At 39.1% G+C, this 288,358-nt stretch overlaps 5 protein-coding genes across 23 annotated transcripts in view; 3 read left to right on the top strand and 2 right to left on the bottom strand.

Annotated features, from left to right (window-relative positions):
• CORIN (corin, serine peptidase) overlaps positions 1–7,707 on the top strand; it is a 129,580-nt gene extending 121,873 nt beyond the window's left edge. For 3 of the 5 annotated variants that reach the window (XM_027676328.1, XM_027676326.1, XM_027676329.1), the window contains exons 20-22: positions 2,481–2,752; positions 4,370–4,503; positions 4,946–7,197. In XM_027676328.1, the coding sequence (XP_027532129.1) occupies positions 2,481–2,752; positions 4,370–4,503; positions 4,946–5,128 (589 nt within the window). In that variant the 3' untranslated portion in view covers positions 5,129–7,197. Of the gene's footprint in view, positions 1–2,480; positions 2,753–4,369; positions 4,504–4,945 lie in introns of all 5 variants that reach the window. The other 2 variants (XR_003533155.1, XM_027676327.1) reach the window with 2 other exon arrangements.
• Positions 7,708–7,877: 170 nt separating this feature from the next.
• ATP10D (ATPase phospholipid transporting 10D (putative)) lies at positions 7,878–54,490 on the bottom strand. Of its 4 annotated transcripts, none has more exons than XM_027676321.1 (24): positions 54,429–54,490; positions 45,305–45,610; positions 44,333–44,527; positions 40,439–40,516; positions 38,254–38,458; positions 36,353–36,438; positions 35,056–35,162; positions 34,198–34,329; positions 33,267–33,394; positions 32,869–33,121; positions 29,135–29,370; positions 28,292–28,480; positions 25,653–26,274; positions 24,128–24,237; positions 23,130–23,256; positions 21,496–21,680; positions 19,306–19,615; positions 18,642–18,718; positions 17,981–18,106; positions 17,312–17,512; positions 16,557–16,637; positions 16,209–16,313; positions 14,683–14,870; positions 7,878–12,934 (listed from the first exon to the last, which is right to left on the bottom strand). In XM_027676321.1, the coding sequence occupies exons 2-24, from the start codon at positions 45,568–45,570 to the stop codon at positions 12,412–12,414; spliced, it is 4,530 nt and encodes a 1,509-aa protein (XP_027532122.1). In that variant the 5' UTR covers positions 45,571–45,610; positions 54,429–54,490; the 3' UTR covers positions 7,878–12,411. The 4 variants fall into 4 exon arrangements, with proteins under 4 accessions (XP_027532122.1, XP_027532123.1, XP_027532124.1 ...); XM_027676322.1 differs by lacking the exon at positions 54,429–54,490 and adding an exon at positions 54,100–54,136; XM_027676323.1 differs by lacking the exon at positions 40,439–40,516.
• An 11,058-nt stretch (positions 54,491–65,548) lies between these two features.
• On the top strand, positions 65,549–71,010 carry COMMD8 (COMM domain containing 8). Of its 2 annotated transcripts, XM_027676319.1 has the most exons (6): positions 65,549–65,643; positions 66,213–66,368; positions 67,343–67,495; positions 69,285–69,440; positions 70,248–70,328; positions 70,529–71,010. In XM_027676319.1, exons 1-5 carry the CDS (start codon positions 65,599–65,601, stop codon positions 70,302–70,304), a joined length of 567 nt encoding a protein of 188 aa, XP_027532120.1. In that variant the 5' UTR covers positions 65,549–65,598; the 3' UTR covers positions 70,305–70,328; positions 70,529–71,010. The 2 variants fall into 2 exon arrangements, with proteins under 2 accessions (XP_027532120.1, XP_027532121.1); XM_027676320.1 differs by lacking the exon at positions 70,248–70,328 and having other exon boundaries at positions 70,529–70,606.
• Positions 71,011–81,138: 10,128 nt separating this feature from the next.
• Positions 81,139–210,296, bottom strand: GABRB1 (gamma-aminobutyric acid type A receptor beta1 subunit). Of its 5 annotated transcripts, none has more exons than XR_003533154.1 (11): positions 210,135–210,292; positions 209,948–210,039; positions 209,803–209,870; positions 144,727–144,947; positions 142,381–142,437; positions 111,165–111,247; positions 90,225–90,362; positions 89,965–90,117; positions 88,780–89,030; positions 86,729–88,178; positions 85,100–86,608 (listed from the first exon to the last, which is right to left on the bottom strand). XR_003533154.1 is itself a non-coding variant. In XM_027676317.1 (10 exons), the coding sequence occupies exons 1-10, from the start codon at positions 210,212–210,214 to the stop codon at positions 81,484–81,486; spliced, it is 1,491 nt and encodes a 496-aa protein (XP_027532118.1). In that variant the 5' UTR covers positions 210,215–210,296; the 3' UTR covers positions 81,139–81,483. The 5 variants fall into 5 exon arrangements, 2 of the variants coding, with proteins under 2 accessions (XP_027532118.1, XP_027532119.1); XR_003533153.1 differs by having other exon boundaries at positions 86,729–86,880; XM_027676317.1 differs by lacking the exons at positions 85,100–86,608; positions 86,729–88,178 and adding an exon at positions 81,139–81,831 and having other exon boundaries at positions 210,135–210,296.
• A 16,058-nt stretch (positions 210,297–226,354) lies between these two features.
• Positions 226,355–274,633, top strand: GABRA4 (gamma-aminobutyric acid type A receptor alpha4 subunit). Of its 7 annotated transcripts, none has more exons than XM_027676309.1 (10): positions 226,355–226,679; positions 226,791–226,909; positions 236,022–236,089; positions 238,525–238,745; positions 238,848–238,930; positions 240,630–240,773; positions 242,168–242,320; positions 245,593–245,852; positions 261,736–261,822; positions 262,614–274,633. In XM_027676309.1, exons 1-10 carry the CDS (start codon positions 226,597–226,599, stop codon positions 263,145–263,147), a joined length of 1,752 nt encoding a protein of 583 aa, XP_027532110.1. In that variant the 5' UTR covers positions 226,355–226,596; the 3' UTR covers positions 263,148–274,633. The 7 variants fall into 7 exon arrangements, with proteins under 7 accessions (XP_027532110.1, XP_027532115.1, XP_027532112.1 ...); XM_027676314.1 differs by lacking the exon at positions 261,736–261,822 and adding an exon at positions 254,711–254,853 and having other exon boundaries at positions 262,614–262,720; XM_027676311.1 differs by lacking the exon at positions 236,022–236,089 and having other exon boundaries at positions 226,356–226,679.
• Positions 274,634–288,358: the final 13,725 nt, after the last annotated feature.

Raw genomic sequence — 288,358 nt, 5'->3', positions numbered from 1 at the left:
TTGTAACAGGTTTCTTTCACATTTGTGTTCTAAAGACCCTAAAGTACTTACATTCCGTTTTAATAATTCATTGTGCACTTATGAACTTTTTCCTCTGCTGCCTTTCTGAATAGATTTGAGGAGTCTAAAATCTTCAGATTCTTCATTTGTAACAAGCCATTTGTAAGCCTAATGTATCAACAGCAAGATCATTCTTGAAGTCACAAAGTTTTCTTGATAAAAAGTATTTAAAAATTTCCCAAACCAACCAAATAAAACAATTTAAAGAGACTTTAAAGTGCTCTGGTGCCTTATACAAAATGCTCCATTTTGCAAAGTATTTTATGAAGTTAATATGAAGTTTGGAATACAAAACATGAGGACCACATAACAGTAATGTAGTATTAATACAAATAGTCATGGAAAGAGCTGCATTAAACATCATGGTCTTTGCTAGTTTTATTATTATAGTCCCCAGAGTTTTGTCAAGTTTGTTTTGAAATGCATTATATTAAAGCATCCAAGACAGTAAGGCTTTTTCTTAATTGTAGGACAATACATTTTGGCTGTGACTGCTCATTGCTCCAGGCAATGCTTTTCTCAATGGTCATAAAAACAAGAGCCTATGAATATTCTTAGCACTTAATTTCTGTAACTTTATGGAAAAACTCTCAAACTGATCATGATGGTAAAATGATCGTTATAGTCTGAAATATCAGAATTCTCATCCAACTCTTAAGATAAAAATAGCCTTTATTTAGCAACCAAATCTCTTGGCAAATTACAGGAATTACAATCCTGTTGAGTACTGTGAAAAAGCTGAAATTTTGCATGCTTTGATTTACACTGCTTTGAATCCTTTGTCAAAGGTTCTTAGTTACATGGAGCTGTCTTTCAGCAGTTGTGAGAACTGCTGACTTTTTTGAGGGCTTTTTGAATCACAGACTATTAGGAACCCATGAAGACTTATTAGGAACCTGCAACTTGTTCTGTGACCAGTTATGATCAAGAGAAGCCTTTCATAAAATCTATGTTTTTCACTTGTGTCTCAACTGACACTAGTTCAGTCTTCCTAACTTGTATCATATGTATCACTGCTTTGTGGTCTTGTACATTTACCAAAAGAGTCTTAAACAAATGTAAGAGTCAAAGTAACCTTTGATCTTAGGCATAGAAAGTATGCTTGGCACAGACTGACTGCCCAATAAATAAGGGACTTTTCCCATGGCCATCATAAAATATTTAATTTACATAATAGCATTGCTTCTCTGAGACTCCAGAGGGATTTCTGCTGTCAGCAGCAGACTACTGAACAATATTCTCATCCCAGCAAAATTTGAATGTGCCCACCAGTGAGCATGTGTTACGATCTGCTTAAATATTGCAGAAAGAACCTTTAGATTCGAATATTCCCTTGAGCAAAATTAAAACTCATACGAGTTATCTGTTGATACCAAAACTGTTTTTATTAATTGCTAAGACATGCAAAGAGAAAGAGGAAAAAATAAGAAAAGGTTGGAAAATGCTAAGATTACTTTTAGAAGCAGAGAAAAGATTACCACCAAACTACCTTTTCTGTTGAACTGGTCTGTAGTGTGTGAGGGGGGAGAGAGAAAAGCAGTTTTCTGCCTTTTTTTTTCTCTGTCTCTGCCGCTTTTCAGTGTTATCTCTTTAGCAGCAGGGGGTCTTTCACAGCTTCAGTTCTCTGGAATGCAGCCAGGATGTGGGCTCCGCCGCTCACACCGGCCGTGTCCCAGGCTGTGTAGAGGTCTCGGTCCCTCTATACCTCTCAGCCCTCAGAAATATGGTCAGGGTGGCACGGTGGGTCTCAGTCCAGTCTACTTCAAGACGGCAGAGGTCCAGTCTGCTGGTGACGGGCAGGCAGCTTACGGTGGCAGGAGAAAAAAGGTGAGGGCAAGGCGGGGGAGAGACCCTCAGCTGCTATAGCCAATTGTCTTTCCCACTCCTCTTTCCCTACGTTTCCCAAATTTCTCTTCAGCTTTTATAGTGTTTAAAGGAGGTTGTCTCTGGTGTTTTGGCACGTAGCCCTGTTCAGATGTTCGAAGAGATATGATAACCACGAACAATAACAGGATCTTTTGGCAGGAAGACTCCAGTGGGAAATTCTGGTGAGAACTTCTGGTGGAAAACTGACACAGAAGTTTTGGTAGGAAGTTTTTGACAGGCAGAAACAATGGCGAAACATTTTGAGAGCCTTTAATACAGCAACTAAGAGATGGTTACATATCTTCTGACGGAGTGAGCTTTAATGCATTTGGTTACAGACAGGAAGGAAATGGAAAGCAGTGTCTTTTGTTGCTCAGATCTTAGCTGTAAGGAATGATGCCTAAGTATTTCTTTTTTCTTGTAGTATTTGTATGTGCAGTGCTTTGCAAAGTGCAGTGTGCAAAAAGGGAGAAAAAATTCTTGGATATTTTAGCTTAAAAGAAAGATCTTGATTGAAATTTCACATTTTTTCTTTTTTTTTTTTTTTTACTAAGGAGAGAAAATGCAGCTGTTTGGAAAGTAGTGTTTGGGATTAGCAATCTTGATCATCCATCAGGCTTCATGCAGACCCGGCTGGTGAAGACCATCATCCTCCATCCACGGTACAACAGAGCAGTCGTAGACTACGATATCAGCATTGTGGAGCTTGACAAGGATATCAATGAGACAAGCTATGTAAGACCTGTCTGTTTGCCCAGCAAGGACCAGTTGGTTCAGCCAGACACCTACTGCTACATCACAGGCTGGGGACACATGGGCAACAAAAGTAAGATGAGTATTTCTGGGACTCTAGGAAGAACATGTGAACCTTCTACTGAGTTACTCAAACGAGTGATCCTGTTACAAACCTTCATCCATTTATACTATTACTGGGTCTTAGTAAATACCAGGGAACTGGAACTACTCTTGAAGGAATCAAGTTGTGACTAGAACCTAGCTCTTCCAAAGCAGCAGCCTCAATTTATGCTTCTTAATCCTTATTTAGACAAGTGGCTTGATTTTTAAAAATGCTGAGGACCTAGAAACTCCTATCAAGAAAGTCACCTGAATTAGTTATCATTTTACTGGTCTAAGTTGTATTCAGAACTGTATTGCAAAGGTATCACATCATCATTGCAGGTGGAAACATTCTTAGCTCAGTGAAAGCTGAAGGCACTGAAAGCATTGGTACATAGGCTGAAGGAACAGGGTCTTGAATCAGCACACTGGATCACACTTTGTACTTGTGACACAGCTTATTCCATAATCACAGCTGTTGGTTTTGTATTTGAACAGAATGTTAGTGTGTTTTCTTGTTCTTTGGCTACCGCAATCCTTGCGTCCCATGACAAGAACTGTTGTGTTATGTAAATCTTTGTTCAGGAAAAATGATTGTGCATGAATCATATGCAAATTAGCCCGCCCCAACCCTGTGAATGTACTAGCCATTGTGTTTCTCCCTTTGTTATTATTATAGTAATTACTAGGGATGGCTTTTCTGTACAAGGGAGAAGGAAATTTTCCTTTCCATATTGCTTCAGGTGGGACTTCAGCTGCAGTGGCCAGGTCAGATGTGGTAAAAATTAAACTGCACACATGAGGAGAAGGCTTTTTACTAGCAGCTTTACCCATCTAAAAATATCTCTATGTAACATCAGGAAAAAAAGCCCAAAAGAACTCTTTCACAGCACTGGTAAATGGAAAAAGGTTCTTGTTCTCTAATGTGGTCAGTGTTGCTTTTAAAGGTTTTATGTTAGGAAGCATCAAGAACCATTTAATACTGCACACCCTAGATTGAACAACTTTGATTAGAATTTGAGCTCACTCAGCTGTCCAGTCTACAAAGAAGTCCTTTATTGTCTCCTGAAAGTGATACAATAATTTCAATAAGCTTCTAATTCTGATTCCCTGATACATTCTGTAAGTCAAATTTACCCAAACATAACTCAAAACTGCTCTGATTATACCAGGCTTTACCATGAGAAACACAAGAAATAGGAAGATCCTGCCATGGAACAGTGAATCAAACTTCACCTTCCTCATATGACTGTTTTCCAGCCACTACTGCCCCTGACTTAGAAGTCCCACACCATATCATGTCAAGGTGCGAACGTTCAATAAACAGCATCGCACTAGTGCTCAGTCCTTCTCCAGAATGCAATACATAATGCTCCTGGCTCAGGAGCATGACAGTCACAAATCCTGCAATGCAATAGTGAAAAAATCCACCGGCTTTCACCTTGGCTTTGTGCTAAAGGGAGATTCTTCACTCCTTACATTTAATATACATAGAGCAATATTAAAAATTCATCCCAATGAAAATGTTTGTCATATCTCAAACAGCCATCATAGCTAAAGTACTTGTGTGTTTGCATATAGTTTAATGCTTATTTCTGTTTATCAGTGCCTTTCAAGCTTCAAGAAGGAGAGGTTCGCATCATTTCCTTAGAACAATGCCAGTCATACTTTGACATGAAAATCATCACCAGCAGGATGCTGTGTGCTGGCTATGAATCTGGCACTGTGGACTCTTGCATGGTAGGCTTCTCTCTATGGAAACAGTCAAAATTGCTTTTAGAAATCAAAGTACTTTGATGTTTATTAGGTATAGCATACTTTATTATAGGAATGACAACCATCTATTTACATATTTTAAACAAACTTTTATTATTATTACTATTATTGTTACTACTGATGTAAACAATTTCATGATAATTAAATGCTGCTTGAAGACTCTAGGGTTAATCTATATTAGTTAACTTTTTAATTTGTATGAGCCTTTTGCAGGTAATTTTTGGTACAAATATAACAGGTAATAAATACTGGTAATGCTGTACGCTGCTACATCGTTCAGCAGAGCAGCTGGTTTTTACAGCTGAGTTATTTACTAAAGGCAAATGGCTGTAGGAACCGTGACGTAGCTTTAACCATGACTGCTGGCCACGTGTATAAGAGGCTGATTTTCCCTCTTCTGTTGCAGGGTGACAGCGGAGGACCACTTGTGTGCGAGCAACCTGCAGGGCGCTGGACTTTGTTTGGTTTAACATCCTGGGGCTCTGTCTGCTTTTCCAAGGTTTTGGGACCTGGAGTTTACAGTAACGTGTCACATTTTATTGAGTGGATTGAAAGACAAATATACATCCACACCTTTCTGCTAAATTAACTCCAGATGGTAAGAATTGTGCTGACAGACAAAAGAAAAAAGGAATCAGCACTTCAACACTGAAGGTTTTGCAGTTCAGAAACTCTATAAAGTAGTTTCAAGCTCTATCTGTTCTTGTTGTGGAGCTATAGAACATGCAGTGTATGTTAATGATGAGCCCTCTGATGATGAGTATACTTTGGGGTAGAATTAATAATCCTTTGGACTTTTCATTTAACTGTGTTGTGGTGCTATTCCAAACACAGCAAAAGGCTTAAAAGGAAAGAATCAGCCACTTTCTGCCTTTCAGCTATTAAAACTAAGTAGCAGCACAGGCTAGGAAAACCTTTCTAAATAACCTATTTTAATACTATTCAATTAGTAGCACATGCATTTTCACTCACTTCTTGTCATGAGGAAGGAACTCTGTGCATTCAGATGGCACTGCAGGACATATATTCACAAGGACAACACTAGACATGGTTGCACCATATGTTGGAGGGTGTGGAAGAGATTGATGGGTTTGTACACCCATGTGGCACAGGACACATCAAAGCACATATGCAAGTCTCCAAGGGTGTGTAGCCACATGCTCCCAGTGTGCCTGAGCTAACGCATTCTGTCCCTCAGAGTGGCAAACTTGCATGGGCATAACTCTGTACTGTCCTGACTTCACAGTTTCTGTTCCCAGAGCCAGCTTGGGCATCTCAGAGGAGCGATGGAGGAACCAGTAGGCCAAAAGACCCGTAACTACCACTTGAGGCACCCAAGACCAAAACTTCATTGTTCACACTCTTTAGACAGTTTCTACCACTTAATTTTCTGCAGCTTCCAATATCCTAATGTGTCCAGGAAACATCCATGTCTTGGCAGCAGTACACTGATCAGTGCATTTATCAAACCTGTGCCCCACTGGCTTTTCTCTTCATGTGTGTTCAGCACACAAAGCGTGCAGGGACCTTCTCCAGCCCTCTAAAAACATGAGAAGGTTGCCTATGCCACTGCAATGATTTCCCCTTCTAAAGTCAGCTATTTGGACATCTGGTGAGAGATGGAATATGCAGATTTAAAATGGAAAAGATATAGTATGGGCACTGTCCATAATACTGGGAACTGGGTATTTTTTGATAGGTCTCTTCTAGTGCCTTGCATTTAAAGTTTAATTTTGACTAACAAGAGTAAAAATTTGGGGAAAGGTAAAAAGCAGAAAGAAACTTGAGTAATACGTGACTTGAGATTCCAGCTTCTGTTCAAATGAGTAATAAAAATATATGAAGCTAAGTACAACAGCTTTACCAGCAAAGGCTCAAAGAACCTAGCTCTTGTGCTTGGTAGCCAGACATGGAGTGATCTGTGCAGTAGTAAGAGACTAAGCCTTGACTCCAAGAGTCTGGTTGAAAAAGATTATAATGGAGCTTGGCACCTCTTCATGGTGCCAGAGGGACAGTGTGTCTTATCTACACCTGTGCTGTAGGTGATGTCCAGCACAGCTCTCAGCTTTTGGGAGGCCAGAGAAGAAGTCAGGAACCCGAGGATTACAGGATGAATGAGGAACAATGTGTTTAAAAATTGTGTTTTCAGTGCTGTGCATAGTCCCTCACAAATCCAGCCTAAGGCACATAATTACCCTTTCTGCTACCTCTGGCATGCCCCCATAACAACATGGCAGGGCCTTGTCAATACCATGACTGCCATATGTGGAAACATGCATTGAAAGGCGTAACACATGGACATTTCAGGTACTATTAATTGTGTTGCAACTCATCTACATAGATCTATTGCTTTAGTGAAGGTTTACCTCTTATCTCCATATCTTCTTTAGCATGACTAACATTAGAACATTAGTCATAATAGGCAGTGCTGTAGACATCAATATTAATACATATTCAAGAGTTATGTTATGGATTCTGAAACTAATTAAGTGATTATTGAATCACTGTTTCATGCTCAGAAAGAAAACCCTCTGAGGCTTTGCTAGGTTTTGGTTTAGTTGTTTGGTTTTTTTTATTTTTGGTATCTTAAGGATTTTTGGTTTTACTGTAACACTTTAGTATTCTTCTTCCCCCAGCTATAAATGAGAGAAAGCAGCTGTGACCATGTTTTTCCAGTGCAAGTAGATTACAGCTGAAGCAGGTTATTGATATCTTTGCCTCAAGGATATCGAGGGTGGAACTCTCAGTCCTCTCTTCAGCTTTCCTCTGGGGCCAGGATCTCTGCAGCTGTAGGGCAGCAAAGTTCAAAGTCCCGGAGCCGGTTACCAAGAGTTCCCTGAGAAGGCAGCCCATGGGATTGCCAGAGCCAGCCAGCCCTGCTGTCCCTCTGATACGCCTGGTGACGGGTTTCAGCCAGGTCTGTTTTCCAAAGAGGTGCTGTTGCAGAATGAGCAGCCCAGCCTGACTTCTCTCCACCAGATGAAGTGGTTATCAGCTTTGAATATTGTAAAGCACTGGAGTACATATAATCATTCATGTAGATATTAGCATTACTAAATGATAACATGTAGTTATACATTTTAATTAAGTGGGTTTGGCCTGCCACCAGTTTCCAAGCAGTCCCTCCCAGGAAATGAAGGAGAGTCCTGCTTAAACATATGGTCCAGACCCATCCTGTATGGGATCCCTATGAAGAAATTACAGGCTGAACCCCATCCCAAATAGCTTTAGGAGGGAGCAGTTGCGTCTTGTCCTTCTACACAACTGTCTGACACAACATTCCATGTAAAGAGGAAATTTGTAATTTTATAAAGGTATTTTTATACTGGTTTTTTTACGTGTGCACATGAAATAGGCAAAGAAGCTCTTCCTTCCACTGTAGCAAGCCTTTCCCCATGCGTTGATCATAATTACACTTTTTCTCTTATAGGTGTAGCCTCACTGTAAGGTAACATTTGTCAGTTTTGCTTCTACCACAGCTGTAGCTCCAAATGGAAGCAATGCCACACAGTCAAGCCGATGTGTTTCTTTCTAGTTGTACTAATAAAAATTTACAATCATTTTCCAAATAACTTCTCTGTGGAAAATGTGTTTTAAACTTTACAGAGACTAAATGATAATAAGGAGATGTGAAGTTATAACTTTAGCAATAATGTCTAAAAATAGCCTCCAAAAAGCGTTTTTGTACCCTTAGCTGGCATTTTTTTAGCAGCGCTGTCAGGCCCGTTAGCACTGCAACACTTGTGGAGATTCTGGCACTACTATCACTGTACAACTTTCACCTTCTTCTGCATGTATGCTTCCAATACAGAATATTACCAGGAACAGACTGAGAAATCCGAAAAACTAAATCTGCAATCTGAACACATTTTGTTCTATGGCTATTTCTCTGGAATACAATCAGTTTGAAATAACAATCTTCTTTTAACTTGTACACAGCCTTTCAACAACATGCAAACATGCTGAAATCAAAATAAAAAGCACACAGAAGCTTAAAACAGTTAAAATGTACATTTTCACTGCAGTAAGGCAGCCAGGACCATGAGGGCAAGAGTAACACAACCAGAATAAAACAAGAACAAATAATACAAAAACCACACTGAAATTCAGTTGTGAGAATGTTCTTAACACAGTCACATTCAGGACTTGCCCCTTAGCCTTCGCAGAGAGCCAGGGATGGTGGGAGCAGCAGGCACTCTGCCTTGCCTTCTCCTCAGCTTCGGGCTGCAGCCAGTGGGCCTGAGGAAAAAATATGGCTTGGTCTAAACATTCAGCTGAAATTGTGCCCCAGGTACGGACCAAACCAAAACACTCGCTCAGTAAAGGCTATGGCTGACTGCCCCCTGCAAATGTTTAGCACAGGCATGGCTGCAGTGAAAGAAAAATCAAATATTGCACATCACAAAGGCAGTTAAAGCTGCTCTAGGTGTAGCTGCAAAGTTTGGGGCAATTCAAGGTGGTTGTTTTGGTTTATTTTAAAACAATGAAAATGTAAATGTTCATGACATCTGGAAGGCACCTGTGAGATGATCTTAAAAAGCTTGTTTTCAAAATGGAAAAGTCAGGTCATGCTGTGCCTGAATGCAGAAGCAAGCAGGGGATCATGATGTTTTCAGTGCTGAAAAAAAATAATAAAGGGAACATTGAACTGTGAGAAGTATAGGGAGAGAGATTCATTTGCACCCTTCATTTGGCACCACTTTAGATATGGCCAATTAACATTTTGAAGCTTTTATTAAAGACTCACTGCCTTCATCTTCCCTTCAGGAAAAGACAGCAAGTGATCACAGCAAACAGCCCTCAGGTATTTCTGCTGCTTATCCATCACAAAAATACCAACCAACCAACCAATCAACCAACCCCACCCAAAAAACTACCAACCAACCAAAAAAAAACCCAACCCCCCAAAAAAGTGTTTTATGCAACGGATAACAGATAATTTTATCACCTAGACTGCTTGTCTAAGTCCTCTACTAGAACACAACCTACAGAGGACAATTTTAAGCAACACGCAGTATCAAATACATCAGTGATGCAAGACACAAAATAAAAAAAGTGTGTGTTATTTTGCACCATTTCAAGTGGTACATAAGCACAATCTCAGCAGAGAGAAACATTTAAAAGGATCTGAAGTTTCACAGTAACCCACAGAGCCTGGCACTTTTGAGACCCAAATGAAATCAGCTTTCATCCAATTTAAGATGTGTCCTGAAAGCTTCACTGCACTAAGTTGTGAGTAGTGGGATAACCATGCTTGTAAAGAGTCGCATAATAGCAATTTAAATGTCCTAGAGGCATCATGCAGCTGGTATCAGGGCTGACAGATGACTCCAACTTATTTTTCTTCATGTAGTTATTTTGATGCCATGGCTTACAGATCTTGGAAGATCTTACTCTGAATATTTACAGCTTTTGTATAAGACCCGTGTGAATTCCGGAATCCAAATGTGCTGGTAGGTTCTGCTCCTGCAGCAGAGGCAACAAGAGGGCAGGTCACAGGCCAGTGTTGTCCTCCAAACTCTTTTTCACAGGGACAGGAGGGGACAGAGCTGAGCCCTGCACTCCCTCAGATCACTGGTAAGTCTCAGAGTTCCTCCATAAAAGCTCAACATATCTCTGTCATAGAGTCACAGACGCGTAGAACATAAAAACACTCTGCCCTGTAGACACAAGTGCCATAGATTTAAGGTGCAGATGATTCACTCAGGTCAGACAACAGAAACAAAAACAATATTTGACTTCTAGGGCAGGAAAGCACTGGCCTGGCCTGTTTCTCTGGAGCTCTTTATAACAGGAGAACATCTGCTATGAATTGCAAGGGTAGAGCCGAGTTTGCCTTGGGGCTGTGCAGCAGAGTAGATGATTTCACTGCATCCCAGTAAGTCTCTTCCTGTACGATTCTGCCCTTGTACCAGCTCATCTCCCTGCACAACCTGCTGGCTGTTTTGCATTTTCTTTTTGGACACCTTGCAGGTCCCATGGCTTGTAGAGAAAGCAGAGATGTTTTACTTGAACAACTGGAGGCCAATCCTGGCAAGGTGCCCCCACAGCAAGAAGGATGTTACAGAGAAACATCTGAAAATGTAACTGCAAACTAACATGCTCGACATGATCTCTTAGAATTTGAATGTCTGCCATCACTTCAAAGGTCCCCACTAACTTGATGTTAGAACTTAACAAAACATTTTGTCTTATGTTCAACCAGATTAAAAAAAAATAATTCAGAAATAGCTGTCATCACTGGCTCCTTCCTCTTTTTTATTTCTACAGAACTAAAAACAAAAAAGGTTATTTTTCTCTTTTTCTCCTCACTAACACTAGGGATGAAGTCAGCCCTAATTACATTCTACCTTTTGAAAACAGAACCGTTTTAAACTTTTGGTAACATGTGGTGACCGGCATTTGAATGAACTTAGCATGCCCTCAGTATCTGCCCTGCATAGCAGCAGCTGTCTCAGACCTCACAGCATTTGTTTAAATTCTTGCAGAGATCTTAAAAGACGTGGAATATGTAATGTTGATCATTGATGTGTAAAGCTCACGGTTCAATTAAAAAGCAGAGCCCTTGCCCCAAACATAGTGCCTAAAAATAAACACAAATCTTGGCAATTGGAAAGCAGAAACTTTCAGAAAGTAACAGAACCAAAAAATGGGCTCAATACTAATAATTCATTAGCAGCTATAGTTTGAGGAAATTTTTTATTTCAACAGCTGTTAGCAGATACAAACAATTTTCCTAAGTTCCTCCATAAATCTGCCATGTAACTTGCAAAGGGAAGTAAATGGACGGAAATAAAATGGTAGTCCTATTTTATTCTGGAATCCAGAAGTAGCCATGTGCACCTCAACCACCTTTGTTCAGTGTGCTGAGCAGTGGGAAAATGACAGAGGCAGGACTCATCCACCTCCAAGATAGATGAGCAACAGCACTCAGATGTGGGATATGCAGTGGGCTATACCTTCTTCTGGGCAGCCTTTAGAGACACTTCAGCTGATTATTATAAAAGTCTGGAGGAATGTAAAAACATCTGAGAGTAAAGAAGAGTGATCTCATCAGCTGGAAGCTGCTATTTTTAAGAGAAAACCTGAAGACAGACTGGAGTTACTCACTGCCAGACAATTCTGCAGTGCAGGCAGGAGAAAAGTCAAGCAGTCAACATCTGAATTGGGTGAGGAGGAAAAGAAGTCCAGTCAGTGGCGAATAACGTGGAATGGTACATGGAGTCAAAATGGAGGGATGCAGTAGGAGGATGAACTAACACAGAGAACAAAAGACTGCACTAGGATTTGCTCTTTTTGTGAAGAGAAAGGTGAGGGACACACATGACACGTGTCTCTTCTGGGCTGCTCTCCTGATGGTTAAAAAGGTGTTTGGCCAGCACTGAGATGGCCCATGCAATAGCCTGGTGAACAAACTGGACCATAATGGTTATAGAAATTACTGTGTACACACACTGCAACAAGTAACTACAAGTCTTGAAACAAGCAAACCAGTAACATTACATCCCAGCCCTTCTGCTTACTTCATACTTCAGCAAATGGTGAATCTCAGGGAATGCTAGGATTCTAGGGTAGCACTGCAAGGGAGCAGGATTACTTACCTGAACTGGATCCTGCAAATCTGCATCCATGCAATACCATGAGGTATTATGCAATGTTGCATACAAGAAATAAGCAGTATGCAAAGTCTACTGTATGAAGATATATAAAAAACAACCCAGCCTCTGAGATCTTGAACATCTTAATAAATTATTGAAAAGTTTTATAAACAAAAAAGCTTTTAAGGAAACGTGTGCATCATCAACCTTGGTTGAAGAAAACAGAACCATAGTGTAGCATAAATCAGCAGTTATTACTCTTATGTTTAACCAGTTAGCATTCCAACTTTGTAAAATAGAGTAAAGCATCTTCTTCACACAAAAGAGAATTCAAACCTGCTTTTTCTGCTGGAGATACAGCACTGCTGCCCACTTCAGAAGCACACACAGAGACTTTGGCACATGAATTAATACCACCAAATGTATCTGTATTAGTTTCCTTTGATAAGTTCAGAAATTCAGTCTTTTTAGAGTTCAAGCCATTTGTACTCCCAGAATCATCCTGAATGTCTAGTAAGGAGGAGGTGTCCTCTACTAACCCATCTCTTGAACAGGCCTGAAAAGGTGTTTTAGATGTTGGCAAAACACTGTCAATGCTTTCTTCCTCTGATACAGCACCTGCAGCTGAACTGAAAGACACAGAAGTAGCTTGGGACTCCCCTCTATCATTCACATTGCACTCATCTTTCCATCTCTTAATTGCTTCTGTCTGCCCCTCGGGGGTCAGCCTGTCAAGGTGCTTGGCTCTCAATAACGGAGATGGAAACAATGTTCCTTGGAGAACTCTCAGCAAATATCTACAAAATAAACACAGTTACAAATAAGCTGTTTAAAAGCAAACTCAAAACTGTTTCCAGCGACACTAAAGGAAAGTGAACACCTTCAAGTAACCCTAAGGCTGCAGCAGGGTCTGGAAACTGTTAGTCCAGCAACTGCACCAGAACATGCCATAAAACTGTCATTTTCAAAGACAGATATTATCTCAGCTGCTTTCATTTTTCTATCCCAAATACAGTTCTCCTACACACTAGTTTCTGCACCAATGTGCACTGCCAGCTTCAGTGAAGGGCCAGGGTTCCAACTACACTGGAAGCGGAACTTTCTCTGTATAGTGTTGGGCCCCAGGAAAAAGGCATCAAAATCCGTGCACAGTTTACTTTGCATTTAATTCACCATGAAACACACTGTCTTCTACAAAATTGAAGAGCTGTACATTGGAAGCAGTCACCAAGCTGAACGTTTTGTCCTACCTTGGCTCTCTACAGCCCTACCAAAAGGTCCCAGAACAGCATTTATCTACTTATTTGTCATGTAAGGGAGATTTACTGTGTGTGAAAGAAAAAGCTCTACTGTCAGCACCTGAAGCCAAGCTGAGGAGCAAGGATGGAAAGAAAAGGGCAGACATGTTTCTTGTACCTCACAGTTTATCCTTCTGCTGAAGTGTGAACCAAAGTTATCAGTCATATCAGATCAGTCATGATCCCCAGTGAGTATAGCAAAACCCTGGATGACACACCTAAGACACAGATCAAGCCATGTTCAAAGGGGACTTGAATACTTGGTGGCTATTGCAGGCACCTACAGGCACAGCTCTACCAGCTTTCCTGCCGGCAGCACTGACAACTTATGCAGCCTGTACTGCAGCACTTGATCCAGAAAGGGTGCTCAGATTGTGTCTAGCCATATAAAATTACATCAGGTGAGGAAGAAACAGCACTTATTCTCCCCAGCACTTCTTAGTATCTGTCAATTTCAAGTCCAATTCTTTCTGAAATGATCTAAGAGGGAAAGAAAGAGACATAACACAGAAGAATGAACAAATTAGCAGAGGCACTTCACTGATAGGCTGCAGACTTGAGTTCATGTTCAGCCAGTGAAAGGAAGATGGCTGTGGCTACTAAGGAGAGATAAACTGAGAGTTTGATCAAGTCTCTTTCACTGGTTTTCACACAGTTTTCCTCTGTTGGCTCACTCAGGTGTCTCCCTGCTCAGCATGCTGGAGTCTGGGACCTCCACCCAATGATCCTGCCTTTCCAGAGTGAATGAGTTATTGAACTTGGACTTCTTCAGTGAGGCAAAAAATATCAGGGCCCCTTGTGAATCTAGTCAGTGTGTTTTCACTTCACAAAGAAGTCTGTACATGCATTCTTCATTCTAAATATTTGTGTATATACTCATGACATAAATTTCAAACAGAAAATTATTTCACAAATAAACACAGACTAAGCACAGTACACGTCCAGCTTTGATCACCGATTTGTATATAAACTCTGTGGTTACAAAAATTACTGTTTCTTTCCCCTCAAAGACAATATTTAATATAATGTAAATCAAAAATTTTTTTTTTATTACTGAAATTTACTTTGAGAACTAAATGTCACTAAAAAGTTGTCCTTGCATAGCTTGGTCTGGTAGAGTCATGAAATTTTCTTTAAATTGGGGGTTGGGGGGGAAGACGTCTAGCCAGAGATTTATAACATCACTGAGTCACAGAAAACTAATTTTGGTAACAGCAGACATCTGTGATTATAAAACAGAAACACACCTGGGTAGCAGAGCAACACAAGTAGTCAGGAGGAAAACTAAGTAAAATACTGGGTCTGTCATGTGCTTTTCCATGATCCAGTAAGAATTTGATCGTGGGTTGTGGGTTTTGCAGGTTGCTCCAAAAGCCAGAGTGAAGATAAAGTAAAACAGGATGCTGCCAACTATAACTACTGTATGTATCCAAGTCTGCAAAGCAGAAAAGGAAAGAAATTAGATTTAAGCTCTAAAAAAGAAAGACCTGAAACACCTGTATGTGTGTACACTGGCAAGCATGAACATGCATACTCTTCCTCCAAGGGCAGCTGCTGAAGGTATCAGAGGATACATCTGTTCAGATAATATTCCCAATTTCATAAAAAAACGGTCCAGAAAGAATGGAGCCATCTTTCCACAGTACATAGGTACTCCAACCACTTAATTCATTTTATTCTAATAAATTCATAGCTTTTCATTCTTTTGTGAAAGACATTTTTATGCCATTTGCCTTAGATTACCACCTCATCTACCTGCAGCAAAGAAAGCTTTTCAAGCAAATGGAGGCCAGATCTTCTCATGACACCACCCTTAAGTATCTTGCTTGAGACGTTAATTAGCTTTCTACACTGGAGTTTTCTGTAATTTTACACCTAAACGACTATAATAGGAAACAACACTGTCACTGGTCTGACAGCTTGCTGACATTCAAAAATGCCAAACAAAACCCATTTAAGTCAAGTTCTCTACTCAGAGTGTGAATACACTCATGCCATCCCTATATTCTCAATAAAGAGATTTTTATCATGGCTGCCACGCTCCCAAGAGAACAATGAAATCACAACTTGAAATTTCATCCATTATAAAACAATCCTAAAAAACATTTTTCAAAAAAAGTAAAATAAATAATAAAATCCATTAACCTGTGTCCTTCTACTGTAAACATTAATGTATTTTCTTTAAAATTATGCCAAATAGCCAAATATTACCCTTGTAAGGGCTATAACTTTATCCAAGGTAATGCAGATGCTTCAGCTTGTGCAGACTTAATTAAAAACTGCAATAATGTTTCTGTACCATACTGGTTTTCCCATCCTGGCATCAAAATGCCCTTCTGAATTGTTCATCCTGGCAACAGAGCAGATCATCAGCTCCAAGCATTCAAAATCAACAATTCACATTGTTGTCTTTGAGATGCCAGCTTTGGGAACTAAGGAAGTTTCAGTAGATCACTGGTTGATTTTAACATTTGCAAAACTGAACTGACATCCCCAAAATCCACCATACCCTAACAAGGCAGGATCCTTTCACTGTTTACAAATAATTCTGAGGCCAAATTTTATTAATTTTAGTCATATGAGTAATTCTATTGGTTCCAATGACAGGTGCATTAGAAGAGCTCACATGGTCACATACGTATAATATTTAGGTTCTGGCCCTTTTATATGTATTCTATTTTGTATATGAAGATCTTTCTTCCATTTCATTTTATTGAAAGCTGTATGCACATATTCTGTTAGGAATATACTGTTTTGGAAACAAAGTACTCACCACAGACTTGCACTCAATGAGAAGGTGAAACAGTATTGTGAAGAGCGCTGCTGTGTTTACAGGGTTTCCAAAAGAAAGAATATCTATGTCTGAGTCACAGTAAGTCTGTAAAGGAAGACAGCAGTCAGTGTAATATATTCTTTACATATAGTCCCAATACAAAGTGTCATGAATAGTTTCAATACCATACATATTTGCATGCATACATTTCAATTCCATTCCAATGACGATCTTCTTAGTATACATTTATATATGAGGAAGAAAAATCAAATACTTCATTTATTCTCTGATTTGCCTAGGTTTTAAGCATGTCAAAATGTATAAACGTATTCTGTATCCAGCACTTACAAAGTAAGGCACAAAAAAGCAAACCAGACTTTGGTAAAAAGCATCCAGCAAGGTTATCCAGAGAGTTGAAGGCACATAAGCCTGTGAGAAAAAAACATAATGGCATTGAAACAAACTGAACAAATTGCTGCATCCTTGACTAGCTTTAATTTGGATTTGGGGAAAGATTACATGCAGAAGTAATTCCAGTTAGTTTCCCAATTGAAGAAGCATCTTTTGTGTTATAGTTATTAGAATGAAGATCTCCCTCCAAGCATAACTGTAAGTATTTAAATCAGCAGCCACCTCTGGGAACTCTGATCTTACAGCTGTTTCTGTCAGAACAGACCTACTAGAGCTGTAGCTAACTGAGTACTAAGGAAAGGAGGGGGCTAGCAGACAGTGATGTACCCTGCACTTTACCATCACTGAATGCCAAGTCCCACTTTCTTCTTTGTCCATCCCCTTCTTTTTGGTACATGTTCTGCTTGACTTCTCTAATGATGTTTATCTAGTACATTGCTTCACCTGAAGTCCTTAATTTTTCTTATCATCCAAATGTCTGATAAGATCGGGTCTATGACTAAAAAGAGCCAACGAAAATTTTCTGAAAAACAGATTTTATTTGTGCACGTATTGCACAGGCCTAGATGTTTTTCTAATAGAGAAAGTGCTTTAAAACAATGTTTGTCTGAGGTGAACCATGAAAGAAAGATAAACATGGCTCAAATGCTGACCATTTCAATTTGCTTCAGGCTAAGCACTCTTTAACCTACCACAGATTTCTGGCTCATCATGTACAGCTGGGGGAGCTGCATGAGTATCTCTGCAGATACATCTTTGTCCAAGACACCATAAATGATGGGTGGCATCGATGTAAAAAGGAGATTGAAAAGAATCAAGATCCAGTAGTCAGTCATTGATGTGCCTGAAAACCCACAGAAAAACTGGTACCAAAATAGGAGGTTCACGTAGGTCTGAAAAGTCAAAGACGACATGATAAAATGTTACTCATAGACAAGTGTTTTAAAAGTCAGGAGAAACCCAGGCAGATCCTAGGTCTGGTTACAGTAATCTGTGGAAAACTAAGTATAAATGCTACAGAGTTCATGCCATCTAACACTTGAAAATTATATTTGACCAGAATGCAGTTTTACACTTCAAAATCAGACATAACTTGTTTAAATAGTCATGCTGCCACCACATTAGTAATACCCATTACCCACTGTTTAATCAAATCAGACAATGGCTTTGAGTGGGAAATTCAGTCCAAGAAATAAGAGTCTCTGGTCTCTGCAGACATAGATGAGAAACTGAATTGTTTGACATATGCTTTTTGATCTCATTCACAATAGAAGAGAAAAAAGAAAATAAAGCCCCATTAAAACCCTCAGTGCCCCCAAATATGCAAACTGTGTTTTCCATGGGATTGGATAGCTACATACCACATTCTTGTAGAAGTAGTAAAGCACCATGTTGGTAAGCCTGGTATAACACCAGTGACCATGGACAAGCAGCAGCTTCCTGAGGTGTCTAAACTGAGAGATTGCAAAGTCACTTGCCATCACAGCCTGCAACGCACATGAAGAAAAGGATATGCTACATCCAAACTGTTAAAGAAAAGTTTCAGATACTTGCCAAGCGAGCAACTTACCCGCTGTTGGAAATACTTATGATTTTTTATACATAGTGCTTACGAGGTTACCCTCACTCAGATATCCCCTTCCATACAAAACTTTACAACTAACACACAGAGCTCAGCCCAACACAGCATAGGCAGGAACATAGCTGTTGCAATTATTACCACACAAGTGCACAGAAATCACCGACACTTAGGCTGCTCATTTCCCTGCAGGACATGAGTAATAGGGAGCTCAGTGACAGGCAAAAAGATCTGTTGTTTGGAGCTTGACCTGCAGCATTCAGCTTCTGATTGCTCCTGGCAGAATGCTGAGGCCAGGGTGTGAGCTCAGGCCGCGAGCTCAGGCTGCGAAGTCTTGCCTGTGTAAGGGTGTAGATTGTGGAGCTGCTGGGTCTCCAGTGTACACTCTAAAGTGATTTAAAATGGAACCTGATGTCATTTGCAGCTGTCTTTGGATACACTACCTGCATGCCTTCTTGGCCCGATATTCCCACACCAGTGTTAGCCACCTGGATCATACTGACGTCATTGGCACCATCACCTATAGAGAAAAGAGGGAGATTCAAAACTAGCTTTGCAGGCTATCACATCGCTATGGAGGTGGCAGGAAAAGACAAATACCAAACACCAGAGGTTCAGAGAAAACCATTTTTATGGCCAACAGTGCAGCCTATGGAAAACGCTAAGGAAAAGAGGATTAGTAAGTGGAAGGCCTGACTGAACTGAGCTATATTCTCCAAATGGATAATAGCTGTTCCTTTTGCCAGAATCTAGTTGGCATGCCAGAACAGAAAATATGGATGTTTTAAATCAGAGCCAGTTATATCCCCTCTGCCTTCCTATTTTGGAGGGTTGTGATGGAAAGGAAAACCCTCTTACTTGCTGCTTTGCACACGTTACATAACATTGCATGACTGATGCTGTTCTTATTGCTTTGGATTACTGTAAGTTTATGGACTAAATTTGCTAGTTCAGAAGACTAACAGCATCTTATGCTAGAGACAACTACAGTTCAAAAGATTATCTTGCTTGCAAAACAAATTTTGTTACAGACACTAACAAAATACAGGAGAGAAGAAACTGGTTTCTACTTCTTTTCAGAGGAAGGAGCATAACCACAGGACTCACCTACAGCTAATGTCATTGCCTTTAGCTTACTTCGCACCAGCTGGACCAGGACACTCTTCTGTAGTGGTGTGGCTTGGCAGCAGACTACAGCCCGACATTTTTCTGTGAGTTCCAAGAAAATATTCTGTAGGCTGTCATGAAGGACATGCTCTAAAGTCCTTCCATCAATAACCAGGCCTGCACTGAACCCTGGAGCTTGGGTGGAGGGACTTGCAGAGACATTTCCAAGCTTCTGACTGGGTTTTTTTTTGGCAGAAGCATTCTTCTGGATGTCTTCTAAAATTTTGCTCATTACAGAGGCACAAACATCCTAATTAAAGACAAAAGAAAGGCAACTTATTAAATACTGTTTGTATTCTGGCTCCCTTTTCAATTCATGAAATACTTACGGAGAAAAGGTCAAATGCAGCCCTTTTATAGCATTTCTCTTTAATCCAGAAAGGCTCAGACATGAGCCTGAATAACCCTTTAAAATCACTAAGGATGCAGTCCGTTGTTAATAAAAGGGTCTGTGATATAACTTTGCTTATGTAGATTGGCTTGGGTATTGCATAAGGAGAAGGGAAAAAACTGAAGCAAGTCAGAAAACCTTCACAGACTACCAGGAAAAGCAACTGTTAAGGATTCCGTAATGTTAATACAGCTTTCATAGAAAACTTTTGCTCCTTAGATTTCTTTTGCCTAGCATGCAAAGCCAGAAGTGCATTTCAAATCAGATTACAGGTGAGCTGCAGTGAATTGTTCAAGAACTGGCCTTGTAGAATTTTTTAGCTTGTCAGAATCAACATATGATGCCCAAAAGTTTATTGATATCGATATATGTAAAGTCTGTGCCATCTAGAAGAACAAATGTTCTCATTATTTTACTTTGAAATGCAACAGTATTAAATCCTATTTTTTGTTTCAAAACCCAGTTAGAGGGAGGAAGAGCACTACTCCAAAAGTGGCTCAGTTCCCACTGTCAAGTAAGATACTCGTTCCCCAGTCGGGAAAAAAAAAGAGAAAAGTGTTAGCAGAAATCAAACTCCAAGCTTTCCTCAAACACAACTGCATTAACATCCTTTATTTTTCACTTTATTTCCCCCCCAGTTACTACTTGCCACACTATCTTTTATGGCATCTTAAGAAATACAAACTAAATTTCTTAAGTAACGTGTTTCTCTTAAGAGAAACAAAGAAAAATGAAAGGTCTTAGAAAAGTCCTCCACGCTTTGGAGAAGCCTCAGGTTTTATGGCTGCTCTGAGGAGGGACATTTCACACATTGGCTTTACCAGCAATCTCTCTCATTAGCAATCCAAAATTGATAAAAATGAATTGAAAACCAGCTTCTTATAAGCAACCACAAGAGGATGAAACGACGAAACTTGCTATCCAAACCAGCATTTTTAACCACTCTTTATCACACAATTCAATTACGGGGTTGTGAGTGAGAAGGTGTTTTTTTTCTCTGATAAAAGTGCTGACAGATTAGTTTGAATTGTGTGCAATGTACTTTAATGAGATTATTCCTTCTATGTCTTTGCAAGACAACCAGGGCTGAAGGCAAGTATTACAAAAAGCAACATAAAACTTAATTCAGTAGAATTTACCTAACAGTAATTCTCATACTGCTAATATGCTATAACTCACGGTCATTTGAAATGTCTAATAACCGAGAATCATACAATCATTTGGGTTGACAATGACCTTTAAGATTATCCAGTCCAACCATAAACCTAACGCTGCCACGTCCAGCACTAAAACATGTTCCTCAACACCACACCTACACACCTTTTTAACACCTCCAGGGATGGTGCCTCAACCACTTCCCTGGGCAGCCTGTTCCAATGCTTGACAACCCTTTTGGTGAAGACACTTTTCCTAATATGCAACCTAAATTTCCCCTGGCACAACCTGGGGCCTTGTCAACTCCCTAACTTATCATAACGGGAAATTAAGCAGTCTTAATTGAAATAATTAATCATATTTAGGGACTGTATATAAAGAAACAAATGTTACGTACACAGAAAAGATTTCATATGTTACCCACATGGAAGGAAACCATTAGTTTTCCAGTATTTTCATGTTCCAAGAAATCATGCTGTCTTTGTTTGGTTGAGAAAGCAGAGAACATTTGTTTCTCTATATTGTCCTGTGGTATAGCCTAACAGAATTTTTCAGCAGAGAAGAAAATCTAATTTTCCACTCACCCTACTTTGTGATTTAAGACTGAAGATTCTGTCATCTGGTTCCAGCAGCTTACAAGCATAGGCAATGTTGACAGCTGTCTCTCTCTTGTCACCTGTCAGCATCCATATTTTTATTCCCGCTTTCCGTAATGCCTGTATCGTGTCCGGAACACCCTCCTGTAGGCGATCTTCAATGCCAGTGGCACCTTAATTTAGACAAGCAGAAGGATTAGTGCTGCTGTATTTCCAAAGACAAAATGCTGCAAGAGTGACAGGACAAGATGGTTCTCTGCATACCCACATCCAAAACCAGACACCCTACTGTGAAATGCTTGGAAATCAGAGGGAGATGGGGAGAGAGGAAAGGGAGGGGGAGGAGTGAAGGCAGGAGGGAGAGTGGGATTAGGGGATTAAGGGAGGGAGGGAAAATGGAATTAAGAGAGGGTGAGAGGGAGGAGGGATGCAGGGAGGGAAGGTGGGTCAAATTAAGGGATTAAGGGAGGGAAGGAGGGAGAGAGGGAGGAAGGATGGATTAAGGGAGTAAGGGAGGGAGGGAGGAAGGGAGGGAGGGGGGGAGGGAATGAGGAAGGTGGGGGGGATGGGGGAGGGAGGGTGGGATTGAGGGGGGGTTGGGGGAGGGAGGGACAGAGGGGAGGGAGGGAGAGATTAAGGGAGGGAGGGAGAGTGGGATTAAGCAAGCACCTTGGCTGTATGAAGCCATTTAACATCTTTGTTCTCACTTCCATTTAATGTTAGGGCCAACCCATACTGGTTACTGTCACACCAGAGACACAAGCAAAAAAAAAAATGCCTTGGCCTGCAGGACAGCAGGACCCCAACAGCAGCTAGACTTCTCTCTGCTGGCTTTAGTGCCAAAGGGTACCTGTATATCCTTAAAATGACATCAGTTTGCAGCACTGCTCTGGCTTCTCTCCAGAAACTGAAGCCAGTAATTCCAGAACTTTTTTTAGTATCAAGGTTTATGGCATTTGCACTAAGCAGATATGGCACAAAATGAGGGAAGTAACACCTTTTTACACAATAGGACCTGCCTCTCTTCAGCTTCTAGCTTCTAGCATGAACTGCCTTTACCACTACTCTGCAGTTGACCTTTTACACACCTTTTGAAACATTTTTTATTTCATTTCTGCACAGCTGAATGACCTTCAGAGGAATGGTTCCTACAGAAGCATGCCTGACTTCCCAGCTCCATATTATTACAGGAGGACACAGCAGAAGTATACCTGCTGTGCCACAAATGCAACAGTGATGGAAAACACATCCAGAAGTAGGATATCTCTGAATGTTTGCATAGGCAGGCCTGTGATTTGTTATTATCATTTCATATGCTTATTAAAATGGTATTTAAAAACTCTAGTGAACACAGAAAAATACAATAGTAATGATTAAAAAAAAAAAGTCAGTAAAAAAAATGTTTAGCCTTTACAAACAGCAGGAGTACCAGCTGTCTTCAGTGTGTTTTACTAGTACAAATTAACTAGTGAGATTTATGAAAACTCAGGGGTGACAATAAATTCTAGGTCTGTAGAAAGCTATGTGTTACACAAATTGAGATTAGCACAGCTCTCTACAAGCAAATTCCAATTATGAACATCATAAGCCGTTTCCTGAGGGTTATAGCATTTTCTACATACCAAGCAAAGTTAGCTCTGTCTCAAGCCTCGTGGCAGATTCAAGCAGCAGCTTCTCCCTGTTGTCAATACTGGTTTCTGCTAAAAAATGATGATTTAACCATTCTGCATATTCTGCATCACTCATCACCTACACAGGGAGAGAAAACATCCAGCATGTATCTATACTGTGTTTTCAATGGTGCCTTGGAAGTGTTCTCATGGTTACTTCTGCTGCCCACATCCTGGCCTAGAAGTGCAGCCCCTGGCAGAGCATTGCTCTGACATGTGCTCCAACACGTCCATGGATTTAGTAAGGTGTTCAGAGAGTTAGATTACCTACCCAGCCTACTCACTGGGACCCTGTGGGTTCCTGGAGCTGCCTGCCAGACTTCCACTTAGACGGAAGGTAGCAGTCAACGGACACTATTCTCTCCCTACTGCTCTTTAACTGCAGCACTGAGACAGTCACAGAACCACTGCACAGCTGAGTACAGCTCAATGACTGTGCAACTACACAGCCTGTTCTTTCACTTTACATAAGGCTTTGTAAAGAGGCTTCTTGCCTGTTTCAATCCCTAAGGAAATTTACTTCTGATCAGCTTTGAATTTAAAAAGGAATCTCAAAACATCACTTAAGTTGTGCATCTAGAGTTTGTAACACTGCAAACTGTTTGTGACTTAATTTGTTTTCTGTGCCTGGAATTCCAACCAGGGTAAGATTCACACAAGGAAATCTGCTTAGGACTCTTAAGGAAAAATCAGAGTATTTGACAACTCCTGCTTCATAACCGGGCTGTTAAGCTGCTTGATCCTAAACTGACAACAACTATGGCAATCTAACAGAAGTCAGGAATTGATCTGAGTTATCTTACAGATTCCTTCTGAAAGAACATAAGGATAAACAAAATGTGGCAATGGAAGAATCTGTTTAGAAGCTGTGATGTTTGCTCCATTGGTGATACCTCTCAGGCTGGTCACAGACTGCAAACATTCTTCAAAATATGTATTAAAAGGAATACCTTCTTAGCAATACACAGAGTGCGCAGTCCTCTTCTGGCATAGTCATCCAAATGCTGCTGAGTTTTCTCTTTAATCTTCTTCTCTTCAATTTCTGAATCATTAGTACATGCTATCACACAAAAAGAAGAGAAAGCAAATTAAACATGTTTGTTTAGGTTAAATTTTGTGGAAAACTTTGAAGGTCTAAATACATTCTTAAAACACCAAAATGTTTAACTTTTAACTATGAATGTATCTTCATGTTTGCACCATGTGCTGTCTCTGTATCTATAGTGAGCATGCAGTGCACCAGTCTGCACAAGCAGTGCAGAGGAACCCATCTGGTACTGATATGTCTTTGCTTTGTATCAAAATCTTTTTCTAAAAAAAATTATTTTCTAAAATGAACTGGGTCACAAATACTCAAGAAGCTTTACTGTCACTGGTCTAGTGGGAGGGACCCAAAAGGGTAGTTACTGAAAAGCTTTGATAAAAATAACTGTTAAGGGGTGGACTATTCAGACAGGCATTCAACTCACCTAACTTCGGAGATGCAAAAGTTAGGTTCCAAGTTTACCTTGAGAAACAAAGTAAGAAGAGGCACCTCAAGAATGAAATTACTCCCCTAGTAAGATGAAAGATTTTGGAGGTATTGTATCTGTCCCATGGCCTACAGAGGCTTTTTGTCTAGACTTTAGATGGCTAATGTTGGGCAAGTTAAAATCCACTCTTGAAAATGGAAACATTCCTCTTCCTTATGCATCATACAAACCAAACTTCCTTTTGCAGAAAGCAAGCCTTTAAATGTAAGTCCTTTATATTACTTTTCAAACCATAAAAACAAACAACCCCCCCACCTTGGAACATCTTCTGAACTTTAATATACTTAGGTATTTATTTCTAATATACACACGTAATATTTTCTCTTTACTCCCTTCAGCTAAAAATCAGTGACCATTTGCTACGGTGTATGAATAAGTCAGAGCTTAAACAACGTGCATGGTGCATCCCTCCTGTGGTTCATTCAGAAACATTTACACCTACACAACAGGGCCCAGCAGATATTATTATTACATCTAGAAACACAGAAATAATGAATAGCTGAGGAAAAAAAAAATCAAAATGCACTGAGAGCTGACATCTGCTCCTGACACCTCTCTCCAAAAGCTGAGAAACACTAACATAGGTAAAGGCTAAAGAGTATCTCATTCTAATAAACACCACTCACTGTGTAGCAGAAGCCAACTCTCATGCAGATGACCTTACTTTGCAACTGAAAATACTTCAGTTGGCTCCAAAGGGTCTGCTTAAGACACCACCAAATCCTTTGGTTAACAGCTGCTTCTCTCTTTGCAGTTCCCACACCAGCACACAGCACAGATATATCTAGGTGACATGCAATGCTACCTTTCTGGGCTCCCCACAAGAACTGTTCACAGATAATACTTCTGCTTGCTTACTTGTCTCTTCTCATGAATCATGCCATCTTTCACCTGTACTGAAGAATGTACAAGGTGAGCAAAGAATTACAAGTTCTATAGATACCTTCAGATGCAGTTGATGCAGTTCTCAACAAATCCATCATGACTGAGTCTGCACCCTTTGTGTACACCACCACTTTGTTGGAGACTGGATGCCGAACCACCACTGACATCCTTTTCCGCAGTGAATCAAAAGGCAGGATATGCAGAAGCTGAAATGTTAAAGATCCCAGACCTGCAAAGTCCACAGTTACTTGATCTGGAGTCCTAGACTGTAAAACGCATTTATAAGCCCTGGCAGCATGAACCAAAGCAGCTTCATCTGGACTTTCAGCTTCATAACATAGTTTAGGTAAGGGAGATAACTCAATAGATGACACAGCACTGCTGGGTTCACAGCCAGCTACATTCACCATATCTAGTTCTTGAGGCGCTTGGGAATTTTTTGGGCTGTCAGTATTGTGAGGTTCACCAGCCCTTTGAGCAGCTCCATCCAAAACAGGTGAGGCCAGTTTCATTCTGAAAATAGACAGTTTTCTCACAAAACTATTTGGGCTTTCAGATGATGACTCTTTCACACTTGGAAGTGGGGAGGAACTCAGTCTCCGGACTGACAGCCTCTGGAACATTTGCCTGATATCCTCAAGCGATTTAATAGGCATCCTACCCAGTGAAGAGAGTCTCATCTGGAAAAGAATAGTTAGAGAAAGCATTTATGTTAAATTCTTCATATTTTATTATATTAAAGAGGGACAGCTTACAAACTATGTATATTTCTTAATGAATGCAGTATTTTAAAATTTACCACAAGTTTGACTGCCTGTATTAAAGATGGGCAGTTCTACTAAACATATAAACACACGAGTACACTAAACAGCTCCTGTAAGCTGTAAAAACACTTCAGGTCTGAAAATTGGATGTGTTTCAAGTTTGATTCATGACCCTACACAATACTTCTTTTTAGAACTTTCAGTAATGAAAAGAGTTAGTATGACATTGTAACTTTTAAAAGTTGTGGCAAACTGAACTGAACACTTTAATCCTGAATTAGAAGATATTTGTGAAGAATAAACCAATTCCATACCCCTCACAGTAACTAGCTACAAGAATTGCTAAAAATACAGTACCTTATCAATACTTTTTCAGTGTTTTAAATTAAAGGTCAGTTCCTCTTTCCTCAATGTTACAAAATAATTGGCTTTCTGTTACTTAGAACAGTTAAGAAGCTGACAGCTTACAATGGAGGAACAAGGCATGCAAGGCTGACACTCCTTTGTCACTGCTGTTGGAAAGCTAAGAATGAGTTATCAGAAAACATGTTCTTTTTGCCACTGAAAAGCATAAATTAAGGACAGACTCTGGCTTCAGTTCTACCAGCATTCCAGCAAGTTGTAATGTATCTCCAATTCAACATCATGGAAATAGAGAATAGGAACGTCGCCCCTCCCTAACGCAACACTAAAATTTGCTGTTGCCTTGAGCTCTTTCATTCATTCTCTAATTGTGAACTCAGAAACCTCACGCCACATCGCTCTTCTCAACCTACCTACCAGCGCTTGGAGATCTTCTACTCTGCTAGCAATTTATTCAGAAATATCTCCGAATATTTCTGAATATTCACCTGTACACTCTCACATTGCATTTAAGGAATAGCTAACTATAAACTATGAACTCAGGTGCCTCATCCACACATGGACCTCTAGGCTTCCTATGACACTTTCTGGGAATGCTTGGAAGCACAGTAAAATACCAGGCTTATTTATACACAGGAGGTACTTCATACCCCACAGGATATGTTTTGGGAATGTGTCCAGCCATCATTGTAGGTTCACTGCCTAGATGGACACAAAAATCTAGTTCTGCACATGTCATTAATATTTTTTTCAAAAGACAAAGTCGACAAATGGAAATCAGCAAAGAATGGGAGAAGGAAATCGAAGCTGAACTTGAGAATCATTCTGCAACATAGTCATAACTGGTAAAAAATGGGGTTATGAAAATCCCACCCTGAAAAAAACCCAAAGGTTTGAAAAAAATAGTAGTATCTTTAAATACCAAGTTAGATTGTGTGCTCTGAAAACAATGAGTAGTCACTCCAGATTACTGAACCAGGACAGTCTAGCAAATGCACTGTTAATTCAAGGTGAGACCAGTTTATGTCACACTGTAAAGCATTTTTTCTTCAGATTAATATACATAAAAAACTTGATCTTCCATATTTTTGTTGAAGCTCTATTTGAATATGCAGGGAACAGGGAAGAGCGTTCTTAGTTCCAATATTCTGGGAATCTCCTGAGATTATTCTTATCTTTCAGCCAAGAGTAACCTATTTGTAAAGGTAGCCTGAGTGTTAGTGTATTCTTAAAGGAAGCTATGCCCATATCTCGAAAAAAACCCCCAGATTACAGAAAAAAGTTACAACGGCAATTCAATCTCAAAATTTGTCTTGTAAAAGTTATGAACAGTCTATACATAGAAACAAAAATATGGAAGCCAAGTTACCAACATTGTTTTTATACATTAACTCATTGCACTCTATAGCTTTACAGTAATTCCCTTCTTTTTCTAACAGGACAAACCAAGAGGATAAAAGGATAATTTTTTTACTGTCAGTTAATTGTTTTCTTCCTTTTGTAATCAAACCAAAATGGAGCTTGGTTATTTGTAAATATGGCCAAATAGCCAAAAGTAAAGCCTTCTTACCTTCTGACGTGGCTGATGGGGGACTGAAACCACAACAGTATTACAGATTGCCAGAGCAAGAAAGAAGTCAGTGATGTACATTGTCTCCAAAGATAACTTGCTGCTAGCTCCTTCTGACTGTTGATAGGAATGAAAAGAAATTTGACTGAACTTCTCCAGCAGCTGTGTGTCTGGTATAACATCCGTTTCCTATTATGAAATGAACAATGTCCATTAGGTTATAAGACTAATCTCAGTCTCTGGAGGTTAAATCAGTTACAGAAGAATGAATGAACAACTTCCCTCCTGTGCTAAGTTAGTTATACTAGGAAACAGAGAAACACTTTGGTGCTTTCATTGCCTTATGCTAGTCTATTGAAAATGGAAAACTTCATGCTAAAAGAGGTAAACAGTAAGGTCTTAGTTCACAGACACTTCTACAGAGATTAAGTATGATGAATGCTATTTAGACATCTTCGGGTACAGAAGCAGAGTTTTTGCCTCTCATAACCTCAAATAAATACTGATCATCTAGATAATTCCTATTAAAAACAAAAGAAAATTCTAGAAACTTCTTAAAATAAAAGAACAAACTGTTATTAAGATGAAGCTGGCAATTTCATCTGGAGTGGTCATGGACTCACAGCAGCAAGAACCAAAGCATACACCTTCATGATCCAATGAGTATCTGCAATGTCAGGTGCAAATAGGATGCTGCCAAGCCATCATGACAGGCTCTGATTTTGAGGGAAGAGAGAGGGGATTTCTTAAATGACAAGCACTCTTGATCAAATCAGGGTAAAAAGATACTCCCTAATGAGTTACTTCAGAAATTTAGCATCAAACACAACAACTTTTACTTACAATGGGACTGCTGAAAGCCATGTGTCCTGAGTGGGGACCACCACCTGCTCCATCTTCCCTTATGAATGCAGGGTAACCACCAGACAACTGGTTCAAAGACTTTCTGTTCACAGGTTCACACACAGCTCTGCAGTTGTGCCTCTGCCATTTTGACATATGTGTCGAAGAGCCACACTGACAATCAACCGAATCCTCATGCTCTGAATCCATCTCTTGATAGGATTCCAACCTCTTAGCTAAGGAAAGGGAAACAAAATTATTGTTCCATGAGCAAAAAGAAAACTTGTCTAAAACACTGCCTAAAGGTTCAGGAACCAAAATTTTAAAATAAGGAATTTAATATATAGTTAAGAACAATGCACCATTAATCCACAACCTGTAAGAAGCCGTCACACTGACTTCCTGTTTGAGACACTGCACTTCAAGAGCAACATTCCACTGGAGTGAATCCAGAAGAGGAAGTAAGAATGATGAGGTTTCTAGACAACGTGTCACATGGAAACAATAAAATTAGCTGGAGTTACACAGCCTTCAGAAGGGCACACTGATGGGAACCAAATAATAGTCTTCAAGTGAAGAGCAACTGCACCACAGATATAAATGCAGTTCTATGCCCCATGAATCTAGATAGGAAGGTCAGTGTTGTAAAGAACCACTGTAGCAAATGGAAACACTCCTATGCTATCATGTGTTTGATCAAGAACACACCCAAGTGTTTATACTGGAGCTCTCGAACAGTGTTTGATGACATGTCACAAGTTGAAATCTGAATCCAGAAAGCACTGGATCAGTGTACACTATTCAGGTTTCAGCTTTTTACCTCTCACTGTGAAAACAGCATGCAATGAGCATACACTAGCAGTTCAGTACCTAAAATCCACAGACAGCACGGAAAAATTGTTTTGAGGACTGTGCGTTGTGTATTTATTTCATTGAAGTATGAATACAAACACTGGCATTCTAGGAAAAACAAAACCTTAACACACAGACTTATCCAGCAACACCTCTAATTCCCTATTTCTTTTTTATTTCAAGTGGTAGCTACTGTACAGGAAAAAGTGAAAAGTGTGATATTATTCTGTTTTATGTAAACATAAAACCTATCCACAGTTCAGTCCCCAGCTCTGTTGCTCAAAATGAGATGGAAATAGGTTTATTATGTCACTAGTGAGTCCTTTTCCTCCTAGCAAAGCACAGGAGCTTAGCTATGTTCCAGAAATGAGGTACCAGATTTGCTACCCTGTTAGGTTTTCCATATTTCCTGTTGTCTTCTGTTTCTGGAACATAAATGTCATGGGGTAACTGTTGTGAGGTCTTGGTCCGAAGGGGGAAGAAGGACACACAAGACACACTAGGACGGTGAGACAAAGAGATGTCTGCCTGCTCAGTGCAGCAGGCAGCCTTTATTGAGCTCGCTAACCTCTACATTCCCACACACATAACACAAACATATTCTCACGAAAATACCCAGGAATTCAAGCACCTGCACATTACTAAACAGTCTTAACCTTGTACTCTTTGCAACTCAAGGCTGTGTCCATGGAAACTATCTAATTAGCTCCACTGCTCCCATGGAACACGGCCTAACTTTTGCAATACCTCAAACTTCAATTGTGGGGCTACAACTTCACCCCACACATAAATGAAAGAATCCTCTCATCTTGCCATTCTGATAAGCCAAGGAAAGCAGAGAGACCAGAGCTTACACCTTCCTTGGGAGGCCATCTCCCTGATGTCAACATGAAATTAGTAACGTAATTCTTTTAAAAAACAGATAGCTGGGAATGTAACAAACTGTGGCTCTCCACAACTACGAAAATACAATATCCCATACGAAGCATTGATACCTTTTACTAGAAAGCAACACAAGTGACTTAGAATGTGTTTGCAGAGGCAGGTTTGGACAACATGCCCATTCCACTATGCTTCTAGGCTCTTAAGAACTGCATGCTCTGTCTGAAGTAACATGTGGCACCTCTTGTAAAACCATACTGCTGTAACGCCATGGTGCAAGAGGCACATGTTACTTTAGACAGAACACCGCATGGGGGCACCTATATGGAGGACTGTACTGAATCACAGGCATTGCTGTAGTGTGCTTCCCTCATGTGCCCCCTTTACCCTGGGTAATAGATATAAACACAGAGATAAATGTCCAGACTAGGTGGCTTGTATGCAAAAGACTGTACTGTGTTGCACTGCAACTCTTACCATGTGTAACAGGAGCCTTGCAAGCAGCAGCTCTATGCAACTGAACAAATACAAAACAGAGCTAAACCACAGGACCTACCAAGGTTTCATAAAGTGATTTTCAGGGCTCATATAATTTCTAATTTGTTAGGAAGAAACCTATGTTTATTCTCCAGGAAAAAAACAGGGTGCAGGAGGAGATAATTATGAACATAACTAATACACTAATAATTTTGGAAGATAACTCTCTGTGAACTACATAGAGAAGTACATGTAGACATACTTTCCCTGGCACACTGAGACTGAATCAGCTACAGTTGCATCATTCACACCACTGTTTGGTTTCTCTTCTGAAATACTTTTCCTTCCTATAGGAAATGCTCTGAAAATACATTCTACTTCTTATCTAAGTTGTTCATTCACCAAGTTTGAGACTTAAAAATACTTTTTTCTCATTTTGCTGTAGTCATCCTTCCCAGTACAATCATGCAAAGCTAAAGAATTATCTGGACAGCCACACCATAACATTTTCAAAATATGTGCAGAAATTTGTTTGCTGTAAAATTTGTTTGCAACCACCTGGTCCTGTGACACAGTAAAAGAAGGGCTGAACTGATTCACTGCTGTGGCCAGCAGGGTGTGCCTTTTGCTCGCAGTTGTGAGCAGTTCTATCTGCCATCAAACCCACCAATACCACAAGGGGGGTTTAATACACAGCTGTGCTTCACATGTCCACCTGTCAGCACCTCCCCTTTGATCTCATATGGAATGCTTGCATTGCCCACCAGCATAAGAGCAAAGGGCTGCAGCTGCTAGTACTTACACATGGTAACCATAATAAAAACTTTGTGGTTTTATATAATCAATAAAATAGCTAATTAAAAAATTCGTGTCACTCTGCCCAGTTTTCTCTTGTGTCTGGAGTTATATCTTCTCCTGGCTCCCATAAGGCTTCAAGCTGGCTCTTATGGTATGTATACTGAAAGATGATACACTTTTAGACAGTAAGATAGCAACTATCCGTTAACACCACCTGGTAACTTTTTGGCTAACAATAAACAGGTGTGTGTAAGATATAAGTAAGAATACAACAGTCATTTTTGATGGAGGTACTTATCTTTGCAGAATTAACACACATGTGGACACACGTGATTGACTTGTACCTTAAAATTACTGTTAAGTAATGTATTAATACTGTTAAGCATGTAATTCATTCATGTTACTGTATCCTCAAGGGCAAAAGTATGTTGAATTGGAGCCTTAAGATATACTATATAAAGCTGATACACTGCTATGTCAGTCAACAGTATGTTTAAACTCTAAATGCTAGGTAAGCAGTGGTACTCTAGTTGAGGAAAAAAAAAAGAGAGGAAAGACTAAATGGGCAATTTTCCAGTGTTCTGGGTTCTGAATATTTCAAGGAGAGAAACAAAACATAGTAGTCATGACTTCTTCCAGAGCAAGTAAAGGATATTCCGTTCATGGTATCAAAATAGTATCATGTTGGAAAAATGACCCATGTGAACACAGGTTTAGTGTCTTACCATTTTCCTCATGGCGATATTCCCATCCTGCAATGCTGCACCTCCGAAAAACCATCTTATTTTCAGTGAGGGTTCCAGTCTTGTCTGAGAAGATATATTGAATCTGGCCAAGGTCTTCAGCAATATTCAGTGCTCGACACTGAATAGTTGAGTCTGTTTTCTCATGGTAAAAATCAATGTCATTCTGTATTAAATAGATCTGTCCCAATTTGACAATTTCAATTGAAACATAGAGAGAAATTGGGATCAAGACCTGCCAAAATAAAACATGGGGATTAAGTAAAACCAAAGTCTTTGGCCAGTTACAAACACAAAGTAGCTCTACTGAAGCTGAAGAGCTACTTGAGGGTATAAATGAGATCAGAATATGACCCATGTTCAAAGCAGACTCAAGTTACCTGTAATAAAATTATCATCGTCCAGAACATATAGAAACCTGCTAATATTGGAGGAACCGATTTCCCATCTGGCTTGGGGATGTTAATAAAAGGTGTTTCCGAATACCTAGTTAACCAAATTCCATGGCCTTGAAAACAAGAACAAGACAAAGTGAGTCAGTTGTATGTAAACTGTATCACAGTTCAGGGTCGTTGTGGTACCTGTTACACTCTGCAGTCCTTTCTAAGCTTTTAAACTACCATTTTCTTTCTTGTTTTTTTCTTCAACAGGAACCCAAATATCAATGCACAGAAAAAATACCTTACATGCATTTCTATCAATAGCACATCTATACAGCATATCTCAGAACTAAGGAAATATTAACTACACTTCACAAACACTTCTTTTCTCCCAAAAACCCCCTCTGGCAATTAATTGCTATCCTTGCTTGTTCAGGTTTTAGTCTATCTGTGAACATGTCATCATGTCATCATTATTAAGTATAGTCTGAAGAAGTATTTTTAAACATATTTTAAACACCTTTATGATCGGTCAGAAAAGTTAGTCTGTTTAGATACACTCAAGGTCACCATTTAATCAATCTCTAAAATATCAAATCATTACAACTCTAGTCACGCTAGGTCTCTCACCTCAATGTGTACATCTCACATCATCTGAAAAATCCTAAGAGAAAGTAGGAGTTTTGCAGAGCAGTAGTGAGAGAAAAGAGAAATCAACCAGAGAAACAGGTTCCAGACCTAAGAATTCACATCAGAAATATACTTCTTGATCACATCCCAGATTAAACATGACAATGTGAACTAAAACCTGGCAGCAGGCCCAATTTTTAAGGAATTACACATGGATAAAGATTGACAAAATGAATCAACCCCAAAATAAAACACTAAGCTGAGAGAGGGAAATAGTAGGAGTCTGGTGATTCTCACTTACCTATTGCTCCAGTTAAACACATCAAAATTAGAAGTAGAACACACCAAAGAATATCAGTGTTCACTTTTCTTTCCAATTTACTGCGCTTGTAATGAGGGCCACTGTTATTCAGCATGGCTTTGGTTTCATGACCTGCAACCAAAAAACAGGTTGAAATTCTCTGATGACAGGTATCAGAACCACAAGTGCTTTATATTTCTAAAGCTCTGGGAAACAGAATATTTCTATTGACAAATATTTGAACAGTGATTATAAATACGAGCAAATTAATTTCTCATACAATGCATGAATTCTGTTGTACAGAAAACTGAACAAGCTAAATCAAAATCTGTCATGTGTACATTACTTTTTGTCACTAATGTTCCTTCCTATAGAAACAACCCCATTCTTGACCCTTCTATATTATTTCTAGTGTTTTCTACAAAATCCTACACCTCTGTTACAATTACCTGGCTGGATACATCATATTGATTAGTTTAAAAACTTCTGCCCCTTGATGCAGAACACTGAAGAACAGTACTAGCTTCAGTTTCAGATAAGAAAAAAATCCTAAGCAAGCCAAGCATTTCCATGTCCACTTCAAAACCTGGGTTTACCATTGCAACTGATAGTTAAGGACAAGGGCCTGTTCACACACAACAGATCTGTTCTTCCAGTAATAATTAGGCATATCAGTTTTTTACATTGTTAAACCAGAAGCAAACTTCCCCCAGACACAAGTTCTTAACATTTCTAGCTATTTCTATGCCTTCTGCTGGATTCAAGCTTTTACTCTCCCAATTCCCCTTTGCACGATACTGTTTTTTAGGGCACATTTGTGTGCAAGGCAATCTGTGAAAGCCTGGGTGGTTCACTAACCTGCATAAACCACTATGCCTACAACAGCTTCTGTGTTTCTTACTGTGCATCCTCGCAGGAGTAAGTTTTCCTTGCTGAGAGCCACTCGATCCATGTTTGAATGCTCACTGAAAAAAAAGCACATCACATCAGCTGTAGGACTCCAGCAATTACAGTCAAGCTTTGCAAAACCACTGGGGAGCAGATTTCCCAAAGAAGCTGCTAGTCACTGACCCTCATTCTGATGTTACTGATTGGACTTTTCAAAAGAATGGAGTAACATGCAAGCAGATCACCCTTGAAAATCCAAGCATGAAGGCACTGCATTACAATTTTCTTGTGTTTATAAGCCCAGAATTTGCCAGCTGTCATATGAGAAGTAGGCAACACTACTGAAAAGAGATCAAGGCAAACACTGGAAGTTTGAAACCTTATAACTTCTACTTGGATTACCAGCATCAAAAAAAATTTGGAGAAAATAGAAAATATGTTTAAAATTCCATTTTAAATATACTGAGAGCATCACCACTCCTGTGCACTTTCAGTGCAGGCAGGTCCACTGTAAAGGTGCTTCCTCAGACTAAGATTTACATATATTTATTTATCTTCTCAAAAATCTAATGTGTCAGTGTGCAAAGGGAAGAATATAGACATAACTCTCAAATCCTGAAAATCAGTTCCCCATAAAACAGCATTTTGTTTTCCTACTGTCTATAGAAAATCATAAACCTGTAAGAATCATAGAATGGCTGGGGTTGGAAGAGACCTTAGGGATCATCTAGTTCCTTAAGGTTCCTTCCAACTCTAACCCTGAAGAAAAACCCTAACCCTAACCATGAACTAAACCTGATGAAAAAACTACAGGTAGGCACACCGGTGAAAAGGAGTTTGATCAAGTGATTGATGGTTACAGAAAACAAATCAGAGCAGGAAAGGAAGCCAGTCCTTTTGATTTCCAATTCTGAGCAATGCAGTTTGCCCAATCAGGCCATGCTCCAGACCAAATACTGTAAAGGTCACACATTATGAAGGGCAGATTTGAAACAGCTATTTCAAGTACGAAATACACAATTGCGAAACAGCCTGAATTAAGATGTTAAAAATATTCAAAACAAAATAAAAAGCACCAGTTCACAATCTGCTGCTCAGAAAACCCCTCTGGAGCTCTATCTGTTGGGCTGCACTCAGAAAGGTAGTGGTGCAAACTGATTTCTATCTATATTGTTATTTTTTAAGGCAAACATTACAAACTCTCTGAAAATTAGTAAGAATGACAAAGCAAAAGACAGTAGTTTAAAGAGCCATCAAGCGTACTTACACAAAGCCTCGAAATCGACTGAGGTTGTTGTTAGGACTTTCACACTGTATTCTACTGGAAAATTCCTCTGGATCAATTTCAGAGACCTAAAGCCATAGGAACAAAAAAAAAATACAAAAAACCAGAACTCAGACAAAATGAGATAGAACTTAAAAACATCATAAACTCAGAAGTTCTGCTATCTAACAATGTATCTTTGAAACTGCAGGTTGCTGGTGGTGTTGATGGTCTCCTACCCTGCATAAATCAGACTTACAAATCATAGAAGGACTTTCTAGTAAATATCAAACCCTGACAAGTATCAGTTGCATTGCTGATATTCTGAGAGCACTGGAGAGGAGAAAATGGGTGGAAAAGTGAGGAAGAAGAAAACAACAACCCATAAGAACATCTAAAAGGAAGAGATTTCCCGTAGGTTTTTTTCATTATATGGGAAAAAAAAGGAAAAGAAGAGGTACTGTCTTCTCTGCAAGCAGTATTTCTTGCACATAGGCATTTTTTTCCCAATACCATGACCAGGATGCTATTTGTGCTAACACAAAGAAAGCAGACAGAAATTTGTAATGATGTTTGAGACTTACGAGTACCAAAGAAAAGGCTTTTATGAAAGGCCAGAGGTACATGTTAATGAGAAAAGACAAGCAAAACAAAATCTTGAATTAGTAAGAATGAAGCATGACAAGAAGTAAGAGAAAAGCCAAAAGGCCTTATCTTTGGAATTACCTGCTGTTGCAATTTAATTTCAGTTAATGGCATATGACTATGCCTCTAGCCTCCAATATAACACAGGCTTGCCTCGGGTATAACTGAGTCAAGCTGAGTACCTGCCACTAACTCTTTGGAAAGTCATTCGTTCTACTGTTTAGAAAAAACAAATACACAATTTAAATTTTCAAACTCCCAGGTATAATTCTCTGATTCACAGGTGTTACTGAATACATCTGCATAATTACAGGTTTCTGAGAAGGCTGTACTCCCACAACCACGAGACTTCACACTGGCAGAAAAGCAACTGTGAGCTTAAAACACAATCCTGTAAGTAGAATTTGAAACTCATAAGACATCATATTATTAGCAAGTACTTTGTTGGCTTGCTAAAATAATTTTTACTATGTTTTCCTGTATTGATGTGTTACACTGTATTAACCTGAAGTGGATTAACCCTCATGGACAGCACATCATGCCTTTGTTATTACCAGACCGACTAAGTAACGGGAATTAGAGACAACTTCTCACTTCCTCACCACTGCTGAAAATTCAGAGGTAGTTCAAGTAATTTTACCTCCAGAGGACTAATCAGTCTGTTGTTATGGGGACAACATTGAGTCTCCTCGCTATTGTTTTCAGCATGGTGTTTCAGCAGCAGAACTCAGTACCAAGTGTGCTGAAGACTGCAGAAATGATAGGAATCTTTGTTTTTTTGATATTGTCCCCTTCGTGCCAGTCTCCAACATTTTGACTGCTAGGTATACCATTAAAGTATTGTATGGAGTAACAATTCATTTGAAATACGAAAAAACAGTGAAAGAGAAGATAATATCTGCTCTTCTTTTTAGGTCTTTATATAGCACAGAAGTCCCCTCTAAAAAACTCAAATTTCTCACCCACAGCAGACTACGCACCATACATGACTTCTTGACATTTACCTGAATAGGTAATTTCACTGGCTTGCATTACTTCAAATAGATCTGTCTTTCTCAGGGTTAGGTGAACACATAAATATTTGCTACAAAACAACTCCAGTAACAAATTATAACTGTTACCTAATAACTTTGTTTTCAGATGCAGACTGCTGAGCTATCATGAATTAGGCAATGTAGAGGGCTGAGTTGATTGGTTTTTTTTAGTTGACCATCTGTCATGTCAACTTTCTTATGTGACTAGAAACACACAATTATCACCTGCTCTGCATATCCTTTCACCACCTGTCTCTGCTTCAGATTGGTTTCTCCATCAAGGCCTGCTGTTTCAACGTAACAGATCCCATCCAGGTCACTGGAGTATAACAGCACCATGTCAGCAGGAATGATTTCATTACGTGAAAGCCGGATGAAGTCTCCAACATTGACATTTTTCCAGCATTCATCTATGTATTTCTTCTCCTTCCTGAAATACACAGAAGAACAGTGACTTTTCACAAATGCATAATCTGAAAGTTCAGGCAAACACACTGTAACTAGAAAATGTCTCAAATAACTATTCATGCTTCCAACCATTAAAAATCTCTGATAAGATAGTGCATTCAGCTCAAGCAGAATATAATTACAAAGAATCAACTCTGGAGTCCAAGCCATTTTTCTGGGAATTACATTCAAGACACCCTCTGAGAATTATTTTAGCTCTATTTAAAATTCAATACACTTGCTTCCAGTATATTCATCATTCCAAGAAAGGAAACAGTGTTTTCAGTATTTCTCTTTGGGCCTTCACTTTTTCTTGCAATTATACAACGAAGAACAGCTTATTCTCTTCTGATAAGGCCTTTCAAAAATGTCTGTCTCCCAAAATAACAAACATTTACCAGTAAGGAAAGAATATTCAGCAACAACTTCACTGATGTTCTAAATATAAATATTTGTATTTACAGAATTTTAAAGTATTTTTTGCGTTAATCTTTGAATGTAAGGTTCAAGGCCAGATTGGATGGGATTTTGAGCAAACTGGTCTAGTGGAAGGTGTCCCTGCCCATGGCAGGGGGGTGGAACTAGATGATCTCTAAGGTCCCTTCAACCATTCTATGATTCTATGAAGGTACCAACACTCTGTAATACTCAGTGAAGTCAATAAAAGCTCCTGCCTGTCAGCATTGAGTTGAAATTCCTTATTAGTATGAAATATCCAGGCATGAAGTAAATAAGTTTAAACTGTTTTCAACATTCCATTTATAGCTGCTGTTGTGTCCTCAGCTGAGATGAAGAATTTTCAGCAGCTCATTGCAAACAGTGAGGTTTAGAGTGGTAAATAGGATGCAGGGTAAAAAGCAACAAAGAGTGCTTGAGGAGTTAGCCAGAGGCACACAGCAGTAGGCTAATGCAATGTGGGTGGATGAAACACACCTACAGTGACTGCTACAAGGACCATGCAGGTCTGGAGTAGGTTTTTGTACAAACTATTACTGCCCTCAGTGACTGCTTTGTTTCCTGCCTTGCATGGACTAACCCAACAGCAATATTTAAAGAGGGGAGCACGTACTCTCCACAGTCTTCATTTCTCAGTCATCCAGACTGGTGTATAGTTTGGGCTGCATTTTCTATTGAAACAGAAACAGGCACTCCTAATGACAAAGAAAATATCAGAAAAATATTCCCTGTATTGAGCTTTGCACCCATACTTTTTAGACCTGCATTATCTGACAGTACCCCTTAGAAAATACCTGTCTACAAACAGATGGCACAAGGCCCACACATTTAACCACTGTAATGATGACAGTTTCTCCACTGAAGATAAAGAGGTGTTTATATTGCTTTCAAAGTGCAAACAAAGCAAAACCAGGAAGCAATAAAAGCTGACAAAAATTAAAGTGATATAATGCACAACTGTTTTCTCCTTAAGATGCTCATAACTAGTTTTCTACGCAGATGGAACACTGGCACAATGGAAAGCATGTAAAACTTAAAGCTACAGCCATGTCTATCAGAAGATGGATGGATTAAAAAAACTGCAGGAATCAACTTTTCGTACCAGTACATCTCCACTGAAATAAAGACAAGAAAAAAAAAAGAGTCGAAGGAAAAAGTTCTAAAGTAAATTAACAAACTCCAAACTAATTATAGAGGAAAATAGAAAAAGGGTAGGAAGAATTGCTGAAACACAATATGACTCCCACTTACTGAAGGTATGACTTAGGCTTTGACAGCTGCAAATCTGCTGACAAAGTAAATCTATTCAGGAGACAGAGATACAAAAACTAGTAATTTTTGTTTGTTTTTTGGTTAGAACTACCCTTCAGGTATAGAAAAAACCTAAATCAGCATAACTTTCTGTGTAGGCCAATTTACCCCACTATGAAGGCCAAACGAGTCCAATCAGGGTGCTACACCAACTGGAGCAGAATGCCCTGGTCACTCCAAAACAGCTACCTTTTACCTCACCCTCCAAACAGGATGGAAAGGATTTGAGAACCCATGAGGACAGTGGAAGATTACTTCCTCAGCCAGCTTGCATCTAGAAGAGTTAGAGAAAGGGTGGAAACAGAAAGGTAAGCAAGACAAAATAAGATCATAAGCAAAGAAAGCAATGGCATCACTAATGCAGTAAGATAAAAATATCAGGTGAATAGCTGTCAATTTCTGTCCCTGACTTCTACAGAGATTTTTCAAAGTGAATTGGAATTTCCAAAACCACAGAAATATTTGGAAACTGTAGACTTTGTGACAAAGCAACCCTTTGATTTATTCTTGAAGAAATTATTTACAAGAGATTTAAAAAAGTACAAAATACCGGTACGCTCACATCCCTGTATTTTTTTCTAACTCCTATGCATTTCACAAAAAAATACAAAAAACTATTTGTCCATGCTGCCAGTGTTGAGATTAAGTGATGGAAAATATTTCCTCTTTTAAATCACTACCTGTTTATTGAACATTAGACTGAAAAAGTATGATGCTTCTTTTTACTTGATTGACCTGAATGAGTCCCACTTTCTTTTTGCCAGACTGGAGTCTGGGAGAGGAAAGAAAAGCTAAAAGTAAGGAAGAATCTTGTAGAAAGGATTTTTCTTTACAGAGCTCAATTCCACAAAGAAAAACTGATTATTAAATTATGTCTGGATTCCAAATATATACAATGATTTGCATAACTACATATTTGTAAAGAACAGTAATTACAACACATCTACTCGCAAGGCTTGCAATGAAAAAGAAATATACTTGAGAGCTCTGCAGAAGAGGGAAGAAGAGAAGAAAAACGTATCAGCCAGCAACATCATCTATCCTACTTCTGATGCAGCAGATGGATCATGCACATATTCTCTATCCAGTTCAGCACAAAGTCTAACAAAAAAGTGTGGCTGCCTTTAGTGATAGGTCAGCAGGAAACTAAATGGATTTTTCTATCATAGTCACCTCACCACTGTTCTACTAAAATGACATGAACTTCACGATGTTAACAGATGCTCAAACAGAACTGCCTTCATACTTCATGATTCATAGCTATTTAAATGAGATCCTACTACTTTAGAATGATAACTTGCTGAAAATGCACAAGGACTTGATAACTACTTAACATCATAGCAACAATTATAAACTAAACTAAAATGCACATTAGCACATCTTACTGTTTATTGATATGTTTTATTACTCCACAAGTGAAAAATGAGAAAGGGGAAAAAATTTTAAGCAATATTATCTTATCACATTTTCAGAACACAGAAATATCACGACACAGAAATAAACTTTCCTAGAAAAATCTGCTTCAGGCTCTGTGTATTAAAGACCAAATACAATAAATCTGATCCATCAAATGGATACAATCCACAGCTCTAAAAAGTAGCAGGTTGAAAACTCTGAAACTACGGATGTCAGACATTTGCTATAAGCAAAAGCAATTAAGGAGTAGGAGGTGGTGTCAGATTTGCCAAAAATAGAGAAACTAGCATCTAGGTGCTCAGACAGACCTATCAAGGCACTGAGACTGTCATGTTTTGTCATGGAGAACAGAGCACAGCGAAACTCGGTTTTATTATGAAAACCCTTAGCTTTGTACACAAGCAAGCCTCACAAGAGTTCAAGAAGCAAGGATCATTGGTCTTCCTAAAAATGCTTCATCACGCAAATTATCTTCAGATACAAAAAGCTGGCCTACCAGCTTTCAAGCATGACAACTATTGCTTAGTTATGTTGAGATAGCAAGAAGAGCTGCTATATTGGGCACACAGAAGCCATGTAGGTGTCAGTATCTAACATATAAGTAAAATCACAGACAGAACGTACAATGTATACAACTTCTCCACATGAACAAATGCACAGCAAGAAAATGACTGGAAATTGTATTCAAAATTACCTAGCTGTTCATCATGTTTACAATTACTATGTTTGATAAAATGCATGCACTGGAACAGGGGATTCTTGTTAAAAAAGTTAAGAAATTCTGAATTCTAATGTGAGATTAATGGAAGTTTAAGATAAATCATCTCACATGTACTGAGCAATAATTTTTTGTACCAGTAGCATTTAATTCTCCTGAACCATGCCTCCAAGCTTATTTTTAAAACCAGACTAGACTATATAAAATACTTCATGACAAAAACTAAGGAGAAAAAAAAGTTACAAAGCCAAAACATTTGGAGGCACAATAAGGAATTTTCACACAGGACTAATATGGCCACTGATTATTACACATTTTTGGTGAAGGGGGAAAAAATATCAAACCAGAACAGAAGATCAGAAATTAATTCTGTTTCATTAACATTGGTATGAGATTATGAGTAACACAGAATCTTCAGGAATACGAATATCGAATGCTTCAGCTTTCTGGCAATGAATTCTTTCAGGGTACATGACAATTCATAGCCAGAAATAATCCAGCTTTTCCCTTAAACTTCTCTGCAGACATGACAAAGAAAGAAAACACTTATCTTCCCTAATAGCCCAATTTCTTACTTGTTTTGAGCTCTAATCTTTATAGGTTGAATAGATTGTTTCTGGGAAAGCTGCTATATATATTTGTGTTTGCCAACAAAATCTATTTGGTTTTGTTTTGTGGTATAATATGATAGTCCAGACTTTTACGTTTATGAGTTAGTTCTTAAAGTACCAAGAGAGTGTGGCAAATGCTAGAAAGCTGGAGATTCCATCTGCTAACTACCACATTACATTTAATAATTATATAGTACCAGACTGTAAATACGCCACATGGGCTAATTAAGGGTACCTCTAGAGTACAAAGTTTAGGGTTTGGCATAAACCTAAACTAGCACATTAAGATTTTAGAAAAGCTTATTTTCACTGTATTGCCTTCACTAAGAAAAGGTGTGTCTTTAATGAAAAGAGGAAGTTTTAAATGTGGTTTCGTACTACAGCAACTACTGTATGTTATTTGTTAAAGTATTGAACTCCCAATCACTCCTCTCCAGCACCTCTCCAGGTGCTATTTGTGATGGCTACCACAACACATTAAAAGTGACATTTTCCAAAATACTTGTTTCTCTACATGGAAACAGAGCATGCAAGAAAGAAAAAGGGTTCACTATACTTCCTTTATCTTTGTATTTTACATGCTCAGAATATCCTTTTATGACAGGTATAAAAGAAAAACAATTATGTGGGCAGCACCAACGTACACTAAAAGAATTTTTTGCCAGTTAATTTAGAATATCATCAGTTTGCATTCCTATCTTTTTATTATCCCTGTATAATAACTGCCTATTAGCAAACCTCTTGCCACTAGCAGATTCCACTCCTGACTTGCACCCACAGTCTGCAATATTGCAGTCCTGCACGGTGAAACAGATGCTAACATTTGTACCAAACTGTGATGCACTCAAATAGAAAATTATCTCATTCTGCTTGGGCAAATGTTATTACATTATAAGTACAATATGATACCATTAATGAGCGATAAACCAGCAGCCTCTGAATTTCCATGGTCCTTACAGCCATTTTAGAGGAACTAAAAATACACCTTTCAAAACAAATGCTATGTACAACAATGCTTAACTAATCAAAGTAGCTTGGTCAACACAGTACAAACTCATGCATGAACACGCCTCAATGCATAATTTTTTTCAGTAAATTTTACACTAATTTGATACCCATTTAGCAAAACCGGTGATTGAGACTCAATTAGACCCTGAGCGACCTGATCTAAATAGCCCTGCTTTGAGAAGGGGTTTAAGATTAGATGACCTCTAGAGACCTTTCTCAAATTATTTTATGATTCTATGAGTATTCAGAAAGTAAATCAAAAGAATTTTCAACAACTTTTCACATAATAGTCATAATCAAATAATAGCAATATACCATAAAGACAATTGTCTCTTACCTGCTATATACTTTGGTTAGTAAGTTGTTTATCTGTTTATCCATTTTGTACCTTGAGTAATCTTCCAAACCATCCTTCACTGCAATAATTGTCAGAACCCCCACCAGAGGTAGCATTGTAATTTCTTTTTGGAAAGCTTCCACCAGAGGAACCCAATTTAGGACAACTAGAAACAGGAAATACAAATTGGCAACTCTGAAACAAAGAGAAAACACAGGAGTTAGCTGTACTAGCAGACAGTGATACTTTTTTCCCCACTCCATGCTATATAGACATTTAAGTTAACAGCAATTATCTTTTCTTCACCCCAACTGCAATTTAAGAATTAAGTATCCAGAACTCTGTTTTCACTCTCCAGTCAACAGATTACTTAGCTGCACTGCTGCTTAATATACATGACCAGACAATGCAGAAACCAAGAATTTTCCTTTATTTTCAAAACTGTCCTCCAGGCGCAAGTTTCCTAGTAAAGCACTGGCAAACTTCCACTCTCTCAAATTTCCAGGTCTTTTAAACTTAATTTTATCGCCTCTCAGTGGAGATGGCATGTCTTAAAAAGGAAGCCATCCTACAACCTCCCTGCATAACTTTACAAATCAGCAGTCCTCCAAGCAGAAGGAAGATGAAAAAAAATTGGCAAGAGAGATAGACATGAAGGAAAGGGAAAAACACATTTACAGGAAATGAACTGAAAATTCTACTGCAGATTGGTGTGTGGCAGTGCTCCAAGAGGAAGAAATAGTTCAATAGCCCAAAGAACTGAATAAGTGGAAAGTACATAAGCTAAGGAGAAAAGGATTAGTCCAACACTGATGATATTTAAGACACTTTGGCCAAATAACACATATCTTTTCAGAAGTGATAAGCAGGGCAGGAGGAAGAACAATTTTTGAATAGAAAGCAACACACACACATTTAAATAAAAAGATTCCACTTTAGAAGAACTACCACAATCAAAAAGGAGTTAATTACCTGTGAAATTGTTCAAATAAATTCCGTGGTAAAAAATTCAGTAAAGTATACTTAGTAGTTCGTATTTTGTTGTTCATGTATAGTTTTGATACTTTTTCATACTCTTCTTTAAAATGTCCCAAACAGGGTATCACTATCCTATGTTTGCCAGTAGTTTTTGATGATTGATGGCACTTGCTGCTTGAATTGCTGCTGCTGCTTTCCCTGCCCTCTGCTGATATCAGTCGCTGCCAACGGTATCGGGCCCAGCGGATGGGATCTGCCATTGCACCTGGAAGGCTTTATAATCCAAGGAGTGTCGTCTACCTAGAAATGTTTTAAAATACAGCAAGTTACATAACAATTCTATAAAGGCTTTTCAACTAAAAAGTCACAGTTACAGTTTTGAATAAGCCCAGGGAAAAAGTGATTTTCATATTTCGACTAAGGAAAACCAACCCAGACAGTTAATATTTAATAGGTTATGTAAGGCCAGGAACTTCTGCTTCAAAGCTTGAATTTCATCCACTCTTTCAGGATCCTAGAGTTTGATTACTCTGCTTAAAACGCACAATTGCTTTTTAATAGCAGCCCGCCCACCAATTTCTCATGCTACAGTATTAAAAAAGCAGACAAGCTGCTAATGCTGCAGGGAACGGTATTTTGAAAGGAATCCTCGTCTCAGACACTGCAGTCCATACTGATAGTTAACAAACTTTATTAAACTCAGAATTCAACAATCTAGCAATATGAATCTGAGTAGTGACACAAAGTGAGGAATTGCCAGTGAAAGGCACTAAGTAACTATCATGAACAAAAACTTTTTTCTATTGAATTAGAAACAGGTTTGAGAATTTTTAACAACTGACAGAGGATGAATAAATTTCATGCAAACGCTTCTCCTCTATCCACCTAGCCAAGCTCTAGCATTCTACACAGGAATTTTTCTTCCTAAAGAAAGCTGAAGTTCATAGATGTAGGTGATACTCACTTTTTCAAATTACCTAATGCAGTCAGAAAAGGCCTCTTACACACACAAACCATGCTTTAGTAGAAGCTCAAAAGTGCTGGTTTTTACAACTAAGTTTGTTACAATTTATTAACTTTTACACCTTAATGGTTGCTACATTTCTTGTACTACTTCTTCCATAGAACAGCTTATAGTATATTTGTTTAAAACTATAAACTGCATGAGACCGAAATCATCAGTACTTCTCACTGCAGATTACTTTCCTTCCATCTGGTATCTTACTAATTGCATACATTCTAGCAAAATTTTTTACTAAATCCTCCTCCTAAGTTCCCACAAAAAAGCTGCCTCTAAAACTTGCTGGATCTTTCTAAATAAAATCTCTTTACAACAGATCCTAGGCAGTCATCACATTAATCCTGATTTAATCAGTTCAATTATCTATTCATGTGGTATCTCTGCCGTTGACAAATGCCACTGTCCTGCTCAAGATTCCTCCAAAATGTTCCTTATAAAAGCAATTTTCCAAACTTCTAATCCATTTTATCCAAACTATCTTCTCTTACATACTGTCCTTGATTTCTTCTTTTTTCTCTTACAATTGTAGAAAGCTTGAAACATGAGCACAAAGCCCTCAGTAGGTCCTCTAACAATGAGACAGTATTCATATCTCTACATCAACCCATTCTATTCTTAAAAAGAAAATTCTCCAACATTCCTAAAGAGCTTGGTCCTCTGCGCAACTACCCTTCAAGCTAGAAAGCTTTTCCCTACTGTCTCTCTGGCCTCTTCCTCTCGTGCAATTAGATGGTACATTTTTGTCCTATCACTATGAGATGTGGATAGTTATTGACTGTTACAATCTTAATGTCTCAGAGGATTGTTACCACGTACATTAAAAACACATTCCTCTTTAGAAACCATGATCTGTACACGAAGGAGGGAAAAACAAACCTCTATACAGCATCTCCTCTCAGCATTCCCTGGCAGTACCCTACTGTTCTTGCAAGGCCCTTCTGAAGCGCTCCCTCAGGCAATGTAAGGGACCAGTCTGAGAAAAAGGTTTTCTGTTTTTCTCAGTCCTAAATCTTGTGGTCCCAGTTACTAACAAAGGGTGCATGGGAAGGAAGCTATGTCTGGGACTTTTCAGAGGAGAAAGAAGGAGGTTGTGAAAATTTTTCAAAGCACATGGCATCCTCCTATTTGCACATGGCATCCTCCTGTTTGCATCTTCTACCTTTGCTTCCCCTAATCCTACTGCCTGGGAGACAGTTCCCAGAGGAACTGCACAGAGGTTACTGTCTCATTTTAGTCAGGGTCAGTCTTTCCACCAGAAATGGAAACTCTGACATGTAGAAGCAGCTACTTCACACCAATTAACTACTTTTAATGCATGGCTACTATACAGTCATACATATGAACATTGATCTGTACACATGTGAAAGAGATGCTTCAATTCATTTACCCTGAGCCTGAGAACAAGTCTGAAGCTTGAAAGGTACCCAAGTCTTCAAAAATGTTTAGGTACTATACAATGTGCTGCTGGTGGCGTCCATACATGGCTATGAAGAGTCTTCAATACACCTAGAGATCTCAAAAACCAAATTAACACAGACCCACCTACACTGAAGTCAGGAATGAAGCAAAGAACAGAGTATTGGAAATTAAAAACTTTAAAAAGATGACTTCCCAGAAAGAGGTACAAATGTTGGCAGCTCAGCTATTAAAAAAACCCCAAACATCTACATTTTGGATGACATCCTTAAGTCTTGGCCATTTTGAGAAAAAACCAATTCTTCACAATCTCTGCTGTGACAACTCAGTAATTTCTGACAAACAGATCTTATGCAGTGAGGGACCTTTTCAAATAAACGTTTGTTTTAATTAACAATGTGCTGAATTATGAGGGAGAGTTTTAACATGATTTCTTCTATTAAATTTATCAGACTCTCTCAAGGTTCTGTCTTTAGCATGAATCACACAAGGTGTGTCAACTAACCACACTTTTGCTTGAAACATTAACTCTTTGCCCAGTAATCTGACATATCTCTACATATTGTTATAATGTGCAATGTCCTTGTAGAAAACTTAAATAAGTAAATGCTGCAAATTTTTTCAGGATGCCACAAGTGAGGTATTTGAGGGCAGGTTAGATTTGTAGTGAAAATCATGTTTGTTTTCATAAGAAGCAAACAAACATCTGATATTGATGAAGAAGCAGTAAAATGAACTCTTTCCAAAATTCCCAGGGCTAAAGGGAGCGCAGAAGTTTTAAATAGCAGATCCTGCTCATTCAGTGAAACTTATACAGGCTAAATAACCTATATAGCTAAAATACACCTGAAAAAATTCAAACCCTTCTAAATTCTAGGTCTTTTCAGTTTTTATAATTTATTATCTTTTTTAGTATTTGATACCCAGTGACCACTACTTAAAAAAAAAAGGGGGGGGGGGTGTACAGTAGAATGGAAGAGTACTGGACATTTTAACATGACAGCATGTTAAGACAGAATTCCTCACTACTAGGTTTAAACTGCATATGCAGTCACCCCTCACCACATACACACCCTTGACTCCTGACACAGCTCCAAAACCTCTGCCCCACCCTTCCTCATCCTTATTCAGACAAGCAGAGCTTAGAAAGGGACAGGAAGCATCACATTCAGTTGTGTGCACTGCATATTTCTGCCAGTATCCCCAGTATTTTAATGTAACAACTTTTAAGTAAACTTTGAAGATTGTATGGACCAGAAATAACTAACATGAACCTACCACACTGGAAGCATTGTATGAGAAACAACAAGTAATCTTCTATGATCAGAAAGGTGAATCAGACAATTAACCAACATCTTGGGAAAAAAGTATCTGGACCTCAGACTCTGCCACAATGCCCTCTGACTCACCTGGGATTTGACAGAGCTACTACCTGCAAATGATTTTTTTTTAAAATCATTTGCATCACCATTTTAAAATAGGACTTAGGAGCTTTCAAACTTCAGAAATCTCTTTTGCTTTTGTTAACTATTTAGAGTCATTTTATTCTTCTTCCTCCTTAAATTTGGTTCAGAAAGTAATGAACACCTTTTCTTTGGTCAAAATAAGTTTCATCAACTTCATGTTAGATATTATCAAAGATTAAGTTGCCAAAGATCAAATAAAAGCTGTTTTGAACAATTTTCTAAGAAATCCCTTCCCTTAAAACATTACTTGACCCTCTTGTTATGCTATTTTTCATTTTAAATTCTTGAGTTCTCCAGCTCATGTGAATTAAAAGTAGTAATAAAAAATGGCAGATAATTCTTTAAACACTGGCAAATGACCAACAAGATGAGTTACTCTGAAGAACTATTTTTAGAATTTTAATTAAAAAAAATGTTTATGTTTAAAAAACCCAAGAATAACGTTCAACTATTTGAAAACAGGAAGCCTAAATGATCACATGCCAAGTTTTGAGGACAGTGTCATACAAGCTAGACCATCCTCATTTTCATACTATACACTCAAGTGAATACTACTTGATCCTGCTGAACGGCAAGAGCTGATATAGAGGTATATCAGGTATGTCTTACACTCAAAAAGAAAAGTTTTTGTAGCAAGCTTACTAACATCACATGATAATGATGAAATGTGGAAGGAATTATCTGACACTGGACACATTCGCTTTCTCTCTATACTAGTTCCCTCATGTACTCTGATTCCTTCCTCTTCATATCTGAGATATGAAAAACTGGAAGGACTAGATATGGTTAGTATGAAATAGCTGGCTGTTATATCTTTGTTAAAGCAAGGCACAGCAGTGTCATTTTTACCACAGGACAGATCAACACTATATACTATCCATGTTTAACCACCCTATATCACAATAAAAACAGCCTTTGAGAACCCTCTGCTAGTGGTAATACTGAGAAAACCCTTTCTTTAAATGGTCTGTACCCTTAAAGAAGGGCCTTTCATCATAAAGCCCAGTATAAGCATTTTCTTGCGTGTGTATTTCATGTCCATAATTTGTTTTGTTTTCCAATTACTCACCTTCCATTTTCTCTTATAAATTCTGTCAGCTTCCAGTTCTGCAAAATATCACCTGCATATCTCCATGCATACCTTTACTCCTTGCTTTCCTGCAGGGGGACTGAGCTGAGACCAAAAATTCCTTAATTTCAGTTACATTTTTGGTAGCCTTTTTCAAATCACCTAGCAGTCACTGACCTCTCCCATACTAGTTCATTTCTCAACGTTGTCAGCAAAACAGATGCATAGATAATTTAGTCTATGTTTATGCTCTGGAACTGCACCTTACTATTATGTTGTGGTCATCTGCTCAGATGTCACTTTAAGTGCCTTACCACTTGGCTTCTCCTGACCACTTCCTCCCTTCTGACAACATCCTTCTCTTTTGTTGTGATCTCCAAATAGCTACTCCTCGTTCTTCTTTCAGAAAATTTTTTGTTAAATACACTTGGCAAATGACACTTTTGACAAGAATGTTCCTCAAACCATGTTTATGGTGTGTGTTTCTATTCTGTTCCTTCTCAGGCAGTGTGCAATAGGCCTTCTGTGTCATCTGTGCTGATTTCCAGTAGGAAGTAATAAATAATTCTTAGCAAACAGAAATGCAATCAATAAAATTGCACTATCTTACCTGAAAAATGTCTACAGCACCCAAAAGGGAAGCAATTCAGACAGTGCATCTCCCCAGCAACATCCCTTTTCTTTGCTCTCCATCTGAATATTTCAGGATGTTCTCCAGGTCTGAGGTTCTAGGTGGCCAGGGAAGATTAAAAATGCTGACCTAGATGCAGGTCACACTACACAGTGCTATGGAAAAGTGGATCATCCCTGATCCACACAAAAGTCCCATTTAAACATCGTAGTAAATGTTACTGCTCAAGTTCATTAGCACTTGTGTCACTATACTTACAGAACTATACAGGCTAAATGTTTAAAACTCCTTCTATTCATCTTTCAAAACTCGGAAGCTATTAGACAATGGAGAAACTTAAGGGAGGCAGGGCCTGAAGATTAATTTACACTCTGAAGAACAAGTTCATCTTTTCTCCTAAGGTTTGATACTTTCTCTGTAACATGCGATTCACAAATTTGTCATATGTCTTTGCAAGCCAGCGTGAAATACCCAGAGACACTCTAATATGCCAAATAGATCTGGATAAGACTTGTGCTGCCAATTTATGGGACAAGCAGCCAAAAACCTGCAGGAATCAAAACTTCAATTTTAAGAAAAATATGTGGTTAATTGCAACCACATATTCTGAGTTATATTTATAAAGGGGATGCTAAGAACTCTTGAATTAATAGTGGAAGGCAAACGCTATCATGAAAAGTGAATTGCTGTGGCACTATTTTGCCATGCACTCCTACCTACAAAAGTCTAATTTAGTATGGGCAACACTGAAAACCTGCAAGCTTTGAAATGCCTTGGATCTTGGAAAGGAAATTTCTTGGCTGTGAGTATGGTAAGCCAGCCATCAACAGCTGTTTACAACTAAAAAACAACCAGCAAGCTGCATAAAAACCCAGGAAGTGCCAAGGCCCTGACACAAGACAACTTACCAGTAAACCACTATACTACATAGTAAACCACAATACTACATGCAGTAGTATTGGTTCATGTGCTACAGTGTGTGAGCAGTATAAAAAACCAAAAAAATCTCCTTCACCTTGGGTAAAATTATTTAGGATGCCAATCAGATCTTGTACCTACAGACACAACCAAACAATGCACTAACAAATTTCAGATGAGCCATGTATTTCTGCTCCAGGTAATCAGTTCCAAAATAGAACTGAAGGCTGCTGAAGAGCGATCCTTTGTGCAAATATTAAACTTCCTTTTCTCTATTCATGAGAAAAGTTCTGCTTTATACCCTGTTCTCATGTGCCACATTGGTTTCAAAATTGTAAACCAAAACCTTCCAGGTTAAGTGTTGCTCTTTTATGACCATCTTTCCACACAAGCATATCTTTAGCTTATGGTCGCGCAGCATTTAATCACTACAGATGCTTTGGTATGTGTGAAATTCACATTAATTTCACAGTAAGACTAAGGTGTGGGCCATGTTAAAAATTTATACTGGTGTTCACATGATACAGAACGATGTGATTTTTTTGTAGCAGTGTACACTCCCTATGTCATCATAAATAGTTCTAAAGGAAATGGATCCATACTGGCAGTATTGCTGTTTTTCAACTATGCTGATTTACTCAAAGGGCCCAAACTCTGTTCCATAGATGAGGTCTAGGGTACTTATTGAAATTTATACTGAAAGTATCTGTTACAGCAAGAAACTGTACTTGAGTTCCTAAAATCCTAGATTAGGTCTCTTACTGGTCTTTCTTTTCTTCTTCTGGTTTTCTAACACACCTACCCTGTCAGCTATTCAAGAGTTCCAGAAACTCCCAAGGCATCCACTGAGGTTTTCAGGTCTAATACTCTAAGGTTAGGGAATTTTTGATAAAACCTACTCGTGTATAACCTCAGGAATACAATCAGATATTTGTCACAGAGCAAAAAAACCTGCTTACTGTTTGGGGATATTTTGAGAGGAATAACCTGTGAATCCACTGTAACCACTAGAGAGTTTCTGCAAGACAGCAAAACATGAATCTTGAGATGGTTTTTCAGGCCTGAAAGTGAAAAGTGACCTACAGCAATTCAGGGCTCAAGTATAAATGTGTATCTTCAAAAGTTTTATTAATAAAAATGAAGCCAAAATATATAGAAGCCTGAAAAAAAATGCAAGGAGTTAAGAACACTCAAAGTCTGACCCTAGTAACCCCAAAGCTATTTAAGATACTATAGTATTAGTGCAGTGAGTAGCTGAACTGAGTTAAAAGTTAACATTGAATGGAACCTTCTTGCTTCTACCTCCTGCTCCTATCTCTCCTTGATAATTGATCTGCTACTTACTGAACCTGGTTCTCACTGATCTGCAAGACCTTTTACTAACTCAAAGACAATAACATTACTGGATTTCCCAATCCATTGTTACAGCTGTGAAAGCACTCCTGTTGGCACAAGCAAAGTGGGACAGGAATGTCAGATTAGAGCGACTATCTTTGAGTACTTATGTAGAGCACTTGGTCCTGATTTTAGCCTAGTTTTCATTAGAAATACATATCAGCTCTGGCTATTGCCTTTGAAATTCAGATTATCCACAGCAGTGGCAAGTAACAAAAGAATGTGATCCTTGCCTGTCAGTTCTACCTTTTGCTCCTGTAAACCATAATGCCCACAGCCTAACTGTAAAGATTCAGTCTAAAACAATGGCTTCAGACCAGCTTTTGGGGTACACAAGTGTTAAGTGATTTAAATTCCACTCTGATTCTAGATAAACCATTTAGTGTCCCTGTGCTGCAAACCACCATTTATGAAAACAGGAACAATAACAATTCACTTCTCTCCTGGTGATGACATGAAGACAAATATGTTTTAAATAAGAGGTTTCTCAAAACTATGGTCATTGGTGAGTACACGAATACCCTATACATATTGATTTAGTACTACAATAACAGTAATTTTGATATTAAAAGCACTTTTTTCTTCAGTAGCTGTATTTCTGACAAGAACTATGATTTTTCTTTCCCATCTTCATGAATATTTTTTCATCACTAAGCCCAGTAACTATTATTGTGGTCCAATCCTGTGAGTGTCCTGTGCACTCTGCACCCCTGGGTACTTCCCTGAAGCTCTAGGAATTTCCCTGTGACTTACATGGACTTAAGTCTACTTCTTTACCATAAATCTGTAAAGTACTAAAAAGCTTACACCTCAGTCACTACCATGAACTATTAAAACAATGGCTTTTGTTTCTGGAGTCAAAGTCTTCATTACCTTTCTTTCTGGTCTGCTGCCAAAGCAGCTCAGTCGAGGAGATTAAAATACGCGGGGGTGACTCGTGGCGCAGGGGGCATTTAAAGACATAAAAGCACAAATCGTCCTTGTACCGCCGAGCGCCGCCGTCGCCGTGCTCTGCGGGGGCCGTTCCGGGCTCCTCAGCGCTGGCCCTGCAAAACGCCACCGGCTCGGGCAGAAGGGACCTCTCTCCCTCCGCTGCTTCCGTTTTCCCGCGCCAGGTCTTGGTCCAAGTGCCCAGCACCGGTGCCCCCCCACGGACCCGACCCTGCAACCGAGCTGCCCACCTGAATCCCCGCCGGGCTTACCGATGGCACCGCGCACATCCCGGCGGAATGGCCGCACCCGGCGCTCCCGCCCTCCCGGCCCGCCTCCTCCCTCCCTCGCCGATCCCGCCTTTTCGCCTCTTCCCGGCTCTGCTCTTTCTCCCCCAGGGAGTGACTGAGGCGGGGCACCCTTACCAAAGCGGCTCCTTAGTACGCCCTATTGCTCCGCTTGAGGGCGGGGAAGCTTTGCTTGTTGCCGTAGGGTCCGTGGCGCTTACCCATCCAGAGGTTAGTTATTGTTTTAAGGTTTGTTTTTTTTTTTCTTTTTCCCCTTGAGGCCTCAGCAGATGGAGGCTGTGGCAGGAGTGTGGCTGTGACAGAACCTGACGCTCTTGACAGCTTGTCAGGGAAATTGATATTCTTAATCTTTTGCCATGGCAGTCTGAAGGCAGCTTGGCCCATCTAAACATAAAGTTTTCTAGCAACTAGGCTAATCAAGGATAGCAAACACTCTCTTGTTTTCTAGGAAGTAAGCCTCTGGATACTGAGAAACTGTCCAAATTGTCTTAAACAGATTACTGCCATCAGGAACCTCAGTGAGTTGTTTCATCAATAGTCCTTTTTGAAGTCCCACACTGTCCTTTTTGCTCTTACTGTCTACCAGGGCACTCCTGAAGGCTGCCTCTTACAGTGAAATCACATGGCCTTTTGCAGGAAGAGAGAGGATTCCTGCTTCAGCACTGTGCAACAAACCAACAGGAAAGGTTAACTGCAGATCCCTTGATCTATTGAAATACACTGGGATTACGAGTACCTGTCCAGTGTCAACAATGAATTCCTAACTGAGAGTTGGGAGGGCTGTGCTGAGCAGTGGTAGTTGGCTGTGCTCTCCTTCCCATGTGCATGGTGTTGTTTTCCTCTGTTGTCCTGCATTTTAGCAGGCCCTGCACCCCTGACCAGACACTGAAAACGTTTTGGATATGTTTCAGTGAACAGCAGCTGATGATCTGTTCTTTGAAGTGCCCATGTGGCCAGCAGGAATTTCAAAACACATTGGCATGTCAGATGGAATAAAAATACATCTACATGAAGGAAGGCAATAACTGCTGTCTTGAAATTATGCAGGTTTATTCTTCTTGGCAGGAAAAGATACAGAGTTTTGTTTCCTTGCAGGATCCACCACCTTTGCTGGATCAGGTGCTGTAGGAAAGAGCAAGCAACTCTGGGGAGGGCAGAGCAAGCTGCTGCAAGACACAAGGTGATAGTAGGTGTGCCAAAACCACTTAATGTAGTTTAATTGGTTAACATTGATTTATTGGAACTTTCATCTTGCAGAGATGTTTGAGAAAGAAGAGAACATCACACAGCTCATAACAAAATAGCCACCTCTACTGTAATCACATTGGAGCTGTAAATAATTCATATGCAGAGTCTCACGTTTCCCATTCATATTTTTTCATGCATGTCAGTCCATTCTGTAAGCCTACAACTACAAAAAGCATTATTTTGTTTCCCTTGTTTGCCCAGCAGTAACAATTGCCTCGATTAGGCCTGCACAACAGTGCACTGCAAAAATACCTGAGCAAACCATAAATGAGCTAGTTTGGCTGCCACAAAGAGCACAGCTGCCTTATTGCAGCTAATTAGATATGTTGAAGCAGAGCATATGAGCTGTTTGGAGAGGTAGAACTGGTCAGGTGCATGAGAGGCATTGCTGTCTCCTGACTTGGCCATTACATATAAATATTTTCACTTTTTTCCTTTCGTACAACTGTCCAGTAATATGAATGGTCTTGATCCCAAGCATGCAAAGCAACCATCCAGAATGTCTGAAGTGTTACTAAAACTGTCTTCTCCCAAGTATCCTATGGAAGAGTAACTGCAAAGAACACAGTCACCAGAGGTAATGCTTCATTGAGAAATCTCACTGACAACTTTTCTATGTGGAGGTAATAACACTGTCATCCACACAGATATATCCTTTTTTTTTTTTCCTCCTGAACATCCATATGCCAAGGGGAAACTATGGGCATTGTGAGAGCTGTTGATGACTCCAGAGCAGTTTGAGAGCTCTTTGTGTACTTCAACTCCCCTATCTGTTCATGGCAAGTACAAGCATGAACAGCTCATCCTGCTATGCTCATATTGGCACTGTTTGGGACACATGAAAGAGAGGAACTTACGTCACAGCAGCTGTCAACCTAACAGGTTGGCAGACTGAAAACTTTCCCATGAAGGTCTGAAAGGAAGATGGAAATTTGTCATAGCATGCTATCAAATGTTTCCCAGAGCATCACAAGTTAATGAAATACTAGGAACCTGGGTATAATTCTCCTCATACCCATAAATCATACCCAGTGATGATTCCAGTGCCAAATCCACATAAATAGCAGTGCCAGTGGGGATTTGAGTTTGTAGACATAGATGGTTATCATTACTGCAGTCTGGATGCTCCTGGATCAGCTTAGTAAGTACAAAGTGCATTCATATCAAGTCAATGGATGTACCTGAGAGATTCGGTGTGTATTTACAGTGTGACATACTATGACATATGACTATAGTGACATGCTATGATATACACTCTAGTTTAAATATTGAAGATGTGGTAGCATATTAATAATAATTTATAGCCAGAAAGGGAATTGATTATTACCCAGTAATTTGTTTTTCATGTTTTTCCTCCTTAACTCTGCAGTAAACCCAAATAATTTAACTGCACCAGAGATTTTGCCAAAAAAACCTTGAATTTTAAATTACACTGAATTATTGTTTACCAGATCGTTAGCTAAAGTATGTGTTTAGAGCCCTAACCAGTGTTGCCAGTGCAAATTATAGCTGTCTGTTGTGCACATCACTAAGGTAATTTCTTACTACAAGATACTTCAAGGTTCTCAGATATATTTCCTGGCAGGACCCCTGTCAGGAAATCCTGACAGGAGGACAGATACACAATGAAGGAAACAGCTGTTTATTTGTTTAGGCTGTGTGTAGCTAAGACCTTTATTTACCATACACTATCTAAATCTGTATTAATTTAGTGATTTCATCGTGAGGAGGTTGTGTTTATCACTGGAGTGAGCATATTATAAATAGTCATGAATTTTCCTTAATAGGTTCCTGTGAGACAAGAAGGTATTACTACTTCCATGTTACAAATAAAAAACTGAAATAAGGGAGAAAGTGTTTTTTAGTGATTCTGAAACTACATACTGAGTTTGAAATATCTAACATTTGTTTTAATGTGTTTACAGTGGGAGATATATTCTGTGTATATTATGTACATTTTGCAAATCTTGAGAGAGGTAGACTAGGTATGTAAATATTATTGTGGGAACTTTCCTGAAAGGCACCTTCAGGGTCATTAAATGCTTGTTATTGCAAGCATGCCATGTAATCTGGTTCATAGACTGACTGAACTTTACCTTAAAAGTAGTTAAGTATTTTGCTTATATTACTGTACTAGAAAACTATTCCAGAGTATGGTTGCTATAAGGGTTAAGAATTATTTTCCAGCTTCTAAACTCAAACTTATACCCATTAGCTATTATATTAGCAGTGACCACTGTTTCCATTAAATAATTCTTTTTGTGCCTAGTGTTTATCAATCCATCTTTGTTTTGCTAAAGTAAACCAGATAAGAATGAATTATATCAAAACTGAATGAAGGCTAACTAAGTTTTGAATAAAAGTGTCCAGCCAAAGGTGTTTAACAAATCCATTCAGAGCTTAGTTACAGTTGGATAAATTGCTGTGACACAGCTTGTGTAGACAAGTTTTAAGGGAGTCACTGACTGAAATATTCACTCGTGCAGTCCCCATGCTTTGCCTGTGGTTTATACCATTGTGTTTAGGCCACTGCAGAATGCCAGGAATCAGGAAACTTGTGTTATATCCCAGTTCCGGAGGGCAGTTATTAGCAGTCAGTAGCAGTTGTTTTTGGTGTAGGACTTCCTGATTACCACTCACTGTGGTTTAGCTGTCATGTGTGTTAGGAACTTCCATCCTGAAAAGTCACTAAGATGATGAGATTTTTTGTTCTAGAGATTTTCATTCTGGTGCTGATCTGCAGAAAGTAATTATCAACTGGAATTCAACAAGCAATCTGAAAGTCTTTCACTTTTAAGAGACTCTGAATTACCAGGACAAGCAGAAAATCATCTTAAATGAGACACTGTGATCTTACTGCAGCTCCTAGTGCAGCAGGAATTTACTTCTTATCTTGGCATTTTTACTTTATCCACTAGGGAAGCTGAACTGATAATCTACAGTGAGACTCCAGCTGCTAACAATCCTGGGTCACTACTCATGAACTAAAATGAGAAGACACAAAAGTAACCCTAAAGAAAGGGAACACCATCTAATGCTGCTACTTCCGGACTGATGGGAAAGTGTGTATGGTTGGAAAGTAGTTCTAGCTAAGTGGAATTGCACACACAGGAGCTTTGATGCACTTGGATCAATTGCTTTATCCTTTCTTTTTCTGTTTATTTTGATGTGGCAATTTCCCATGGCTAATCTTCAACCTTATCTACAGCTGTAAACTTCCCATTAGCTTGTTTACACTGTTACAGATTCATTGTGCGTCAAAACACTTTTGATATGCACTTATGTACTTATATGCCTTCCTTTTCATTGTATATGTAAGCAAGTTGATGTGTTGTTTTTATTTGGTCCACAAAATAATCTTAATTGTACATCTTCTTTTTATCAAACCACTCTATCAGCTAATGAAATGACCTGAGTCAGTGATATCAAATGAACGATTTAGTAAATATTGCCTTTTTTCTTTCTCTGCCTGTAGAAAGTTATTTACTGGGCTATAATATTTTTCATTGTTTTTGTTGTGTTTTTTTTTTCCCCATTAACTGTTGTTTACAGCTTTTCTAACTCAAATACTGCTGGCTGCCAATCAAATTTTGTCAATATTCTAACATAGTTACTTATGTCACAACTACTGTATCCATTTCTTGAACAAATAAAAATAATCCAGCAGATAGATATGAAGATATCATTTAGACTTTTGATTCTCTCAGGTATTTTCCAAAAGGGAGAATTCAAGGCTGGTTTACCATAAGATGGTTAATTTAATTTTAGGAAACCTAGAATCAGATCAAAAGTGTCCACAAGACACCACACTGATAAAAGCTCATTTTTATGGCTCATATATATTTAAACAATTTTGAAGGTGAAACTTTGTCCCAGCAGGCATTACGTCTGACCATCTCACCTTCTAGAGCCAGTGTAAACTGAGATAAAGTGTAAACCAAGATAGACCAAGACCAAGCCAAAGTACAAGTATGCCTTTAGTTAACTTGGAAGAAATGTTACCACGTGTGTTTCTGATCCACTTGGTTAGCCCAGTACATCACAGATCCAAGATTAATTAATGAAAAGCCATACCCCTGGTAAAGATAAGAGAGATTTATACTTTTAAAGGTATTGTATGTCAAGTTCAAACTTAGAAGAAAGCCTAGGGTTTGCTTTTAACTAGCACTATATGTGACAATATTAAAACAACTGCTCTTTGCTAGGATTTTATGTCATGTAATGCATTTCAAATAACATATGGAAAAAACATGTCCTGTCTTCAAGTGAACAATTTATATTTTCTCCTTATTTTCCTCATATAGGTAGAAGGAAAACTAGGAAAGTAAACATAATTGTAAATTTTCTATTTTAAGTCACTCAGTATTTCTCAAAAAATATTCTCAAAACTATGAAATGAAAGTTTCCTACTACATTCTTTACTGTATCTTCTGGAAGAACAAGTAGACCACGTCTTCACAATGCAAAGAAATTTTCTAGAGAGCTCTCCTCCAGACTTTGCTCCAGAGTAACTCTAAATAACTGCAAATGTCAGCTACTTCACTGAAAATAAAAAATATTTCTACTGATGCTGTAACATCAAACCATTGCAAACCTGGTGTGAGCAAAATACTAATCAAAATTCTATTGTCACCAGTGTCATCAGTGACTAAGCCACAAGAAAATTGTTTGCCGGTGCAAAAAAGTGCCTCTCTTCTTTTTGTATCTTTGCTAATTTGAGACACTCTCATGCTGGGGGAAAAAAAAAGAAGAGAAAATACAGTAATATGATTCAAAGCAGAATTTGCCCCAGGAGTCATGAAAGACATGAGTCAAGGCGATTATGCAACTGCAGTGACAGTGTGACAGTTAGCAAGGTTTGAAAAGTTGGTAACTATAAGGAAGTTGTCCAGGACTCTTACAACTGCTTCCCAAAATCCACTTTTCACATTAATACTTGAATACTTAGTTAGCTTTGTGAGATGATGTTACTTTCAAATCATTTGTTTTGATTTGTTTTGGTGAAGTCTATTAATTATTTCTCTTATGCAAAAGACAAAAGCAGAAGTAGGAAGTAGAGATGTGAAAAGCTGCCCCTTAATATATTATTTAGAGACCCCAAAGAAGTCCAGACAATCTGGCCAGCACAATGTGCTGCCAAACTGGACACAGACTGACAAGACTGAGAAAGGCCATTTGACTTGGGAGCAAGTTGGCTCCTTTTACCCTGGAAGGGATTGAGTCAAAAAAGCACCGCTGGGCTGTACTGGCGAAAGCACTCTTACTATGGATGTAGCTGTATAAACAAACTGCTTTTTCTTAGTCTGTCAAAATTACCTTCTCTTTATATGCCTTGATTGAAACAACCTCTCTCAGCAAAAACAGAATATTGCCAGTATAAGTTTCACCAACTTTCACTGTTTTAAAATTGCTGCAATAAAAATTAAATCTATAGTAGCTACCATAGTAGCTCTCAACTCAGAGTTATATAATAAATACAGTCTATGAACTCCTTGTGTAGATGAGGGGAGATGTACCTAGTAGGGTGTTTATTACTTTAGGAATACATTCTCTCTGCTGCTATTACGATGTGTTGGTACAACTTGCTATGCAGCATAGTCCAGCATCTACTAATTGTTGTTTACTAATAGGGCTAATTTACCTACAGGGCATTTTATTTTCTGTTTTATGATGTCCAGAGATTATTGAAAAGCACCAACACACTCTTACCATTCATTATTGATACTGAAATCTTAAGGTTAGGCTTAGAGAAGGGAGGGAATATTTGGCTTATGGTTTTACTGCATCTGCCCTAAATGGCATTACTAATTTTCTGTTGTTGTCATCATCATTTTGCATTCCAGACACTACAATCATTAGACCTACACGTTGTGGGTAAAATTCCAGTCCTGACACATACCTGGTATTCAGTTCACTTAAAATTCTTAAGCATGAAGAAAGGGACATAGAGGAATAGAAATGGTGACAATAGATTTTTCCTTATAAGATGATAGCAATAGAGCAGATAAAAATAAACTCTCTGCATGTTCCCTGAGCACAGTGTAAGAAATAATGGGCCTGAATTGTAGGAAAGGAGAGTTAGGAAAGTATTCATAGATACTCTTGTAGGATGGAAGATGAAGACTCCTCCCTCTCCCATCAAAGTTTATGCAAAGAAGTGCATCGGGGACAGGGGAGGAAAGGCAGAATAAGTCTGTGCCTGTCCAGCTGTTTACAAAAGATGGTGACCAGTGTTACTAGTGAGCAGAGTCCCAGTTATTGACTCCAGTTTGTCTTGAGTTATGAGCTGTTGCTTTAGCGGACATATCGCTCAAGCCAACTACAGGCTCCTTGGACTATACAGAAGGTCACTCTTCTGGTCTGAGCTATTTCTCTGCCTCTGTCCTGCAGAATATTGGGTGTGATACCAGGTTCTGTCTTTTCCACTACCTCAGCCAGGCAGGTGTCAGAGATGTATATAGTTCAGATATTTTACAAACTTATGATATTAATTTGTTTGATTTTGAGTAATATGTATGAGATTTTTCCCTATCTGGTACTTTAAGTATTTTTGGAGTGTCTCCAGCAATAGGAGTTCCTCTCTAAAAATCTTACCATGTAGCAGAGAGATCTTTTGAATGATCTCTTCAGTGTGTTTTTGTCTGTGAAAGGCAATACAGAGTCTGGTATATAAATTGTGTGTCTCAAAGGTGAACCAGAAGAATCTCCCTCAGAGGTATTGCTAGTTCTTCAGTGCAATCTGCCAGAAGGACAGAACTGCTGCAGAAACCAACAAGAGAATTTTGAAATATTAGAGTAAGAAGTGAAATCAAGAACATTTAAGGAAGTTCCTTTTGTTACATCTCCTTACTGGGAACAGGTAGAGAAGATAGACAAGTGTAAAGCTGTGGACATAGACTGTATCCATTATGTATGACATACTGTACTCTTCATGTCTCAAAGAATACATACATGAGCATTATATTTACAGAGTGGGAAGAGGGTGGAGGAGAACCAAAACATCTCATGCTTTTGTGTGTTTAAAATTTACAAGTAAAATTATTTAAGAAACTGATTTGTCACTCAGGAGGAGTCATGACTATGGATTATGAAGAGCGAATAGCTGATAAAGTATGTTCTACGCATCAGTGTCACGTTGTTCATCCAGCTTCACTTACTATGAACTTCACTGGCTGGTCAGAGTGTAAATATTAGAAACATCATTTTCAATCTCCTTCAGCTGTAGCATATCACTATGAGCATGTTTATATGTAAGCTTCTACAAAACCGTTCAAGATTCCTGGTTTAATAATTAAAGGGGTTCACTGATTGATATGAATTTGTCAGGCTGTAGTTTCAGGACCAGTTTCATCTGATCTAAGTATGGGCTGCCAGAAAGGGTAGTTCTGTCTTCCCCCTCAGTACCAAAGAGGGAAAAGAGACAGAGGTCTGTTTCTTCTGTAAGAAGCAGTGCTCTGTCTCAACCTGGCTGAAATCTAACCCATGAAAAACATAAACCAGTGCAAAAATAACAATTTGTTTTCAAACAAATTGCAGTTTCATCCTGTGCTGGCATAAGGGTCAGGGAGAGGAAGCACAGCTGGCAACAGGGGCAAGGGGACCAGTGGAACCTCCCTTTTCCTACATTTAGCTCATCATAATCTGAACTGCAACCTCATGTTTCCACTGCATTTAAAAACACATTTACTGTCCCTGTTGTTTTGGTAAAATACACAGTTATGTATTTATTTCTATTGACATACCTATTTAATAGTTCCTTGTGGGACAGTTATACTGGTGCTCGGATGCTCTCCCCAACTGGATATATTTAGAGCAATGTAATACACCTTTATGCTACTATAATATTAAGAACCTCTGATTAAGTTATTTCCCAATGTTTTAATGCCATTCTTCCAAAACCAAGGGCTACAAAAGGATTCATTTTAAAATAGGTTTAGTTACTGCAGGTTGTGGGTTATCTGTTAAAGCAAATAAAGCTCTATAAGTTATCAGCAATGTGGATAAAATAATGCAAAGTTCACTCTGCATTTCTCTCTCATAAAATTCTTCTTTCCTTGCTGCCCTGAAGTCTCTTGTCTGTCTGCTCACTGTTCTACAAGTTTCCCTCCCTGTCTCTGATTTTGTGGTTATTTGAGAGCTTAACTTCAAAGGGGTGGGGTGGGGTGGGTTGTTGCTGCTGTGGTACAGAAGCATGAAAAGCAGGTATTTTTAAGGGTTAAGACCTGATGGCAGATCCAAGTAATGCAGGTCCAAACAAATTCCAAACTGCCAAAGGCCAGCTTTATATCTCCTACTTCTTTGTAGTTGAACATGGGCTCTGAACCATGGATTTAGCTAAACCAACTGTGGTTTCCTTGCACCATCCCCCTTTGCTCCTCATAGGCCAGTAGGCTGAACTCAAAATATTATTTTTAAACTACATATCCATGAAAAGTGAAACTCTTTATTCTTCAGACCTGCAAAAAATTAGCTTCTCTGAAAGTGTTCACTGGGATAGTGTCATATGGGATGGTATTCTCCTATCCTCCTATATCTGTTCTTGTTTTCATGCTTTACATCTCTGCTCTCTTGCATTTTTCACTTGTTTAATCCCTTTCAACTGAGTGGGATGCTCACTATCTTTCTCCTTCTTCTCTGTAATTTATTTATTTCCAAGTCTGGATCACCTTCGTATTTCTCCTGTTGTCTCTGGGTCTGTTTTGTTTGGAGCAGACGCTCCCCCTGGTGCTCTATTTTGTAGTGTGCAACATAGTACAGTCAAAAGAAACTGGATAGGTTTACAGTTATCTAACAAAGCGTATTCCAAGGGAATAAAGGAAATTATTATTGAAAATTAATTTTTTATTTGGAAGTTCATCTATTCCTGAAATTAACAGCAGCTTCGTGTAATTTCTCCATAATAAAATTCAATAAATTGTCAAGAAGCCTTTTCTAAAAGTCTAATGTACTAGCAGTCTTTCCCCAAATCTTCGTTCGCGAAGATGGGCCATTATTATTATTAATGTACTAGCAGTAGCAAACCCTGAGGGAGACTGAGTTGAAATCAGTTCTTCCCCCTCTGTTTCTTCTCCAAAACTCCCATGCACCACATTGTTCCTACAAGGCCAGATGCTTGGAGAAGGTGCTGCAAACTGACTTAACCAGCCTGGGTTGTTTCCACAGGCCTTATATCCACCAGTACAGACTTGTAGCTGCTTTTGTATTCTTACAGCCCAGTTGTTTGACTGTAAATTAGCCCAGTGATTTCAGCAAAATAAGGTCTGCCTGCAGGTATAAGTCTCTGTGCAGTTTTCTATCTTCATTGGGATTTGAATTCTTACAGGTTTTCTCGTACAAGTGCTCGGGGCAATTTTGCTTCTTTACATTCACATTCAATCAATTCAAGGCACGGAAAGGTCATTGCTAATGCTAAAACCTGTTCCATAAACCTCCTCCATGGTCTGGTTCGCACTGAACTCCCACTTTGGCAAAGCGTAAAAAAGTGAGCTGTTTATGGAAAACACTACGGCAGCACGAACTTCTGTAGTTAGTGTTTCTCTTAACTTCCTCAATTTAATTTAGTATCACAGATGATGTAGTGCCTGTCTCAAGCCTTGAGCTTCCTCTCGCGCCACAAGTTGGAAAGTTAATCTGTTAAGAGTCAAAAAGCAAACAGGCAGAATGCAAAAATAGTTAAAGTGTTATTGCATATAAGAGCTCGTAAAATCGGGGGGGTCTCGGTGCTCGGGGTCTGACGGAGAGTCGCACACAGAGCACCCCTTCCGATTCCAATCGCGCCGGGCACTGCCGGGACCGGGACTCGAACCGGTGACGAGTGCGGGTGTTTGCCTGTGCGCATGCGTACCGCCGCCATGACGGTCACGTGGCCGGCGGGGAGGGTTTGGAGATGCTGCAGCTGCTGGAGAAGCTCCCGGCGGGACGGACCCCCGAGGTGGGCTCTCCGCGGCCCTGGGCGGGGAGGGCGGTGTGTGCCGCGGAAAAGCCGAAGTGCCGCTCCCCGGCACCTGTGAGCGAGGCCGGGCCTGCCGGCGGCGCCGAGCTGCGGAGTGGGACCGCCCCCTCCCGCCAGGCCGCGGTGCTGGAGGACGGTGGTTTGGGAGACCAGAGATGCCCGCAGGCTTGGAAATCAGCACTTAGAGCTGTGCTGTGCAACCTGGCCATCACAGTGCAGAGGTGACTGAGGTGGCTTTGGCGTGGCAGCTCCGCTGTTCATCGGTGCTGTGTAGTTGTGCACACCAGTTAAATCCACATTCAGGGTGAATCTGAATCATGCTGTGATTTCTGTGGCCGAACTTCGTGAATTGGCTTTAGGGCAGAAGGGGGGACAGTTCGTATTCAGGGACTACCTCTTAAAGACTTTTTAGAATGCTGCATTCAGGAAGCACTGAGGGAGTACCCAGTGGATGGAAGGGTGATAACTGAATTGCTTGATCAGTCTCATAGCTGGTGGATTAACTGTGATAGAATTATATTCTCAAGTTATGTGTCACATTGTTTCAGTTCCTTCATAAAGTAGTTGATGGCATATGTGGCCGTGCATATCCTCGATACCAGGATTATGGCACCATTTGGAGCTTGTCAGAGTGGATGGAGGTTTTAGAAGAAACAATGGCATATTTCAAAACTGCAGTTGGCAAAAACATACCTGATGAAGAGGTAAGGGCTCATCACTGATTGGCTTTTGACTTTGAGAGATCATACGGGAGTGATTAGTTTTGCAGTCCGTTTAGTCCTAAAATATTTTTATAGTGTAGTATTTGAATAGTAGTGGATTAAGCAGAAGACAAGCAGCATTTAGAGATACACTGCTAAGACTTTTAAAACAAAAAGTGACATTGATGCTGATTTTTGGATATTTGTTAAAATACTGGTTTAATCACTCAAATTCGTATTTTGAGGACCATCAAATTAAATCTGTTTAACTTAAAATATATACCTGTAAATAATACTGTTTTCTAACAACAAAACCAATTTGCAGTCATTTGGCTTTCTTTGTTCATTAGTACTGCATTAAAGTAGTTTAAAATGTTGGCTGTATGTAAATAATTTGTTTTTTTAAATCTGACAGTGAATGGAGGAGCATGTGGTGCAGGGACTATAATTCAGTGTATTCCAGTATGTACAAACTCTGCAAAAACTTGTTCCATTATTAGAAATCTTAATTCTTACTTTTTGCGTATGCCTCACATTTGACTACCTGCTAGTAGCCAGGTCGAAAACACGTGGGTAGCCACGGGAAGTCTGTACATCGGTATGTCTGTTACAGCTGAGCTAATGTATTTGGCCTGCACTCTGATGTTGAGAAACTTTTCGAGTGAAACCTGAGTTATTTGTATGTGTGATTTTGTTTTGATTGTAGGGTAGCATCTAAGAAGGCCTCCATTCTCTGTCGTCTTTTAATTTAAGTGACAAGGACATTATTTTTTCTTTATATCTTGCCGTGGTAAAGCACTGACTCTTAACTATCAAACACAGAGAGCAGCCACTAAAGGCAGTGTAAGAAAGATGGGGCTATGCAGTCCAGTATAATAGCTATCAACTTGGATATCTAGAGCACAGCTATTGCAGGTGATACATGTTATTTCTGTGGTTCATAGTTTAAGTAATCACGGTTTTTATTATTTTTGTAGGCTGCTCAGCAGATAAGTGAGTTAAATTCAGACTACCAAGAAGCAATCACAAAATGTCTGAAGGGTAGAAAGGAAGAAATCAGGAATGCCCTAGTGGAAAGCGTAAATGGAATCTCTTCTGCCCAGCTGCAGGATTTTGACTGGCAGTTAAAGGTGAGAGTTGCCTTAATGTTGTTTGAAAAAAATGTTCTACAACACAGAAGTAACTATTGATATAGTCCCCCTAGGCCTGCCCCCTGGGGAGCATGGTTCAATTTCTATAAGTGTGAGAAAAGCTCATTAGTGATAACACATCAAAGACTTGCCAGAAATTTGTATAAACTGCAAAAGTAATTTTTTTTTTAGTTTGCTTTATTTTGGTTTTGCCCTCCTTTCTTTTAAAGCTGCAATATCTCTCTCTTTCCTGAAGGGACACATTAAGTGCCATTCAGGAACACCTGAAAGTTTTGTATGCTTTTATGATTTTGGGGCCCGAATAAAGTATATTTTTACTCGAAGGAAGAAGAAATATTTATTCCATTTTAAGATTAGCTGACTGATTCAGGATGATTTTTTCTGGCTTTTAAAAAAATTTTAGTTTTTGCAATTAACAATAATTAGTTTGAAATAATTTATGTTTAGACTTACTGTCTTTGTGATAAACCAGTGATAACGGTGTTGCCTAAAGCAGGATGGTGCTTTGAGGTTATGAAGACAGCTGGTTTAAATTAAGCTCTATCAAATACTTTAAAAAAAATACTTATACTGTTTATATTTTTAGTTAGTCCATGAGAACTGTTAAACGGAGTTGTAGAGCTGTTAAATAGTTTTCCGTGTTAACAAGAGTGTTAAATAGTTTCGGCAGCAAACAGCCTTGGAAATCAAAGAGTAATGCCCAAAACAGACAAGTTTTTGCAGGAGCCAATATGGCATCATAACATGCTTTGGATGAACTGTTACTGGGGTTGATCTCTTGCTAACTGCATTTACTGCTGACAGAAATACAAACTGGACTTATGTGAACTCTTGGGGTTTTTTTGTGACTCGTTTTAATTTTTTCTTCTGAAGGATTTTTTGAGTTTCGTTCTATTTTGTGATGCAAATTTCTGGTACATGTCTGAACTACTATATTTATTTTTCTTAAAACCACTTTTTCCCCCCCCCTTGAGCTGATTATGATTTTTTTTTGCTTGCCATGATTGAACTCTACCGAAGACATTGTGTCTTCTCTGCTGTATCACATTCTGTTTTCTAAATAGATAAGATAGTATCTTATACTATCTTACAGTATATATAGTGTATATATATACTATAAGATAGGATCTATTATATATAGACCTTTAGTATTATCAACTGATCTTTGATTTTAATACATTTTAAAAGCCTTATCTATGCTAGAGTGAGTATAATAGAAAAAAAAAAGCACAATTGGTATATAGTCCTCTTCATCAGTGTTTGTCAAATAGGATCTCTGACAAACAGTGTTTAATCAGCTGTAGAGAGTGTTGAAAAATGCATGAAAGTGCCCTCTTTCTCCTAACTGCCCCATTCTGTATTGACCCTTCTTGTTGAAAACCAAAACAATTTGAGTACGGTGATTTCAGAATTCATATACTTCATTAAAGAGCCATGATGAAATGTATCCTTTCTTTTTACCTATACTATCAAAATGTGTCAGCCTAGTAATTTTAACAAATTGTTTTTGAGAAGTGTACTGCTGTGAAGAGGGTTTTTTATTATTTCAATATATTGTTGGTATTAACAAACAAACAAAAATCCCAATAACAGGGAGGAGAAAAAAAAATCCAAACTGCAGAGATGACTTGTGAGAAGTTAATTTTGTTATGTTGATATTTGTTCTGGTACCACAAATTGAATTTAAAGTGCAGATGTGTTATTATGAAAGACTAAAAACTTACTGGCTCCACTTTACACTTTATTGTTGTTTTGTCAATCTGCATAGCTTGCTCTCTCCAGTGATAAGATCTCCATGCTGCAAATGCCACTCCTCAATCTTGATTTGGATGTGAGAGAAAATGGTGAAATTAAGCCGATTTCTATAGAGATGAACAAGGAAGAGTTGCAGAACCTAATAAATGCACTGGAAGCTGCTAATAAGGTAGCTTTTACTGATATAATTGTTTGTTCCCGACTTCTCATGTACTGAGTTTATTTTAAGCAAAATTCACAGAAGCGTAGAATAGTTTGGGTTGGAAGGGACCTATAAAGGTTGTCTTGTCTGACCTCCCTGCAGTGAACAGGGACATTGTCGACTAGATGCAGGGCTGGGGCATCCACCACCTCTCTGGGCAACCTGTTCCAGTGTTTCACCACCTCCATTGTAAAAAATTTCTTCCTAATATCTAGTCTAAATCTACTTTCTTTTAGTTTAATACCATCACCCCTTTCCTGTTCTGAAAGATTAGCAAGAATTCTAGTGTTCCCTCAGCTTCTTAAATTGTCGGTGTCTGGGTGTGCATATGGGACAATTTTTTGGTTCATAGTGAGTCCTTTAATTTCTATGACATAGTAAATCAGGAAGAAAGTTACAAAGATTCCAATACAGTAACCCAAGAAGAAAATTTCAAGTGAAACAATAAGATTTCACTTGAACTGATCTGTGACACTGGAGAATCTCAGATTTCTTAATAGGAAAGACTAAGGAAAATGAGGATTTGAAGAAAATAGTGTTCTAATGAAATTAGAGCAGCTTAACAGCTTTCAAAGCTTGCTTTCTTCTGCATTTGCTTTCCTGCTAAACTACATAGTAGCTTGTCATGAGCTCTGCACTATGCAAACAAGGATTTTTCCATGACAGATTTAAATCCCCACAAGGTATGGGATGTTATCATCTCCTTACTTAGTTTTATATGCACAGAAGGAGGAATCCACTTCAGAAATGGTCCCTGATCTCTGCTTTGTGCAGAAGGAATCTCACTGGACCTGGACATTGCTATTCTACTTCGTGACTACAGGCAGCTGAGGAATGGATTGCGTGCAGTAAAGGGTAAAGAAAGTTATTGGAAGTGCTAGTTGTGTGAGGTTGTAAAAGAGAGCTGAGAGAGGGATGGTGTGCTTTTCAGAGCGAAGACATGGTTGTTCAATTGCATATTACACTGAAACAGAAAGCAAAAAGCTGCATTTCACAGACTGGTTAAGTTTTGGTCTTATCCAACTTTAATTTTGTTCCTTTTCTCATTTTTGAAGGTTGTCCTACAACTGAAATGATGGAATTCAGATTATCAACAGTATCTGCTGGTGATGGCTCCCCAGTTGATTTGGGGGGAAAAAAATGTATTCTCTGCAAAGCAAAAAGTTGTTGGTGCTGTAAAATACTAAAGTGAGAAGGCTGTTATGACTTGTGACCAAATAAACTACTAATCCTTTGATAAAAGTAGTAAAATCTTGTATCTGTTTGATCAAAAATATGAAAATCCAATGTACAGTTGCTTTTAGTACTGAAGATTTATAGACCTTTGGAAAAGAATCACTTATGACGTGTGCCATATTTGTTTTGGTTAAACTTTGACAGTGACCACGCAGGTGCCTAGTAAAACTAAGGCATCTTACTTGCATACTGTGTTACCTTATCTGAAGTGCCATGATAATAGCATGAGAGAGTATTTGTAGCATTAATATATTTATATTGTAAATATGGTAAATAAAGACCTGCTTTTGTGTGTGAATAATTGCAGTAATTTTTTTCTTGTTTTATTAGTCACTAAAATCAATCTTTCTAGATGCTGGGGAAAATCACCTTAAAAACAAAACCAGTGTAGAACCACAGAATAGTCAAGGTTGGAAGTGAACTCTGAGGGTCATCTTGCCCAACTTTGCTGCTCAAGCAGGGTCATCTAGAGCAGGCTGTGCAGGACTGTGTCCAGATAACTTTTGATTGTTTCCTAAGGATGGAGACATCACAACCTCTGTAGGCATCCTGTTCAGTGCTCAGAAGTTATGGAAAAAGCACTGGATCTTTATTCAGAGTAAAGTGTGGATTTTTAGCTTTGTTTTTGTATCTTAGTTGATGGCATTTCACTTAATGTTTTCAGAAAGGGGCACATGTTTTCAGAAAGGGCTGGAGAGGAGCTGACCTATGTAGACTGTGAAAAAGATATTTGCAGGTAAATCCTACTCTAAATTTTTCTGAAACCAGATGGAGTTTGGATTGTAGTTACAAAAGTTAGAAGCCATAACACTAGAGAGGAGTACACCAGAAAATCTTATGCTTTCAACTATTTGTTAAACCATTTTTCCATATGTAGAGAGCAAATTATCCGTAATGCTGACATAAATACTAATGTGTGGTTCTCATCATGTATGTCTATACTAGGCATGTTTTGTATATATAAAAAAGGCAAAGTATTTATGACCTACTTGCTTTGTAGTTTCAAAACTGATGACCCTTCTTGAGTTTCTTCCACTGTATTTTGTTGTGCTGTAGGTTTTCGTATAAGCAAAGTTTAAAATAATACATTCATACAAGGAATTGGACTTCAGAGTACTGGTCTCAGGAGAAGGAGGACAAGAAGCTCTCTTGTAGAAAGGCTTCTATGAAAAGAACTTTAATAGGCTTCATGAATGGGAAACCTAAATACGGATATAACTAGGATAGAAGTTTCGTGGGTCAGAAAACATTTTTGAAAATGTGTAACTGTAAAATGTGTTGTTTCCCTTTTATTTGGTACTGGTACGTTTAGTCAGGTGTACATGTTCAGTGTCAGCAATTGAAGAAAGATCAGAAGAAATGTGGAGAATTGGATAAAGAATTGCAAAGATGAGAGACGGAAAAATGCATCTTACAGTGAAAGGACTGCAATCTCTAACAGATACAGCTTGATCATGGTCTTGAATTTCCATACACAACAAATTTGATAATGGATCAGATAACAGAAAAAGACCTTGTGTAAGTGGTATGAAATTCAAGCTAAAAAATCAGGTTGGAATTGATAATTGCTTAGCTTTTCTAGAAATCTGAAGAGAGTTACTGCAGGTTGTCCAGTAGCCTGTTCAGGAGCATGCTATTTTTTAATTGTGAGTGTAAGGAATAAATTTGTCCTGTCTATTTCTTTTATTTATAGGCATATTTGTATTGACTCCACTTTTTCCTTTCTTCTAGATCTAGGTGCTTCATAGGAGAATATGGCCTTATGTATTTAAATGCTTCATGGATTGTGTGATACATACTGCTTTAGCTTTCCTATGATATGCATATGTTGCTAAAAGGCTTTTGTAGAGAAAAGAGGCTTTACTTTTTGGTAACTGATTTTTATTGTTGCCATGCTGTTTTTATCATTTAGGATGAAAGGACTGAAAACTACTTTTATTTACAGTAGTGTAGCAGTAAACCTGCATTATATGGGAAAACTGTGGTTTAAGCATGTTTTAAAATGGCTTTTTTGTGGTCTCTTTGCTAACTCATGTTTCTTCTTCCCAAAATCTCCCACGGCCAGTTCTTATCTCTGTCTCAGGAATGTCCTGAGAAGATATCAAGAAGTCTTCTCATTGGACCTTGTTAACCCCTTCCTTATTTGGCTGTTCCCTACCTGATTGGTGTTTTGTAAGACCTCTTACCTTACATGGTAACCCCTTACCTTTGACCCTCCCAAGAGCTATATAAACCTCTACCCTACAATAAACTCTCTCTCTCGCCTCCTCTCCAAGTCCCGTGTGCTGTCTCTCTCCGGCTGCCATGGGACCTCGTGGGTGGGGGGAGGGGTGAGCACCTAACCCCTCCATGCATCCAGGACCCTGAAGAAACCCCTGAAGCTGGAGTAACCCCTTCCCTATCCACCTCAAGCCTTCGGAAATGGAACCCCACAATGGGAGGAATGCACCCAGACAGTAGCAGAATCAATAAACAGCAATTTATTTCATACAAGTGTACATTATCAAGTTTGGGATGTCGTTTGGGCAGAAGACACTTATTTGTGTGCTGATCCACTGACACAATTTATAGATGTAGCAGATACCTAGAAAGTCTGTACTTCGAAGAATATTAAGGTGGTTATTTGAAACTTTTTTTGTAGTATGTTGCTGAAGAGAATTTTGTGTTGCTACCTCTTAGTTTTCAAAGATCAACTTTTCAAAAATGCGGTAATTTCATCAAAATAGTTGTATTTTCTCAACAATAAGAGCCACAAATAATAACTTCCATTTTCATGTTCAACCAGTGAAACTTCTATTGCAAAATCTGCCACATTGCTCACTGACAGAAAGCAGTTTTTAAAAATGTAGATGGTATTTTAAATATATCTGACTTTTTCTTAGTAGTAAAGTTTACACAGTTTCATTTTAAATTCTATAGCAAGTTATGTAATGATGGATTTACAATTAAGGGTAGGGGGTGGTGGTTTAGTCTTTAGTATCGTCCTATATTTGTCCTGTCCTTTACTGCAACACTTGAACAGAAAAGACTGAAAAATAATTTTTCAATGATTTTTTGCTTTAAAAAGAAGACAAGTTTCTGTTACGATGTGACAAGACTAAATACGCAATTATATGCTTTTTTTTTAGGTGTTAGACTTTATTGAAAATCTCAATATTTTTTAATATAATGATAAAAATTATGTTTCTAATAGGGGGCATAAAAACACTGTGTGACTGGCTAGAGAGGGAGAGGAGCACCAGTTGACGAGCAGTTGAGAACTAGCAGCTAAAACATGATGATCATGGAATTGCATTTGAATGCATGGAATTGCATCCTGACCGTACATCACTGCAGAGAAATGAACTGTCCTCATAAGGCATGAAATGGCCTCCAGTAGGTGACCAGGAACAGGACCAAGCAGAATGGAGAAGAGAGCTTGCTGCTCTGTACTTTGTACCATCTATCAGAAAATATTTTTTTTCTGTCTTTGCTCAGAGAATTAGTTACTTCTGGAACAAGCATGGTCTCCAGTTGTGACAGATAAGGCATTTGTGGAGATTGTACCAGACCAAATTGATGCGAAAAGCTAGAGATTTCACAAACCCCATTATACGGATGTCAGCTTCAACATACGCTTCAAGGAATGCAGGTAGACCCAAGCAGGTAGCAAATAGGACAAATGTACACATCTAAGACAAGCTTGTGGCCAGGAGTGCATCTGTCAAGTGTGCCCAGCCATGCTCCCTTCCCTCCTGAAGAATAGGAGGACAGGTAAAGAAGTTGGCATCACATTTCCACACAGAGGTTTTCATAAAGTGTGGAGCATGGCCATGCACGTCACAGCCCTTGGAGAGAACTAGATGCTGGGACCAGAGCTAAATAAAGTAACAAAAGCTGAGGAGAGTTTGTGGTGTGAGGAGTGTCATTCACAAAGACTAAGGCTGTGACTAAGGAGGAATCGGGAAAATCTTCTGAAGGCAGAGGAAGGCTTAGGCCGAAGGTGCAGGAGTTTAAAGAGACCCCATTAGATTAAATAATTTTTAATTTTGTCTTTGTTTATCTGCTCACTTTGCCCATATCTGTATTTTCCTATGTTCTTTCAGGCCTAAGGTCTTTCTAATAAACTGACTACAGCACGTGGAATAGCTTTGGTGTTTCCACATTCCACCACACTAACTTGTAAAGGTTGTTCCCAGGAGATGCTTCCCCTTTGTCCTGTTTCAGGGGCACGGGTTCATATTCTCCCAATGTTTACCCTGCAGAGCAGCTCACTTCTGGGTCCTGCAGTCATATGGGAAAAAAAATCCCAACCAGCCATCATGAATATGTTTAAGAAATCTCTGTGGTTTTGCAGGTACTGTGTACAGACCTCCTAAGTATGTAATTTACACCAGAAACAAAACTTTGCACACATGGCTTTTTGAACCAAAATTTCACCATGTAAAAAGCACCTACAGAAATTCACATTGCATAAGCAGATCTGCGATTTGCATCACAAAATGCAGCATATAAAAATATAAAAGTGAATTATAAAAATAATGTTACTTGCCCCCCACTGGCATTCATTGCACTTTTCTCTCATAGAAATCTTCCCTTGATTCCAGAAAAACTACGTTTTTCATGATCAACCATTTCAGCTTTTATCTTGGTATGCTAAAGGGAATCAGAACTGGATCTTAATGGCAAACTTTCGGCATGGAGTTGACTATTGTTATAAAACTGCTTTATCAACAAAGCAGTTGATAAAGTATGCTAAGAAGCTGTGTTTTTCAAAGATGTATATAAGCCTGTAGAACACTTCTGAGTTCTGGAGCAAGGCTTTCTGATAAGAAACATGCTGAAACTTTCTTATGCTTTTTTCTGAAAGGTGGTTTTAGGAACCAGTAAACACCCTGTCCTGAACTATGAACATTTGCTACCATTTTGAGTTGTGAATTAATATTTATAATGCAGTATCAGCAATAAAGGGATTTTTACTCTTCTTGTTATGCTTTCATAAGTGCATAAAGATAGTCTGTTATTTTCTTTACCTCTTTAATTACATTTGGTGGTATACTACTCTTTCCTCTGTGAAATTATAGTCCATACTTGCTTCAGAACCTGTCCAGAAAGACCAAAAGACCACTACAAAAACTTAGAAAAGGAGGCAAATCCTTTGGACTTTTGCAGGCCTGTGTGGTTTGGATCATGAGGTTTGGATCAGAGGACCTCTGTGGAGAAGTCATCACAAGAGCAGAACCTGGTGTTTTAAGCTGGTTTGTGGATAATATACTGGATATTCAACCCTTCACATTGTCTGGGGCTGGAAATTTTGCTCAAAAGTACTCTTCACATGTGCCAGCACCACCACTCTCTGTATAGGAGTACTATACAGAGAAGGCTCTGGCTATTTTTAAGCATCAGGTTAGTCAGCTAGTTTAGACAATAGTCTAATGAAAGGCACTGGAAGTTGTGGAGATTTTTCTAGCTAGGAACTACTACAGGTCCATGCAGACAGCTTTGGCAGTGGACTCTGTGAGGAAGGATTTCTAGCATCATATAGATTAAAAATTTTTAGTTGATGGCTACAGTAAAAAAATATTTTTTTCCTTGGGAATGCAGGGGTTTCACATCTGCCATATTTCTATTGATATTGATTTAGATGGGAGCCAGAGCAACACTGAATGATCTAATGAGAAGTGCTACTAACTTCCTTGGTAAAACCCAATCCTGAATTCTTTACCTATGCCGAAGTCTCATTCAGCTCTGTCTTGAAATGATGATTTGCCAGCTTTGTTTCAGAAATGTTTTGCTGCAGTACACAACATTCAAAATTTCCTCTGAAAATCTGAAAAAAGTCAGGTAGTATGTTGTCGGCCAGATCGAAACAGCAAATGATGTTTCAGAGGAAACATCACAAGGAAACTGGTGTGTTCACAGATGTGAATGAGGTGGAGCAGACAACATAATTAGGGTTAACTCTGGATTCCCAGACAGTAAGTAGACCAGTCACCTGGTCTTCCTTTAAGTTATGCTAGATTTTCTATTTGTCTCTTAGTTCTTTCCCCCTGTGCATATACATTTCGGGATCATTACATGTTGAAATTCAGTATTCTTCTGTGATCTCCTGCCTTCTTTGGGGTGCAGGGTGGTTGTTTGCCCATGGGGGTAGGAAGACAATTACAGATGTGAGGGGGGTTATGCTTTGTAATACAGAAACAAAGAAAAAAGTATTTTTTTATATAACACATAAAACCCAGCCCTTTTTTTTTACTAATATTCCCAAGGCAGTGTTAGCAATACATCCCCAATATGTGAGAATTGATGGGAATAGGCAGAGGTTCATAGGTGGTGGGAAACAGAAGCAGCTGGTGGAACATGTCCCCCATCCCTGTGCGACTTTCTTCATGATGTATCTCAAGAAATCCTTCACTTGCAGTGCAAGGGGATGGAACAAGGTGAATCGGTAGATAACTGAAATGGCCACCTCTGTGCTGTTCAGTGGTAGCGTGACGCGATGTAATGTTGTCAAAAATATTCCTGTTATATTTAAAATACTGGGGTTTTGTGACTAATAAGGTTGGGATTCATCAAGTTCCTTTCTGCCAGAGAAGAGTGGTAGGTTAATGTGAGCCTTATCCTCTGCTATAAGCTAGCTGCTTTGTTGAAACTTGTAGGAATGTAGTATCTTATAGATCCTTACTGTTCTGTTATCTTTTGGTTGAAATTACCAATGGATTCATATATTATTGGGACACTCCCAGGTAGGCACACAAATATACACACTCAGGGACAATAAAGCTCAAGTCCTTGAGAAACTGAGCCAAAAAGGACTTCCAGTTCAAATTGAATGAGAGCTGCACAAACTGTACCGGGATTTAGCTGAAACCTAATTAGCAATAGGACCTTACCTATGCTGATCTTGAAGGCTGGTTCCTAGGGGCAAGGAAATTAACTACTGAAGTACAACTGTGAGGGAGCTTAGCATTACAGCATTATTCACCTTTATTGTGCAAAACCAACCGAATCACTCCAACCTATTGATGGGAAGAGATTGTGTTTCTTTTGTACTCACTAATTTCTAGCTCCAGATGGCAATGTACATGGGTAACCTAAACAGACTCATTTTCCATCCTGTGCCTCTAATAACCACAGCATTCTCCTTACTGCCAAGGTATTGCTCTCAAGCGAGAAATGTTTTCTTCTGCTTTTTTTTCTAGAAGTTGTTGTACCTACAGTTAGTGGCTCTTGCCTCTGTATGTGGTGGAGTCACTAATCTCTGCTGCCAAACTTTGCACCAAGAGCTGGCAGGGGTTTCCTGACTCAAGATCGTGGCTTCCTGCTCTCCGTGCAGACAGGCCTTGGTGGGTGCCACTCAAAATGGGCTGCAGGGCTGGGATTTGTATTGGTGGCATGTGTTAAAGGTCTCCTGGTGCATAAGAGTGGAGCGTCCTATTTTGGAACATACTGTTCTTAAGGAGTTCTTTATTTGCACTGCTCTTGTTTTGTTAATGGCTTTTACTCTGCTCCATACTTTTTTATCCCCTTGGAATTGTAATATGTAACTGCTTTTAATCCATGTGCCTGTCATCTGTTGTGTGAAGTAGCTGGTTGATCCATAAACTAGAAAATAGGTGTATGTAGATGTTAAAAACCTACAAGAAAAAATGCTGAAGACCATTAAAGCTGATCCTTGCTCTTGTAATCAAAGATAAAGGATCCTTTTTTTTAACCCAAAGTCTTGTCTTGTTTCAATGTCATATTGGGTGTTGGTTCTTCCTAAATGTTCACTGCAACTGAAAGGAGAGGTTCTAATGTCTCTGCAGCGTTTGAACAGCCAGGTTAAATTACTATCCTGTGATCTGTCTGTGACTGTCTTTAGGAAATCAGGTAATGTGAAAATATGGGTCACTAGCAGTTGTTTTTCATAGAGTATATTGCACTACAAGTTTGCAGAATGTATTACTTTCTTTGAATTTATTTTTTTGTATAACCACAATGTGGGCAAATTCACTGGTTTGTGAACTTATTCCGTTTGCAAAGTCTGGTGCCAGTTCACTGAATTCAAAACTATTTGTTTGGAATGGACAGTACATATGGCCCTGCTGCTGTCTCCCTCCTGGGGCCATTTTTTGCAGTTATGGAAAGTTCACTTTGCTTACTTCCATATGTTCTCTGTATTATTTATTTTACAATACCAAAATAATATAGTTAGTTGCCACTCAAATATTCTTATCTAAACACTGCTTAAATTTGACTAAAAAATTAATCAAATTGTCCCATGTGGGATTCTTGTTTAAAAAATATTTGGAGTTGTTTCAGGGTGGGGATAGGCATACAAGTTGTAGCCTACTCAGAAGAGCCATTTGACTGAATTAATATTTGTCCTGAATCACTTCAAGCTGTACCCAGTGGCTGATTAATCTGATAAAATTGTGCAACTCTTTAATAGACTGGAGGTTAAAGGTAGTATGAGCGAAGAGAAGACATCTGAGGAGACCACCACTGTGCTCCATTGAACTTGGGATGAGGTTGGGACTTTGGAGCCCACAGAAAAATTGATAGTCTTAAAGACCCCCCAAGATTAGCAATGTCAAATGCCTGGTTTGCAGCCCTATATTTTTTGTAGCAAGTAAATTAAACCTATTCCCTTTCTTGTTTGTTGATTCTATTATTCCAGACTCTTTCTGCAGAAACCTGTTGCACAAACAGAGGGAAGGATGAGAAGGTCCAGGTATTGCACAATGTGACAAACTTTAGCATGTAGGAAGGTTTCATTTGTTATTATATTCTGATTTAAAAAATTATCATATCAATTGGCAATAAGATAATCAGCTGACCTTACTGCCAGACAATGAGGAGCTGCTGAAGCAGCTTTCCACATCACTCATTTGTATCTGTATCAATGTTTCTTTCTGTACAAGCTTCCATGGGTAACAATCACTTTGGTACCTACATAGACTCTGTTGACTTGGATATCTTGACTCTCGTAAAAGTATGAAACAGTTTTAATAAAAAAAAAATTAACTAATAATAGTTTCAATAAATTGCTATGTTAGACAACAGTGTAAACACTGTTAGGAAACAATTGACCATAGAGAAGATTACTGACCTATTGCTTTTCAATTGCATGGACCTTGCTAGAACTTTACCTGTGGCTCCTTGGCTGGAATTGGCTGTGTTAGGCAAAAAGCAGCCAAGTGCGGAGAGGCAGCTCCTCAAAAGGAGTGCACCCAACATCACTGGTATGCCGTAAGACTCAGACCCATCTTCTGATCCTCAGTGGAGTAAGGAAATCTGTAGGAAACTATATGCAGAAATCTCCTCAGATCTGTTCTCAGACATCTGCCAACTTAGTTTTGGGTTTGATTTCCCCTTAGAGCATGGTGCTAATAACACCAAGGTCGTGGGTTCGATCCCCATAGGGGCCATTCATTTAGGAGTTGGGCTCAATGATCCTTATGGGCCCCTTCCAACTCGGAATACTCTGTGTGATTCTGTGTGTAACTTTTGGGAGAATGTTGCAATTACCAGCCACGGGAGACCTGGGAGTCAAGAAAAATCTTGGTCTGGTGTATGTCTCAGTATTGCTTCCAGGAATGAACATGTGCTTGTGTAGCAATGGATGTTTGGAAAGAGTCCTGCCAAAGATGGACTAATGAAGCAGAAGTTTTTAATGTTGTTTAAACTCATGTTAAGAGGGCTCTTTACAGAGCCACTGCGTTTTCCCCTATACCTCCACTGTAAATCCCTTATCTCTCGGGCCAGAGTGTCCTGGGAAGATGTCCCAAGGTGTTTCCATTGGTCCCTTGTTAACCCCTCCCTTATTGGCTGTAAACCCCTTACATTGATTGTGACCCCTCACCTGTGATTGGTCCCCAAGGGCTATATAAGCCCCCTCCCACAATTAAACCTCCTCTTTCGTCCTGTCTCCCCTGGTGGTCTGGTGAGTGCTCCGTCTTGGGGTCTCAGGGCCACGTGGTGGGAGGCAGGGTGGGAGAGCATACTCCTTCAAGGTTATGGACTAAAACGAGGCCTGAAGGATCTCCCCCTTCCCAAATATCCACCGTTATGCTTGTTTTCTACTTTTTAATAGAAAATTGCATATGGCACAATTGTTCTCATAAATTTCAACTTTATTACTTTGTGTCCAGTTAGATCAAATCAGCTGATTCCTTGCTTGGAAATTCAGTGGAATTTCTCTCTACTACCCTTTATTTCTTTTCAAGATCCCTGCTTCTCTGAAAATGTGATTTGACTTCTCCTTGAGTGATAGTTCTCACACACACTGTGGAAATCCTTCAAATATAACTATTTGAAATGATGTGTGGTGTAACAATTATAATCCTTCAAACTGTTATTTCTTCAAATTTCTCTACACTCTAAATGCTGAAAGACAGTGACATAGATACTACTTTGAGTTGTATTACTGTGTTGTTTGGAAGCATGCTGCTGTGGGCTGCCAATATGTGATAAGAAATACAGAGGGACTAATTTTTATTCCACTTAAAAAAAAATTAAAGTGGCTACAGAAAGGTCCTGTGTGATGCATAAACTTTGTAAAAATCAAGGTATAGCACTTTTGCTGAAGATGCTTTTTAAGAGCAGATCCGTAGTATTCTGATCTGAATGGTTTGAGGCTGGATTTGGGTTGGGTTGGGTTTTTTTTTTGAAAGCTTAAATCTAAAAGTGTTCCATGGCTGGGTATCTTACACTGAACATGTAACATTATAGCTACTGAAGTTCTTCAGAGTTAAAATTGAGAAGGAAAAGCAACAAGTCTAATTAGTCTGTGGTAACATTATTGCATAAATTAGTGGACATAATACAGCCAGTAAATAACATTGAAAAGAATAAACGTTATGGGAAACACCATTCTGGACCACTTGTCTATCAAGTTAACATCAGTCAAATCAGGGATTTTGACTTTGATCTGGGATGCCCTTCTTCGTAAGTGTCCTTTTTTATGAAGCCTGTGCCTCTCCAGAGCACTCCTGTTGTAGAGGTCTCTGCTGGAAGTGGCTCTTCTGTACTGCAGGTTGGCACTGTCATACGTGTACGTGGTGGCTCGAGGGTCACGGAGGCTTGTGAACACATCTGAGCTGCTGACGTCATTTCGTGTTTCAAGTGGTCTAAGAAGCATGTTTCCATGGGGATCAACCTGTGTCAAGGAAGGAATGTGAATTAGACAAGTTCCTCAGCCAGCCCAAGGTGTTTCCCAGATGGACCTTCTGACTACTACTGAAACACTCCTGCAGTGACAGTCGTATCTGGCACAGTGTTCACAAAAATGAAAAGATACTGAATACACTTTCCTAACTAGTGTGAAATTAGCTAATAAATATCTAAGTACCTTCCATCCTGACCTGGCTTCTTGGTCTGGGACCTTGTAATTTGGTTATCCTCTGTGAAATAAGACTTTTCTAATTTTATCTTTAACTTGGGTCACAGTCTTTATGAAATTCTGATTTGTAATGTCTGGTGACTGGACACTTGAAGGTTTCATGTACACAAGGTGAAAAGAAAATGCTACTGTTTAAACAATTTTATACAGATTTAGTGCTGAAGGGTAGTTTCAAAGTTTTGTAACAATGGGTTTATGATATGAAGAGCACGAAGGTGCAGTTATGTAAAATGTTCATGATGAAAATTGATTTTGGACAATTACTACATTGCAGAGATGGAAATCATAGCATATCAGTAACTTGTTCATGTGCCTTGTCATAATCCATTTTACTCAATGGAACCCTACATTCAGTTGCATTTTTATGTGTTAGTACCAGAAGCAGTTGTTTCAAATATGTTTGTCACTTACTTTATTTGTGCTGTTATTTAGTCAGGGCACTGTTTTAAGTACCTATGCAAAGAACTGGAAACTGCAACCACTATGTACATCTGGCACCATATTTTATATATATATATATAAAATATTTTTGTGTTATTGTCTTTCTTATGTATGAATATAATTAACCATGAATGGCAGCATTGCTACAAAGTGTTTACCTTTTCACAAGTCTTTAGTTTTCTACCTGTTTGTAGTAAAACCTCTTTTGAAAATTTTTTGGTGTTCCCAGGATGAAGACTTCTGACTTCTTCATAAAGACTTCCTAGATGTTTCAAATTCACAGATATTTAAACATGCACTATAGCTTGTATGAGGGAAATACACATCAGAACACAGGCCTCTTAAATGAAACTTCAAAGACTTCACCTCGAGGCTTGAATACTAAAATTGGTTTCGGTAAGCTGTGGTGTTTGACCTATCACAGTCTAGACCATGTCTGTGGATACCTTTATATCAAGGAATAAAATAGTAATTATAGACAACATCTAGTGTTGTGAAGCACCAGTGATATGCAATGCTTTGTTTGCACTCTGATCTTTACATTTTTAGTAAGACATAGCAGAGCTAGGAAATGATATGATAATCTACAGCAGATTTGAAGTATGCTCAAGAAAAATCTCCAAGAAAAACACACAGGGAAACCCAGTCTCTGGGGTTGCCACAGAGGATAGCTGGGAGCCAGAGAAAGCCTTGGTTCCACCTGGCAGTGTGGAAGATGTTCCTTCCCATTGCCAGGAGAAATCTCATTTAGTGACTGCTGATGTCTTTGCACTGTGCCAGACTAAGCACCTGCTCACTGAAAACAAAGCAGTGAAAGGGCTATTTGTACAAAAGCCACACAAGAGATCTGTGGGGTAAAAACATCTTCTAAATGGAGTATAAGTCAGCACAGATAGAAAATGCACTTGTCTGGTTTAGCAACTGATTCTGTATGTGCTGAAAAGAGCGTTCAGTGGGAACACCCCGGTTCCCACCACTGTTTTTGTGGGAAAAACTCATATTCTGGGTTAGAGAGGCCAACTTGTCACAAATGAGCATGCTGTTTTCAAATATTTGCTTGAGATATAGACTACCCAGTTTATACTTTTTAGGTCAAGCCTTCAAATTTAAGCAGATGGAAGATTTAAACTAGGGTTTCCTGCTTTCCAGAGGACTACCATAACCATAGGACTATTCATTACTCCAAAGATCTGACATTTTTTTAGTAGAAAAAATAATGATCTCAGAGTTGTCTCTGTGTAGAAAGAGATTTTTTTTTTAATACTCAGAAGTTTTGATAGTCAACCTTTTCGTCCCAGTTTTATGAAATAGCTCTTTGAACTGTCTTTGATTACATAAGCTAATGTGTAAGCTAATTGACTTTAGTCATATAATAGTAGTAACAGTAATGCAAGCATCATTAAGCAATTATTATGGCTTTTCTTTTGACAAGACATCTCCTAACAGCCTACAATCTGAAGTGATTCACAGGGATCTTTCTTAAACTAATATGCCCTGACAGTTTATTATGAGGCAAGCAGCGCATGAATTCCTACTCTAAGTGTTCTGAATGAACCTGTTATTTTTAGAATAAGTTTCATTTAAACCATTTTAGGTGAGGTGATTTGTATATATCATGAAACAATTCGGTATTTGAATTGAAGTCTTAGCAATTCACAGCAAAAGACCTTACACTGATCTTGACTAAATTAGCTCAGCGAAGTATAAAGTCTCTTCTTATGTACCTGGTCAAATTCTCTGTGTAATGTGAAGCTTGTGGGAACCAGTTAGTTTCCCACATAATTAAAAACCCTTTCAGTATATCTTGACGTTCACTTCAAAATATTCTTAAGACTTGTACGGCTGAGGTTTTGTTACTGAAGCTTAGTAATTCTACAAATTCCTGCAGGAATCTGGAAAATGTACAACTTGTTAGGGGATCCCCAAAAGAGACTTGTTATTAGTTTTGTCTATTGTTATTTTTAGAATGAATTAACAGCAAATATGTGCACAGTAAATGCTGTAAATTTTCTGTCTTAAAATCTTTTCTCCCTTACTTAATACAAGGTTACTGGGGCCTTTCTCTTGGCCCTGTGCTGGAGGAAGCCTGTGCATCAGAACCAGAGAGCAGCCTTTAACTCATTCCAACCCATACCTCACTGATGAGGCTCTTTCCCCACATCAGGTACGTACTGCAGTTGTACAGTCTTTGACATATTTGCATCAGATGGCATGACAAAAAATTGGCATGGGAGAGACAAGGCTCTGTCCACTGAGTTTTCTGACCCAGTAGCTGTCTGACTGCTTGCTTAGGAGTAGAGTATCTCAGTCCCCTGCTTATGGAGGAAGGATGAGCCATATCTAGCCTAGAGTACTTTTTCCTTGTCAGATATGATACATTTATTCTTTCAAATACCACCGTGTTGCTCTTTAACTGGAATCCCCTAAATTTTGTTACATAAACTGACCACGGCTCAGATGAAAACAAGATTTCTTGCTTAACAGATGTTCTGAGCCTAAATGTGTGTTTGCACAAACACTTTGGTTTGTACAATGCATAAATCTTGCCTAAAGTTGCAGAAAGCCAAAGAACTGATTTTTTTTGGGTCTTTTGAACATGTAACGAAGAATATGTGAAGAACATGCCAAAGGATCTAAAGCTGATGCTGTGTTAGTCATCTGGTGTAATTATCGAAGTTTATGTATTCTTCAGGTGAATGAATATGGTGATGCTTCTTGTAAGAACATTTGTGTCTGTATTGTATCTAAATTGAGTATATAAATTTTTAATTTTCCCTTTGCAGTGGAACTACCTAAAGCCTAAATCAGCACAGGTAACATATGTATGAATTTTCTTAAGTGTATGATGTGTGCTGAGGAAACATAATAAAAAAAAAAGTAATAATTTTGCTTGTATGTTTACTTAGAAAATGAGTTTTCTGCTTAGGGCCATCAAATTATATTTTAAGTGTAAAACAGTAAAGTAATAAAAAGAAAACCACCCAAAACAACAGTCCTGTGTTGACCACATAAAAAATAGTCAGTCAGCTCTAGGGGAAGAATAGCGTGTTGGCATTCCTTGACAAAGAATGGGTCTCAAATGTTAAACACTGTCTGGAATGAGTTTTTACCTACCTATTTTTTTTACCTTAACTGTTGGAAGATAAAAGGTAATAACTTCTGTTTTATGTCAATACAAACCCATCTTCCTCTTAAGATGAAAGATTCAGGGCCATGTTACTCATACAAGCTGTCTTGTTGGAACAAATGCAGTAGTGTTATCACAATCTGATCTGCAAAGAAACAGGTTATGCTCAGCAGGGCTATACTTATTCAGGTGGGGATTTACTTGATGTTTGAGCTAGTTGTGTGGTTATGTATTCCCCTTTTTTTTCTCCTTCCAGTAGCCACTCTGTTGGAGAATCATGGTTTCCTCAGAACCTGTGGCTGGCCTTTGGCTTTCTATTCTGGGTGCTTTGTGGTTCACAGAAGGTTTGAAAGGAAGGTGTGATGCTGCGCGGACTCGGGGAGCAAGACCATCTATCACTTGCCTTGTGTTGTCATTTATGAACCTTATGATGGCTCAACCCCTTTCCCACTCACAGTATGATTGCATTCTACCTTTTTCTCATATTTAAGAGAAATCTTCTCTGTAACATTCACACTATCATTGTCTGGGGAAACAGAGGCAGTTGCATGCATGGGCTATCTAAATATTTTCTTGCAGGGTGGTTTTATCCTATTTATCCATAATGACATCTAGCTTCAACAAATGAACAAGGACATATAAACAGTCTTTATGCTTTATTCAGAGAAAAAGAAATATTGTTTACTACAAATTAATTTTTTTTGTATATTAGAAATTAAAATGGCATAAACTGTGAAACTGGAAAGACACTATTTCCACCTTCTTCAGTCTGTAGAGAAAGGAACAGCCACATAAGAAACAGCAGTTCAGTTTCATTGTTCATCTGGTCTTCTCTCTACTGTTAATATCGTGGTCAGTTTGTTGAGTGTTGCTCACACATCTAATGCTTTTGTTATCTGCTGAAGGAATTTGAACTCTTTTACTCATGGGAGTTGCATGTCAGATGAGAATGATTAATATCTTCACCTGGCACAAAGAGATGAAGCACTGTTACATATCATCTATTGGTTAGAGGTCCCTGTATGGATAAGTGATGTGGGTCATGAGCAGAAGGGAAAAAATTATCCTGTAGCTATATATACTTACAACTGTACTTTTATGCTCCAAAAAAACTTTCCCCTGCTCTGGTACAGACATCATAATACCAGTGAAAAATCTCAAAACACAATGGAGAAGAGCTCAAAGCTGTTTTCACATAACCTTACTGTGTCCCACTTCTCCAGTCATGTGCATTCTTCCTGCCAAGGACAGAAATACAACCGTTGGACATCAGCATTTCCATGCTGAGTAAAATGAATGTTCACAAACCTGCACTGTACAGGCAGAAAGCAGTCTGCTCACTTAAAGCACTCTCAGCCTCAAAATGGAATTGCTGTCTCCAGTGTAAGCACTTACAAATCCTGGTACAAAGCATGTGTGCCTTCTTTTTCTGTCAGAAAAATGCTGGTGTATGCATGTGGTGCTCTAAAAACTGTCCATTCCATTCCGTTCTGAGTACCAGCCTCAGTTAAATCTTTGCCATGTAACATTTAGACAAAAGCTTTTAGTTATGAGTTAGGGCCTTTTGTTAGTTAAACAAACTCTCCAAATATGTAGGAAAAAGAACTTACCGGCACTGTTATCCTTAACACTTTCTCATCCTTTACTCAGTTTAGTGCACTGGGGCCCATGGGGACAAGGCTGACCTCTGAAGAAGCATTGATTCCCTCTTCATCCTGAATCCTTGCTGTGCTGCTTCTCACTAGGCTGGGTTATCTCAGGAGCTGTTGAGGTGGCTGGTCAGCGTTTGTGAGTTTTGTTGTTTTTTTTCCCTTCCTTATTTGCCATAGAAATGCATAGACAGTATCTGCGTGCAACAATCCATAACAGGGTGGCTTATCTCCTCTGCTCTGTGGAAGACAGTACTTTGTGGGACCTTGGAGACTGATGATTGCCTGAACTGATATTGTGCCCCCATTGTAATAAGCATCTCCTACACAATGGGACAGGAGGCAAATGTGAGTAAGGACTTTTAATGGGCTCATGAGTTCACTGAGGCTGAGAATATGACAGCTTTGTTAATGATGCTTAGCTGTAGTGGTGTGGCTGCTGGGACACCAGACACACAAATTTAGAACTAATAAGATATCACAGAGTTTCTGAAACACACTTCCTGATATGTATGTGAAATTGCAACCATGCATCAAGATACAGTCTTACCTGTTAGAGTTTTATGTGTCGGTCTCATTCTTCCAGCTGAACAGAGGGCTCAAATAAAGTTTTGACCAAATGTTATCACCTCAGGCCACAACAGCACAGAAGTTTATAGGACAGCCTGGGTAAGATCTCATTAATACTTGGATGTAATATATTGTAAGAAAAGCAGAGAAAGGAAGAAGATTTTTGGCTATTAGGATATGTATTTTCCTCTGAGTCAGACTGGGCCAAATACACCTGAGGCTTTGAAGGGTTTATTTCTGAAAAACTGGGAAAAGTTGAAATAGGTTTATAGCAGTTTGCAAGTGCTCAGTGATGTATTGCAAAATTAAACTTGTCCCTGTTAAAAAAAAAGTCCATAATATTACTTCCGGGAGTTTTTCTGGCTTATTTTTTTTTTTGAGAGAGGGTAGTTGAGGTCTGCTTGATTTTAGCTGAAGGAAAAATCCTGACATCTGTGAAAGCTGTCATAACCTAGCAGCGGCATCCTTGTGTTCCTGGAAGCTCTGTCATATGGGCTTCATTCAGGGCTCACTGAAGCAACTAAGTCTGTCTTTGCTTTTTATTTTTGGTGAAGTTTCTGTGTGTAAAGAGGAACTTTATCATAAACATTTCTTCTGTACCACCTTCTATATCAAAGAAATATACAACTGAAGTGGTCAATATTTAACTTCCTTTTACCCTTGTACCCTTGTATTTCTTCTCTGCTGAAAAGAAATGTGTGTCCTGAATACTCATTTGCATTTTATGTGGTTTCTTACTGTGTTTTCAATTGAAGATGAAACAGACCATACATTGCTGTAGTCTCTTAAAATACAATTTTTCTTTAGGCAATCTTAAATGCTTTTGCACGTGTTCCATCTGCATTTATCTCTATCATCACATACATCAACATTGTCACAGTAGAAATAACGTTTGAGAAGTTAGCTTGAATGTTTTACCTGGACTCTATTTGTTTCCAGTCTGCTCTTCTTGCCTGGAGCATGTCCTGCCCTGCCTGCTGTCTTTTTTTGATGTTGAGGTCCTTTCCCAAAGAATATGTAGTTTACAAAGGCATATTCCAGCAAGGCCAGGAACACAAACACAAAGCATCCCATCAGGTAAATATCTATTGCCTTGACATAGGGAATCTTTGGCAAGGTCTCCCTGAGGTGGGTGCTGATGGTGGTCATGGTCAGCACAGTTGTGATTCCTGCAAAAAGAAGAAAAAGACATTGACTAACAAGACAAGGAAGGAGATTTGAGCGTGAAAGGCATAATGGCAGTGTTACATGCTGCCATGAAATGGTGCATGGTAGCATGCAGATACAGATACATACTTCCCATACAGATGGCTTAATTATGTGATCAGATTCTTAACAACCAAGGGAATGCGTTTTGCAGGACTGGAGAGGAAGATATCTTTGTAGGTCCGCTGATAGCACCTTCCTTGGCCTTCCATGCAATGGAGGGTGAATGAAATAACTTTCAAAAGCCCAGGTTGTCTTGGTACAATTTGCCTTAATTTGTACAATAGCTTGGCTAGGGAACATGGTGTTAGCTGACCTGGATAGCAAAGAGTTGATTGATGTTTTTTTCTATGTGAGGAAATGCTTCTCACTTTATTTACATCATAGCCTTGCTTGATCCCAGAGGGTGACTTGCATTGATCTGGAGATCTGGAATAAGTATCTAGCTTTTGATTGGAAACAGAGCATTGAAAGGAGAAAAGGAAGCTGGTATATCTCCACTGATGTCAGTAGGATCTTCTGTATACATTTCAATCATGCATCTGGCCTGAGAGGACACTTTTTAACATCTACATGGATTGTTCATGCAGCACAGTGTAGATACCCTTAAATACCTGAATTAGACTTTTGAGCTTCAGTTTGGAAGCAAGACACTTTTGTTCTGATCCAAAGACCGTTATGACAACTGAAAATCAGTCAGGATCCCAACTTAACTGCAGAGCAAGAGCTTCAGATATAGGCAAGGTGGCACCTGCCTGCCTTCCTGACAATGAAGGTCCTACGCTGTATATGTAAGATCACAATTAATGATGCTGCAATCAGCAATATGGAATTGGTGCCACTGTATTCAAAGGCAACAAGTATCTATGCAGTTCAGTTATTTTGAGAAGAAGTTACCTAGAGCAACTCTGGCTGCAGAGGCATCATAATTGATCCAAAAAGATACCCATGAAAGAATTGTGATTAGCGTGGAAGGCATATAAGTTTGCAAAATGAAGTATCCAATATTTCTTTTAAGCCGGAAGCTAAGTGATAATCGAGGATATGCTCCTGAAAGAAAGAAATCATATAATGAGTAATGCCTAACAAAAGTTAGACACTGATATTTCTGGGTTGGGGAAGAGAGGAGAGGGTTTTTTTAAGTAGCCAGTACTTACCTGTTGTAAATTCCACTCTCTTTGATACCATCTTGTAATCAACGATAGAAAATTGCGGGAGCTCAATGTTATTAACTCCTGTTACTGCCGACTCTCCTCCATTCCAGTAAAATTCAATATCATCAGTAGTGTATCCATCTGAAACAGAGGCAAAATTTGGTTATTGACTTTTCTTTTTGTTTTACTATTTTGCTTAAATAGTTGAGGTTGAAGTGGAAGGAACTGTCGTTAATCACAAATTCAGCCTTCTGTTGCGTGACATTCCTGTTATACACAAGCCATGTAGCCTCCTCCATACCCTGGGGAAGCATCTAGGTGTAAAAAGGGAGAAGACAGAAAACCAGGACAGAATTTAAGATTAAAGATAATTTTTTAGCTAGTGATAATGCAACAATTTTCCATTCAGGCTTGAGTTGCTCATTTTGCCAATAGACTGATACAACATCAACAAAACTTTTAAACTCTTTTTGGAGGAGCTCTGACAGTAAAACCAGCTTCAGTTCCCAGCTTTTCATTTGATTTCCTATGCAGGCTGTGACAAAATATAGAGTTGGGAGTCAGTGGAGGCAAAGATGATTCTAGAAGAATTAAGGTGCCTGTAATATTACCTGACAGTGTCTGTCAGAGCTGAAGGCAACCCTTTGATATTCATGAAGCATTTTATATTTTAATTAGACCATGCCAACTTTGATCTTCTGTTATCACAGAACTATTGCTTTTTTACTTCTAAACTAACACCTTTCTTCTGTTTCCTTTTAGCAGTGATGTTGATTATTTCTAATTTAATTAAAAATTAATTTGCCATTCTACCACTGGAAATGTTAACATTATTGTTATCATTTTCAGAAATATTTTGATTGAACTAAAAAGTGACTGAATTTAAAAAAAATGTCATAATTGACAACATTTTTGAACTAATATTTAAACGGGTTCCACTTTATTGCATTTTTCTAATTTCTCCCTGTATCTACCAAAGGAGAGAACAACTTCTCATCTATTTTTAAACTTTTCCTTCAGGTGTTAGATTTAATCAGGTTTAAATCATATAACAGAGATCAAATAAAAACATGTGTTTGAACTCAAAGCTTTAGAAAACTTGACAGTAGTTTTGCCAGCTGAACTAACCATAGCATCAGAAGCCTCTACAAAAGTAGGAACTTATCCTTTCATATACACCAGTAATACAATATCTAGCTAGGGAAATTAGTCTTGAGATGTCTTTCCCTATGATGGTGCCTGGTAATAGCCTCATCTTTGAAAGGCTGGCCACATACAGAACAGGTTTGTGGTTTCCCTGGTGACAATCAGAGAAGCTCTCAGAACTTGCTGGCAGGCTCCAGAGACTGCTTGGAAAGCCTGCAGTTATTGAGCAGCTATATTTTGATGCAAACACACAGTGATGGGCTGAACAAGTTTAAATGTTCACATATTTTATTTGTGAACTGTTCAGAACCATAGTTTTCTGACTATAGGAATTGCTCCAAAAACCATACTAATCTATGTAATATGGATCACTGCTGTTAGCTTAAAATGATGCTTTTCATTACTTATGCTAATTTTTTTTTAAATGAACCATCTCAAGGCTGTGACATAGAACTTTGCATGGCTGGTTTCCATTCCTTTTCACTGCAGAAGGTCAAAGTAGCTCCTTACTAGTGGGACTTCAGTAGCTGCTTTAAAGGTTTTGTACACAAACCACAGAACCAATATGAGCCAAATGTAGGGTGTAATACAGAATGATTGAAAGAGGGAATGAAGACTGCTAAGACTATTTAAAAGGCCAAGACCAAGACTGGCAAGGAAGTGTTAACTTCATTTTCTTGCAAGTCTATATTATAAAAAAAAATTCTCTTGAATGATTTCCCTTTTCAGAAAAGATGGTGCCAAACAGAGGAAATTGGAACTGTCATCTCATACTGAAAGGGTATGCATAGGCTTGGTACTACACAGATATCCTCTACATGAGGTAATACTCATCCTTTGTCTTTAGGGGACAGAATAAAGAACAAATTTGACATCACTACTTAGATGTTGCACAGGTACTTGCTGTAAAGTCACAGGTGAAGATTTAAGTGTGAGAATCCTGAATTCTGCCTCAGGGTTTGGAAGAAAATGATGACCCTGATTCTTGTGTTCTGTGCCATCATCACCTAAGGCCCATTTCACACCCTACCCTTTAAATCTGCTCCCATTGTGCCACTTAGTGCTGGGACCAAGGGCAGAGATGGGAGTCGTCTCCAATCCTCAGCAACTCCTGACTTTATATGCAGCCTCTACAGGCAACCTCTGCCATCCTCTGCAGTTCCTCCGACTTTTTGATGAAAGAGGGAGTAGTTTGGGCACCTTATTGCAGCTATAATTCCCTTCCCCAAAGATGAATTATTGTAGATATAGTTGTTAAAACCCACAGTGGTGCCAAATAAACACCTGGGATACCTCAGGTCAGATTTCAAAAAGAAAACAAGCACAACCTCCTACAAAAGGATTGCACCATGTTCTTGGTACACAGTGTGGTGATGCTGGATTTTAACAAAAAGAAATTATGTGAGCTCTTTAATGTAGACAAACATGCTTTTCACTAGTCTTGGAAAGGTTTCTATGACTTTGGCTACTAAATGAAGAGTAAAACTAGTAGGTTATAAAGTCAGTTGAGCAAAAGCAAGAACGTTGCATGGAAAATACCAGCTGGTGACAAGCCATCACTGCTTGGCCATGGCAGGCCATGTTTTTAACCTTTACAAACTTCAAAGAGACTTCTAAATACATCAAACAATGGATCTAGTGTGAGCTACTGCTGTTTGTAAATATACTGATTTCTTCCTTGAATTTACTCATTTGAAGCTGAAGGAAATTATGAGAAAGGGATAGTGATGTTTTTCAATCAGGAGCATTGACATTTGTTAGCTCTCTTTTTAGAAGAGTAATTGAGCAGGAACATCTTCCTGTGGTTTTATGTAGAGCAAACCTCAGTACATTCATTATTTCCTTGGCAGTCATTGTAATAACTCTACTAGACACTAAGAAAGTGTAAACTCTCCCTGGGCAGTCCATTCCCTGATGTGATAGGATTGTTGCTGTGTGATGCCCTCCATTATGTGTTTTGCACATTGTGTAGGTGTATGAGAGGCATTGCATTCCTGGCTGATAGTGACTCACAGGTGCAGGGGTTGGAGGCCTTCATGTTCTATAGGTATTGACATGGCTATTTTGTTTCCAAACGAGCAAACTTGAGAGGAAGACAGTTGGCTGCAGTTTAAAGACAGGAATTGATCTCAGCTCTGACCAGAGTTAGCAGAGGACAGATCACTCCTTCCTTTTGAAGTGGACAGTGCCTTTAAGAGAGGAACTGTAGTGATGCAAATTAAGAAACGTTCAAGTGTGGAGCAGCACTGACTTGTGGCTAGCAGGTAATGACAAACCCTCATTTTGGGCAGCAAATGCCTTGGCATTTACAATGGAAGAAAAGCTATTTCAATGATAGCTTTTTGCCTGTGCGGTGGCCAGTGTAAATGCTGATTTGTTCACTGAACTTATCTGTACTGCCCAGGTACTCCCTCTGCAGCTCTTTTTCCATGTAATCCTTTTCCCTCTGTGCATGTATCCATGTCACCAATTTAAAGGGGTGCCTCTGCTTTTGTGACAGAGAGCGCAGCACTCTCAGCTGGACAAGGATGTGCGAACACAAATTTCACAAGAGTCAGATATCGCGAACCGAAATATTTCAATTATGTTCACAACAGCTGTCAAAGAGCAGTTGCAATTCTAACTACAGAAGTCCAGTATTATTCCCCCCCCGTGTGTGAGAGCACGGCGCTGACGAAGAGCATCGAGCCGGTCGGGTACCGCGCCCGGCGGGCTCGCGGGGGCGCCCGCGCTCCGCGGCCGGGCGGTGTCGCTGCGCGGCTCCTGCGGGACCCGCCGGCCCGGGCGCGGAGGGTGCGCCGCGATTTAAACACGTCGGCTCCGTATTTCTAGAGCAAACATGGCCTGATTTCTGGGCCGACATCCCTGGCAGTCTAGCTCACTTCATCAAACAGTTTTCCCAGGAATTTTGCGTCTGATTTTGTTGACCTAAATAATAAATGACCACTAAATTTATTTATTTTTAATTAATAAATGTCCCATGAAAAATATCTGATCTATTTAAGCCTTTGTGTGCGAGATTCTTTTCCATCTTTAAAGCCATTAAAAAGTATTTAATTGCCCAGCTCAAGATATGAAACTTCTGCTTACTAGAAAATATTGTCCAGAAACGAAAATACAGCCCTTGATGTGCCAACACTTTTTTTTTTTTTTCCAACTTCTAGAGCAGCAGCTGAGAGTTCAAGTGAGAACACTTGGTCAGAAGTACCACAGATCTAAAAAGTGCCTAGATACACATACAACAAGAAACAGATTATGTATAAATCTTGCTGTTCACAGAAAAAATATTTTGGAAATGTTGCTGACATTGTGATATAGCTGAGGTTAACAGTGTATTGGATGTCACTAGGCTGTTTTATTTTCCACTGCAGCACCTACCATCTTAAATACCTCTGGGATAAATAAGGATCTGTGTTACTTTAACAAATTAAAGTCATGATTCCACTATCTTTACCAATTCAACAGAGATGTCCCTTTTTCCTTCTTATTCTCCAGGATAGGCAGCTCTGAAACACCCAGAAGCACGGTTTCATCTTAGGATCTCTGTCTAAATAGGGTTTTTCAAAAGTCTGCATCAAATGTGTGTGACCCAAATCTTTTAGCCTTGTGAAAGGACATGAGGCTGGAACCCAACCCTCTTCCATCCCTCCTGGACCATGCCTTTTGTAACAACTTAGTATTTGTTGCTAAATGTAGTCTTATATTTTTCTTGTTATTATTCCTATGACTGTATTCAAACAGGAAGATAATGCATTTCTCCCATGCACCACTGAGGTGGTCCATACAGTGGTAAATGTATTGTACTATTTCGACTTAAACCTGACATGAATGGGGCATCACAGATCTGAAGATGTGTTTTAGAACTGTAACATTAGTTAACATTAAGGTGAAAGAATTGCTTGAAAAGACTCCCTGCCACCTGTGTTTGAGCATGTATTTGCATCTTTCAGTTACCTTTTTTTTTCACTGAGAAATATTTTCTATAGGCAGATGGCAGATTTTAGCTGGAGATATAAGTCGGAATTTAGCCTTAGCAACATTGACCCAAAAGAAAACTTGGCTAGACTGCTGGAGTACTACACATTGTCAGTTATTTAAGAAGGTTTCTCAAATAAAAATAAATTTTATGTATGGGGCAATCTGTTCCAACCCAGTTGGAGACATCACTTCCTATCTATTAGAAACACAAAATAAATGTTATTACCGCACAAAGTTACTCTTGCAACATTGTAATCTAGTTCAGAGAGTTAACCTTGCCTCAGTTTGCAAGTACTTTTAATATCGGTTTATTGTTACTTGTTATCATTTTTTATCCCTTAACTTTTTAAATCTCATTTGCCAATGAGATTTGATAAAAGCTTCAAAGTCCTTTGGGAGAGAAATTGTTTGGTTTTTGCTTAGTATCTCCATAATGGCTAACACAACAGGACTTCTCTGAATCACTGTAGTCTCAGTAGAGACTCAATAGAGGGAAACATTGAAGGACTCTGGATAAGTAGTCAAACTTGTACTGAAAATGCCTTACCAGTTAATTTGGCTCCTTCTACTGGATTATGCCAGTGATGTCAAAGGACCTACTGAGCCTAAAATAAGTATAATGCAATGAACAATTAGAAATGCACATTACTATGTTTTACCTAGTATGTCTTTCTTGTGCAAGAGTACCTCCTGTAAGGCATGCTGCTATTTTTATTTTGTGCCCTGTTTACTAGTAAGCATTTAATTCTCAGTAAAAAAACCAAAATTATTAGGAAAGGAAAACAAATGTAAAATTCTTTGTTTGCATTTCCATATAAGTTCCAATTCACGTTGTGCTATTTCTTCATTACTATATGCAATTTTGTTTTTTTCCCCAAAATCACAGCACTAAGTTGGCTAGAAAGAAGGGCCATGGAAATGATGAAGAACAGACTTGCTTCCGTGGAAGAAAGGACTGTCTGAGTCATTATTCTTTAGCCTGGAGGCAAGGTGGCAGAGGGAATGTTATGATAAAAGTCTGTATGATCCTAAGTTAACATGTGAGCTTGAAGAGCACATGATTGTTTACAATCCATCAGACTTCCACACCAAGAAAGCAACAAATCATATGTCTAGTGCTTAGTTTGACAGAAATAAAGGGAAATATAGCACAAAGATAAACTGCAGAGCTCACTGTGTTCACTCATTGACATGAGTGTCAGAAGTTTAAACTTGTTCAGAGCTATCAAACAGTCACAGAATAAAAATCTATCCAGGTTATTAAATACAGTGATACTATTTCTGACTTAATATAGCAACGTGCGGAACACTTACTGGAGGTGTTTACTGGGGAAATATCAGCATGTATACCCTATGTTCTGTTCTAGCTTCATTGATATGTACTGCTGGCCACTCTCAGAGACAAGATGATAGGTGAGATAGACATTTGATCTGAGACAGTATAGCAGTTAAGGGCCTCACATGCTTCACTGCAGCCTGATTTGTCCATCGCATTACTTTCATATTTACAATACTTTTCTTTCATCAGTGGAGTGATGACTTTTAGCCTGATGTTGAGGGCATCTGACTCTACACATCTCTGTATAATTCCTGTAAATCAAACTGTGATTAGGAAGTCTTGTTCATGCCCACACATTTTGTGCAGTAAAAAGCAACCTGCCCTTAGTAACTGGGCTAAAGTGTCTAAAATGTCACTGAAAACTCAGAAGTCTCTTGTATGCAAATGTTTAGTGAGCAGTGCCGGTGATTTAATTTTGGACTTGAGACATTTTGATGACCTGATGTCTAAAAATTTGCAACAATGATTTATTGCTTTTAAAATTTTTTAAGCAAAGCAGGTGTGCAGTATGTGTTCCTGACTAGACTAGATACTCATGTAGATTGGCTCTGAAGCATGAAGTTTTAAAATGGCATGTCAGTTACTTTGGTAATTACATATCCTGAGAATCTCTTTCTTTAATTGCTTCCACGTTTGTCACTTCTTTGCCTGGATCCTCTTCTCTTGTGGGGTTGAAACCACCAAAGTTCTGAAGTCACACTGTCGTGTTCCTGTCCAAGGGCTAGTCAATAGTGATTAGGGCAGTAGCTATGTGTGAGGAGGTAACCCCAATATTCTCCTTGCCTTGCATCCTGTTCATTTGCTGTTGGTACCAGACTGTCCTTGAGAGCTTGGAACTGGCAAGAGAGGGTTTGTTTTTTTCCAGTGGCAAGTATCAGAAGTCCAAGTCATCTTCTCTTCCTTTCATTGAGATGCCTTTTTCCTGAATCTGTTTTGAGCTTTCTACTTCTCCCTTTCTTATTCTCTTTTTGAATGGACACTTATACTGCATACCAGCTGTATCTCAATCTGCAGAAAGTTGAACCAAAGCTCCTGACCTCTCCAAGAGAGGTTTACTTGCTTTTTACCCCCTCTTTCTTTTTATCTTCTACCCTTCATTCCCCCCTGGTTTGATGAGGGAGGGAAAAAAACCCCATTTTTAAGAGCAGCAAAATGCAGACAACAAATTGTTTCTACTCCAGTCCCAGCAGCACAGACTGGGAGTGCCAGAATCAGGATGGGAGACATCAACATGTTGGGAGAGACCTGACCTCTCCTGGAAGCTCAGTGTTGCAGTCCTTCACCTCGTTTTCTAACTCAAAGGACTTCTACACCTTCACATGAACCTGACAGAGGTAATTTACTTGCAGTGTTGTCAGGAGCACATTTTATGTACAGTTTATAAGTCCAATGGAAATTACTCTTTTCACCCCCCAGTTTCTTCCTCTTTCTCTCATCTGAGCTGCTGTACAATAGCTGGCTATCCCTGTCTGAGCCATAACCATGAAATTTTTTTTCTGACTTCAGTTGCTTTGCAAAGTTAAACAGGGAACAACACTATTTATAAGCACATTATGTAAACATTAGCAGCAGAGGTCCAGCTGCTTAGCATTCAATTAATTTAGTTCAGTCAATATTGCATGGTACACAGTTTTGTCTGCTCGTATTGTAAACACATCTTGCCCTTGAGCACTTATTTCATTTGACTAATTAAGATCTACTTCTAAGTGCTCTCATTTTGTTGCCAGGCAGACTCACTCAATTTTAGATAAAACTGTTGTACTTGGTGAAAAAGGCATTTGAAATCCAGGTCCATCTGGTTGGTGCCATAGTGAGTCAGGCCAAAATCTGCTCTTCTTTAAGACAGTAGGGTCTCTGCATTCCTCAGGACTCAGACTGGAGATTAATCAGGACATTTTGTATTTCTTACTTATGCCAGCATGTCTTATATGAGTACACCTCATATTTCTATGAAATATTGTGTTCCCGTCTGAGATGGTGAAAACCCTTTAAAATTTTTATTACTTAATTCAGGTGTGTAATTTTTTCAGATAGGTAAATATGGAGGCAAGTATGAGGCCACTGTACTTGGGCTTTTTAGATAAGTAACAAGAATGAAATTTTCGTGGTGGTCTGCCCTTTCTTTTCTGATTCTTCTCCCCACCAAGGGAAGGCAGGGAGTGAGTGAGTGGCTGTTTGGTACTTAGTTGCCAGCTGGGGTTAACCCACAATATAGGCTCACTCACTACTCTGACTATGTAAGTAGCTGAATTTTCAAATCATGAACAATTGTAGAAAGATTTAAAGTTATCCTGAGCTACATTAAAATTTTCATTCAGACAAAATTAACAATAATTGGGAGGAAAAAAAGTACTTTTCTAAACAAAATTAATTTCAAATACAAATACCAACTACATTAACTTTTGAAAATGAAATATTGACTCATTTTAGAAAGTATATTTTGCAATGCACATGTATTGTACGTGTACTCCACATTTTCTGTGTGCATGTTTCCCAAAATAATTACACATTACTGAATTGATATACTTTGCTGGAGAGAAATTCTTGCCTGAAAAGTACCATGTTCCCTTCAGCAATGAACAGGCTGAGTTCAGGAGCAGAGTGCAGTCCTGCACCAAGAAGATGAATGCCTTCTTGGACCTCAAGGTATCTGAGATACTGCTATGGTTGTCAGTTTTCCCTAAGCACTGAAGAATGAGTAGGGTATTTTTGTGGCTAAAAGCATAGGCTGAATTCAAGGAACAGACTTTTTAGGTGGTTGATGTACAAAGTCTGCTTGGTATCTGCAGTTTTGTGTGGAGGGAGGCAGACATACAGCACACACTCATTGGTGGGCTAATACAAGGTGTAATTGAGGGGCAAGTGCTCCATAGACGGAGAAGACCAAAGTCTTATAATCAAAAGATGCTGAATAGTTTTCTGTGTGCCTAATCTTGTTGATACATATTCCTGGCCACAGTAAGTGTGTGAAATATTTGAATTACTGGTTCTGTTGCTTGGACCCTAAACGTGAATACAAATAAGGCCATCACGATCTGCATGGTTTGGATTAGAAATGGTAAAAATTTAAATAAAATTTTTTTTTCCCCGGAAGAGCTCTCCATAGGTAATTTAGTGATCATAGAATCATAGAATCACACAATCATAGAAAGATTTGAGTTGGAAGGGAGGTTAAAGATCATCTCGTTCCTCTGTCAACCCTGCCCAACCCTCCCAAGGGCAGGGACACCTTTCACTAGACAAGGTTTCTCAAAGCTCCATTCAACCTGGTCTTGAACACTTCCAGGAATGGGGCATCCACAACTTCTCTGGGCAACCCATTCCAGTGCCTCATCACCTTCACAGTAAAGAATTTCTTCCTAATATCTAGTCTAAACATACCCTCTTTCAGTTTGAAGCCATTTCTCCTTGTCCTGTCACTGCATGCCATTGTAGAAAGTCCCTCACCAACTCTCTTGTAGGCTCCCTTTAGGTACTGGAAGGTGCTATAAGGTCTTCCTGGAGCCTCCTCTTCTCCAGGTTGAACAGCCCCAACTCTCTCAGTCTGTCTTCATAGGAGAGGTGTTCTCTCCCTCTGATCAGCTTGGTGGCCTCCTCTGGACTTGGTCCAGCTGGTCCACGTCCTTCTTATGTTGGAGGCCCCAGAGCTGGACACAGTATTCCAGGGTGGGTCTCACAAAAGTGGAGTAGAAGGTGAGAATCACTTTCCTCGACCAGCTGGTCACACTGCTTTTGATGCAGCCCAGGATGTGGTTGCCTTCCTGTGCTGGGAGTGCACATTGCTGAGTCATGTTGAGCTTCTCATCAACCAAAGCCCCTAAGTCCTTCTCCTCAGGGCTGCTCTTAATCCATTCTTTACCCAGCTTGTATTTGTATTTACATAGGCAGTTACAGAATATAAACGAATAACAAGGGAGGAGGTTGGCCACATGAGGACTGGAGATGAGAGGAGATTGGCCATATATTCTGAGTTAAATCACTGAGATTATTAGCCAAAATTGCACCTCACCAGCAGGAACAGATCGCAAGACTGGATAGCAGTCTAGCAACCTTTAGGTGCTACTTCAATAGCTCAGATCTGTAGAGTTACCTTGCAGTCTTTCCATTTTCCCTGGACATCAGCACTATGGCTATGCAGCCCTGATCCTGGAGTCCAGTGCCTCAGGTGAAAGGAATCATCATCTAATTCAGTTTCCATCTACATGCTGATGGACAGTTGTCCCTTTTACAAATAAGGCTTGCACTCAAATGGTAACATGTATTTGAAAGACTGAGGGAGACAAACATATCTCTGCACAGATGCTTCCTGCATGGCCAGGGAGATCTGAGCTGGCAGTCTGGGAAACTTAGTGCTGCTGTTTCCATGAAGATTGAATTCCTGATTAATTGAGCGCTGCCAATCACCAGAAAAGATAAATTCAATGAAAAATTGTATCAGTATGAATGAAGTCTTCAAACACAACTGAAATAATCTGTTTTCTTGAAGTTTCCCACATACTGTGGTTTGCTCTAACAACCTATGTGTCTTTGTACAGCCTACTCTTGCACTTAGTGTTTGTTGTTATAAGTTTATGAGGAAGATGAATAAATAAATAAAGCTGTTAGAAGTGGTAGGAGAAAGCTAATGGAAGAAGCATTAAGAATTTTATCTGAAGGGCTCAATTCTGTTCTCCATTCTGCAGAGTGGTTTCCCGAGGGCTGGACGACTTCCATGTGAGTATACTGCCCACTTAATGAAACTACTTATATTAATGCTACCCCTGGTCAGGTAAGCCATCTTCCCACATTGAGACTTGAGGCACTGTGTTTTGTTATTTGTATTACTGCAGCATCAAGGAACCATAGGTATAGATCAAGACAGAGACTGGATAGGCACTGAGCAGATGATTTCTCAAGATTTATAATATCTGTAAACTCCAGTGCATTTGGGGCAAGGCTTCATTTTCACAAATTGAAGTGAATCCATGAGTACCAGAGCCTTCTTTTATACAGCAATTCACATCTTGGCAGAAGACAAAGAAATACATAAACTATATTTATGGCTGTAACATTCTAGGACAATTGCATTATCTCAAAGCACAGTGTGCCAGCTCTTCCAAGATTGTGATATGAGCAAGTGGAGAGATTATTTTTCCTTCAGCTCTGACTGCAGCAATACTGACTCATTTAAGAGCACAGTTGCTTCTGGAGAAATCAGCCCCTCACCTAAGTGCATCCTTAATTTTTTTTGAAACAAGCCCAGTTTTTCCTTTCACTGTTCCCCTGGCCTGGGGGCTGTCAGAGGCTGAAGACTGAGACTTGATGAGACTGTGCTGAGAAGTGACTTGGCTCCAGCTTTCCTGTCCTCTGTGGTCACCAGGGGACAGTCTGCATCCTGTATTGGTACCTCTGAGGCTACTGAGATGGCACTAAATGAGAAGAGCAGTTGGTGAAAATAACTGCATTCCTCTGTGTGCAATAGAAAACTGCTGAAGATATACCAGACTCGACTAATTTCATATGTTCATATACTGGAATAATTGAGTGTCAAATATTTGCTATTAAAATCTATACATCCAGAGAAAGACAGCCTATCCATCTTTTTGAAAATGAAAAGAGAAAGTCATATGGACTGTACTGTCAGCATCTGAGTAACTTGTAAATTTGTGTGTGGTGTAAAAATACATTGTGAAAGCAACATAACTGATTAATAATCCTCTGGGAAAAGAAATCTTCCCAAAGTGTGGAAACAGAGAAGTTGCTGTGGCTTAACACTGGTGTGCTGTGAAGAATGAATTATTTTATCTTAGTGACTGACTTAAGAAATGAGTGGTAAGGAATGACTTAAACTGAGCCAAAAATACATTTTAAATTTTGATGGGGAAAAAAAGGCAAACATGCAGTCCTATTTAGCTAATTTCTCAGTTTCAGTATCAACAAGCTATTTGTGAATCTGCCTCTCGGAGTATTTAAAAAACAATTTGCTCAGCTTCACAGCACTGTGCTAGTCTTTCTGTTCCTGTGATGCTTAAATCGCCTACTGTGATGCTTATGCTGTAATTTTAAAACTTCTCCTGTTTTTCTGCCAGCATGTTCTCTGCAGCTCAGAAGGATGGCATGTCAGAAGTTAATGTGGATCTACAGGTTGTTGTGTGCATGCAGAGTCTCCGCGGCTAATCTTTCTGAGAGTGTATTTGCAATGATACAAACTCCATGTGTGTATTCTGCACAGGGTATATCGAGTAACCTAGGGTGTATTATCTGAATGGCTTAAGAAATTATTAAGGTGAGTTTCAAATTGCAAAATGTGTTGCCCAGAGAGTAGTCACTTTGCTGTCCCAATTGGCTGTATATGGGATAAATTCTGCAGCCTTTTGTGCTGCTCTCCATTCCTGCTCTTGCTGGGATGTTTCCCATGGTACTGTCTTGCTTATTTTATGAGTGTGTTATAATAAAGTGTGCTTTTCTACTTTCTGCTGTTAACTATCCCTCTCCTGGGCTTTGTGGAAGCTAGTCACTTGAATCTGGCATTTGATCCAGTGAAAAGTCTTTGTGAAATAAGGCATTTTGTGCATGTCATAGCACAGGTAGCAGTGGGAGTGCAGCAGGCATGGATGGAGACTCACCTGCACACTGGTGCATTGTGAACACTGTGAGTGGGATGAGGTGCTAAGAACAACCTATCACTTAGAGGTGGCAGATTAAATCAAGATGTACAGGCTGGAACCCTTCTGCCTTTTGCATTTAGATAGTTAATCATCTCAGAAAGATGCACTGTTTGAGTGATCCGAGTTTTGGAACTCATACCTCTCTCTCTTGTCTTAGTCCACCAAGTTTGAAAGAAATTTATGGCTGAGTATATATTTTAGAACAGTTAAAGGAATTGGTCAGAAGCAGAAGAGAGCTTTTATTCCCAGTGCTGTAATAACCAGAGACTAGTCAAAGTGGAGAAAATGAGAGTTTTTGCTCCCCAGGGTTTGCAGGGCCCATGGGAAGCAACACATGCCAGAACATGGGTTTATGGCTGACATGTCTTGTGGGGGAGCAGGGGCAGTCTGACAGGGGGTGAGTGAGAGAAGCTCTTCGTTTACAGATGTGGCAAAACCTAAGCAACTGTGGGGGGGAGACCTACCCTCATTGGGAACATCAGAAATGGAAACTCTTAAAAAAGGCATTGGGTTGTTCATCCTTCTAGCCTTTTTTTTTTTAATTGGGAAGGAGCCTTGCAACTGGCTTTCAAAATACTCTGAGCAACAAGCTCCATTGAGAAGGGAGAAATTATGCCTTCTGTGGAAGCAATTTGATATGCTTGGTGAGGAGAAGCAGGATGAGACCAGATGCCCTTTTAGTGGTTTTGGATACTTTAGGGAAAATACATAAGTGGATCAAGCTCAAAGATCTTGCAGCCTCAGGTACCAGAGCAGTAATACTCATTAGTGAATTTTTATTGCCAGGCATGAATAAATTACTAGATATCTGGTGCCTGCAGACTGGCAAAGGAAGAAATGAATAGGGAATCTTGGATTTAAGACAGTTTTTCATCTCTAAAAAAATATCCCTATTTGTCTGAGGTGTAGGTTCGTACATCATCGGTAGTTTAAATGCAATCATACCCTGGATCAATGCAATCTTGTCTCAAGCAGGGAGCTGTGATAAATCTGTTCAAATCTCATTCTGTCAGATAGCTCTGTGCCAACAAAGGTGATAATGAATGTTTAGGTATGAACTCAGTTGTTGTTTTTTTTTCTGACAACAAACTACGTAGAGGTTTGAGTGGAGTATTTTATCGATTTACTGTAATATCACTATAAGTTGGTTGTGCTTTCATTGAAGCATTGCATATATTTAGTGTTAGATCTATTTCTGTATGAAGAAGAGACAGCCAAAAAACCAGCTGAATCAAGGCAGAATTGCCGGTTTTTATACTGTATCCAACTAAATAAATCTTGCTCTTTTCCTCAGCTGTATTCTCAGGTTTCTGTGAGCTTGTTCAGTTTGCTCACACAAGTGGTGTCTAAGAGTGCTGCTGACAAGGCTAAAGCATGGTTCAGTGTTGCAATGTCGATCTCTGAATCATGCTGCAGCTTTCCAGTTGTCATAGAGACACAGATTTTTTAGACCAAAAGGACAGTTCTGACAATCTGCCCAGACCTGTTGTAAAACACATAGTAGCTTGCCAATAAGTAAACAACTTTGCCAAATTGCAGACCAGCCTGACCCTCCCTCTCCTGTGACAGTGAAACATATTTCACTGAAGTCTGGGAGATGCTGTAAGTAAAACCCTAAATGGGGATTTAATTTGTTGTCAGTGATGCTGTTGGCACACCATTATTTTCTGATGAGTGAAAGCCAGGTGCAAGCTTGGTCCACAAGGTGTGATTGTGATACTGGCGACCTCAGAGGGACGAAGAATATTAGAGTAATAACAGTATCTGTCTTATCTTGTAGGTAGTGCTATGAGGTCAGCACTTGTGATTGTAATGAGAGATGCTAGAGTGGGGCAGCTATGCGCGTTCAGAACTCTGACAGACAAGCTCTGGATGATACAGTTGTAGCAGTTTCATGATACTGTTCCTGGTTGTTTGCCTCCTCCTCCTGTCTGCTGCTTTATCAGCTAAGATCTGTGCCTGCATCTCACCCATGCCAGTCCAGAGCCTGTCGTAGCTGCTGCCAGGGACAGCGGACTTGTGCCAAGGCACTTGGTTCTGAACTGCCATAGCAACTATAGCCCTTGCCAGAGGCTACCTAGTACAGCAGAATTAACAGCTGGGGGATTTAACATCTTAAATTGCCAAGCTGACATCCATCAGAGCTCATGTGAGAGTGCCAAACAGTCTGTGTAACCTCCAGCCAAGTATTAAGTCTCCTCTTTCCCAATATATGCTAATCTGTGAGAAATGGATTGTTACAGATCCCAGCTCTGCTGATGAAGCAGTTCCAGTTATAAAATCCCTTGATTTTGTACACTGAAGTTTCCAGTGGCCATCATGGTATTAGGCACTGGAACAGGTGTAAAATGACTGATATGGTCTCCCCACCTGCCACTGCAGAATTTGGAATAAGGTGAACTGCTTGAGTAAAGCTGTGAAAAATGTGTGTTAAGGAACATGTGCAGCTGAAATGCTCTCCTCCTAAATGTATGCATTTCTCTGGTTGACAACTGTGCATATATGGCTTCCACAGTCCTGTAAGATAGTTTCAGGAAAGCTGGAAATGCAATTTTTAAATGAAAATAATCTGCTGGCTCAATATAGACATGCATTATCCATGCCTTTGCTGTACTGCTGGGGAGGTTTGATAATAGGGCAGTGTTTGATTCCTTGTGCTCTTTTCCATTCCTGTGTCACACAGGTTTTTTCTGCTATTTGCAATGCCTGAAATTACTCACTGGTAAGTATTATTAAGGAACAATTCTTAGCATTTTAAATTTTCAGGGATTGTCTTTGACTAATTTCCACAGCATCCCTGTGAGCTGAAACAGCTCACTGCCTTTCTGCTCGCGAATAGTGTGATGTTCATCTATTCTTTGAGCAATTAATCTGTGGGACTTCCTGGTTCCTCTGAAACATGCTCCTTCTGCAGCAGGAGTAAGTCACCCTTAAAGACACATGGAAAATCAGAAGAGGGCCAGGTAGTGTGTACTTCAGCATTGCTTCTGCACTGCTGCAGAGCTACAGAGTTGTTGTGGATGCACTGGGGAGCACCTAGATTTTGGAAAGGAAATTGTGTCTCCAGCTTGCTTGTGATGCCTTAAACCCCAATGGTTTTCTTATTTTTCTACCTTATGAGTTTTATAGGTAATAGAAGTAGATTTTAGAAACACTCCTTTCTCCCTCCTCCCCGTAGTACCCCTTAGTTTATACATTCCTTAAGCCTCTTACCCCATCCCATACTCCCCATATCAACCCTCTTCCCATATCCAGTAGAAAATGTTTAGTCTCTTAGTCAAGGCAAGCCTGTCTTGTTTGAGAACGCTTGTATCTTGGCCTAAACCTCAGGACAGAGTCAAGGAACTGGGTGACCCTTCTCTCTGTACCCCGAAGATGATGAAGGATGATGAAGAGGGGGTCCCAAAAAGCCCCCCGACCCAATTCCAGGAGGTGGGCCAGGGGGTGGACCGGAGCAAAAGTTATGTGGTGGACACACTGGGGATTGGCCAGATATTGTTATAAATGTAACATCTCAGGCACAGCCTGGGGCGTGCGTCGTTTACCATCTCTTGCCTTGGCACTATTAAATCCTTTCCTTATCTCACCCCAACTAACAGCTCCTAGATTTTTTTCTAAGCACCAGAGAGCAGGCATCACTTGTTTCAGAGGTAGGGAAGCACCCTGGGACAGAAAAATTACTCGCTCAGAAGCCACCTGCCTGCCATCCTTTAGGAACGAAGGAAATCCTGCAACTCTCGCAGTACAACAATACTGCTCTGGAAGCTGGTGCCACATGGGTTAAACCATAAAACTGTACACAGTATAAAAATGAACAAAACTACTTTCCAGTGCTTTGAAAATGGTTTGTCAGTGCCCATACTGCACAGGATCTGTCTAGTGGAGAGAAATGCTGCTTGCCATTACACAGGCTGTTCCAGAAATGCTTAGTGATTACAGCACCACCTTCCCTGGCCCTTTTATTTAAGGAACAGTTCTGCCCTGGGGTTTATTTAATTCCTATCTCTCCAAAAATTGAGGTGGATGAGCCTTTCTACCAAAGGGATATTTTTTTTAATCAAAAAAATGTTAACAGTTTCATGTTCATCCTGGCTCTGTGAATATTTGTATACTGGCACAACAGAAAGCTTAATAGCTGAAGGGTGATGCAGGAGCTGGAAGGAGAGCTTAAGGGTGAGATTCTTATAAACCAGTTCTGTCATGAAAGGAAACACCACATGCCTAATACATGTGGCATGAGCAGAGAAGCAGTGTCATGGTTATCACCTCTTTAATCACCCTCTCCATTCTGCCTCCTTGTAACTTTCAAGTGGATTAGCGGGGTAACGCTAAGTACAGAGTGTGCAGGACAACTGGCTTACTTGTACTCAAATGCCTAAGGAAGAAGCAGTCAGCCTGCCCTTCAGAACTCTATTCTTCCAAGTATGATCAATAATTTTCAAGAGTTTTAGAGGTGCAGAGGAGAAGAGCTGCGGTGCAATAGAAGTTGTATTTTAGGTGGAGAATTGTCAAAGATGCCAATGCCCCTGATGCATGTGGTACCTGTGGGCTTTCAGTAGGAGGTAAGCATGTCTGTGCTTTTGTCATTCAGTTGATAGTAGAACTGACCTAAGTACTCATGAGAAATAATTCAGTCTCCATTTTTGACCTGTTGGCAATTTGTGATCAGTTCAACAAGTATTAACATATCAACATATGTATCTCTGGAGACATGAATTATTTATATGGGTGTTCAAAAGGTCAGAAAAGCAATTTTCTTTTGGGGATGTACAACTGGCCATGTGATTTACATGGTATTCTCTCATCCCTGATTGTGTTAGCATTATAATTGCTTATTCCGTCTGATCCTAATTTTGATTCTTGATGAGGTCTCACTGACAGTAATTTTCACTCAACATTTATCCCTAAAAAGGTTCACTTACATGAAAGCTTGTGAATAAAGAGGTATAAACCAGTCAAGTATCCATCCGATTTGTTATTTGGGCTGCTGGCTGATAAATGCTTAGGTACTTTGGTCAGTTTCAGTCATGATTGAGACGGAGACTTCAAATCAGCTACCTCCCAGCAAATAATACAGGTATGAATTCAGTATGAAGGCAACGCCAGTATCATCACCCATTTTGATTGCTGTGGTACAACATATATCCATTTCCTCTGCTGATCAGGTAGAAAAGCTACTGAGGAGATGTGTTATGCACTTTATTTTGAAACACAATGTATGACTCATTCCCCAAATATATCCACTGCATGCCTTAATGGTTTTAAGCCAGAAGATGAGCTAAGCAGCAGCAAACAACATCAAGAAAACTGGTTTGTGCCAAAAAATGCAGGGGACTGTGAAGTCCAAGGATGGGATGACAACCATGTATCCTAACAAGCAACTTCTTAGGTCCCGTAAATTGGTGCATTATGACACTCAGACAGAGTTTTGAACTATCAGAAAGTGACTGGGGAGATCAGTAGGGTGATGGGCAGCACTGGAAAAGGAAGCTACAGTTGCCTACTGCCTCTGCTATATATGGCTATATATATGGCTATATATGTGTTCATACACAGGGGTGTGGGTTTGTGGTGCTCTAGTCAGCTCAGGGCAATAGAGATATGGGCAGATGAAAGCAGATGTACAGGGAAGATTAATGTATGTTGGTCCAACGCAAATATTCATCACATGAACACCAACTTGGCCCAGCTTGCCATGGTATTGTGTCTGTTGAGGGGGTTTAATATGGTGCACAACCATTATGTCCTTCCAGACACTTTCTTGAATGACTTGAATGGTGAACAAAGAATAAGCTACTGTGGAGACTCTGCACTGCAGCTGTTGAGGTGTTTCATGGGGAACCATGACAAAACTGTCTCCCTGCTTCTCTTTCTGAGATGTCAGCATGCAATGCCAAAACACTAGGATCTTAAAAACAACCCAAACCAAAACAAAATACCCCACCATTTTTAGATCTCTAAAGGAGTAAATGAGCAGGTAGTGTTCAGACAAGGCATTCAAGTAAAAATAATTATCATTAAACTGACTGTGGATGTTTACTTGATTAAAATCTTTTGCTGGTGGAATAAAAGGTTTGTTGTTTTTAACCTGACAGAAAATTTATAAAATTACTGTAAAGAGACTTTCCAGGAAAAGGAGGAAAAGCAAATAATTCTTGGGAGACCATTTTGAGTTTCTTACAAAACAACATAAAATCTAAATTAAAAGCTGCCCTTCCACTGACTTATATTAAGGTTGATATTGATTATGCACTTACAAAGAAATAAAATACTTCAGTATGGAAAGTAATTTTGAAGGTATTTGGCCATTTCAATGCCTTAAATAAGGCATTTTTTCTGGCGGCATTAAGTAGAAATCATAAATTGCTATAAACATTGGGCCAAGAGCTCCTCTTTTGCTGGGCTTTTGTGAGCCTATGAGTGCTCTAGACTGACTGTATGTTTTTTTTTCAGTGCCTGACAACTGCCACCTCAGATATGTTGAGATATATTACATTTATATATATACAATTGATTAAAACCTCTGCAGTTCCGAATAAACTGAAATCTTTCCCAACATTTTCTAAGGCTCAAAAGTTACCTTGTCCTCTTTGGTTTAGAATTTTTTATTTGTGCTACAATACTACTAAACATTTTATATGAGATTATTCCATTGTTTTGACGCTGTGAAAATGTTTTAATTTGTCAGATCTATGCAACTGAAGAGTAATAGAATTCTTTTCAAAATTGAGGCTGCGAGGTTCTGAGGACGTCAACCTCTTTTCAGTCCACAGAAAAATCTTATATCATGAATTTCTGCAGAATGAAAACTGTATTTACTGGACTGCTCAGAGATTTTATTTCCTTGTGATGTGCTACAAACAACAAAAATATTGCTTTTGTTAATGACATAAGAACTAGGAAATTATTTTCGTTACTCATGGATCAGCTTTTTTCTCTGTTTATTTAAAACTTCAAACTAGCCATCAAATGCGAAAATTGTTCTTTCTCTGCAGTAAACTTAAACAAAAATGCTGTACTTGGGGAAATCTGTTAATCCTTTCTAGAACCTCATACTTTAGAGGGAAGTATTATTACAAAAAAAAAAAGATTGCTTGACTCAGAACAGCAGTTGCAATGTGAAAATTGGAAATTCTATGACAACTGCAGCATTATTTTGCCTTGGACTTTAAGTAGTCTCAATCAGTTTGTTTAGACAGGCTCCTCTGTGGTCAGTGGCAGCAGCTGGTCTGACCAACAACAGAATAAAGATTCTTTTCAAAAACCTTTAGCAGGCATTTCTCTAAAAGCTACTATCATAAAGGATATAGAGACTATATTAATAACAAAAATTTGTAAGTGCACACCTTGTTCCTGTGCTCATGGAAGACAATGACAAACCTCTCGTTAACCTTGGTCCCGAAGGATCAAGTTGTTTCCTCTTATAACCTCCAAGTGATCTGGTGAAAGCAATTGATCAAGCCCGCCACCACCATGTGGGACAGATGTTAGACTTATGTTAGAGATGAATGCACCAAGGTGAAGTAATTAGTTCAGGTTCTGCAGTGATTATGCACTGAAGATGGACAGTACTCAGTTGCTGTCCTCTGAGCTAATCACCAAGAAATAAACTCTTCACTTGCTCGACAAGAGATTTTGAAAGACATCTTACAAGCTTGGATCAACCAATATTGTGAATGAAACATATTTTGGCTTATGTATATTGGGTATGTTCAGTGTGCAAGCTCACTGGACACACAGTGTTTGAACAACTTGCTCCTGTTTTGCATAACCTGTCAATGTCTTTCAGTCCTCAGCTGTCATTTGGCCAACCCTCTCCCTCCAGTAACTTACAACTTTCAATTTCTAGTGTGCAGTTTTGTTCATCCAGAGGATATCTGCGTAGGTCCATCATGCAAGCAGCTGTTGTTGTGATCCTGTAAGAGGAGGGTGAAAAAAATAATGAGACTTGAAACCACATTTTACTTATTTGAGATAGCAAGATTTTCTATAGTGGCTTTTCTCTTTGTTTAAATGTAGAATGGTTCTGCACATGGATTCCCGGCATACAGGCTTCTTAGAGCTTGTAAAGCATGAGTAAATAATTTATATGGCACAATATACTGATTAATTTATAAAGCATCAGAGCATATGCTAAATATTGTAGAACAGGATTTTGACTGAAAACCTTATGTGCAAAAGTGCTTTGAAGAACATTCAGCGATATTTCTACTTGGGCATCTTATTTTTAATGTTCTTAATTCAGATACCTTCAAATTGTTTTGTGAATTTTTTATTTATAACTCGTACTACTGACAGCTTTCTTTTTTCATTTTATTATCACTTACTGTTGTTTTAATTTTGTCTGATCGGTATGTGCACTTTCATCCATGTGGTGGAAATACTGGTAATACCTTATTCATTATCTTTATGGTTTCATGATCAGTTTATCATTAACTATGACAATTGAACATCACCTCTTAATAATGGCATGAGGCAATCAAATGCTTGTGAAATATAACATCGTATGGTGGCTACTTCATGAATGTTGAGAGTAACCGTGATTGCAGGCTGGATATTTCAGATCCTTGCTCCTTCTAGAGGGCATGTGAGTTGATATGTGGTCTCTAAAGGTATTCTCCATAGCCTAAGACTTTTTGCAAAGCAATTCCTCTCCCTTTGTTATACCATAAATCACAGAGCATCTGAGCAAATACTTACTGATAAGCCTGTGACATGTGGGAGGAAGGTTAAGAGATTTCATGAGGATAGGGGTCAAATTTTAGCTTTCTTAAAGGTCCCTTTAAGAAAGACAATCATATTAGTGTTTTCAAACTCACAACAGTTTTTTACCTCTTTTTTTTTCCTTTTTTTTGGTGATAGATGTGTTCTTAAATGCTTACAAAACTTTCGAAGCTGTGAATGGTCAAACTTGATTTGTAATTTTATTGGTCTCTCTCTCCCCTCCTCTCTCCAACGATTTCTACCAGAGAAAGGCAGATAACCTCTTTTCTTCATGTGGATTTGATCCTGTTGTTCCAGTTCCATGTTAATTAATACCACAGGAACACATCTTGAGATTTTACTTTTGATGTGCTGAAAGTCAGGGACACTTACATGATGTATTGGGGTGATAATCCTTGCTGTCACCAACTGCTTTATTACTGTGACATGCTTCAAAATATACTAAGTCTACAAAATTCATCTGTCATATCTAAGTATAAGGACTAGAAATGGCTGTAATGAGAACCCGTCCATGAAACCATTCTGGAATGCTGTGTGAAGTGCCATGAAAATGGTATATTTATACTTTTTCTCAGGCTGATTTTTGTCACATTAAATTGAAATGCATGTGTCTTAACAGGTTTTGCATTTGTCATAAAAAAGGTCAAGGGCTTCAGCTGCAGTAGGACCTCATTTAGATTAGCCATGTACCAACTACACCTTACTGACAGGCATTGAGAAGACATGCAGCACTAATTTGTCAGATGCCTGCTTAATAATGCTTAAGATCATACGTAACAATATACTAACATTAGTCACAGTTAAATGCTTTTTTAATGAAGGTTTCATAGGGCAATATTTTGTTCCCAATTAATTAATTGGCTTCTATGGTAATTTAGTTCACCTATATCAACCAGATTTTTTTATGTACAGAAATAGAAGTTGACATAGTGTTTTCTAAACCACTGCAGAGGTGCAACAGACCCCTGTCTCATCCTCAGACTGCTCTATGATTTCAGGAACTCCTGTTAGCCTTTGGCTTTTGAGTAACGAGTTGAGTGGTGAAGTGTACCTTGACTGTGCCAGAAACTCTTGCTTGGCTAAGGTGAGGGTGGCACTACCTGTACAAGGGACTTCTGTTGCCTGACCAAGAAGGGGAATGAGAGATAATCATCCATCTCCTGACAGCCTTGGAACCTTATTTATCTGAACTGTAGCCCCAGTGAACCAGTACCATTGTTACTGAACTTTTTAAAAACTCCAGTAATTACCAGCTTGGATTACAGCCAGGATGGAAACCAACAAACATTTTGTGACCCTATAAGCAGCTGGTTTAAGTGAGGCCCTTTGAGCTCTTCTGGAGTGCAGCGGGATGCAGTAGCATCTCTCTCTGAGAAGGCAGCCCTTCAGAGCTCACCAACTCTCAAATTTGCAATACTGGCAGAACTGTCACTGAAAACTGATGGTGGGACTTGGTCTGACCCCCCCACCCACACTCAACTCAAGGTTCAAGTCTCACCCATTGAGAAATGACAAGGCATTTGACCTTAGTATTTCACTGAACTTGAGGGGAATTTTTAACAGGTATACCTTGGTAAATTTATATATACACAGCTTTGTATCTGTATATGTTTGTGTGTGTGAATTAACTGAAATACACTATAGCAAGTCTAACATTAATGTTGCTTCTTGGATCTATAATTAAGTCACTGTGTTAACTGTAGTAAATTCTATTGAATCCTTTTACCAATGTTAAATTAGTCAATTATTAAGTGCAGCTAAAACCTTTAGACTAAACTATATGGTACTGAGATTGGACTTAGCCTCACCTAGGCTCTATCAGGAATTTAGAAAGCAAGGGGCCCCTCTCTGAACTTCGTGACCCAACAGGAGGATCTCCCTTATTTTTCTCCACCCTTACTCTTTTGCATCCCCCATTTCTAAGTAAACAATTCTAAATTGGTTCTAGTCAGATTTTCCTTTGTATGCTTCATCTATGTAGTAATAGAGTAAACCTTTCCATAGCACTTTGTGAAGTTGTACATTCATAAATTTATATAAAACCTGCTTTTAGTAATACATCTGACAGTGATTCTTTGAGTTACCTTAACCACTCATTTGACAACCACAGTGTTTAAGCTATTTCCTAATGGCCAGTGTATCTGTATGGCTGACTTCAGCAGTTTTTACATAAGCTACATAAGTAACAGCAATTAGCTATTTTTCATAACATCATAACATAACATCAATGCAAATTAATAGTGTAGTAGTAAATAATGCAATTGTTCATACCTGGAATTTAAATACTCTACATAGTTTTTCCCCCAGACATGAATTCTGACAACTGTATTGTCTTCTCACTATTTGTGCAGTTTTTGGTGCACTGCATTGTTTGGTGTTTCTGATCTCTAATATAATCCAAGAACAAAAGTTAATGTATGCGTTACTAAGACATAATAATAAATACACTGTACTGCTAATTGCAGGTGGGGTCTGGAAGTAAATGCTTGGATTATGGAGAAGAAAGTTAATAAACACCTGGTATTTGTTTCTGGCAGCAGTAAGTGATCCAAATCTGCCTGGCCTGTCTATCGGTAATTTCTCATCCTTCATCCTGGTTAATCACTCCTTGTGATACTACAAGGAAAGGTAAAACAAAGCACTTCATGTATGCTCTCTGCCTCCCTCAGGTATGTTTTGCATTCCGTATAGGACCTGTGAGGCAGCCTCTGTGCTTTAGAGCTATTCTTCATACTTTGGGGAAGGTGGGGAGCAGCTTTCCCCTCATGACTCTTGCAACCCCTTAGCAGCAGTGCTGAATGCTACTGTGGCAATAGCAAGCAGCTGCTTCCATGGCCAGTCTTCGTGAACGAAGATCTGGGGAAAGGTCTGTTACCTTTCCAGCCTGCGCAATGGATTTTTTAGGTGAGACACAGCCTGCGCTGAACTGAGCCCACCCTTTAATCCTAAGGTTCATCTGCCGGGGCCAAGCAAGCTTGGACAATGGCAGTGAGGTCCTCAGGACGTAGGTTTTGTTTAGAGTGACCTTCTCATAGATGGATGGCCTCACAGGGCTAACGGGTTCCATCTGCCTGGGAGACCGAGGAATCGAGGGAGTTAAAGGGCTTTTGCTGAAGTTTGCAGAGACAAGGGCTGCACAACCTGAGACAGGAAAGACAGTGGCAGGTAGTGGAGGGTGTCTGTCAAGAAGCTTGAAACTTGTGGCTTCCAGCATCAGGAGAAAGGATCATGCTTCACTTGTATACCCACAGCTTTGGAAGTGGTGTAGTGCCCTGGACAGGGGGGTGATAAGGATTTGTCAGAGCCGGCTGAGCCTGAGCTACACAGCCATATGAATGGGAAAAGGCCAGTGGGAGCTGCTGGAGGCTACTCCCTGAAGGGAGGACACAATGTTGTCCCTCCTAAAGCTGGAGGTGCTTAAACTTTATTGGGAATCTTAGGCTTCCTTGAAACTAGCTACTTGTAATTGCAGTAGGAGTCTTCACGATCCAGCAACATTCATTACCTGTAATTCATAAATCTACCTTTCAAGCATTTTTTTTCTCCCTCATGATAGAGCTCAGCTGTATAAAATCGTTAATGGCATTATGCTCTGGATAATCGCAAAACTTGTTCAAGGAGATAAATTAAACCCAGATGCAATCATAGTAATTGTCTTGATGAAAAAAAATAAAATCTTTTATTATACATACAGTAAAATCCCAGACCTGTTAGTGGTTGTAATCTCTCAGAGGAGAGGGTAACTGATGGCTTTCACATCAGTTAAAAATAAAGACATTCAAATGCAGAATCCAGGAGTGTAATGGCAGGAAGGGGAAGGCAATACTCTGAAGATAGGGCAAAACTGCAGTGAATCTGTGTTCAAGAGGATTAGACCTGAAAGTCCCTCACACAAGCAGTTTGTGGCAATGGCTGAATATCATGAGCCTCTGTAAATGTTTAGGTGGAGGATTAATCCTACATTTGAAGCAGAACTATTTATATTTCAAAGTAGGATATGTTTCTTCCAGGCTTTCCATTCTTAAAATATGTTTTAAATTCTGGTGTTGGGGCTAATGTATTTTGTTTGTACAGTGACTTTGACCATACCATTCTTATGTTCTTTAGATTCATTTGGATACAAATGAAAAACAATGGGATTATGCAAAGAAGGAAAGCAGTTAGGTAGAGATATATGATTACACTACTTAATTTCATTCATGTCAGTACTCAGACATTCTGGGGTGGAATGAAATCTGAACTGCCAACAGACAAGAAAAATAGCATTTGCATAAAAGCAAAATTAACTGATTTTTTTTTTAAATTGTGGCTTGTGGTTCAAGTTATTTGATCCACTGCTTAGCTTTGATGCCTTACTCTCTGAATATCATATTCTTACTGTAAAAGCAAGGGGTTTTTTGCTAGAAATAAAATTATATGAAAGAAAACACTGACATTCAGTATTTGCAAAACTGACTTCCTTAATAATAAATAATACTGTCAGAGATTTCCCTGCAGGACAACAGGTTTTGTAGGAACAAATGGTAAAGCTTAATATTCTAGGTTAAATCACTGATGAGCATTTAAAGTAAGTTCAGAATGAGTACAGGAAGTGGATTTATGGTTTAGTACTTGGAGCATTTCCTCAAAATGCTGCCAAAAAGCTGATTCTCAATTCTTGGATAAGAAATAGAAGCAATATTTAAGAAAGCCATAACAACTAAATGTGGAGATGATCAGAGCTAAACAATGCAAATTCTGTTGTGAAATGTTTCCTTCATTTGGAGGACAGGTATCAAATTTTAATATGTTTATTCTTTTTCTGTCAGTCAACAGAGCATAAATTATAAATGTATATGAATTTATGAAGTGGGGTGGACTAATTTTTTTCCCTAAAAGCTAAATAAAATCTGCAAATCAAATAAAGAATAAACATGTTTCTCTTAGCTACTGCAGAGCTGGGTTTCTAGTATATGCTGGAAGTAGACTTTCATATCCCAGGTAAAACATTACTTTTATTAAATCAATGTAATTTAACTTCAGTGGTATCAGGGAACTTAATCCCCTGGCAACTGTTTGACATCAGAACCCAGACCCATATCCCTGGTGTAATTTGCCTAATTTTTCTGGAACCTAGAAGAATTTTGTTGTTTAAGATATAATGGGATGTCTTGTAGGGAAAGTCATTGATGGATTAGAGGAAGGCAGAAAAAAATGTACATTTAATCTGCAAATTTTTTTCTCTGTCCATGCCATGTATAAGGTTTACAGTTGTCATGCCTGCTGACATTGTAAATTTCCAACGACTCCCACTGGCCTGCAATGCTGTAACCTCCTCCTCCCCTGACGTCATGTTCCTTTCCTCCCAATCTACCTTTTAGTTGCCTACATTGAACTTTGAGTGAAACATGAGTAGCTCAGCAGTAAGGTTGGTAATCTCAGGTATCAAGGTCTTGAGCTAGTCTAGCCGCAGACAGAAAAGGACACATGGTGAAATTTTGCAATGTCTTTCAAGGGGTAAAACATTGCTTTTAAGACAAAAATAACTGTAGTGCTCAGCAAAAAAACCAAACCAAACAAAAACCAAAGAAAAAAAAAAACCAAACCAAACAACCTAACCCACAACAAAGTATTGAAAAAAAATCAGAAGATGAAGTAACTATAATAGTACCACTGACTAGTCCTGTAGCATAGTAACAGACAGGGATTCGTCTATTCAATTTGTTTATCCCTGCGTACCTAGTAACATCCCTGAGAGTCAATAGGCTTGTCAAATGTAGAGAAGGAATAGTTGGTTTTCTCAGAGATATAAATACAAGTGTCTGTTTCCAAGCAAAAGACAGGCATGAGAAGGTAATCTACAGGATGTCAAATCAATGAACTGCATGGCTTGTAAAAAAAACTGCCCAACCTAATGAAAATATGGCTGTCCCTACAGCTCTTTCCATTAATGTATTTGCCTCCCAAAAAGCTACTGAGTTGCCTGCTTGGGCTGCCATGTTGTCCTATAGCTCCCCTGAGACACTCCTTATCCCATTCCTATTTCCCCCGGTCATATCAATTTAACATCTGCCAAGCCAAATAAGGCAGAACTTGCCTGAGTTGACTGTTGTTCTTGTTAGATTGGTTTAACATTGTTCATTGGCTGGGCTCACTGCTGGGCCCTAAAGATGGTTAATGGCACCATGTCTGAAGAGAGTATGATGAAGGACTGAGAAGGCAGTACTCCCCTTTTGTCAAGGTGATGAGTTTTGTCAAGTTACTCCCATGTCAGTGTTATGCACCACTGAATCGCCACAGTCAGCTCATTGATGGTAAGCTGCTTGACCTTTATCTCAGAGGGAAGTCCTGGAAGAGCCAAAATGCTATTCTTAAAGAATGTTTCCTGTCTATCTCAGCAGCAGAGCCTAATCCTGTGTTGTACATTTAGTATGTCTTAGGCAGGGGAAAGCCACTGAGTTAATGCACAATGTGACATTCATCTGAGAGAGAAAGAATGGCTAGTGAGTGGGTCTTTATATGTCCAAATAGTTACTGGTCTGATGCAGGAGATGTTGACTGGAGTAAGAATATGGCTCGTCTTGCTGTTGTGGTCACTTAAGTTTGATTCAATCAGTATTTTTTAACATAATCCAGGCACTAGTTTATTACATCGGTTTTGTGCCAACAAGTCTTTTTCACTTCCTAAAAACCACGAGTTCTCTTTGAGGATACCTGGTAGCTTGGTAAGGAGAAGGTGAAGCAAGAAATCAGAAATCATCTTGAGCCCTTCCCAAGACATCTGCCCTTAGTTCTGGGGATAAGATAATGGGCTAGATGGACCTTTGGTCTGACCTTTGACCATAATTTTTGATGTTCTGACCTTTGACTAAGTCAACAACTTAAGTAGAGGCCTATCCCTCACCATTTTGTGGTCCATGGCAGGTAATCTTTACTTCCCCAAATCCTTCTTTTCAGAGTCTGACTCACCTAGCACATTTATATATATAGCCTGCATATGCAATGAATGAGTTTGGGGTAGATCTTTCTCAGGGAAACAAGGTCTAATTTCCTTCACAGGATCTAACAGACTGTAGAAGATGGGTGAAAATAGTCCAGTCTTCTACAGGAACTACAGGTACAAAACAAGATTGATTAAAAAAGAGGAACATGTATCCATGATATTTCATTCCTGTATGCCCAGGAAACATTTTCTATTTCCAAATATTTGATCCAGTCTCTTGCACCTGTGCACAAGTTATAGCAATGCTCTGTCTTTAGAGCTCTAATTATATGAGTAGTCCTGCTGAGTTACCTACTCCTGTGACCTGAAATTCAGGAGATTGTGGGATCCACAGGCTAAAGCAAGTAGAAGTGGGTGAAGTGCATAGTAACCTTTATAGTGCATATGGCAATATATATTTTTAAAAGCCTGAATCATGAGATCATGTAGACAGGGAGGTGAGATGTGGACATTGTCACAAAATATCTGAAAAAAATTCAGAACTCCTTAATTCTTTTTTAGATATACCCAGTGACAAGATGCGCAAAATTAAAAAGGAGAGTTCTTGGACTTGTACACTGTCAAAACTGAGTCACTGGTATTTTGTGAGTTGGAGCAGGTGTAAATAACTAATGCATGCTTCAAGGCAGAGGAGCTGCAGGGCTGTATCCTTATCTCTGGCAATTCCAGACATTCAGGATGAGCAAACTATGAGACTACAGCATGAGAATCAGCTCTGTGCTACCATCTATTAAAATGTAAATACTGTTATGCTAGACTGAACTGACTGTGAATTTGAAACCTGTTATCCATTTGCTGTTTATTCTTTTTCTCCCCTCTTACAGATTGTATTTACCTCCTTTGCTGTTTTTGTTTGTTTGTTTTTGTTTTATTTGGTTGTTTTTTTAATGATGAGGCATTATTTGCTGGAGAAGGTCACTGCTGATCTTCCTTTAGGCATTCCAAGTTCAGAAGTTCCTTGAAGCACTTTGAAGCTTATGGGTTTTCTAATGAGGGCTTGCAGTTGTAGTGCCTTGCAATAATGGTGTGATCTACAGGACAGTGCTGCCCAAGAACTGTCTGCAGCAAGTGATGTCTTTAAGCAGAATCACTGTCCCTTCCTTTGATATCTGTTGTAAATGTAAGCTGATTGTATCATTCTCACCTTTGATTCCTCTTTTGAATGCAAATAGATGTTATCAAGTGTGTTAAGCATGTATTAATGCTTATGGAAAGCTTTTGTATTTTATGTTCTGCTTAGCAATTTCTTAAAAAGATCAGAGCTGCAGATCACTGGTTTTTTTTTAATATTTTTTTCACAGAGAACATTGACTTCTACAGTCAGTGCCAAGTAGGAGTGTCTCAAAGGTTAGATAATTTTCAACTTAAGTGCTGTAGGTATGAAAATATATTGGGGAGGGGGATATCACATTTTAGTTTTCTTGGACAAGGGCGGAGTCATCCACATAAAGCAGCCCCCGGACAAGATGATTTAAGGTCTTGGTGTGGGCCTTCAGTCACCTTGGGTTGAAAAGGCTTCCATCAGTACGGTATCGAATGTAGACACCGTCCTGATCATCGAGGTCTACCGTGGCCCTTTGGAGCATCATACTGAAAAAGACTGTGAATAGGGTTAGTGTGAGAACGCAGCCTTGTTTCACACCATTCTTTATTAGAAAGGGCTCAGAAAGTGTGTTGCCATATCTGACTTGGCCATGTTGATCCTCATGGAGTGAGATGATCATTTTAAGGAACTTGTGAGGAAAACCTAAGCGTTCCAAAATCTGCCATAGACCTTTTCTGCTCACAGTATCAAAAGCCTTGGTGAGGTTGACAAAGGTTACATAGAGACCTTTGTTTTGTTCCCTACACTTCTCTCGCCCACACAGAAACAGCTCTGCAGTGTTTAACATTCTGCTTTGCAGACGCTGCTGAGCTCTTTGGGCTGGAAGTCAGTTTAAAGAAGACAGAAGTTCTCTATCAACCTGCACCTCAGGAAGTCTTCCATCATCCCCATATCACCATTGGCAAATCAGTGCTCAAATCAGTCCAGCAGTTTAATTACCTAGGCAGCTTCATCTCCTCGGACGGTAAGATTGATGGAGAGATAGACAACAGGTTAGCAAAGGCATATAGTGCCTTCGGAAAGCTCCATAAAAGAGTTTGGTGAAATAAACACCTGAAGAAAAGTACAAAGATCAGTGTTTACAGAACCATTGTGCTGTCCACTCTCTTATATGGATCTGAATCATGGGTCATCTACCACCACCACCTGCGACTCCTAGAATGCTTCCATCAACGCTGCCTCCGTACAATCCTAAACATTCACTGGTCAGATTATGTGACGAACACGTCTGTTCTAGAACAAGCAGCAGTCACAAGTATTGAGGCCATGTTGCTGAGAACACAGTTGCGTTGGGCAGGGCACGTCTCCAGGATGAAGGACCACCGCCTCCCTAAGATCTTGCTTTATGGTGAACTTGCCACCATCTGCTGCATGAAAGGAGCCCCAAAGAGAAGATACAAGGAGTCCCTGAAACAACATCTCAGTCTTGGCCACATTGATCAACATAACTGGTCTATTCTGGCCTCCAATCAGGAGGCCTGGAGACACACCATCTATAACGCTGCCGATGCTTTTGAGAAAGCACGCAGGTTCACTCTCGAGGAGAAAAGGCAATGCAGAAAGAATTGTGCCTTGCAGAATATACCATCTAAGCAGTCTTTCTGCTGTGCCTTTTGCAACCGGATGTGCCTGTCTTGTATTGGCCTTTTTAGCCACCACTGTGCTTGTACAAAACGTGGGTAAAGCCCTTCCCAAATCTTCGTTCGCGAAGCCTAGCCATGATTGTGATGTCTTGGAAGATTTACCTAGGCACTCAAAGTAATTGTCAGTAAATTAATCATCATTACTATACATAAAGGAATAAACTCTTGATGAATAGTCTGATTTTTTGCTGCTAGAACTCTTCTACAGAGAACAGTTACATAGTACTATCATAAAGTAGGGATGGGATGAGGAAATTGCTGGCTTCTGCCTCAAGAGGAGAGTCTGAAGGTCCAGGGCAGTGGTGGAAATAGGAGGCAGTGGGAAAGGGAGAGCTTAAACACGGAGATGAGGAGAGAGATGGTGGGAGAAAAGGTCTGCAAGAAAATATGTTGCTCTGACTAAAAAAGAAACTTCTAAAATCAAAACCTTAAGCCGGATACGTACGCCTTATAGATAATGTAAGACCTTATTTCTGTTCAATGCAGTGTATCAGAAATAATTCAGAGTAGAGTGAAGATGAATGCCTTGCTTGTAAATATCAAGAAATATTAAAAAAAATCATTAAAATTTTAAAAGGTAACCTTTTAAATATTAGAAAAAAGCACTATCTTTGATTCTTATAAGCCAAATTTCAGGACAGTGAGAACTTTTACTGCACAGCTATAAACCCGGGAAAATAAATTTTATTATATATATCCCAAAAGGACTATAACCATACCAGGGCAAACAAGATGCTTCAATAAAAAGTGTCTTAGAGTTTGAGCTGAAATTTACTGCAAACAGTAATTTAGTCTGACAGTGCAAGGATGTTGCAAGATATAAAAAAAAAGAGAGTGAGCCAGATGGGAAGTGCTTAGCATAAAGGAAGGTCCAAGGGAGAAGTGAGATAACTGGTTTTCAATCCGGTTTTCATTAAAAAAAAAAGGTGATAAATCTGTAACTTTTTCCATCTCTCTATACAAACGTCCTAAAAGGGACTAAATGCAAGTAGGGTGACGTTACTACTGAAATTCCTCAGATGCAGGCAATATCCACAGACAAAACCATCCTGCTCAGGAGAGAATAGAGGTCCGCTAGATGGCAGCAGTGATGCTAGTGTAATTTAGTATCTTCACCTTTGGGGTTGTTCGGTTTTTTGCTTTTTATTCCAAAATAAAACCAAATTAGACACCAACATACGTATTGTGTGTGAAAGAAAGACATGCACATGTTCAGTTGTCCCCTCTTCTTTGGCAGAAGCAGAAATTAGGCAACACAGTAGCAGAAACTAGGCAACATCTTTCACACTCAGCCTGGTTTGGAAGGCTTCAGGATGTGCTTGGTCAAAACAAATGGTAAAAAACATGTTGTTTCAGGCACCAGACATACTTCCGTGTTTTTTTGTTTGTTCGGAGTTTTGTTTGGTGTTTTTGGTTTTTGTTTTTTTTTGAAACAGATGACTGACCAGGCTAAGCGTCTGTTTAAGATGTAAATTGCTAGGGTTTTGGCTGATGGTAGATGAGCCCTGCTTCTTTTTTTTAGCTATACAGAAGAGGAAATTGGTAACTAACTAACTGCTGAGAAATTTGACTTAAGATTTTAGGACTTCATGTTGAACATTGTTTGAAACTACAGTCCTTGTTCCTAGAAGAGTGCAACAGAGAGGGAAGGCAGCATTTTCTAAAGGGGTCCTGTGGAGAAAAGAAGGAAAGGTAAGAGGCAGAAGGATCCCTGATGCAAAAGAAAGAGGGCTTCCACTTGAATCTGTCGTTATTTATATGGCTATGCTTCTTTATGGTGAGCTCACCTATTAAATCCATTAATGACGTGTATCACCTAGGAAAGAACACAATAGCACCAGTAAATGGCTTCTTATGGTATGACATTGCACTGCTTTATGTTTTTAATTGACTGTAAGGCCTAATACTCATTAAAATAGGTTTTTACTGCTTATCTAAAATTATCAAGCCTTTACAAGCAATTCTTAATATAAATTATGATTGATATCTCAGTTTTTTTCTTAGGTCTTTGGTATTCATGGTTTCCCTATGTTCTCCCATCCTGTCCAGGCAATAAATATACCTCATTTGTTCCAGATAGGTAGTTCAATGTGAAAATTAATAATTCCAGTCAGTAAAGCTGGCAGAGTAATTATGTCTTGATACATATAATGTGAGAAAACTTGAGAGCATCTGAAGAAGCGGAGCTGCTGCAGTTAGTCTACCATGTGTGATGACTTTTGTTGGAGAACTGAAAGTGAAATGAAAACCTGCACTAGGACCTCAGTGAGAGGATTTTTGTTTCTGCCAAAATATTGACCCTGCTGGCAGTGTAAAGAATGAACAAAGAAACTAGATTGCCTTTTTGCACACCTCCTACTTGGGAGGGATGCCGATGTGATTTTTGTGTAGAACACTGACTGATGATCATGCCCTGTCAATGGATTGCTATTGGCAAACAAGATAAATCAGAGAAGAAATTAATGTTTTCATTGCATTTGTCCCAAGACTGATTCTGTGACAGGGAATCAGTTTAAAGAGTGCATTACTTCAAAGGATCATTGAAATAAACCTGGGACAGTGTGGTGTTTGTTATGCCAGTACAGCTTTTTTGTTGTTCTTACACCTTATTTTTCTCTGAATTTTACCGTTGAGTCAGTTAAAACATTATAGAAATAAAAATTGTACCCTGACATTCCTTTTAATTAGAAAACGAGTTGAGACGTAGTGGGAAGGGAAGGACCTTTGGGTTGTCATTCATACTACTGCAAGTACTGCCTCATGACGTTTCTTTCAGAACCTGATTAATGTGTCTTAAAATACTTGGGAGTAGTAGGGCAAACTACTAAACAGGAAGTTTTTGGGAACAATGTTTTTCTTATAGTTAACCCTCTAACTTGGCACCTGAATTGTCTTATGGATGGTGTGTACTCCTTTGCCTCTGGGACAATATTGTCCTGTGGCTTACACAGCACTTTTCCCTTCTCCTTTCTGGACAAGTATATCTCCTGTAAACGCCTCTTCTGCTGTGTGAAAAAATTCTCTGTCCTTGTTAGGCAGACATATGCCCTTTCCCAGGTTCAGCAGCACTACATGAATAGGTTATCATCCTCTAGTTTATTCCTTCTTCCATGGAAACTGAAGTCTATTACTGGCTACCAGCAGAGCTACTAAGGTGAAAACAACTTGAATAGTCTTTGTGAACATGTTTTTGTTGACTGGTAGTTAAATTGGGTAAGGTGGTAACTAGTTCATAGTGACTAAAATAGATTAGGAAGTGTTCAGCAAATCAACCTTTGTTAGCATCTATAAGAGAGCTGTAGTCTCTAGAAGAGAAATGGTCATGGTTAACTTGGAGGAGACTGGGAGAGACCTTAAACCACCACAATGTGGATTAGGAGATAACGTATCTATACATATGTGCACACTCTGTGTGCATGTTTTATATGAGCTTGTCCTTTTTATCCAGTTCTTCAGATGGGTTTGCATAAGATGGAGAAGAGAGTGAGCCCCAGAGAGTGAGTCCCTTAGTTGTACTTAGAGCATTCAGTGTCTCCTGGCTGCCAACACAGATGAGTCATAGGCAGATTTCATCTGAGCAGCTCAGAGCTTTGAAAAGAAAATTGTTGTTTGTGCCAATGAGATATTTTTATCTTAAAATGTCTGTTAACTAAACCAGTATTGATAACTTTGAATGGGTAGGGGGTGGATATTTTGTAACTGGATGTGTTGAGAGGGGAATATTTTCACTGTTTGCGTCTTTCAGTAGTGGTAGCTGTTTTACAAGGTGGGTAGCAGTTCTGTAGAAAGATTCGTGATTTGCAGAATATACCACCTAAGGAGTCTTTCTGCTGTGCCTTTTGCAACCGGATGTGCCTGTCTCGTATTGGCCTTTTTAGCCACCAGCACGCTTGTGACAAACGTGGGTAGAGCCCTCCTCAAATCTTCGTTCGCGAAGCCTAGCCATGAGCAGTTCTGTATACCAAAAATGTCTTATGAGGAAGAAAAAGGTACAAAAATTGTAAGCATTTCTAAAGTAGAATGTGTATATTTAATTGTTTAACTATACTTATATCTTAAGAGGTAAGAACAACTTGCTCCAATGTTGATGCTTTATACTATTTTATTTGGGTTTAGACTTTCTTTATATCAAAAATACAATTTCTCTTTTCTTTTACACAATGATACTTAGTGTGTTCTTATATTCACTGAATGCTGTGTGCACCAGCGATCCAGCAGACTGATGTGTAGCACCTTGAATGCACAACATCTGTCGCTTCATAAACAGAACATGCATACTTCTTATACACAGTATTATTTCGGTGATTAAATATATATTATTTGGGAATTAAATATATATTTCATAATATAAGGAAGGGTGCATGTTTATGCTTGTATAAATGCTTTCCCTGTGATATCTTGGAGGACTTTATTTTGCCTATTTGCTTTTTTTTTTGCCATTTTTTTTTTCAATTTCAAAACGTACATTGATTTTAAAAGCTTCATAGAAAGATTGTCTGGTCCTACTCCAGGCAATCCATTAGCCATTCTAATTTCTTCTTGACACAGAACATTTTTCAAATGGATGGAATACATGACAGCCAGAAAGGTGGACCTGTTGAAGTAGGAGAGTAAGAGGTCCAACTAAGTACTTAAAGTTCAGGTTGCCCAGTCCATGCCTCGTTATGCAGTACAGTCATACTTTTTGATACTTACCAACTTATAGGGCTGGCAGGTTTTAATATCTGAAATCCAAGAAGGGGTATGAATGAAATCTCTTGGTACTTCTTCACACATTACTTTTGATTGTAAAACTGCATTTAGAGTACTCTCATAGACAATGCTTGATTTTTCACTTAAATCGTGAAGGTTAGATATGTTCTGAATGGTGGTGCAAGCACATTCAGCAAGGTTGCGTGCACTTGTGGAAAGTGAGGAATTTGGATGTTATGTGAATGTGCAGGTGTAGTGGTTATTGGCTCTTTGAGCAGAGAGAATCAAAGCCTTGATGAAAGAAAAAAAAATGAGCAAGTTTTATGAACAAAAGCCATGAGCAGAATGAGGACAAGACTTGTTTTCCTCAGCTCCTTATATATCAGGACAGATATTTACATATTTTGAGAGTTTCCTGGCTTAGGTTTTCATGTTGACCTATCAGGCCTTCTTGTCACCTTTTTTCTTCTGCCTTGAGTAATCTCACAGCACCAAGCTTGTCTGAGTTCAAGAAGCATTTTGACAACTCTCAGGCACATGGTGTGATTCTTGGCACTGTCCTGTGCAGGGCCAGGAGTTGGACTTTGATGATCATTCTGGGTCCCTTTCAACTAAAAATATTCTATGCTTATGTGATCTTTAATATTCTGCAAGCTTGGACTCTGCAGACATTTGTTCTCTCCTAGCAACATAACTGCATTTGATTTCTACAATTAGTTGATGTATAATTCCTCACAGTCAGTATCTGTGCCCGTTTCTTCTATCTTTAGCTTTAAGAGCACAGTATGAGAGATCCTTTTTAATGCTACTGTGCCTTTATTTATACAATACTCATGAGGACAGAACAAGTAAAAATCTCCTTAGGTGACAGAGATGCTCTTTACCATAATGTTAAAATACTGAAATAAGATTGAAGCTCATACAAACAAACTTTTCTGCTCATGTCATCTGAGTCATTAAGGAGAATTTTCATATAAAATCAGGTTGTTTATGGTTTTTAATTCTTCATGTTAATTTGTCATAAGCTTTCTGTGTTGCATGGCTTCTTGAGCACCAAGAGGTGGTTGTGTAATTTTACTTTTTTTTTCTCCTAGGACAAGAGAGAAATACAGTAAGGCATTGCTGCTTGACTACTGTGTTGTATTTTCTACTGCATTTCACAGTTCAGAAGTTCTTCCCTGAAATGTTGTGATGGTGTAAGTCATCCTGCTGGAGTGGGAAGGGAGAGCGGAAGATGGGAGTGAGTGAGTGGAGTATGGTTTGGGAGAGTCTTGGTGAGGGCATTGAATCGTGGAGTAGCATTTCTTAAACCACAACGCCCTAGCAGATCAAGATGCAAAAGGAATGCGTAATCACAGAATCATAGAATGACAGAATATGCTGAGTTGGAAGGGACCCATAAGGATCATGGAGTCCAACTCCGGCCCTATGCAGGACACCCCAAGAGTCACACCATGAGCCTAAGAGCATTGTCCTAATGCTTCTTGAATTCAGACTTGGTTCTGTGACCACTTCCCTGGGCAGCCTGTTCCAACATCCAGCTACCCTCTGGGTGAAGAACCTTTTTCTAATATCCAACCTAAACCTCCCCTGACACAACTTCAGGCCATTCCCTTGGGACCTGTCACTGGTCACCACAGAGAACATTATGAGGAAGTTGTAGACTGCAACGAGATCTCCCCTCAGTCTCCTCTTCTCCAGACTGAACAGAACAAGTGACCTCACCTGCTCCTCATACTGTATGGGGAAAGATTTACACTCCAGGTTCAGCCCCTTTTTTGCTCTTTCAGAATTGTCTGAGAGGGCATGAGTTCCTTGAGTGAAGAGGCCTAATGTAGCTTGACCTTTTTTTGCCTTTTCTTAAAAGCTGCAAATGGTTTGCTATAAGGAGCTATCACACTGTGTTCAAATACCACAGGTTACCCAGTGGTTTCACAAAATGATTTCTTTTCCTTGAATGGACACCTTATTTTTGTATTGAAGGAAGGAGTCTGGAACCTTTATAGTAGAGGGGTCTAAAAATGGGTTTGGAAATGTTATATTTTAAATGTTATATACTGCAGCTTCTACTAGTTGCATGCATTCTTCCTGAGTCTAATTTAAAGCTGCTTTGGAAGGAGGAATATTTACATATACATTTTACTTCTTGTTACCTTTACACAAAGTAAGTGCATAACTGGCATAGTGAGAAGAACTATGATAAGTTTTTTTTCCCTTTGATCTTTTAACTCCTCTTGCTATGGTCAGAACTCTCTCTTTGAGTATGCTAACAGCTCTTCAATTTAGCAAATAATTTGCTTATACTGATAAAATTTTCTACGGGTGACTGAGTATAGCAGAAGATTGAGTTATTCCTCATGAAAAAGAAACACAGTGCTGTGCAGCATTCAGGTAGATTTACTTATAATCTTGTGAGCATGCAGGCCTTTGATTTTTTTTCCCAAGAAAATGCTTTGATATTTTCACTGGCATCTTAAACATAAGCCTGACATTTTTCCATTAAGAAATAATAGAAAAAGAGAATTAAAAATGGAATAAAAGATCACTAGTGAATGAAAGTTTATACATATATATCAAGTAGTCATCACCTCAATGCTCATAAAAGACAGAAACTTTTATTGCCATTGAGAAAACATTTCCTGCTTATAGGGAGACCTACAAAATATGCTCAAATATTAATCTGGAGACTAAGCTTTATGGCTGTGCTGTTCATAACCAGAAGAGTGAAATCATATTGGTACAAAATGCTTGTGGAAAAGGCTGCTCTTTATAACCCCAGGTGGTTTCATTGCACAGCTCTCTGAATGGCTGGCCGTACCTGGTAGAATAAAGCAGGTAGCGATGGCTGAAATATTTCAGATGAGTTTTTCAGGAAAGAAAATACTGATGATCTGTGAGTTCAGAGCAATTGTTCTAACATGTACTTAATCTGAAATCTGTTGCTTTGGTTAGACCTAAAGAGGAGCTTGTGTGCCTGAAAACTTTCCTGAAAACTTTTCTATATTTTTTCAGTTAAATCAGGTGGTGAAATAAAAATACTATTTTTCCACAAAAGACAAAGATTATTTTTGATATTTTACTTTTTTCTGCAGTCCTGAAATGTTTTAATGTCTGGGCTGTTCTTGTATTTTTTTTTTTTTGTGTGTGTTTTTTTGTTGTTGGTTTTTTTTTTGGTCTGTGTTATTCAAACTGAATAAACCGATTTCTGCTTATAGCTTCTTTAATGATAAACACAAAGATAATCCACCAGTTTGGATGCTTTCTATCTAGCACACAGGCTGTCCATTTGAATCTTCATGCATTTCCTGGAACTAGGGATATTTTGAAGAATTTTAAGTATTTAACTAATACTAAGCACATGCATTTGTCATGCAGAGAAAAAATACTTATTTTTCTCATTTGTAGTAATTTACTTAAGAGAAATTAATCATTCCATGAATCTAAGCTGATCATATGCCATATATTGCATAATTAAACATTATTGAAACATCTGTGACACACCTTCAAAACAAAACCCTTTTATTTTGTTTTCTCAAGGCAGAGTCCCAGCAGGGGGCTCCCAGATAACAGAAATCTTTAGCAGTCTTAATGTACACTTGGTGCCCACATTTGGACAATAGCACATATTTTAAAACTTCCTAGAATTTGAGTTATCTTACTATAGGTTTTGTTGTTGTTGTTACTGTTTTTGTTTTGTTTTGGTTTGGTTTTTTTTAATCCTTTTAGTTAAAGCAGATTTTAGATGCTGAACTCCTCTGGCTCATCTTGAAGTGTTTCAGTAGGAATTGCTTTTCCTTGGATCCAAAGCTAGACGGTGAAAAGTTCAAATTTTTGCCTTAGATATTTTAAAAATCTGGCTGATATTGGTCTTGTGCCAGTTTAGGCTTAACTCCACCTAACAACCCAGAGAGAGAGCTTGGAATCCTTATGCACTTTAGTAATTTTCTGCAAATCAGTTAAATTTATAGCCTATATCAAGAAGAGGCAGCATTAATTGTGTTAAGAGCAGAATTATTAGTCTCATGTAAAGAAATAATTGAAAAAATGAAATACTGCTATAACATGTTAGAATCCTGCCAAAAAAAAAAAGTGCTAATTTTATAGCTTTTTCATTTACTTCTTTCAGTCTTAACAACTGGAGACAAGTAAACCAACAGCCAACTGTTTTTGAAATTATGCCAGCTGGGATCAATGGAATATTTCTCAGGAAGCAATCTGACAATCTTTTATTCTCTCCCCTCCCCCCATTTTCAAAAAGTCTGACTAGAGATTAGTCAAAAATATTTCTTCAGAATCATTTATTCAGGTATTTAAATATTTCTTGTAGAATAGTTTAGGACCAATAAAAACAGAAATTGAGGAACAGAAATGTTTTTTACTGGACTCCAAAGGTGTGTTACACAGATGTTTTCTGAGAGAAGAAAGTAATGGGACATGGGTTAAGACATTATTTGAACTAAATCCTTATCAAAAAATTCTGTGCAACTTTTTCTTTCTGTCCCTTGATCAGAAGATACTAAAACTAATAAACACAGCATTGAAGATAGACGGGTGATTCACTTGGATAACTGTTAGGCCTTTTAAAAACTGTTAAATATTGTCTCTCGTTTTACTAAAAAATAGGTAGCCTTAAGAGATATGATTTGTTTGTAAAAAGGCTTACCAGCAAATCTGAGAACAAATTTGAAACATCTCACATGTGTTAATAAACCTCAAAATACCAAGATTTCCAGAACAGATTTACTTTCCAGGTTCTCGATTTATACAAACATAATAGGAACAAAACTGGAAGCAGATTTATGGTTCCAATATAGCCATTTGATCACACTGTCTCACATAGCTTACAAATCCATCTATCTACAGACTATGAAAAATGCTGCATTTGCAGTCTCTTGCGACCATGCTCTCAAAGGTGGCTAGAGAGACTCTGCTAAAAGAGACATCAGCAGCATGCATGGGAGTATCAGATAGTTAAATTTCTCAGGCCTGAGAAGTGCCAAGGAGTTTAAACTTCCCCAAATTTCTTCTGCTTGTGCCATGATGCATGGGAGATGTCAGTTTATCTTTTGTATGTAACTTATCTTCTCAGATTATAAACTTCTCTGTCTGATGGTAGTATAACAGGGTATATATATAGCTCCTTGGATGGCTGGTGTCTTGTTGAACTAAGCCTATTGTCATGCACATGGCTTGGAAAAATTTGTCTTTGGCATTTTTTTGTGAATATTAAGAACTGGATGCTTTTCACATATGGGAAACACACAGTTTTGTAATCAGTAAGAACAAATAATTTGTACTTGTTTTGACTTGGTTTTAGCTGTTTTTTCAAGAACAAACTAAGTGCAAGAAATGTATATTCTTACTGACCTGACTCTAGAAAGGACCTGTGTGTAGTTTTTCAGTGTGTTTCTGTTTTATTTAATAGTTTGGGGTGGGTTTTTTTGTGTGTGTTTTCTGTTGTTTTTGTATTTGGGAGTTTGTTGTTTGCTTTTCTAATGGAATTTCAAGAATTGGAGCCAATGTCTCTGTCACTGGAACATGTTGTTTGGTATCGAGGGTGGAGATCGTGACTGCTGTGTTACTCTGACTTGTGAACACGTACCTCAGCTGAGGTGAAACCAGCCACTCTGAGTGTAGGCTGTATCCAGGCTGGGGGAACTGCAGCTGATGTTGCTGCTTCATGATTTACCCAGAGGTTGAGGAATAGTTTACTGTCAGCTCAGACTCTTGTGTAGGTCACTTCCATGTAAATTTACCTACTATAGGTTTAATTGCTGAGTGAATTTCAAGTTCCTTTGTCCACACTTTTGACTCTTGCTTTAGCCTCTGAGTAATTCCAGGACTTCTGATCTTTCTAGATTCTTCCTTGAAAGAACATGTCTAATTATATTTGTAATATAACTACATAAATTGTATTTGAAGTACCTACCTCCTCCTGTCTGCTCAGGTAGACTTCTCAGTCTAACAAAATGAGGTCGGACTGGCAGTTTAAGGTGGATTTGTATTACCAATGCTGTGGCAATACTTGGAAATCTTACCATATTAATGGCTTTATAAATTACAACATTCTAGTTGTCAAATATTTTGCCTCTTAAAATGCGGTCATTTTGGCCCTAGACTTATAACACCATATATGTTGGTACTATAGCAGAAGTGCCAAATAGAGGAATGCACTACCGTGTTTTCTACTATAATTAATTAATTAATTTTATATTTAAAAATTTTATTTTAAAACTAATATTTACAGTTTATTACACTTGTCTTAGGTAATTAAGCAATGCAGGGTTGCTCTTGATATTGATATCCTTAAACACTTCATATGGTACCAGTCAACCTTCTGCATGTCTTGGCACAGAGCAGACACGGCTTGAGGGCTGTGAGCTTTGTGAGCAAGGGGATGTTTCTGAGAACAGCAGCACCCACAACCTGACATCTTTTATTAATTTTCCTTCTCCACTATTATGTTGTTAGTGAATGAGCTGTCCCAGTATTTGTTCAGGATTTCAGCAGCTTTCAGGTAGTGTTCGTTAGGAAAGTGCTTGTCTCTTAGAGAGAACACCTAAATTAATAATCTTCCCTCTTTTGGATCCCAGTGCATTCATCAGTTTGGTGCAGGTCTGGTAAAATATTTGCTGCCTCCCCTAGGACCTTAATTTACCTGCCCGATACTTTTATTGCACAGAAATGGTACAGAATGATCCCTCATCCCATGCCCCTCTGATTCTTGGTTGAACAGGTATTTCACTGACGTCATGAATCAACAACAGTATTAAATGAGAGGTTGGCTTTGAGCAGCTAAGAACTTATATTTCGTCCTTCAATATTAATTGTTCTCAGCATGCTCAAAATTAATAGTATGTAAGTTGGAAATCTGCAGCAAAGTACAACTTTAATTACTGTCCCTTTAAAATCTTTATTATTAAAGGGAAGTGCTTTTTATTAAGCTTTTTAAGTGGCTTTTTAAGGAACTTCAGGACCTGGAAAACACACACACTGTGGTATATACCAAATGTATTGTGATATGAAATGTACTGAAAGTATGTTAACATATTAGGATTCAGCATAGATCTATTTTGTTATGTACCTGCATATAGCATTATATAAAAACATATACTAAATAATCTGTACTGCTACCAATATATTCCAGTGCTATAAGTTAAATTGCAGTAGTTTTTTGAAACACTTTTACCTATTTCTTTCAAAAATACAAGTAAGTGTTGTAACTGTATATGTCCATTTGGTGTTCCTTGCAAAGTATAAGCAACAAGAAGTGTGTTAAAAATCTAGTATTTCAGGGAGAAAGCAAATATTATGACATTATACAAATTGAAGCAGTAACTTCCAGAAGATGCAGATTAAATATGTGCTGCTGCAAGAGCGTGTACCTAACTGGTCACACTGATACAACAGGAATTACATAGCTCAGTTGTGAAAAGCTTGTGAAGGTTTTCTTCCTGGTTACTCAATTATAAGATATCTCTGCATCTGAACTTTTAGAGTTTGTGAGAGGAGAAAACTGAGATAATAAATACACGACAGTTCCTTTCTCATCTGACACCTACCCCCTCAAAGCAAGTAAAGACGGAAATATTTGTAAAAATGCCCAAACTATTATTGGATGAAGTGATTCTTAGAGTGTTTACATAAATTTATTTGAAATTCCTCTTGATCAAAAGTACTTCAGTGCTAATCTCTGCCATTAATTTTTTTTTTTATTTGATTTTTGTCTCCAGATGTGTTTGGGCCAACTATGACAGCGTTACTTATACATACTAGAGATGAGATTTAGTGTGACTGGAGTTCTTTTAAAAGTTATACATAGTTAAAAAAAAAAGTTGAAGACCTTTATATTCAGAAGTGCAATTTTGATGCAGGCTAGGTTGACAGTGGCAGAGTAATAATTTCAAAGTATTGGAAGACATTTGCACTTCTAATATGACAGAAAGGGAGGACTTGCTCAAATTCAGTAGGCAGAATGCAGTCTGTAAAATAGAGAATAAGAAAACCAATTTATACCAAGATGATAAGGGGTGATGAGATGATGTAACCCATACTCTGCAGTGTCTCAGCTTTAAAATGAAACATTTTTAAAATGTTGTCTAATTATTTTTTAATTGTTCTTTTGATGATATTAATGAGGTTAAATAGTTTCTATAAATATTACTATACTTAAATAGTTGACATATCATTCCAGTAATCCGAGTTTGATCTAGAATCTGCTTAAGTGGTCTTTGAAAAAAGCCTAGTGGGCTTTGCTCTACAAAATGCTTATTTAGTTCTTCAAAGTGCTGTACTTGATAGCTGCAATCAATTACAGCATCTAAAGCTCGTGCTGAAATTCAAGCCTGTGAAGCCAGTTGTGACTCCACCAGAATGCTTACGTACTTAACTACTGATTATAAGAGCCACCGCTCACATATTTAAAGCTGAGTACTTGTGTGTTTGTTGTTTTTCTTTCATACACTCTCTAGAGAGATGGATTCAGCCTGAAGCGTTTCCCCATCTTCCCTGTTATGTATTAAAAAAAATATTATGTGACATGGAATAAATATAAAGTTGGGTGAAATTGGAGGAAAAAGTTCCATATCAAATACAGGTAATTATTTGATAACTCAGTACATGGAGTTTATGAATAGTTGCTCCCTACAGAGCTGCATGTTTCTGCCACATTTGCTCTACACTGGGAGTAAGAGTGGGGAGGTTTGCTGTGTGTGCCACTGAAGGGATTTCAGTTTGTCCATCCTCTCCTTTCATCCCAAAAGAGGAAAGCACCTCTTTTTGTGATGGACAGCCAGTGGATTCACCGTGGCTGTTTCTAAAGCTATTTGTGCTAAAGGAAGACAGCAAGGCTGTTGCTGAGTTACACCTGGGACTTACTTGGCCGTGGCAGCCGGAGAGGACCCTCACTTTCTTCCTTGGTGTTGATGTTTTCAGTCTTCCTTTTCCATTTGTGCTATTTATTAACTCCTGGACGTGCCTGTCTTGTATTGGCTATTTTAGCCATCAGCATGCTTGTAGCAAATGTGGGTAGAGACCTTTCCCAAATCTTCGTTCGCGAAGCCTAGCCATGACGATTTATTAACTACCAATTTGCCACTTAAATTTATCGAGCCTGCCAGCTCCATTTTGTGCTTGATGCTGAATAAAACCTCCACGTTTTGGAAGTAGTATTTTTGGTTTACCCATAGAAGCCCATAAGCAGCTGCAGGTTTTCTAACTTACCTGCAGTAATAAAGGTCTACATAAATGATGCCCCTTAAGTTTTAAGTGTTGTACTCACTTTTGTCTTAAATTTCTCAGTTTCAGCTGTGTGCTTTCAGTTATAAATTACTATGATGATCTCAGTCCCAGATATTCTTCATGAAATGATGTTAAAGAAATTATAAAACTCTGTGTTAATTGATATGTTACATTCTGTATAAGAAATGTGTGAGTAAAGTAGTAACAAGATTGTATTTCACTGTTTAGACAGCATTACACAGATGTGGCAAAAAGGTTACAAATTCAACTGCTCCAGAGTGAGGAGGTGCCTGAACTGCAGTTGTCTTTTGTATTTCCAGCCCTGGTGTTAAGCAGTTAAGCAACCTCTAGGGTCAAATATAGAGCAACATGGTACGTAGTTTCCCACCAATGCCCAACTAAATACCAGAGAAGTAAAACAATGATGAAATGAGCTTCATGCAGCAAATGGACTAAATGTGCTGGTCCCCCTCTGATTTATCATCCTTATCATTCTGTAGCCCTCTGTCTTTTTCCATTTTTGTACATTATGTAGGAGAATAAGTAACTGCAGGCTCGGCATGAAGAATCTTGGGAGGAATTGGAGGAGGCAGGTTTAGGGAGAAGTGTTTGTTTCTGGAGAGGATTGTGCAACTAAGTTGGTGGGGAGTATAAATGTGGGTTTCAACATCTAAGCTGGAGAAAAGTCTGTCTGGATCTGAAAAACGTTTTTGAAATGCAGGAGGTCCAGTGGTGAAGCACAGCTTTGTGCTGCTACTGCCATCTTGCCTGCTGCTAGCAAGTTAGATGGTTTCAGTGGACACCCAGTCTGGGGAGGAGACAATCATAAAAAAAAATTATCAAAAAGTACATTTTCTTGCTATTTTTTTGTTTGGTGGCTGAATATAACTACACATTCTTTTGTGTCTGAAAAACAAAAGTGAGCAAATACAATTTCTGCAGGATTCTCTTATTCTATTCCCCATCTTTTCCTCTAGAGCATGTAGCTGTTCTTCAGTTAGATTTGCTCACCCATTCACTGAAAATGAGTGATGCTGAGAGCATCTCATTACCTGGTGTTTCTTTGTGGTTCTTGCATGGAGCTGTGAGACAGAATACACCTGTACTGCCTTCTTATGCTTTCAGCAGTATTTAGACAAGCATATCCCTCAGCTTCTGTGTGAAAAATAAGTTATATCTTGGTATGCCAGTGCTTGCTCGAGTGCTATTGTGCTTCATGCAGTAAATTGCAGACTGTAGCTGTATTGAGATGATTTTTTTTTCCTCAAAATGTATTATATAAACCACTTTGCAATCTCTATCAATCTCTATCAAATTAACTGCAATGTGTGGGAAGTGACCTGTGTAAAATTATCCAGTTTTACAGATGGTAAGAACAATCCTGAAAACACATTTCAGCTTATGGCAATATATTGATGGTGCTACAGCTGTTGGGCAAATACAGACATTGTCTGTTTTTACTTTACAAATGTGCAGACTGGAGGAGTCCTTGCTGAAATGTGAGAAAGTGTAAGTGAACCTTGGTATTTTTTTCCATGTGGTAACTGCCAAGAGTAAGAAGTAGCTCCTCCTACAGCTATAGCTATAGTTCTTTCTCCTCCAGCTACAGCCTGGTTAACAATTGCATCTGTATTTTGGCCAGGCATGCTGTCTTCTGAGTGCTGGTGCCAACTGCTTTCTCCCAGTTTTGGTACTGGTCATTGCTCACTCTTTTACAAGAAGGGCCTTAAAGAAGTTTTGGGGAACTAAAGACCCGTTAGCCTGACCTTAATGCCAGGGAAGGTCATGGAGCAGATCATCTTGCATGTCATAACGTGTGCAGGACAACCATGAGATCAGGCCCAGCCATGTGGCTTTATGAAAGGTATATCTTTACCTCCTTCTATGACAAGGTAACTCATGTTGTGGATGAGGGAAAGGCTGCAGGTGTTGTCTTCTTGGACCTTATTAAAAGCCTTTGACACTCTCTCTAACACCATTCTCCTGGAGAAACTGTCTGCTCATGGCTTGGACAGGTGCACAGTTCACTGGGTAAATAACTGTCTGTGTGGCCAGGCCCAGAGAGTGGTGGTGAATGGAGTTACATCCAGTTGGCGCTGATCATGAGTGGTGTTTCCCAGGGTTCAATACTGCGGCCAGTCCTGCTTAAGATCTTTACTGATGATCTGGATGAGGGGATCGAGTGCACCCTCAGTCAGTTTGCAGACAACACCAAGTTGGGCAGGAACATTGAACTGCTGAAGGGCAGGAAGGTTCTGCAGAGGGATCTGGACAAGTTGGATTGATGGGCTGAGGCCAACTGGATGACGTACAACAATGCCAAGTGTCGGGTCCTACACTTGGGTCACAACAACCCCATGTAGCACTACCGGCTGGGGGAAGAGTGGCTGGAGAGTTGTCCACTGGAAAAGGACCTGGGGTGCTGGTTGACATCTGGCTGTGTACAAGCCAGCAGTGTGCCTGGGGGCCAAGAAGGCCAATGGCATCCTGGACTGTATCAGAAATAGTGTGGCCAGGGGGACTAGGGCAGAAATTGTCCCCCTCTACTCAGCACTGATGAGGCCATACCTTGAATCCTGCATCCAGTTCTGGGCCCCTCACTACAGGAAAGACATTGAGGTGCTGGAGTGTGTCCAATGAAGTTGGTGAAGGGTCTGGAGCACCAGTCTTATGAGGAGCGACAGAGGGAGCTGGGGTTGTTTAGCCTGGAGAAAAGGAGGCTCAAGGGGGACCTTATTGCCCTCTACAACTACCTGAGAGGAGGTTGTAGCAGTGTGGGGAGCTGGTCTTTTATATCTAGTAACAAATGATGGGATAAGAGGAAAGGACCTCAGGCTGTCTCAGAGGTGGTTTAGATTGGATATTAGGAAGATTGTCTTCACTGAAAGGGTGATGGTCAGTCATTGGAACAGACTGCCCAGGGAAATGGTGGAGCCACCATCCTTGGAAGTATTTAAAAGACATGTAGATGTGGCATTTAGGGACATGGTTTAGTGCTAGACTTGTCAATATCAGGTTAGTGGTTGGACTTGATGATCTCCAAGGTCTTTTCCACCCTAAACAATGCTATGATTCTGTGATGATCTTACACCAGCCATGTCATGGCCAAGGATTGGGTTACAGACTAGGAAGAGGAGATGACAATAGGATTCACAGAGTGACACAGACAATTCAAACAGTCTGCAAGCAGCTGGAGGGACAAAGAAATTCTTCTGCCTCAGGATCAGTTTGCTGTGTCCTCTTCTTCCCTTTTTTTCCCTTTTGAGTTGAGGAAATGCTCCTTGCAGTGCATTGCCTGTGATAAGGGGTCGTGCTGACTGCCCAGCAGGCACATATGCTTGTTGAAAGGCCTGTTGTAAGAAAGTTTGCAGCAGGTGAAGTGTGACCTGTGACAGGCTGAACAGGCGTCCACAATGTGCATGTGAATGGTGTCCCCTAACCCCTACCCCTTCCTACTGGCTATACACTGAGAATGTCTTCATTTGACTGTGAATCCTGAAAACTGATCCTCTGAGACTGAAATGTTCTGAGAGGTGGAAAAAATGGTGAAAAATTGATTATTTTTGCAAAGTTCTTGTATATCTTTAGGTTTTAAAAATATGAAGGAAGTCCCAAATTGGTTGAGTCTTAAAATGCTCACTGCTAAATCTTTTGCCATTGATACATGGAAGAAATATTTTTATATATTAATTATATTTATTATTAATTATATTTATAAAATAATACTTATAATTTGTTCTGTATTTTTCTGAAGTGAAACAAGTGTAACTTTTCATTTCACTAGATGACATTTTTTTATCATTTAGAATAAACTGCAGTCTTTTTTTTGGCTGGAGCTGTTTAATAGCACAAGTAGGACAATCTATTGAGTACCAGTTTAAGTGGGCTACTTGTTGACATGATGGGTTGTCCTCAAAAGGGCTCAATAACTGACTCTTTAAGAAAATTCCTGAAGGTGTTTAGAGGAAAAACAAAACTCCATAGCCCCAAATCATGGCAATACAAAAGCAACCCACAAACTATTAAGATTCCCTGTAATAAAAGATGTAAACACGGGTCTGGCTAATTTCTTTAGTAACATTCACGGCTACATCACCAAAATAGAGGCAGTCAAGAAGGGAAGTTCCCACTAAAATTCACTTTTAAGATTATATATAAAACCTAAACATTCCACATTTAAATATAGCTTTTTTGTATTCCACCTCTATGATATGCTAGATGGGCTTCCATGGATATTGCATGAATAAGTGGTTAGTAAGTGCAATGTTGCATCGGTCAATTTGCATTTGTGAATTGGTTGGAGGTAGGTGGATTTGTTTGCCAGTGTTTGCATCACAGAAGATTTTACTTGTGTAAGAAGTGGTGAAATAAGTCCTTACATTGAAGGCAAAGATCATTCTTCCCCTTGTCCTCTTGCAGTTGTAGCAGCATCTAGCAAAGTTGCATCCTCTGCTGTAGCAGTTTAAAGATGATGGTCTCACTGAAACCAAAAGTTTTCAATGCTCCAAGCCAGATCTTCACATCTTGTCATGATATGCTCAGTCTCCCTCCCTTGAAATAAAGACTTGCTCTAATGGAAGTTATGTTGGTGTCTGAATATCACAAGGGAGAGAAATCTGTGTAAAGGTATTGCTGAAGGTATGTTATGCTTTGTAACAACTAATACTTTTCAAGGATATGCTCCTTCCAGCACACCAGATGAAATTCTGCTGTTTATTTTGAGGTAATGTCATGATAAAAGAACAGATTGTCTCCAAAGCAACAAGATGTCATTGTTCTGCTAGTGAAAATCTGAGAAGAATTAAGAAGTGTCATAAAATACTAGGAAAGGATGATTTAAATCAGAGCTTCCATTCTGACATCATGACATAAGAATCTGAACATAGAATTCAGTACAATAAATTATTAATGTTTTCTTAAATATCTCAAAGACAGATTACATGTCTAGCATCTTACTTGGAAAAGGGTGAGAAATGAGAAGCAGAAGAAGCAACAGCATGTGTTGGTTTGAGAATCTAGAGATTCAGGAGAGACTTCTAGAGAACCTTGCCTGAATAGGTAATAAAAGTAATGGGAGACATTGCTAATGCCAAAAGGGTTAGAGCTAATGGGATCCAACCACTTACTAAAAATGGGGGGAAAAATTAGGTATAAATAAATAAAATAGTATTCAGTATTTTACCAGCTGTACTGGGACCAGGCTAGAACTGTCTCATACACCATCCTCACAGTGCTGCAGGTTTGCACATTGACTCAAAGAGAAGTTTTTTCTTTCTCTTAGGAAGCAGGTGTCTACACCACAGTAAATTATAATAGCTGCGGGAGGGAGTACTTGACAGAAACTGAAGAATCACACACTTCAGGTACATAATAATTAACAGTGACACTCAACTTCCTTGACATACTTGAAATGGAATTCAGTGGAAATAATAACATGGAGTTAAATGTGTTTGTGTGTGTGGTTGCTTGAGTAAAAGGATGAAGGAGTTATTTGATTAGTAAGGTTATATATGTTTCACTACTATGAACAATTAACAGAAGTAGAGTATTCAGCAAGAGACAAAACAGCAATGCACAGTTTTAGAGGGCAGAAGGTTTAGGAGTATTTTGTGTCTGCACAAGTTTATAGCATATATCATTTTTTAAACTGTGGGGACATGGCAGCTGAAAGTTACTGGAAAAAATAGCTAGAGGGGTTGTTCAGTTCATCATAGAAATAACACTATAATGGAGGCATACTGAAGTGATAATGCTTTCTTACATGATCTAAAACCAGTCCAGTGTATTATGTATTATTGTTTATTCATCTTAAGAGCCAAATGATTAACCTTGATTTATTTTTCCTCAACTCCGTTGAGACTGAACATTGCATGAATGACAAACTGCTGTGTACATGGGCGCAAACAAAGCAGGTTATTTAGAGCTGCTATGATTGTTCCAATTTCTTTTTAAAGAGGCCAGTATAATTTCATATCTGAGCCTGAACAGAAACCTTAACTCAATTGAAAATAGAAAAGTTGTTTGGGGAATAGGAGGCATGAGGGAAAGGAAGCATTTAAATCATCCTTGAGGGATGGGTTAAAACCCTGCCTAATTTGTTGGGAACTCAGACCCTGGTCTGTAGTGTAATTGGTGGTGTCTTTCTTGTTCAAGTCATGCCAGGCCAATGATCTGTCTTCAGCAAGGAAAATCAAACTCACACGTTACAACCTATGAGAAGTTTGGTGATATTGTCCTCCCTCTCCCTACTGCACAGAAACTAAGCGCAAGTTAATATGCTACAAGGTTTCTTTTCTACTTGTGAGACTAAGATCGAAGTTGTGCTCAAATTTCTAACAGGCAATGCTGAATTTTACCTAAAAACATTTTCTGCAGTGTTTTCTCATGTTTTATTTCTTATGAGGCATATGTGTCATCTAGCATATGAAAAAATTGATGTTCATATGATCTAAAGGTAACTATAGGCTCACAAAAGCATATTTATTACCATGAGGAAAGTGACCACTAATGCAAGTTTAAAGCAATAAGTTGTATGAAAATTGTTTTAATGTTTCTTAACGTCATTTTTTCTTCTGCTCATTTGCTAGTTTTGTCTTTGATCAGATCCCTCTTGTGGGATGGGGACACTATATGTGTGGTAACTACAAGCCAAAGTCTACTCACCAGATGCATCTAAAGAGCTGCCTTGTCCTCGGAGAAAACATGGCACAGCAGCTCAACCTGTGAAAATGACCTGACAGCTCAGCACTTTTTTTCTGCATGTGGTTGGTGACGACAATGCTGTCAGTGGATATGGGCACATCGAGCAATACTTGGCCCTGCTGCATCCTGAGACCCTGATGCCTTCTCTGGGGTGAGAAGGTGGAGAAGTCCAGAAACCTGGGTGAGAAGGTGGGGAAGCCCAGAAATCTGGGAGACTCAGAGTTGCTCCTGTGGCAGTGTATGTTAAGGGCATGAGGCAGGGGTAAGGGAGGAGAAGGGAATTGCATAGTACCGAACAGCAAGTGTGTGGGATATGGGTTGCCCGTTACATTAGTGTGGGTTTTTCTGCCTTTTTTGTTTTGGTTTGGTTTTCCTACCACAAGAAGTGATAGATATTGGCTGGGGTATTAACGTCCAGAGCTGCAGCTGCTGCAGCATTGCAGAACTGTTGCTTAACTATTCAAATGTGAATGGTTATTCAATCATATGAACTAACAACCTTGTTATGTGAAGCTGACCATCTTTGCTGTTGCACTGGAGGTTTGCCTGATCACCTCTGAGAGGACAAGCATGGGCAACGTCACAGCTTCTTGGCCATGCTGCTGCTTTGTCGATGAAACACGTGAGAGGACTTGCAGCAGGTTCACCAGATGTGTCACAGACTCTTTTGCTATTTCTGCAGAAGACTGTTATTGATATCCTATGTACGGCATGTGTGTGGAAGCATATGCATGGCATACATTTCAACATGTAGTTTATATTGTATATACAACTGTCTGTGAGGGAGTGCTTGCCTCTAATGCACATTCTTGCCACTTTGCAAATTCTAGAATGTAAATAAATTTACTTCCTGGCCTCAAAGGAAAAAAAGAAAAAAAGGAGAAATATTTTGAAAAGTTATCAGGCCAAAAATTCCTCTCATGGTAACTGTCCTGCAGGAGTCAATTTGATTGAAAGGAACTGTAGGAGGTCTGAAGGCAATGGGAAAGATGTATTTTTCAAATGCTCTGTTTAGCAGATGTTAATGACAGCCTTTAGCTGAACAACTAATTCCTCATGGGTCCCTTGTTTTCTTTTTCACAACTGAAATAGCAGTTTTTCTGTACCAGAACAGATCTAGCTGTATTAAACTGACTGTGTGGTTCTTGATAGCAACTGATGCACTGCCTGGGAATCTGATAGGTTCAAAAGCAAACTCACGATTAGCCAAAATAATAATTTTTAAATAATTTCTTGTTTCTTGAGAAGCTTGAATTGATAGGTTGGAAGGCTTTCTCTGCATGGGTAGTGCTGTGTTTTAAAAGGTTATGTTTTTATAGGCTAAAAGGTAATTTCAAATTTCTATTTTCAGAAAGCTCTGTTATACTTTCCCAAATATTATTTTCATTTTGAACTGCAGCAGTAGTTTGGGTTTTTTTTCTAATTCTATCTTAGGTACATTTTTGAGGTATTTCAACTAAGTTTTATGCTTTAAAACTTTTTTTCTGATAAACTGAAGTATGCTTTCAGGTTTATATTCTCCAGACATTATTTTTATTGTTGAATGACAAGAGTGATCAAAGGTTGTTTCAGACAGACAATGTTATTTCCAAGCAAAGCTACCTTAACTTCAAAAATAATGCAATAAAGCCCTACTCAGGCTCTACAAAATTCTCAACATAACAAATAGCTTGGCATAGTTTTAATTTCACAGCTGTGTACCTTATAATTAGACTGTGCCTGTTTAAACTTTAGAATATATTTTTATCTACAGGGGTGAATATGGGTTGCACTGTATGAAGAAGCAGTTGTGGTGTGAAGGGGCAATTACAAACCAAGGAAGATTAAAGAAAACCTATACTCAGACATATAGACAATATTTAAATAATCAACATAAACTTGGAAATATCTTCTTTTTATTCCCTATCAAATGTTGGTCAGATTTCTTCAAGTGACTCCAAATTTTAATTTCACATTGTCCTAAAGAGCTGCTGGAGAAATTTTAGAAGGAAGTAAGTGACGGTCTAAACTGTGATTGATTACCAGGTGATAACCATAATAAAGAACTCTTTTAGTAGTTTAAATATACTCAGAAGAGCTGAAAAAAAAAAAGAGGCATTAGACTTGTGTTTGTTATGGATATAGTTATTAAAGATAGTGTTGATGCTCTGTGGAAAATTCTTGGGTGTGATGTGGTCATCTAGAGGAAGTATGTGCTGACTCATACAGCTGCACTGAGAAACCGGGAAAAAGGAGAGAAAAGTGGCATTGGTACTACCTGCACTTCTGCCAGGACAGTAATATAGCTGATTAAAAAACCCAACGTACCGTAGGCCATAAAGGACTGTCCCATCTGGATGGAGTCGAATCATTCGGTTTTTCACTGTCACCCCATGGACAAATGATTTCTTGTCATTTTGGAAATATGTGTCCGGCACCCAGAGCTGGTCAGCCACTCTGTTGTCCAGAGTTAGGTTCAAAGGTATTCCAGAATAGGAGAGCCTTTTATCCCTCCAGGACTGCTGAAAGTACATGGTCAGGGTGTAGTCCTATGGAAGAAACAAGAAGGGCTCTTTGTATTTTCATACTGATTAACTTACCAGAAGTTTACTTTTAGAGAAGTCTCAGTAACTGAGTTTCAGTAGCAACAGGAAATCTAGGGATCATTAAGGTGTTGTTGTCATTAGCCATGATCATAAGCCTTGGCTTGTTCAAACCTCACACCACTCACCAGTGGCAGTGACTACCACAGGCTTTTGAAACCTCTTAAGTCAGAGGGAATACATTTGCTTTTCCAGTCTGTGGATCAAACTCGGGTTTTGATTTTTTAAACATTTTTTTAATGTGAAAAGAGCAGGGTTTAGGTGACCTCAGCCAAATAGCATTGCATAGCACTGAGGACATTCTTTTGATATTCACTCCCCTTATCCTGATTGTCCCCACAATCCAGAAAGGCCAGCAGTCCTTAGACTTCCTCAGAAAGAGCAAATATGACCTCAGAACATAATGGATAACTTCCCATTCCCCATCTGCTGGAGATGCCAGATGCAATGACTTTAGATAGCCAGGCACACCTTGCCTCAGCCTGGGGAATGCAGTCCTTTCTGTCCTTGACAATTGGATTTTACTGCACAGAAAATCAACACCTTTTCTTGACTATCATGTTGTAACTTAGGTGAAATACCATTTATGCAGCCTTTCAGCTTTCCCTTAATCTGAAAGGAAATTGTTCTAAAAGGCTTCTGGTCTGATTTACTCTCTCTTATCTGTCTTTCTGGGAATTCAGTCATTTTAAAGGTAGTCAATTTTTTAAAGTGGTAAAGCTCATGTACTTTGTAGCTGATGGAGTTCTTAGAAGATGACTAAAACAGCAGTATGTGGACTATTAGTTTTCTCTTCCTCTTCTCCTCCCCCAACCCTGTTTTCAAGTGACAGGTCACACTTACATATTTTTTTAAGGTAGAAGTGCATCAAAATCATAGCTATTATTGAAAAAATTGGTCAGGGGTAAGATTTTTTTTTTATGTGATAGAAAACCTTACCTCTGTCATTCTCACAAATCCTGGTGTGGACTCTAATTTTTGAAGAAACAGCATAAAAACTGTCTGATACAATTTGCTCTCTTCATCTTTAATGGCTACTTAAGACTGTATCGTTGCCATGAAATCAAAGCAGAGTTGTTAACTTTCAAAAAGCCTTTCTACCTGAAATGTTGCATCTAACAGAGCTATGGACTTATCAGTAAAAGTTGGTAATAAAAATACTGTTCTTCCTTGTCCTTGGTCTGTAGTAATTTTTTGTATGGATGAAATATAAGTAGTTATATAAGATAGGACAATTACATCCATTGCGAGCACAGATCCCAGATTTGCAAGGACTTCATAGATATGCCCTTTTCCAGGCCTGCAAGACAATTGCTACCCGCAACAAAGGCAAGAGGTTATATGCTGAAGGAAAAAGTTTGTTTTTTTTTCCTGGCCCAGGCCCTAGGAGGAGGTCAGGACAGCTTCTTTGCTTTCTAGACCATGCTGGTCAAGCCTGGAACTACAAAGTAATGCAGTGGAGTATATGCTGTGTGTTGCTGAGTGGGTGATTTATAATTTAAATAGCGGTACAGAGAAACATGAATACCAAGGAGGCAAGTTTTTGAATGTACAACTTGAATAGAAGTCTGTTAGAAGCCTCACTTAAAGAGAAGTTAAATCCCTGCCCATTGTTCCTCCTTGTACAGCAATCAGTTGGGAATTGGATGAGAGAAAATGAAAATTAAAAACAAAAACCAACCTAAAAATCAAATAAGAAAAACTCAAATGAAGATGAAAAAAACCCAACATCACAAGTCTTCATTTTTCATATATCGTATCTGTTTTATAATCTGTCCTACTTCAAGCCACTTCAGGTAGAAAAGCCTTCAGAGATGATTGATAATAGTTAACCTCAGTGCTTCACCAGGTATGCTCTACATCTTCTGCTTCATTCAGCAGAGCCTATGCAGTCCTCAGCACAGATGGAATAGAAATTCCAATTATACAAAATAATCTTTTCTCCTTCTTGTTTTCCTTTGTATTTTCACTAGGTCTTAAAGCTGCTTTTGTAGAACTGTCATGCTGTCCTGGAAGAAAGCAAACAATTGAGAGGGGTGTCTATGTGATGGTTCTCAAAGCTCAACCAAGATAGAAAAATAGCCAAGGTAAGCTACAAGAGATCTTAAAGGATGTGATCAAGTGAAAGAAAAAGAAAATCTGCGTCTTGGCTATGACTATTAGAAGAAAATGGGTTGCTATTTTTAGCATCATAGTCTGTGAAGAAATTTTGTTTCATCCAGCTGTGCTACATCCCAAATACTGTGGTTGGTAACACCATGGTAAGAGAGAGTGATCCTCTGCCCTGCAATTGTGCTACACCACGGAGAAGTACACAGCAAGCCAGCAAGTGTTAATGAGGAAGAAAAAATTCTGAGCTTCATCCTAAAGGAATCTCAGTGTTTCTTAACTGAGGAAATTATCAATTTTTTTCCCATTCCCCAGTACTTGAGGTTGTTACTCATTTAATATTTTAATGAGGAAAATAGTCTGATGTCACGATTGTGAGAGTCCCTGTAGCTGTAAGTTCTTATTTTAAAAAGCATAGTTAAAGATTATTTTAATGAAAAGCAAATTATATCTGAGCTATAATAACCCAAATTATATAGTTATAAATTTTCTAATTTTTTTACATGAAATACAGCCTTATCTTTCTCATATCTCATCAGTGAAGGATAAAATGCTGGCAGGCCATATGGCTAGTCACATCTTGGAGGTTTCTGTATTATTTTTTATATTGTACAGCGGTGTGAGTGAAGAGGCAATTTAATGACTACTTGTCTTCTACCCTGTAAAATTTGCTGGGGATTTTGTGGTTTCAAGCTCTGGAGTATATCAATAATTTCCAAATCTGTCATATCTGTAGTGGTAATTGGCTGCAGAATTTTTTTAGCTTTTATGAAAGCTTCCCAAGATTCCCGTCAGTCTAGACATGGAAATAAATCAGACTAGGTTTAACTTTCATATTTAAGAATTTCTATTCACGAGTTAAAAAAGCAGGACTCAGTGTAAAATTAAAAAAGAGAATCTGTTTCTGCAGCTAACTGTTCTTTTAAATTATTTGTTTTTTAAAGTATTTCACTTTTTTTAGAAACACACTGAACATTTTTTGTGCTGAACTGTACTTTCCATAATTAAAAAAAGCTGTAATGCTGCATAAAAATCATGATATTTCAGTAGATTTAATTGAGCTACCTATGCTTTCCAGAAGTGCTTCCCTGCTTTTTCAGGGCATAGTGAACTGTTAGAGGGGTAATGTTAGAGCACCAATAATAATGCTGTTTTGATGTGTACCTGGTTTAGTGTTTTTGGGTTTTTTTTAATGTAACAAATTTTGATTCATTAGAATGAGATTTTTTTTTCCTTTCTTAGTACTTGGGAAAATTTATTATTTCTTTGTATCAAACTGCAAATGTGCAAGTAAATGTAACTAGATGTGTACTATAACATATATAAGTAAATCTGTACAGTGCTTTAATAAGGTGCATTAGATTGCTAAAACAAATACATGCTATTCCTAGGTAAAAGAGGTTCTGTGAAAATGTGAGTAAGAGAAACTAGTCCATTTTACTCAGAATTGCAAATTATTTTGTAATCTGAATTTAAGCAGCCTCATAAATAAATACTGGCACCAAGCTTCACAGTTCACTTGAGTAATATAAATTTCTTATAGGAAAGAAAATGAATGGACCACTAAAGCATATTGTACTTGAAGTTAGAAGAACAATTTAGAGTTCCAGTAAGGAATAGACTGGATAGTTCCCATAAGTTTCTTTTTATTTCTATTTTTTTTGTTCCCTATTCTTTTTTTTTTTTTGTGCAATATGTATAGATGATGTAAGGGCAATAATGGATTTTTTTCTTTCCTGTTAAGCCTCCATGCACCTAGTGTTTCTTAAAGAACAACTGGAGGGAAAACAAAGGAATAGAAAAATTTCTTACAGGCAAGTACTCCACAGACCAATATATGTTAATAAATGTCTTGATACATCTTTTAAGAGCAAATGTAGACAGCAGTAAGAGACAAACACGTTTTCTCTTAGCCATTTCTCTCTGTGAGGCAGCTGAAAAAAAGTTTTTGCTAAAAACTCCCAACTAGTCTAGGTGGCTCATACCTGTCTATCTGCATCTGAGGATACCAGTTAGTGTTCAGGTCCAGATATTGGCAACTACAGTGCAAAGGTGTTCTAGGTATTATATGCTGCTTTGTGCTGAAGTCCAGGATGTTCTAGGATTCTTCTCCTCTGAGCTGTGCAAAAACTTGTCTGTTCATACGCAGGCATGAAAGAGAATGGTGGAATGACATTTGAGGACTGTGACGTGCTCAAGTAGTGCTGTCCTCATCCTCTCCGTAAAGCAGATTTAGAAAGCACTCCAAGGAAAAGAAATTTCAAACTTTAACTTATATTCCAAAACACTTCATCCAGCTTGGACTTGAAGCACCAATACACAGGAGTGGGACTGGGCATTTGGGCAAAAACTGTACTTCCCAGGTTCTTGTGTGGACTGTGTGGAAGATGGTGCCTTACTGACTGGAGGACTGACTCGCAATGAGGTGGGCATAGATCAGCCTTGAGGGTCTACCATGTGGAATGTGATGTGAGGACTAAAGCAAATGAAGCCAAAGATATGTTGGAAGAATGCAGCACTTTCAAGTTCCTGTTAAGGCAAACCATTGTGGAAGAGTGAAGAATTAATTAAACCACGCTTCCCTTGCTACCTATAAGCAAGATAATTGGAAAGCAGCCTGTTTTCCAACAATGGTTGTTCCTGAAGTACTTAATTTTTTTTCTTTGTAATTTCCAGCTAGCTCAGCAGGAGTGAACTATGAGACCATTACAAAGTGCCTGAATGTCTAAGGAGGATGACACAGTGCTAAGAGCTCAGAATAATTCCTTGTGGTGCCAGTGTACAGCACTGCAGGTGAAGTTGACCTGTACGGCGGATGAGTTGGAGGGGGGGAACCTTCAGGCCTTGGGAGTCAGTCCACTACCTGGAAAGGTGCATGCTCTCCCACCCTGCCCCCCCCCCCCGTGGCCCTGTGACCCCACAAGGAGCACACACGCAGACCACCAGGGAGGGACGGATGAAAGAGGAAGTTTAATGTGGGGTAGGGGTTTATAAAGCTCTTGGGAGGGTCAAAGGGGACCAATTACAGGTGAAGGGTCTTACAAAAAACCCAATCAGGTAGGGAGTTAACAGCCAATAGGAAAGGGTTAACAAAAGGCCAATGAGAACACCTTAGGACATCTTCCCAGGACACTCCTGCCTGGGAGATAAGGGGTCTTTACAGAGGGTGTCGGGAAGGAGGAGCAGTGACTTTGCAGAAATGCAAAAAGCCATCTTAATACATGTTTAAACAACATTAAAAACTCCTGTTTCTATAACATTTGAGCTGTTTTCTTCTTTTTCTTCACCAGTCCATCTTTGGCAGGACTTTTTCCATAAATCCATTGCCACAGACCTGATTGTGATCTTAGGAGCAGATGGGAGAGGTTTGTTGAATTTTGTTTTGAACCCTATTGTATGTGATAACAGTAGCAGAAACCTTATAGGAACTGGACAAAAGGTTGAAAAGAACACAAGCAGGTGAATATCAGTAATGTGCAAATGGAGTCACAGGATGAACTAGCTGAGCATGTGAAGCAAATCCCACAAACCTTTATTCTGTGATGTGCAAGGCCTTACGGTAAGCCAAGCTTCTAAGTAGGAAATCACTAGTGAAGACAGTCAACCATGGTTAGACTCGTTGGCTCCAGAAGATGCTTAACAATGTAGGATGGCAGATACATATAGCTTAATATGAGGTTGGGCTAACTTTATAAAAACAGTAACTGAATTTTTTTTTAATGCCTTAATATATATATATATATATTTTTACCAATTTACTTCTCAGTAGGAGTTATTTCTATTTCTGTGGGTCTGGTGATGGAAATCTATTTGATTCTTCCTGCCTTGTTCTCAGTTGTCATTCTACTGTATCAATTTTCTTTAGTTTCAAGAGAAGCAGATGGAGGTCAAAGTGACATGCAGTGAGTCAGTGGCTCTACCTGGAATAGAAGCAGTGATTACATAGCTGCCAGATCTTTAGACTTGTATATCTACAATCTAAATCTTAGTGTATCTTTTTGGTTTGGTTTTTTGTTGTTGTTGTTGTTTTTTTGATTGGTTAGTTGCTTTTTTTTTTAGCTTTATATGTAATTACTACTTCAGGTTTAGGTGTTTTGGGATTTGTTTAGGTTTTGTTATTGTTTATAGTCACAGCCTATAGTCACAGTTCACAGTCACTGCACCTACCTCTGACTTTCTCATCTCAAAAAAGTTCTTTTTTCTTGTAACTGAGGTCTAGCAGAGCACACTTTTTTGTTAGCTTCTCAGTTACCTGTGTTAGGAAGTGGTCATCAGTGCATTCAAGAAGTCTTCTAGATCACCTGAGCCCTCCTGTGCCTTCCTTCTGGCAGATATCATGGTGGTTAAAGTCTCCCATGAGGAACAGAACCATGCACATGAGACTTCTTCCAGTTGTTGGAAGAAGGTCTCATTTGCACTTTCTTCTCAGCCAGGATGTCTATAGTAGATATGCACTACTACAAGGCCATGTTGTTTTGGCTGCTATTCTTATCCATAAACTCGTTTGGCTCTGGACCTATCCAAAGGCAGAGCGAAAAGCATTCCAGTTGCTTTCTCACATAGACAGCAGATCCGTTTCCTTTACTTTCCAGCCAGTTCAACAACAAATAATTCTCGTTGCTGATTTCTTTGCCAGTTCTGTTGCCTTGTTTCCTCCTCCTGTATGCTCCCTTCCATGTTTTAGTTCATTGAGAAGCTCCTGTCTTAGCCTGACAGCTCTTCTGCTGAAATTATGGCCTTCTTGCATGACAGGGTGGATTGTTTCTGGTTTTCTTTAAAATTCAGCCTCCATTGTTTCTGCTTGATGACTGCTTGCTGGGGAATTTTACTTAGCCATTACCCAAACAAGCCAAATTCTACTGTCCTGAGTCCTAACTCTGCTGCTCACTGTCCCAGCTATCCTCCAGATCCTGAATTCTGTCACCTTCTGATCATTGTAAACCAAGTGTGCTTAAGTACCTGCTTTGCATCTGCGATGCTTTTACAAAAGGCAGCTTGAGAAAAAGTCCCCCATGTGATTTCTCATGAGCTGCATAATTTAAATAATATTAAGCTGCTTACATGATAACTCATCAACTATGATGAGAACAGTGATGTGGATTTTCTGTGGAAAAATTGCTTTTGGCTTTTGCTGGGAATCAGTTTGCTTTTAGATGCATGTATTGTTGACAATAAATCCTCAGAGAAGAATGCAGGGTATTTTTAGAGTGCTGATAATAAAAGAACCTTGCTTTATTTTTATCTTACTAACAGCATAACCAATGAAGTTGGCCAATTTAATACGATTAATCTGATTAAAACCCTACAAATCCAGTGCTGTTGCCAGTCTCATGGGAATCCACATTTTAAAATACTGTATAGTATGTGTAGGCATTTTAGGAAAGGAAAAAAAACAAGCAAGAGCATTTAACTCATCAGTCAGTTTGAAAGCATCTGAATAGTACTCCTGAGTACTGATTAGAATATGGAGGTGCAGGCTCTCTTTCCTCCAAAATATGTAACTAGGGAGAACATGGGATTAGTAATTATTTGAAAACTGAGCAGCTCAGAATGTTGAAATTGGTGCCACTATACTGAAAATCTGGGGAAGTGTTTTCATGCAAATGAAATAAAAGCAAACCTCGAAATCAGTTTTCTTTAATGCTTACAGCAATAAAACCTCTCTCTGAGTCTGAAGTTTCAGAAGGCTTTCACCTCACTGAAGGCCAAGACAACCACTGCTTTCATCCCTTCCCATGTGACAGCACACACTTGAATAACTATTTCGGAAGTGGAGGGAATTGATCCAGGTTAGAGATGAACTTTGTCATTACTATTTTGGCATGGTGTTTTTTATGTAAGTAAACTCCCTGATCCTGTATACACCATGGCTACCCAAGCATTGGTGCTGAGGCAGGAAAGAACACTAGGAGTGAAGTAGGAAGGCAGAGCAGCTTCTTTGCAGAACAGCTGTGAAAGTTCAGTTCTGGAGTGGGTTTTATAGCCTCAAAAATGAGGCAAGAAAAACTTAAGGACTTGTGAAAGATCATAGAGCACGTGTACCACTGTTCTCAACCAAGGCAATTTTCATGTTTGCTAGTCAGAGGAGGCCAGGATGAACCAGAAGGAGTTAGCAGTGTGGTGCCATGCGTGGGGCTACAGCAGAGACCAGCTTTAGTAGCTGTGTACAGCTTCAGGTCAGAGTGACAGAAGCAGCTCAGATTTATTGCCAGGGCTGCACCAACCCTTGTCACCCAAGGTCTGTGGGTTGGCATCTAGTGATCTATCTGCTCTCTAAATTGGCTATGTAAGTTTATTAGTGTATTCACAGTATTAAAATACCGCAGGAGCTCAGCAGCCAGTTGTCTGTTTCAGCATTATCTCGCCTTTGTTTGCTTATTTATTAACTTGGAAAAAAAATTTGCATCTAAAACGTTTGAAAAAGCCAGGAAACCAGTCTTGACTCTTCAGCTTTTCCTTGCTTACTACAGCCTGCTGGAGAACGTTGAGGTGTTGTTGTGAAGCTTGTCCAGCATAGTGACTTCTGAGAGGGGCAGACTGGAGCCTGGCTGACAGAAGCATGGTTTTGGTTTGTTGAGTTGTTGTTTGGGGGTTATTTTTGCCTGTCCTTTCCCTTCCGAGATAGTAATTTTTTGGTCCATCTTGAGATGTCAGCAGAAGTACATGTAGCAGTTCTCTTGCACACAGCTTCATTTTCCTTGGTGCTTTTTAGAGACAGCTGTGTCATAATATGAAAGATGAAGTTAAAATGTCTCAGAAATCCATACATGATGATCACTGATGCAGAAGACATAAGTTTGGGGTGTCTAGGTGTCCTGAATTTATTGCAAGTGACACAATATAGGCTAGAGGGGCTATTGAGGGCTGAGGGATCCTAAATCCATGGATTGTTGGCCAGGCAATGTTTTCTTATCTGGCTTCTATTTCTGGAGACATTGCAGTGCCTAAACCCTGTCAACTAAAACTCCTCATGATTTTTTTTCCATTTAGAAACAAGAAAACAGCTGCTTGTTACTGTAAAGTTTTCACTGTTTTGCAAATGAGACAATTTCAATACAAGAGAGGAATGGAAATTCAAGTGTGTTTTCAGGAGTGAAACAGGCATTTCAAATGGTTCCTGTGCATTTCTTTCTCTTTCTATGAATATGAGACTGCTTTTCTGTTTCTTTTCCTTAATTCCTTCACTGTACAGTAAGGCTAATTTTCCACTAAAATACGCTTGTATTCAGCCAGAGAAGTTCTACATGCAGCTGGGTAAATTGAAGCCTAGGTCTGTGCCACTATTGTTCAAAGCTAAAATGTAGTATTTTCCCAACTATGACTTTTTGTTGGACTGGCTTAATTTAATGCAGAAGTAATCAAAAGTGCTGTTTTCAGAGGTGTATGAAGTGTAGAGGTCCAGAAGGTTTTGCTTTTGCTGAGAAATGAGGTGTTCATGGACACAAGTGGAAGCCAACGTCAGTGAAGCAGCACTCCTGGCAGAGGTGTAAATTATGGGACAGATGTAGACCTCCTCCTGTCACCTACAAAGAGGGTCTGTGGCAAGGAATGGATGATAGTAAGAAACTGAACAGGGGAAACTCCTGGGACAGCAGATCAGCTGTTTGGCAGTTTTGTTGCACAGCAAGAGGTGACCAAGTCATGCTGTTCACGGTATGAACAATGATGCAAATGATGGAAAGGTTTTTCTTCTTTGTGGCAGTGAGTCTTGCTGTTCTTCAATATGATAAAATAGCTCTGCCTGATGACTTCTAACCAGAGAGAAGGCCCTCACAGGTGATCAGCTTTGTGATTCAGCACAAAGTAGATGCAGCACCATGCCACGCAGCAAGAAAAGCTTTGAAGCAATACGGCAAGTGGCTTCAGCTAAGGTTTCTGATGACATGGGGTAGGTGTAGTCAAGTATGGGTTTAGTAGAATGAACCAATTCAATAAATTGCCTGTTATTTGCCTTACCCAATCACATAAAGCTTGATTAAATAGTTACAGAATTAGTGGGTTTGCTTCAATAGACACTGAATGTTTAGAGATAAACATGCTGGCTATGTCACACGACTTTCCAGATGGGTATGTTATATCTGAGTGGATGTGTAGTTTTTCACTTATTTATAGCAGGAATGACTTTTAGATCTGTTAGGTTATAGTAATAAATTTACTGAACTATGAAATCATTTATCTTCCTGTTTGCTTTCAGCTAATTACAACATCTCAAGGTATCTCAGGATAATATGAACATCTGTTCCCTGGAGATTGACTCTTCACAGACAATAATCATACAGCTAATAAATGGAGTGGAGAACAGAGTACAGGAAACAACAAGGGACAAGTCTGCCTTTATTTGCTAACTCCCACCCTAGTATTTCATTCCTTTCACTAGATTGGCTTTCTAACAAACTCTACAGCATACTTTCCAGATGCAATAGCCCCTTTTCTTCAGAACAGGATAGAAAATCAAATAGTGGCTCTGGCACTTGAACATCTTGCTCTAAAAATTTGTGTTACCAGATCATCAGAAGCAAATAGTCCTTCCTCCTTTTCCACCCATTCTGAACCCTAGAGCACAAGACCAGAAGCAGATCTCACTCCACCACTCACCAGTGTTCTCATGGGAAGACTTCCCATAATTTCTCATAATTTAAAATTAATGAAATAGGTTACTCTTCTGGTATGCTTTTCAGTTTGCTATTTTTAGTGATAGAAGTAAATCTGACACCTAATTTGCACTTGTTAAAACAGGCTTATGAAAATACATTGTAAATAAATCTTGGGAGGAATATAAATTAGCACGGTTCAGGGTAAAATAACTTCCCTTTTGTGGGTCAGAATGAAAATAATGTTGAGGGAGATTGTTCCACTTCTATGTGTTGAAGGATTCTTGTATCTTTTTATGTAGCACTGGATGTTGGCCATCACTGGAGACAAAACTTTAAGTGGACACCAAGTCTTGGGCAGGATGAGAGCCCTCTTGTTCTAAGGCAGCCAGATGAATCTTAACACTTGGATCTCCTGGATTACAGATGAGATAAAACAGGCAAATAAATGTCTGTGTACTGAGCAACAAAATAACTGCAGATGAGCTCTGTGGCTTCTGCAAGACACATGGGCATAGTTAATGTACTTCTACAGAGAATGTGTATGGGAAAGGATGGGAGAATAGCTTGGCTTTGGCTGTAGCGAAATGGAATTCAGCAGGCTTAGTAAGTATAGTACACGGTCTGCTGTAATGGTAACTGCCACAGTTTTATAACATGGATAATACTCTTACGTCTCAACTCCACGGGTGCAACTAAGGCAGCTTAGTCTCTGCCCAGCACTTAACTTTTATCATATATCCTCTCCTATATCACCAACCTGATGCTTGGGAAAAGCTTTTCTGTGATGGGGATAACTGTTAGGTGGAAGATAAGTGTTCTGTGTGAGAGCAGTGCTTTTATTTCTCCCTTTTTGTATTTATAGGAACAATTCTTCTTCTTTAATCCTGATTTTAGTCAGTTTTTAATCATATTCCTTCTTCAAATTCTGTATGCAAAGATTGCTTGTCATAAAGATACCTATTTTCTACAGCACCAATGTAGATTCAGCAGTAGGTGTCAGTTCAATATCGGATGAACTGTTTAAATCTCTCCCCAAACCTTTTCCTTATTCCTTTCATGGTGAGTCAAAGTCTAGCAACTGAAAGGTAATCACTATGGTTACAGTATCCAGTTCTAGCAACAAATGCAAGATTTAAGTCTTAATGCTTGTAGCAAATGTGTATATTTGAGACACCCCCGGACATTTGGGATTGTGTTTGGAAGTGTTAAAACAGACAGTGACAGTTTGAGATAACTCCATTGCAATGCTTTTCTTGCAAGACAGTGGTCTGCTTTTATAAGTGGATTGCTTACATAAGAAGTGAAAGAATACATACTAGTTTAAAATGCAGCTCAAAGCAGTGTTGCATTTTTAAAGTCAGAAATATAAGATTTAATCATTGCTTGGTTAGCAGTCTGTGTCAACACTGTCGACCAAAACCAAAATTGAATCTTGGTTCCTTCACAGCTGCAAATATTATCAAGACATCATCATGGGCCATTTTTAGGCATTATGAGAACTATGAACATTATGAAGCACCAGAATTTCACAAACCTACAGCAGATGACTTTATGGCCGAGGTGGTTGGTATTTCCTGTGTTGAGGTCTCTCACCCCAATTAGTAATGAAATTCCATCCATCTCTTTAGGGATGGCAGAAAATCACTGATCTACCACAGTTCTCTCTGGTAGACAGGTATCCATCCATAAGCCAAATTAACAACCCAAGACTGGAATCGCTCAGGGAGATTTGCTGAGATGCCCATGCATGATATCTGTGCCTTAGTGCTGTTAGTGCAGTACTGGGGGCTCTGCTCAGGGCCAAGTCTAATGGGAAAAACTAGACAAACGATGCTTTTATGCTGGCAAACGTCTCTTCTGGTTGTGGCTCAGGCACAGGAATGAACGTGGATAGGAAATGTCTAATCCAGATCATTGTATAGTTCAGGTCAATACAGGAATGTGCAGGGTTGTCTTTATGCTTAATGAATGGGGAAAAAAAAAGGTGTAGAGTTCCCTGAGAACTGAATTTCAAATATGACTGCAGTACCTAGCAGAGATCGAGAGACTCTGTATCACAAAACATGACAATGTGGGGTTTGTTATTGCATTCACAGAATGGTACTATTGCTAATCTCAAAGGGCTCATTCTCCTATAATATTTCATATTATTTTACACTATATTTGTTCATTCTGGAGAAGAGAGGGCTTTGGGTTGACCTAACTGCAGCCTTCAGTACCTGAAGGGAGCCTACAAGAAAGATGGAGAGAGACTTTTTACATGGACATATAGTGATAGGACACGGGGAAATGGGTTCAAAATGAAAGAAAGTTGGTTTAGATTAGGTATTAGGAAAAAATTCTTTACTGTGAGGGTGGAGAGGCACTGGAACAGGTTGCGGAGAAGTTGTGGATGCCCCATTCCTGTTCAAGGCCAGGCTGGATGGGGCTTTAAGCACCCTGTGAAAGGTCTTTCTGCACAATTCAGGGGTATGGGAACTAGATGGTCTTTGAGATCCCTTCCAACCCAAGCCATTCTGCGATTCTATGATTCATTCCCTAGATAATTTTTCATATTGAAGTGCAGAACTAATTGGAATTTTTAATCAAATCTTTAAGGAAATCCCATTCATAATATTTTCCTATAATACAGTTTTAAATAGCACATCATATTTTTCCATTTCATATATGATTTTTTAAACTTTATGATACTATTTTTTGAGTCTTTGAGAAAATAGAAATCTTATATAATGTTTTACTGCAAGTAATCTTTTATATTTAGTGACTCATCATAACTGTGGTTTATTTTAGGTCTGAATCTATTAAATATAATACCAGATGTAGAATATTCTCCAGACAGCAAGTCTTTGAACTTTGTAACTAAGTCATCTGTATCTCAAGCAGCTACTAGATATTTACCATGGAGTTTGTTTGTTTGTTTTGGCATATAAATTAGGAGGTGGCAGCTGCTGTTGCTCTCACTTGACTTTTAAATTGAAGATGTTTGAAAGGGTGCATTGTTTCAGATTAAGCTTCATTTGTATCTGAGGTCTGAGATGATTAATTGACGGCTCCTTTCGCCCTAGAGTTTTTTTTTTTGTTCTGCTTAGAGCAACCTTAAGAATTATGTTATTAGTTTGCTTTTTTTTTTTGTTTGGTTGTTTTTTTAAGACCAAAAGGGACAAAATTAGAAACAGCTGGTGATGAAATAAAATGCAACATATGCTTACCAATTGTAGACCCATGTCACTTCTTATTTATTCTCTGACTGGTTCAATAGATAAAAGAAATGTGGTGAACCTCAACTATCTAATGTTCAGTAAAACATCTTTGATTGCATGATTTAAATTGAAGAAGATGGGAATTAGAATAAAACCAGTGTCATGGTTTAACCCCAGCTGGCAACTACACACCACACAGCCACTTGCTCCCTCTCCCACTCCCCTGCCCCCAGCAGGAATGGGGTGCAAGAGAATTGGAAGGGTAAAAGTGAGAAAACTCGTGAGTGGAGATAAGAACAGTTTAATAATAGAAATAAATTAATAATATTAGTAATAAATTGTAGTAAAATGAAAATCACAAAGAGAGGGAGATAAAACTCAAGAAAAATAAGGGATGAAAATGAAAGCAATTGCTCACCACTAATTGACCAATGCTCAGCCAGATCCCCAGCAGTAGCATCTGCTGGCCAACTTCTGCCCTAATTTCTTGCTGAGCATGATGCCATACAGTCTGGAATATCCCTTGGGTCAACTGCCCTGGCTGTGCCCCCTCCCAACTCCTTGTGCACCCTCAACCTCCTCACTGGTGGGGTGGTGTGAGGAGCAGAGGCGGCCTTGCCTTTGTTGTAAGCCCTGCTCAGCGATAGCTAAAACATCTCTGTGTTATCAGCATTGTTTCCAGCACAAATTTAAAACACAGCCCCCTACCAGCTACAGTGAAGAGAACTAACTCTACCCCAGCCAAAACCAGCACAAACGGTGGAATGGTTAAGATACTGGATAAAAGGGGAGGTGCCAGTAGTGTGCAGTGAACATAGCAGAAACATGCCAAAGGAGATTACAGGTGGAAATCCTCAAAGGATGAGATTTGGGACTAATTTTTATTTTTGGTTATATTTTTTCTGTCGCAAGAAAAATCAAACTGTGCCAATGATATTTCCAGCTGATATTAAAGTAAGGAGCCACAGTTAACATCGGAGAGTATTAAAATATCACAATGATCATCTTGAATGCTAGGGCACTAGAAGTGGGATTATATTCAATATTGAAAAGTCATAGACTAGGAGACTAATCATAAGGATTTATTTTATAAAATGAGATCTTGTTGAGGAATGGGATGAAAAAAAAGATGAAAGAGCTGAATATTTATCTATATCATGTGTCATTGTTATGGAGATGGGATAGAAGAAACAGGATTGTTATAAGTACTAAATGTTGCACTCCAGATAAGTCAGAAACAAGCTAACATTACTGTCCATGAGCACAAGGGACTGGGAATGCTGAACATTGTCCTGGTCCTTCACAGAAGGACCAGTTAATTAAAGAGGAGATTAATTTAGATTGGGGCAGTCACAGAGAAGGGCTGTGGTGATGGTCAAGTCAATGGAGAGTGCGGTCCTGAATTTCAAGTCCAGCCTTGTGTGACAGCAGTAGGCTTAGTTAACTGGAGTTTGGGAAATCTGCATGCTACTATACAGGGATGCTGATGCCCTCTTATATGGGCTGTTTGTTCTGCTGGGTAGTGGTGGGCTGTAAAAGCCAGACTGGTCATTATGCAGGTAGTCAGAGTACAGATCTGTGACACACTGTGGGCCTGAGCTATCGCCAGCTGAAAAACTTCGGGAAGATGTGGGAAATGCAGACCATCAGCTTAAAGGCCACAGATGTGCACAGCTTTCACATACTGGCAGGGCTACCTTCTCTGACTTCCAGTATGATACATTTGCTTTTACATGCTGGTAAGAACTGATTGCCAAAAATGCACTTCTGACAAATACACAGTTTTACTGTCAGCATTGGAATGATAGCTGGTAATGCTGGATATGCCTCTCCTGAAGCAGATGTTCCCCCACTTGCGTGCTGTGCGTAAGAGCACAAATCGTCCCTTCCTCAGCTTCAACGTTATCCTGATAACTCCAAGGATGCCCGCACGCTCTTGTGAGGCCTGGCTGCTCTGTGCTACTCCCTGCTGGCAAGAGAAAGCAATTTAGGAGACTGCAACTTCAGTTTAGGCTGCCCGGTAACGATCTGGGTGTGGCAAACTGTCCCGTCGGCAGGGGATGAAAAGTAGGGCTGTCTGTAGCTGTTTGATTGGAATTATCATTTACATCCTTATTAAGGTATTCTGGGGAAGGTGATGGTTGAAAAATAGAATAAAGGCAGGAGGGTGAACATGGAGAGGAGGTGAAGGAAGCATGAAGTACTGGGGCAGGAAAAAGTGGTCAGTCAGGGATCAGCAAAGACTAGCTCTTCAAGAGAGCAGAAAAATGATCAGGAGGGATCAGAAAACAGGTCAGGAAATCACTTCTCTGAATTATATTTTAAGTGAAGTCAGGGAACCACATTTCCCTCCACAAAGTTTTCACTTCTAAGGAACAGGAAAAATAAAAATACATCAGAAGGAATTTAAGCAGGACTGTGCTGGGAAAGCCTAAGAAAAAATAAAGGCAAGATTGCACAATTGTGCATCAGAGAATAGCAGCATCAGAAGGAAGCATGAGGTGTTTTGGGGGCTTTTTTTTTTTTAGGTCAGCAAACAAATGGAAAAATTAAAAGAATTTTCAATCACCCAAAAGTAAAACCTTAAATTTTCTTGCTGAAAGTTCCTCTAAAATATTTTTAATCAAAGAACACCCCACATTTGCTTTGTTTTGCTTTTTCTAAACTACTTTGTTATACGTAATTAAGTATAGATGAATATGCTACAAAAATATAATCTTAAAAATCAATATACCAGGCTGTTGACACAGTATTTTTTTATATTAGAGAGGTCGAAAGACTTCATAAAATGTGAGAAGAGTTAATGAATAATTTAAGAAAAAATATTTCTGTTCTGAGAGCCCTCCCCAGATTTCCACCTAAATGACTCAAAGTGTGTGGGTGTTCAGCCTCTTTCTAAGCTACACCTACAAGTTTTCATATGAACTACAGAATCATGCAGGTTGGAGGGAAGCTCCAGAAAATCTCCTCCAGCTCACAGCATATCCAATGAGATCAGCCTTTTTGGGGCCTCATCTATTTGAGTTTTGAATATCTCCAAGGATGGCAACTCTACAACCTCCCTCGGCAACTTGTTCTGGTGTTTCATTGCCCTCACAGGGAAAATCTTCATCCTTATGTTCAGTCAGAATTTCTCGCGTTTCAATTTGCGCCCTTTGTCTCTCATCCAATCTTTAAGATGTGTGTAACTTAAATACAAAAAAGCTCATGTACTGAACTAAAAATTTCATTAGAGCTGATTGTGATTGCTAATGATATTACATGATGATACTGACTTTTAAATTCTTCTTACATATTCCTGCATGATGTATTAACATTCTTTTTGAACAGGAAATTTCTCATTGTTTAGAAAATAGAACTATATGTGACAACATAAGACAATCTATGTTTAGAAGTTTCAACTGTATTGTAATTATCTCTAAAATATCTTTTGCTCCACTGAGCACTATTTGAAATTTTGGCTGAAATGCTTAGCTTTACACATGTAGACCAGAAAATCAAGTAGATCAAAGGGCTTTTGTAATTTGCTAAATCTTCTTCATTTACAGGTGAAGGAAAAGTTCTCACAGATATGTGTTGGGCTGGTCATTTTAAACACTGAACTGGTGGGGAATATCTGTCTTTCATTAATGTGTAGGCAATCCAGAAAATTACTTTCATTCACATAAGGTATTTTTCTGAGGTAATCTTCTGCATTATTTTACTCTGTAATATTCTAGTTATAGCATTTGTGTACTTGCATGATATTTTTCTTTTTAACTTAAGGTGCGTCAGGAAATAATACTAGGCATTAATTTTTTTAACCATGAAATGCTGTCATATCTCAGCAGAAGTATGACAGAAATAGAGCTCGTGATCATCTAGAACATTTCACTGTAATTGAATTCTTATTAGTAATGAAGAAAATAATAGTGAAAGGCTTTGAATCACTTTGAGTAATAGTTATTAAAAGTCAGACATGTTTTACTTTGTTTTAGATTCTTGTCATATTCCCAAGTATGAAAAAAATCTTAGGGCTGAGGAGGAGAGGAAAGCAAAGCAACTTTTGCTAATATACTTTTAGCAAAGAAACATTGGGAATCAAATTTTGTATTTGCTTGCCTATAGAGATGCACAGGCGATTTGTGAATGTATTCAGCATTTTCTTTAGTTGGTAAGTAGCAAATAATATTTTCTTCTGGCCAATGCACATTGTATAAAAGAATACGAGTGTCATGGTTTGAAGTCCCAAAATCCAATTCCTGAATCCTAGCCCCCCTCCCACATCTCAGCCCAGTGTGAGATGGATTTTCCAGACACCACACGAGACTCAAAATGGGGGGAAAGGGATATATTACAGTGACTGTACAACAGATAAATAGTATAATACACTACATACACAATTTCAACTACCTCTACCATGACATACAGTATTTACAAAGGATCAAATCTCTTCTCCCTTCCAAATAAAAGTCCAGGAGGGAAGAAGAAAGAAAAGACCCCTTCCAGTCTCTGAGCAGCAGTCCATGTGTCTTTCATGAAGCAGCAGTTGTTGGATCTTTGCCAAGCCTCTCTCAGCCCCCCCGACACAAACGAAGGGTCTTTCCGTGGGCTGCGTTACCCCAGACAAAGGTTGCTCCACCACGGTCATGTCGACGAAGTGCAGAAGCCTTCGTGACGGTCTGGTATCTTCAGGGGATTCAAGCCCCTTTGCAGAGCTTCTGTGCTCTGCCTCAAGATGGCTGCTAGCTTCTCTGAAGCTGCAGCAAGGGAGGGCCCAAGGTCCTCTCTCACACATTTCATCCTGGCTGAGCTCTCAGGACCACTGCATTTAGGACTTCCAATTAATAGGAGTCCACCCCCTCCATTTTTGGAGGGATCTCAAAGAAAGTTTGGGGGAGTTTTGTAGTTCTTACCACAACAAACTCTGTAGTACTTTAGTTCTCTCTGCTGCTTTTCTCTCTCTCTCTCTCGGCTCTCAGAAGTTTTTCTGTCTGCTTTGCTGCACATTTGTTTTGGTGCTTCTCTTATCTCTTGGCTCTGTGCCGCCGCTTTTTCTCCGGACAGTGATGTTCTGCCACTTCTCCTGCCGCAGAGTGGCAGAAAACTCCTTCAGCTTTCCAACTACAGGTACTTAGCCCAGTTTAACACTTTTCCAAGTCCCTGCAGCCCCAGCCAAGGGGCTGGGGGGGGCCTAGCCCCCAGTGGGGCTCCGGGCCCCTTCCTCGTGGCTTTACAACATGGTCACTTCTTCTCCAACTACTACAACTACTTTCTTTTCCGGTCCAGTGATATGTTTATATTTTGCAGGAGCGCTGATTGGGTCAAACCCCAAGGGTCACCACCCCCTGGGGGTTTACCACTTTCTTAGCTCTAGGGGGAAAAAACCTGGTTCAAACCACTACAACGAGTGTAGCCCAAGTACAGGAATGCTTCAGTGTATATCTTGGCATAAGAACTGGCTTCCAGCTAAGCTTTTCATAATAATCGGCAAGCTTATATAGAGGAAGATCTGACATTTGATTTTAGAATAGTAGTTCATTTCCCTTTCTTTTCTCTAAGATATATCATACTTCTTTAATAAAAAAGACACATTTCCCTAATAGAAGACACTGATATTATGATAAATGAGCATACTAGAAGCCATAGGGACTAAGATAGTGTTTGCATTACTTTCTCATCTGTTTGTAAATATTATTTAATATCAATTTTTACTTTGATGTGGCTGTTTTGTGTGACTGTGACTAATAAGAGTTTCTATCCAAGCCAGGGTGCTCCTGGCTCTATTCATGTTCTGAGCATATTCTGTAAAGCCAGTGAGGAATCAAATAAAACTTGAACCTGCAGAAATTCTGAACATGGTGTATCCTGCCTCTTGAATTTGTCTACTATTGGTTAGTAGACAATAGTTAGGTTGGGTTGATTTGGTTAGGACAACAGACAGCCTGGCTTTTGCACAAGCTTACAGAGCTTCTACAATTGCATTGCAAAGAAAGGCTACAGAAGGGTGTGGTGGTCAAGGCAACACAACATTTGTGTGGGGACAAACTGAAAGTAAAATTGTCAGTGAAGATTCTGGGAAAGAGGAAGATTGCAGAAAAAAGGAAGATCTTATTTCAGTCCTGGGAAAATCTGGAAGGAGAAATTAAAGGAGAAAATCAGTAGTTTTACTGTAAATTTAGGAAGGTATCAGTGCCATACAAGAATGGTTTCTGAGCTTCTCAACTTTTATACATTTTTAGTTTAAAATCCTGAATTGCTGTGTTAGAACTTCAGAAGCTCTAATATGTATTTTAGGGATGTTCACATGAACAAATAATTTGATCACCTGAATTTTGACACTAGTTTTCTCAGATACTTTCTATAACTTTTTGATTACACTCTCCTCTCAGAAGCAATATTCAGCCTTGATTTAGAAAAAATCTTTTGTCTGCTGCCACTCAATCATAAGCTACTGAGCAAGCCATTCCTTTGTTTCCTTAACCACATTTAGAGGCAGTGGGACCTGGGTCCATGTCCTTTTCTTGAAAGAAGTTAGTATTTCTGATGGGCAAGTAACTATATATCTTTATCATCTTAGCCGTGCCCAGCAGAACAGGGCTAAAGAGCTCTGTCTTATGCACTCTATGAAGGCTTGTAAACGTCTAAAATACAGTGGGAAGATGTAGGTAATATAGCCAGCAGCAAACCCAGAAAACTACTATTATAAGAAACTAACATGGGATTCACAGACCTCCTTAAGCAATGAAGAGCAGCATACCAGCCTTCCACAGAAAAATTGGGAGGGGCAGATGGCGACTGCCTTTGGAAATCGATGCTCTTTTCTGACAAATGCATTAATATATAATGGCTGGTAGTATCAGCTGTAGGCAACCTCCTTGATGTGATAAAGACAACTCTTATATTTCACAGATGCTGAAATCTTAATTTGGCTTTTGATGCCAGTCTGGATCAACATTTTAATTAAAGAAACCTATCATCCTTCTTTTGACTACCACTTTCCACTGTGTGTGGCCACATGTAATTTTTTGTCCTGCAATGATGAGGTAATTTTGAAAATGCTTGTTGAAAGAGACAAACAGGTAGACTTTTTTTGCTACATTAATAGTGAATCCAACACTACATTCTGTGATTATGCATGCTAGCTATTTGACCATTGTTGCGAGCTTCCTTAATGTGCTTCTATTTCCCTAGTAACTGAAGTAGAGTTAATTAGCCTGGCCCAAAGTTCAAATACCCTCAGGAGTATAAACAGTTCAGATGCACTAGTTACCAAGTATTACTGAATAATGATCCCATCGAGGAAATTTGTAATATTACAGAGAGAAAGAAGCAGAATTTGCTGAATGTTTTGTTCACAAGAACTTACATGTTAATGAGCACAACTTATGTCTGACAAGGACCTTTAAAGGAAATAGGAGAATCATATTAAATTCAGAGAGATGCTTTTGATGTCTGTTTTGCTCTATTTCTGGTAGATTAAAAAGTCTGTGCATGCTGCTTTGACTATTCCAATAACCTGAATTTCGAAGCAATTGGTCTGAATTTCTGGAATTGTTTCAGTTTTTGTTATTTGCTTATCGTGTACCTATAATTGTTTTTTATTTCTTCATAAGATTGATGTCTTTTATGTAATGAAGTTCACATGTGAACTGACTAGTTTTGAATGTACTAGAAGGTTATGTCCAGTATCTTACAAAGGAAAATTTCAAATTATCTTTGTTCATGGTAATGTGCTTACAAAGACAGTATTTAGAGGGGCTTTGTTTTGGAGTAAAATGGTAGTTCACCCCCTGCAACAGCCCACCTTATCAGTTCCATTATGGTTTAGTATTTTATCCTAAAACATGCTTTGAATACTAAAAATATCCCTTTTTACAAGTGCATCACACGTGAAGAAAAAGAAAATTCTAAACATTTTTCTCAATACATTAAAGATGTACTTGCCAGATATATTCCTGCAATGATGAGTAGCAAGATTACTACCAAGATAAAGTGGGGTTTTTTTATCCTTTTTGATTCTAAGAACTTTATTTCTTTTGAATTCCTTTTCTTTCACTTTTTTCCAAATTCCCCTCTTATGGGATAGTCTATTCTTCAATTTTTAGCCTTTTACTATGTGAATATAAAAATCTTCCTTTATCATAGGAATGACTCTACTGACTACAGAAATGACCAGTATGAAAGTCCAGGCTGTGTCAAATTAATTTATATAATTTGTTTTGTAATGGACTTGATAAAAGGGGTTAATTTAACTTGAAATGAATCCATAAGGAGCATGGTCTCTTTCCAGAGAGAAGAGCAAGTTTTTTGCTACTCAGTTAATTCTTTCCTGAAAGCATCACTGATCCTGAAAACTCACAGATCACCTTACCAGAGGATTTCTCTTTCCGGTCAGTGACACAAGGCTGGACCTTTAAAGCATGAGGATTACTTCAACATATTTTTTCTTAGTTTCCTAACATTATGATATACTTTTTGGCTCATTCCAGCTAGTGCATCTGGTTTATATTTTTCCCTCTGTAAGAAAAGCCTGAAGCCCACAATCTGCTAGATGTATGTTTTAAAGCTTAGCTTTCTTGTAAGAGCCTCATACTTTTCACAGAAGTTGGAAGATGCTGCATGGAAAAAGTGCCTGTAGCAGTTATTTTCCAATTGCACAAGGATCTACAACAGCCTATGCAATTCAAGAGAATGTTATATGTTCCTAACTCAACTTTCTTCACTGTATTCAACATATTTTAGCAGTCAGTGTTAGCTTTAGTGGATAACTGTAATTTGTCTTGAATATGAAAGTAGAAAATATTTATATTTCTGTCAGTTTTGCCTTAAGTCAAAGTTATGTGATGTATGCTCAAACAGACAACCTTTCTTCCTGTTTCTTATGTTCTCCCAATTTATTTTCAGCATCATCTTACTGGGAAACAGTATTATGTGTAGTTATAATGGAGTTCACAACCTGTACCCTGGTGAAACTGAATACTAATCTCCAGAGCTCTAATGGGCAAGGGCCTGAAATTTTGCCTTCTTATGCCATATTGTCACTGGTTCAATCTATGTTAAGCAGACATTCTCTGCTGTACCCTCATTAGACCTGGTCTATTAGTCATCTCAGCCAGACAACCTATTCAAACAGCCAGCGGCTTTCATTTACCAAATCCATAAGTTTCCTTTAGGAGGAAATCCAGGTGAACTAGAGAAATAACAGGTCAGCATGACCTTCTTCCATCATGAGCTGGTGACAAAGTCCATTTGTGGCCTGGAAAGCAGAAGAAGCAACAGGGTGCCCATGACTCTCAGGCAGTCTATGCAGCTCTGCTGTTTACAGTGAATACAGTAGCACATCTGTGATCTGTTGGAAAGTGTGCTATAGGGTTAGTTCGTGAAAAGTCCTTGGTACAGGGGCAGGGGCCCAGCCTGTTTTGCTAGCTTTCTAGATCACCCCAAAACATGTATCCTCTTGTTCATGGTGAGGGCAGTGGCTTCAGGCTTGGAGTTAATTTTTATGAGTAGACTTCAGTATTTTCACATGTTTTGATCAGCAGAGGATAGGAAGACATAGTATATTTGATGAATACTATAAATAACGGAAGCAGACTATTTGAAATTAACAGTTTTGTGGTTTCCTGGAGGAAGTCAGTCACTGCTTTCATGTTTTTAGGTCCTCATATGGCATTTGAGGAGTCCCAATCACATGTTTGTTTTGCAATATTTCAGAGCTTTTGCTAAGGGTTCTACTTGCTTTGACAACACAGAAATTACTTGGTGAATAAGATTTTCTTTTGACTTATGACTAGACTTTGTCTTAAAAAATAATGTTTAAAATAAAGTACTAAATGTTGCCTTTTGGGTTTCTCTTCTTGTGTTTTTGCTGCTTGGCCACATTTATTTTTCCTCTTCTGCCATTTCTATTGGAATGCAGTTAATAGAAAATACATGCCCAAGATATCTATCTCTGCACCATGTTTCTTTCAGCTGGTCTGGCTGAGTTTATATCAAGCTATTTCTTGGTGTGTTCCTTCAGAGATTTCTTGGTCAGCTGTCTGAGAGTCACAGAAGTCATATGGGAACTTCTTCTTCACTTATACCCAGACAAATGGTGGTGCTGGGTGAGAAATACTTTCTGAAACTCAGGGACAGGAATATACACTTTTTATAGAAGTTCAGAGTGTTAAAACCAGGTGGTGTTGATACTGGTCAATACAGAAGTAGCTGTCATTTAATTTTTTTTTTATATTAAAGCCCTAAGAGTATAATTGGGCTTACCACGGTGAACTGTTCCTTCGTGTTCATTACTTACCAGCTTTCTTTATTGTCTGTAGTTTGCATTTTGTTAACATCAGCCTCTGATGGACAAATTGCCTCTCCAACTACATGGCATGAGAGTTCTGTGTTCTCACGTTTTCCTGTCTTGTATATTTTCAAAAACCCATCAAGGCAAGTCCACTCTTGTTCACTTGCTTGCCTACAGTAAGTAGACCACAAACATTCTGATTAAAATCCTGTGTACACTGGGTATGTGGGGGAAGGAGACTTCAAACAGAAGAGAGTTATGTAGCCATCTGAGATGAAGCATGCCTGTAAGAAACAGCTACACTTAAGGCAAATAAGAAGCTCCTCTGATTTTTACGGAGTCCCTTTCAGAATAATACTTACTATCTGAAAGACAACACTGTCATCAGTCACAGCCAGCACATCTTCACAAAAGTCCTACTTATCAAACATGATTTCTTTTTATGACAAGGTAACCCATCTAGTGGATCAAGGGAAGCCAGTTGATGTAATCTTTTTGGATTTCAGTAAAGCTTTTGATACTGCCTCTCACAGGATCCTTCTGGACAAAATGTCCAGCACACAGCTGGATAAACACATCATACAGTGGGTGAGCAACTGGCTCATGGCTCAAGCACAGAGGGTAATAATGAATGGGGTAACATCAGACTGGTGACCTTTTCCTAATATCTAACCTAAACCTCCCCTGACACAACTTCAGGACATTCCCTCAGGTTCTGTCACTGGTCAAAACAGAGAAGAGATCAGTATCTGTCCCTCCTCTTCCCCTCATGAGGAAGTTGTAGACTGTGGAGAGGTCTCAGTCTCCTCCAGGCTGAACAAACAAAGTGACCTCAGCCACTCCTCATACAGCTTCCCCTCAAGGCCCTTCACCATCTTTGTTGCCCTCCTTTGGACACTCTCTAATAAATAACTTATTACCTTTCCTATATTGTGGTGCCCAAAACTGCACACAATATTCAAGGTGAGGCCATCTCAGTGCAGAGCAAAGCAGGACAATCCCCTCCCTCGACTGGGTGGTGATGCTTTACCTGATGCCCCCCAGGACACAGTTGGCCCTCCTGGCTGCCAGGGCACTGCTGACTCGTATTCAACTTGCCATCAACCAGGACCCCCAGGTCCCTTTCTGCAGCACTGCTTTCCAGCATCTCATTCCCCACTCTGTAAGTACATACAGGGTTGCCCCATCCCAGGTGCAGAATCTGTCACTTCCCCTTTTTGAATTTCATATGGTTGGTGATTGCCCAATCGTCTAATCTGTGAGGTCTCTCTGCAGGGTCTCCTTGCCTTCGAGGGAGTCAACAGCTCCTCTCAGTTTTGTGTTATCTGCAGACTTGTTTAGTATTCCTTCTAGTCCTCAATCCAAGTCATTTATGAAGATGTTGAAGAGCACTGGGCCTAAGATGGAGACCTGTGGAACCCCATTAGTGACAGGTCACCAGTCTGATGTTACCCCATTCACTACTACCCTTTGTGCTAGACCTGTGAGACAATTGCTCACCCAGCACATGATGTGTTTATCTAGCTGTGTGTTGGACATTTTCTTTCATACTTTCAGTGGTTTGTTTTACAAGCCAGAGTAAGGCTAGACATAGTATAGATTCATTGCTGCTAAAATATGTCATGATAATGCACCAATTAACTACACAGGTGACAGGTAAGGCTGATTAATCCATCGTCCTCTACCATAACCAGTTTCAGATATTCACTATTTTTATTTTCTGAATGACTTTCATAAGTCATCCGTGGCTGGTGTCTTCAGATGCTGAAAATACAGACCTTCAAACTGTACGCTAAACTCTGAAGGGGGGAGAAAAATAAGGGCAGGAGGAAGGATTTAACAGACTATTCAAAACCAATCCCATTACATAATTAACAAACAATTTTCAAAGAATCATAGAATCAGCCGGATTGGAAGGGACCTCTGAGATCATCAAGTCCAACCCTTGATCCACTACCGCCATGGTTACTAGACCATGGCACTAAGTGCCACATCCAGTCTCATTTTAAAAACCTCCAGGGACAGAGAATCCACCACTTCCCTGGCAGCCCATTCCAATGCCTGATTACCGTCTCTGTAAAGGATTTCTTCCTAATATCTAACCTAAACCTCCCCTGGCACAGCTTAAGACCGTGCCCTCTTGTCTTACTGATAGCTGCCTGGGAGAAGAGACCAACCCCCATCTGGCTACAACCTCCTTTCAGGGAGTTGGAGAGAGTGATGAGGTCTCCCCTGAGCCTCCTCAACCCCAGCTCCCTCAGTCTCTCCTCACAGGACTTGTGCTCAAGTCCCTTCACCAGCCTCGTTGCTCTTCTCTGGACCTGCTCCAGCACCTCAATATGCTTCCTAAACTGAGGGGCCCAGAACTGGACACAGTACTCCAGGTGTGGCCTCACCAGCACTGAGTACAGGGCAAGAATCACTTCCCTGAACCTGTTGGCCACACTGTTCCTGATACAGGCCAGGATGCCATTGGCCTTCTTGGCCACCTGGGCACACTGCTGGCTCCTGTTCAGCTTCCTGTCAATCCAAACTCTCAGGTCCTTTTCTGCCTGGCTGCTCTCCAGACACTCTGTGCCCAGCCTGTAGCGCTGCAGGGGGTTGTTGTGGCCAAAGTGCAGGACCCGGCACTTGGCCTTGTTGAACCTCATCCCGTTGGAATCAGCCCAACTCTCCAGTCTGTCCAGGTCCCTCTGCAGAGCCCTCCTGCCTTCCAGCTTCCCCCCCAACTTAGTGTCATCTGCAAATTTGCTGATGATGGACTCAATCCCCTCGTCCAGATCATCAGTAAAGATATTAAACAGAACTGGTCCCAACACTGATCCCTGGGGGACACCACTAGTGACCGGCCGCCAACTGGATGCAGCACCGTTCACCACCACTCTCTGGGCCCCTCTCTCCAGCCAGTTCCTAACCCAGCACAGAGTGCCCCTGTCCAAGCTGTGGGCTGCCAGCTTTTCCAGGAGAATGCTGTGGAAAACGGCATCAAAGGCTTTGCTGAAGTCCAGGTAGACACATCCACAGCCCTCCCCTCATCCACCAAGTGGGTTACCTGATCATAAAATGAGGTCAGGTTGGTCAGACAGGACCTGCCCTTCCTAAACCCGTGCTGGCTGGGTCTGATCCCCTGTCCATCCTGTAGGTGTTGTGTGATTGCACTTAGGATGATCTGCTCCATAACCTTGCCAGGCACTGAGGTCAGGCTGATGGGCCTGTAGTTTCCCAGGTCCTCCTTCTGGCCCTTTTTGTGGATCGGCGTGACATTTGCCAACTTCCAATCATCTGGGACCTCCCCAGTGAGCCAGGATTGTGGGTAAATGATGGAATGTCTTCTTGCAAATTAATAAGCTGCTAGAAGCAAGTAGTGTAAACTTAACAGTATCTGTGCAAGAATGATTGTGGTGAGTTAGTACTAAGTATTTATCTTGTTTCTTCTTGGTCTTAACTTTTCTGTGCCTCACTCAGCTCACTCACCTGTAGAATAATAAATCTTGGCTAATTCACAGGGCTGTTCTGAGGCTTAATAAATTGCACTCGTTAAAGGACTATGGTTATTACATTGTGATATGTAAAATGTCAGACTTTAAGTGGTAAGAAATGAAACATCTTAATAGCTATACATGGGAAGAGATATGTCTCTTGAAGGTGCTTTTACCTTTTTTTTGCAGGAGTAATTTGCAAAGCAGAAAGGAATAGAAATGAAAAAATAAATCAGTATAAAGTTTCCTTTGCTGATAATTTGGAAGACTTCTTTAAAGTGGGAATGTGTAGGCTTTGGAAAGACAATATAGTGTCCTCAGCCTAGAAAGAGGGTCTGGAACTCAAATATTGAAGGCATCCTGTTAATCTACCACCTACTATGATATACCAGCTGAATCTTTGGAAAGCTATAGCTCTGGTACTAGAAACGGTGTCTTTGTAGTCAGTATTTTTTTTTGAGACCTTTTTTTGCTTCAGAACCAAGTCAAAGTGTATTTGTCATTGCCTGGGGAACTGCAAGCATGTGGCTGTCTGAAGGCCCACAGGCTTTTAGTACATTTCTGCTTGAAATTTTGGTAGACTTGCAATCCCAAGCAATTTTTGGATTGCTTAGGAGGGAAACTGCCTTTTCATCCTTTCAATTAGTTTGAATATAGCAGCTACTCTCAATTCTATTAGTATTTGTTACTCAAAACACTCCCTGCAGCTATCCTACAGTAGCAAATTAACATTTAGTTAAGAAATTTGCAATTTCTAGAGGCAAATCACAGAGGGAAATATACATATATATACACACATATATATACACCAGTATATATATACACACACATATAAAGAGTGGGTTTTGATACTTCACTGTGGAACTCTTTGATTTAAATTGATGAATGCCCCCATAGGAGGAGGTGTTGGAAAAGGTTCGAAAAAGCCTGGGTACTCATTGTTCTGTACTCTGAGCAGGAACAAGGTGCCAGGAATCCTAAAAATGCATAGGTTCTGTACTGGGTTATAAGAAAAGGAAAATACAGACAAAGATGTTGGAAGATTGTGGTCAACCCCTTGGCTGAGAACTACAACATTATTGTTGTGGACTCTGTTCAGCTATGCTATAGCTGAGGGGAATAGTCTCGGCTTTGCTGTAGAGGTTGGTGTTGAAGGAATAAGAAACACAGGGAATAAACATAAGGGGATAACAGTGAATACTGTTTACCTGGACTTCAGTAAGACTTTTGGGACTCTTCCTTAAGATCCTCATAGAAAAGCTGATCAAGCATGCCCCAGATGAACAGATAGTTGTTTGGATCGAGAGCTGGCTGAATAGCCAGGCCCAGAGGGCAGTGATCAGTGGCACAAAGTCTGGTTGGAGATCAGTAACTAGTACTGTAGCCCAGGGGTCAATGCTGAGTTCAGTCCTGTTCAACGTCTTCATTACTGATCTCTATGACAGGACATGACACCAAACTGGGAGGAGGGGCTGATACACCAGAGTCATGCCACCATCCAGAGGGACCTTGACAGGCTGGGAACCTCATGAACTGAACCTAGGAGAAGTGTAAATTCCTGCCGCTGGGGAGGAACAACCCCATTCACTGGTACATGTGGGGGACACACACTCACCTGGAAAGCAGCTTCAACATCAGCCGCAAGGTGCCCTTGCTGCAAAGAAGGCTAATGATACCTTGGGCTGTGATAGACAAAGTGTTGCCAGCAGGCTGATGAAGGTGATCCTTCCCCTCTACTCAGGACTGGCAAGACCATACCTGGAGTACTGTGTCCAGTTCTGGGCTCCTCAGAACAACACATACATGGACATAGTTCAGTTAAAGGGCCACAAAGATGTTGAAGGGATCTCACAAGGAGCACCTCTCCTGTGAGAAAAGGCTGTGAGAGCTGGGACTGTTTAGCCTGGAGAAGAAAAGGCTCAGGGGTGATCTCATCAATATCTATAAATGCCTGAAGGGAGTGTGCAAAGAGGACAGAGCCAGGCTATTTCCAGTGGTGCCCAGTGGCAGGACAACAGTGATCAGGAACAAACTGAAACACAGGAAGTTTCTCCTGAACTTCATGAAACACATTTTTTACTGTATGGGTTGACTGATCACTGGTACAGGTTACCAACAGAGGTCATGGAGTCCCCATTCTTGGAGATATTTAAAAGCTGTCTGGGCACGGTCCTGTACAACATGCTCACAATGGCCTTGCTTGAGCAGAGCAATTGGACCAGATTACTTCCAGGGGTGCCTTCCAACCTCAACAATTCTGTGATTTTTATCACAGAAGAGTGAAAAGTTTGCAGTTTTTAAGTGGTTTCAATTCTGGATGTTTGTGCAGCCACAACGTCTACTGTGAAGAATTTGGCCTGTCTGACTTAGGTAATCACCCTTCACTAATACACGTTTATGCAGTAGATGGAACTGTTAACTGAGATAATGCAAGAGGTGAATTAGGCCTGAATGGGTTTATTTAAGCTGTAGTGCTTCACACATTCTGCTAGCACATTGCATGCTGCATTAGCTGCTTTCTGCCTTATTACCCCATAAGGCTCTAAATGTTTTGGGACTTTGTTATTGCAGAGAATTGGCTTTCTACATCTGATACCTCTCCTGCTGCAATTAGTGTTAACGGGTGAACAAACGACCAGTTTTAAAAGAGAGAGGATAAAGCAGAAACATCTCACGAACAGTAATAACCTAAATAACTTTTCCCTTCCTGTCACAGCAAGCTAGGAAGTGGGAAATGCAGGCAAATAACCAAGAATGTGACATGCTCTGGGGACTTTAAGCTGACGTGGTATTAAGAGGTATGTATTATAAGTGGGAAATTTCCAGGCATGCATCTTTAGAAATAACTGGAAAAATCTTGTAAATGTTATTTTGCAAGTGTTATGTTTGTTTAAATTCTCAGCGAAATTTCTAAGTACTTGACTTGTTTCCTACTTCACACTCTTGCACTTTATGAAGACTCTAGCTCAAAACTTCAGTGGCAGAGACACCCTCAATACTGAAGGGGTACACTGGGCGTGCGGTGAGCTCAATTAGCTAAAACAGTTTCCAAAGTTCCAGATTTTTTGCTTTGAACTCTCTATATAATTTCTGTGGTTCGAATAGAATGATGGTAACCTGCATAGTCATTTTGTTTCTGGTATTGATGTCTGTTGAAAATAGTGTTAGCTCTGTTGTTGTGCCTTATAACATGGGCTGGTAAAAAAAAGCATCCTAGACTTATGTGTCTAGGAAGCCTTTAGATAATTCATTTTGAAGTGGATCCAATACAGAGATGAGCAGCTCCAAACATTAGTATGATATGAACTAAACTCACTCTTTGCACTGAAAGGGAGCTTAATTAGATTTTTAAATTTAATTTAAAATTGTAGAAATCACAATTATTTCAAAGCGGTTTAAAAATAATGAAATGAGTGGAACTTTTTTCATGTGGATACATTCATACACAAGGCAGCCGATTTATATTCTGGAGTGTGGGGTTTATGGTGCATTCTAGCAAGATTAATGGGTAAAAACCTGTGGTAATGAAGAACTGACCAACTAGTTTGACATTGAACTGTGTACAAGGAAGAATAAATCTAGTCCTAATCAGATAACACATTACAAAATGATGTTCCTTAATCACTTGTAGTGTTATTAAGAGGAAAGTCTTATGAAAACAGTAGTAGTCACTGAAGTAGACTTTAATGTGGAACATTAAGCCAACAGCAGGAAATTAGAGATTCAGAATTTGAAATGTCTGTAAAAATGTTTACAAAAGAGAAATGGGGAGTTGCATAGTACAGTGTGCAGCTGTGTTAATCCCTGATTACAAACAAGTCATTTCAAGACTAGTGTTCCAAATAACTCACAGCTGAACCCAAACCAAGACTGGCAGTTGATGATGGACCATGTATACCATAATAAAAAAAGAGCACTATGGCAGCAGTGAGAATCAGAGGAAATCTACAGCTGTTATGGATATAAGAAAAGTCTCTGTTTTCTTTTAACTCTTCCTTTTGTGTCCAATATCACTCCTGAAAAAGCTTCAGATTAAAAAAAAAACACAAAATCTGTTGAGTATTTTTTTTTCAGTTACAACAGTAGCCCTTGTAGTTAGAAGGAACAGATTCACACACACATGGGACAGATTTCTAAACAGTATAACATCACCTTTTAAAAACAGGAGTAGGTGTGGTTGGTGTGCAAATTCTTGGTGGACAGCCGACCAAGGTGTTGAGCACTGGAATGGGGGAATGTGTTGTATATGCAGTGAAGGCATACTCCGGTATGTCTTGAAAGACTCTGACTGGGTGCTACTGCTTATAAAAGCTGTGACATGCAAGGAAGCTACATTTGGTAAGCTGAAAACTCAGGTATACTCTGAAAAACTGGAAAGATCCCAGGGCAAAGAGATTATTTCTGGAAGTATTATGTGCTGGGAAAGATGCTGAAATTAGCTGCACTGAAAAGGGAATTTGCAGGGGGACAGAGGCTAGTCAGCCTCTGAATCAATTTTGTGCCTGAAAGAAGTTTAACTTCATAAAAATATCAAGGAAAATAAGGTTTAGTAGTGGTCAGATATGCCATTGCCTTTTACTTAAGGTACTATGTACCTCTATTATGAAGAAATTTTAATGAACTAGGTCCCCAAACAGCAAACGCCATTGGGAGTAGGATGTGAAGAATTATTCAAGCAGGATAATCCTGGCAGAGTTGTGAGGCTCTGCCTTCAGAAGTGCAGTGCGTGGAGGAGTACTTCTGTCAAGGGGGTACTGCACACCCTGGCCCGAAATCACAGCACCTAATGACTGTGAAGCTTTTATCTTGGTGAAAAAGCAAGTTTCTGGCCTACTTGAGAAGAGTGTCTGTAACGCATGTCAGGGAGGTTTCAGACACACTTGAATTGTGGTGGTTGTTGGAAAGGGTGTAAGGCAACCTTAAAAACTCTTGTTCACTTTTAGAAAGTCTTTAACGTGGAGCCATTACTTTTAGATAGTACGCAGAATGCTTAGGGCAATACACGGAAAAATAAGACAACCAGCAGAAAAATACAACAATTACTGCCAAAAAGGTTTTTTTGAGAATATTTGGCTTCTGGTTGAACAGAATTTAGTAAGCAAATAACTCTTTTCCTGACTGGAACTGATCGAAACTGCTAGAAGCAGGATACCAGTGTTGGGCAATTTAGGATCACTTGAAATATCAACCTGAGTTACAGCTCCCACTATAATCGATCTAACTGAAGACATGTGGCCTGTGAGAGCTCCCTGCAGTGTAAAATGAGGCTGTTTGTGTTTTTCTGGCTCTGGCAGCCAGGATTTCATGGCTTTTGCCTGCCCTGCTGGGGAACGAAGCATCACAGTGAACAGATGGGGCAGCTAAGCTGTTCCTTCAGAGACCTTGTGCTCACCTTAGACCCGATGCCCCGGTAGCTTCTGTACCAGCTCACCCCTCAGAGAGTGACTTTTTAGCCTTGAATTTCTAACTTGGGAAGACAATGATCTATAATGTATTGCTTAGTCTACTTTTAAAAAACAACAGAACGGACAAAATGACACAGTGATATGAATCAAGGGAATGGGTAAGCCATGGTAACATGCTTGGAAAAAAACCAAAGCCCAAGAAAAGCCATTGTCAGTGTCCAAGTTCCTTGGCTGTCACATTCAATCGTACAAATCCCGGTGATGTTATGTCTGCAGAAGATGTGCTTTATTATTTATAATAGGTTGTGGGAACTTGCCTTTTAGTTGGATTTGTGTTGGTGCTACCATCTTTTTTTCCCCGAGGCTGTTTCAGGTCCTCTGAGAGCTCTGTTGCAGAGCAAGTCTTTTCTCAGATGGTCCATAAACTTCAAAGTCACTTTCCTGTATGTGCTGCTGCAATGCTTTTTTTTTGAGTTAACACCACACTGAATGTATACATTGAATGCAATACTGTATGTCATGTATTCTCTTAATGAAATCAGCCAGAGGGAAGAGCTTTCTGCTGTAAAATTTCCTTATTGATCTTTCAGAAACAGTGAGCATTCAGGACCAGGTAGTGATTTCCCAGAAATATGAAGAGCTGTGTTTGGTGTAGGAGTGATGGATTAGGCAAACTTTTAGAAGGTAGGCAAAGGAAACATTTTATAAATTAGTGATTACCTCATTTCTACTTTTATTTAAAAATCTGTATACACAGAAATTTTAAGCAAGGACAGTAGGATGCAGCATGAGAACAGATGATTGGCACTCAGCAGTTGTGAGGACAAGACACTGTTACCTAGCAACTTCTCAGAGCTGTCTTTTATAAATCCATCCTGTCATGGATGCCATGTATATGCCACAGTTGGTCTTCACAGATTTTGCACTACGCAGTGCTGCAAAATATATCTTCTGAGCAGTAGTATCCTTGGCAGGTATTAAATCATGTCAGTCTAGGTTGTTCTTGCCCTACCTGCTTCCACAGCAAGGCAAGGGCTGTGGATTTGTTCTTTGCATAAGTTACCATAAGATGCTTGAGTTCAGAGATGGAGCAGCATCTGTGGAAGCTATTACTCAACCTCCCGCCTTCTTTCTTGTACAGACTGAGAAAGAATGGACAATGATCTGTGTTGATTCCCATGCCTATAAGCTGCTCTCCATCTTTTGCTGCAGAAGGTGATTATGAGCTATAATTTTGTCTTCCTGAGGTGAAGAACCCTTACTATGGCTCTGTATTAAAATATGACATGAATAGGTACCAATATCCTCAATTCTGAAAAGTGCTGCTTTTTGTACCTTTAAACAGTTCTCAGACAGAGATAATTTGACTCTGGACATTCTACATGTTACAGGATTACAGATATTCAGCAAGACTGATTTAAGGCTTTAACTTTTCTATCTAATCTTTGCCTATTAATCACATTTATTTTGAGATATTGCAAGTACACCATTGTTTCCAATGGCATATGGAATCAGCATTTGGAAATGGTATGTTTTACTCCTTTCAGTATTTTGATGTGTATGCTGTAATACTGTAAAAAGAGAGTTGGAGACATTATCCTAAATATTACAGGGAAAAAATACTGTCCTGATTCCTGCATTAACTTTTTAATGGCTTTCCATTCTTTGTTATAAACAGATGGAGTGCAGCATCTCTTTCTTCAACAAGTAGTTGTCTTTAATTTGATGTGTTACGAGCTGGACTATTTCTCTTGGATTCTCTTAGAATACAAGCAGTTAAACAAGCTGAACTTCCTCTACAGCTCCTTGAAGCTGACAGACACCACATCTCTCAAAAGATTACATTAAAAAAGAATTTAATGTTTTGAAGTGATCAATTGTAGTAGTAAAAGATTGTGGCTTGTTACTTCCTCAGTTACTTTAAGTGACTCTATATTAACTTGTAAACTATCAGAGACACTGAGAGAACTGAGGTCCCACTCTGGCTTTATTTGCTGGGTTTTTAGCATTCTTTCTATGGGAAAAAATGTCACTGAAAATTGTCACTATTTATAAGAACCTTGTATGGAAAGGATAAGCTGCAAACCTGTCACAGTAGTGGTGAATTCTACCTTAAACATGTTTAGTGACAAGGAATTGTTATATTTATCTCCCCCCCCCGATTTCTGCTTGTAATAGAAAAAGCAATTACTGTAAAGACAGGAAAGATTCTGCTCTGTCTCTTCCTTTAGCTGTCTTATCTTTGTGTCAAGGTCTTGATATACTCAAGAAACAGTCTGGAAAAGTGTGATGTGATTAGTTAAAGATGCACTAAAGTTCTATATTCAACACTGTGCAAATATAGGGTAGGGAATAGGTAGCAGCTCTGGGCAAAAGGATCTGTGGCTCTCAAAATGAATGTGGACTAATGTCAAGCTGTTGCAGAAGAAAAAAAGGCATATGCTGTAGTGGGATGTGTGAAGAGAGGGAGAATCTGCAACATCTTGTATTTAACAAAGTATAGAGCAGACATAGAGGGGATAAGCTACAGTCTTCAAATACATGAAAGGCTGCTGATGATTTGACTCGTTGCTGACTTTTTGACTTGCTAAGTCAAGACATGATGGGCTTAAAATGCAGCAAGGTAGATGTCAGTTAGCAAGGGGAAAACTTTCTGATACTGAGGATACGCTTCACATCAGTTACTTCAGGATGTTACATGGAATCAGTCACCGGCAGTTTTTAAGCACCTATTAGCCACATGTGTTGTACAGGTACCATAGGGCCACTAACCCTGTCTTGCAGCATTCAAAGAAATCAACTGTGTGACCTGTTCAGGCTTTTCTGGGATTATGCCAATATGTATAACTGTATTAATTCATTATCAGGTAGTATTTTGTTAGCGGCAGGAAGAAAGGTAACATAGTTTTTAATTAACATAGTATATTAATTTATTTTACAATTACTCAAATATCTATTCATACCAACTCCTAACAACCCAATAGCAAAAGTTAACAATAACATCTAAAGAAGGTGTCCTAAATACACACAGAGTGATCTCTGTAATACAAACTATCCTGTTACCAGACCTGCAGGTCATCCTCAGTTTAAGTCTTGTTTTTGAGGTTTCCCCCCACCAAAACCTTTATTGTCTCCTAACTGTGGAAAACTTCCTACAGACAATTCCTTTAACCCCCTTTACCATGGCACACAGTCTTTCAATCTGACCATGCCAGATGGTAAGTTGTAATCAGGATCATTCTTTCTAAGTCATGTACCCAGGGGATGGGTACCAGAGGGAAAAAAATTTACTCTTTCATACAAGCTGGATTCCTACATGCTTTTGTTTTGGCGCACTTGTTTTCTTTATCAATGTATTAAGTCTTATAACTTAGATGATAAAGACTTCTGAGTCAGAGCTTCCACCTACTGTTTGATTAACATCTTGCACATGGAGTTTTTTTCTCTGTAAAGGTGTCTCTGTCTCTCTGGTACTTTCTCTCTTGCCCTTCACTTTCTCAGTGTGCCTAAGGCAGTGGATCAGATCAGCTTAATCCAAACGATTTCAGCTCAAACACTTGGCACATGTGAGTAGAGCACTCATTCTGGAAATGGCTCTAAACAGCAAAGCTTGATTAATTGTTTTATGTCTGATTTCCAGTTAAACATTCAACAAATCTTATCTTTTATGGTATGCTATGCACAATACGTGGCACATGAAAGCAGACAGCTGTTAAGATGCACACTGTGCCACTTGGCATATCGGCCAGCCAGCCAGAGTGCAAATGAAGCAAGCTACCAAGCCCTGTGTGGGGATGGGACACCACAGAGACAAAAAAAGAGGGCACAGTAGAAAAAAAAAACAGAAGGGTAGTAGCAATCACAGAAGAGGAAGTGTTTTAGGAGCCACGGGAGGGGGCTGCAGCCATTGTTTATCAGGTGACGCCTTTAAATATTGAACCTACTTGTTTCGAGTTGATTACTCATCGTTTACCATCTGATTTTTTTTTTACTGCATCATATATCAGCTCCACATGAAGACAGAAGGTGGAGACAAGATAAAAATTTTGTTCACTGGTCAGTTGCTGAGCAAAGTGAACTGAGCACAAGGTAAGCGTTAGATCACAGCATATGATCATTTCAGGGAAGCTGCTCTCATTCACAGTAGAGCATTAATTACTTAGAAATGCTTCTTTTGGCCCAGTGAACTATACTGGAAGAGAGTAGAAATTTTAAAAGTGTTTCAGAAACAGTAGTCATTAAGCAACCAGAGGACCTTGACAGGAAAAGGAGAAAAACCTGTCAAAAGTACAGACCTAAAGAGGATTCTTGGAATAGTCTTCCTCCTAGTAAAATTCATGATGAAACACTTGGTAACATAAAAGAAAACAAGTTCAGAAGAAATGGTATATTTCTAACACAGAACTTCTCCTATTGTTCTTTCTCTGGAAACTGCTTCACTCATTATACAACTATTTTAAAGAAACTCCTTGTGGTAACAAATCTGCATACAGTCTATTTGGTCCAGCTAGAAACTGGATTCAGGGAATCTGGTTTTTACAAGCAGAAATGAACACACCTCCCTGTTTTGAAGGTTTATCAACAATAACTCAGTGTTGCCACTTGCAACATTAACAGTTAAACTAGTATAGATAGCAGTAAGGTACAGCATTTTTTCCTATCAAATGTAACTTGATTAGTATAGTCCTTTTTATATTTTTGTGTTTACTTGGCATAAGTAGTTTTTTTTTTGTTACAGAAAGTTTTATAGTTTCTGCCTTTTTTAATTCATATGTTATGATGGGTCTTTTAACTGCTACCATTCCTTCAAATTTCAGCCCCATAAGCCTTGAATGATGTCTTCTTCAGATGAAGGTAATTTTAATTTGAAATGCACACAGAAAAACAGTATTTTTTTTAACTCAGCAGTGCAAGTCTGACAGCATCAGGTGCCCCTAAGACCTACTGCTTCTATGACTTAATTACACAAATTAAGTCTACAAATTAAGCATGAAAACACCCCAAATGAGTGTGACTTGTTCTGTCTTCCCTTGACTCCACTTCCATGCTTTAGAAATCAAGTGCATGGGTAGGAGAAGTTGTACTGTGCTCCTATTCATTCCCTGGCTACAGTGATGGGGCCACAGGGACTTGAGGCCATGGCATGAAACTCCTCCTCCCAGCACTGGGATGGGTCAGGGCACACCAAGGCTGTGGCTGTAAGGAGCATGGTGAGGGATGGGTATAAACAGGAGACACAGAAAATAAAGATGCGTCTAATGAATGGCAACATTTAAAATGGGATGAAGGTTGGAGAGTTTGGGAGCAGTTTACCAATTGTCTTGTCCTCCTCTTTTTATAAATACTCTCCTTTAAGAAAACACATTATGATGCTCTAATGGACTGATGTTTATTGAAAATCATCTGCCTGGTAACAGTTCTTCTGTGCTTATTGTAGTAACATTAACAAGAATTATTTCATTAGCTTTTATATGGACGGCATGAGCACTTCACATAGTTAGCAGTAGTTCACAATTAGAAAAACCAAACCCCCGAAGGTCATATAAAGATTTCCCCTCTTTATACCACCTATGTTTTTGCGGTAACGTTCTTAAAGCTCATGCTGTCCATTTTGATTATATTCAGATGAACACTTTTTACTCCACAGAAAAGATGGTTTTAATGATACTTTATTGATGTGCAAAAGGAAGCATGAAATTAGCTCCAATAAATAACACTATTTCTTTCCAGGAGGCTTTAATTGCTTTATATTCTTATGTAACTGAGACCACTCTGTGTGTGGGTGTGTGTTTAAGTGCACATCAGTGTGTTTCTGTCACGCCATTTCCAGATAACAAATATGGAACTGCAGAGTATATGCAAATAGAGCTTTGCTACTCTGCTTTATATTGTGAGTGGAGAAAAATGCCTAATAACATTTGCAACTCATTCAATTACCCTGGCTTGTTGAAATATTTTACTGTTGATTCTTGATTTTTTTTTCCCTTGCTCACTATCTCATGTAGATTGTCTCCCTCATTTAATAAATCACTTTTTCTTTTATGTGAAGTGTCATTTCACTTAACACTAGAATTTTTCACCGCACCTTTGACAGACATTTTATGCATCTTAGAATGCGGATGAATTGAATGGTAAGTTCCTGGGCTGACATGTTTTTCTCTTATGACAGTACAAATTAGCTTAGATTAAGATTTGGATCAGATTCCTAACACCTACGGGGCTGTGCTTTGACCTAAAGATTTCCACCTTGGTAGAACACAAATAAGGCTCATGGTTTAGTTTATACATCTTGGGCCTTCATAATTTTCCTTTCATAATCTGAAAAGGTTTTGTCAGGTAGCAGTAAAAATGAAAGAGAGCTAGCATTAAAAAAAAAAAAGTAAATCATTAATAGCTGCAGCAAATTCTCTATTTGAAACCAAGCCTAACCCTTTAGGGAGATGCTGCTTTCCTGAGATCGTGGATGGCAGGATCAGTTCAGGCTCTTGGTTCTCTTGCAACCTTCTCTTTTGGAAACTGAAGTAACTCTTCTAGGATGGGTTTCAAAGTATACGTACAGGCATCTTGTTCCTTCAGAGCTGACCCTTACACTATTCAAAAACAGTGAGTGAGAAGACTTCTGGAGTTACAGGGTAAGCTGTATGGAAATTTAAGCATAGGAAATTTAAGCATATTTGCTATGTAAGTGCTCCTTACGGATTCAGCACAGTGAAATCACATCTTGTTAATTGTGGAGGATATGTGCAGTGATAACAAGTAGATTCTCCTTGTGGCAAAGCATGATGTATCAAGATTTGTAGCCTTCTGCTGTGAAAAGTACATAGAAGATGCAGCATGAGCTGGTTTGTATCTGCCCAAGTAGTGAGTTGGCTGCAGGTTTGGTATCAGTGCAAACACAAATAATATTACCACCTTAAGGATAAGATAAAATAACTTATTAATTTTGACAAAATTCAGTTTCACAACCACAACAGCATGGCTCTGTCAGGCACCATCTACCTACGTGGGCTGTGAGTAAAGGCTGAATGAGCTCCCTTTCCTGACACTTGTCTCAGTTGTATCTGAAGTGGCTACTTTCTCTGCCAATACTGAGCTCATGTGCCCAGACCTTGCCCTGTTGTCTGGAGGAATGTGAGGAGAAGGCTGCCAGTTGCCTCTCCCTGCCACCATGCTGCCCACCAAGGCAGCTTTACCTGTGCAGCCTTTTCCTTCAGTGTCAGCACTGGCAAGCAGAGTACAGCCAGGTGTGTGTTGCAAGAGAAACTTGCATTCAGGGGTGCACAGGGAGAGGGCACTTGAATGAGCTGCTCTGGGGAGAGGGCCTGAACCTGGAGCAGAACTGCGGTCACCGTTGTGAGACCTACAGGATTTCACTCCTATGCTTACCACTACAAATTTTCTGTGTCCAGCACTTGCTTAGTTTCAGTAACAGCTTATTTTGCTTGTGCCTTTGCCATTGCTGACCATAGCTTTCAGAACTCTGTTTTAACCTGTACTATCTGGAAATAGCAAGTCAGTAAGTAATAACCATTATGCTCCCGTATGTTGCACCAGCAGTTGGGAATCATTTGATGATGCAGTGGGAACTACTGACTTCCTGCATTCCACCCTCTTTTAGCACATGCAGTCACAAAGGAGCAGGATGCTGCATATGCTTTAGCGGGCAATTCCCAGTACAGCCACTCACTCAGAGCTGCCGGGGGTGTATTTCAGTTAGAGATGCTGTATATTTTGATGATGAATCTGCTAAAAGACTGGAGGAAGGTAACAATTTATCACTGGACACATTCCTGTTTATAATCTTTGTGGCTACTGCTGTATTGCTGTTAGATTTTAGCACCTTTGTTTGAGAAGAGACTTCATATTAAGAAATCTGTCATCTGAAAAATAAAGCCTGTGCATGTCTATGCACATTTGGTACAGAGGGACTTCAAATATCCAAACAATCTTCTAAGTGGGCTTTTCTCATCTTTTAGGGAGGTTTTACAATTTCATGTAGAGAATCCTGAGGAATAACATATTGTTTCTCTTAATAAAAATAATCTTTAGTATTTAGCTTCTTTGTCATTCTTACCTCTATTGAAAATGTGGCCATGTAAATGTTGTGTACCGAAAATGAGTAATACAGGTTCTTGCATAGACCTACATGGATTTCTAGACAGGGGATGAAGCCTAAGCCCACTCCTTATTTCTTGCTGAAACAAAGAAAGAACATTCAATTATGAGTTTTTATACATTCCCATTTTGTAACTTTGCTGGATTTCTGCTTAACTCCTGGGGAAAGAGAATTCCCACTAGAACTACATAGACAAACATTTTAATCTGAAATTAGTGTGTTTTTAATATTAGGCATTTACGGAGGTATGTTTTCTTCATGATATGCTCATGTTTTCTTACTCAAAAACTACAACTACTTCTACAGGAGCAACTTAGCACTGCACCAGAATAACTTTGTTAAGACCATTCCTTAAGGAGGCATGAAATCAGTAACTCTAGAACAAGGAAATTGTGTTTTGCACAACTGCTTAAGCCTGCAGGCAAACAAGTGAAGGGACAACAGTACTATACCTTCCTCCACTGTGAAGAATATCTGGCTTGCATGCCTACACTGTTAGCATTCAGAGGTGGGAAGACAACTTTTATCTGGATAGGTTAGGCTGAGTGAGCTCACCCCATGCTTTAATTTAGCGCATGAGAGTCTTTTGCTGCAAGTCTTGGTACAGGCAACCCAAACTGTTTCTGACCCATGTCTGTACTGAAAGAGAAATGATACAGCTATATTTCTGGATGCCAAGTCCAAATTAATAACCACTACTGAGTCTGGACTAATTATTTTGGGCATAGTGCTGCAAGATCTGGCTTCCCTGCTTCCCAACTAAAACCAGTAGCTTCATGTTATCTTGCATGATGTGAAAATACAAGCCTGGAAAGGTATTGGCTTGGTATAATACCTGGAAAGGTATTATCTTACACTCTATCACAGGGTGACCCATTGTCTGGGACACCTCACATTCTCCATGTGTGCTGTGGAGCATGTAATTCAGGCCTGCAGGTGCCATTCCACTTACTCCACTGCACCAGGGCAGACCAGACACAAAGCACTGCTGTTCATATTTGGTCCCACGAAACAGAGTGAAAAAAGCAGAGAGCAATGCTCTAAATTTAGTCTGTTTAGAATGACATACCACTAAGTACTTCCATCTATTTTCAAAGCTCCAATAAAGTAGCATGGCAATACTAGTAAATGTCATTAGTTCTTTGAATTAATAGAATTACTGTTGGCAACCAATAGTAATAGATTAGAGCAATTCTCATCTACTACATTAGACTAATTCTTGGCAGTGTGAACATAATGAATCTGAGGAGTTTACAATGCAAGCATCCAACTAAAATTTGGAATATAAATTCTCAGCCTGTAATCACTTCCTTTTTTGCCTCTTTTCTCTTTAGTAGAAGCAGGATGATTTTTTTTTCAGTCAGAGAGTCATAAAATTTCTGTGTAAAGTTTTTATTGGTTTTCAAAGATGCAGTTCATTGGTTAATGTTATTTTTTTTAATAATCTTTTTCTTTTTACAACAGGTCATTTTCAAACTTCAAGAAATCTACCTGAAATCACTTTTTATTTTAAGTCAGATAGATTATAAATTTTCATTACCCAAATAAATTGGAATGCCATCTTAACTGGGCTGTGAATATTAAAGTACTTAGAAATGTTTTCAGAAAAACAGTATCTCAAGCATATCAAGTGTGTTCTTCCCCCCTCCCGGTGTTTAATAGCTGTATTGATAAAAACAGCATCATCACAATAGCATCATCACTATGTAAGCCTTTGAAATGCTACAGAAGCCGATATTTTGTGACTTTAGCTCTTAATTTCTCTATTGTTGGTATAACTCCCTGGAATAAGTGGAGTTGTTTTTGATTTGTGTGGGTGAATGAAGTTCTGCTGAGGCTGTTACCACTGGAATGGGCTTGGGAATTTGATTATGATTCCTTCTGTTTGCGAACTGGTCTTTGCTGTTCCTACTCTCTGTCTGGGCTACAGTCCAAACACTACATGAGTGACAAGAATTAAATCTGAAGAGATTCAGAGACTCCAAACTGGTTGAGAAAACAGTCTACTTTGTTTCTTCACCTATTCATGCTAAATTTTGAATCCTTTTTGAACAATCATACTGAAAAGAGAGAAGAGAGCAACTCCTTTTCGCTCCAAATAGATGCTGGTAAGACAGCAAGCAAACACTCCCTGACACCTTTTAACAAAAGACTTCAACTGCTGAAGAGGACCATTGCGACCTTATAATAATCACACCTTTGGTTATCAAGGTGTGATAATTAAATAGCATTAATGTAGCATGCCAGAAGAATTGATCTATGTCACAGATTATGAGAAGACCTGTACAGATATTGAGTAATATCTGTGCTCTTTCCCCAATGGTAGATTTACGTACAGCTGGCAACTTCCTCATATTTGAACACAAAGCAAGCGCTAAATCTAAGGCTGACAATATCCTGCACAGCAAAGGGGAACCATCAGTCATAGGCAAACTTGCCTGAGACTGCAGTGTGCATGGAGAACCTGACAGTTGGCTCCTTCAACACACAAGTGGTGAAAACTAGGCTTTTTAATGGAAAGTTGACTCTCTCCCTATACTCTTAAACCCGTGCATCCCAAAGGCTGGGCACCAGGTTTTATTTTTTATTTCATTTTCCTTTATGAGCTATTTATGTTTGTTCGTCTGATACTTCATCTTGCTGGCAATCACTAAAGGAATGTCCCTGAAGAACTGAAGAATTAACGTTCCTTCTGTTTCTTCTTTACAACTAACCTTCCAATACCACTGTAATGCAGAATCAGAGTTTTCTGCAAGCTGAGCAAAAGGAGTGGATGAACCTACTGTTTGACCAAGAACAACATAACAGGGAAAGAAAAAAAACATACAGCAATTTAGAGATAGGGAAGCCCAGTATTTCTGAAATGTCAAAATTTACACAAATGATAAGCAATTCTGAAACTCTTTCATGCCCTTCTCTCCAGTTTTCATGATTATACCAACTTCTGTATTTTCGGATATTCTGAAGCAACCAAATAGTAGTCTGCACAGGGAGAACTTCCCAGAGGAAAATACTTACTGAGAGCAAATGCAAGACAACACTGTCACTAAGTGCTGTACCAAAAGATCTTGCCCTTCTCTGTCTATGTTGGCCACCTTCCTTTAGTTTAACTTCGGAAGGATTTTTACTTTGATGTTGCTGTTTTCATCACAGAATGGATGATTAATGGAAAAGAAAGTAAAAAAACAGTTGTCTCTTTGCAGTCCAGCATAGAAACAAATTATATCACTGGTTTGACAGATGTGTCAGATTCACTCAGTAAAAACAAAACCCCTGCTTTTTTCTTGCTGTTGTATAATCAGTTTACAGATTCCAGAGACTTATAGAAAAGACAAAACATTCAGAGACTTGGAGACTCCACAAAACCCCTTCTTTTTGCTAACGTGTGCAAGTCCAGTAGATATTGTTAATTTAATTCTCTTAGGCTTATAATCAGCAAAAGAAAATTTATATGGAAAATGCATTTTTGTAGGCATTTTCTTTCATAAAATAATCCTCTTAACCACTTTTCCCCTAACTGTTTGAGCAAAAATTAATTCTCAAGAGATTAGGAACTTGAGTTATGAGCATTCAAAGAAACTCCACTGTGATCTGAAAATATTGGAAGCAAATCATAGTCACCTAATAAAACATGAAAATACAGATGCAGAAATATATCACACAGAGATATAAATCCTTCTTTGTGACTCTAATTCTTATGCTGTGAAATTAATTTAGGTAATTCTGTTTTCAAAATGAAATCAGATGTATCATAAAATATCAGTACTTTAGTAAACTTGTTGAATGTTGTTCTAACTGGTCACGTTGGAAATCTCAGATCTTTAGCAAAAGAAAATAATATCACTACATAAAATGCAACTGCAACTCTACAGCTGATTTAGGAACTGAATCAGGCTATCTAGAATCACAGCCAAAGAACAGCTTTCCTTTCTAATCCTGGTTTAGGGAAAAACAACACTGACTTTTACATGGTCCCTAACAACCTCACATATGATGTCTTTGATTACTGTCCTGTGCAGTTTCTTATTGCCAGCTAACATTTCTCTGCCTGACTGATAATTTTGACTAAGTAAATGTTTAAATAACTGTGGCCAACTATTCCTACCTCTTTTGGAAGTAACTTTTTTTCTAAATACCTTGTTTTGAAAGGTATTTTGCCTATTTTGTTTGAAAGGTTGTTTTGCCCAGACAGTGCAAGATACTCAGAGTTTTCCTGCTACTGATCAACTACCGTATTCCAACAGATGCAAATAGCTGTTATGGAAGACAAGGGATAGATTAATGGGTTTTGGAGTATTTTTGGCAATGGATTTTCTACGCTGACAATTTGTCAGCAGGAAATGCCAAGTGAAGAAAACTCCAGAGTTTTCACAGAGAAATTATACAGGAGAACCTATAATACCCACTTCAAAACATGGGAAACGTAAAGAAACAATGGCTGCCAAAGGTACAGGAAGAGTGGTTCATAAAATCTTCAGGATAAAATCTGGATTTCTGCACTGCATTAAGTTTTCTTTTACTATTTAGTTCACAGTGAGAATCCACAGATTTTTGCCATGGAACACTGCAAAGGGAGATAGAATCACAGAATCATAGAATCGACCGGGTTGGAAAAGACCTCCAAGATCACCAAGTCCAACCCTTGATTCAACACCGCCGTGGTTACTAGAATATAGAAACTGAGTCATAGTATTTTGATTACATAGAAACTGAATCACAGTATTTTGATTACATTTTTAAAATCTCGTATCTCTATGTAGAAATAGCAGGGAAGTTAAGAGTAAATTTCCTAACACTTCCTAATACTATGCTCAGTTGTTTATACTCTCTGGTTTGCAAAACATTTTCTAGAGCAAGAAGGCTCTAGAGTGGAGTTGGGAATTTATGCCAGTTCCAAAGATTATAAGGTCTGTTCACAAGTATGGTAGAGCTACAAGGTTGATTTTCACCTTTGGGATGAAAATTCATCTGTGAATTTTGCTTTTGCTCTGTCTATTTAGCAACAAAGAATTAAGTGATGCTTTAGCTTATCCCACTCCATTTTCCAATGTTAACTCCAAGTCCGTAGCATAACCTAAGTCTTTTGTGGACCTTTAAGTTAATGCTAATCACTAAATAAATAAAGGAATTTAGGAAGCATTTTTCAGGACAGTGTTTTCCCCACATACTTCTGCCCAAATCCTCCTGCTCAAACCCCTAGTTATGCAGCTACCTGACCAAACACCTCTAGCACTGTTTTTTGAAACACCAGTTCTGGCTTATTATCATTTCAGATACAGCAAGGAACGGGAGTAAGAGATGGGAGCCATGGGAGAGCAGAATGCAGAAAGGTCTTTTTTGAAGGGAAAATTTCTTGGCCACCTTTTCCCATCCAGCTAAATACAGACAGTAAAACATTTTATAAAGTAAAAACAACTTGAAGTGAGAAAAGACACCTAACTTAAATTCAGAAATCCTAACTTACAAAAAAAACCTCAAAACAAACAAATTACACTTTGTATTTCTCTTTAGATTATATTGTGCATACAGATGTCCAGACAGCAGAGATTTAATCTGTTAACAGAGATGGATGAAAAAGCAAATGTTTTTATTTTGTTTTTAATGTTTAATCTCTTCTGAGAGATTTTGTTGCTCAGAAACCATCTTTTACTTCTATGAAAAATGTAGTTATCTTTTAAAATATGATCGTACTATGACAGATTGTATATAATACACCATCTAATATTTGTATTCCAGTCTGGCATGCTCTAGGTACATTATTATCATATTATTTACATATTTTCTGCTGATCATTTCTGAAATACATTTCACTGATCTTCTGATACGCTTTTATCATTTGACTCTGTGAATGCAAATTGTCAATAGGACTGTCTGAGTGTATAAAGACTACAAAGAAACTGAGAAATTGCCCAAGTGTGCTATCAAAGTATTATATCACTCCTTGTTAAGATGAGAATCATATTCTTGCTTGATGCTTATAATCTGCTTTAGAGAAACACACTGCCCACCCTCACCAAACTCAGAAACATGCTAGAAAGAAGAAAACTGTTTTGATTTGGGTTTTGTAAGCACTGTTCTTGATCTGGGTCTAAGCTATGTCTCGCTGTCCAGACTGAAGGCTCACCAGGCATTTGCTTTTCTTGCTTCCAATGCCATTTTAAAATATCAGTGTTCTCCCTGGAACCAGATAAAAACCATCGAATGCCATCCAAATTACTCTCGAAGTGCAGGCCAATTTCAGTAAGTCCGTAACTAAACTCCAGCTGGGTATCCTCCTACTGTCTGCCAGAAGTCCCCCCTCACATTTGCCATGCAGATGTTTGGTTTGCTCACGTCCATGACAATGAATGAGACATCCAGTGACCTTTCAGCTTGGCTGCCCCATTATGCATATCTTATGTGTCAGAAGATATTGAATCTGAAAAAAAGAATCATTTGGTGATAGCCTACTGCTGCATATTCAATGGAAAAAATGACTCTGAGAAAATGAGCTGGATTGCTGACACTAGAAAATGTGTGTTTACTTATCTTATTGTAACATATTTTCACTCAGTCTTGCATGAAAATTCATTCATGGCACTGATGTGGAAAACAATATAAAAGTTGCCTATCTACTAGAATTCATACTGTGGAAAATATACTGCCTATCCAAGAATTTGATTGTTTCAAGTCTGCAATAATGCCCAGGCTGACCTGTCAAAGCCTTTTATCTACATCCTTATCTCAAAGACATTGGTTCCAAACTTACTTCAGTCAGACTAGCTAAGAACTTGTTGAGAAATAATTTGTGCCAGTAAAGCATCTTGTGTGATAAAGCATCTTGAACCTCTTTGCTCCTGGTTCTTTTCACAGAGGAATTTATTATATATCATTTTCTGAGATGATACAACCAGGAAGTTGAGTGAATGCAGGAAGTGGGTGCTTGTACATTTAGGTAAGATTGCTTAGATGTAAAAACAGGCAAGAAAACAGAATAAATAAAAGATAATTCATAGTATAAAAAACAGTAGGGCTGTGCTGTAAGGAACAAAAATTACTAGGAAATGTGATTTGGGAATAATACACTGAATTATAATTACCTTCCATCCAGTATCTGAAAGATGCTTTATTCTGGAATGCATACGTATGCAGAAGTTGGCTTTTGAAAATACACTATGTTGCTTGTCCTCTTTCATCTGAATCTGATTCACTCATTTCAGACTAGTTACTGCCAATTCATAATAGTGTTGATGAGCACGGGTTCTGATCCAACATTATTGTACAGTGAAAAGTATGACTCCAAAATAGACTAATCCTATCCTCTGATGTGTAATGGCATTACACGTCAGTTGTTACGTTTTCTCAGTGACATGTATGAATATGCACCTAGGAAGCAGCAAGGTAACCAAGCATATATTTCCAGCCAGCCTAAGGCAGACCTTTAAAGAGACTGGTACTTGTAATGACACATGATGTGCTGTTTCATTAAAGATATCATATCAGAGAAAAACTTGAAGAAAAAAAGCACTATAAAATGTAAAACAAAGGAGACAAAATTACTTACCTTTTTGTGAAAGAAGCAGGTATCAGGAAATGTGATACAAAGTCATAAAATGAACAGATAAGAAATAATGTCCTGGAGTAAAGGGGAACTCCCTGACTGAGATAGAGAAGCACTGCTCAACAATGTTCTGATTTTAGTTCCTGGAGTCTTTTAGACTGGCTTGGAGTAAGCATAGAAAATACACAATGCAGAGCAGAATTCTCCTTACTCAGTGGATGGACCAGGTAAGATAACTTCTCTCCTTTCACGTTGATTTCTACACTTTCCTCTTAACAAATGTAGCAGGTTTTGTCATGGATCTAAATGTCATTCTTAATACCTGTGATCTTTAAGCAGCTATTAACACTGGTTCACTCAGGGTGTTATCCAGGTTATCAAGGGACTTCTTGCCAAGCTAATGAAAATTTCCAATTGGCACACACCAGCCATATTACCTTCTGTTGCCTTTGACTGATCTTTCTGGTAGAGACATGGCCAAAACAATGAGTCCAAGAAGCAATTTTATGCACCCAAACACACCTAATATCCATACAGTTTTTAGGTGTCTTTCAGTTACTTGTCCAACTGGGCCGGTAATGCTAGAATCATGACACTAAGGATTGTTGGGGGATTGCTCCTTGCTTTGAATTTAAGGAGTGGCAGATTCTAAAGCAGGGGAAAAAAAAAAGTCTTTGTCAAGGTCTTCCTACTGCCTAACTTTATCTTCCTAACCTTGAAGAAATATCAGTATAAGCTTCGCACAATAGGATTAAGAGAGAGAGAGATGAGGTTCTTTCAAATAAATTATCTAGAGGAGGGAGAAAAACTTTCCTCTTTGTCACTTTAAGTAACCTGCATTATCTTTCTGATTAGTAGACTGATAGCAACTGAAGATATTTGGCACTACTACACTCAACTATCATTCCAGCACATCAGTAGCAGTGCTTTGGAATCAAAGTACTTGACCTGCTCCTCTACCCAGAAACTAAAACTAGTATCCACCTCTTTGTACTCCTCAGGGATGCCTGACTTTAAAAGTGCTGCTCCCAGCATAAGACACAACTTACCAAGAGGCCAAAGGGCTGCAACTGCAATGCAGAGTTGCTACTCTGCAGAGCATGTTGGGCCTGCCACAACAGAGAACCCAATGAAGTAAGTGTCCTCTCAAGAAATAAGAATGGCAGGTCTGGGAAGACTTTTTCATTTATCAGCCACACACTTTCTATGAAAGCTATTGTTTGCTAGGGTGCACTAAAACTCTTCCACAAATACTTAAAGAAAAACATCTTTTCCACAGAGGAGAATTTTTGCTCATGTTAACTGCCCTGCTAAGTGTGTGAGACAAAAACCAGAATTTGTGTCAGTTGCTATCGCTTCTTCTTCCCCAAATACCAGCCTTGCAATTTCTTGCAAAAGACAATATGATTACGGAAGGATATATGTGAAAATCTGCCCACCTCTTTAAAGATCAGCAAAGCCTTCTCATTTTGTTGTCATGTTCCAAAAACTGGGAAAATAATGATCTGAAACTTAATAAGGTTAAATAGCCTATTAACAGAATAGTCATGCATGCTGCTTGCTTGTTCTACTAATCACAAGATATAGGCATTTAGTGGCATCAAAAATTGAATAAAGAGTAAGCTTCATATTTTGACATCTGATTCTTCTGATAAATGAGTATCGCTATCATCTTCTCCTCTCAAACCATTCTCCAAACAATATGTTCTTAAATATTAGAGTGAATATGTAAGCTAAATAAATAATGAGTACATGAAGATTTCCCTAGACAGTTCAGAATGATGTGTATTTTGAAATCTAATGCTGACAGAGTATGCATGATGCTATGAGGTGTTCAGAAACTTCTCTTTCTTCTTCACACTGTGTTCATCTGTAAACCAACAGTACCGGGCAAAGTCTACTGTGCTGACTCAAGTTAAATTCACAGCTGCCTCTTGATATATCACAATATGTCATTCAGCAATACCACTGAGGAAAATGTAATTACCACGCAACATCTTGTGCTGTCTTGGGATTTCTGAGTAGGTAAGTAAGAAATAAATTCCTGTCAGGACTGCAGAAATACTGTTGTAGAGATGTAGGAACAGACCAGCTGGGTCATAAGCCATGATGCTGTGTTGAAATTACCAGTCATGAGGGATATATTCTTTTTTAGCTGCGGGCTGTATGCCTTTTCTTTCTACCTGACTGTGCAGAAACTTGCTCACTGTCCAAACGAACACTCATACAACGCATTTAATTCTCCTAATATCCCTGTAAGGTAGAAATTTTAACATAGAAGCAACTGAGGGCCAGATGAATTGCTGCATTTCCACAGTCAGCCAAAACAAACAAACAAACAAACAAACAAACAATCCATGTAAGGACATAAACTGACACTTTGGTTGCCCTTAGTCTCTCCCCTGAGATGGATTTTTCTTCCATAATGCAAAAATACATAACCCCCGTAGGAACAGATCTCCTGATGAACGCAAGAGTGAAATCTAAGACACCAGCATCTGAAACACTTTATGAGCATGACCCAAGTCAACTAAATTGCTGCCTTTTTCTTTGAAATCAGGACCTCCACTCACAGCTTCGTTCTGCCCCTACAGTGACAGTTATGATTGCCAGGAGGAAGAAGCATTAACACTCACACACTTCCCCAGTTTCAGCACAAGCTTCAAAGCTCCTATTATGGACCTATTTTGATTTCTCAATATACAAATAAAGTCAAAGATAGTTGATTGCTCATACCTACAGAGAACAGAAGAGATTCTTACTTGTGACTTTTAAAGCTTGTATGCCATTCTGATAATGGTGTTGTAGACATTAATAATAAAAAAAGAATATGCATAGGTGGTTGTTCACATTCCTTTTGTTTCCACTGGAGGTGGCTCAGCATAGAATAAGGAGACTGAGATCTCAGACTACTTCAGAAAGACCGATCGCTTCTTATACCAGCATTTAAATTACAGAATGGTTAGGACTGGGAGGGACAAGATCATCTAGTTCCAACCCCCCTGCCATGGGCAGGGTCATCTTTCATTAAACTAGGTAGCTCAAAGTCACACCCAACCTGGCCTTGAACACTTCAGGGACAGGGCATCCACAACTTCTCTGGGCAACCTGTTCCAGTGCCTCACTACCCTCACAGAAAAGAATTTCTTCCTAATGTCTAATCCAAACCTACTCTCTTTTTGTTTGAAGCCATTCCCCCTTGTCCTGTCACCACATGCCCTTCTAAAAAGTCTCTCTTCAGCTTTCTTGTAGGCTCCCTTCAGGTACTGGAAAGCCGCAATTACGTCACCCCTGGAGTCTTCTCCAGGCTGAACAATACCAATTCTCTCAGCCTTTCCTCATAGGGGAAGTGCTCCATCCTTCTTATCCTATTGGTGGTCCTCCTCTGGACTCGCTCCAGCAGGTCCACAACCTTCTTATGTTGGGGGACCCAGAGCTGGACACAACACTGCAGGTGGAGTCTCACCAGAGCGGAGTAGAGGGGGAGAATTCCCTCTCTCAACCTCTTGGCCACGCTGCTTTTGATGCAGCCCAGGATACAATTGGCTTTCTGGGCTATGAGAGGACATTGCTGGCTCCTGTCCAGCCTCTCATCCACCAGCACCCCCAAGTCCTTCTCAGCAGGGTTGCTCTCTCTCTGCTTAACCCCCAGCCTGTATTGGGAGGTTACTGCAACCCTTAATTAAAATGTTAGGTTATTATGGATGAATACAGCAGCAGGAAGAGAAAAATTGTAAAAAAGCTGCAAGAAAAACCAAGCTGACTGCAAGCCAAGAATCTGAAATGACAGAGAATATTTTCCTGTGAGGATAACAGGCTTCAAGTTGGTGGTTTGGGGTTTTTTGGGGGTTTATTTTTGGGTTTTTTTTTCACTTGCTCATTTTCATTTTTTTTGCATTTTGCTATTGAGATCTTCTTAGAGGCATTACCATAATAATTGAGCATTTTGAAAAGTTTTTTCTTGATGTCTGTGTGCATTCAGGACAGTTGTCTTGAGTTTACAGATGTTATAGGCAGAATTTTTTCAAGAAAATGCAGTTACTGCAGGAAAGTATAATCAGCTTGAATCAGGTTGGTTTGATTCATTACTGATACACCTTCACTGATTTCAGAGGAATATAATCAAAGAACAATGTGAGCTGAGCATTTCTATGCTCCACATACTCCAGAGGAACCCTTTGGAGCTGATATTCAGTGGAAGAACAGCGAATAAATGGGAGTCCTGGGTTACACAAAAATTCTGGTATCCACCGTTTCTTTTCTTCAAATATGCATTTTTGGCTTGTTGGTGTTTTGCCTTCTTTGAAGAGACTGAACTGCTAGTGATTAATGACTCAAACATTCAACCACCTGCTGCAGTAGACTGGACTATTGGTGCTAATGGCTTAGTCAGCAGTGTGCTTTGCTAACAAAGTGCAGAGTGGCCACCCAGGTGGTGAGGGCATGTACACCTGCCACCACAGGCTACAAGCTGGGTGTTGAATAAGATGAGAGAGGCAAATCCTTCTAGCTAGGGTAGTGTTTCTTTGTCCTTACACAAATGACTCAGCTGTGATAACTTCCCTCATGAGAGTGGAGATACGTGTGAAGATATTCATCTCTACTGATAGACCATAATGGATCCACCTGTTATGTCACCTGTGCTGACATAACAGTCAGCTGTAACATCCTAGAAGGTGTCAAAGACTCCTGAAATGTCCTCTGATCCAGTATCACATTATCCAGCATAGAAATCCCTGCCTCAGGGAGGTACCGGGGGCGTTCCCACCTAGCCTGAGCCCAATAAACAACCATTCTGAGGATTCACTCTACACTGGGTTTTCTTCCCTCACCACCTGGCACTTTCTGTTCCACCTGGGGCTTCCACCACCACCACCACCACCTCTGTCACCAGTACTTCAATCAAAGACCATTGAAATTGCAACAACCAAGTCTCATAACTGGATCCAATGGGTGCCTTGTGGGTCCTGTCAGTCACCCAGGGCTCCACAGTCCTGCTCTGATGGCCTGTACCAGCACCGCAGCTTTACTCCAGGGCCACGCAAGTGTCTGCCTGTATTGAATCCCAGCTATCTACCATTTCCTGCCACTGCTGACTCTCCAACCATTCCTGCCAGGTTTTCCGGGCATGGGGCAGTCGAACCACGTGGAAGGGTGGCCATCTTGTCTCTGTCCTGCGGTCACGTGTAGTTTTCCAGCTGGGTGAGACCAGCTGCCATCTTCATTTGGTCTGGTGGGCAGGGCCTGGGACGTTTCTCCTCATCAGTTGGTTTAACCTAGTTTAATCAGTATAGTTATCAGCATTCTTCTTCATAAGGAGTTATTTTTTCACTTACATTCAGGTGTCTTTGGTCTCTCTCTGTGTTGGAGAAACCAGGGGTACTGAATTCGAGGGAAGAAACTTCTGTCCAAGGTCTCTGCCCCTCCAAATTGTCTCAAAGTGAGACAAGAGGAACAACCTTTTTCCCTACCATGATTTCAATTATATTCTTCTTTTATAGAATTTCTATAGAAGATGACTCAAGAGCATATGGATATAGCTAAATATTAAAGTATTGCAATCTAAGTGTATTGGTTCCAAATTGGATTTGGCTTACTGTTTGTCCAGCTTCCTGCTCCCGAGTTCTTGACTATGTGTTGTGGTGATCACTTCTGTTTACTGGAAGTCACATGAAATACTGACTTTCCATTTGTTCAGACTAAAATCCCGTAGTCAGTGCAAAATTATGCATACTAGTGAGTTTATTAGATTCATAATGCTTTCAGGACAGAGCTCCATATTTTTTAATCCCTTTCCATAACACTGTGCTGAATTCTTCATTACTGTAATCGTTTGGATGAGAAAAAACCAGCACAACTAAGAAATCTACTTGCTTAATTCAAGCTCCTTCTAGCCCCACAGTCATCCTTGGGGAAAAAAACAAATATGAAACTCATAAGATAATGTTGACTGCATTGTAAGAGATTCTATATAGTCCTACAAAAACTAATCTAAACCACAGTATTCCTGTTTTGAATATGATGAAAAGAATTAGCCATCTGTCACGACAGCAGCTTGACCTGATGGACCCTGCAGAGCACCAGTGAGGTCAGCGGGGTCCCTGCTGTGCCAGGGACTCCTGCAGAGTCAGCTCCTGACACTGTTCCCTGGAACAACAAGTTACCATCACCAGCTCTTCTTGCACTTGTTCTCTGTGATCTGGAGCACTACTTTTGCCTGGATTTCCAAGTACAAGCTGTGCAATAGTCATTAAAACCACCAGGTTCCACAATAAACCCGTGTAATAAGCTTACCTGAATAATACATCCAAATCATCTGCAGATTTTTTTTAAAAGTATTTGTTTCCAATAAGATAGTGGCTTAATAGCTACTCTGCTGTGGGAGGAGAGTAGGGATAAGCATGAGTATTATTTCAAGAGAAAAAGTCACTTGTAACTTGTAAAGAAATTAAAAAAAAAAAAGATATTTTTCTCTTTTGAGAAAGAAAAAACAGCTTTTGAATTGGATAACTTAATAAGCAGTGTTCCTGGGTGGACCTTTCTTCTGTATTACTTTCTGAGAGAAAGAAGCAGTTCAGGAGATGACCTACCTTTTAATTTCACATCTGCAGAAGCCAGAAGCAATGTGAACACCTGACACTGAGGACACTGCTGACTGCTCTGCTACTCTGCCAATGCTGCACTCACTCTTAATGATGAGCTGAAGAATTAATATTAATACCCTTTAAAAAGTAATTCACAGTATGTATTTAATGTCTGTTCTTTGACTAACTGGAGTGCTTATATGTACTCTGAAGGCACTAAAAGAAAATAAATTCAAATCTGTGGTGTTTCATACTGGACAGTATAACAATACTGTACACACGTGACACTGCAAAATGTCCAGAGACCAAGGGTGACAGTGCAGTATCATGTTATTCATGAGAATACTGTTGACTGTTCCTGTCTCCTCCTGCCTATTCCTCTACTAGAGGCTAGAGTAGTATTGTTTATAAAGCATCCATGTTCCAGTGAGAAACCGAGGAGATCAAACCCAGAGGACAGTGGTCAGCTATGGGCCACATTTCCCTATATTGTCTCTGGCAGTGGTATTTCCCTGGTGTTTTCTAAAGTGCGGAACAGTGTAAACTGCATTTAGGACTATAGGGTTCTGGGAATGGAGCAGTATAGAAGGTTTTCAGCACTGAAGGGATGAAACGGCCATTGGGATCAGACACTCCAGAAGGAGGAGGAATTTTTAGCTTCATATTTGAAATTGGTTCACTGAATTGATCCAATGTAAAAATGTCCTCAGAGAGAAACTTCCTCTGATAGACCAGACCATGTCACATTGGTGAGAAGAGCCATGATGATTGCTGTGAGTTGACAGTTTACTACTTTATGTTTTGTCTTTATATTTTCCTCATATCTGCTAGTCCTTCTCATCATCTGCTTTGTACTTACTTTATGTTTCTACTAGGAATAATTAAAAAGAAAGAATGTATTATATGAAATGTAAATAATCTTTAACATATCAGAAATTCATACCCTCAGTGTGCTTCTGGAAAACAAACTCATTTCTCTTGAAAGTGGGAACTGAAAAGATCTATGTTCAGGATTCATTTCCAATTGACACCACAATGACAGTGTATTTGCTCCCTATTAGTTTAGAAATCCACGGAGCATTGAAGAAACTGTGAAGTCTGTCATTGCAGATTTGATTCCCAGCATGTTACTGATATTTTGCAACTTATTTTTTTTCCCATAGTTGGTTCTGGCACAGTAGTTAAAATAAACCCAGAATGGCAGTTAATTCCATGTTTTGTTTCCTTCATCGACACCAGTGACAAAGCTGCACTGCCTATGAAATGCATTAATATGTATGAAGCCTCTGAATCTCATCCATTTCTCTCCTTGACCAGTGTATTGTTTTGACCAGTGAATTGTTTATAAAAAACTGGTTCAAGAAAGGATAAATCATAATGGAAGAACACAGGTTGGGAGAGCATCATTCCAGGCTTGGGTAGTCTCTCATGCTGTGAAGATTAACACCACAGAAAACTATAAAGAAACAAAGGTTTAAAACTGATATAAACCAGAGAGCTGGACTGCTCCTGCAAACTGCTGAGTAAACTGTTGAGCTGGTAAAGCTAATATGTACTTCATTTTAGTGGCGTGAAAAATATTATCGATAAGCATATTCATTGAAAACAATGGGTCTATCAGCACCTAGTTCATTTGGTTGGGACCAGAATCCTCGGTGCATTTAAGAATTAGTACTTCCAGAAGCTCCCGAGATACACAAGCATGAAGATATCTACCTGCAGCTGACTTCTACTCATGTTACTTCACTTACACTTAAAAGGCTCTGCAGGTTAAAAATACGCTGGGAAATTAACTGTACTGCTCTTTTAATATGATAAAGATTCTGCACAATAGTTAGACACTGTTTATCTGTTTAACTTTGCTGTCTCTTCAGTTCTTTCTATAGACAATTAAAAAAGTCATGACTGAAATTCTTCCTCTCAGTCAAATGTATTGATGAATTTTAATAGAGAACATTTGTTCCAACCTTTAATTAAGTTTGGTAGTCTGAAATCAATAATCTTTGCTTTGAAACTACACACTCTATCATGAGTATTTAAAACCATACAACCTAATCTTGCTATAAGGTTGATGTCTGAGTGATAATGCAGCTTTCTAGAATGCCTTTCAGTCTTTTAAATTGTCTTTCCTTGGTTCATGATGCAAAACAAACCATTAAGGATTTGCCCCAGAACAGGATGAAGCAAACCTCAGTATGAAACTGCTTTTGCCAAAAGCAACCTTTTAATCTTGAAAGGGTATTGTGAAGGTTGAAGGCAAGAAATCCAATTTACATTCTCCAGCCCATGTAAATCTTAATACAGAGCTACTGCTTAAAGAAAGAGTCAAACAGGCTGCATTTTCTGGTGTTATTCTGCTAGATTATTCAGTGATTCCTACTACCAATTTCCTTGTGAACATATTTGCAGTAGTTAGCATTTGAGGTGGAAATAATTTCATTTAAATATGTTTTTGGAGCAGTGCCAGAGTTACAGGCATTTATTTTTTTTTGCATTTGAGGGAAAGGGAATTTTACAAGCATGAAAATACACGTGTTGAGATCCTGAGTTCTCTTTCTAGAAGAAAAAAAAGAGTCTCAAAGAGCACTAAAGTCTAAAATCTTTCTGGTAGCCATCTTGGACTTTTTCATCACCTGCTAGAAGCTCTTAACTGTTTTTTCAGTCTTTACTAATGCTTTGAAGTACAGTACACTTGACATGAATGGGAGATGAGACACCCTAGAGAACTCTTCCAAGCAGCAGCTGTTTGGAACACAACGATCAACAAAACACATCAGCTGGGGATACTTCTGAATGAAGACAATCTTTGGGTTTGATTTAACAGTTTCAGCCGTTGTCAGAGTACTTGGCATCCTGTGAACAGGAACAAGTCTTTCTGGTAACAGCCTTGGAGCTTGTTACTGTTCTTCCGCTGAGACTGGTATCTTTTCCCACCTCACAGTCAACTGGTGCTGTTCCCTCTCTTGGTGGCACAGCTTCAGCTCCAGGTCTGTACTGAACTGCAGTTGGCAGATACTTTATTAATACAGCCTAAAGGAGTTAAGAAACTTTTCAGGCAATAGAGTACAAAGGAAAGCTGATTAAAAAAAAAAATCACTAAGTTTTGCAGAAGCTTGAAATTTATCCCTTAAATTTTCTCATGGAGAAAAATGCTTAGTTTGGAAGATTCTCTCCAAAATCAGAAGTAAAGGAGCAATGCAATTGCGAAAAATGAAAAAAGAAGCTTTTAATTAAGCCCCTGTCCTGTCCCGCACACAGACACATCTTTCATCTTCCTGGTAGAACTTAAAATTTAATTTTTATGGCTTTATTTTTCTTTTTTTTTAGAAAGCAGTTAATTTTGGGGAATGGGTCTTTTGTGTTAATCATTGGCTCTTCCATTATTAAAGAATCATTTGGGACCCTGAATGTTTCAAAAGGTTTGTGCCACTGAACTGTGGGATTTGTGCACGCTAACAGATCACAAGTTGAACATTTCCAGTGGTCACAGCACAGCCACGATGTTTGATGTGGGTGCACAAAATAGGCAGTGCTGGAGAAAACCTTGCATTTTCTAATCCACACAACTACAAGGCCTATCTCATTGCAAGTAACTCATTTAGTTAAATTCTAGACACGTCAAACTGTGTGCTAAAGCTTCCACTAAATAGGGGGAGGGTGTCACTCCATAATTTCAGGTAATTCCATAGGCACCACTGTGATACGATTGATTAGCTGTAGATTTTAGACCTGGCTGGAGAAGTGTTTTGGGGCACAGTTAAGAAAATGTGTGGTCCTTTCCTTTGCAGATGGTTACTTGCTCACTCCAGTGGAAGAGATTTTTGACAGTTCATCACAGTGATACCATCATATTTCAAACTTGAAGTCGGTTTGGGTTTTGTTTGTTTGTTTATTCTATGAAAGAAACAAGAAGGTAAGAAGCAGCTACTAAAAAAAATTTTAAAATCAACTGATTCTAGTTATTTTCTGTCTGTTGTTATCTTGTGCTATTCTGTTGAATTCCTAGAATATTTTTTGAACAAATGGGAAGTGTGACCATTTTATTTCTTGTCTTCAGAAATGTAAACTTTGCACAAGTTTTATTATCTGGCTAGACTACAGGCATGTCAGGATGCCCTGTGGTGTGAGGTGTTAAATCTGGGCTAAAAGATGAAGCACACAGATCAGAACTGAGCTTATCAGCTCTTGAGAAAAGCTGAAAAGTGAGGATAAGCCACCTGCAGTGGCTAGAAAGAGAAACGATTGTGGGAGTCAGGCGAGTTGCCCTTGCAGTGAACTGTGAGTTTAATACAAGATAAAAGAATTACATCTTCTCTAAAGGGCATTCATACCTAGTTTGTTTAAACCTTGAAATCAGGGAAGTATTACACCAGTCAGGCTAAAAAGAAAATTGGAATACAGTTTGTATCAACCCTGAAGCTGGTCTCAAGTTCATTTAACTTCTGAAAACTTAAGATATATCCACTTTCTGGATCATATAAAACAACACTTACATTACTGCTTTATACTTTTTGCCTACTTGCCAATTTTGTTGAAGAACCTCTTATTCTTGTCAAATGAAAAATGAGCCAACAAAACTTTTAGTGACAGTGACCCAGTCGTTTAACCTCAGGCTGCCAATTTCTACATTCATTCCATGTTTCACTTTTTAATATAATTACTCCTGTTTGGAATAGGCAGTGACAAAATGATTTGACCTTTATGTATTACTAGCTGATAAGTTTTTCCACATGTGCTGAAAAAAAATAAAATCATTTGCCAAACATTCGTATTAATATTCATTTAAAAGTGCTTTTGCATGTCCTTCATGTTCTTTAGGATAGATGCCATATAACAGAGAAGTACTTCTTTCTTCTTTTGCCCTACAGCTAAGCAAATTTTAATTAGTAATTATTGAGCTTTATGTCTTTAAAAAAAAAATCCGTTTAATTTGTATGAACCTCGTCAGGTAAATATATTTAGACCAAGGAGCATTTATTGTCACTATGACTCCGCTGATCACTTGCGTTGCCACCCTGGTTGAACTGAAGGAGTTTTTGACCTTTTAGTTCTGTATGAATCAGACTTAAGATCACAAACAACGTGACTTGGATGCTCTGATTCAAAGAGGCGTGAGATGGAGTTTATAATGCCAATTTGGTTCCCTATTGTAGAGTTTGTTTTCTACATTGAGATTCACGATGGCCACCATGCTAATTCTCAAAATACTTAATCAAGACAGGGAGAAAGAACAAGACCTGTGAAACTCTGGCTATGTCTGTAAACTTAGTCTTTCTCAATCTGCAAAAAGTGTCTTAAGATAACCTGCATCCATATGTGAAAGTCTTTCTACCATTCTTAAAACCGGGGTCTAATGCATGAGCCTGCCAGGATTAATGGTCAAACTTTCAGTGCCTTGGCTACCCAGCTCAACTCAGTGTTTAAACCCAGAGATTTAGCTTATCTTGACTAAACATCTACCAGTATAGGACGCTACAGACACCTGGCTGGCACCAGCCCTAAAGTAAGGTGAAGGCCTTCTGCTCTTCTAGGCCCTGGAGGATTCCATGTCCTTGCTCTGGATTTACAGGCAAATTTGAAAAACTTCTGCTTGTATATATATATATACATATGTATGTTTATTAATGTTAAGGGAAGTTCTGCCTCTGGAGTCTGTTAACCAATTATAAATGTAAGAGGCTTAAGTACAAGTGTAGAGAAGCTAGAGAATTGAACATTCTTTCCGTGTTTTCTTTAACCTCTTTCTGCTGAGATGAGAAACCTTCAGTCTGCAATCACAGAAACTACATCATCATCAGTGTAAAATCAGTATGGTAGGTCAGGAAGACTGTTCCCAAAATAAAAAAAAGGGCTTTTTTTAATCTGCTTCTTGATGTCTCTTTTAACTGCTCTAAAAAAAGTTATTTATCATATGATTTTTTTTTAAACTTTAAAATATATATAGCTATCTTTTGCCTATTATAAAGGTTTTAACACCTTTTCTTCAGTAAGAAATACATTTTAGAGAAAATTAAGTCATGAACCACGTGATTTTTTTTAGAGTTTAGTCTTGACTGTTTTGTAATAGATAGAGCAATATGTTATTTATTTGCATACCCTGAAGCTTGACAGTAGTTACCATCAATCATGCTATCCATGTTTATTCTTGATGTACAAGCAGCACCTTCTGTTAACCATGTAAAGGTATCAGAGTAAACCAGACATCACAGCAGCTTAATAGATTTAGTCATAGCATGATTCTTAATAAAATCTTTATATTAATGTATATGTCCAACATACTTCTAAAGGAACTCTGCCATGGATGGAAGTTAGCTGAGCAGTCATTAACCGAGACGAAGGGAAGGGTCACCTTGTACCTTTGGAAGAGAATGCTTCCAGTTACTGTAGTAAGGATGTGCAAATCTGATGGAAATACTGAAACTTCAAGAATTTTAGGGAGAAACTGGGCAATGGTCCCTGGGATTTTACATTCTACTTCTCCTGCTTGTTCATTGTTTGACAAGCTCTTCAGCTTATTACCTGCAAAAATCAACATAAGACAACATAACTGATGTCAAATGGAAGAGTCATAAGAATGAATGCTTCAAATAATCCTTCTGCAAAAGTTGCTATGGCAGCTCACCACAGTATTATTGAACTACCAAGCAGCTATAAAACAATGTTCAAAGAGCTGAACAGATGAGGACCAAGTACTCAGGGGGAAGTAACAGAACAGTTGACTTCAAGACTGTGCAAGTCTCGATTCATTAGTTAAGTATTAGTAAACTATTTCACAATAGTTTAGTATATTAGAAGAAGACACTACAACCAAGCTGCTTGAACAGGCAGTTATTACTACTGGTGTTCAGAGAATTCAAAATAATTCTGTTGTCTATATTTCAACTTTTTACCTGAGGACTGGATTTATTTGGACATACAAATCAGCCTGTTCACTTGGCAGACATCCTACAGCCATGACAAAGTCTAGCTAATGCATCAAAGGAGAACACCTCCTTCATAGCCTAGATATATATACATTAATGTTTACTCTTATTTAGGCATTGAGACTGGAATACAAAATTTAACCCTGTGGGTACCACGATTTGGAATAGCTGTCTCTGTCATTCTTGGTATAAGGTTTCATGTTCCTGAGGAAAGCCAAGGGATAAGACAACTCCCTCCAACACTGCTAAGGTGAGACTGGCTGAATTCTGGTGGAATCCAACCAGACTCTCTTGCCAGGAGGAGCTCACATGATGAGCATATTGCTTTCCCGCTCACGTTACTCATTTCCTTCAGTAAGAAAATTGCCCTATAGCCAAAAGAAGCTATAAATTAGGAGCTTCTGAAAAACATTTCTGAGTCTGAAGCTACAGAACGGTAGCTCTTACTAAACAAATTAAAAATAGAAAAATCTATAAGACAAGAGTTTAAAAGAAGAGAAGGTAAACAATTCCCATGTGACTGCAACATTAAGCATCTCAAGGCTGTGATTTCTCAGAAAAAAAAAGTACTAGAATAAAGCATTACTTTACTAGGTAGAAAAACTTTCCTTAAGCCAAGATGCCAATTCCCTCGTTTTTGCAATGATGGATGAAATAATTGGTCATTGTCCAAAACCAGGCAAACAGTCTTTAGCAACACAATAAAGACCTTACAACAAAGAACACTCTACACATGGATATGTACAGGTAGGACTTGTGATATGGGCAAGCCCTTTGAGACTGATTCAGAATGCAGACTGTTTTTCCTGTGTTTTGCCTTAAGTAGTGGGCTATTGGCTATAACTGGGAATGGTTGATTCCTTCTGCTGTGAGATGCGGCATTTTATGAAATGAAAACATTTTCTTACTTTTTGACCAGTTTTAGTCAAGCTGCCCTCTTAGCACACAGAGATTAGTCAAAGAATCCATCTGTAACTTCCCCTAATCAAAAATCAGAAGGTTCAAATTACAGTTTCCCAGGGGCTGTGCAAGTGTTAGAATGGAGAAGAAAGCTTTGATGGATCCAGCATGCAACTAAGAAATGCTGTGAACTGATGCAATTAATGCCCTGTGAGACTGCGATTGGAAACTGCCACATCCACAGATTAACAATATTTCAGGTGTTGAGACTTTATAAATTCTGGACCTTTCAGAACAGGTATTTTGTTGTTTGGTCTGTTTGGCTTTTCCCAGGTGTACTGCTTTGTAGAAGCAGCAATCCCATTACAAGGTGGTAGAAATAGTTTGGAGTTGGAGTATATTTGTTCTTTGACAGTTTTGATAAGGTCTATGTTCCGATTTCTCTGCCTCATCTGCACTGTCTGTACCACGTTCCTCCCTGAAAGTACAATACAGCAACAAGAACTCCAGGAGCTGAAACTTGCAAAATGTTCTCTTTGAGTGGCATTAGCAGTCTGCAGAACCTAGTGTGCTGTACACTAAGTGACAACTCTCCTTTCCTCCCCATTCTGCCATGCATATTCATAAGCAAATATAACAGTTACAAACAAACATAAGCTGTGTATAACAAACAACAGAAAAAAACTAAATATGAAAATGAAAACAATCCCTGAAGAGATTGTTTTAATGACAGCTATTAACTAATACATCAAGGAAGAAATTCCCACTCTTGAGTAAATTACTTTGCATGGGCAAATATCACCCAATAAAATAAACTGCTGATCAGGATGGAAATGTAAAGTTTCTAGCTTCTTTTAACTAAGTAGGTATTCCCCTATGTACAGAAAGCATTTTCATATGAGAAAGATTTTCATATGAGATCAAACATAAGAGACTGAGAGCAAAATGCCCATGGTGCAGACTAATTCAACATGATTTTGTATAATGTTCAAACTTACAACTGACTTTTCATTTTCTTCTGGGAAAGGGCTGTCAAACGAGGCAGGCACTAAACAGACATGTTTACTCTTTAAGCCTGCATGTCTATTAGCATTCCCTCTTGCAGTAGATCTGAAATCAAATGCAGTATGTTTCACACCTGTAGCTACAAGACTTTTCTGATTTTGACAGCTGGAAACATCCTTTGTACTTATTCTCCAATGTCGTTATTCTTTCCCTTCTACAAGAGTGTTTTCTAGAAGCTCCCTTCTATTTTCTCTTTGCACCTTTTACTCAAGGCCACTAGCTTGCAAAGTGAAGTGTCTAACTCTTTAAATAATTTAACATGAAAACACGCACATCTGGCCATCTGCTGCTACAGCTCAAGAAACTCCAACATTTCCGAAGACAGCTGTTGACTACGCAAACGGCAAACCAGGGCAAGGCGGGACCCAGACACTCAAATCTGCAGCAAGTATTTTGACCAAGGCAGGGCTCTTCTGAAGTGCCACCGCAGGCGTGCCAACGTTATCTCAAAAATGCAAAATAACTTTTCCTAGCAACTGTAACATGCTTGGTTATTTTGTAGCACTTGCCGTGGCTCAGTAGGTAGCCGGGCTCCCGGCCCCGGGGCTCCGGCTGCCCCCGCACCGGCGGGACGGCGCCCGGGCTCCACCGCCCTGCCTCGCGGGTCACTCACCATGTTGACTTCCGAGACCACGTCGATGCTGGCGATCTCTATCCGCATGCCCACGTCCACGGGCGGACCTGCGGGGGGAGCGGGAGGCGGCGTTAGCGCACCGCGGGGGGCCGGGGCGCGGGTCGGGGGAGCGCGGGCGCCTCACCTCCGAAGTCGGGGCGGAGGCGGATGTCGTAGCCCTGGAGCAGCCTGTCCACCGTCTCTTTCACGTAGGACATGTTGCTGGGCCCGTCGGCACTGCGGGAAGGAGCACAGGCTGGGTTAGGGAGGCCGCCGGGGCGCCCCGCGCCCGCCTCCCTCCCTCCCTCCCTCCGCATGCTGGCGGCGCTCACCTGCACGCCGCGCACGCCACGGCCAGCGCCAGCGGCAGCATCAGCTCCCGCGGTCCGGCCCGCCCGGCCGCCGCCCCCATCCCGGCGGCCGCTCACGGGGGACGCGCCGCGCGCTGGAACTTGGCGCGGAGCGGCGAGGAGCAACAATTCCCGACGGCGGGGCGCATGCGCCGAGCGCCGCGGCCCCGGGGGCGCCCCCTGCCCCCCTCGGCCGGCCCAGCCCCGCCGCAACAGGTGCCGCGGGAGCGCTGAGGGCGGCGGAGCCCCGGGGCTGGCGGGGCACGGCGGGACTGAGAGCTCCGGGCTGCTGGGAGCGAGGGGCAGCCGCTGCTGGGTGCGCCCCCCCTCCCAGCCAGCTGGAGCGGGGGCTTCCCGTCAGGAGACCGTGAATAATTGCTGAGGGCATCTCTGGGGTGTTAGCCAAAACGCGAAAGGGAAATGGCAAATTCGAAAGACATGGCACGTTTCGGTACAGGTAGCGCTCTGTCCCGCTGCGGAGGCTGGAGGTCGCGCCCGCCCCTCGGAGCGCTCGCCGCTCCCGCAGCGCACCCGTGGCGGAGCTGCCCCGCAGCGGCGCCCGCCGTGCCCCGAGCGGGAGGTCGCCTCAGATTTTTAGTTGTGGTTTTTCAACCAAAGTAATTATCTTGCGTTTAGAACGAGGTTGATTGATTGATTGATTTTAAGACTCTTGGAATGGATGCTCTAATGTAATCTCACCTCTCGTGAGCAATATTACACGGTGACTGATCGGAGCCCTGTGAACCTGTGAACAATTTATGGCTTTGCCGGTTCGGTGCCGCTCTGTTTCACTGCACTGTAGTTCAGCAGAAATAACATTCATCCCTTTAGGATTCAACCCACCCTATCTGTGTGCTACACATTCTGTGTGTGGTGACCTTGGGATACGTATTGGATGCTTTTGAGACTACTACAGCGTCATGCAGATCTGTTTCTGAGAAATGGCAGACTTTTGGTGACACTTTTTGTCACTGAAATATGCCACGATATTTGAAAAATGCAGGAATATTGATATAGATAGTGTGTGTCACAAATTCTAGTGATAATTTTGAACATTTTAACAATGCATTTTTCTATGCAAATTTGTTGCTCTTGGAGAAGGGCCACAACACCCTTCCTGAGAGGTTACCATGGGAGTCTTTCACTCTCACATCTACTTTCTCTAACCATGACAGTACAAGGTTATGAAAATAATTATTTTTCTGATATTTTATAACAGTATAATAAAGATTTTCAATTTTCTTTGAGGAGTATTACATATATTTCTTTTCCTCCTAGTTCAGTAATTAGTTGCTGCAAAATGTGACCTCCCAGCTCAACTTGATCATACCTTAGCATTGCTATTTGGAAAGAGTTTTGTTCAATTATAATTGGTGTGGCTTGCGTAGAGCACTTAAAAAAGAAATCCTGCCCATAGATGTCTATCACAAAGTAAATTTATTCAGAGTTGTATCACACACAACCATAATAAAGTTCCCTGGTTCATCTGAAGCACTGAATTAGGATTTTACATGGGACTATAGAGTCCCTTGTACTTCTTCGTGGTGTGCAGCATTATATTTAGCTTTGTCATAAGCCATGTGAAAGTCAGATATGCCTGTATGAAAGGGAGACCACTGGTCTCTCCCGCTTGCCAAAATTTGTTCTAAGGCATAAGTGCGGGGGTTTATCCTATATGAATTCTTCATTTGCTGCACATATTGGGGCAACTTTAGTTCAGATGAGCTGTAGTCTGGCCGCTGGACTAAATGTACATTAATGCTTGAACTGTTTTTGGTGCTTTTCTGGAGCTTATCATCTGGTCTGAGAAGGCATGACCAACGCCTGTCTTGCAGGTCTCCTGCCATTAGGGACACCTCAGCCCAACAAGTATATTTCCAAGGAGGATGAGGATGTTCTCCTTGGCAAGTCAGTTTCTCTGAAAGCTCTCCCAGCTGAGCTGTCCTGGCTTCTGCAGACCAGTCTCGACCTTCCTCCACCAAACATCCCAAAAAATAAGACCCAAAGCTGGCATACTGTAGAAATTCAACTCCATTTTGTTCAACTTGATTGCTGGGGACATCTGGGCTCTAAACTGGGGTCTTGAAACAGCTGCAAATATCCTGCTGTGTGGAGACAATACCGAAAAGCTCCCTCACTAATTGGGCCTTGGGAATAAAGAGGTTTATATGGTACTTTTAATAATCACACAAAGGAGGACCTGCATAGCATTCCACTGCCGCAGCAGGCATGGTGAGAAGGGTTCTTTTTGCCCCATGGGGTGGATGATGGAAACATGTCTGGGACCTTTTTTCCATTGCTTTCAGGACTAAAAAAGATAAATTATTATCAGCAGGACTTCCATTATAATGTGTTACCAGCTGAAGTGGTAAATGGTTTAAGAACTCGAAATTCTGCTTTCTTTGCAGATGATCTGTTTCTAGGAGAATATAGTATGCTTTTCCAGGCCACCAATGTGGAAGAATTTTGTTATAATTTTGATAAAAACACACCTTGTGACATAATTCTTGCTTTTGGCAGCTCTTTAATAACCCCTTATATGAAGAACAGTTGACGTCCAAGATGAATGACTATGGGGAAGAGGCTAATTCTCAAAGCCCAGATATTATCAGTATTGTTCACAAACATTTTCGAAAAGCTTATACACATGCCAAGACATCTGGTGATCGGATTTGCACATATGGTTCAAACTGCAGCTGCTTCTGCAGTTGATAGACTTGATTCGAAACACAGTGGTGTCTTTCCATCCACTCCAGTGGGGTTTGCTCACTCACTCAGGCTGAGTGAAACCTGATGGGTACCCAACATGGCTTTTTGGGCATCTTGGAATTTGCTGAGCACCCCAGAATGTAGGCACTTAAGTAGATGTGCTAATTTTCAATTTTGGAAATCAGGCTGCTTAGTGTCTAAAGTCTGAGGAGGTTAATCTGGAGACTTTTGCCACTAGTTTTCAATATTTTCAAATGTCTCTCACCTCTGAGATAAGCAGTTGTAAATCTGTGTTTTCTAATAAGATTGGAGATAACATATAGTCTAACAAGACTGCTATACCAAAAAAAGTGCATGTCCCCTGCATGGAAGCATCTGCCTTGACAGAAACCATTAAGTATTTCTATCACTACTACCTTTCCTGTCCACTGCAACTGTCAGTGAAATGAGCTACTATGGCAGAGCTGTCACCCTGACCCATGTGTGCTATATGGTGACACCAGCAGTGTGCTGAGGTGTAACATAGCTAGCTCACAGCCTGTAGGAGCTGTAACACAGCTGTACCAAAACCAATTTGATTTTCAAACTTCTGTGGTGGCTTCAATTTCAGCTCTTATGATCTTTTCTTATGGTTATTTTCTCATATTTGTATTCAATAAGCTCTTTCTTGAAACCTTTGCTAATGATAGTGCCAAATTCCTTTCCCAATAATTTCTACTGTAGTTTAGTGTATATATTCACAACTTGTGTGTGTCTTGGGGACTTCAGTGCAGCAGCAAAGCTGTGGAAGCAATCAAGAAGAGCTGAGGAGTGACACACTGATCCTGAGCTTTATCCTGGGATCTATAGACACTGTGATGCTGCTCCACACTGAGGAGAGCACCTCAGGCTCTCACCCATTTCCCTTTCCTTTGGGTCTCACAGTAAGCATCCACTATCTTGCCTTTCCCTCAGGAAAAAAAAAAGGTTCATGTCGTCATTGTGCCCCCCCTTTTTTTTTAATATAGTGTAAAGATTAATTAAGATCTCCCTAGAGCAGGTTCTACCTTCTTTTAAGAGCCTGTAAAATACTTAGGACAGTTCTTTTAAGAAATTAATAGTAAATATCAAAACTGTGAATCAAAGATTCTCACCTTCAATAGTCAAAGTGAGAAGAGAATATATAAGACCTGTAGGATTTTGTCCTGCAATATCTATAGCCAGAATAATTTAGTAAGTCTGATCATGTCAGAGAAATATCCTTACCACTCATTTGAAACCTCTTTTTAGATTTCCCAGCCTGGTGTCTATACCAACATCCAACATCCTTTCTTAACATTACAGAATTTGCTTCCTCTCAAGGTGGTGAGCCCAGCACTGCATCCCTAATAACAGAAAACCCTACAGCAGTACATTTTCTTTGCCCTCCCTCCTCACTACCTATAGGAAGCAACCCTGCTGACCTTCTGAGTCCTCCATCCCACGTGCAAGAGACTCAGAAACTCCTTCTCCCTCTGATTCTGGCTCAAGAAAAGGAGTAGAGGCTAAAGATTGAGGTCTTTGTGACACAATCCTAGCTTCAGAGAACAAACCATCCAGGATAAGTTAGGAAGACATGCCACAAGTGTTCAGACGGACATGAACAAGGTGAAGGCAGCAGTTAGTCTATATGCATTTGTATAGTTTAGTTGCCTCAGTGGACATATTAACTACAAGGAGCCAGTCACCTTAAGTATTGCTGGAAAACAGAAAGCAGTTGTAGGCAGCACTGTAGAGGCTGGTTTTAAGGAGGTATTTAGAGAACAGAGACATAAGAAGTGTGATATTGTTATGATTTCTCTTAAAGGTATTTCAGGTACTTCCTTACATACAGTTCCTAAAAAGTGAGGTTTGTCAGTGGTGGCAACACGTCAGAAGCAGGATATAAAGAGTTAACACCTGATGTATTATCCTGTAGAAACTGAGCACACATACCTTTCCATTGCAATTAGCTCCCTTGATTTTAACAGGTTGATGCATGCTGTGGCAAGGTGCTTATACATCTGTATGATTGAGAACTTTGCTTCTATGCTTTTCAGGCCTGTTAATGTCTTCATTTGTACAGGGTGGGGTTGGGTTTTTTGCATAAGAAATTAAACACTGTTAAGTGGAATGGCTCAGAATTTATTTTTCTGATAAATAGAGTTAATTTTCTCCAGCTTTGCCTTTTCATTGTTTTCTGAAGCAGCTCACTGCAAATCCCTATTTAAATTGTCAAGTTTTATGAGTAGTATTCTCATACTTGGAAGTATTTTACCACACTGAGCCACTAGAATGCAATGTGTCTCTTTGTCCCACTTCAGTGATGTGATGCACTCACTGCATACACTTGTAAATCTGAGGCATGTAAATAAGAGCCTAGCTTATTTGCTTCTAGCAATAAACAGACGGAATGGCTGAATTCAGTCACACATGCAACTTTTCTGGGGATATCTTCACATAAATGTGAATATAGATCAAAGCATTCCTTCGTCAGGAAGAACAAAGAAAATACTTAATCAAAATGAAAATTTCTTTCAGAAAAGATACATTTTTGCATTATTTACTCCCAAAAAATTTAGAATTAAAAGATACTCCTGAACAACCTGGTCTGTCTTTGAGGTCAGTGCATCTCAGAGCAGGAACTTGGCTCTGCAGCTGAGCCGGCTACCTAACTTCCCTTTCCAATTTCAAGTATTTTATGATCTTGTTATTACAAAGGCTGGGAACATCACTTTCTGCCCCTGATTATGGTTTACAATTCTTCCATGGAAACTGCAGTTCCAGTTCCTTTGTTGATCTCCAATAGCTCCTGCTTATTTGGTGTGTTACATTGGTGAGAAAATCGAAGGTCCTAAGTAGTTTTTCCTCAAACTAGTTTTACAGTAGAAGTTTGGGGGTTTTAACTTAAGCCTGCTTTGTGATGAAAACTGCTGCTGAACATGGGCCTTTTCCATTGGCTATCACTTCCAGTTTTAAAATTAAATCTGCTCAAAACTATGCTCAGTGCACTGAAGACCCAGCCTCCAAATCACATACTCCTCAAACAGCCAAGTTCAGTAAGAAAGGAAACAGATATTTTGGTTGAGATATTATAGTACTTGTTTTCTAAGAAGTTGTGCCTATATATGGTAAACCCCTAAAAAGTAAAAACTAGAACAGAGCCAAGAACGGTCATCACAAATAGAAACAGTTCTTTATCCTCTTGCTGTTGCACCTGCCTCATGAAAAGTAGGCATTTTGTATTTCCACTGATTATCAAGGTTGTCTGCTGCCTCCAAGGATGAAGGTGACAATAAGGAAAATTTGCATTGTGTTTCAAGAATATGTCTACAAAATAGTTCACCTCTCACATTTAAAAGTGATTATTATGAAAACAGCAAAATATAACAATAAAACCTGCCAGACTGCAAACTTACAGGCTGTTTTCTTTGATGATGGCAAACTCCCCTGGAATTCTTTTCAGTAGATTTACAGCCATGAAAATGACAGCATTAGATATATATCACCATGCATAGTCATACCTACTACGCTAGGAGAAAACAAAGTGGGCATGATTTTAACAAATGCAATAGTCCTACACAACAGCTGCTTGCACACTCATTTCTTGTCTCAGGAGCATATTTGAAGAGTGAGATAGATGCTTCTTGCATGCTGAAATAAAGAGCACATGTGAATTTCTTCAGCTGGGAGTCACTTCGTCAACAGGGAGGTGTAAGACAACAAGTAATTTTACTTATCTCTTTAAACGATGCAGGGGTGAGGGTCTAAAATCCATGATTTATATATGTTGTGTGGGCTGGAAGCAGTCACTGGAAGTGGTCCATAAACTGAGAAATGGATTGCACCCTGTCATTTGTGCTGTTTTTAGCTAGTTGAAAAAGAAACTTAAAATAAAGGCTAAAATAAGTGCAAAGATATAAATTTGATGAAAAAAGAAATTGAACACAAAGAAAGAGAACTGGCAAAGATGTTCCTGAGCCAGATCACAGAACTGGGATGCTAGTGTTTTTTTTAGCCCCTGTTAGTATCTCTTCCCACAGCAGTGGTGGGCACAGAGGTGCTTGCATGGTGTTCTGAGAAGAGGTCTTCAAAAAGGACAGATGAACAACAGGGGGTATTGGTTTATTCACTGTTCATGCATTTTGGAAAAGAATAAGCTCTTTGTGGCTACCTTCCAACCTACCTCAGAGAGCAAAACCATCCTGACTTCTCTTTTAGGGCAATCAGCAGAATCTTAAAGCTCGGGAAGCAGTAAAGGGTGAGATAAGGGGTAGAGGAGCATCACCTTGTTCCCTTGAGTTTCCCTAGAGCAGCATCATGCATTTGTGTGATGTCAACAATACTATCTTCAGACAGTTTTTAATACCATCTTGGGACAAAAGTGAAAGAGTGAAAGAAGATTTTGTTTTGTGGACAGAAGAGGCCAAAAGAAGAAATATCAAGAATATAATAATTTTATAATTTTGAAACATTTCTCTCTCATCTTTTCCTACTGTAAGGGATGATTTTGGCATCCTTTATTTGAGTTAGCTTCTCATATTCTCAGCCTCTCTGTTGTGTCTTCCTTTATCTTGCTAAGTGTCTCCTTAAGTGACTTGTTCTTTGATTCACTCCTCCCTTCAACTACTACATTAAGGCCTAATGTTTACTTCAGCTTCTGGGCATTATCAAAGTTTTAATTTCAGCAAATCTGCTAAATGTGTTTCAGTGTTGTCTCTGTGTTAGAGCAGTCTGAGATGCCAGCCCACGGGAATCGCAGACAAGTCAAATTCCTTTTCACCTCTGTTTGAGAAAGGCAAAATATCGCCCGCCTGTAGTCAGATAGGGAACTGAGAAATCAGAAAATTTGTATAACAGGATAAAAACAACAATAACGAGGCTATAAGAAACAAAATTATTATAAATATAGAGAAAAACACAACACTGTAGTAAATTAGGAACTCAGAGTGAAAAATGCTTTCTGGTTCTGATCTGGAATTGCCAGGGTGGCAGGTTTTTTGTTTACTTCAATGAGTTTTGGAACAGGATCTATATGACCCCAGTATCTAAATCATACATAAGTCAGAGTAGATTTGTACTTCATTTTGGGTAGGCAAAAGATCACATCTTTCTCTGGAGTAATAAGACAGGAATGGCACTGATGGTTTTCTGTGAGATAAGAGAGAGTGCTTGTGTCATCCGTCCTCTTAAAATCATTCATCTTGTGAAGTCTGCGTCCTGGAACTGTGTATTTGTCTCTGTAAAATATTCAACTTCCTTTTTGTCCCCTGTATTTTCCGCTCACATGTTTTCACCATCAGCAGTGGAAGTCTTCATTTCTCATGTCTAAGTGGGCTAAGAGGTCAGGGAGGTGACAGTGGAGGCCTTCTCATGTAGATAGGGTATTTCTCAGATAGTGTTAATCTCGTGTAGTCTGATTTCTGTGTCCAGCAGAGAAATATCTGGAAAGCTGATTATGTATTAAACATCTAAAATGAGACACAAAGTTGACAAAATGTCTAAACTACAGAGAACATGAGTATTGGTTAAATACTGACCTATCTGATACTTAGTATTTATATGCTTTACATTTTTAAGTCACTGTGTGCCTTTAACTAATTAATACCTTCAAATATCCCTTCAACATATGTAAGTCTTTTCTAAAATTTAAAGAAGAGGAAATTCAGACATAGAGGTCTGAGGATTGAAATTTTAAATGCAGATTTGGGTATTTGGCCTCCACAAGATCTGTATCACTCTTACATACAACTTCATGCACTTAGAATTAACTACACTTCTTGAGAAGATTTGTCCTAAATGACTTATCCAAGGTCACAGAAATCAGTGGCAGAACTGGGAAAGGATCTGAAGAGTGCATCTTTAAAAGTAAAAAGAAACTGAGGTATAAAACTAATTATGTTTTTAAGTGCATTATGCTTTGTGAATTTTATAATTACAATAATGATTTTTTTTTCACGCTATTCTTGAAAAATTCGATATAGAACATAAGAGACACAAAATGCTGCAGCTGCACTGGATCAACCCTATAGTGTATACAGACTAGCGCACTCTGTGACTGTGGCCAAGAGCTTATATTTGTACTGTTACAAACTACTTAGAATGGACTTGTCACTGTACATTAATTATCTGTTGATCCATACACTTTGGTAAAAGCAAAAGGGTATTGGTACTTCATCAGTCATCTTTCACTGGGTATAAGAGCAAACTACAATACTCAAAGGATAAGAAATACTCCAGGAAGATTGAAAAGGGTGAGAATCAGCTCAGAGGCCCTGGATCTACCTCATTTAACTTTGAGGCTCGCTGTGCTTTGAGCAGTTTGGACCATGACTTCTAAATGTCACTTCCAAGCTGAACCACACTGCAAAGTTTCCCTTTGATGAAATCATCATGTGGGAAGGGGAAGAGACTTTATAATGGATACCACTGTAAGATACCTCTCTGGTGAGTAGTGAAGATCTGGGAAGTAGTTTTGGACAATGGCTAAAAAATACCTTATCCTGCAAAATGATCTCAGCGGCCATTGCTGTCAGTGGGAGGGAACAGCACACTGTTTCCCAAGCAGTTCTCAGATCCCTGAAAATGATATTCAGGTATGCCTTAAATTACTTGATGAAATGCTGAAGTACCACCAGATGCTTCTTAATTTTCCGTTTTCCACCCACTCATCTAGTCAGTGTCTTCTGGGCTTGATGCCTTTGTATGAATGCCTATAAGACAAAACCAGCCCCCTTGTGCTGCCCACTGCTGCCACAGTGCCCTTTCCTTTCTGGTGATGATATGAAAATTTCCCTCAGTAACTTTTTGAGATGTGAGTAATGCCACTCCATGCAACAACCACCAGATGGTAATGAAGAGCAGACTGATTGTGTGTCTTCTGTAGACTAAGTGTATTGTAATAATAGCAAATTTTTCTTTTGCAATCAGAGCTTACAGTTCTAAACACCATTTTTTTTGGCTGTTTACAGACCTCTGGGCCAGTCTGCTTGGAAGCTTTATTTGCATAAACCCCCCAATCATTCTGTTTGCTTTTATACTAAAATACGTTAAAGGGAATATTCTCTATCTCATGGACATATGCTGAAATTCTTATTTAGAATAAAAATATTCTCATTATAAGGAAGGTTTTGACTACATTTGGTGTACCACTAAACAAGCTATCTCTTGTAGAAAGGTAGATGCAGAACACCTTTAAGTGACTGTGCCTTGCTCCTTCTGCAGCCATAATATTTCTCCAAATATCATAAAATATGTACCTCTTCCAACGTAGAAAGGAAGGTCTCTGTTACTGTGTATGCTTGACAACAGCAAAGAGAGCAGCGTTGAGAAGTGAACCAAACCAAAGCCAACTGTCTCTTCTTGAACATCATTGTCAATGAAGAGGTGGTGTTGAACAGGGCTCACCAACCCCCCAGCATAACAACATGAGGGAAGAGCAGCATAAACAGAGCTTATTAAGTACTGCTAGCCCCAGACTTTTGAGAATCAGAAGTAAGTCCCACAGGGCTCATGAGATTCAGAAGTCTCAGTTTTACTTACCTGCCTGCAGGATTTTGGGTTCTTTATGCAGTACCTTGTAAAACATCTAGGTCAAATTTTTAGGTTTTTTTCTCCCATTGTACAATCCAAAGACTTTGCAACTCTTTCCTCTCCCTCTTTTAAAGAAAACTAAGGTTCCTCCTGCCTTTGAGAGATGTGGGCAAGCCAAGCACCAGGAAGGCTGAGAGAAAATCACTAGAGCTGTTGCCAACGCTTCAGTATGAGTCAGGGGCCAGACCTATGGCTTCCATGGCATATTTAACTTATTCCTCAGGCATCTGCCTCATATACTTCTGGGATTAATAGACATGTAATGACTGGGAACATGAAGCTTTCCAGGGAGGCAGTTTGTTGGTGCTTCTGCTCTATTGTTCCCTCTGGGAGCAGCTGTTAGCAGCAGGATGCAGCGGTCTTAAAAGCATGCGGCAGAGCAGGAGGCTCTGCCTGAAAGCAGAAAACCGAAGGAGACTGCAAATGGGAGCGGCCAGCCTTCCTCCCCTCTCCTTCTGAGTCATAGCAGCCCCCACAAGCTCGCCCTGCCTCAGCCCCCTGCCCCTCTCTGCCCTGCCTATCACTTCTGAATGCTGCAGAAGGTTTGCAACTGTTGCTTGGGGCAACCAAAATTTTTGACACATTTTGCAATACACGTGGCAGCCCTGACAGGGCAAGGCAGTGTACAGGACAGTGGCTTCCCAGATTCCTCCCCATAACCCTGGCTGCCTTCATCTCAATGAAACAAAGACAGCCTTGTACTGCTTTTAGAAAAATCTGTATTTCCTCCCTGCATGAAGAGGTCTTCTTATCTTATTTTTCTGGGGGTGGCCATTTTGAAGACAGAAGTCAGGAGACCTGCTTGATTCCCCACTTTGTCACTGCGGACGTGACTGTGACTTGACCTGATGGCCCCTGCATCTCTAGGCTCCTGCTGCAGATGGGCATGGGTCAGTGATATGAGTGTGTGTGCTGGGGAAGTGTTAGGGTCAGGTGAGAAACAAGAGATGGAGGCATATGAATTCTCCAGTGCTTTCTTGTTGACAACACTTTTTTGCCCCACATTGCAGTTCCTGCAGTGAGTGCTTCCACAAACACATTTCCATTGCAGTGTAAAGGTCTTAAATGTGAAGCTCACAGTTTACCTCCTTAAAGATCCATGTGTCAATCACTAGAATCCACATAAATCCTCTTGCAATCAGTAATAGCAATATATACATGTGTCTGTGTGTGTATATATATATATATATATATATATATTTGGTATTCAAAGGATTTTCTAGTCTTATTCCAAGCAATCAAGAACATGTGTGTTAAAATAACCATGGTTCTGTAGAACAGTCTTGTAAATACCATATGTCAGAGGTAAAAATACACGGCTAAATGCATGTCAGCATCAGTTTCTGCAGTTTCGTAGGAGTTCTGGCCATGGAAGTGAAGCAAAGCTGGGCCAGCTGAAGATTCAGTTTTACACAGAGCTTTGAAAAGACAGATCAGGTGGTGATTGGAGAACTGACCTGGGTCACAGCAGACTGGAATTAAGCTCCTGTTCTGCTGCAAATTTTTTATATGGGAAGCAGTTCCATTTCATACATGGTGTTGCATTGCTACTTAAGTTTTTTACATTGCTGTTCCTAGCAAACCAGAAATAATAGTACTTTATTGTGTCCAGTTCCTACTTGGTCTTATCTAATAAGACTGTAAGTTCTTGAGAGAAGGAAGTACATAGGTGAAAACTTTACAATCAGATACTGAAGTAAGAACCTGGAAACAAAACTATTATAACTCCAGCAGAAAGGGAAACCTGGCCTGGAAGAAGAGCCAGAAAGAGCTTAAGCATCTGTCTTACTGTTCCCAGAGCAGAACTTAAGTTGCAATTGATATGCCCAAAATCCACACTCCTTAAACATAAGCACATTATTAGAGGTGCAATCAAGGTCTGCAGTGTCCTGGTATCCCCACTGATGGAAAACTCTTCCCTGAACAGGTAGTACAGGCTACCCTGAACTCCAGATCAAAGTCTTGATAAAGCCAAGGACAGGTGGTTTTTTTGTAGATTTCCATGATCTCTTTAATCAGTGGGGATGCAGGAGTGGAGGGGAGTGAAAGACCCTTTAGTTAGCTGTACAGAAAAGGTATCCATACCTTTTCTTGGTCATCTACCAAAAATGGGATGGGGGTGTGCATTTTCCAAAGAATGGATATTTAACCCCTGATTTTAAAAAAGGATGTATGGGAAGACAAGTTGTTTGATCAAGACTGTAAGAAACTCTATTGACATGAGTAGAAACTGTAAAAAATCCAAGAAATCAATAACTTAGCTATTTAGGTAAAGAAACATTGAGATGCTTGGCAGTGGTCCCAGTTTTATCTTCTCTTTTCTAAAAGTTAGAGGCTTTTAAATATGCAACATATAGCTGGGCATTAAAGATTTTCACAGTCTTTTTCATATAGGCTTGGCCATCTTTATGGATTTGATGCCAGAACTAAATCATATCAAAATCAGCTGAATAATGAAATCTGCTGGGGAAAGGAATGTAACCTATATAACCTGTAGTGTTGATAGAGCCTATAGTTTACAAAAGGGAAAAAAAAATCCAAACAAAAAAAATCCAAACCTGGAAAGGTTAGATAATGTCTTCCACAAGAAAAGAACAAACTTCCTTTCTATTTCCACTTAATCTGATGGTAAAGTAGAAATGGGAATAGTGATAAAAAAATTTCTGCTTCTCTGTGCATTGTGACAAATAAAAAATGATTAAGCTATACTTGAAGATCCATAACTTTGGATAAAACTGCTTTTGAGGCTTGGCCAGATTGTCTCTTTCATCAAAAATCATTAGTAGGATACATCAGCATAGGGACAGTAACAAAAAAAAATAAAAATCTATTTAAGAAATTCAAGTGCTTTCTGAGCATATGGAGCCTGGCAAAAATAGTCCTCTTCTTACAATAGTCCTCGATGGGTGAGATTTCTTCAGAGAAATCTTGGAATAATCGTGGTAAAAGCTGGAGAAGCTGGGAAAATGCTGAATTCAGCGAACGCTTTCAGGGACCATCAATCCAGCCTGTGACCACTATATCCTTCTGGGAGTCACCAAGTTCTTTTAGAGAGATGGTATAACCCAGCTATTCTGTGAAGAGATCAAAGACCATTTGAAACAGTATTTTTCAAATCAGCACACATCTGCTGGAGACAAGCACCTTGGGAGTTTGTGCGTCTATGCTACAAATACATTGCAAAAAAAAATCTAGAATAGCTCTTAAGTTGTAATTCAAAAAATATTGAAATTAACCAAGGCAATGCATATATCAGAAGTAATAAACAAATACTCAGAGGTGATATATCTGGCTTACAAGACTGTTTACTGTTCTTTTTAACTTGTTTATTTTTCCTTCAAGTCTAGTTTTGTAAAAGCTTCAGCAATCTACAAATGACACAGTTTTTCAGATATCAAGGACAACGATCTCTGGTTTCAGTGTTAGTCTTATGGAGTTCTTGATAGTTATTGCTGGATTTAAGGGAGATGTTAACCACTGATAAATTTGAGAAGTGTTAGAATTAGTTTTCTAGATTTAGAGAAATTGATTTTTTATTTAGTTTTAGCACTTGTAGGGACTAATATGACACTTGGATCCTACATCAATACAACCTGAGGCAGGCTGGGTGTGACAAAAGGGCGCTATGTTTACATTTGCTTTGAAAAAGCAACATGAACATCTTCTTAAAAACCTTGAGTACTTCTTACCTTGGCATGGCATGTCCACGAATCTTGTAACCTGATGTTACCTTTACTGTACGTTACTTCGGTTACTTTACTGAAGTATCTGTACTGAAGAGGCAAAAGGTATTAATAATATCATTCTTTGTTCTAAAGAATTTAGAAATCAGTCAAAGACCAGCTCAGTTCCTAGATTTGATGAAAGGGGGATAACGGAGTGAGTTTCTTTGATTTCTGCCTGTAGCAGAGCTACTGACTCCAGGTATGGATTTGAGAGGGGGTTGTGTGATAGCATTTCTTGTGACATTCATGTGGTGAGATCATTACTAGTGAATACCACTTGACTTTTCCATTTCAGTTTGCACAGGTGTCTACACATATGCGGAAGGTAATAAGTCTAAACACAAGGGGGCCTGCGGCTCTGCCAGGGTCTTATTTGCTTTCTTCCTCAGCAGCTGCTAGAAGTGACAGTGTTTTCGAGCCATGTTTTGCTCCCTGTTTGTGACTAGCCAGCAGGATTCTGCCCAGTTCTCCATTACCATCTATTACCCTCGCTTTAATTTTTGAGTTTGGCTTCTGCCAGCAAAATTTTACTGAGATACCTCTAGATGAGATAACATCACTTAGAAATACTTCCAGTATTCTGGAACAAGGGATTACTTTTTGTTGCGAGGGAGAAAACTAGAGACTCTTTTTCCAGGAGGCCAGTTCTAAGTATCCTCTTGGCATAGGCCATGCTAGAGCAGAAGATTGGTCCAGGAAAACAAGTCACAACACTTCATAGAAAATCAAAAGTGGCTGATTAACCCAGACAAATTTATCTGACTCCAGTGAAATCAGACTCCTGAAGAGCTGTGCATCCATCCTTCTGTTGTTCCTGACCAGTTTGCTAATGAAGCCAGGGCAGTGGACTCTGGCTGTCATGCTGGTTTTCACCTGTATGTGGAGTTAAATGGGTTGCTCCCAGAGCCTCATTACAGGAGCTGAAGCGACCTTGGTGTGACATCCTACCGTCTGCATTGTCCAGGCTTGTAAATACTGCACAGAATGTGCTTGTTGTCCATAGCCAGGCTGCCCCACTCTGTGAGGTTTTAGCAGAGCATTTGTCATGCCAGTAAGGCAGTCAGAACAGGATCCTGTAAGGCAGTGAGGAGATGAGGATACTGTCAGAATCTCAGGAAGCAGACTAGTAATCTGCAGAGGCCTAAATAGGGCTTTTAAAATTGGAAGCAGAACTGACTGCCTAGACAGAGTTTTTTGAAAGATAAACAGCGTCAGCAAGCTAAATGGATTTCAAGCACAGCTTTAATTGTTTTTTTCAAACTAATCAGCAACGGGCACCCTAGCTGGAACAAGCTCTGAAGTACAATCAGGATGATTTCAAGTGTACAGTAGTTTTGAAGATAGTCAGGCATTTCAGTGCTGAAAGATACTGTAGTAAGTAATGAATAAAACCTTTTTATGTCAGTACTGTAGTCTTTGAGTCAATTACAATACCTGCCCTAACATGCCCCTGCACGATGAACTTCACCATCCTCATTAAAATTGACATGCACACTGATTTCCAAACCTAAACAATTGTCTCTGCAGCACACTTGATCAGAAAAACAAGTTTTTTATTGCCAATACCTATTGTGTGGAGAACACCCCCCATTTCCCCCTTTCCCCCTTCCTTTCCCCCTTTCTTCCCCACTCCACCCAACCATCTCAATAGCCTGTGACAGACTACCAACACTTCTGAGTGGATTTTACCGTAATTCTTGCAGAATCCCTTAGACCTTGCATAATGGAAATTTTTTGGGTCACCAAATCTTGTTTCCTAATTATAGGAATGATAAGAAAAAAACCCTCCCAGATATAACATAAAAACATTCACTTATTCTGGCATTTTTTGCCTTTAGAAACCTGGGATAACCCACTCGCTCCCATTTGGTTTGCAAAGGTGCGCTCTGTTTTAACCTTGAAGTCAGAGCTCCTTTTCGCCTCCTGTTCTCCTTCCCCGGCTCCTCTCCCACCGCAGCCGAGGGACCCTCCTGCTCCTACATCCTCCTCGCCAGGGAATTGATCACCCCCTCCCGCCCCCGCTCTCGATTTTGTTCCTCCCTCCGGGAGCAGAGGTGATCGGGACGAACGAAGACTTCACCACCGCGATCACCCCCGCGACGCCCCCGTCCCCCACCTCCGCTCCGCACGGCAGCGGGCGGGCTGCGGGCCCCGGCCGGGAGGGGAGCGCGGGGCGGAGCGCGGGGCCGCGGGCGGGGCGGGAGTGGGCGCGGCGGGAGCGGCGCCTGTTGCCCCGAGAGAGTTAACGGTGCGGGGAAAGTCGCTCGCCTCTCCTCCGCCCGTGCCGGGCGCCTGGCAACCGGGGCACCGCGCATGTGGGACCTCTGGGGGCCGCCGCCCCCCCCGCCGGGCCCCGCGCCCCCCTCCCCGCCCCGGACGAGGCGCTTAACGTGCCCAGGCGTGAAGTATGGCATGCAAAGATGGTTTCTGCCAAGGAGCCAGCCATCGCCATGTCCTCAGGTCTCTCCATCGCCCTCCTGCACTGCCTGTGCCTGGCGACGTGGTGAGTACCCCGGCGGCGGCGCCGGGGGGCCCCGGGCGGCCGGTCCCGGTGCCGCTGCCCCCCCGCGGGCTCCCGGCGGCTCCGCTCACCCACTCCCTCTTTGCCTCGCAGTCTCACCGGGCCGCCCGGGCAGAGGAAAATAGAGGAGAAATTGTGGCCGGAGAATTTCACCAGTATCCTGAACAGCCTCCTGGATGGCTATGACAATCGGCTGCGACCGGGATTCGGGGGTACGGTGGCGGCGCGGTGACGGCGGCGGGCAGGGGGTCACTGGGCAGGGGCGGGGGACGCGGCGGTCACCGCTCGTCCGACCCGTTACTGACCGAAAACGTGGGGGTGTGTCCCCACTCCCCGCCCCGGGGTTTGAGCTCTCCGGGAAGGGCAGGCAGTGAGGAAGCTCCCGGCCCCGAAAGCGCCGGGGGTGCTGCGCAGTCCCGGCTGTGGGGGCCCCGCTGGGGCGGTCCCGGGCTCATCCCCCGCTTCGCTGCTCTGCCCACATCCCGGGTTCGGGCTGCTGCGCTGGAGGAAAAATAAATCCTGAAGGCAGTGTGCGTTGGCTTCATGAGGATGGAGGGTCCTGTCTAACATCCAGATTCTTCTTGTTCTTGACAGTTTTTGACCCGTAAATGCCGCGGTCGGATTCTAATAGAAACAAGTGTACTTTTAACCAGCCTAAGAGGTTAGGTCTTTGATGGATTCTGTTCCAGTAGTTAGGGAAAAGCAGAGCTCAGGTGCCTGAGCACACCAGTTTTTTACCACAGTTGCTGAAATTCCAGCTTTGGTTTAGAAGTAGTAGACTTAATTGCTGTATAGGAATTAGATGTGGAGGATTTTCAAATTTGCCTTCACCTGTGCTCTGCATGTGGGGGTTTGGGGCCTCTGATACCCCAGGCTGTTAAGATGCAGTTTTGTGAGGCTGAAGAGGCAGCCAGACTTGCTGTTCTTTATTGATTTTAGTGTTTTTGTGAAGGGACTTGGAACAAAAAATCATTAAAATCCAGACAAAATAAAAAAAATATTTTGTAATCTGGAATGAAGATATTAAAAATGCAAATTTAAAAGTAGGAAAAAAAATCTATAAAGAAATGCTACAGCCCTTCTTATGATGCACCAACCTGTAACAAGGGTATTATAGGCTGCTTCCTATACAAAACTGAATGAGATCCTTTGTAGGTTTATATTGCAAAATACTTTCTTCCTCCTCTGAAAGTACCTTCTTCATACACGTGATCCATCTACACTGACATGTATACCGACAGATTCCCCAGATGCCATATACAGTGCTCACATGCACAATCGTGATTGTTAAAGGACATCACCTGGAACTCTTTTATTATTTTGAGTGTATTGAATAAGCGAGGCCTTCTGAAGTTAGCTTACACATTAAGTGAGAAGGAAGCTAAATTTGTTAACACCCAGAGGAATCATTGGGAACTGATAGCCTTTTGCAATTTAGTCTTTGCGGAGAGGTTACAGACACTTCTGCACGTGTATAAGAGATGTGCTATGTTTGGCATCATTTTAGGTTGAATGCCAACTAATTAGTCATCTAGCAAAGATGCTTTATGAGCATTATCAGATTTCCAAAATTAAACAACTACTAAATATGTAGTATATGTTGATTTTCATTTTAATACAGTTGTCCTTTGCAGAATATTTTGCAAGAGTAGAACTTCTTCCCCTGTAAGCATTGGAGACTTTCAGCAAAACGCAATCAAGGAGAAAAAGTTCATTGTATCTTCTTGAACTTTCATATTGGCAGTATTAAAGCAAATGAGAGAGGGAGGAAAAAAACTCTCAGATTTCAGCCTGGGAAAAACACTTCTGGGTGAATATTTCAGAAAATGGATATTGTACTGCTTCTTTCTTCTTCCTTCTTTATAACTATTTGTATGGTTTAAGCAACTCATCTTTGAGTTTTGAACTTTTAAGTGAAACATGGGTGAAAAATACTTTGGTTTTGAAAATGATGCTTGCCTCCCTAGCTCCTTACAGTGAAAATTATCTTCACCTGATTTGAGGAACAACTTTGGAAAAAAACCCCAACAAAACCAAGCAAAGAAAGAAATTTCTGCAATTAATCAGATTCTACTTTTCGACATTACTCAGAGTAATAACTATGGATTAGTTATTGAAATATAGAATATCAAAATCAACTTTTCCCTGTATTTTGGGGTTTTTATGCTGATAAATCTTTATGACAAATGGGATTTGTTTCTTAAAAGTGGGTCACTTGCTAGTTTATAGCATAGGTAGCAAACAAAATGTCATAGGGGATGGGAATATTTAGAGATGGAAAGTATAGTGTGTTTTGGTAATGTTAAAGCTACATCACTTTTTGATGAACAGCAGAATACTTATTTTTGTTTTCTTCTTGAAACTGATTTACCATCTAGTTTTCACATGGCCTGAAATGAAACGGAGGTTTTATTTTAAGAACAAAAGGCGTCACAGAGGTTTGACTGATGCTGATTTTAAACTTCAAATTAATGAAAATATTTCTAATTTTGGTGCAAATTATCTTTAAAATCAGACTTGAGGATGTAGCCATATTCTGAATTTTGCTAGTGTATTCCAGAGTTATCACAAATAACAATGCATTAAGATTGTTTGCATGCAGAGCGAAGTAGAATATGTTTGATTTTGGAGATTTCCAAAAACTGGATCAAAATTCTCCATGATAGTTATGGAGGAGAAGTTAAATTTCTTGAGCATGCTTACAAATGTGGAAGTTGTCTCCCAGTAGAGTGGGGAATCGCAGTGGAGTATATGGAAGCTTGTCTTGGTGGTACTTTTGTGAGAGCATGGCGTATGTTGAGGGTTAATATAAGAATGAAGTTCCCCATGTCATTGAATTGACACCTTTCATTAAAAATTCACTTTATGAATGTCATAAACCTAAAAAGTTGTTGTCACTTAATACCAAACCTCACAGTGCTTAGTGTAGTAGACACTAAAGGTTTATGAAAAAGCTTATTAAAGATCATTTAAGTGAAAGTTCCATTAAGTTGGGGAGGGAGGGAAACTAAAGATGCAAGACAGAAGCAAAGAAATGTCACCTAGAAATTTAATGAAACAAAGCAGAATAGGCAGTTTTGGGTAGGAAAGAAAAAAAACTCGCAGCTGCTGTCAGGGAGACTTTAAATGCATAAAAGTTTTGAATTTTAGTAGAGGGAAGGTATTTAGGGACTAATGAATAAAGTAATGGTGTTGGCTGTTTGAAAATAGTGTGATGGAAATGAAGTCAGTTCATTCCCTGAACTACATGCTTGGTTATATCATTATCTGGAATTTCAGCATTCAATTTGGAATCTAAGTGGGTCTCTTGGTCAAAACCACTCTATAAAAACAGAGATTTTACAGAAGCCGCTTGTGGTGTCCTCAATTAAAAGCATTATCTGCTGGAAAACTTCAAGAGTACTAGTGCAGTACTATTTTGATTCAGCTGTAGAAGTTTGAAGTAAAAGCATTTCCAGTTAAACCCTGTTTCCAGTTTTCATCTGCTTTTAAAAATTTTGTGTATGACATGAAGGAAAACTATAGAAAGTTAAAAAAGTTGGATTTGCTCTGAAAATCACCTTGCTACCTTTCTGGTGATTAATTTCAAAGCGACAGTAGAATTCCAAAGTCTTTGAAAAGAACGTTATTCACTTGAAGTAAAAGGCCTGAGTCTGATTTACCATTTTAAACTCATACCTGGTTTCAGACAGTACCTGAGCAACTCTTGACATAAGCAAGAGCCTGCAAGAGCCCATTCAAACCTGTATTGGATTGTAACTTTTAAAAATGTAATGGTGTCTTTGAAAATTTCATGATACAGTAACTCATCACACTTAAGCCAGGATTTAGGGAAGTAGAAAGGAAAAGAGAGATTGAAGCTGATGAGGGCAGCATCACTGCATGCTGCCATGTATCTGCTCATTTTAATGAATTGTACCTTTTAGAGAACATCTCATCTCTGGTGTCTTGCCTTTAATGGCCAAGTGTATGGCCAGGCCAAAGAAAGATGGTGATGTGTGACTTGCCTCCTGCCCAAGGGTCTTAGATTGACTGTGAAACCTGCTCACCACAAGCTGCTGGCATTGCCCACAGTGTGTTACTGGCTCATTGTGGTGTGGTTGCCCATCAGTCAGTGAAAGCTGAAGCCCTTTAGTTTCCTGAGTTCTGTTTGGTTGTGTGAGGTAGAGTCTGGCACGAGCTTTGAGTCTCACTATCAGCTACTGAAATTGTGTTAGCTCTGTGGCTTTCTCTTTGAAAACTGCCACATACACTGACTCATGAGTAGAAGGAACAGGACTGTGTGCATTTGTTTCCCTTTTTATTTTCTTCCTCTTTTCATATTCTTTCTCATGATCTCATACCTGTGAAAATGCACCTGAGTACTTGGTGGAATTAAATATGTTGGCTATTATCTCCCATAGGAAGGGTAGGAGAGGGCTTCTCAGCCCTGTCTAGGCTGTGTGATGCTCAGCTGATGAACAACATTTCTGAAGAGTTTCCTTTCCTGTCAATGCAGGACTTTAGTCAGAAAATAAGCACAGAATACACTTGAAAAGCAAAGACAATTTTCTGGTTTTAGAGAAAATAAAAATATCTACATGATTATCTGCCCTTACTAGGAACTCACGTGTTCCTTCAAGGTTCTATTGCTCAGCATAATAGATATTGTAATTTATTTTTATTTTTTAGATTGGAAATGGACTTGAAGTGAGCATTGCAAAGCGAAGCTGGTAATTTTTTTTTTTTTTCAGGCAGTTGTCCAGTCTTCCTCAGCTGGTGAGAGTAGATGACTCAAAGCTTAACAGGATATGGTGTTAGATACCTGTAGGTGATGGATTTGAATTTGGCCCAGGTTGGTAATCCTTGAAGTCATTACCATCTGTCTGTTGTTCAGTGATCTGTATAAAATTAGCTGATATTCATAGTCCAGTTCTTAGTAGACAGGTGTACACATCATGAAACTGGCACCAGTATCAAGCTTATTGGCTGTCTCAGCAGAGATGATCTGCTGATAAACAGGCAAAGAAACAGTAATCTCCTAATTTCTGGAGGTACTTTTTCCCTTTTCAGGTTCAGACATGCTGATGGATAAACATACATAGAGACAAGGGTTATTGTGTGCTCCTGTGTTTTTTGTTTTTTCTTTTGGTAGAGAATGTAGCCCAGGTTTTTGAATTCTACTTTAATTTTTTAAAAATGCCCTACCTACTTGTTGTGGCTTCTGAATAGAATTCTTACTTATAGCAGGTGTCCTCAGCTGTTCTCTGATAAAATGAAACAAGAGAACATGCTTCATATGATGGCTTTTTCTTTTCTTTTTTTTTTTTTCACTTCACTTAAAAAATGTCAACCCTATTCAGGCAGCAAGAATTTGGAAAGAGAAAGCACCAAATCTTTCACACGTAGTTATATTTAAAAAAAATCTGTACCAACTACTTTTTTTTAATGTAGCTGTAGGAACTGATGTAATACAATTTTATGTGGTTTATGTATCCTGGGACTGATCTCATAATAGCAGCAATAACTGCACTTAGCATTTAAATTGTACTTTATATGCTGAAACCTTTGTACAGACTTGTTTGCTACTGTTCCCGATTAGTTGTGTGATTTTTGATGGCAAAATTTCCAATACACAGAAAACCTGTGCAGGATTTGACTGTTTACATGCAGTGGAGATCTCTGCAGTGACAGTTGCCTATGGAGACGCAGCAATAATGGAGCCCAAAGTCTTTCCCTGGGAGCTGTGCTGCAGTTCAACCCATATGTTGACATAAAATGCATGGGAGAGCTGTCTTATGTTCATCTTCACAGGGCTAGGGCCTGGCATCGCTTCTTCAGCCCACATGTAACATCTATACCACTGAACTATTCTGGCTTTTTGCAGGGGTTGCTTTTAATCCTGCTTGAGCTTCTTTAAAGTGTATTATCTTGCAAGCAGTGATTCAGACTTAACTGTTCCCACTGCAGTGTGTAGGACTCTCCTCCTATTTCATTGACACAAAAATACACACCGGTATGTTATAAATAGTTCTTCAGCATTCCTAAAGATTTATGGTGGATAGATACTTAACATCCATTGAGGGATAAGCCCAAATGGTCACATTCAAAGTTAATTGGCCTTCTTACAACTCACTGCATTTTATTGCCAGTAATAGGGTGTTAGGGATTCTAATAGGATCTTCTGCTTGCAGAACCTGAGTTGATTTAGTGGTGCAACACATTTATTTTGGACGACTGCTTAAATCACCAGTAAAAGTAGGTTAGGTGACTACAGATCACCTCCTCGTTGACAGGAATTCCCACTATTAATAATAGTTTAAAAAAAAAGCAGCAGCATGACTCACTATTTATACCCCCACTATTGTTACCAACTGGAGTTACGTTTTCTTCTAGAACAACAAGAATAAGAGATAGTTATTGGTGATAGATACTCCTGGGTTGGCATTAAGTACTGGGACATGCTAGAAAATCCAAGATTTGTCATTATATTACTGTTAAGGCCAATGTAGGTGGAAGATGTGGAGCATGAAAGGGCTGCAATTGGAGAGAAAGCATTAGGGAGATAATCAGCTTCACTGTCTCTTGCTGCTGTGTTTGCTCCTACCAGAAATGTTTGGCAAAGGTTTTGGCTGCAAAGCAAGGATTTGTGTGTCAGTACTAACTGGATAACTGTTAGGATGCCTAAAATATTTCTAGATACTCATTTATCTGCCATTTTCTAGTGGACTATAATGTGATTTTAACATTTGTTTTGTCACTCTTCTGCCATCATGTTGGGCAAGCAACCAAAAGTAAACATTATTTTGTGGCCTAGTTATTGTCTGAGAGTTCCTGATTCCTTCTTTCTCATGGGTCATAATAATAAATATTTGAGAACAGAATAACAGTTACTGAAGAGTGAACTCAAGCATAGTTTTAGTCCTGTGTTGCTGCTACAGTATTTCTAATAGCATTAAGTCATAGGCTTGATGATTTGGAGGTTAGCTTCTTGGTCTTAACTTTCCCCTTCTTTCTGAGAAACTCCAAAAAACAAATCTGCAAAAAGGCTCCAAAGACTTATTCCTGAGAAGCTGTAATCATTTAATGAAACAGAAGAAATCAATGTCTGAGGAGAAGCAGCTTGTGCCTCTGGGAAGAATCTGTCCCTTTGCTCAAGTTGGTAAGGCTAGAAAATTACAGTGTTGTATGAGCCAAAGAAAAGAATATACCATCAAAAGAAAAGCAGTTAAAGGTTTGGGGTTTGTTTCAGGTCTATTCCTATTTAGTTTCTTAGAACTAACAAGTAAAGCAGTTCCTGAAAGGAATTCAGGGAATACTGAATATTGCACTCAGTTCCTGAAAGGGATTCTTGCAGGAACTGCACTCAATATTCATCATTCTCTTATTATTGAGTAACAAAGACTAATTCCTGTATTTTCTTATTAAAGCTATGTGAGAAAATGACTTTTTTTCATTTCTGTAGAACTGATTTCAGAAATATTTCAGGTTCAAGTGAAATAAATATTTATATATTTAAAACAATCCTAGATAAATTATAGTGGTAGTGTGATTATGGGAGGTCAGTTGCAATTAAATCTCTTCTATTTTCTCTCCTATTTTCTAATATTGTAGATGAATGTCTTCACTTCTAATCTCTTGGAGCTCTTCTGCTCTCCAGAAATAATTATATTCAGGAAATGTCATTGGACTGCGTTGTCAGTAAAATGAATGATCCAAACACTCATGGATTTCCCTGACCTAATAAACACTTTTTTATTTGTAGAAAGGGGAGCAGCTTCCATTTGACATGTCCAGAGAGCAACCCACTGCAAAACAAATGGTGTGGTACGAAAGTGTGTTATCTGGAACCTGGGAGTTGCTTCTTAAAACCTCTTCAAGACAGACATGCCAAACTATTCTACTTTCCACTGAGCTACCAACTCTTGTACAGTGAATTTTCTTTAGATTATATATTGAAAAAATGTCTGTGAAGCTTAGCTTCCGGCAGTCATTTTTTTGACATTTAGTTGAAAAATTCTTAGCTGTTCTTCTCTACATAATTTGCAAATTATTTAGTGAAATTATTTTACATGGTTTTATTTTATTTTTTGTTCACAGCTTGGGACTCATTCTAGGTGCAAGAAGTATAGTTTTCCTGTTTTCCCATTGCATATTTGTTTTTTTCCTTCTACCCTTTGATTTAAAGTGACATCTGTAAAGAGTGATTTTTTTTTTTTTTTTTTTAGAGGGGCATATTTTTCTGCTGCTAACCCTGTTGAGTCTTTCCTCCTTTCATTTTTAGATTGCAAATACTATGTTAAAGCCTGAATTAACAGACTTGAGCCACTTATCCTCTTTAGAAATTTGAGTTGTAGGGGTTTAGAAACTGGTTGTGAATTTGTAGATCATATGTGTTTTTTCAAACAGATACTGTTTGGTAAGACCGTCAGTAGATTTTTTTTTATTTTTTAATTTATGCTGTGAGTTAATTACCTGAATTAAACTGTTAGCTAATGCTTTGATCACAGAATCATCTTAACAGCTGGTAATGATTAGCAGCTTTCTAGCCTTTTACATTGGGAACAGACCTAAATCCCAGTGATATTAGTGTGTGTGTTCTTTGGTTTAAGGGGAACTGTAGAGTGAATGCCTCTCTGAAATTTCAAGGTAATAAAGGAAATGATAATTAAAGTGAAACTGCTTTCTCTGATGGTTGATTTGCCGTATGCAGCTGTGAGAGTGCAAGACCTCTACTCAGTGCCTTCTTTTTAACAGTGTCCTAAATAACACTAGCTCTTTCAAGATGGGCTTCGTAGCAGGATGTGGACATAGGTTCAGACTCTCAAAAATGCTTGGACATCCAACTTTTCTTTTGAATGTTAGTATTAAAGCACTCCAGTACATCATGGGATATGGATGCAGTTCTTGATCCTGCAATACTAAATTGCCCAGTGCATAGCATGCTAATGTCTGTAGTCCAGTTATTACCAGTAGGACCAAATATTAGTAATAAATGCCATGAGGAAAGTGGATTTCCTGAATGCAGTGCTTTTTGTTAATTAGCATGGTGTTTTCAGTGAGCCTTTTAATTTTTTGGCATCAGTTTTCTTAGTCGCTGAGTCAAAGTTAGTTTTCTGAGTGGGGATTTGCATGGAAATGCTGCTTTTGATTTACTTATGGGGTAAAGGTAATTGAGCAGTGCTTCTTATTCTAGACTTATCTGAATTGACCTTTGTTTGCATTTTGCTCTTGCTCATCCACAGAACCCTGAAAGCGGTAACTGTTCACACACCAGGATCATTTATGGGAATTGTTGACCTGCAAAATTCAAATTTTCTTGCTCACTTCCTTTTCATACATTAGGTCCTGTTACTGAAGTCAAAACAGATATATATGTCACCAGTTTTGGACCTGTTTCTGATGTAGAAATGGTATGTATTTCTGAGATTAAAATGCCATTTCCTGGCTCTGAGAAACCATTAACTGCAGTAGGAGTGGATGCTTCATCTGTACTGTTCTGTCAATCATGCAAATTAGGCAAGATTAGTAACAGCTTAATTTACAAGTTATAATTAGATCCATCAGGCCTGATTCTGGTCACACTTTCAGTGGGTTTTGGCTGGCTTAAGGAATTCACTTCATAGGATTTAAAACAGATTTTCGTGGTGTAGAGGCAGAATCAGGCCTTCCAGGGAGTGTCTAAGTCAGTCTACTTGTGGGGAAAATGTGTAATATCTTGAAATTGCTTTTCATTTCTGAAACTTGTGTTATTCTCAGGTGAATAATAATGACATCACAAATACTTGTTGACATTTTCATTTCAGATGAATACCCTTTGCTGATCTTTATACTCCTTTTAGCATTGCTTTCAGCAAATGTTTGACTGATAAGCGTTTTCATAGGTATCTGCAGAAATTGAACGTCCAAGTGACATGCATGAAATAGTAAGAGAGGAGAAATGTTACATTTACATGTTCTGTTATTTGGGCCTGAATGGCTTTTGCTTTCAAGGTCAAATCCAGCAGAACTCTCATCAACTTCTAAAATACAGTAGTATACCCTAAATCATACAGTAGTTTCTCTTTTTATTAATTATTCAAGAAATCCTATGGAAGTAACACAGCCATATGTGCTGAACTGAACTTCTTTATGGAAAAGGTAGTTTCAGGGTAGTAATTTTCTTCCCATATAGTGTTGTCATTCACTTTGTGGTGTACCTGATTTGCTTCTATCATGTGGAAAGGTATGTGATAGCAAAATATTTTTTCAAGGGCTACATTTGTGACAGCAGTCTGATGTTGAAATGCATCTTACCCCTTCATTGGTTGTCATGTACAGTATGATACTTATCAGCGTGACAAGGGGTACAAGAATCTGGAAATACTAAGGAAATCTAGTAATATGTACCTAAAAACTACAGTGAGGGCTGCATGGCATCTCTCAGGTTTCATTGAAGCATTTGACGTGGTGCCATGTGGGAAGTTACTAGTTATACTGGAGAAGATAGAAGTGGTTACATGGACTGAAGGTAGGTAAGGAACTTGCGAAAGGAGACTTTACAGCAGATATTTCCCCCTTCATCATTAGGGATTAGTTAGGAGGCTATATTAGTTAGGAGGGATACAGGGGTTGTTTTTGGAATACTTTTTAGTTAATGTATCCATAAGTGACCCAATATAATGTGGCTGCAGTCAGAAAATTCACTGCAATGGTGAGGTGTGATATGGTCTCAGTACAGGGGATGATCAGAATGTCTTTTTAGTTGCTTTGGTACCCAGTGTAATGAAAGTGGTTGAAATCTTACATTACAAAATCTGTCACGTAGAAGCTAATAACAGAAACTACTACTTGTGAGCTATGAAGTCACCAGCAAGACATGACACTAGAAAAGACACTTTTCATGGATTAACTATAAATCACAGTGAAGGATACAGTCATGGAAAAGAAGACAGATATAATCCTAAAATGCATTACACCAGTAGATGTGCCTCATTGCGAATGCAAATAAATATGGCCTGACAAGTAGTTTCAATGGTAACATTATACAGAAGAGTTTGAAACGAAGTCAGAAAACATTGTTTGCTTAACAAAATCACAATTGTGAGTTAGAAAGGACTCAAAGCTTTCCATGTTACCTTTTTCAATGCCATATGGTGTTTTTTTTGTGTGAAATGCTTTAGCTTCCTGAGATGAGAAATGCATTCCTTCATCCATTCATTCACATATTATTTCTCATTATATGCCTGTGTCTGCAGTTCTGCAGTTGTTTGCATGTTTTTGTTGGAGCATCTGTATGGCTTTTCTGAGGGTTAATGGGATAGTTACATAGTTTAAAAAAATGTGTATGTATGCAAGTCTATATGTAATTTATTATCCATGTTTTATGGGCATGGCAAAGAACTTATTTAGCTTTCCTCAGCTAAAAGCTTACTTTCCATGAGATGAAGTTAAGTTTTCTTTCCTAACTTTAAAGCGGAAGTAATTGTTTGTCTTGCTATTTTTAATTTAGACAGCAGCAGCAAATTGATGGATATATTTTCTTTAAAAATCTGTTGACACTTCTTGTCAGAGATCATTTTGTTTCCAGTTATATACTTGACTACAAATTCAATTGCCTGCTTCCTGCAACCTAATTAGATTAATTATTCCTTAACGATTAAATGTGTAGTAATTTATTGATATGACTAATGTAAGAAATTAAGCTATTAAGAAGCACACAAGACACTTACTTTAATTGGTGGAAATATGTTTATGTAGTAGACTTGGTATTTTCTTTACTAATGGTTTCTTTGCTCCTGAGGGATTTCTTCTTTTACAGGAAACACACATGCAAACGTGATCTTTGTTTTTCTGCAATTTAATACAGGAATATACAATGGATGTCTTCTTTCGTCAGACATGGGTAGATAAAAGATTAAAATATGATGGCCCTATTGAAATTTTAAGACTTAACAACTTGATGGTCTCGAAGGTGTGGACTCCTGACACTTTCTTCAGGAATGGAAAAAAGTCTGTTGCACATAATATGACAGCCCCAAATAAACTCTTCAGAATAATGAGAAATGGCACCATCTTGTACACAATGAGGTATCTAATATGTTTGTTTGACTTCTAACAATTACTGTATGCAAAAGTTATGATGCCCAGACAAAATGGCAACCAGAGACTATTTAATTTGTTCCATTATAGGCTTACAATAAGTGCAGAGTGTCCCATGAGATTAGTGGATTTTCCCATGGATGGTCATGCTTGTCCTCTCAAATTTGGGAGTTGTAAGTTGCAATTATGAAATTTCTTGTAAATACAGCATTTAAATAGTAGAAGTAAATTTTGAGCAATTACTAGACTTTCTGAATATATACAGATATGTCTTGATACTCAATCCCTATGCAGACAAAACTCCTGTTAGATTCCTTGGAAATTTTATTTAGGACCTTAAAAATTAAACCCAGAGAACTGAAAAGCAGGCAGTGATTCAGCTATTATGTTAAACCTGACTATTCTGGTTACACAGTTGCTTGAAATATATAGTTTTTCTTGGTTCTCAGTAAGGAATTGGATACCTAGTGCAGTGAGAGATTCTCTGGAGAAGACAAACTCTATTTATAACAGCCAGGTAAGAGGCACCTAGGGAACCAGGTTATTTGCCTTTCTGTACAGGTAGTGGAGGCACATTGGCATCCGAAGGTAGATGTGTAGGTAACGTGCAGAGATTTGATCCTTAGTTGTAATTGTCTGCATGGCAAGTTTAGGTGAGATAAATAGTTGTTAAACTGGTAAGAAGAATCTTAGTGCAGATGACTTTTCTGCTTTGAGATCAGATGTAGATTTTTGCAAAACATCCAAACTTTGACTAAAAGGAACATTTTGGAACATGCTGCATAACAACCAAGGGAGGTAGTTATGGTTCCCTGATATGAATCCAAAGCAGAGACTTCTGAGACCCCCTGGGGATGGTTGGTGCAGTCCATTAACTATCTGGTCGCTCTTATAAGACTTCTTGGTTTCTAACTTCTCTGCTTTAGACTCTCCGATGTAGTCAGTAGCTGGACATTATTCTATTTTCCTTGACACCAGAGCTCTGAAGTCTGAAATGGCTGTAGAACCCTCATATTTTTTCCTTAGCATAAATTATCTTATATAGCTGGGTACTCAACCTAAAGGGGGTATTAAAAAGACACTGCTCTGATACAATTTTTAATGCCTGTTACAGTGAGACTGGAGACCAGGTGCTGCAAAATTTGACTGTGATATCAGCTGTATAATAGGGGTACTTCGATAGTGGGGGCTCCTCCACAGGCATCATATTTCTTCAGACAGGATCACCAGCCGGCAGAAATTTTGCTGAACACTAATCTGATATTTCCTGCAGTGAAACTTGAAATAACATGTAGCCATTTCAAATGTAAGACTGATTTGATTTAATTTTTACAGGAGTTTGGACTGTGTAGGGATTGAATGCTAGCCCTAAGTTATGTCTTTTGCCTTAAATGTAAAATGTTTTTGTGTGTTCTTATTGTGAATTTTTTACTGACCTATGATTTCCAGCAAATATTTTAAACAGAAGTTTAAAATATTGTAGTTTTTAGTATAGTCATTCTTTTCTGCAAAGAAATGTGCACCCAATCTTCAAAATGTATCCTCTTTGTACATGCTCTTTTTTATAGATTAGTGTATTTTAACAATAAAATTTTAGATAGCAATTGCTAAAATAAAGATAAACTTTGCATGCCCAGTAGGGGCTGATCCAGAAAGACCTTGCATTTAGTCTTCACATTCATATGCAAAGTGAATTTATGGTCGTTATTTATTCTCTTCTGAGGGTGGCTTTCGGGAATAACTTAGCATGAAGGGTATCTTCTAAAGTTGTTTATGTGAGTTTTACTGTTTGGTTTCAGTAGATTTGGATTGGGCTCTTAGTAAGGTATGAGAAAAAGTTTCCTGTTTATGCAAACTGATGCTGTGTTGTAGATGCTTATCCAAAGAGTGAAATGATTTATACCTGGACAAAAGGACCTGAGAAGTCAGTGGAAGTTCCTGAGGAGTCTTCCAGTTTAGTTCAGTATGACCTGCTTGGGCATACGGTATCCTCTGAAACTATTAAATCTATTACAGGTAGGAATCTTGTCAGTAAAAATCAACTTGAGGTAAAACTAACCTGTAACATTGCCCAAAGCTTTTTTCCTTTTCTTTCTGTAAGTTATTCTACTGAATGTCATAGGGTATGTACTGAGGGCTGAGAGCGTAAATCTGAATTAGGTTTCTGTCCTTGAGATTTACATTTGCAGATTCATTACAGTAAATTGTGACAGTCTTTCAGAAAGCTAGAATGAGATCATTACTCCAAGGGACAAAATGAGCATTTAATCACTGCTTAAAATGCAGTTTGAAGAGTCAAGAGGATGCCTGGGTGAGGAAGTAATTTCTCAGCACTGTATCCACATTATGTGCAAAAGACTTCCTTTGTTTGGCGGTGCAAGCAGCTTGGGATAGAAGTACAGCATACAGAATGGGTTATTAAAACCATAAAAACCCTCTAGTTGGATAAGGATAGGCACAAATGCAATAGTCACAATAGATACTTCTGCTGATTTTTGCTGTAAAAAATAAGGCAAATGGTAACTTCAGGCATCCGAAATGAGTGAAGTATCACTGATGAGCAGTGTGTTGATAAACAAGCATATTCCGAAAATATTTTTAAAATTTTGAATAATTTTCTAAGCATCAGCAGGTTTAGGTGTTGTGAGATGGTCAAAATGAAACAGATAATGCAAATATATTTAATGTATTGCTCTATGGGTATTGTACTCAAAGATAACATGGCATTTTGCAATACACTAGAAATTTACTTCTCAGCATATTGATTATTATGAGTTAACAACAAAATTTCCTTGCTGTCCCCAAAAGACTCATTCTATAGTGCTTTATTTAGACAGTTTATTCATGGTAAAACTGCTTTTTTGTCTCTTTGCTTAATATGATGATAACATTTTAGATAAACAGAGTATTTTTAATTCTTCTCAATGATTTTTGTATTTGTTTAATTATCATAGTGATACTAACATATAAATCTAGTAAAAAGCTGAGATGCTTGCATAACATTTGACGTGTATCATTGTTCTTACTGTTTTATTTGGCAGGTAGGTACTACAATGTTATAGATACTATGGTAGGTAGGTAACTTGTGTCTTGGGACTCTCTTCTTCAATAGCTGCCAGAAGGATTTTTAAAATTGTGCCTATACTGTAAAATTAAACCCAGTATTAGCTGTACACTTACAGTATTTTTGACATCAGCTTTTGAATGGCACTGTAATGACCTATCATTTCTAGGATTTTTTGTTTAAAAGTTTCATTCATTCTTTTTTCTAAAGAACATATCTTTCTGAGCATGTTAAGTAATGTGAATAGCATCATCTTAAACAATCCTAGTTGAGAGTCTGAAACAGTTATTCTACAACACAAATTTTATACACATTCAGAAAAATATTTTTCTTTTTTTTCTTTTAGGTGAATATATTGTTATGACAGTTTATTTCCACCTCAGGCGGAAAATGGGTTATTTCATGATTCAGACCTATATCCCATGCATTATGACCGTGATCCTCTCTCAAGTTTCGTTTTGGATAAATAAGGAATCTGTTCCAGCTAGAACTGTTTTTGGTAATTATTTCTTTTTTTTTTAACTTTTTCTCGTAATTGTTCTTTTAATGACTTCCACTAGAGTAGGCCTTTTTGCTGCCTTGGGGTGTACGGCCTCCATACTAGCGCAGAAACAAGGGAATAATGTAAATTCAGAAGAATTTTTGGTATCGATGTATGAAGAATGTTGTTATGTGAATCCTTGGAACCTTAAGAGAAACTTGGAATATATAACCTGAAGGGTGGCACGATTGTCTGTGGCAAATGGCTGTACAGCTCTAGGGATTTTTCCTGCTTAGGGGAGCAAACTATGAAGACCTGGCCCTGAGTAATAGTCTGGCCCTTAGTCTACATCCAGAGCAGGTTTATCCTCCAGTGGGCAATAGTGTAAGTCCTGAACTCACATTTTATAGAATACTTGTAAAATAAACTGGAGTGTGCAAGATGTACAGATGTCTTGTTATGAAGTATCTGTGTCATCAGTGGAAGCTTGCTATGAGTAAGGCTTAGATCCTGTTACTGTAATTTCATGTTTAGTGCTCTTCTTTCCTTTCTACCATTGCCATTATGAAAATGAATTACAAAAGCAAAATGATCACAAGATATTAAAATTGCCCTCATCAAAATACAGCTTGAATGAGATGCTATAGTGAACTCTGAGAATAAAAAACAGAAAAGCTTCTGTGGAAGAGAAAGCATAAGAAATTAAATGGAAATATGATTCCAAACAAAGAAATAGGATAAAAATATTTTAAAATCAGCCTTTATAGAGCAATGTCTTGACTTCATAAAGTACTGTAGTCTAAAGCAGGAAGAGAATGTTCTGCAAAAAGCCTTTCTATAGATAGATACATGCTGGAAAGAGTAATAGGAATTAATGTTTCTATGTGGTGACCCATTCAAACATGTATGTGGAGTCAGAACATTGTTTGTATTACAAATGAGACAAAGTAAATGATTAGTTTTAGGAGAAACAACTTGTAAACTTAATAAGAATCCCACCAGCTTTCAACTCAAGCATTACATTAGGCAAACTCATATATCGCTTCATATACCTTCGCAGTGATGTTGAATAATGATACTTTTTTGAATGGAGTATTGCCATGAATTGGAAATATAGAATCTGTTTTTACAGACTGAGATAATTAAAAATGTACAGACTATAGAGCAATATATGTAATATGTGTAACTATATCCATATTTGAAACTAAAAAATACTAATAAAGTTTGGATGTCTACTAAGTTAGAGATAAGTCACTAAAATGCCTTTGAAAGTAAGTTACTTAAAGTATGGCAGCAAGTATCTTTCTAGTTTTGAGACAAATTCCAACAGGGACCCTGTTTTCTAAAGCTTTTTTTTCAAAGAGAAAAGAGATAGGGAAAAGACAGGAATGAAGCCATGCTATGGTACCAGCTTTCTAGAGGAACTGTCAGAAGAGGCTGACCAAAAGATCATTGCATTGGACACTGAATGATTAGGAAGAATTTATCCAAGATAACAGATGAAGGATACGCAAGCAACTAAGGTACACTGGTTCATGATTTCTGCAGTCAGAGCTTCAGACACCTCAAATCTGGTGATTGGGGGAATTGGAAAAACAGCAGTAATTTTAGAACAGGTTTTAACCATGTAAAAATTTATTAATAGTATTTTATTTTAACATTAATTTTTTTATTTATGTTAAAAATTAATTCTTATGTGAATTTCTGATCAGGAACTTTTAAGTATTTAGCTTTGGATAATTACAGTTTATGTGTAAACAAAATATTTTTACCAGGACTTAGTTCCCTACCCTGCAAATCACCATGGCACATATCTAGGAGCAATTGCAGTAGCAGCTGCAAGTCTCCTGAAGAATGATTTAATAAGGAAAAATCCAATAAAGATATAATACTGTCACGGCTTCCCCTTTCCTCCTTGTTTTTGGTGATTGTTTGGTCACTCAGTTCATTTTGGCCTACTTTTACATCTATTAAACAAATGTCTCTAGAAACAATTTAGGCAAACTTTTTGCTCTAAGTGGACAAAGGTCCGCTTAGGTCCTCAGGAAGGATAGGGCTAAGCAGGGATGGAAAAAAAAACTTTTCCATAATTTATTTTTTATCTCAGACTTAAACATTTTCAATGCTGTGTTTTTCAACACCTTCCCACTGAAGAGGTTTTGTGAGCTTGCATCTGTGTTTTTTATCTTTCCGAGTTTGCTCTGATATATCCCTTGTACTTTCATGACCTGGCTATTACTCTTTTTTTCTTTTTTGTCTTCTTTAGTAGGAAGGACTGGTTTTATTGTGACCAGTTCTCTGTACGGCAGTGTCTAGGTGAAGCTTTTTCGTATCAGATTACCTCGATGGAATACCGCTATTTAGCAAATGGGGGATGTGAGGAATCTGTTGAAAAACATGTTCTTCTAAGAATTATATCTTGAATTAGAATGGTTACAGTGTTCTTTTCATAAGAGTAAAGACATCTCCATTTTTAGTTAGTCTTCCTTGAGGTTATCATGCTAGGAGTTGTGTAGTGTTCACTATATACTCGGTTTTTTACATTTGGATGATACGGGATATTTTGGATGAAAAAGGAAGAAAGGACCCCATACCTGGTTTTGTGCAGCATGTATTTGAATTTCAAGTACTGCCATGAAGTAGTTGTGTTTTGAGTTCAGTGTTCGTGCTTGTACATTTTAATTAAAAAGTTGTTCTTTCAGAAGATGAAATTCTAAGTAAATGTTATTGGTTGACTAGTAGCAGAAGGCTTTAAAAAAAAAGATTGATGGTTTCTTAACTAATAGAGTTGCTAATATAATATTCTTCCTTAGCACCAAAATAATTTGTCGTAACTTAATGACACCTGCATTACAAGTGAGATCAGAGGAACAGATGCAGAATAATAGGTGGTATTCAGAACTCTTTACAGGAAAAATCATGTTTTTGTTGCAGTCTGAGGAGCACTCCTCAATTTAACAACCTAAATTATGTTCAAATATTTAGAAAATAATTGTAAAAACTTCTACTGAACTTGACATGAAAAAAAAATGAAATAAAGGCTTCCATGTTTTCTTTATGTGAACTGTAGATGATCTGCTGAAGTGATGGTTTTCCATGCCTCCTTTAAAAGCTGGTTAACTTTTGTGTGCATAGTTGCTCATGGATATGGTGGTTGCCACAACTTAAATGTAATGGCAGTATTCACAAGCAGTAGAGAAAGACTCACAAGTGATTTAAAATTCTTTGTTTTAAACTACTTGCTTTGTTTTACTTTGATTCAGCAGTGCTTTTGCTTTATTTCTTTGAAGGAATAACCACAGTGTTGACAATGACGACACTGAGCATCAGTGCAAGACATTCACTGCCAAAAGTATCCTATGCTACTGCCATGGACTGGTTCATAGCAGTTTGCTTTGCCTTTGTGTTCTCTGCTCTTATTGAGTTTGCTGCTGTCAATTATTTTACTAACATTCAAATGGAAAAAGCCAAAAGGAAGACAGTAAAGTCCCTTCTTGAATTTCCGGTTGCTCCAGTACAAAGAAAAAGAAGTACAGAAGAGACACTCACGGTATGTTTTCAACTTCAACAAACGTTTTCTGTCTTTTTGGTAGTGTTTCCCAGTAAAAACAGGCCTTTAACTTCCTCTCAGGTTCCCTCTGAGCTAATGATGCTATGTAAGTCAACCTAATGGAAGGCTAATGCTACATTGTATTGAATTATAAAAAACTGTAAAACATGATATAATTCTTCCTTGCTTTGTTGAATAAACTCAGGGGAGAGGAGGAGGTTATGTCCCTGCAGTCTCTTCTATGTTTGTCTTTTGTTAAAGGTCAGTTACGATGGGTATCTTGAGGAAACTGTTACCTTTTGCACATTGATTCTGAATGGACTGATTATATAGACCAAGATATTACAGATTATAAGGGCAGCGTGTCATCCAATATCTTTAATGAATTAAAATAAGCTAAAGCATTGCAGTTGTACCTTGGAGCACTTTTTTAGACATCACGGTTCTTCTTGCATTGCATGTGTCACCTACCTAGAATTTGCTTTCTTTATCAGTTACAATTTCAGGAATAATTGAGGAATGCTGGATGGAACTTTTGTGTCTACCATAGATATAATTTTTATGTAATTTGTACATCTTTGCACAGGAGTTCACCTCAATCCCTGAAAAGTTTTTGAGGCTCTTATTAACAAAATGCTTTCCTGCTTTCATAGTGCTTTGGATTAAGTGTGATTTGTGTGGTATCTCTCTTAGTGTATGGACCAGTTAAAAAAGGCTCAATCTCATTTCCAGTTGAGCTCACCAGTGGTACCCTTTCCTTCCTTTTCCCATTCCCATATGCTTACTCTCTGCTGCATCTATTCATTGCACATATAGCTAACAAAGTCATTATGGCACCTGTACCAGACGTGGTACGACAATAATTCCCAGCCATGACTGACTCTTGGTAACACCACTCAAGAAGTGAAGACAGTGACAGTTGTAATTTACTCTTTCTGTCAGGGTGACTTTGTAATTTCCTTTGGCTGAGCCATGATTTAAGAAGTGCTGTTTTAGACTAACTCTTGTTAATTTTGTCTTCTGTCTCTTTTCACATCTCATTTGTCTCCTTCCCTATTCATCTTCTCATTTCTGCCTTCCCACCCCTTCCATTTTCTATCACTGCTCAGTTGCTGTACAACCACTTCCATTTTTGTTCCTCTTCTTTGCTCTCCTACTGTAGATACTGTTTTCAGTCTCCTCGCTGTGTTTTGTTAGCTCTCATTTCTGCTTAAAAGGAGATGTGCTCCTGAAGAGTTTATTTTATCACTCCATTCGTTACTAGTAAGGAAGACGAACAAAAATATCTTTATAGTAGTATGGAGTTCACCTTGTACGTAGACGTATTAGCACTATTAGCTTATACTACGCTTCTTGATTGTGCAGCATGAAGGTTAGCATAGTATCTTGGCCACTCCTGAGGAGTGTTAATAAACACTGCTTTTGGTGATAGATTTTATTTACGTTCATAGGAAAATAAATTACATAAGAGCAGTTTAATCCTAGGTTTATTTATAAGATTTGATTTAAAACAAAGGGAAAAATAGTAGGTTTTGCAGGTAGCTTAACAAAACTTTGATTCATGGACAGAATGGCTCTAAGTCAGTGGTGTATCATGCTTAGCCATTTATACACATTTTGGAGAAACTTCTTTTTCTCTTTTTTTTTTCTCTGTTATTATGGTTTTTGTGGGTTTTTGTTTTATTGTTTAACAACAGCAGCAACAGAACACACAACTCGAAGGCTAGATAAAATGAGATATGAACACTTCTGTTCCACTGCATCATTAATACCACTGTGATAAATATGGTAGTGTGCTTACAAGTTTGAGGACTTTGAAACCACTCAAGGGAGCAATCTTCTTTTTCAAAGGGTTATACATTAATGTTATGAGCATGTGAGTGAGTGATAATGTTGATTGTACCTTAAGCTGTTACTTTTTTCATTGCTTTTTCCCTAATTGTGCCTATACTAGGACTTGAGGCTTTGCTCTTCTAGGACAAGGTGACTGTTATAAAGCCTTAACTATTGTGCAGTCCTTTCTATGTCTAGAGGATGACTTCGGGTCTCCTGTTGGGCAGAACAGAAGCTAGTATCGCTGTTTTGATTCTCTAGAAGCTAGCATGGCTGTTATACTTTGCTTTCCAACCTGACATGTAGTACAATTCTTGCTTTATTTTGCTTACTAATATAGAATTTTCCTTATTCCTTATTATTATTATTATTATATTTTTATTTATTTGTTCCTTATAAATCTTATTCTTTATAAATTTTTTTTCTGCACGTATACTCTCTAGTCAGTGCTGATTTACTAGAGATAATGGAATCTTGGCTTCCTTGTGAATTTGTGGTGCACAAAGAATGCCAGACAATTGCCTGACTGTAGTACGTAATCTGTAAGCATTTTTTCTTAGCATAAAGACTACACATTTTTTTCTCCATAGCTAAATGATAGGCTTTGATTTCTTAACCCAGTTAGTGTTTAAAAATATTCTGTACTACGTTGCCACCATTGTGCTAGAAATTCTGTTGATAGCAATACGATTGCCAGAGTTCAAGGAAAAGTTATATTTTAAACCTTAAACTTTTTTTCAAACAGAATTTGCCTATACTAGGAAATTTGCCAGTCTCCCAAAATTAAAAGTTTTCACTTAGCCCAGGGAGGAAGCGTCTGTAATTGGGAAAGAAGATGCCTGAATACCTAAACCTCACAATTCTTTCTGGCGCGTATCTCACCATTTGCAACCTGCTTTGGATCTTCTACTGATTGGAGAGGGAGATCCCTCTCTTATACCCATTAGCCCTTTACTTTTGCCAGCCTTGAAGTGGCGTACAGGTGTCTGTGCTGACTTTTTGCAGTTGAGGTCCCATCTGCATAGGTCCCCTGAAAACAAGAAAATTACAGAGCAGTTGAGGCTGTTAAGGAAAACAAGGTGATATTATACTTGTAAATAAGGGTTTCATTTTGTGGGCTGTTGTTTCTGCATTATTCACTGGGTGGTTTTATGCATTTGACTTGATTTTATTTTTAATTTACTTTTTTTTTCCCCTCAAGTAACATAGTGGGATTGTCCTAGAGGGGTTCTAGGAGGGAACAAGACTATGAAACTAAATTAGCTATAGAACATGGAGATTCTGCTATCTGATGGTATTAGAAATTAGGCACGTTAATAGTAAAATTTGGTAAAATAAATTGCACATAATTGGAAGTCCTTTTTTTGAGAGGTACATCTTTTAGCAGTTTCTGACCATAGAATTAAAGTGAGGTTTCTATATTGAATCAGTTCATCTATTACTCATGCTAATTAGAATTCTTGGTGTTGGGTTGTTTTTTTCTTTTCAGTCAAAATCACTTTTTTAGTTATCTTGGATCAAAGGCAACTCCTATCATTATGATCAAATGATTCAGATATGTTCATTCATATTATGTATTTCTTCACCACAACCGATACATCTGTACTGTAGCAAATGTGGGCTATATGCTTTTCGAAGTTATTCTCTTGTGTAATTATATTTACTTTTTTGGACCCACATGATGGGTGTGACTGAATATACTGATTACAGTAAGCATTGTTAAATGCATTTCGAAGGCTAGCTAAGTAGTCTGAACTGTATTAATTCCAACAGAAAAATCCTGGCATCAAGCTAATTTACTGGGCTGGAGCAAGCCTATAGTGCCTGCAGTTGTAGTGTGTGTTCCTTTATCACTTAATTTGGTTTTAGCCATAGTATTCTTCAACCTTTTTTTACACTCCTCTTCCTCCCTATGCCATTTCAACTCTTTCTTCTTGCTGTCTTTGACTTTCTGATACAAACTTAATGTGTTTCAATAAGGAGGAGTGCAGGTTTGCAGTAGGCATCCCAGGAATAGGACCCAAGCTTTTTTGCGATCTGCCTTAAGTTCACAAGGAACTTGGACAGCTTCACTCATCCTTTGTTAGGTACAGCAAGATAGCACTGCAATCTGTGTAAGCCAAAAGAGATGATTTACACCATGGTCTTCTGTGATTCCTTGTTTTGGAAGCAAGTTAAAATGCTTTCAGATTAGAGGAATGAACCTGTCCCTAAATGTTCTGAACCCTTTTAAATGTAAGCAGAAATATTGCTGCAAGTAAATCTGTGATGGAAATGAATGATTTATAGTTTGTTATTGGCATCCTGAGTCTATTTCTGTGCTTCTGCACTATTTCCTCTTCACTGTATTCCTATGAAGTTTATTTTTAAAGACCTACCCAATTTTGGAGATGAAGAATGCTACTGAAAAATAGTCTTCAAAAAACAAACTCCTGAACACTGGTAACATGAGCTTCAACCTCAGTTGTTTGTTAAAAGAGTGTGAAACTTGGGGAAAAATCAGGTCAGACTCAAAAAAACCCTTTTGAATGGAATTATTTCCTCAAACTCGGTCACAAGTAGATTGTAACTCTCAAACTTTCTTCCTCTCTCCTAAAGTTGATTAAATGTCATCTTGTCTTGAGTAAGCACTATAGCATGGAGGAGCTTAAGGGTCAAGCTCTTCACTGCCATGTAGGCACACACTCCTCTCCTTAATAGGAGCATCCATGCTTGAGTGGTATGTGACCTCACAAGTTTACAAGAAATGTTGTCATGTGGACAAGCTGCATATGTGATTTCATTTCAAGATGTATTTTCTGTGCTATGAAGTACTTGTCTTTTAGTCACATATGGACATATGGACAGCTCAAGTAGTACCACTTCACTTTCTTTGCTCCTGCTTTGGAGTAGTAAAATAATAGCTTCCTCTGTCCTTTTGAATAGGGAAATGGAGCTAAACCCACTTGCCTCACAAGTGAAGGGGGATTATCTGAAGAGCAACTAGGTCTTTATGGCAGTACTTGGACCACAGGTCTGGTTGTTGAACTCCTTATGGGGATGGATGGCTTACCTCCTTTGTGTAACTTAAATAATCCTACAGTTGGAACATCATTTCAGTTTTTAAATATAATAACCCCTTTTTTCTGCTTCACTGGTTATCCACTGCCTAGGGTGTTACAGTTTGGGTTTTTTTGGGCAGTGGCATTTGAAACTTAGATTTTAATGAAGGACTTCAGGCTCAAAAAATGTGTAGAGTTTAACTATAAGGACAGGGCTATACAAGCAGAGGCTGCTGTGCCATGTGAATAATTTTTTTGACATGCCAACAATTTTCTACTGCTCTAGTTCCATTAGTCAACATTTTTGCTGTTGATGATTTAGAGTTTTGATATGCTAGCATCAGGTTTAGGTAGGATGAGAGTAGATGGAGGTCATAAACAACTGGCACATTTTGTACTAAATGCTATTTGAAAGATAGGAGAGAATAATCACTTAGGGTAAGGCTGCAGAGACTTAGTGGGAAATTTGAATGTTTGAATACCTAAAGATAGAATAGATCCAAAATGGTTTGTAAAATATTTTGTTAGCTGTGATGCTCAGATACAATGTTTTGTGTTTGGTTTTTTTTTCTTTTCTTCCTTGATTTTATTTGTCTTTGTGTTGTTTTTTTGGGGGGGTTGTTTGTTTGTTTGGGGTTTTGTGTTTTTGTTGTTGTTTTGTTTTTTTTACCTTGGTTCACTAAACTTAGATAGTCCTACCCAGCAACTGGCACTATTCGTAATGTATAAAGCTAAATATGTGCTCAAACAATATGATTTGGGCATAAATGTGGGGCGTACAATTTAAAATAATTTTCTTAATGTTTCACAGAGTATGTCTTTTTAAATAGCACAAATTAAAGTGCTGTATTAAAGAAATTTATCTCTTTTCAACAATCTGATATTACTTTACCTTTAACATGGTTGAGTGGAATGAATTTACACTGGAAGTAGAAAAATTTCTCTACTGCAAAGTGAGCAGTGATTGCTGAAGTCTGGAATATAGTATGAGGTTTGTGGAAATGTTTTTTGTGGGGCTTTTTTTTGTGTGGGTTTGGGTTTGTTGTTTTGTTTTGTTTGGGTTTGTTAGTTTTTTTTTTTTTTTTTTTTTTTTTTAATGTTCACCAAAAAAAGCAGGAGTTTAGTTGCAACACCTGATTGATAACTAAACAAAAAATCATGGTGGAGTGCTATTTCCTCCAGTCTTTACTAGGAAATGAGGTAATAGATCATTCCTCAATTTTCTATAAGTATTAGAATGAGCTCCCACGGAGTAGGCAAGGAAATATGAGGGATATACTCAGCTCAAATACCTGACAGTGTTTACTGTAGTTACTGGAATACTTAATTTAAATGGTATTAGGATAAGGCTTGTATTTCAGAAACCAAAGCATAACTCATCTATTTTAGAAAATACTATACCCCATTGTTTTTAATTCAAAAAATATACATAAATGCCTTTCTCTGTAATTTTGCTGATCTACTGGAAAAAGAAAAAGACCACCATGCTTCAAAAAAATATTCCTTTTTTTTTTTTTCATTAGAATAAACAATACATGTTTCTCTTAATAATAAAAAGTTATTTTCCTGCTAATACCAGTTACAGGCATTAAGATAGGTCTGATAGTGATACAATGGCAATTTCCTTCCGGGTTTTTTTTTGTCTTTTTTCGTAGAGGGAAACATTAAGTAGTCAGAAAATGTGGTAGCATTTCAGAAACGCCAAGTCAGGACAAACCTTTATGGTGACAGGGGTAAGATTGTTCAGCAACCCTTATAAAGCAAATTATCAGGGAGTGTGTAGTTTTCCCTATGATGATTAGTATGAAATGATGTCTTTGAACACAAGGTTCTTCATATTTTCTGCTTAAACCTTTTCACGTATTTGTATTTAAATTTCATTTTTGTTTCCCCTCCTCAAAGAGCTTTCAATACTGGTGAGCCCAATGACACCAAATTGCATTTGAGTCTCACAGCTGTGTGTGAAATTTCTAGCTGATTTCATTTTTACACTGGGAAAATTGGAGTCAGAAGAAATAAACATTGAGAAGCTTGGGAAAATATACAAGGCAATGAGTGTTCCAAGCATTTTCAGCAAACTACTGAAGCAAATTTAACTACAGCTTTAAGGTCAATGAAAATGGAAAGATACAGAAAATAATGAATGAGGGTCTTTGGTCCCTAATCAGCCATCCTTTTTCCTTTCATAGATGTTACACAAAGCATCTCCACAGTTCATTAGCACATGACTTAGTTTAATAGATTTATTCCCCACCACAGTTATGTTTTCAGTTCTTTTGGTTTTGTCATAATATAAATAAAATCTTCAAGAATTGTGCATACCAGTGCTTAAGAACCATATACAGGCTTACCTACATATACATGCATACATATATGCATGTATAAGGCTTTTAAAGCAGCATACAGGTGAATGGGTTTATTTGGCATAAATTTGCCATCCATTTTTTAAAAAAGGGTCCTTCTAAATTATATTTCTTTAATAACCTTGAATTAACTTTTCTTCCACTTTGTGCACTTTAGGCGTGTCCAATGGTAGAACATAAGATGGAGTGCACTTCTTACCTTTTCTCCCCTCCCATCACATGATTCAGATTGCAAAATGAGCAGAGTGGATAGTGGACTTGTTCTTATGGCTTATTTCCCCTCAATTTTTTCTCTCCATAGTTTGCACTGCTCTTTGCACTGCTAGAGCTGTGGGCTAGAATTCATTGTGTTTTGTGGCAGGTGGAGCTTTTACTTGGTCATGTTCCAGGGCTCTGTAAGGCAAAACAAAATCTCTAGTATTATTCCAGTAAAATTCTGATTGACTGGCTCTACAACATAGTAGTAAAACAGGGTAGATTTCTCCTCCAAGTTGTGCATTTGCTCACAGCATGACAATATGGTGACTCTGTGGGATTTGGGACAAGCAGCATTATTTACACTGATGCCAACATGCTGCTTCCCTGATAAATGTCAAATAGTGTGAATTTGGCAGGCTATACAATGTCCTCCCAGAAGAACAGACTGTTTTCTTAGGAAGGATTGGTAAGGATAAAACTGACTATGGTAGAGTTTAATAGGAAAATATTACTAAATTACCATACCAACAATTTTGATTTTGCAGCTAAATGGTAAGTAATGCCAGAATTTTGGTAGCTTTAAGCTTTCCAATTTTTGCAAGACTTTTTGCTTTAATTAATTGGGATCTCCCAGTTTGGGAAACCTGTGTTCTTATATAGCACATCACTGACATTCCTATGTATTAATTAGCATGTGTCTCATTGAAGGCTTAGTAGTGCTGTCATGTTAGACTCTAATTGTATTCTTGCAAAATTAACAGCAAAGCAAAGCATGAAGATGTTTATTGACTGTTCACTTTTAATTTAATTCTACTAATACCTCTTTGTTACATGCTTGATTATACTAATAAACAAAATTCTTTACAATTATAGGACTGCTTTGATTGTGGTACCCTTTTCAAGGCTTTAGATTTTGGTCAGTTTTTGTTTGTTTGTTTTTGTTCGAGGTTTTGTATTTTGGGGGGAGGATGTGTTTGTTTGGATGTTGGGTTTTTTTGGAGGGGCATGGTTTGTTTGGTTTTTTTTTGTTTTGTTTTTATTTTGTGTTTTTGTTTTTGATTGGTTGGTTTTGTGTTTGGGGTTTGGTTTTTTTACTTAAGAAGATGAAATGTGTAAAATGGTGATTAGGCACCTGAAAGGCTTAAGTACTAAGGTTCCCTGGGTAGGCACATACAGAACTGACTTGCTGCTTCTTGCATGTTTACCATGAATCTTAAGTGGAAAAGTATCTACTCCATTTTATCTCAGTGGCTAGCATGCTTATTAGGTACAGCCTCCCACAAATCCAACATAGGAGTCTGAGCAGACTTGATTCGTGCCTTTTCGATTGTGGAGAATTGTATTAGTAACCAGACTGCTAAGTAGTCCTTGGCGTGTTAAGTCCTATTGAAGCTACTCTTGTTATGTTAAATAATTTATACAGGCCCAGGGAGAAGGAGAGGCATTGATTCTGGAGCCAGCTTGTCTGTGCATGCACTGCAATGGGAGGACAAGATTGAAGTGTGAAGAATGCAACATCTATAACAAGGAAGGATGACCACTTTTCCTAGAATGCCCAGTGGCCTGGTAGGAAAACACTTGAGATGTTAAAAGCCTGGGTTGATATCCCTGTGACAGTCAGGAGAGATTTGAGAAGAGGTCTCCTGTCACCAAACCTATGTTCCTGTCCTGGTTGCTGGGTTACAATAGGGGAAGACGGAGTCTTTTTGTGTCTCTTTACAGTGTGACTTAGCTATCTAGCCTCAGGAAGGAACTCCGAGCTGAAAGCACTGAGTACAGTTGGATGGCTCCTTCTGCAAAGGCATGTAATTTAGGCTGTGATCCTTCCCAGGGCATTTCTCTCCAGCTTTGGCATCTGCTTGCTGGATGTCGAAGTGTTAGCTCTCTCCCACTAGAAGTGGTACCAGATGGTGGTGTTGTGACTTGTAAATTCTGCTATGCATTTATTGCTGAGAAAATAGAAGCTACTGCTTTAAGTATTGTACTGCCTCTGTCCCAGACACTATCAGGATGTCACTGATAGTGATATTCTATATCAAAGATCTGCTAATGATCTAGAAAATGTACTGTCCTGCAGCAGTGATCTCTCCTTTAAGTAAACAAATGATGCAAAAGCAGCCCTGGGATATTGCACCATGTCACTGTGAAGGTCTGTCATAGGGTGAGCCTGCTGCAGGTCTTCAGAAGTGTCTATATATCCAATCCCATGGCTGCTGAGCGATTTTCCAAAGAGTGCCGAGGCAGATTAGAAGAATACATATGAATTACATTGCAACTACATGGCTCTAGTTTTAATGTGCACCTGTTTTTCAGCAGTTGATGATGGCTGTGTTTCCTAGTGATCCGAGGGCCTATGAAGGGGATTTTCCATGTGGAGTACTACTGATTCTCTGTTAGCTCAGGCAGTAGGATCTGCTTATTTTAGATTCATGTCTCAACAGGATGTATCCATCAAAAAAACTATGAAGAAATTTTAAATTGCAGAGACTGATTTTAAAGCTGTTATGTAGAGCACTAACAGGCTATAGGAAGATGCTCTTGAGTTGCGTGAAAGAGCTGTACCAACATTTCTCACAGCTTGCAGTGTTCTCACTGCTTTTGTTAAGTACAGTCCTAAGGATAAAGTTCCCTGATGCCCTGGTAATCACTTTTATTGTTGCTGCATTCTTCCCAGGACTTGGCATGTGACTTTTAAATAATGTTCTTGTTTGTTTTACAGATTCTAAGTTGGCCTTATCATAGGAAATATGCACTGTGGTTGTTACCAGCTCTCTGTTCTGCAACAAGATGACTAAGTTTGTCAGTTCAGTATTGCATATTGCTGTGCCGATGATCCTCTTCCCTTGAACCTGAGCTCAGCTGCTGCGTGCTACTTCAGTTCATGCTAAATTTGCAATCTTGACTTCATTGAAGTGCAAAATTGCCTTGCTTGTCAAAAACTGGTAATACGTACAAAACAATCCAACACTTTATTTTTTTTGTTCAAGTCGAGGCTTATGTAGGCTTAGAAAAAGTTTCCGAATTTCCACAGTATGTGAGCAGCTGTTTAGGTTTTGCAAACCATGTTAAATATTGAAGAGTTTAGATTGACTCATATTGGTGCATCATTTTAGTGCTGTAGAAAACAGCAGTATCCATCAAAGTTGAGCTTAAATGGAAAAGCAAATGATGGTTTAATTAATTCCTGGCAATAGATTTGTTACTGGATTTTTTTTGTTTTGTTTTGGTCTGTACATTCTGCCATAGAAGCTGACCATCAAATTTGCTCCACAAATCTGCCATAGTATTTAACGATAAATTGTATAGATTTATCATGAAGTATGCTAACAGCATCGTTCATTGTATTATTCATGGCCAATTGTGTGTGAATCCACTGGTCAAAGGAAGGATACAGCACGAATTATCACACTTTACACACGCCTGTAAGAAGGTTGGTTTAGATGTCCTATCTTCCTGCCAAATAAAATGGACGTTGTTCTAGGAAAGGGGCATCTTACGTCAGGACTTCGTACATAGGAAGAAGAATTTGTACTCAATGTATCTTTCCTGCTTCAGTTCCTGTAAAGATAAAACCCATGAGAAATAGCATGTGATGCTTAAAATTAAAACAAGATCTCTATGCTTTTTAATATAGTAAATACTTCAAAAGCTTTTTGCATATTACATGCTGCATGACAGAATTTGTTTGACTGAATTTGAACCTTCTATCCTACGGCCTCCTGCCTCCTCAATAAAGTAAGCTTATGCATAGGATGGGAGTTTTCTAAATCTCTCATACTGAGCATATTTTGATTTGTTGGTTTTGTTTTTTGTTGTATGTCTTAACGAAATATTCATTTGGATAGAAGGGAGGAGTGATTATTAATCTCTTCTGAAAAGGACTGTGCTACTTTTCTCTGTTTATCAATTCCTTGACTTTGTTACTGCACTCACCTATTACCTCTGTCATGATCAAACTTCTGGTGATAAATGTTTGAACTCCCGTCAAGGCTGGAATTTAGCTTTCACCATTGCCAATCTTGGTTGGTAAAAATCAAATAGGCATTAATGTATTCTAGCCAACCACAGAGCTTTAACCAATGAAGATGTCTTACAATTACAAAAATATATATATTCTTAGATTGTTATCAGAGCTCTTGAGAACTTTATGTACATACAGGAATTGTGCACTCAGATCACCCAGAATTTTGAAACTCATCCACAGTGTTTCTACCAGTAAAAGTTCAGAGATTGAATTCTCCTGACAGGACCAATAGCAAGAAGGTTTTCTCTTGAAGGAAAAGAGAGTAGAGCAAAGTATTTACAACTTCTGTTTTGGCGGTGGTTTGTGATCATAGTTTCTGGTTTGTTGTGGAGTTGGTTGGACCAAGTCAGACGGATAGGCTATTTCAGAGGAAGGGTGAGACACTTACAGAAGCAGAATTTGTCGTATTTATTTACATTTATCAAGTGTATTAAGCCTGGCACTGCATGGTGTAATATACTAGACGTTATGGTGATTTCCAGGCTCCAATTTTGCATTCCTGAGCTACACCATTTTAAATGTTTCCCAAAAGTCTTACTGAAATGCCTCCAGAAAATCAGATCCTTTCTCAGTCTAGAGTGAGAATGTAAAAAATGTGGACTCGGTATTTCCTGTGGAGCCCCATCTGGACTAGCACAGCAGCTCTCTGTTGGCTCAGGATAATTGAGTGGTTTCCTGACTTGCCCTCATAAAGGAGTCTTTACTTGGATAATCCTTCCCTTTCCTGGCTTGCATTTTCATTTGGCTTCTATTTGTTTTTATATTATATTTCTTGTTTCCATCCCTGTGATGGGTTGACCCTGGCTGGATGCCAGATGCCCACCAAAGCCCCACCTCAGCTGCACATGGAAGCAAAAATATAACAAAAGCCTTAGGGGTCGAGATGAGGGAGAGATCACTCACCAGTTGCTGTCATGGGCAAAACAGAAACGACTTGGGGAAAATTAGTTTGATTTATTACTAGTCAAAGCAGTGTAGGGTAATGAGAAAATAAAAACTAAATCTTAAACATCTTTCCTGCACTGCTTCCTTCTTCCTGTGCTTAGCTTTTCTCCTGAATTCTCTATCTCCTCAACAGTGGCTCAGTGGGATGGGGAGTGGCAGTTACAGCCAGTTCATCACGTGTTGTCTCTGCCACTCTTTCCTACTCAGGGAGAGGACTCCTCACGCTCTTCTCTTACTCCCATGTGAGGTTCCTCCTGGGGGAGACAACCCTCCATGAACTTCTCCAAGGTGAATCTTTCCCAGGGGCTGCAGTACTTCATGGACTGCTCCAATGTGGGTCCCTTCTGTGGGGTGCAGTCCTTCCAGGAAGGCATGGGATCCTCCATGGGCTGCAGGTGGATCTCTGCTCCATTGTGGACCTCCATGGGCTGCAAGGGGATAACCATGCTTTTCACCACAGGCTGTGTAGGGGAATCTCTGCTCTGGTACCTGGAGCATCTTCTCTCCCTCCTTCTGCGCTCACCTGAGTGTCTGCAGAGTTGTTTCTCTCATTTATTCTCAGTCCTCTCTTCAGCTGCAATTGAGCAGTTTTTTTTCCCCCTTCTTAAATTTGTCATCACCATTACTGATGGGCTCAGCCTCTGCCAGTGGCAGGTCTGTCCTGGAGCTGTCTGGCATTGGCTCTGTCAGACACAGGGTTTCCCCTTCTTCTGGCAGCTTCTCACAGAAGCCACCCCTGCAGCTCCTCTGCTACCCAAACCTTGCTATGCAAACCCAATTAGTGCCTCCAAACTAAAAGCTACTGATGGGCAATATCCCTGTCTTAGGGCTATGCACCATAGCTGTGTGTGGAATATTTTGCTAATACAAACTGAATGTCATATTTTACTGTGTTTTGCGACATAATTTGATTTGTTAAGGCCTGCTATAGAATCAGGCTTCTTCAGTATTTTTATTAGTGACCTTGGCAGTAATCTTTAGATGCTGTGGAGTTTTGAAATAGCATCAGTACAGAGGAGAAATAGACTAATGTAGGAAGAAATTAATTATCTTTGTAACACTGAATAGAGAAATACATAGGGGTCATATGTATACAACCAATAAAAAGAATTTTTTCTTGAAAATTTTTGACTGGACAACTCAACAAGGAGTGATACCTGAGTGCTTTGAATGAGAATAAGCTATTATAATGATATAGTCTGAGTGCAAGAAGAGGATATATGAGGGGAGGTGGTGCACAATGTGCTGGTGAGGCCATCCTGGCAACTAGTGTGCATTCTGGTCAGCTTTGACAGGGCATGGAGCTGGTTGCTTCATGGAACATGCTTGTTTCAGTACATTTCAAGGACGACGTTCAACTCAAGAACACAAATCCAAACTATTACAATGGCATTGTGGAAGAACAACCAGTTTTCAGTGATAGGGTGTCTGTGGAGCACGTTAGAAATACCGTTTCTAATTTCTACGCTCTGAGTGCTTATGAGGTGCTTTCCAAAGAATTAACAAAAAATGTACCCGTATTTTTGGTGCTTGTTATGCAGTATTATGTTGTGATCTTACAGTGTTATCTGTTTGGACTTTATGTGTATATTCATGTGTACATTATGAGAAAACTGGGTTTCTCTCTAGACTTAAGGTTTCTGAAATATTGGAAGTTTTCTGTGTCACTAATGAGAGTGAATACCCAGTAGGCTTTTACACAGAAACACATTTTGACCATTCGAAATAGTATAGATAATTTTATTCTAGAATAGAGACTGTAATGGGAAATGAGCAGTGAATCAAGTGGCAACAGGTCTGATTTGGTCACTTCGGTGGTAATGGAGATGATTGGAATATGAGGAGCCTGACTGTTACCTGTTTGTCTTACCTGTGTCTGTGGTTGGCGATGCCCAAAAGGGAAGTGTACTGAGGTGGTCTTTGAAAACAGGTGACACTACAAGTGAGCAAGAACATTAAATAGTGCCTTTGCAAATTAATTGCACTTAATTTTTTGTTCTACGCTTTGAACCATTCTTTTGTGGTTGCACATGGAGTGACTGAAGATGTGGTAATTCTGTTCTCTAGCAGCAGCACTGAGATATGTCTTATTCCAGTGCAAATCTACTTTGCAACCCCTATCCCAACCCGTGGACTTTTGCTCCCCAGGTGCTGCTTGAGAGCTTTATGATGGGTGAATCATACTTGAGCAAAGCCAGGTTCTCCAAGAATCTGCACAGAGAAGGCAAAATTCACCTCCTATCATTGACTCTACTGCCAGCTTCTCCATAGCATAGAGCTGTTGTTTCAGGCAGTGAACACTGATGACTTGCATCTGCTCAGCTTTGCAAGCCTTCAAGTGACATGCAGTAGTCCATCAGGTATTACCAAGTCTCTAGTAAATGTACTACTGTCCTGATTGTGCTTTATCATTTCAAGTTAGCAGTCTTGAAAGCTGCTTTACTATTCCTGGGTCACTGACAACCCTAGTATGAAAGTATCAAAATTGCACACCTGTGTGTACTTCTGTACTTCCCAAAGAGTGACACAGGCTTCTCTATCAAAGAGTAAAATCAGTGTTTCTTTCAGGAAATACCAGTTTCTTCTGGTGTTTATTCCACTTCTCTACTTCTTTGGATTGCAGATGCAGAAGAGTAAATAAAAGGGATTGACACACTTGTATGCAGGAAGGAAAACTGAAACTTGAGGGATTCTTTTATATATCAACCATGAGCTGGCAAATACATCAGCCGTGAACTGGGAAGTACATCAACCATGAATAGGCATATAGCTATGACAGTTTCAGATGAATTCAGGCCAACAGTATTGCCAGTAATAGATTTGTACTGCAATTAACAGGATTAGGAAGCAGCATTCATGGTGGGAGTACTAGAGATATCAGGTGATTTTTTTTTAAATTATTATTATTATATTTTCAGATTTCTTTTCAGCTCCCATTTCTCTGTTTCCTTGAGCAGAACAGCAAAGCACAACTGATGTAGCAGACAGATACAATTGTTGCTCGTCTCACTACTCAAGGTACTGCTAGTACCTTGAATAACACCTGAGGTGTTTTCTGTTACCGCTCTGTCACTTTTCTGGAGAGAATTGCTGTTGAATAAAGGAGGGAAGAGAGATTGCTCCCTGCTTTCTCTCCCTTTGATTTATGCTGTGAGCTTTGGCAGGGTTCTCTGGAAAGGTTGAAGGGAAGGGAAGCCAAAAGCACAGTAGGTATGGTGCAGGGCAATGTTTAGGAATGGTATCATCAGAGAAGTGCAAAACATAGGATTTTTTATATATATAACAAGTGATTGTTTTGCCTTGTCTGTATTTAGACCTGTATTAATGATGCTGAGTATGTGTACCCTATCTGCCCTTAAGTCTGTGTCTTTTGGAAAGCAGTTAGTCTCTGAATAAAAAATATTCACATATCTGAAATATAATATGTTTTATATTATATTTTAGGTGCAGGGCTGAAGGTTCAAAATTCTGTTCTTCAGGTACCTTTCCAGAAGGAAGTTCAGGAGATATTAGTATTCCTCTTAAATGCAGAGAAGAAAGGCGGAGGCCAAATCGCATTCCCAAAAGCCAGTAAAATATTAAACTGATGGATTTCCCATCTGTACTTCCTTATCTGTATTTCAGTTTCTCATCCAGCCTGATAAGTATTATCTGGTTGAAGTATATCTTTCAGAAAGACATCCAGACTTGCCTGAAGACATAAAATGATGGAGAATTCACCACTTCTCTTAGTTAATTAATGGAGACGAATAGTTGATTAAAGATGAATTTATGCCCTGGTTCAGTTGTGCCTGGGAAATTTATTGCCTATGGTTGATGTGAAAAAGCACTGGCTATATTTCTGAAATAGCAGCAATGCGGTAACTGGGTTTGGTAAATACTTGCATTTTAATAGCCTCAGGTCCAGATGACAGACTAGAATTCCTAGTATATGGTAGTTATATTTCTGGAGATATAAAGCAGTAAACCATCATGGCTGGTAAGTTGCACCTAGAATATTTTTATATCGTCAGAGAAATATGTAGACATCAGAGAATCTTGTTGTGAGCATGACCCTGTAAAAAACTGTGACTCTAACCCAAGAATGCTTAGCCTTATGGTATTAATAGGTACTACATCACATGGAGTGTGATGCATTAGGTGTCTTCTCTGATATTCCAGCCACAGGTAAAGGGAACTCTTGTTTATCACTTCATATGCTATTAAATCTATTTTCATTATGACCTTTGTGCTTTAGGATCAAGCTACTGGTTATATATATGAGTATTACTCTGATAGTTCTTGATTATAGTTTCCATTGCTTTTGTTTGAGTGCTTATTTTAAGAATGACTCTAGTATTTTTTTTAAACTTTGCAGAGTACAGATGCCAATTCAAATGTGAGGAAAAGAACGAATGCCACGGTACAGTCCGAAGCTGATGGTGGGAGCCGAATTGACACAAGGCATAGCTCCATCCAGCCTCCCTCTGTAGCTCAGGGGTCTTCTGACATTACGCCCCGCTCCCTTTCTGCATCAAGTCCCAATCCCTTCACACACATCAATGCATCAGAGACATTATCTTCTGCAAGAGCTACCCCTCCAGCTCCTCCTTCTACCCCAATTTTAACTGGATTTGTATCCCAGCATGCCACAGCTGGATCCCCTTCCATTCAGCACTTGCTTGGATCTAGACTGGAGCAGATTCAGACCACCACACCTAATACATTAGGAGCATCTGCAAAGCCATCTGCTGTTACACCACCTGCTCCCCCTGCTTCTCACTCTGGCACGAGTAAGATAGACAAATATGCACGCATTTTATTTCCTGTTACCTTTGGAGCGTTTAACATGGTCTACTGGGTGGTGTATCTATCCAAAGATACCATGGAAAAATCAGAAAGTCTAATGTAGTTTTGCTGCTATGTAGTAGTTCCTAAATTATACTCACATTTGATGCATAGTTTCTTCTTTTGAAACTATTTAAAAAGGTCAGTAATTCTTATTTATAAAAGCTGTGTGCTACTTTCCCATTGTAAAGGCTGGAGCTGTTGGGGATAATTAGTTAACTCTTACCAGAGTAATGGGTAACAGTAATGGGTCTTCCTCCCTTCAACTAGCAATGAACAGACAAACTACTCTGGATGTACAGAACTTGTCTTTGGGAGGAACATGCACCAAAAAAATCAGAGGCAGAGGTGCACAGCTGTGCAGTGGAACACATCTGACTGCTAGGAATATGCATGTTGGCTATTACAAATCCCTGAGGCACCCAGCACTGCTGTCTGAACACAGCATTGCATTCTCTGAGTGCGAGGTCCATGTCCTGAATATTTTGACAGTGCTTGCTAGAAAAGGACTATCCCTGCTAGATTAAAATTGGCAGAATGGGGGGAAGAAAATGAGAAGTGGAAAAAGAAAAGAGAGTCCAGCCTGGGAAAGTGCAACTCTGGGAAAGTTATGCAAAGGAGTTGTAGAGCTCCGTATATTTTTACTAAGCATTATTTTGCATTGTAACTCACTCCAAAATAATAATTGAACCTCGTAAAATCTGATGTAATTCTCAAAATTGGATTTTCTAGTTTGGTAAGGTGATCTTAACTGTGTGATTCTTCTTTGACCTTGCTGACCAGCCTGAGTGGATTTATTCCGAAATTACATCCGTTGTAGTAGATGAGGACCAGATCCACAATGTTCAACTTTTTATTTGAATTCTTTGTTTTTAATTTGGATGTTTTGGGGTTTAGTTTTTTTCTTTCCTTCTTTCCCCCCTCCCCCCGATTTTTCACTTACGTTCTTGATTGCCTTTGAACACGTGTTCCGCCCCTACTTTATGTAATGTTTGTGTCAAGTTAAATTTTCAAAATAGTTTTAAAAGTGTTCAAAATTAAGGAAAAAAAAAAAAGTCCTGTGCTTTGATGAGTGCGGCTATGGCATGTCACTGTGTGAATGAAAGACACTCTTTTTGTGAAGGACTGCTGTGACATCAATAAGAAAATAAAGTTTCTAGGTAGAGCCCAGGGAAAATTTATGATCCATTTGTTTATTTTAAACTATGGCATAGATAGGCACTTTTCTTAGCATCTCAATATGCAATATGGAATATGCAAGCTGGTGACTTTATTAAAAAATCAAATAGTTAAACCTGGTAGAAGTCTCGATCATAAATGTTGTTTTCACTGGAATGGGTGGAAGATACACTGTTAATACATATAAATATGTTTGTACAGATCCATCTGGCTAGGCAAATGGTTAGTGTTTCTGTGCAGATGACAGGTGAAAATCAGAGGCCAAATTCTCAGTTGTGATCTGGCTGTGTCTTTAAAGGGTCTGGACTAAACCTTAGCTTCAGTTGATTGGAATAGAAGATTGGTAGCCTATGGTCAAAGTCATATGCTGCAGGGCAGATCAGGTGAGTGTTGAGTGGTTCTGTGCCCAGACAGTGATCAAAGGACTGGTGGAGACCACAAGCAGGTGGGCTAATTGAGAGCATTCTGAGACTGCCCTAGACTATACTGGGACAAGAGTCAGAATAAAAAGAACCCATAATGCTGAAAGTATGGCTGTGCCCCTGTCTGTCTATTAAACTATGACTGTGCTTCTGGCTCTCCAAGCCTTTTAGCCATCTCATGACTGAGAATCTGACCTTTAACTTATGGGACTTGGGAGGTGGCAAGGCTGCTCTTTCATGCATAACACTGGACTGTAGATGATAGAATGCAGAGGATGTGGGAGTGTCTTACGTGACTTTTATGTAGTGATGATATAAACAATTGCCTTATCTTTTTTTACTTAAGGGATGCTCTCAAAAGGCCAGGTATAGTCCTTTCTTTTTTTGTCTTTTACATCTAGAAGATGTCTGAGATTACAGCACTCCTTGAAAATCATTACATGCAACATACCACAGAATTGGAAATGAAGCACCCATGTAAGACATCTAACTGCAGTAATTTGTATCTTTGGATGTATTGCTAGTTGCTGTAGGTGCTTCCTGTCTGATAAGGTCCCATTGTTACAGATTGTGAGAATAGATGATAATATGCAAGAGATTGATTATTTATTTTGTTAAACCAGAAGAAACCAAGCTAATCCTCTAGCAATTATTGATTATAATTACACAAATGATAAAATATTTCTAGCATGAAGAACGATGGCCTTCTGTGTGGAGAACCCAGTGTGTGCAGCAGAAGTTACTGAAGTTACTCTTGGCTTTCCTCTGTGATGAAAACCAAGGATTTTTTTTCTCAGGCAGAGCTTTAAACATTCATTAAAAAAAAATTCATTAGAAACAGCTCTTTCTTCCTTCCACTCATCCCAATATACTGATTTATAATCAGCTTTTTCTAGTGCATTGTTCAGTGGGATCAGCACTGGTTGAGGCTAAGATTGATCTAAATGTGCTACTTGAATTCAATTGTAGTTTCATTTTAAAGACTTATAAGGAGGAAAAAGGGTTGCAAAAATTAATAGATTACAAATATTTCTTTCTATGCTTCTATTTTGGAAGAAATTTTTAAGGATACCACAAAAAAAAATTACCTATTTTAAATCTGATGGTGTATTTTTGAAGTACCTTACAACACTTCCATGCCTACATCGAAAATGAGACACATTAAAAAAAATCATCGTGAGTCTAGGACTCATCTGTTGAACTGTACTACGTTTTTATGTTGCAGCATATAAAGAAATTACCATAATTACCTTTCCAAAGTACATGTGGACAATCTAAATAGAAATTTATCGTTAACAGTGGTTCTTCCTTATATTTAATCTTCTTGTAGAGTGATCAGAAACAGAATAGAGCCTGTAGTATACTCACTGATGCTGTAACTCAGAAGCACCAAAAAAAAAACAACAGTGGGAATATGCTAAATATAGCGGCCCAAATGTTCAAAACTGCTAACTAAAATCCTAAGGGAGAACATTGCAGGTGTCATTTCTGTGACCAAATGGCTTATTATAGCTGAGTTTGAGTGAGATGAACTCTACAGGAACTATTTTTTGTTGTTATTTTTTTTCCTATTGGCTTTGTTGAACAATCTTTTTTTTTGAGAGTACCATAGTGATTTAAAGCTAACCAGAGACTTGAGGTAAGTTATATCATTCAACAGGAAAGAAAACTGGATAGAAAGCCAAAATCCTTACCAGGTAGCGGGGATACATCTCCACTGACTGCAGTTTCCTCAGAGACATTGTTACCAGCAGCAAAACTCTCACAGATTGCAGTAGTGCAGCCCTGACCACTAATGCAGTCGTTTGAGAAAAAACGTTAAAAACGTGGTTCAGGAAGGTTGCCTTCATAGAAACTGAAGTGTGTTTTGTAGTCAACTGTGAGCCCTCTATTAACAGGTTTCACTGCAATTGTGAAAATAATGAAGCTGGGCAATGTGGTAAACCTAGACCCCTCTGTCTATGGTGACCTGAGCTCTTAGAGCTCACCAGCAGTACTGGAGTCTGTTTTTCCTCCTACAAAGTGGACTCATCTCCACCAAAGGGATGTTGGTGGTGCATTTCTTCTCCCATGTGTCTTTTAAGGGGGGAAAAAGTAAACTGCAAACTTTGTAAACTGTTTAGTCATCCACTTTACAGTACCCTGTGATCAGACAAGTAGACCATATAATAATTGAATGAAAGAGGTAAATAATAAGGAATGTGAATAGAGCTTTTCTGTTAACAGGCACTAAAAGTTTATTGATTATAGGGTGTTCAAGTGTAGCCTTTGGCCTCTCATCATTGTCATCATTCAGGATGGACCTTGGAAAAAAAAAATGAGGAAAGCCAAGTAACTGTATTTAATGGGATTTAACCAGTATTTCTAGAGAAAATTGAATGGACTCAGCTTTTTGATATGCACAGAATTCCATCTTCTTCCACTGTCTCGTGTACCTCCTATATGTCATTTGGCCACAGTGTACCTTAAGCTGTAGTGTATTGTTGGTGTGCCATGTGACAACGTCAGGGAATGCAGTGTGTATTTATCCAGTTTATCCAAAGCCTAGTGCTCCCATATCCCTTGTGCTACTGGAAGTGGAGGGAAGGCCAGAATGGAAGAAATGACCGCACTGCTTTGTAAGAGACACACGTTGGCCACCTGGGACGTCTTCCTGTAGATACTACAGGAGATTTCCTGGGATAATCTTTCTCAGTGTACTCTAGCACACTATCCCTCCGAATACCAAAAATTTCCAAGAGATCTATTTGGAAAGCAGAGTAGATCATGGACTTTGCACACTGGACTCCAGAATCTTTGCTTGACCCAAAAGATTAAGGAGGGAAAAAATTTTGGTGAATTTTTTCTTCCTGAAACTTGGCAATAGGGCTTGACCACACTGAAATAGAAAGGGGTTGTGTGGCTGGAACTGTTGTGAATTGCAATAGGGACAGCTGAAAAAAATTTACCCTTGGTTTTATTTAATCCTAATATGGAATAACAGATTAGGAAAATGGCAGCTGTGTTGAGGTGTAGTACAATATCTACTGATGATATTAATAAAGCCAAGGATAATCAAAGTTGTAGAAATCTTACAGAACTGCAGAACTATGTGGCAGTAAGTTTATGGCATTTCAGTGCTAAGTGGGGAGGAGATGCTTCCCTTTGTAGTCTGACGAGTAAAGCAGTACAGCTTCTCCATTTATATTTGGAGGAAAAAACTCTATAAACAAAATTTCATACTCAGTGAAAAGCCACAGGGTAAAAAATTGTGGAGGTCAGTATTAACCACCAATCACAAACCCCCAAAAACTAGGAAAAAAATCCAGGAAAAAATTGAAATTAATTTAAAGTTAAATGACAATAGCATCTTTTTTTCCTATTTTTTGTTTCAAGAACTTATATTTCTTTTACTACGGGATTCCAAAGTATGTTTATATTGTTGTAAGGACCTATACTGGTATTTGCTGACACCAATATGTTTTTCATTTACTTCAGTGCACTTTAAACAGGAAGTTTAGGAAGGAAAAATGTACCATTTTGAAAGAGTCTGATATGCATTAATTTGTGCAGTTTTCATTTGTAGGCCTCTCCTCAGAATCAAGATATAGCTATTTTGGAGAATGTTAGTGTGGTTAGTAGTTTCACCATGTTCTGGGTAAATCAGACTTCAAAAGTAAGTTTTTGCCACATCCCAAGCAAGTGAGAGTAGTGTGAAGTATAGAACACCCTGTAGAGATCTCTCTTTGCTAATGTTATGTACTGTTTTCTTGAGGGAATGAAAAATGCAGTTAATGTAAAATTGATAGAATTTGTAAACATACTTTGTTTTCACATGAATTAAATAATGCAGTAGGTTTTTATTTCAGAACTGAATAGCATTGCCTTCTAGTCTCTAACTTATTGCATCTACAAGTATCTCTTACATTTTCTTATGCTTTTTGTATTATTCCACTATAAAGGATTTTAAAGCAAGCCAGTTAATATCCATTGCAGTTCACTACATTTTTTGGTCGTAATTCTATTTTCATTTTCATGGAGAGGAACCGAGAACATGATGGCTTCTTCAAAATAAAAATAACAGCAGCAAAAATAAAAAGCCTTGGAGATTCCCTTTTTTAGAAAACCATCCAAACTCCCATCAATTATTGAATGCTCTTTTTAAATAATAGCATAGTTTTGGCATTAAAAATACTAATGCTGTTGCAGCAGCCTGGATACATATATACATGTATCCATAGAAATAATTCCCTAAATTGTAAGGACGCAAACTCAAATGCACTTGCTATTAGTCTTGTTTTGAAAGAGTACCCTTCTGGATGGAAAACACCATGTGAGGTAGGTGTTTCGTGTTTTTTTTGTTCATACATCTATTTTCAAGAAAAGTATCTGTAGGAAAAGTATAGTACTATTGAATTAATCTTCAGCTAGCACAGAGATCTGAGTTATTTCATGCTGGTGGTCTTTCTGTTGTTGATCTCCTTCAACATTTGCTTAGTGCTTTTTGTGAATGCTGTATCCAAGTTGCTGTTAATTGACATAGTAATCTGTGGATGATCTGATGGCATAAAGAAACACTTAAGGAAATAATCATTATCTGTGAATACATTTTCATCCTTGGAAGAATGGTAACTGGGTGTTGGTAGAAGAAGCAGGTGACAGTATGAAGCACTCAGCTGGACTTCTGAGCTTGATGCATTGCAAAATTTAGTTGATTACTGCTTTGTCTTGCCTCATCATCCTGTGTTGGTGGCTCATCTCCATGATGAGTAAAACTGCTACGAGTACAGAAGACTCAGAAGTAAAGAACATGTTTCTTTGAAGTTATTTCGAAATACGAGATAGTTAACCTTATTACTAACAGTAACTTCACTATATGCTTTATATTTGCAAATTTTAAAATCTTCTCTGTTAGAATGTACTAGGTTGTCAAATGAATAAGAAGATACTTGTCATAAATACACGATTCGGTATGTATATGTATTTCATTTTTTATTTATTTCTGGCAACATTCTCTATCACCAGAGCAGTGGTGGAGGTTTGAGGCATTTCAGAGAACCAGAGTTCTTGAGCAGTTACGTGAAAATATTTGTTTCATAGATACATGCCTTTGCAAATCAATACCAGCAGTGCTTTCATGGTGGAAATTAATCCACTTGTGAAAAATCCTGGCCTTGAGTACTTAACCTGTATTTGAAGGGCTGATGAATTATATTGGGCATGGCAGGACTCAGGGCATGTTTTATTCTAAGAGGCTTCTGGGTTGGAGCCGGATTATGTCCTGCTGTGGTCTGAAGCAACCTGCACTAGAGAGACTATAAGCAGAATCCATGGGTTTTTGTGGCTCTTTTTTAAGACTCCACTGTAAAACTATATTACTGCTCTCATCTTCTTCCTTATTGTCTTGCTTTGTGTGAGGAGAAGTATTTCAGTGCTTGTGGTGAGGAGGCTGAAATAACTTGTCTAGCTAAACCCCAAGTTTGTCTTATTGTCTTTTGGCTGGTTAATAGCAGTGGAATGTGTCTGATCTGGCTCCCTGTCTTAGTGCTGATACAAAGGAGGGGGTGAGAAGGCTGGATTGATGCTTTGAGCTGGATGTGATTGATGCTTGGAGCTGGTGTGAAACCACAGTCTGAGGATTCTCATCTTACCTCCACTGGCATTAAAACAAAGGCAGTCTCAGGCTTTTTCAAACCTCTGGTACCCCCTGTGGTCATTTTTCCTCCACAAAGGTGATTTTTTGAATTATATCTATGACAAAAAATGGAGAAAAAAGGTAGAAACAGGCCAGAGTTTATGAAAGAGCCAAAATCAATGAAGTTATTTGAAGAGAGAGAAAAGGAAGAGAAGGGAAAACATGAGTATGAATGAAAAATGTCGTTTCTTGCTACCAAGCAGTTATTTTAAGATATGTCCTATTAGAGGTACTAGAACTGCATCTGGCAGGAAACAGGCTAGAAATAATTATTTCTTAATTATAAGTATAATGAGAAAGTAATAAAGAAAAATGTCTAATGTCCTGTTATAAACATTTGTGTTTCATTGAAGCTGTTTTCAAAAAATGGTATTTTCATTATCAGCCAGGAAGAATTAGGAGACAGAATGGTAGGGGAAAAAGATTGAGTTTTATTAAGTATAACTGTTTCCCTCTGTTTTAGGACATTTCTCAACCAAAAATGTAAACAGTAACATTTTTTAATCTTTCTAGAACTGTATATATTTAATCTTCAGTAATGAAGTGCTTTAGAATGTTTAGCATTTAACTTGCTTTATGTTTAAGAGACTAAATATCATATCTGTCTCTGATTTAATTCAGTTATTAGAGTGGATGGTAGGAAGTAAAAACTTTCATTACGGTAACAGCCATTTTTTTGAAGTGTCATGCCTTCCTCCTAAATCTGAAGACTTCATTCCTGTACCTGAATTCATGGGAGCTGTTTAGTGCTGAGCACTTCTGGTAATCCGGTCAGTGCTACAGCTTGTGGAGTGCAGCTGCATTTAAATTTGGCATGTCTGAAAATGTATGTCCACAACCTTGGCACTTGCACAGTGTGGATCCCATGAAAGGCAAAGATGTGCTTGTAACCCACCATATGGGTGGGTTACGTACGCTGCTCATGCGGGAGAAGATAGAATCTGTGGTCATAAACAAAGGGTAAGGAGAGTGAGACTGCCTCTTTTAGAGACTGTGCAGATCTTATGTTGAATTAAGGCTCTTATGAAAATGCCCCCTAAACTCTTTTCCAAGTAGGCAGCTTAGGAACAAACTGAGTGCAATGTGGAATTCAACTCCAACTGCCAATCCTGCATAAGGATCAGCACAGTTAATCTGTCCTAAGGTTTCTGATGCTGTGGCTAGAAGACTGGAAAGATGTGAGGTAGCAGCTGCTGCCAGCTGGAACACATTCATGTTGCTGTGCATCCAAGCCGTACTGTATGGCATCAGGGTCTTTGGCATACTGGGGGTGGGATGGAAAATGCTTTTTTGGAGTACCGAATAGGGCAAAATGAAAACTCTTCCTTTGGCTCAGCAGCGCTCATATTCATTGTAACAGCACTGAACATCTCAAAGGAGGACTAAGGTGTATTGCAGTTTTCTCCTCACGTCTGCTAAATGTTCTGATGTGGAATGTGGTGAGAGTGACAAGTACATGTCTGGTAATGAAACAGAACATGCTTAGTAGTGCTGCCTGGTAGTACCCACAACCTCATGCCAGCAGCTTGTGGCCCTTCCCAGAAGCAGAACTGCGTCACTGATTTTTTTTTGTGTGTGTGTGTAGGCCCCTACCACCTCTCCTGTAGCTTCAACGTTGGAAAAAGGTGCTTTCTCTTTGACATTCATTTCTCCATTTTGTTGTGTATTTATGAAGAAGAAAATAAAACTGAATTTTTCTTTGGTTTTTGATTTATTTTTTAAAGAGACTTTCTCACCTGCACACATGGAAATCACAGGCTCCATTGCAAACTTTAGGAAGGTAGCAAACTCTTCTAGCCAACTTCAGGAGTCTCTCTATGCTTATATTAAAAAGATAGCTTTTGTTTTCAAATAAATCTCTAATTTGGAGAATATTTGGTTAAAACTTTATAAATTTTAAATATAAAAATATTTTCTCTGTACTGAAAGTGTGAATTTTATTTATAACCATTTCACTTAGGAAGATAAGGCACAATGAATGTGTGTGGGTTTTCTCTTAAGCTAGTTAATATATGTCATGGTGGAAAAGATGCTTAGCTGTGTGATATTCAGTAGCCATTTCATAAGTACATGGGTGGTATTTTTTTTTATTTTGGAGAGTGTGAAGATGATACACAAACAGAAGGTGAGAAAACTCTGTAGAGAGATTTTAAAAGGCTACTTCTCACTTTCTCTCTGGATATCATATGCATAAGTATAGTGAAATCAGGTAAGAAAAAATATGTGAATAAAAGAAAAGACCTTTTTTGATCTTCACACTCTCAGCTAGTCTTACTAAGTATGGAAGTTTACAGCTTCCCTGTATGCTTCCAGGTTTTCTCTCTGCTATACCATGGGGGAAGTGCAGAAGGTCATGCCTTTTCAAATAAGACCTAGGAATTTTTAGGTTGAGTTCATGAGTCCAGTCAGGAGGACACTCAGTGCTGGCCTTGCTGAGTTGGGAACGTGGTTTTGTAGGTCTAAATTTTGTCCTGATGGAGCAATCTGCTCAGCAGGAGAAGGTATCCTAGTTCTGGGTCAGAACAGTTGGGGCATTTTGCTGAGGTAAGATGCGAGTGTTGAATTAGGCTTATGGGCTGCTCATTAGCTATTTAAACCCCCCCAAGTGTAATATCTAAACTCACACTTTGGCATGTTCTGGTACTTTTGCACTGCTTTGATTTGTTCCGGATCTGTCTCTGACTTTGCTCCCTTGCCTTGTGGCTGAGGTGGGGAGCAGCAGTTTCAAGGATGGCGTGGGGTTCACATGCCTTCCCTTCAGCCATGAGCTCTCTCTGCATCACATCTCCATCACCAGGGGGGACAGCAGAGTGTGGGCAGAGAGAGGGTGTGCACCCATGCCACTGACAGATAAACCGTGGCAGTCAAGCAGCAAGGCACAGAGTGCATAGAGTTGGAGTCCTGAAGTAGTAGTGTTTAAGGATTGTTTTCTGGATTTCAAGAATCTGTGCTAGTGCAGTGGCATAAACCACTTTGGTTGCTTGAAATACAAGTCAGTTGTAGAGCAGACAAAGGATTTTCTGGTTTCTAAGTTTTCTGACTGAGTGCTAGGACTGCCAGCCTGCTCATGCTGTGTGCTGCTGTGGCAAGGACCATCAGACTTGGGTGTTTGTGAGGAGCGTTGCATCACTAGCAAACATACAGAGCAGCGACAGTGTACTAAAAGCCTGTCTGCAGACAGTATTTACTTGCTGGTAATAAGTAAATAAGCCCTGCTAGTGGTTACCTTGGGTTCCTTTTTTCTCCTCCTCACCTTTACCTACCACCCTTGCGCTCTGCCAGTTCTGATATTCCAAATTGCTGAGGCAACTTTGTGAACTGTTAAAATTGGTCTATCTAATGAATGATGCGAAATACCCTTTTGCTCTCAACTCGTAGTTGAGAGACAGGCTGGGAGATATCAACTAATTCAAAGTTTAAGACCTGTACCAACTGAGGAACAAAAAAAAAAAAAAGAAAAAAGGTGTGAGCAGATATAGCAGCTGCTATATCTGTGTGTCATTTTTAAGATGGAAAGAAGTAAAAAAATCAAGAATACAGTATTTACAGGTATTTTGATTTACTATAAGCTTTTCTTTTCCTGAGAAGCCCTGTCCACTGTGACCAAAGCATTTGGGTTTAGGCTTAGACATTGTAAGGAAGACTCCCAGTGAAAAATATGTAGCTTTTGGAAGTATTTTTATTTTTCTGTAAAAGTAGTGGCATGCAGAAAATCTACACTAAAGCAAGCATAGTAGAAATGCTTCTTTAACACCCTCTATAGAAAAGTCCTAAATCCCCTAACTTCTCTGTCAATAACGTAACTACTTCTGCAATATGTAACTTCCTAGATGCATGTTGCAAGAGTTTCTGTGCCATGTCAGATTCTGATGTTTATCCCTTTGTATTGGCTCATACATGCAGAAAAACTGAAAGGAAATCAAGGCAAGGGAAGTCTTGAGGTTGAATTCTTTTACACCATTCCTGGTGCACATTTTAGTTGCATGGAAAAAACGTGGCTGGAAGGATTGGAAGAATCAGAGGTTAACTAAATTATTTGATGCATATGTTTAATGCTGGTCACCTGACTATACTAACAAACTTAAAAGGTGGTTTGATAGGTGTCAACTTGTTTTGCTATTGTGCAGCTTAACTGTTACCTTCCTGTATTATGAACATCTATGTATTTGGAAAATAAATCCATCTTGCAAGAAAGATTGTGCAAAAAATTGTTCCTATTATACTCCAATGTATATTGCTAATGTCAAATAAAATACAATTGTGAGAGTTCTTAAACAGTTGTCTTTCTAATTGTGGCCTGAAACAGGAAGAGGAAGGAATACAGTAAACTTCTTTGGCATGGATTTTCCTGTAGTTATTGCTGGAACATTGATGCTCATTAAATGATTCAATCAACCTGATGCTTTATATTTGAACAGATAAAGGGATGGGTTTCATTAGCAGTATGATGAATGGTAATCTGTAGTATTATTTATTAAGATGGCACATGAGTCTACTGATGTATCTTTGTCAAGATGTCTCACTATGTTAACAAGCTAAAAGCTAAGTTAATTACCTTGCCTCTTTCACAGCATCAGAAACAAATAATACACAGATTAGCAGTGCCCACTTTATTATCTAATTTATTTATTTCTAATTCCTCTGAGGTAATCTAAGAGCACTTACTCCTTGCCTTGCCTGCCAACAGGCCAGTTGTCAGCTGCTCTAATTCTTTACATGACCTAAAGTGATTTTCTAATATTCTGTGCTTGGGCCTGGTAAAGTTTCTGTGCATTAGAAGACTTGTAAAAACTGTGTTTCAGCAAGGATGAAATATAGCTTGCAACAAATATGCGTAGGGAGACATGCAGAGAAATCATTTTAGTATGCACACTGGCCCATGCAAGGCAGGGAGTGGGGCACCCTAATTTCCTTTGCTAAGTGTGGCCAGAGCCATCAAATCTTTTTGCAGGCGAGCTGAAAGCTGTCAGAATGGCTTACGATGCTGCAAAGTGCTGTAATTGCTGCTTGCTTCAGGGACAGATGTTGATGCCAAGAAATCTGCTGTGTTTGACAACCACAGCTAGATCATAGATTTGGGAGACTACAGCCCTTTCTCCTGTCTTCTGTGGCTGTCATTTTTAAGCCAGATGCATGAATTAGTCATACATGCTGCAGCTGCCACTTAATGTTATATGGCATGATGTTACCTACCCCACATCCTGCATTTTACTCATGTCACTTGCATTGACTAGATGGGGAATTCTGCTGTTAGGTTATAACTGAGGCCTGTTGAGCATCCAAGGAAAGTTGCTGGGGTCAGGTTTTATGTAATTTAGATCTATGACTGCTGATGGTGTAAGAGGAGGCTTAAAACAATTAGGAACTTTGCTCTGGGCTAGTGCAAAACACCTCCTAAATTCATTTTTCATTCCTCTTCGTATACTGGGTATGATTAGTTCTTCTTGAGAGCACTAAATCTGTTACTGGTAATTAGGACCATGAGACTTGTATGTATATCTTCAGTCTGAGTTTAAGAGAATCGAGCCTGTGTTTTCTGTCCAAATGGTCTCACTGTAGACTTGTGAAAAATCTGTGATTAAGCTGGGAATAGGTGCCTTCAATTCACATTAAAATGTTCTATTTTTATGTGTAGTGTTTAGTATTTCTAAGAAAATAAACACAGCTGAGGAGGTCTTGTTTGGGGAAGTCAGGTTCTGGCTTTTTCTCTACCACTGCCTTCTCCCCTTTTCCTCCCTCCTTTCTGCAGGGCTCAGTCTCACATACATAGAGCTGGGATGCTCTTTTGGAATGGTCCTGGAGAAGACAAGAGTTAAGTATGCCTTTATTTGAACTAAAATATTGGTCACAAATGCTGAATGTCACTGTTCATCTACTGAGCAGCCTTTGACCTGGTATGTATGAAAGTTAAAACCTGCTCAGCCTATTAGATGGTCTGAGATGGTAAGACTTAAAATTGTCTAGGAAACAAACTAGATGACAGCTCCAGATATAAGTGAAGAAACACCTGGGAAAAGGCTGGATGCAGCCCACGTGACTTCATAGCTTATGCTAGCAATTGTTATGTCAGGATGGGCAGCCAGTGCAGGCATGGAGAGACAGGAAGTTGTATTGACTTCAGCACAGCTGAGTGAGGCTGGAGGAGAAATTCAAAAGACAAGGTGAAGGGTAATCCCAGTGTGAGTGCAGGAAGGAACTGGTCACAACCTGATGCTATTAGGTCAGAGAAAATGAGGGTGTGAGTTGATGTGATTAAGTCAGCAGGATCTAGAGAAATTATAGATCAAAGGCTTGTTTTTCAGATTTGTTGGAAAGTGATGCTGGAGGGTAGTTGTTAAGAAGAGTAGAGGACTTACCTGTATTGCTGAACTGGCTTTAATGCTGATGAAAGCCTTTGGATGGGAATTATGTGCCAGCCTTGAGGGATAGTATGAAAAGAATCTTACTGGAAACCTAGCAGGTCCTGGCTGTTGGGACAAGTTGCCAAAGAAATTCTAGGGTGGATTATGTGTCCAGATGTCCTTGCTGGCATTTATTGTAATTTTGGGTATGTTTCCTATGTGACTTTTTCTGTTGTGTTCTGTGGAGATTTTTACTTCCTCAACTGAGAAAATTTCATTTCAAAGTAGAGGAAATTCATTAAAAATGCATTGAAGTGTTTTCTTTTTCAGATGACAAGAAACTGAATAAAGAGCTACTCTGAAGTGGTGTTCACAGCATGGGAGAGCCTGCCAAAACAACACAAACAACTCGGGGTTCCCCAGTGTTGTATCTACTCTTTCTGTTTTTTAGATTTTTTTAACTAATTGCAGACTGAGGAATTCTTCTTGTTTGCCCATAAAAGACCTTGAAAGACTTCTACCCATTTTACAACATGTATATAGATGTAAGTTCCCAGTTGACATAACTGTATGTGCAACGTGGAGTGACCACAGCCAGTGGGCCATTATAGTAAAGGAGAAGCCCTCTGAGGCCCCTTGAAGCATGCTGTAAGGTGTTTTGTTTCAGGAGTCTGTCCAGGATCTGGAGCTGGCAAAAGTGGATGATTCAGTTGCTGGTTCAGGAGATAATTTCATACATGTTTTTCACAGTGTTTCTGGATCCCTTGTTTGAGGAACCTATAAACCCAGGAAGCCTTAGCACCAGGTAATGTATAGACAGGTGTTAGAATGCCTACAGATTTGACCTTGAAGGGAACAGGACTCAGCTGAAGAGGCCCAAGCATTATGTGGGTTTATGGACACAGATCAGCGATAGGAGGACTATTTTTCCCCAGGGATACTACATCCTTTGAGCTCCACCCTATCTTTGTGACTATATCAACACCACTATAACTAGGTGTTATATAATGTGTTCATATGGGGCGCAAAGAGAGACTTTGCAAGGGTAGAGGTGTCCAGTCAGAAGTTAAATGGGCCTGATTATTCACACAAGTCTAGGACTGTCTGAATGATTTTTGCTACTGCAATATAGCAGCCTCTTTTTTTACCATGCAATTGACTTTGATTCCTTTATTTATTCTCCTTAATAACAGTCTTTGCTTTTATGGAAATGAATAACATCTGTCAGTTCAGGCTGGAAGCTGTGCTTGTGGTTTTTTTCTGAATTTTCAGCTCCTCCAAACAGCATTGCATCTGTGTTGTGTGATTCATAGTGAGCTATAAAGCACAGCAGTGCTTTGGAGGCAACATATGTAGTCTCTGACTTGTATGTTGACAGCTGAAGGTCAAGAAGGTGGGATGCCTTAGGAATGCAGAAGCAGGCCCCTACCAGATTCCCTGGCTGTCACAGGGAAAGAGATGTTGGAGGTGTGTTTTCCATGCTCTCTATGTGGCTCCAAGTCTCTCTCAGCAGGAATAGTCTGAGAGTCAGCACAGCTGCCATTACCCTAAAGCCCCTTTTTAGTAGCCCCTTTTTACTTCAGCATATAAGATTGCAATAAATACCACTTTTGAAAAGCAAGTATGATAAATTTTATCCCTGAATATGTGAAAAGATTATAACTGTTTGTGATGTAGCAACATAAGTAGAGAAATTGTGAAGTCTACTCCAGTTCTCTAACTGGAAGCATCTCTTTCTATGATTTTAAGAGCCTGGGATCCTGTCAGCATATTGGGTTTTGATAATTTTCACATCCACCTAGATTAGCTAAGAAGTCAATGTTGATGCTTCTGAATATATTTAGTTATCAAACTTGTGACCACTTATGTATCACAGTATCTGCCAGACCTTTCTCAATCCGTTCTTATATAATGCATGTTTTATCTTGCCCTTATTTCTGTAAGTTGTTGTGAATGAGCTGCATTCTAAAATATGAGCAATTAGTCTTCTCTGGGACATAAATAAAATCACATGAACATATATGGCCATCAGCTTGCTATTGCAAGTGGTGATGGGGAGAAAAGTTGGTTTGGTATATTCTGAAATTTGTTCAAAATACATATGTTTGTATGCCAAGAAAGATTTGGAAAGAGCTAGTCTCTAATGGATTGTTTGGTTCTCTGTCCAAGGCATCTGTGGGTGAAGCTTGATAAGTAGGTGCACCTGACAAATAGGTGCATCAAAATCTACATATGAAAACTTTTGTTCATGTGCTGTATGTGCCTTTCAAGTATTTAGCCACTGAATGATCTCTCTGTTGGAATGCAAAAACAGTGGATATAAATGCTACCAGTAAGGGAGAAATACGCTGTTGTCGGGGGAAAAATACAGAAGGTATCCTGGAAATATGAGACCTGCAGAGTTTGCTGGGAAAAAAAAATGCATTTAGCAGCAACTTACCCAGAGTTTTTGGTCTGGAGGTAACAAATGTCTCACTGTAAACCTGAGTGAAGCCCAAAGAAGTGGCTGAGAAAAGATTAGGATATGCTGTTTTCTCAGTGTTTTCCTTTGAGACACCTCTGGATAGTTCCTCTCTAATTCTAATCTCTGAAATCCCTTTCAGAGACACTCTGACTCTCTGATAAAAATAGGATAAGGAGCCAGGAATCCCACAGGAGGAAGATCAAGAAACTCTCCTCTGAAGATCTGGATTGCAAATCCGGGGTGAAGTGCTGGTCATCACGACTTTTTAGGTGCTGGTTCCCCTCAGTGAAATCCAACATCCAAATCTGTAGGAGAATGTGAACTGCAACCCAAACAGATGCTTCATCATGGTGATACCATTGCAAAGGCCTTTTTTCCTGCATTTTTTTCTATGACTGGGGAAGAGGAGAGAAGGGCAGGTGACAGGGAAGTTGGACAGTGTGAATGGGAGGGAAAGACAACTCTATTCTCAGGTAATCTTGGCATATTTTGAACAATATAAAAAAATTGTTTGTTTTCCGAGGTACTTTAAGATATTGGGCTCACTGTTCTTATGTCTTTTTCTTGAACAAATATGGTGTGGAATGCAAGTCTTGCAAAAACGTTTAGATTTGGCCATGTAGAAACTTGTACTGAACTCCAAATTAGATCCTTGGTTAGATATCCAGCCTCTATCCCCAGGCATGCTGTGGTCTGGTTGTTCGATAATAAAGGAAGAAATGATCTGTGGCAGCAGTAGGTTACAGATGCTTAAAACAAGAGCTGAGGGAATGAGCCTGAGCATTCTCTTGTGTCCTGTAAGCTTGATTTATTGTTACTTTAGTCACATGAAACTCAAATTTGTTGAGTAAATTATATAACGTAAGCATCTCTTACTTCTGTTATTATAGGAGGAGGGTGTGCTAAATTGAGCAAATCAACCAAATCATTACTTAATCATGTGCTTAATTCATTGTCATGGTTTTCCCTCATGAGTATTGGTTATGTCCTTGCAAATCCATTGCTATTGCATTTCCCTGTAACCATTATTTCTTTTTTCACTATTCAGTTAATACATACTACATGAATGTCTTTAAAGTTAGATAACCTCACAAGCAGTTAATTCAAGATACAAATAACTTTGTGTTGTGCTACTAACATGTTTATTTAAAGAGTTTTCTAGGGAAACTTATATAGAATAAAGTATTTTGCAAGAGTCATGAAGAGACTGACAAGAGAAGTACAGAAGATATTTTCGACTTTGTTTGTGCTGGAACTACTGAAGAGTGAGGTACAGATCCCTAAAATAGTCAAAGTACAGTGGCACCAGATTTAATCTCAAATCCTGTTTTATACTCCTTTTGTTTGTTTGTTTTTGTTTAGGCTTTGTCCCATATACTGTTTCTGTCCTCAGCTATTCAGTTCCTACTTTCCTTTGCCCAGTGTTCGTCCCTGATCTCTCTTTGTAACTGATTCCCTCAACTAAACTAATAATTGAATTCAGTGGAACTTGAGGACATTCTCAAGTGCTCTCCTGAAGAAGGATGCTCTAGTTAATCAGACTGAAATTGTTTCTGAAGTAAATAAAATTTATGAAGAGTTTTCTGAGTTATGAATAAATGCAAGAACAATTTATGTTAATTTTGTCACAAAGTACTTTATTCATAAATTGTTCAGGCAACTAGATAAACCTCTCAGATACCTGCTGTAGAAGAGAAATAACCCCACTTACATATTCATTTAGGAGCTTTTGTAGGTATCACCCAGTGCAGTAGCTATACTTTGCAGTCCAGTGCTTGGACAGTGAAACTCTTCACTGGGTGAAAAACTGGCTAGCTGGCTGGGCCCAGAGAATGGTGGTGAATGGAGTTACATCCAGCTGGCAGCCAGTCTTTAGTGGTGTTCCCCAAGGCTCAGTATTGGGACAAGTCCTGTTTAATATCTTTATAGATTATTTGGATGAGAGGATTGAGTGCAACCTCAGTAAATTTGCAGGCAACACCAAGTTGGATGGGAGTATTGGTCTGCTGGAGGGTGGGAAGGCTCTGCAGAGGGATCTGGGCAGGCTGGATTGAGTGGCTGAGGATAACTGTATGATGTTCAACAAGGCCAAGTGCTGTGTCCTGCATTTGGGTCACAACAACCCCCCGCAGCACTACAGGCTGGGAGAAGAGTGGCTGGAGAGCTGCTCAGCAGAAAGGAACTTCAGGATGCTGTTTGACAACTGGCTGGATATAAGCCAGCAGTGTGCCCAGGTGGCCAAGAAAGCCAATGGCATCCTGGCTTGTATCAGCAATAGTGTGGCCAGCAGGACCAGGGAAGTGATTGTTCCCCTGTTCTCAGCACTGGTGAGGTCGCGCCTCAAATGCTGTGTTCAGTTTTGGGCCCTTCCCTTCAAAAGGTTGAGGTGTTGGAGTGAGTCCAAAGAAGGTCAACAGAGCTGGTGAACAGTCTGTAGCACAAGCCCAATGAGGAGCAGCTGAGGGAGCTGGGGTTGTTTAGCCTGGAGAAGAGGAGGCTCAGGGGGGACCTCATTTGTCTCTACAACTACCTGAAAGGACACTGTAGTGAGAGGGGCTCAGTCTTTTATGCCATGTCTCAAATGAAAGGATGAGAGGAAATGACCATAAGTTGCACTAGGGGTGATTCAGATTAGATCTTAGAACATTTTTCACTGAAAGAGTGGTTGAGCATCGGCGTAAGTTGCCCAGGGACGTGGTGGAGTCACCATAACTGGAAGTGTTCAAGAGGCATCTGAATGTGGCACTTGGGGATATGGTTTAGTGGTGATTATGGTGGTGATGGGTTGATAGTTGGACTAGATGATCTTAAAGGTCTCTTTCAACCTTTATGGTTCTATGAAATACATAATTTTATTTAATTTTTTTTTTCTTCTTGACTACATCCGTGCTAAAAGTTAAACACCTAAACTAGTCTTTGGGGTGGTTTTGGTTTGCACCAGCTAACCAAGTGGTTTCTGGACATAATTTGGAAGTTCCTGTTGGGAGTTTTCTCAATATATAGTTGCCCTTGAAGGTCAAGAGAAGTAAATGGCACAACTCTGTTCAGTGCCAGCTGGCCTAAGCAGCAGGCACAGGTCCTAGCACTTTTAGCCTAGTAGCATAGGTGCACAAGACTGCAACAGGGCAGAGAAGAGTCCCTGTGTTCCTTGAAGCAAAGCACTGTAGAGGGATGCCACAAACTGTTTTGTTGGAAGTAGAATTTTTAAAAGTAATTGCAGAGGAATACCCCACAGGGTTATAATAATCCTAGGTGAAGGTCAAATTTGACTGCTGTTATTGGCATTGTATGCCATTAATCCCTGTATTTCAAAATGAAATCACATGTATTATTACATTTTGGTCCTTTACAAATGTATTTCATTATCTGGGAAATAACCCTAATGTTCCCTCAGTTTAAGATAAAGCCATTTAAAGTTTCAGATATCACAAGTAAATGATCTTGCTGGTGCCATCACATGTGGACTTAACAGCCTGTGATCCCATCCAAGTGGTGGTATATAGATGATTCACCTGAGACATCACACAGCTTATTCCACCCAGACTAACATATGGTGATAGCTCCTTGAATCATTAACCAATTGCCTGATGTGCACATATTCTAGATAAACTCTGCACTCTTTACAGTCTTTCAGGTCTGACAGTAAACAGTCCTTCTGGCCTTTGCATGCAGGTGGCTGATTTTGCTGCCTTTTATCAGATCTTCTTTCAGATCACTTGAGTCCATGTAGTCCATGTCAAATTAAACATAATGGAAGCACTGGAGTTCTTTGGAGTCGGAATGTTTAATAGACCTTACTTTGACCAAGAAAGATGTAATAAAAAATGACATTATCACAAATTTTTGTTTTCTTTGGTGTTAAAATTGAGCTTGAAAAACAATGGTTGAAAAAGAAATCTTTAAAATGCCTAAGTTTACAAGTCAACAAAACCAAAGCACCTAAGTTTGCAAGTCAGCAAAACCAAGATTTTTAAATTTTCAGTGAAAAACCTGGAAATTTTGTCCAGTTCTGATGGAAAAAGATTAATATAACAGCCAAGCAGGGATTTGAATGCCCCATTTTAATACACTTGATTTAATGAAAGAATTTCAAGTGAGGGGTTGCATCAGCTTGCAAAGTTGCAGGGGATAGAGAGATGACAGAGAAGGTAGCGTGCTAAATGTTAGAAAAGGAAGATGATCAAATCAAGGGCAAATCTTATTTTACTCTGCTGACTATCTGCACAGGACTGTGACTCTGTACTGCAGATGCAATAAGGCTGTGTATCCTGCTTGCCTTCAAGTGCGAAGAGAGGACGAGAGAGTTCAGGTAAATAAGAATGATTCCTGACCGAGGTGAAGAGCTTGAGGGTGACTGAGTGTTTTCTTGTCCTCTGACAGGCAGCTCTGGATCTGTCTTAAGTCAGGCAACAGAACTGTATAAGCCAGTATGATCTATATGTTGTTTGCCACTTGTAATGGACAACCTAAACCAAAGTTTAGGCGTGTAACCACTGACTTTACAGAAGTATAGGACTCATATGCTTTACTGAGTCAAAAGCTCAGGTAAATGTGGGACTAAACCTTTACAAACGATACGTATTTATAGATCAATTGCAGGACTTTTGGCCTGCACAAAACTGTTCAATATAATCACAATATTTCCAGCAACTCTATAAAAACTAATTCCAGAGAAGTATCAGACATGAACCACGGGAGAAATTTGATGTTTTGAGGATCTGGCCATATGGCTTGGTCCATGGTAAAGGGTACTGCATGTATCAATACCTGCTATTAGTAATAGAAGACGATCGAAGTTAGTGGGAGGCAAGGACTGATAAATGTAGAATGGCATTTTGGCTAAATCATGGTATACTTAAATGAGGCTGTGGAAAAGAATTAGTCAGATTTAATAGCAAAGAAATTAGCAATGGAGAAATAGAGCGTCTTGGTAAGTCAAACTTGCAGAGAATTTTTTGTATACAAGAAAATATTTAGAACTATGAAAGTAAAAAAATCATGGAATTATCAAGAAATGTGATACAAGATGAAAAAGTGTGACCAAAAGAGTTACCTCAGCTGGAGCAAATGTTTCCTAGTTCGAACTGAATAGCAAGCATATCTATAACATACTATTGCAGCAGACTGAAAAATATGTTAGATGCCATCTGGAAAGTTGCAGTGATTGCACTTTTTAAAAATTTCCTTCTAACAAGAAGCAATTTTGCAATCTCAGCTGTGGCAGAAATTATGAAGATGAAATGCTTCTTTACCTTTACTTAAATGATACATTATGCAAATTGAAAACAGCAATTTAAGGATACAATTACATAAAGAGAACAGCTTTTATGATCCTCAAACAGGAAATGTTAAGGGATAAAAAAAGCAAACCCTAAATGCTGTTGGCTTCAAGCTATTACAGGAAAAAAGCTCTATACTTTTCCTCATTTCAGGAATTACAATTGCCAGTAAAGACAGTCTTTGTATAACATCCCTGTTGAAAGCCTTTAAAAAGCTGAGAACAAGTAAATAAAGTTGTACATCTTGTGAAACCTTGAAATGTGAAGGTGGTATTATTGGAAAGGTATAGGGATAGTAAACAATTTACTTCTGGAGCAGAACCTGAGAATAGACTCTTATTGAAAGTAGGTTCTTATACCCTGACCTAAATTACTGCACCCCTTCACATTTATCAACTTTTATGGGATTCATGTCTCTTTGCTGATAGTGTCGAATAGCCCAGTGCATGATGACCCATGTCCATCAGTGAGTAGTTTTTATTGATAATTTATTTATGTCAGACTTTAAAACTGAGAAGATGGTCAGTGTCTCTATGACTGGGGAAAATCAGGGACGTTCATGTGATGACAATATCATGTCCCACTTCACTAATCCATCCCCACTGTGTATTTCAGTGGTTTTAATTATGTGTTTACATCTTGTTGACTTCATGTACTCTCTTGATTATCTGTATGTGCAAGATTACCTTTTAGTCTTCTGTATTTTGCTTGGCAACTAAAACTCACAGGTTGACACTTAAGCAGTGAGGGACATCTTTGACATGGGGAAAAACCTGCTAGCTGCTATTGTATTGTACCGCAGGGCTGTCTAAGGATTTTTTGAGTCTTTGTCATTGTTTTTCTTCTTTAAAAACCTGTATCAGAAGTGTTTTAATGTTGTTGGTCTTGTCTTGATTATGTGTCTAGATTAGCTGATCTCTTAGGGTCCATACTTCAGGAAAAAAAAGGTGTATTTCCTTTATTCAGGAAAAAAATTAATCAAGTGTGCGGTTTTTTAATTATTTTGATCCATATTTTTGTGAATATAGCTCCTTGTGTTTCTTCGGGGTTTGCATCTTTATTATGAGGACTCTTGCTACTGTCCTTACCACATGTTGTGATTTGGCAACTGGCAGTTTATCTGCCTAGCTTTTTTCTAATCCCATTCAAACTCTTGGTCTATATATTCAGTTTTTAAGATAAAAACAAAGAGGTTGCATTTGTATGTAAACTGATCGAAATACTAATTTTTAAAAAATCAACTTATAGTTTTTACAAAAGCTTTTCTTAGACTGTGATGTTCTCAACATTGCTTTTAGTTTTTAACTGTGTGGCAGCTCAGCTTTACCTTGTTGAATTAGTGTGTATAACATAGGGGCAAGTGGTGAGACAGAAAGTGGGTGTCATCTGGGCAATTCCAGTCAAGTTCTCACTTCTTTTCTGATGGTGCCACTAAAAGGTCCTGCTTTTCTCTTTTTGCCAGCCCTCCACCCGCACACCCTTCTGAATAAGTACTTCAGCTGTAGAGTGATGGAGTGGGTTGTGGTGCAAGGCAGATATGATATTAAAAAAGCAGAAGTTGCAGATGGATTAACTGTTAATTGCCTGCTGTTGTTGCTGCTTACATCACTGTATATTAGGATAAGGGACAAGAAGAGGTTGGGTGCATTAGTATAATATGTTTAACCGCTGCACAAATGTTATATACTTATGGTTAGGATATATTTATTATTTTATGTTATTCTTTAGGGTTATGTTTGTGTTTTCTTTCTTTAGGGTTAGGTGTAAGTTATTAATTGTCAATGAAAGTAGAGCTCACTAGATAGATAGTTGTTTGCCTGTAGTTACATGTTCTTCTGGCTTCCCTCCTTTTTCCTAATATTATAATTCACTGCATCCTTGGTTGAACATAAATTTGTATAGAGATAGTGTAGTAAGCACTGAAAATGAGAAAAAAGTTCTTATAACAGAAAACATCCTTAGATTGAATTGACATATGTCAGTTCTCTTTAAATTTTGTGAGAACAAAAGTAGGTCTATAATTAAGATGTTCAATTTGCTGACTAAACTATGAGATACAATGAGTGAAGGAAACTGAGCTGAAGATGAATGGAAATAAGAAACTTAGAAACTGATGTGAAGGTGATGGCTGGGATTTCTTTAAAGAAAGAAAGAAAAGATCAGGAAACTTGGGATTCAAATGTTGTAGAAAAATCACTGTGTCTTTCTAAATTAATGAACCTCTCAAAAAGGATTTTGGGAATTATTTAGGGTGCCTTCGAGCAGTAAAAAGAAGGTGAAGATTTAAGTAAAATGCCTTAGGGGTCAGAAAATGAATGGGTAAAGAAAATTGCAAGTGGTCAACCTCAGACACTAAAAGGGAATTAAAACAAATAAAGGGCTCTTTGCTTAATAAATAAATAGGAGATAATGACACTTTACTTATTGTATAAAAATAGTATTAAGATGGAGAAATATTATATGGAAAAAATATAACAATAATAATAGAGGGTTGTACTGAAATAATATAAAAATACATGAGTAAAGTCAGGAGAATGAAGTATCTACCCATCAGCAGGGATTGAAATAACAGTCTGTTGAATAGAAGAACTTTAATTTCTGAGTCAAAACTTGTGGGTGATGATTATGGAGAAAGAGTGATTAAGGATGCTGTGACATCTTTGTGAAACAAGAAGCAAGCAATGTAGCGTTGTGCAAAATTGGAGGCAGGTGAAAAATAAATGAGACTTTTACAAGAATATTAGAGTCACAATTAAAATCATCATAGAAAAGATAAGAGTAATAATGAATTAGTTTGGCTGAAACTAATCAAGTGTTAAAAGGTTTAACTAGGTGGACAATAGTAAGAAGGAAATGAAACGAGGAAAGTAGGCCCATTAATTTTTAAGAAGCTAATAGGTCAGAAAAAAATAGCTGAGAATTCAGAAACTCTTAAAAAGAAAAAAGGATGTTGAACTCCTAACACCAATGTGTGCTACATAGCTGTAACGCCAGGACCCTGTATTGGTAAGGTACACATGAAGAGATAGACTTTGGCCCAAAGACCTTACAAGCTTTTCACTGTTTGTTTTTATGTTATTTAGTTTTTCTACGTTCTTCTCTAATCCATTCCTCACCCTTAATTTTCACTACTGTGCAGCAATTTTCCCTTCTGCAGTGCCAGTCCTTCCTGTTTCAGTGTGTGTCTCTAGTGCTCTCATCAGTCTGTTTGCTCTCTCTTCCCTGTGCCATGTCCCCCCCATAGTCTAGTTAGATGTAAGGTGATCACAGAAATCTTTATGTTCCTTTGTTCAAAGCACCTCAGCACAGTTCTTCATTTCTACTTTCTGCCTGACAATTGTGTTCATGGCTTTGTCATCCCAGTCAGTGGGAGTACAAGAACTAGCAGCATCCTGGCATCCTTTTTGAGCGCACGCACTGGATAGTTTTGTTGAATGCTGTTCTGTCACGATGTTCAAAGCAAACATCTACTGCAATGCAGCTGTTTGAGCTCTGCCTGCACTCGGTACTATTTTTGTTTGCTGTTCAACACATTTTCTTAAACCTCTTTTAGTAAACTCAGATACATGCTGCAAGCTGATTGCTCTTCAGAGAAAAGCATAATCCCTAGGAGCTGCCTGCCTTGGCAAACATGTACGTGCTTTTTAATGTGTCAACAGTCAGTTATTTAAGCAGTGTTATTTCCCCTCAGTTTGTGTTAGCCTGGCCCAACACTTAAATATTTTTTTCATTTGCCTTCACTTAAGGAGATCAGATGAATGTCCAGAACTGTAAATTTGACAACTGTGGATCCTTGTAGTCCTAGCTCAGATGATTTAGTTATTCTACCTTTTACACTCTATTAGAGATATATTAGAATACTAGTATTTCAGAGCCAGGATCATGCAATTGATATTACTCACAAGAGCAGTCCCAT

The sequence above is a fragment of the Neopelma chrysocephalum genome, unplaced genomic scaffold (genome assembly GCF_003984885.1).
Source record: "Neopelma chrysocephalum unplaced genomic scaffold, ASM398488v2 Primary Assembly neopelma1_42, whole genome shotgun sequence".
Classification (NCBI taxonomy): Eukaryota; Metazoa; Chordata; class Aves; order Passeriformes; family Pipridae; genus Neopelma; species Neopelma chrysocephalum.
The sequence above is the reverse complement of the archived record's forward strand: the minus strand, read 5'-3'. Positions and strand labels throughout refer to the sequence as shown.

Coding starts and splice junctions, on each gene's coding strand:
- ATP10D (XM_027676321.1), bottom strand. CDS start 45,570: ATGGCAGATCCCATCCGCTGGGCCCGATACCGTTGGCAGCGACTGATA. Junction 40,517..44,332: donor CTAACCAAAGTATATAGCAG/GTAAGAGACAAT, acceptor TAACTCTTCTAG/ATGCAAGCTGGCTGAGGAAG. Junction 18,107..18,641: donor CGGGCCAAGAAGGCATGCAG/GTAGTGTATCCA, acceptor TGTGCGTTGCAG/GCTGTGATGGCAAGTGACTT.
- COMMD8 (XM_027676319.1), top strand. CDS start 65,599: ATGCTGCAGCTGCTGGAGAAGCTCCCGGCGGGACGGACCCCCGAG. Junction 66,369..67,342: donor AAAACATACCTGATGAAGAG/GTAAGGGCTCAT, acceptor TTATTTTTGTAG/GCTGCTCAGCAGATAAGTGA. Junction 67,496..69,284: donor ATTTTGACTGGCAGTTAAAG/GTGAGAGTTGCC, acceptor CAATCTGCATAG/CTTGCTCTCTCCAGTGATAA.
- GABRB1 (XM_027676317.1), bottom strand. CDS start 210,214: ATGGGGGCGGCGGCCGGGCGGGCCGGACCGCGGGAGCTGATGCTGCCG. Junction 209,871..209,947: donor CCTCCGCCCCGACTTCGGAG/GTGAGGCGCCCG, acceptor CTCCCCCCGCAG/GTCCGCCCGTGGACGTGGGC. Junction 90,363..111,164: donor CACACTAGAAATTGAAAGTT/GTAAGTTACTGG, acceptor CCTCTGTTTCAG/ATGGATACACTACTGATGAT.
- GABRA4 (XM_027676309.1), top strand. CDS start 226,597: ATGGTTTCTGCCAAGGAGCCAGCCATCGCCATGTCCTCAGGTCTCTCC. Junction 238,931..240,629: donor TCCTCTCAAATTTGGGAGTT/GTAAGTTGCAAT, acceptor GCTGTGTTGTAG/ATGCTTATCCAAAGAGTGAA. Junction 240,774..242,167: donor AACTATTAAATCTATTACAG/GTAGGAATCTTG, acceptor TTTTTCTTTTAG/GTGAATATATTGTTATGACA.